General features: G+C 35.5%; 1 protein-coding gene across 2 annotated transcripts; it reads left to right on the top strand.

The window, feature by feature from the left end:
• The first annotated feature begins 84,199 nt into the window (after window positions 1–84,199).
• On the top strand, window positions 84,200–247,665 carry NLGN4X (neuroligin 4 X-linked). 2 transcript variants are annotated; one of them, XM_018909001.3, is made up of 8 exons: window positions 84,200–84,571; window positions 113,081–113,164; window positions 134,851–135,690; window positions 177,343–177,402; window positions 180,925–181,077; window positions 232,828–233,013; window positions 234,929–235,718; window positions 243,678–247,665. In XM_018909001.3, the coding sequence occupies exons 3-8, from the start codon at window positions 135,219–135,221 to the stop codon at window positions 244,525–244,527; spliced, it is 2,511 nt and encodes an 836-aa protein (XP_018764546.1). In that variant the 5' UTR covers window positions 84,200–84,571; window positions 113,081–113,164; window positions 134,851–135,218; the 3' UTR covers window positions 244,528–247,665. The 2 variants fall into 2 exon arrangements, with proteins under 2 accessions (XP_018764546.1, XP_009083729.1); XM_009085481.4 differs by lacking the exon at window positions 177,343–177,402.
• Window positions 247,666–288,358: the final 40,693 nt, after the last annotated feature.

Here is a 288,358-nt window from a genome sequence, read left to right as displayed (position 1 = left end):
ATTGAGGTATAAATCTGAAAGTGACAAAGCCTTTGAGAGGGGCATCTCTCTCTCCTGTGCCTATAGAAGGTGACTGTCTACTGCATTTTTAAAACTCTGTAATTACATCAGAGGAAGTCCCATCTCTCATATGACAATGTGCTATATGACCAGTGATATGTTCCATACGGTTAAGAAAATAACTTCAAATCTCTGCATCCAAAATAGCATGTGGTGTTCAACATAAAAATAAGGAACTTTTCCAAGAAACACTGCTTGTTATGAGGAAAACAACAATAAAAAGGTGTGTATGAGATTATGGTAAGTTAAAGGTGTGTATGAGATATGGTAAAGTTAAATGAGTTTATGAGTTCATGAGTTAGGTGTGCATTTTAACGATGCTTAACTCTACATTTGTCATTAGCTGTTGATTAATGCAACACAATAAGGCAAGGAGAAAACTGTAAAGTAACAAGGTTTGGGGACACCCACTATAGCACATAGCACTAGAAAGTTTAGAAAAGAAAAATTTTTCCAGATACAAGAAAAATTATTTTTTAGTATATAGCGATAACAAGGAGATAATATCAAAATGATTTGTCAAGAGTATATCAAATTATATCCTTTCATAACAAGACAAGAAATTTTTTTGGTAAAGAAGAAACAGTAGTCACACATTTTGAATTTTGGACCTATTCTGTGTTAAGCCTTGTAAGAGAGTGATTTAGAGAAGAATTGCTAATTTCTCTCTAGAAAAGATGTATTGACTGATGCTACTCCAGGTTCTGTGTTAGGTCTCATTTTGCTCACTTTATCTCTGAATTGCTTTCTGTTGTACTAAATTTCTATTTGAAGGCAGATTAGGAAAGACCAAAAACGCTGGAGGACAGGATCTCAATCAAGGAGATTTTGACAGATATAAGAAAAAGACAGGAAAATGAGATTAATAGATCATTCAGTCGAAATATATGCAAAATTCTTCCTTTTGTTCACTCTAAGTGCAGATGGACATCAGCTGTAGAATGTGTCAACAAATGAGGAACATTTGATGTAATTTGTATTAATTAGCTTAAAGAAGAAAACCTTGAAGTGAAATGAAGCTGGAGAAGGGTCTAGAAAATGGATCCCATGAGGAATGGCTGATGCAACTGTGGTTGTTTAGTCTGAAGGAGGCTCAGAGGTGATCTTATTACTCTCTACAACTATCTGAAAGAGGCTTGTATTGATCTGGTGGTTGGTCTCTTTTTCCATATCTCAAGTGAAGGGACAAGAGGTAATGGCCCTAAATTGTGCCAGGAGAAGTTCAAATTATATATTTGAAAAAAAAAAATCACTGGAAGAGTCATTAGGCATTGGAACAGGTTGCCCAGGGAAGTGATGAAGTCTCCTTCTCTGGAAGAGTTCAAGAGGCATCTCAATGTTGCATTTGGGGATATCTTTAGAACTGATTTTGAGGTTCCTTTGGAAAAGATGGTCTTGAAGGTCTCTTCCAACCTTGATTACTCTGTGAGTTTGTGAAACACGGGAAAACTTTTTGGATATTCGCAAAGAAGGGGGTGAGGATTGCATAGGTCTGTGGTTACCTGCTGCCAGTTATGGTTTCACTGGCTGCCATACTGGTCAGTCTAACACTGCAATGGGGGTCACATCAGTGGAACTTCAAAGGGTTCTTAGGCACAAAGTTTCAAGGGAGAAGTCTGATGATAAAAATTGTCACCTTAGTGATTTAGTGGAAAGTATCCCTGCCCATGGCACCTATTGGAACTAGGTGAACTTTAAGGTCCCTTCCAACCCAAACTATTCTGAGATTTTGTGATTCTGTGATTCTGATTATTGCGTATGTTTACTGATGATGTTACAAAACGTATAGATAAACTATAGAGAAACTCAGAGGAGAAGAAAGAGAAGGAGGAGGAGAAAAAGAAGAGCAACAACAAGAACACAAAGAAACAACTTTTCAATTCTAGAAAGAAATTACTTTCCAATTCTAAGGATAGTGATTCCTGAGAATTTCATGGGACCTAGCTGGTCAGAAAGGAGTGAACAAGATCTTTTATTATTTTTTTATTATATCTTTTTATATCTTATATCTTTTTTTATTTTTTTCCTGATCTTATGGGATAGCATGGTTCCTTACTTTGGAAGTCATGCTTTGTGAATTATACTTCTTACTTGTTGCTTATGATGAAAATGGAGTTGTGCATCTTGCCCAAATATAATTTGTAAAGAATAGTCTTCAAATTTGAAACTGTGCTAATGAGGGGATCTATCTGTTTGGTTAAAGCTGGATTGTTAAACCCAGGGAAGACGAACATTTTGTGGCACCTTATATTACTATTACTATGGAGCCATGTTTTCCTTCCACTATTTTGGAATATGTGATAATCTATAGCACTTCTTTTAAAATGTTATTTTGGAGGAAAGGAGTCTCCTTTCATATACACAGTTTAAAATGGAAAAGCCAGGAAATCTTCTTCCTTTTTTGGACTTAGCCCTACCCATATTTATGTTGGTAATGGGGACTTTGATGGAAGTACAATTTGATGGTAGTACCCACTGTTTGTTATTTCTGCAGATAATTTAATGGGGGTAATGTACAACTGAAAGCCACTGATGTTGTGGCAGTACCACTGAACAAAAGATGTAAAATCAAATCCATAGTCTCAAACCTGGCATAAGGTTGGCTTTTACAATCACATGCAGTACTTCTACAGGTTTAAAAGGAATCATACAAACAGACCTAAGATTACACTGTTGCAAACTAAGAAGAAATGTCTTCTTGTTTAGTAAAAAGTTTTGATTGCAATTTTTTTTCATGCATTCTCTGAAAATAAAGGGGATAATTCCAGATTTTTATAGCTATATTACATGTTTCAGAAAAAAGATTCATCATTTTTGCTATCCAGGGGTTTAAAATGTCTGCTGAAAAATTCTGCTCTCTCTTATAGATTTGAAAATGTTACTGCAGATTTTAGTTCTGATATATAGCTACATCAAGTGCTAACAAAACTTTCTTAAATATAGTGTTGCATTTAAGGGAATAAATATAATATAGAAAACTCATTGAATAATCTATTTTATACTCTTTCCAGTAGTTTTCCCTAATTTCACAGAATCTGCATCGCATTGACTAACTAAATGTGATCAACTAAACAGAATAAAATATCAGATTAAAATGTTGTTTTTGACCAAGCTTACTGAAGTGGCAAAGACATCTAATTGTTGTGTTACAATATGCAACCAGAAAGCACATTTGGCCACCTAATTTTCAACCAAGAAACTGTGTGCCTAAGATACAGGCAGCTACTAAAAGGAATCAAATTCTTTTGTGATTTTATTTACTCACTTTGCAAATCTTCATATTTAAGTAAATCTTATAATGATAAGAGACTTAAGACTTATCAAGAGTTTATTTTGCTATTGCATTTATGTTACTGTATGTTAATGATCATCAATAATCTCTAGAAGCTATTAATTTGCAGTTAAAATGAAAGCCATAAACCATAATACTGTTTCCTGCTGAATAAACAAATATTGAATATGTAGAATATTGCAAATTATGAATATGTAGATATTAACATGCTTTTCTACTAAAGGGAAGTAAACTTCTCCATGACTGCAAGCAGTAAAAATTCTTTTTGCTATATTATGTTACTGAGCATTTAAAGGCAAGCCCATTGTAATCTAATAGCTGTTTGAAAACAAAGCAGAATAAGTTAGTTTTATTTTTTCACTTCTTTGCCTTACATCAAAAGTTAAAATGTCTGGGTCAAAGACTGTCTCTGCAGGATGTACTTATGATATTGGGGCTTTTTTTTATATTTTGATCTCTTTTTGTATCACTAAGAAAAAAGATTTAAAAACTTTAAAAAAATATACAAGAAACATATGTAAATATAAAAGCAGATTATTTATAGGTGATGTAGCAGGGGAAAAGTTTTATGCACAGCAAATTTTGAGAAAAAGAAAACCTGAAAGAGAATCAAGTCTTAGGTATAAGAAGAGCTTAAAACCTACAGCAATTGAAATTGGAATGCAAAACATTATCCTGAAAGTTGATTTTGCGTGTTTAATTGTACATATTCTAAGTACTCCCAGTAAAGTCTGCTTGGATTTCTTGAAGCAAGAACATAAAACTTTACAATAGCAGAGTTCAAAAATCAATATGATATGTATCTAATCATTTTATATCAAGAATATACTGGCATAAAAATATAAAGTACTTATTTTGTGAAAATCTGAGGCATCTATTTTCTTGACTTTAAAAGACTATTTATAGTGTCATGTGTCTCCAGTAGAAGAAAGACATCTCCTTGGTCAGTACATAGCTGAGGGAGAACACATTTTAAAGCTTCTTTTATTGACTTCTATCAGGTTAGTTTTCACTCCTGTTTTAGAAAGTAGGAGGAAACAGCATGGCTGCTGTCTTTGTGAAAATAGTGACAGCTTCAATATTTTGCAGAAACAGAAGTCATAGAGCAGTGTTTTGCTTTGTCTATGACAAGCTCAGCAAACTGCTCCTTTTCTGAGGAAAACGAATATGAAGAAATGTCAGAAAAAGTAATGATAATCATCAAATATCTTCTTTCCATCTTTTAAATTAGAACTCTGAGTATCCTTTAGAAAGGTAAGTATTTGGTTTGGTTTTTTTAAAAAATTGTTTAAACCAGAAAGGAAGAAATTATATTTATATGTTAAAATAGTTTATGGTAATGGCTTAAATTTGCCACAGATTTTTGCAATTGTTTAAGCATATAGAACTCTGAATATGCTGAATGGCGAATGATCTTCAGAGGTGTTTGTGTAGACTGTGTATCTCTAGGGATTAAACACCTCTAATTATTGAGTTCTGAAATGTTGTGTATTTCTAAAAGAAAAATAAAGAAAAATATCAGCAGTGCTATAACTGAGCATGAAAACATTTCTCTGTACCAAGGTCATGTCTCTTTTTTATTCAGATATTAACATACTCATTCATACTCTCTTGAAATCCCTTGTCCCTCAGGGGTTTCAGGGTAGGCTAAGTGACCCTTAATTATGGTCATGGAAAAAAAAAGTCATTAATGAGATAATGCCCTTTGGCTCACATAGAGAGCAAACACAGAAGCAAAAAATCCCTAAAGCCACAACAAAATGACCAAAAAAAAAGAAACAACCCCCCCCCCCAAGAAATCCTCAACACAAACAAATAAACAAAAATGCCTCCAAACCTCTCCAAATGCAATTAATTTTAACTCAACATTTAAAATATTCTTTTGCATTGGAGAAAATAGTAAAAGGATAGAATTCTTTTATATGACATGGGCATTCACAACTTGCTGAAAGATATATTTTTTATATTGTACCTAAGCACTGGTATTCTTATCAATTCTGATAAGCATTGTCTTGAAGGACTGAAGACTCTCTGGGATCTAAAGTCTTTTAGAAATCTAGCCTGTCAAAAATAACTTGAATGTTTATCTGTCATTGAAGCAACATATACATTTGAATTAATATTTTGTTATTCTCTTACTCTAGTAATAAAAGTTTTTCTAAACTGTAATAGGAACTATGCTTATCTCACCAGCACTAGGGTTTGCTTCTGTACTTCATCTTTCTATCACTTCATAAATGCTCGTATAAATCAGCTCAGAGAGGAGTAAGAAAAATAGACATCTATAGAAAACGAACTATACAAGCTTCTTCTTCTACAACTGATATTTTCATGCTTATGTTCCAAGCTTTAACATTGATGAGGAATGAACCAAAATCTTCTTCCAAAGTAAAACTGAAAATGCATTTCATAAGAAAGTAGAGAAAAGTCTCAAGTATTTTGAATGATACAGAGCTGGCTCATGAGTCTTAAATATCAATAAATTGGATTCTACAAAGCAATCCTGACTGGTTTTCTAATTTTCAGAAGTTGAAAGAATAATGCTTCAGCAGTTTTTCTGTTCTTCCTAATTAAACAAGCAAAGAAAAGTACTCCTAGGATTAAAATGCATACAGAGCTCCAGAGAAATTTAATTTAAAATAACTTTACAGGAGGGACATAAAAATAGTTTACTGTCTTAGCTTAAATAAAATTGTATACAATGAAGAGTATTAACAAGAGTAGGAGAAAAGAAAATTGCATCTACAAGAAATGAGTGTGTGCCACTTTCTGTTCCTCTCAGGAACTAAGGGAGTAAATACAATTGGGGAATGTGAGAAGGATGACAACAAACTCCCTTATTTTGGCTATCCTCACAATTAGATCTTCACCCTTTCGATTCTCATGTGCAAACGTAAAATGATCTTTCCCTAAAAAACTGTCTCAGAGAAGTTTCTCACTTCCTAAAGTATATACTGGGTATGCATGACAAGGGGATGTGTCATGGCTGGTTTGGAATAAACACTAGCAGATCTGTCAGGTGAGCACCAGAAAAAGTCATTACATTGACAAAGAGGTAGATATACAATTAAGGGTTAAATAAATGAATGAGTTGGGCTACCAGGCAAATTTTTCTTCAGATGGTTCTATTTATTTACATAAAATAATGAGCATGCAATACCAAATGATATTTTCCTTTTTGTTGATTACCAATTAAAAAGTTACTACAGGAAAAATCTTCAAAAACCAGGCCACACTCTTTTGGTGGTATCATGTCTTTTTTATATAATAGAGTCTTTTAAAAAAGGCTGAGATAAAAACCAACATTTTGGTGTGGAATTTTTTTGTCTGTTTTCTTCTGGCAACACAGTGCATCACATCACAGAACTTTAACTATACAAAATATGCTCAAGTTCCAACAGAATTTCTCTCTCTCTGAAACATTTTGAGTTCAAAATGAAATTTTAAATAGAAAAAGGTAGGCAACAAGAATTAGCCTAATGTGTCACTAAGCCAGGGGTGTAAAAGTGACTCACCTGGAGCATTGGAGACCTTAGCTTGTCTTTCTGCTCTGTATGATTTCAATCAGTAATTTTGAACCTTCATCTTTTATATTCAAGGTGACTGCCATTATTGGTAAAATGGAAAGTTAGTCTCTTTCTCTGACCTAATGAATATTCATCTATGTAAACAAAGTAGAAAAGCTTCAGTAAGAATGAATGAAAGAGAGAGCAACTTTGGCTATTTGTATGTATTACACTCGTTACAGGGGCTAGACATTCAAAATGAAATCTGACATTCACTTGTTCTGCCTAAAAGAAATTATAAAAAGTATGCCATTTGCAAATACACAAACAAGAATGGTAAACAATTATAAAATTACATGTTTTAAAGACTGTGAATGTGTATAAGAATGGTTTATTTAAGTAGTATATTGAATAGATAGGATTTGTATTTTGTATTTCCCATCAAATGGATTCTTCTGTAGTCCTTATGCCCCCTCCCATGCCTTTTTGTTAATTTAAATGCTGCCTGTGCTGCTGCTGGCACCTCACTCCAGCTGCAGGATCAGCCTTTAAGAGAGCCAGGATACATTTCCACGATGTATGTTACAGCCAGCCATTAGTCTGATTTAGGTAAACCAGAAAAATTACAGTCTTTTTATGTCACACAAATAAAACTTCTTGTGCCTGTCAGGGCATAAATCCCTGATGTTTTACAAGCTGCTCTTGCATGTCTCTGTTTCTGTTTTGTATGTCTGAATCTAAATTACTTTTATTACTATTCAGATTGATTTAACCTTTCTTGAAGAGTTACCATATCCATTTTAAAGATGGAATACTGTGATCCATACACAGCAGAGTTATGATAAAAAAGTGCAAAAATGGAAAACTGGCATAAAAAAGTGGCATAAGCGACAGTTTCAATGTCTTATTGCTAAAGGGCAAAAAGATTAAAAAAATAGGTAGTTCATGTGGATTTGAGTTTCTTAGTGAAATATCTGCTAATTTTCAGAGACAATTTGAAGTTATGAAGAGGGGGAAACCACTTGATTGAAGAATTTTAATTTATATTTTCAAAGCATTCCTATATACTGATGTTGTAACATGGAAACAAAGAAATATTCTTCATGTTTAGCTACAGAAAATATATAAAAATGTATACATTTAGTGCTTGAAAGTCAGTACTTGATTATAAATCTCCTAAATTCTATTATGGCTCAAAAGAATTTTTGTTCCTGTTGTGTCTTAGTTTCAGCATTTAGAAGCATAGTTTTGCTACTACTTATTTTACAATAAAATCAGTCATTTTTCACTACAGTGTCATACTCATATTCACTTAGCAATACTTGTTGCCCCTAAAATTCTGATGGTTCTTATATGTTAAATTTGCATTTTATTCTTTATGTAACCATTAATGCAGCTCTTCTTGAAGAGTCAACAAGGAAAAAAATGCTCAGGGTAAAAGGAGAGGATACAGGACTATAAAGTATTGCATGTTATTTGTCAGTTTTAAGTCAGAAAACTTGAAAGAAGTGATTTGTAGTCCTTTCTATCATGGCAAATGAGTCTTAGGTAGGTCAGATGGGTTCTTGGTATTAGGGGGCCTGTGTAATGTGGTTTAACTGGGTGCAGAGGGGGCGTGATTCATCAAGTTCCACAGGGCTTCCAAACATAACTGGTTTTTTTTAATGTGAGAATCACTGCAAAAATAAGTTATTTAAAGAAGACTAAATAATAGTTGCATGTTATATTTTTCTGTATTGTCTTATATCAGTTTCTTTATATCAAAGAATAATAATTCTGTTGATTAATGATGTCTTTTTTATGGATTGAATTTTTAATCCATCATTATATATGCATAAAATGAAGTATCTTATTTAAGACCGTGTAAAATATAACAAAGTGAATTTTTTTTATCAATATCAATATCAAGTATTGAGAAAATATCTATTGAACATTTATAATATCTATATATTTAGAATTCATGACTATACAGATGTGCCTCTTTGTATGAAACAGTCATGAACAAGGAGCACGACATGTAGGAAAATCAGCAAATGTGTTTAAACTTGCCTGAAGAGCAACATATTTTTTAAGCTAGTTGGCAATTTGTGGTGCATTTCAAGAGCAGGAATGAACATTAGGAATATGCTGGTAAGAGACATGGATGCTTCAAAATAAAAAAAAAATGTTCAGAAGATATTTGATATTAAAATTATCCACAATATGAAAGCATACTACAATATATAATCTGAAATTTTTCTGTGTAGTTTTTCTTATTTCAGTCATACTAAATATTTAACTTGATAACACATTTTTTTAATATTTTTAAATGGGATTTTTGCAGAGGAGATGAGACAAATCTGCAGGGAATATAAATGACTCCCTGTCCAGCTGGAAAGGAGACATGGATATCATCTCTGTGGGTAATTTCACATGGAATTAGATAGCTGAAGAAAGAAAGCAATGTCTCTGGGGATAACAATCCATGGGGATTGACTGCATAATTACTATATTTGTATTTTAATCAATTTTTGCCTAATAACCAGTTGTGTCTCAAGTGGCTGTGGAGTTAATGTCCAAAATGTTAACTCAAGAAGGGAGACCCAAAGTTCCCCTGGCCTAAGGCTGTATGTACAAAAGTCAAGAACCATTGCCTAGGCAGAGGAGCATAGACCAAGCTCACTGTGATTCTCCTCTTATACATTTCTCCCACCAGCAGTCAATCAAATATCTATGCAATTCTGAAGCATCCAGACAGCTGCAGTCTTACAGGACTTGTACTCCTCAGTCCCTTAGCAATGTTTTATCACAAGTCACAGTGAACTTGTATTAGTTTCTTGAGCAGTTTTCATGAATAAAAATCTCCTTTGACCTCAATTCTTATCCTAATGTACCCTTCACCATGTAAAGTACTTTTTATGAAAGATATTTGGTGGTTTTATTACTTGTTAAAATACTGTAACCAGTTACAGTGATAAGGTTTTCAGAATGTTTACACATCTCAAAAACTGTGTTGCAGAATACAACTCATCAGTATGTAAAAACTCATTAGCCAACTGTATATTGGTTTTATTTGGCTGTGTTTTTACATTTTATATTATTTTATTTTATTTGGGGTTTGTGGATTTTTTATTTTTGCATTTTATTTGCAGTAGAGTGTATATTTGAATTCTAGTGTATGCTAGCTGAGAGCTAATTTACCTGCCAATTAATTTCCTATTCAATATTGTAATGATGCAATGAATATTTAATTGCAGGAATTCATGAAAAGATTTAATAAAATAAAAATTATTTCGAAAAGGTATTTATAGCTGAGAGAAGAGCTATTTTTTCTCAGTCTTAAAAAACAAAGTTGACTCTAAGTCAAATTGGAGAAATATCCTCAGTTTACTTACAGGCTTGCACCCAGCCTGTGATTTCCCATACTCTTACCTTAAAAGCTATTAAAGATTTTTCAAAATAAAGTAAGTGAGAAGTGGCAGAATTGATACACTAAGTTCTAAATAAAACTAGATAAGTATTTACTATATTTAGGTAGGTTACCTAAGAGACTGTTTTACAAGAATTATACTTAACAGCAAAATAAAAATGAGATTGGGATTTCCTGCAGAGTTAATAATAAGAATCACATTGATGAATACTCAAGGTGATAAAGCAACAATGACAGCATAATAACGATGATAAGGATGGTGATGTTGTTGATGATGTTGATAATACCAATATAATAATAAAGTATTTCTGAATACTTTATTATTAATAAATATCTCCATTCAGCTGTCAAGTGCCACAGAATTACAGTATTGTTTTCCCTCTGCTCTGGAGAGCAGAGAAAAGGTCTGGATTTAGGTATCTTCTCTAGAAAGGTGCCAAAAGGAAGAGATGTGCTTCATGAGAGTCATCAGTGTGAAACTGGAGGAGGTGGCTGGGGGGAGAGCAGGTGAGATGCTCATCTGAGTGTCTGAAGGGAGTCCTGTCTTAGAGCAGTACCCTCCCAAAATACCCAAAATACACTCATAATTAGTAATTTTCATTATACAGGAGCTTTCACTGGAGAGGAAAATCTCCAGTAATATTAAATCACTTGAAGGGTAGGAAATTAAATAGATCTATATCCTCCATCCACTCTTTCTAAGGCACTGCTGATTTCCTGTTCAAGGGTTAATGATAATGCTTACCAAGGTCAGGACTTTGGGGTTTTATTTGGTCTTAGGACTGTGAAGGTTTCACATCATCACCTACTGCAGAGCCTGTGTCTCAGGAAGAATGCAGCTGAAACCAAACTTCAGAGATGCTTTGTGATTACAGTTAACTTCCTGGAGAGCATATTTATCACAGAAAGACTTGTCCCTCTAACACAGTACATTCAAAACAAAACTCAGACTGAAGTCAATCTGTTAACTACAGCAAAATAAAAACATTACAGAAGGAAGAAATAATTCAGGTAAAGACTTCTCAAAGTGATCATTTCATAACCAATAGTGGTAATGGATCAAAAAGCAAAATTAATCCCTCCCTGGGTCATTTTAAGACAACATTTCATTTGTAAATAGATACCTGCACATTTTACAAAGGTGACTAACCTACCTTCAGATCCTTCTGAGTGTTATTTAGCATCAAATAGGCAAAAAAAAAAAAAGGAACAAAAGCTAGACTGTAATTAATTCTTTCAAAATGTTTTTAAAAAGAATAAGAACTGTTATCTTGGCTATCAGTCCTCAGATATTCCTTAAAAAAGCATTAGTTATGAAATCTGAACAACAGTTTGCAGTCATGGAGATGTCCATCTGAAGTCTGTGTAAGCCCACAGTGTTTTTATCATCTTTAAATTTCAATGAATTCAAAACATGAAAGGAAATATATTTTTTTGGCCATTTATGTGCTTCCATTCATTAGACAGCAGTTACTGCTTTTTTAGGCAGAATAACACTATGAAGAAATAGCTTTTACCCTATGTATGAACTCATCAACGATTCCTACTTGTAGGTTTTTCTATATTTTCAGCCTATAATTTATCTTTATTGTCCTCTCACATCATTTCCTGCAGTGCTTTAATGCTGGATGATTGTCAGAATCCCTTCTGGAAGGACATAACTCCAACTATGAGAAGACAGAGCAATTGTTCCTGCAGGCAATAAGAACCAGATGATGTCAGATTTCAGTCCTTCTACCTACCTCAGTCTTCAGGCTTTCTTCCAGCATTTCTTGTGTCCTAACATATGTTATGTACTGTGTGCTGGGAACACAGTGTCACAAAGGCCTGCAGTCATTTAACCAGCTAGAAACCCTTCCAAGTGCTTTGCAGTGGGGGCCCAGGAAATTTCACAAGCCATAGGTTTTTCCCAAAAGGAGACTGAACCTTAATACTCTTCACTGTTAGGAAAGAAACTTTAGCCATAAGGATTGTTGATATACTTGTATTTATTATGCAGAGATAGTATGTGACAATTTAGAAAGAATAATGATAATCAAATTATTCTCTTTTAACATATTATTGTCATTATCATCATTATTGACATTCTGATATGATCTGTCAACAAATAAAAAATGAACAAGGATACAGTGAAAGAGTAAAATCATTTCAACTGACAATGCAGGAAATAATGATGTAGATTTGGAAGCAGAGAATTTCTAAGGGGGAGGATAAATATCCTGCAGAGTTGTCATTCTCCTCTGTTGCCCATCTTCACCTACCACCTTTACGAAGATATCGTGAGCAGAAGGATAATACCTAAAGTCTTTCCACAATGACACTGTTTGATGTTTTAGCCAGAGGAACACATGTGAGGATAGGAGCAGGTCATGCACTGCTTTCAAGTTATGCTGTTTAATGCAAGATCAGGGGGCTAATTATTTTAGTATTATCTTCCATTATCCAGGCATGGCTAAGGCTCTGAACCCAGTATACAGATATTGCTGAGGGATAATACAAGGCAATTATGGCTGTAGCTTTCTGTCTCATAAACATAGCACAAAGTCATATTCAAGAGGGTGTTAATTATACAGAATTAAAGCCCATAATCACAGCAACAGGACTATCTAGATCATGCGCTTTCAGCCTCAAAGGACCTGGTATAACCTTACATAATTCAGAGGTAACTTGGAAGCACTTTAAGACAGGACTCTGTGAGTAATCCACTCTCCATGACTACCTCGGCCTTCAAAGTTCATGGAAAGAAAATTAGAGATGATACCTGTTGTTTTAACAACATGCTATGAACCCACCTATACACAGATATCTTTTCACCCATGATTTTAGCAGGAGCTGTGACTTTCACCTGTATTTGAAGGTATCTTCCTGTCCTGGGAAAGAAAAAAAAAAAAAAAAGAAGGAAGGGATTTACACTTGAATGTAAGATGGTTAAATACCCTTTTTGTACAAATCAGAGCTACTCTGAAAATTTTCTCAGCCAGTATTTTCCTCATGGCCTGCTGGTGCCAATATCTGTACAACCATTTTTCTATGCCAGTTCCAGGGGCTCTTCTCACTCAGCACTGAATCATGGTATTGTTGCTGATACTGTTCTGTGTTTTTAACACATGTTATAGAACCTGTGTCTCAGCATAGCCAGTGAACTGACTAAATGAGAGCTCAATGGCTTGTCCTTGTTTATGCAATCCAAAGCTCATGAAAATCACAGACCCCAAAAGTGCAGGCACTCCTGCTCAGTTAGAAGTTCTCAGTCACACAGCGGGATGCACAGCAACAGAAAATGTGTGTGTTGGTTACCACTATCATATGAACATGTAGAGATAAATCTCCATGTTTGCCAAGTGACCTTAAAAGCTTCATGGGTGCCACAGGGGTGCGAGAAGCTGAAGTTGTCCCAGGAGGCCAGAACTATTTTTGAGCCTGTGTTGCATTGCACTGCCCAATGCTTGAGAGTCCTGAAAAAAGTCTTTTTATTACACATATATTATTTTTAATGTTCACACATATATTATTTTTAATGCAATTTACCTACCAGAAATGATGGGCTTTATATCAACACTAAAATCCAAAACAAACTGAACCAAAGCAAACCAAAACAAACTTAAATCAAACTAAACTAAGCTAAACAAAACAACAAGAACAACAAAATCCAACCAGAAACAAAACAACCAAAACAACCAAAAACCACTAAAAAAACCAGAGAAATTCCTTGGACAGATTGCAGTGCAGATGCAATACTGTAACTCAAGTTTTTCCATTGACAGAACGAGAGAAACCACCTTGGAATTGCTTCACTCTTAACAAAATATATTACTTTATGTAGAGAGGGGTTTAATTGATTCTTGGTATTTTATGTCTTTGTTAGTTTTCCTTAAGTTCTAAGTTTCAGAATGATATTTATTCCATTCCATTTGAACAAAAGTAGAATGTCTCATCTTTCATTTTTACTTTCTCATACTTCCTTTCCCTCCAGGCCTTTTCATTAGATTCACATATAATTCAGGAAGTCATAATTTGGTTAATGCAATGCTTATACTACTTGATGAATAAACTTCAGACTGTAAATTTCATCTGTCTGTAGTCATAACCTAAGGAACAACAAAAGAGCGGTCATGTTCTGTTACAGGATGCAGGAGAGTGTGATACACAGACTCCAAAGATTCATAGAAAATAGATTATTTTTACCTGGATACAAAATCTCAAAATTCCTACTGTACTGGTCTACATAATATGTACTTTCTACAGAAACATGGTTGGATGTAGTACTATCCACAAGTACACTTTTATTCACTTTAAGGAAACTGCATCTGTGAGAATTTTTGATCTTTAAGATGTAATTATGTTTTTCATTCCCATTGCCTCCATTTTTTGATATTATCTATTGAATTCTTGTGGGTCAGTAAAAGACTGATTTGATGTCCTAAATCTCAAATAGTACAAAAGAGCAGTGCTAAAAGAATTTCTTCATCTGTATGATGCTGCATTGCAACTTGGAAATATTCATGAAAGAATAAGGTATAGAATAGATGTCAGCTCCAGGCAGTTGTTTTTTTCCTACACCTAGCCACTCTTTTTGCTGTGCTATTCTCATTAAAGAAAAAATCATAGAAAGAAGAAAAAAAAAGTTAATCATATCTTAATGGTAGATAAAATCTGGAAATCTGTAGATAAAACAAGAGAACTGGAAAGATGATGATTCTCTGGCATTACTGTGATCAGGCATGAAATGGCTTTTAGCCTGACTGCCCACCGAACATTTTGGTTTTTAAAATACAAGATTATAATTTCTTTTTCTCTAGTAAATTGTCTGAGTTGTGCACAAGCTATTTTGCTCATTCTATTTATACACTGAACCTTTTGAAATTTTTGATGATTCAGTTTTTTAATACTAGGTATAGATGCTAAGTAAAGTTCCCTAGGATAAATAAAACTAGGGAGTTCATATTATATCATCCTTGGAATATTTACAGGCAGTCATGGTTTTATTTAAAAAAATCACTTTTACTTGTAATTTTATTTTCAGGATATAAAAATCAATTAATATGCAAAGTTATTTGTTGTATATGATGGGAGAAAGCTTATAAAGAATATGTGCTTTTTTCTTTTAGACCCTAAAAAAGACATGAACAATAAATCCTAAGTCTTTTATTATCATATAATTTAAGTGTTTCTGACACAGATGTTTGTATTTATAATTGAAAATTTATTTTAGCTTCAGATGTCCCAAGAGAATGTACACAATATTCAGACACTTGGAAAAAGATAAGTTATGTTTTAAAATAATTATAAAAGAGAAGCATAAGAAATTAAAATATCCAAAACTTTTTTAAATTGTTTATGATTCTTTTAGACCTCTAATTGATTGCTGGCTCTCATTTAATGGTGCAACTTACTTACTAAGCAGAGGATTCCTTCTTTCATGTTGAATAAAGATTCTAAAATGATATAGCAAATATAATTTGACTACAATAGATTCAATTGCTCATATTGTACTTTTACTTTATTTAATTTAGCATCTTAATCCTGTTAGAGAGTTCTAATCAGTGCTGTTTCCTTTTGTATGACAAAAGTTTCTTTCACTTTATGTTGATGCCAGTAAAATCAACATTAAGCCTTCTGAATTGGAAGCTACCTTTTCTAACTCTCATTTATATTCTTTCCATAAATATCTGGTCTTTTGTTCTTAAATTGGACTGCAACACAGAAGCAGTGTGGCCAGCAGGTCAAGGATGGTGATTCTGCTTTCATGAGACCCTGGCTGGAGCACTGCTTCCAAGTCTGTGCTCCTCAGCACTATAAAGATGTGGATGTGAGTTCACAAGTGAACCTTGAAAATTATTGGAGAGCTGGAGAGTCTCTCCTATGAAAAAAGGCTGAGCTGGGGTTGCTCAGCCTGGAGAAGAGAAGGCTCTGCTGAGACTATGCTGCAGGCTTTCAATATTTACAGGGGGCTTAGAAAAAATAGAAGCAGATTTTTTTTTTACAGGGGCAAAGGTTTTAAACAGAAAGAGGGTAGGTATTTGTGAGATATGAGGAAGACATTATTTTAGGATGAGGATGATGATACACTGAACTAAGTTTTATAGAGAAATGGTGCCCACCCCATCCCTCAAAGTGTTCAAGGCCATGGGTCTTTGAGCAACATGGTGTAGTGAAAGATAATTATTTCTGCTCTTGGAAGGGGGGTTGGACTATATGATATTTTAAGTCCCTTTCCAACTCAAACCATTCTATGATTTGATGACCCAGTTCATTACTTCCGTGGGATTGTGCACAAAATGACACAGAAACTCTTTTTACCTTCACCTAATTAGTGAATTAAAAACTAATATAAAGTTGATGTCTTCCATCTTCCACTTCTCTCTTGGTGACTTGCATCAATCCTCAAATTGACATTTGTGTTGCAATTCTTATTAAATATCTGTCTTTGTCAATTTTTATTAAATATCTGTCTTCGTGGCATACAGCATTGTAAGCCAATACTAAACAGCTGCAAAATGCCAAAGGACAATTACATACTGAAGTATAAAATTCACAATAGCTGCAAGTTACAAAGTCAAACTCTCACGGAATATTCTGTCATAAATTTTCAGTTAAAGGCGGGTTAAGAGTTTATTTATGTTCATTATTTTTAACTATTTTTTCCAACTGCTAGACCAGGAATGTTATTATCTTTACCTCTATTTGACCTCCAAACAGACCATTAATGTACCTATATAATTCATATTTCTTTTCTAATCTTTTAATAATTGTTATGCCAACATCACAGAAAGGAAAATTAAAGGTGTTCTTTTGTTGATTTGTTGCCCTTGATTTTCATAATTCACAATAATTTACAATTTAAGAACTTATGAACTCCAGTTCTTCTTAGGGATTATTCACTCAACTTGTTTCTTTTTTTTTTTCCATTTCATGTAATTCTAAAGCAGTTGTTAATAAAACATGGACATAGCCCTGATGAAATGTAATCAGCAGTCACCACTTGGATTGAAAATCTACTTAACTTACTATACAGAAAAGTACGTTTTTCCATTATGGTCTGAAGATGCTCTGTTTCAGTCTTTTCTTTTGAAGGTAGGATTTCATAGCAAGACATTTTAAATATTTTCCTGCACTCAGATTCTCCTTAAATTTTGGTTTGAACCCCGTTAAAACATTGTCTCTTGGCAGTACGGCCCATGGGCTGAAGAGCTGAGAAATAGTCTCACGTGAATTTAGTGCTGAAGCTAGTCAAGGGTTTTGAATATTAAGATCAAGGTCATTAAGTATCATTACAATCAAGTAAGTCATCAGGAACTGAATAAACCATTATTTGAAATGTTTCCATAATCTGTTTCTGTTTAATCACAGGGTATTATGTGCAGTAAGGCATAGACATTGCATGGTTTATACAAATGATAAACTAAAGATGTGTATTTCAATACAGAGTCAAATAAGTAGTAATCATTTTGAAGGAGGAGACTGGAAAGTGGCTAACCAGGGGATCATTTGTAATGAAAACTGGTCAATTGTCTAGGATAATCCAAGAGAGCAAAGGAAACCTTTGTCATTTATTACTAGTCTCTTATAAAGACCATCACTATAATTGGGCCTTTTATCACACTGACAATCAGTGGAAGTAGATATTTGAAGAAAATGCTCTTTGATTACTGATACTCAGTCAATGTGTAGTTATGAAGGCTTTTATCTCAAAGATTCCTTCAATTCTTTCAAAGGTGCTTTCTTTCAAAGATTTTTCAGTTTGAGCTTTGAAAGATGAGTTTTGAAAGTTTACAGATCATACATTGAATGAAATAAATTGCAGAGTAGATATTCTATTTCAGTTCTTCCGAAACATTATAATGCACAAAATGAGAAAGAAACACCAACAACCATATAAATATAAATAAAATAAATATAAATATAAATAAATATAAATAAATAAATATAAATATAATTAAATATAATATAAATATAATATAATATAACTATATATATATATATATATATATATATATATGGAGAGACAGAGAGAGAGAGGGGGAGAAAGAGAGAGAGAAAAAATAGAGGTACTTTAGACCTAAGGAGGTTCTTGCAGGTCAAAACATAAGCCTGTTTTCCCAGGTACATCTTTCATCTGGTGGTCTATTAATTCCCCCCCCCCACCAAGTTTTGAATTGCTAGTTAATTTTTTAGTTACAGGCAATAAGAGTTAACTTTCTAGGTAAGCTTATTAAGACTGGATAAAATGAGGTCTTCCTGAGAAAACTCAGTGAATACATAAGAACATTCAGGAAAACTGTGAAGAATTGTAAAGAGTTTTAGCAGAGTAGAGTTGAGAAAAATAATATATTTTTCAGCATATACAAAATAACTCTGTCACACACTTGCCGGAGTCAAGCAAGTCTTAGACTTTTAAACCAGAAAATATCTTTAGTGCCCTCTCTTTCTATGATAAATTTAAGATACTGCATTTTCTCGTTCATAATACTGACAATCTTCCTCATTTTCCTGTAATGAACCCATGACTGCGTTGACATATCTGCCAGGGCAAGAAATCTTAAGGGAGACGAATATTTCAGTAAATTTTATTTAACAGACTTTAGCCTTTTTATGAGGGCGCTAATGAGTCAAACAACATTTTTTTAGTTGCCTGTGATTTCTGCACAGCAGGTTTCTGGGAGGAAAAAATTTCATATTTTGTTTGGTAGCACTTCAAATGTGGTTGGACCGGAAATGGAGAATAACTCCCACCTTTTGTTTGCCAAGGGCAGAATTTCAGCACTGTAAATGGCTGCTAACAGTCATGCAACTGATTTGGGAAAAAATGACAGTCTAATCACACACCTGACTACATACTGAACTTTTTTCTGACAGAACATTTGTCTCTGAACCAGGAACAAGGTGGCAAACGTACTACTGATGTCAGTCTCCTAAATACATTTTATATCTAATTTCTATCAAGGATACATTTCTGATTATATCTTTAGTCCATCAACTGCAGTTGTACAAATGGTGCTTGTCCACCTTAATTAAATTTGGATTCTTTTAAATTTGAAAAAATATCTTCCAATCTAGCAACATACAGTTCCAACTTGGGAGTAGTACTAGACACAGTTCTTGATTGTGTGCATGGCAATGCACAATTGTGCATTCCCTAAAATATCTGTGCATGTATACATGGTGTATTGATAATTAAACATTGTTTTCAGGAAGGGAAATTTTTTTAGTAGAAAATTTGTCTTTGCTAGAATCCAAAAAGACAATTTTAATGGCAATATTGAGCATAATAAAATATTAATAAATGTCAGCATCCACAATATTAGATGCTTTTGGAGCCATAAACTCTGGTAAAATTCATACCCTTTCTGAGAATCTCTCCCTAGTTTGAACCTTCAGAGTGTCTTATAACAACTGTCATGAGTTAGACATGCACTAAATGAAGCAGTGCCTTTTTTTCTTTAAAAAATTTAAAATCTGCCTCATAATTTATTTCTTCTACTTCATGTATTTTATAATTAGAAAATGAGCATTTCCTGTAAAGGTTTTACACACATTGTTTTAGAAATTTCAACAATTCCCCATTTCTGACAGGCCAACATCTACTCGTGTCTTTTGTCCCTTTGTAAGACTGTTGATTCCATCCCACATCCTCTGAATTTCTTTCCCAAGCAGTCAAAGCTGATTTACAGTCTCTCATGGTGCATAAATAGTCAGAGGTGTATTATTTTGTACTTAGTTAACACTGAATTTTACCTACTAATCATGTTTAGATATGGCTATCCTAAACCAGGATGTGACATTTGCTCTGTGGTTTCATTTTCATTCTTCTTTTCCATATAAAGTAGGGCTCATTATGTATTGTGAGCTAAGTTCCAGGTTGTCCTGGCTGGACACTGGCCAAACGCCAGGCACCCACGAAAGTCACTCACTCAGCCTCCCCTGCCACTGCTGGGCAGAGGAGAGACAAAAATTTAATGAAGGCTTCATGAGTTAAGGACTGGGAGAAAACACTTCAAGGGCAAAACAGGCTCGGTTTAGAGGCACAAAGGGAATTTATTATTAATAAAATCAGAAGAGGATAATGAGAAGTAAAATAAGCCCTTTAAAACACCTTCTTCCCCCACCCCCAGCCTCTCCCTGCTTCCCATTGAGTGCAGGAAGACAGGACATGGGGGTTTTGGTCAGTTCATCCCCAAAACTTTCTTCCCCTGTGAGACTGTGGGGTCCCTCCCACGGGAGACAGTTCTCTGTGAACTTCTCCAGGGTGGCACCACTCTCATGAGCAGGAGTCTTGCCACACCTGCTGCAATGTGAATTCCCCCCACAGGCTAACAGTCCTCCCAAAAGTGCTGCAGTGTGGGTCACTCTTCCACAGGGTGCAGTCCTACAAGGACAGGCTGCTCCAGCCTGGGACTGGGACCCCTCTCTCCCCTGGGCATCCCACTGGATCACAGCCTCCTCCAGGCATCCACCTGCTCTGGCATGGGCACCTCCCCCATGGGCTGTGGATGGATCTCTGCATCCCCTGCAGGGGCACAGCTGCTTCACTGCTCTCACCACAGCCTGCAGAGGAAACAGCCCACTCAGCTGTTCCTAAGACTGTCAAAGGGAAAAAAATTCTCTGTAAGTTACCAACCAAGAGGAGGCAACAAAAAAACCCAAATCCAGAATCCGTTCCAGACTGAAGGGGGTTTAACACTTAAAAAGATTTAGAACTTACCATGGGGGACAAGAGGGAAGAGCATTTTTGACAGAGTAAATCTTACAATGGAATGTTTAAGGGAAGGGGTGAAGGCAGGGAAAAGGAGAGAACAAGGAGGATAAGGGAGGAACAAGTGTGGAAAAAGAGAGGGAAAAGGGTCAACATATGTATAAACTGGTTCTTGGATAGTACACTTGAGTGAGAAACCTGCATCTGGTCAGTACACTCTGTCTCACTTTCTTATCAAATTCTAGACTTACCTTTCTTCTGTGTGGCTGCCTTGTCCATTCTGAGTGTATGTCAACACGTGAGAAGGTTCACATAGAAAGTAAGAAAGAATGTCTGAGTTTCAACTGCTGGAGTAGGACCCTGAAACACCGTTGCCTGGAAGATCCAGGTATCAGGAGCTGGAAGAGAGACATACTGGGGGCTAGATGCTAGACCAGCTCCAGGAGAAGTACATATGGATCTTGGAGTGGACTTCATTCCTGACCATCTGGAGAGGAAAAGCAAGACATCTATCCTGTTTCTGTTTATGCAGATGCCTGTAAAAGTTCTGTTCTCTGCCTCTGTCAGCTTTGTGGTCACCTGTGCTATTGCAGTGTGTGTGTGTGTGTGTGTTTGTGTGTGTGTGTGTGTGTGTGTGTGTGTCAGGCTGGGCTATCCACTGTTGCTCAGTGGACCTGGGCACATTGAACATTTGGCCAAGGACCAGTGAACCTCCCTTTGCCCTCAGCCCCACAGAAGTTTGCAACCTATAGGATTTTCAACAGTGTTGCATGAATAATTATTATGCACAAAATATAAAACTTCACTAAAAAAAGTAAATTAAAACATAAATTTCTGTTTGGCAAGGCTAAATGCTTTCACAATGTCATTTAATATTTCAATATTAATATGTTAAAATTGCTTCTATATTATATTAATATATTGTTTATATATTAATTTTTCTTCCTCTTAATATATTAAAAGGAAGAAATACTAAAAATCAGAAAATATTTTCAAATTACTGTACTGTTTCAGTATTATTTTGGTCAAGCAGCAAAAAAAAGAGGTAACAAGTTACACTAACAGCATGGTTACCTGTGGAGATTGGAAGAGGGTAGGAAGGAGATACTCAAGTGAGAGCTGGCCAGGGAAATTCAAAACAGTAAGAGAGAGATAACAGAAAGAGAGATGTAAAATGCAAGAGAGTCTACAAAATTAACTATGATAGTGAAAAACACTACAGCATACATATTTGAGAAGCTGCAGCAGAGTATAAGACATCAGCCAAAAAAGCCCATGGAACTTTGGGTTACAAATTAGGAGTAACACAACAGCTGAAGCACCAAAAAGAAAAGAGTGCTTCTCTCTGTATTGAGGAAAACATCCAACAGACAAGATTGGGCAGCTCCACATACAAAATATTCCCAAGAAATTAAAAGAAATTCAGAGGGTAGAAACAAGAAATCTACAAAAATTAACACATATGATCTTTCTTTAATCACTTATTCAGAACATTATTTCTTGCATAACTGTATTGTCAAATATCTATTTCCCATATACCTTGTTATTCCCAAGACAGTGCTCTCATCACACGTGAGGAAAGAAAAGGATTATTACAAAGTTAAATAGCTTTGACTGCAAAATGTGTGGTCTTGTTAATAGGTCACTATAGATGTAAAAAGGTAATTTTCCTGTCTCATCATATTTCTAAACTACTCTAGTAAAAATATACCATGTGTATTTTCTGTAATTATGATTCCTATATTCTTCTATATGGACAAGGATTTTACAGTACACATAAGGGATAAAAATGATAAGTGTCATAAGAAATTCCCTTAGGTAATGTGTAGAGAATGTGGATGACCCATCCCTGGGAGTGTTCAAGGCCAGCTTGGGTAAGGCTCAGGGTACTCTGGTCCCGGCCCATGGCAGGGGGTTTGAATTAGATGATCTTTAAACTCTCTTTAGATCCAAGACATTCTATGGTTCTATGACAAGAAAGAGGTAACAATAGCATGGGGATTTGTGATGTCTGAAGGGAGTGTCAGTGGGATTATGCAAAATTTAGGAGGCAGCATGTGGGGGAAGGAGATGGGAGTAACAAAGGACGGTGGGCTGTGTGTAGGAGGGTCTGGCTGTGTGCAGACTCTGGCCAGCCAGCAGGCTCGTCTGACCCAGCCCTGAGCCTCACCTCCCCAGGCTGCTCTCTCTCCTTCAGTCCTGCGGTACCTCTCTGTGCTCCTCCTCACCCAGTGTCCCTTGCAGCACTGTAGGGGTGAGAGGCCAGCTGCTGGGCAAGGTGTGAGTGGATTTGAAGTCAGAGACCAGCATCAGTTGAGGGTGCAGGTACCCCGGGCAAGTGGCATGAGGAGCCTGCAGTGAGCACGGGGAGTTGGGGTCACCACAGCACATCTGGAGCAGGGCAGCCCACACAGCCTGAGACGCTGCCTGGTGCTGCTCTGGTGTGGTGGGAGTGTCTGTATCATCTCAAAAACAGCTGGGGAGGGGGTATCCATATGTGTTAATTGCAGCAAAGTCCATGCTAGATCTGTTGATGAGCAGGGGTTGCCCGATCTGGGCATGAGCACCAGGCAGGCAGAGAATGAGCCACTTACAGAATCCCTCAAAAGAAAATGTTATGGTTGCTGTTTCCTTATTATAGGAAGCATCTATTTTCAGTACCTTTGAAAATTATCATTTGAAGGAGTAGGAGTAAAAAACTTAGTCTATGTAAAAGATTTATTCTAGCACTTTAGGGAATTCATTCGTCCCTTTGTTTTTCTTTATTACATAATTTATTAGGTTATATTCCAAATATTTTTAACACTAGTTGATTTCAAAACTCAAATACATTATTAATTTTAGTTTTTAATTTCCTCAGGTAATTTTAGATATTTCAAAGTTGGTAACTATCTTGATTTATTCCCAAAGTCCCATCAGCTAGAATGTTTTTCTAACATTATGTTACTCAAATATTAGCCTTTATGGAGGAATTAACTTAAATTACTAGCCAAAAACCAACCAAAAAAAATTCCCACAAAAAACAAAACTAAACAAAACAAGAAACCCAAAGCAGGAGCCCAAAGACCTTTTAAGTTTATTCTAGAACAGCTAGTATCAACAAACTAGTAAAAATTTGCTCCATTTGCCAAGTTTTGGCAGCAATTACATCTAATCTTGCATGGTTTGAATACATCCCTTGAATTCTCTGACTCAGCCTTTGCTCATATGAATCTATTATCAGATGAGGTACTGAGAATTATAGTTTAGTAGATTGTTAGAAACATCCCCATTTCAAATATCAATAAATAAAACTTTGATCTGATGAATTATTTCTTTGTGAAGTTTTCATATTTCAAAAAAGAAACATGTCCAAAGTCATATCTGTTTTCAGCCTGGCACAGATTCCAAAACCAGAACTCCACAGATGTAATTCCTTCTCAAATTTCCTATTCTGACATTTACTTCTACAAAGAACCACAAGAGGAAAGTAGAATATATATGTACTGCTGGATCAACTCTTTTGTGACTAGATCAAACAGAACTGGGTGCTTTTTGTCCAGCTCTTATTTCTCCTCAGCCTAAAGGTTCTCAGAGGTCGTGATTCCCACAAGGACACGTCAATAACTTTGAGTATATTAGTAAAAATAAAGGTCCTGTGATTACCTAAGATTTTCTCTGTCAATGTACTTGCTATTTTGGGGGAAAAATTGGATGGCTTAGAATGCAAGATTTTGATCCAGAGGTGCACGAGATTTGAGATACAGGTAATTTGAGATATATTTTGACTAAAAAAAAAAAGGTTTCTGTCTTGTAGCTTGAATAAAAATCAAATTATTTATCTGTGCTTTCTGAATTTATCTCACAAACGAATCAAGATGAATGCATAGATATCCTGAATCTGTAACAGGAAAGAGAAACAAATTTATTTTAACAGGCCTATGTCTGTGTCAATAAAATTGTTAAATGCATCTGAAATAGTTTTGTAGTGAAGAACTATGAGAACGGAGTTATTTAATTGCTGTGATTAGATTTCTAAAAAATTAGACATTCACTTTACACTTACTTAAAGATAACATCATGAACTAAAAATTATTGAAGGAAAAATCTCCAAGATTATTTGCACATTATAGTTTATGATGAGAAGAATAAGTTCCTGAACATAGTAACTTCTTTTTACTAAGTATTAAGGCAGCCTACAATGATTAACATAAATCCATCATGTTCAGCCTCCCAGGTTAGGATTTCATTTTCAAAGGAAATTATGGGCATTTTATCCTTTAGTATATTGTCCTAAACTATTCATTACAATTTCTATATTCTCTAGTGTTCACATTCTTTATTGACATGAACTCTATTTTTTAATGGTTTTCTTATTCAAAACTGCTAAATTAAGCAGCCAAATCACACAATTTTTATTGTATGAATAAACCACCTTAATATAAAATATATATAAAATGTTATATTTACCAGACTTTCCTTCAGTAGACTTCTTTAAGTAACATCTGTTCAGCCACCATCTCAAGGAATAAATTGCTTCTCTCCTTTTCATTCTCAAAAATAACTTCAATAAAATTACTTCATTTCTTATGAACCTAGAGGTACATAAAGCTCATAATATATTTACATTTCATTCCATTCATGTAATTAAAATGTTAATAAAATCTCACTCAAAACAATCTGTCAGGGAAAGAAACACTGATTTAGTTTTCATGGAGCACTCTGTAAGCTGCTAATCTTCCATTTTAACAATAAAATAAAGAATATGCATTAGAAGGCTGCAATGTTGGTAGATTTATCCACCCACAAAAAACTAAAGCACTCCTGATGTGCATTTTAATAAGCTTTCCTATATGGCCTTTTGTTTTCCTTCCTTTATTACATTATCACAATTTTTGAGGCACAACCAAATATGCAAATTAGTAACAATGCTGTTGATAGCAGAAATACATAAAGAAAATAAATATTGAGCTTGAGGTATTATGATTTTATGTGTTTTCTTTAACAAAAAAAATAGGGTGAAGAATTTACCAGACTGCTCTTGTTTTTCCTGGTTGGTTGGTTATTTTGGAGTGGGGGTTTTGGGGTTTTTTTAGGAGTTTTGGGGTTTTTTATTGGTTTTTCTTCTGGGCTTTTTTTTTTTCCTCCTGGATTCAAATTTGTTCAACTAAAGTTGTTGATGTCCAGATGTGGGATTTTCATCTCCCAGAGGATTTAAAGCTGGCTACTAGGCTAATTAAAAAAGGATAAGAAGTTAAAAAAGTAACAGTGTTTGCTTTTAATAAGTGTACCAGGCTAAACAGAGGACAATGATGTGGAAAAGAAGGAAATAAAGGAGACAAGGTCATCAGACACAGAGAGTGACTTTACAGTTCTCACAGCAGATTCCAGTCTTCAAGTGAGGAAAGTCTCAAGTTAACACTTCAACTTCATAAAAATAAACAATTCACTAAAGAAAAAAATGTAAAATTCTGGAACAAAGTAAGTATTTTTCTTTCTATGCAATTTTATACTTAATGGCTTTGGTCTTTATCTAGTTATATCAAGAGTAAAGAATATTTAGATTTGGGTCCTAGTCTCAGGATAGACATCTTCCAGTTTGTTCTTTGAATAAACTCTTACAACTGCAGGAGGAATATTGCAACCAGAAATACCGAAATGTGGGAAATTATCCTCATGTTTGGGCTGAAGATCTCAGGGTAGTTTGAGTCTAAAAGCAGCACCAAATAAACACTCTAGATGTAGTAGCTGGTTTCTGATCAGAGTCAATATTGAGACTTTGTTTTGCTTAGCTTTTTCAGTCAGAATTTAGGATCAAGATGTATAAACAAAGAAAAGTAACTCAAAATGCATCCTGCAAAAAGCTGTGACAAATAGAGAATTTTTTATTTATTTAAAAAAAAGAAAATTCAGGTTGCAATCCAGCTGCCTTATCTTCCAAGGAAAATTAATATCCTTATTTATGAGTGGTATATATAGTATTTTTCTTTTCTGAGTGAAAATTTGTGTGGAAGTACTATGGCTTCCTGGGTTCACAGATGGGAATATCATCAGTGTTACAATTATCTTTCAAGATTTTTAGGGACCATACTGAAAAAAATAAGATAATTCCTTACAAGCAAATAAAACCCAGCAAAAATGGAAGGATACTTAAGACAGAAATACCACTTTTAAAAAATGTATTTTTAACCTAATTTCTGAAAGCAAGTCAGATTTCTGTCTGCTAATACTGGTGCTTGAGTAGTTAATCTCTGCAGCAATAAATCATAATTTAGACTATTTGCAAGAAAATGGTCATTTGACCCTGTACTGTGCTTTTTAGTTGAACTTTATGATTCAGTGCCCACTCATTTTCCATTGTAAAATTTGGGTACAGAGAAGAAAACAAATACTGTCTTTGCACATATAATTCTTTCTATGTAAATGTTATGCAGTGCTCCTGCTATTCTTAGCTTATTTTTCAGGGAAAATATGCTAAGAACCAACAAAGCGTGGACTGCTCTGAGAATGTGGACATGAAGACCTTCACATTTCTGACTCTTTAGATATAACTGAGATAGCACTTCAGAAAAAAAAAAAGTTGATTTCTTTTGTTTATTTTTCTGCATTGACATTGTTTTCATGCTTACATTCTTGCATTCTACAATTTTTTCTGCTCCTTGAGAACAGCAAAATAAAAAAAAAAGAATTTTTCAACAATTATTATAATCAAAAATTTCCAAAAAAATTCTGAGAGAGAATTTTTTTCATAGCCATACCAACCAAATTTTTAACTTAGTCTTGTACAGGATTTGGGTTCTCTGTAAGTTTAGAAAGCAAAAGAAATTTGGTGTATTTTAGAGCTTCTTGCAATTTGCTTGCTGGGACAAACATCTCTACTTTTACTTTTTTTTAAACTCTTCAAGAGTTCTTGTCACACCCAAAACAAATTATTCCTAAAGGCATGACAAAGGGTTGATTATTTGCTTCTCTACTTTTCCCTTTAAAACTTTTTAAAGGGATTTTCTCTGATCTGCTGCCCCTCATTTAGTACCTCTCTGCACAATAAAGTATTTAGCCCCCATCCAGTGGAAAATGGAAATGGAAACCCCCATTTTCCCATGGAATAAAAGGGAGTCAGCAAATCCCTTCATACTCTATTTTCCTTACCAGTGACTGAAGACTGACATTCCTTGGCCAAGAGTGACTGAACTCCATTTCACAGAATCATGCAGGTTGGAAGTGACTGGTCACCAAGCACTGTCCTTGATTGCCACCCTTTAAAGATGACAGCTTTCCAGTGTCATTATCCAGGCCACTCAGCTCCCTGAGCAGCCCACTCCAGGTCCCATGAACTTTTACAGGCTTGTGTCTTGTGATGTATGACTCAGAATTGTTTCAGCACTCCTTATCTGGCAATAAATTAAGCCAATTTCCCTAGGTCAAATCTGTTTTTCTGGTGACAGTAACTGCTGAGTGATTTCCTCCCGTCCTTACCTCAACCCACCAGTCATTTGTTATATTTTCTCTGTTCAGCTGAGGACGGGAGTGATAGAGTGGCTTTGGTGGACACCTGGTGTCCAGCCAGGGTCAGCCCATCACAGATTACATGTTCTTCAGCTTTAGCTTCTCTATATTTGTCCTGAGGAAGTCTTCTGGATTTATGTGTTTCTTTTCTTCATCCTTTTACATCATCTAGCAGCTACCCTTAAATTTTGTTTATTTAAGAACAGAATGATAGGACAGGATTCCTCTGTAGAAAAGTGGTGAATTCTCTGCAGAACTAGGTACACAGCTATTTCTCTAGAAGTACATAGTGGAAAACATGGGAGGTTTTATTCTTGTGTTTGGGGGAGGAAGGGGAGAGTTGAGTGGGACTGTTTGTCTGATTGCTTCCTCTCAGAACCAAACGTGCACTGGTTTTTGGGGTTTTTAAAAACAATATTCATTCATCATGCCTTCAAAACTGGTATTATCTCAATTTTTTTTAAGATTTAAAAAAAATATATAGCCTAAAAAATGAACATCAAATGTGTTAATCTTAAACCATTTAAATTTCTTTTTAATCAATTTATGATACATTTTTCCTTTTATCCTTGATTATTACTCATAGATTTATTCAACTGGGCTTTGAAATTTTTTGCCTAGAAAAATGTCATTTTGGGTTTTTTTATGTGGTTTATCAGACACATGATTTATGCTTCACTTGCTCAGATGACAGACAGAAAGCCTTCACATAACAAAGTGATTGCACAGTATTGCATTATTTTACTTGGAAAAAGGGATGTCATGACTGTTTATCAGCACACTCCCAGGAAAAAGGCTAAATTTTATGCCTCTCTTAAGTTTGGCAATACTGTGGATCTGCAAGGATTATTAATAAATTTACAATTGGCTATAAATCTAAAAGTGTTTTTGTATCATAGCTAACCATCACTGTACCCATGGGAACAGGTTGAAGATCTGGAGAAAATGGCTACCCATCTTAAAATATATTAACTGATGAAAAAAAGGAAAGCCTTACAGTCAAAATTCACTAAGCTACAATGCTCTGAAACATATTTATTATGTCTACTTCACATTTCCAAAACCTGTTCCTATTTAAAATCTAAAAAGAATAAGCAAAACTTTGGACAATGGTTTTCAAATAGTATTAATGCGTTTTTCAGTCTTGCAGCTATCAAGCTACCAGTCTTGGCTAAGGTGGGCTGAAGCTGGGTGATCTATGATATAAGATGATTGCAGGCTGGGAAATCACTGTCTGGAAAGAACTTGAATTCAGACATTTTTATTTAGTAAAACACTGGGATTCATGCTTGAGAATTTATGCTGTGCTAAACTGAAACAGCCTAAGAATTTTCCTAGTGATTACCCTAATCTATGTTCCAGTAAATCCCACTCTCCAAGGGCTAATAAACTGCAGCCTCCTGGTATTACTTATTATAGTAATTCAAAGTGTCAAGGTGTCTTGGTGTGAAGGACTCTATATCTAGGAAAGATCGTTAGTCTGCTTACATTCAGATAAAAAAGTATTGGTGTGCAATTCTCTTGACTAATAACTCGATATGTCTTCTGTGAAAAAGGCTATATATTCTATGCAGAAAAGAAACAAGAAAAAAGAATAACAGGCCTCCCTCAAAAAAATTAAAATTGACAAATGTTACTGCCATCAACTTCTTGACACTTATAAGCAAATTTGGTGGGTAGTTTTCCTAAAATATGTATGTGAAACCAATAAAATATGTGAACTATAGCCTTCAATAATTGTATCCTGAAAGACCTATTGTGTGAATATCAATACACTGCTCTTCCTTTACGATTTCAAACCAGGACAGATTCAGGCTTGAAATACAGTGAAGATTTAAAAAAATGGCAGCTATTAGCCATGGCAGATACACATTGTCATTGGTGCATTATCAGACTGTGCTGGAACCCCTACCAATGGTGAACTTAATATCATGAAGAAATATTTTTTTCTGACGTATTCTTATTGAAAGAAGATTTAATTCAGAAAAGTCTTTTTGCCCTTTATACAGATCAGAAAATGACAGTAAACACAGGTAAATCACATATCAGCAGATAAGAAAATTACTGTATTTATATCTCAGAAAACAGTGCATATTCCATTGTTAGAGTCAATGAAAGGCTTGTTTCAAAGTTTATATAGTAGATACTTTTTAAAAAAATGTTTAGCTTGTAATTATCACACTTATTTTTGAGAGCCAAAAGATATGTGAATCAAAAAGAAAAAAATCTCATTATTTATAAAATGAATTCCCTATCTCCAAACTATTATAAAAAGATCTGTGTGCTATGTATGGTGGAGATGGCTTTAAAGAAAAGAAAAGCAATGATAAAAACGAGGTCAGTGCACCCCATCAAAGTGGTAATATTCACATAATGACTACAGCAACACATCATTATAATTTTAGGCATCGAGTGTTCAGAGTTCCCCACAGTCATTAGAAATTACAGTGTAATTGACTATTCCATATCTTTAGAAAGATATTAGTCTGACTCTTTAATAAAATCTGCATAAATGATATTGCAAGAATATCCTAAACCACAGGTTGTGATTTTTAAAATTTAATCATAATTTACATAATAAAACACATGACCATTAATTATTCTTGTAGGAAATTATCAGTACAGCAAAATGGTGTATTATTCAAACTAGAAAAGAAGTAATTCTGTCTCTGGAAAGAATTACTCTTTGTGTTATTCAGGTGCTTGCTTTTCTGTTTTAAACATAAGCAATCAATGGGATTTGCCCTTTTTCAGAACCCCTTAAAGAACTCATTTTATAAATGGCATCTGATAGAGGGTAACATAAAAACCTATTACTTGCTACAGTTCACTTACAGATATTCTTCTGCCAAGCCATAATTTAAGAGCACAAAAAGAAATTATACAGAAGGTTTGTGTAAGACACTAGTGATAGTAGCCAGCTGCACTTGTGCATTTGAAAAGCTTCTTTCTATCCATTTTCCACTTAGGTCATTGATGCATTTATATTTTTACTGTTTCTGATACTAAGAATAAAATTTCATGTAAGATGGACGTGTGCATTAATGTCCCTAATCCCACATCAGTGGCTGATATAAGGACATATTGCATTGTGTCTGGGGCTGATTCAGAGCAAGAGGGAGGTTTAAGTTCTGATTGCAGCTCAGAAACATCACAGAGCAGTTGTTTTTCTGGTTTTTTTACAAGATTGGTTCAACAGTTTTATGACTACTGCTTATGAATTTCGGGCCTGTATAATTATCTACAAGATCTGGCTTATGAGATAGTATAACTGAAAGGGAAATTGGACTTTGCAAATTATGAACATATATCATAAAACCTGGGTTTGTTCCAAAGCTTAATGTAACTGGTGGAAGATTTTCAGTTTATTGCAATCAGCTTTGGATGGGGCCTTCTCCTGCACTAAACTAAAGAAAGAAGTGGAATTCAGAAACTTCAAAATCTCTTCTAAATTAAAATACTCTTTGGAAATATGGTCTGACATCTGTTGTCACAGACTAATCTCATTCTTCTTCTTTTTTGTTGCCTAAGATTTCTACTTCCTTGTCATCTAAAAAATATCAGCTTTGTTCTCTAAGAATTTGGTTGTATTTCCTGCATCTTTGTTTTCTTGCCTTGCACAGTAAGTTGGTGCGCCTCTGTCCACTATATACAGTGCTAGTTAGGATTCAAAATAAATGAATGACCTCTGCCTTGGTGACACCATATGTGATGGACTGACCCTGAATGGATGTCAGGTGGTTGCCAAAGCCACTATGTCACTCCCCTCCTCAGCTGGACAAGGGAGAGAAAATATAATTAAAGGCTCATGGGTTTAGTGTCACTAAAATCAGAGTAGGGAAATGAAAAATAAAACCAAATCTTAAAGACATCTTCCCCCGACCCATCCATTCTCTTGGGCTTAACTTTACTGATGAATTCTCCAACTTCTTCCCACCAGCAGCACAGGGGGGCAGGAAATGGGGACTGCACTCAGTTCGTCAAAAGTTGTCTATGCTGTTCCTTCCTCTTCAGGGGAAATACTCCTTACACTCTTTCCCTGCTCTGTTGCAGGGTCCCTCCCATATGAGGGAATGGGAAGGATAATTATAATAATAATTATTATATAACTAAACTCCAATAATTTCTCCAATGTCAGTCCTTGCCAGGGACTGCATTTTTCCACAAACTACCCCAGCTTGCATCCCTTCCATAGGTTCACAAGTCCTTCCAGTAAACCAGCTCCAGCTCCTCTCTCCATAGACCCACCAGTCCTTCCAGGAGTCTGTTTCAGGGCACATGCAAATAAAATAAAATAAAATACTTCTATAGTGTGGCACAGCATGACATGGCATAGCATGGCATGGCATGGCATGGCATGGCATGGTGCTACTTGTACAAATCCTGACTGGCACTACTATGCTAAACTACTAAGAGGTTTTGATAGCTCAGCTATCCAAATAGTTGTGCACAAGTCCAAATAGTTGTCTACTGATCTAAAATCATTAATTCCTATTGTTGAAAGCTATCTGCCTGTTTCTTGGAGAAAACTTCTAATATCCTGTGTTAATCTTTCGGGAAAACCATTGCCAGATACCATTCCATGAAGAATAAGTTTAAAGCTTTCCAGACAAAAGGCCTTTAAAGTAACAAGAGCAACAGAAATCATATGATATTCAGAAACATGTTCCTTGTGGTTAGCAGAATAAATCTGTGACACATCTGGCTTTTGCAAAAGAAACTGTGAAGGTATATTTTAAATCAGCATGTAGAAAATTACAGTTATTTGAAAATAAGTTAACAAATTGTCTACAGTCTCTACAACTAGTGAGTATCCACTGTTTTTTCCAGGAAACAAATGATAGGAAGTTACTGTTAAGCTGTTTTTCTTCCTTCCCTCTTGTGCTATATGATTCCCAAGGAAAATTCTGTTTATGTCGGAGAAAGAAACTGGGGTCAGTGGATAATAACCTTATTTAAATGACCAACCTGAGGACATCAGTGTTTCTAAGTAGTCTGTGGTAGTCAGGACCATGAAAAATTTACTTCATAGAATTGGTAAGGGCAGAGTTTAATTCACGTACTGAATGAATAGCTCATCTGATTATTTCTTTTGCAATGACAGTAGGGATGAGTTGCTTCCCCTTCAAGGTAATTTCTTCTTATAGTGAAGACTCTTCAGCCTGTGCTGTACCACAGCCTCTTCACAGGCAGCCAAGAGGCAGTAGGTTGTTCTGTAGCCAGGGCATCAGTACCAGCTAGTAATCTTCACTGGAGGCTGAAATCCACAAGTGGAAGACAAATAGTGGAACATTTTATTCCAAAGAAGGAGACAGCAGTGATTGATTCTAGTGCCACGACAAACCTTGAAATCTGTTGGTAATGACTACACTACAGCACTTTTTGAGGAATACTGTTTATCAAAGAGAGCTTATGAAGTTCTTTGTTTTCAAACAGTACAGGATAAAAAAAAATTTCCTTTTTCCACTAGTGCTACTTGCTTTTTACTGTGTAAGGCCTGCATGTCTACTTCTTAGTAATTCCCATGCTGAACTATTGAAAGTATTTTTACTTTATTTATGGATACAAAGTTACTTAAAACTCTCTATTGATTGATGATCCTTATTTCCTCACAGACTTGCATTTTACAAAATTAAAAACAGAAACTGAAACATGTTAGTCAAAATAGTGTCAAGTCCCAGATGATGGTATAATTAGAACTTATTCTAAATTATATTTGCTTATTCTGTAGCAAAAGAAGCTCAAAAAAGAAATACAGAATGAAATAAAAAGAAAAAAAAAAAAGGAAAAATGGATTAAACTAAATTTTTGGAGAGTAGGAATAAATACAGTTCACTTGTTCAGCCATGTCCTTATGTTCCTTTTTATAAGATACTCAAATACAATAGTTATGTTCACTCAAATAGAACTCATGTAGACAGATCTGAACTTTTCTTGAAGGGGAAATGATTGATGATGTCTGCCACTACATGAAGGATGGGTAAGTCACTGTGAATGTTGTTTTATTGACAGTACTTGAACCTTGGCTGATCTCAGAGGAAAAACAATGGCTATATAATGTCACTTCATCACAAAAGGAGCTTTTAAGACACTTCATAACTGATTTGCAACAATGTTTTATCACACGAATTTTGGATATTACTTAACTATTACTTATTTATTGTATTCGAATACAGATAAATTTAATTAGGCATTAATAACCCTTTCATGTTGATTGCTTAGAAAACTAAACTCTTTTGAGAACCAACATGATATATGTTTTTTCACACTGAAATTTTGATGTGTGCTTTGCAACAGTGATCACTACCAGGATTCACTTGCTTATTGTGTTGAAGTCCTTTGATACAATTCTGACAATATGAAAAATGGATTAAAGTGAAAAAACCCTCATCTTATTTTTAGATGAATATATACTTCACCAGTGGTGCAAATGTTGTTGCAATCAAAAAAAAAAACCAAAAAACAATTGTTTTTTTAGGTAACCATGCTGATTTTTGCAGTATTCATTTAGCTTCTAGTCTGGACCAAAAAGAACTGATAAGACAGTTTCTTTTCAGCTAAGATCTTGGCTGTACAAAATTAATTAACATATTGTGGGATATCTGACAAAGTCATACCTTAAGTTCATGCCCTCCACCCAAGTTAAGTTTCATTTGAATCAAATTCTAAGCTGTTTCAATGTCTCTTATAACCTTTCCAAGGTCTGTTTGATTTTCTTTTATCCATGCAGTGGACTCAAGCTGTCAGGAGCTTATCTATGACCAAGCCAGCTGGGTGTGATCCAGAAGATGGTGTAGTTGACTGACTGGTAGAGGAAGCAACCTTCTCAATGTTCTTGAGCTATATCATCTCACTCACCACCCAGACTCTCAGCTGCGTGTACAAACACTGGATGTGCAAGGCTAGATAATGCTCCGTATGCTAAAACAATATCTTGCACTTCTGAACCAGTGAACTTAACACAGTCACTGCACTTAAAAGTTCATCCAAAGAGCAAAAGTTTATTTAGTCATATTATTTTTTTAAATTTTAATGGTTAGGATTTTTACTTTAGCCAGTCAGGATTATTTTGATGAGGAAATGCTTAGCATTTTGAAAAAAAAAAACAAAAAACCATCTATTTTTTTATTGCCATACTTTGTAGTTCTTTGCACCAATGGACACTGTTCCCCATTTATTTCAGGTATCTAATAGCCTTTTTTATTGAATAAGAATTTTGGCTTCAATTTTTAATGACCTGTTTTCAATATTTTAATCTTTCGACGCCACTAAAACATAATCTGCGGACAAAAAAGCTTCAACTCACTTTAATTTGCATTTGTTAAAGCTGTAGATCTAGATCCCCACATCACTCCTCCCATCTAATCTCTGGCATAGTTTTGGCTCATGACAATGAGTTCTGTCCCAGAGGGTACCTAGAAGAGGTATTATTATAGACCAAATGTTATTATTTAAACGGTAGCATGGATAACATGCTACCTATTTTTTTCCTCATTAGGAAGAATGGTGAGAGGGAGAATGAACAGTGGTTTATGAAAACAAGTGACAGGCTCATTTCTAGTAATGTAGATCTAACCTAGAGAATCAATTAGGACATTTAACATTGGTTAATTTAAATATACTGTCATTATACTCATTTTGACCATGACACAAGATAGTGACAGGTTTCACTGTGTGTGAGAATGATTTTGGGTTTTTCGGTTTGATTTATGCTTGTTTTTTCTTGTTTTTTTTCCTCCTTGTCAGACCAATAAATTCAAACTTAGATTAGAAAATTGGTCTATTTTGTCTCTTTTTTACCTAGACTCTCATCTGCAATAACGATTTTTGAACAACAATCAAATGTGATATCAACAAAAATAACACCTACATGAAATGGAGGGAAATCCAATGTTCTGTATAGCTGAATTGTACTTAAGTGTTAGTTGTTGTAAAAGCCTTCTTTAGACATAAAAGTAGTAATGATTTACCCATAGAATAACTGATATATTAAATAACAAGCTCCACATTGACAGCCACTTTCTGACTATAACCAGAGCTTTTGCAGTCCATTCCAACATTTCTCCTGACAAAAATTTCACCTAGCAGATTGAGTTTAATAAGGCAAGAACATTCATTTCATTTTATTCTGAAAATATTACTTGCAGTGCCACCTGCATTCATATTAAGGTGGTAACTGAATTCTACCTCTGATACCTTTTCACTGTATTCCATGGTACATAAAATATCTTAGAGGCAGCAAAGATTCTGTCAGATTCTCAGAAATCAGTGTAGATCAGCAAAAAGATCAACATGTTTATTAATATCCTTATGAAAAAGACACAGTTTTTACCTTTGTGCTTTCCTACCCCAGCCAAAGTCCCTGGACAGTGCTCCTACCTGAGACTGAAGCAGGTGAGCAGCTACTCTGGGTGACCCAGAAAGCATCATAAGCAAATTATCAGGTGGCTAACTAACTTACAGAACTTTTAGTTTATGATGCTTTTCCTGTTTATTATGTGACAGGAGATAACACCTGACACAGACCATTTTCCCTGATATAAATGATCCCAAAGTGACACAGTTTTGGCATCCTTAATATACTAACCCAGATTTACAGCAAAGAGAATGGAAGAAGTGCAGCACCATATATAATTCGAGGCAGGGTGCATAGTGCTTGTGACAGTTGGATTGTTCCACAGAAAATTCCTGTACCTGAGCAACAGCCAGAAGCACAGCTTCTCCACTGTGCCCTACATTCAGTGCAACCTATTTCTTCAGCTTGAATATGCACTGAGGGTTAGAAGAGTGCTGTTTAAAATTCATCATATACTGAGAAGTTTTCCATGCTCTCAGCTTTCTAAAACACTGCAGGTTGCAAAGAAAATAATTCCATCTTTTAAGTGGTTTTCTGCCTCATTTGATGCGTACAGAGTGTTAGAATGTTCACCTGAAAAACAGGTGCTTTTTAAAGTGGCTTGCTGAGAGTACTGATACATATCATTGGTGGGCTATGTTTTTGAAATGTCAACCCCAAATATGATAGAAGTTTATAATGCTGATCTTAACTGAACGTCATTCAGGTCATGATTTATAAATTTGTCCTTTTTTGTCCCACGTGCAAGAAAGATTTCAATGCAAATCCAAACTTTGCATTTAGGATTTATTAGCATGATTCAAAATTGTAGAGTCAAAAATGCATTTTACTGAATTATAGAGATGGATAGGGATTAAATAGGGATTAAATTGAAGAAAAAAAGTCTAAATCAAATTCCTCTGTGGATTTCAGCACAAGGTTTTTTTTAAAGCCTAGGGAAAAATATATTATTCACACTATTAGAACTGTCCATTTTGAGAACACAAACGAAAAAAAATCATCACGAAGATATTGCAAAAATCTATGATATCCATTTCCCCTTTATCTGGCTTCTTCCAGGAATATTCATCTTCATCTTTTCAAATATTTTACATGAGAACAACTTAGCACTGCAAACACTGGCAAGTTCTGAATCAGAGTGTTTAAGGGCAGTCTTTTAAAAATTATATTTTAAAGACATAACCAGTTTTGCTGCTCAGGAACCTAAGAAAGAAAAATAACCCAAAAAGTATTAAAAATTCAAATTCTTCTTCAATATGGCATGCCTTTCTATTCTAATTAAATAAACAACTTAAAGTAGTAAGAAGCTGCTATCTTAATTACAGCTTTCATTTTATCTTAATTCAGGAATACAAGGATGCTACACTTCTGTTATTCTATCTGATACCTTGACAAAGCTCTGATAAAACTATGTTTCTCTAAGCAGATTATACAGCAACTCAAATAGCACATTAGGAATTCATATTTTCTAAATGCATGTAGACAAACTCCCACATATACAGAAAAGCAGCATAAAGCCCTGTCCTACTTAAATCTCTTTTTATTTTAATGTATTTGCATAGGACGATACAATTATGCAGTTTTTAAATCTCAGTAATATCAAAATGAATTTATTTTCTCGTTGTAGTCAGTGACTTAACTATTACCAGATAAATCAGTAGTCCTTCTCTATCCTATCTGAATATCAGAATTTTAAGAGGTTTTTTTCTGACTGTATATCTGGTATACAGGAACACCTGGAACATTAAGAAAAATATGCCTTTAAATGCTGCAAGATGTATTTGTTCTTATGATTTCCAATCTATCTTGTCCTTTGATTTTGTCTCTCTAAAAAGTTTTCTGAATTGATATGAGTAGAATGTTAACATCTATGTATTTTAAATTTTAAGTCATAATGTCACAGAATCATAGACTGGTTTACATAGAAAGGGACTTTCAAAAATAATCTAGTCCAAACTCCATGCCACAGAGAGGAACAACTTTCAACAGATTACATTGCTTAAGGCCTTGTCCAACATGATTTTGGGCACTTCCCAGGATGAGGCATCCAAATCTTCTCTGGGTAACCTGTTTCAGTGTCTCCCAACAGTCACTGTAAAAAATTTAATCCTTCCATCCAATATATATTTTTTTTTCCATTTTAACCAATGACTCTTGTTCTGTAGCAGGCCCTGGTAAAAATGCTCTCTCTATATTACTCATAACTTATATTTAGATATTGAAAGGCTGCAGCGAGGTCTCCCTTCTCTTTTCCTGGATGAACAACCCCAGGTATCTGAGCCTGTCCACAGGAGAGATGTTTAAGCCCTCTGATGATTTTTTTGTCCTGCCTCTGGATTTGCTCTAACACATTAATGTCTTTCCTGTTCTGAGGATCCCAGAGCAGGACACAGTACTGGAGGCAGGGTCTCAGAAGAGCAGCATAGAGAAGGAGAATCACCTCTCTTGACCTGCTGGCTACACTTTTTTTGATACAGCCCAGCATATGTTTCCTAGGCTGCATGCACACATTTCTGGGTCACATCCAATTTTTTCATCCACAAGGATGGTGGACATCAAGTTCTTCTCCTCTTGGCTGGTTCCAATCCATTCCTCCTCCAGTCTGTACTGATGTTAGAGATTGACAGGACCCAGGTGCAGGACCTTGCATTGGTCTGGTTGATATTCATGAGGTCCATATAGTCCCACTCCTCCAGCCTATTAAGGTCCATCTGGATGGTGTCCCTTCTAATATGTCTACTGTACCATTCATCTTGGTGTTATCCTAAACTTGATGAGAGTGCACTCAATCCCCTTGGTCTGTGCCAATGAAGATGTAAAATAGCTTTGGTGTCCATATGGACCCTTGAGGGACATCACTGAGTACTGGTTACTACTAGAGCATTGAGTCATTTACTGTAACTCTTTGAATGTGACCATCCAGTCAGTTCCTTATCCATCCAGCAGTATATCCATCAAACTCATAATCTCTCCAATTTAGCATCAAGAATGTGATGGGAGACCCTGCCAAAGTCCTTAAAAACTGACCATGAAAATAACATGCTGATCTTCTCTATTGATGGAGTTATATCAGCATAAGAAGGCCACCAGATTAGCCTGGCAGCACAACTCCAGAATTGCCTTTGGTGAAGCTATGTTACTATCTCTACTCACTTCTCTGCCTTCCATATGCTTCAAAGTGACTTCCACGAGGATCTGAATCAGACGAGGAAGTTATTTGTGAGATTCTAGAATTAGAAAACTTTGGTATGGAAGGAGACAAAGTAACAGTAATTTGTTCTTAAGGTATATGGCGACTATAGGCCATTTAACTAGTGTGTTGGTTGAAAATCCAGCTGGAAAATTAAACCCACTTAAGCTGCTCCCTTTTCCTCTCCCCACCCCTTCCAGTGATGGAGGAACACTAGGAGACATTATAAGTTGAAATCACAATTTACTCAAAAATCCTCATAACCACAACAAGATTAATAAAAGAGTGTACAAAAGGGAGGTTTACCCACAAAAGGATATTCACTAGCAAACAAACAAAAACACTTCTAAAAGACACTATCCAGTGTGATTTCCTGACTGAGGCAAAATGGCCACTGGCCCTGTGCTATGGCCACACGCTATTCAGGAAAACTAAAACAATGCATCAGGGAGACTCTCCTGGCTTACCTTCCTCCTCCCCCAGCCTGAAAACAACAGAAAGCAGGGACAAAACATAACCAGGACAGCTAGTTCATCCAAATGAGGAGCGGTGCTGCTGAAATGGTGACTCTGTGTGGCCTGGGCCCCGCTGCGGGGGCTCTCTCTCTCCCCAGGGAAAGTGGCACTGTGGCAACAGCAATTGTGGTCCCAATCCCACACCCTCTCCAGAGCAAGACCAGCAAACCCCCTCCCCTCCAGAAAAAAAAAATAAAGAAAAGGCAAACTTGTGGTTTCTGCCTTTGGCTTTTTAACCTCAAATACACTGGTGTAGGCGGTGTTAAATATATAGTGCTAAAAGCTCCACCCCCTTGTATCTGTACCCAGGGCAACTAGCAAAGAATAATGAATTTAATTTACTCATGTAATAGTAGCCAGAGAGACAATTAAGACAGAATTCCCTTCCAATATGCACATATAGCATCCCTGAATATTGAGAGCAGACAATGTGTGGCCAGGTTTATGCCACAGAGAAAGGGTGGCTGCAATAGTAAGCCAAGAAAATTTCTTTAGATTTACTTTAGTTCCAACAGGAATACTGGAACCAATTGATTTGTATGAAAAGCAATACAATCAGTGAAAGCCGCCATGGATTTATTAGGAACTCTAACAAATCTTTTGAATAAAGGAAAAAAAGTAAATCTAGAATTTATCTGACAAAGCCCAGATGATTCTAGGCTGCTTACCCAGTCAATAAAGAGAACTAAGAACTTGGAGGGCAAAGTGTCCAGCTTTGTATGCCAGACTTCACAAAAGATAAAGATGGTGCTAATTCGTTGTTCTGCTTTACAGCAGAGAGAATGATCATAGGTTTATAATATATAAACCTATGAGAATGATCATAGGTTTATAATAAATGGATTATGAAAAGAAAACTAACTAATTATGTCTCTTTAGTTTACAGATGGACACAGAAGGAAAGAAAAAAATGGGATGACTATGTAAACATGTAAAAGCTACTGTCATAAGCAAAAATAAAGAGAACAAAGAACAAGAGGTTTAATTTAAAGTCAGGGAGATTTGTCTAATTTGAGAAAATCTTTGCAGTAAGAAGAGCAGTGGATTATTAAAGTGGATTCCCTAAGGAAAGGTTCTCATAGATTATGAAGAGGCTGCATGAACTTCTGTCATGTAACACGTAGATATGTAAGTCATGTCCAGTATTAGAAGACCAAAGTGGGTGATCTTCCGATGTGAGTCCTAGTACTCCATTTTCTGTTTCTCTATTACCTAATGATGAAGCCAAGTGTTCTGATAAAATGATGTATTAAATTAGATATATTCCAATCCATATTGAATTAGGCATATATATATCTATAGAATGCTTTCAGTAATGGCACAGAGAGCTATATATATTAAGCAAAATAAGCTACAGCCTGTGTCAAACTAAACTGAATCTCCACTATCCAGCACTAATCTGATTTAGAAGTCTACTGTCTGCATTTTTGTCTCCCCCATCTCTTTTCATTCTGTGAATTAAACCTTCAGTGTAAGAAAACATTCCTGATTAAGTTTCTGTGACAGAAATTTTGATTTAGACTGACCCCTACTTCCTTTCTTAAAAATATTACATAGGAAAGTTCCTAGCCATTTCTGTCTACAGGTTAGTAAAATCAGATTCTGATATTTGAGTTTTGCACTAACATTTTCGTTGTGAACTTTTCTGAAAGAAAAATTGCATATAGGAGGAAAGAAAATATCCTGCATATGCCAAAGATCTATAAAATAGTATTCATCTTTAAAGATCTCTGAATTATTTAATAAATATTGCTCTACTCCTGAAATTATTAATGCATTCCTTAAGCCCTGTACTTTGTGTTCGGTAAGGCTAATCACACCTGTAATGTTAAAACTTTGTAAAGTTTCATTGAACTGAGATCTACCTGAACAGTTTTATGCCTAGAGGTAAAACACTGAAAGTTGCTTAATATTCTTTACTTACATGCCACTATTTCAGTGGAGAGCTTGGATTTCCTACCACTGTGCCTCCCAGACATCTTTAAGTCTATTTGGACAACAAAAGGTAGACTCACTTGTAGACTACAGACATCTCACCTTCTTTTTTCTTTTCCCCCAGCATTTTTTTCCCTTTTATGAAATTTCTCACATAATTTATCAGATGGAGTGCCAATATTTAAGATCATATTATGATTATGACACTGTAAAGGTTTCAAAGGCAAATACTCATGTTTGAAAATGGTCAAAGGAAAAAATATAATTCAATAGTCTGCATGAGGTAAGACACTTCCATGATCAAGGGCAATAAGTGTTAGACTTCTGCCCAGAATCACCTGTAAAGAAGATTTTTCATATGGCTTTCATATCTTTTAGTTAAAAAGAAAAAGTGCATCAAGGTCTTTAAATTTGAAAAATCTGTTTTCGAATGTTTGACAAGTTTAACAACAATTTTTTCTATTTGTGAGAATAAGCTAAATTTAACAGTGTTTTTGATCAAAACTTGTTATAATTTTATAGGCAGATGCCTGAATTTGCAGTCCCCACGAGAATGTAAATTAAATGATTGCTGAAATATTCTCTTACATTAAAAACTGCTTACTTTTTCTGCTCTGACCCCTTCACATATATTCTACCACTTCCAAATTACGGATATTAGCTCCTCTTTTCCTGGGGATGTCTTTAGCATATTTTCAAAGTTTCCCTTTACAATACACATCTACTCAGAAGGTGATAAGAACCTATGATTTTTGTTCAACCAAATACTTCTACTTAAGTTGCACTATTAGGAGGAAAAAAACACACTTTACACCTGCCAGTGTAGAACCATAAGGGCTTATAAAATTTTAGTTTGCCTGGAGACTTTTATCTTTTCAGCAACAACGTACAAAAAGTTTTTTGATTTTGTTTCAAGACAAACGATAATATTAAACCTCCAGCAAGTAAATAATATTACTTCCACTTTCTCTGTATGAAAAAAAATTAGCCATTAATAGGATATTCCCAAAAAGAAAAGATCTTCAGAATGGAGAAGTCTTTAGATTTTCACTAATATGAGTTTCCTTTGAAGGAAAAGAAGTAAAAAAAAGGTAGCTTTTTTAAATTTTTAAAAATATTCTTGATCAATAGCAGTATCCAGGTAAGATAATTAAGATTTATATTTATTTAAAGTTTCTTATATTAATAATTTAAAATTTCATATATTTATATTAAAATATTTTCAAATTTATTATAATTGCAATTTTATTAAAATTGTAATAATTAAATACTTAAATTAATTTATCCCTTCAAGTAACAAAGTAGGACAATTCAGAAACTGGTATTGCATTTGCATATCATTATTTTGAAGATTATGTATTATTTTATGAAACTCATGTTACAATGAAAATCACAAATTATTCAAGATAGCCTAACAACATACATAGAACCAATTTAGTTTTCCTTTTTCAACTCTAGTATAAATTGACTCATACTTCAGAAAAACCCCAAACAGATATATATACTATTGATCATAATTTCTTAACAGGTATTCTGATTTTACCAGCAAAACAGGTAACACTAGTCAGAGTTTCACCTTATAATTTCAGAAACCTTTTCTACTGCCATTCAAACTGAATTTTGACCATCACAGGCTTCTCAGAGGGAGGTGGGGGAAGTGAGGAGAAAGTACTTAAATGACCTTATATTCAGCTGAGAACACAAATTCATCGAGCTTTTATTCCAAACATTGCTACAGTTATCAACCACATAAACACAGCAAGACCATGGTGGAAGCAAGCCAGTGAGTATCATATTCCCCACTCAAAGATAACACTGTGTTATTACCTTCAGAAACTTGTAAAGTAAAACCAGTCTCAAAATACCCACTGAAGAGAAATGTACCATTTAGCTAAAATGGATGTGGCCAGGCTTTTCACCAACAAAGCCTCTGATCATTTCTTAAACAGAGAAGTCTTTCTAATAATCCTACTTTGAACTTTAAAAGTCATGGGCAGAAAAAGTTCAATTTGTCCCAAATTATTTCAGGATTTTCTTTTTTATAATAGAAACAAATAAGAACCTGCCATGGAAGTTCACTTCCAATACTGCAAATCTAGTGTTTTATTTTTGTTCCTAAAAAGGACAGATATTCCTTCATTATTTCATTGTTAGATTCTATGAATGCCTCAACTTTTCCACTGAAGAATTTTTTTTTATTATATTTATACCCTTTTTCTGGAGTATTTCATTACCTTTTATTTTATTTTACATCTGGGAGGTACACCTTTAGATCTGCCATGACCCTAAGGCCATTTAGTTTTCAGAAGCCAGAGGTGGCACAGTCTCATCTCTCACTGGTGAATATTTCAACTGTTGCTGAATTTTGTTTCTTCTGTTCCAGAAGAAAAGTAGCATATCCTTACCAAGCATCCTTGAAATAATGTGAACACATTATTCAAAGCTTTGTTTTTCTACAGGTACTAAATGCATCATTTTAGAAATTACCTAGCTGCCTAATAAAAATGCTTAATTTTAATGGCTACCTATCTGTAGGTATCATAAAGTCTATAGTAAAACACACAGAGCCCATGACAGGTCTAAACTATCAGTAATTGCTACAAATGAACATGCTCTATTTTAGAGGTTAGGAATTTTATTAAGTAGGGCTTAGATAAGCCTCAGCAAATTATTTATTGGGCAATAATCCTTAAAACGAATTTACTTCTGCTGCTGGTTGACCAGTCATAGCTGTTTAACAAACCATTCATAATAAAATAAGCACAAGCATAAATGCTGCCTAAGCATCCACCAAGCCATTTTAAATTAACACAATCATCTGTTTCAAATACTTAGTTTGATTCAGTGATTATAGCAATCCTTTTTAAGAATAGGAAGCCAGCCAGTGTTTCTTTGGTTTTATTTTGTATAGGTACTTGTAGGTTTGTGGGAAAAATACTGAGATAATAATAAGGTCATGTGATGAACTTTCAAGTGAGAGATTTTAATGGGTGCATATTTTTACCCAAAATACGTATATGCTAAGCCTTATTGGCTACTCTTCTGAAAAATATCTTGAAAGGAGGACCTTTTCTTGGCTTCCAAGAGTTAGCTTTTCTCAACTTTCACATCATCACTGCAGACAGTGAATCCCCAGCAGCTTCATTTACCTGATACACGGCAGAGTAGTACTATATTAACTATTTTCAGTTCCAACCAATTAGAAGACTCACTGAATTCATGTTTCATGATGGAAAATGTCAGATGATGAAATAATGTTTCTTAACACTTTTTGAAATTCTGAATTGTAACCATTTGGATGTATATTTTACACAGATAAATTTGTTTCAAGTTTAAATTTTCTTTTGGAATGTTGTGCTAAAATTACTTTGTGGATCTGCTGCTGATGTTAAAAGCTTTCTTTATTTTGCCCTTGAATTTTGGAACAGGGATTTGGATTTTTCCAGTGGATTTTTCCCTTCAGAAATGCATGATGTTTTGTCTCTTAGTGTTTGTCACCATAAAATTCTCTCAGACATAGTGCTTGCTCACATAATCATCTTTTGTGCTAAGAACAATGAAGTAACTGACTTCCAGAAGAGAGTAAGGATGAACATATATAAGAAAGGTTGATCTTGATTTAAGCATGGAATGAAATTTAGGGTTTAACTTCCCAATTGTTTCACAGTTTCAGTTTTTTTCAGTCATCACAGTGAGAAGACTAATTGGGGAAAATAGGAAACTAGTATTCACCAATTTTTGCAAACAGGACAACTAAGAAATTGCAAGAGTGCATTTAAAAACAAGCAAGCAAACCACAAGAACCTGCAAAACAAAACCAACAAATACACAGACTGCTAATTCAAAAAATTCTAAATTAAGCTGAAGCTACTTGTTTTTGTCCTGAAAGATTAGCTTATGTTTTTCAAGAGATGAGGTTTAAAAAAAGTTTTAAAATAAAAACTTTTAAGAACCACACTGACTACACTAGACAGGGTCATTCAGTCTTCTCCAGTATATAGGAGATATTAATTTTGTAATCATAAGACACCAAAAATATGTAAGCATATTTGGTGCTTCAGTTTTCCTTTAGACTTTCCACTACATATTTAATAAAGTTATTGGTCTATAGAAACTGAATAGAATTTAATGCATAAAATTGTAATACAAAGAGGAGACAAAATGACAGTTTAAAGACATACTTTTCAAACTGAATAAAAACAAATAGTAATAAACTCTTCATACATTTAGGTAAAAAGAAGAATGAATATGGCAGTATGAAATGAGATAGATAATCAGGTACAATTCTGAAATAAAATTGAACAGTGTTGTTACAGGATACAAACACTGTGACTAATGTGAAGAGGGAAGAAAAAAAGACTGATGATTACAGGTGAAGTAGAAGGAAAAGAATGCCATGTGCTCAAAATGTATTAAATGGACAATATCCTGTCAGGATTTTGAAAGAGAGGGCACTTGATTACTCAGGTTTCTGAGCTTGATAATATGAATGATTTGGGAACATTTCCTTGCAGAAACAATTTTATATGTAAATGCACACAGGCATTTACAGGATTTTACCTATCCAAGTGTTTTAAGAATGGCAAGTTATACTGCTGTAACATGGCATAGTTCTTTAAACTGACTGCTTTTTCAAATAGAGGCAATAATCATGAATCTAGACTTGAGGAAAATTTATTTGGAAGTACACAAAATTAACTTTTTCATCTTGAAAAGAGTAACTTATTAACAAGTAGCAACTTTTTATTCATAGATCCATTGTTTAGAGAAGATTCCAACAGGTTTTGTGACTTCGTGCTAGTCCTCAAGATTACTTTAGAGTTGATCATGTTTAATTCTTTTGCCTAGCAAAATAGCTAGGAGCATGTTGGTGGAATTTGCAAATGGCACAAAATTGCAAGGGATCAACAAATAACATAATGTGGATAACTGCGAGGAAAGAAGAAATCTGCTTTGTGAGAGTAAACAAATTTGGCTTCTGCAGCTTAATAAATAGAGGCTGAGAAAGAAAACCTGATTTTCTGTGATGATAGTGAATCAGAAAACTTTGATGGAAGAAGACATGAGTTCAGATGGAGAGGGGTCAGAGCTTTCTCTGGTTATTTTTGGTTTATAAGATGTTGGAAATCTGAGACCAAAAATAGGAAAATATCAAAGATATTAACGGAGATTTTCCTTTCTGCTGAAATTGTGTTACAACTCCCTCTGAGGTGGCATAACTGAGATTCTTTTTAATAAATACCTTAAGGCTGATTACAGTGAAATGACTGGTGTTGAAATATATTGATACATGGATATCTAGACATATAGATGCATGTATGAATATAGCAGATTTATTTTAGAACAATTTGCTTGCAATGTAAAGGATGTATGCAGACATTTTAGTTATTATCTACAGTGATACAGCAATATAATAGTATAAAAATATACCTTAAGAAAGAGAAAGAAAGGGTAAGAGTAGATATTGGAAGGATATCACCATCCATGGTATCTCATCAGTGGTGAATCTCAATGGTTGCAATTTCAGTGTCCATTGATCCTTCAGGAGAAAGCCCTGAAACACAATGTTAATGTGTGGTTTAAATTCAAGTGGAAATGCCCAGACACCTCCCCTGGAGGGAAGTTTTACACTGCCTGATGCAATGTTGGGGATGATGCACAGTCTTCTGGGAGAAAACCCCAGAAACAAGTCTGGGGTTGTTTCAAGGGTCTTTGATGGTTTCTGACTCCTTCTTGACATGATGGCTATATGTTCTGCTTAGCTGAGCCAGTTAGGCCTTATTATAAGTCTGAGATCTTCACACTTATGTAGCACCCCTTTGGGGACATGCTAAAAACCATTATCCCTCCTCCCAGGATCTGCTTATTATCAGCCTTTTCTCTTCTCTGGCCCAAAAGACAGCTTGTTGCAGAAAAAGTTGGTTTTTGTGGCTATGCTCTGGTGGTGGGTTCACATCCCCTGTTTTATGCAGATCAGAGGTTTTGTCACCACACACCCAAAAACTCTCCTCCCCTTTGGTTGTGGGGTGCAAACCTCACCTCAGCAAAATACCTCCAGCATTTAAAACAGCAGATTCTGTGAGTTGTTAACTGTAACATTTCAGCCTCTCACACACAATCACCCCCAACACTCGTGTCCATTCCTGTTGTATTAAATAATGCAAATAGCAAATAAATAAATTAAATAGCCTTGCCATTATTCTTATGTTTTATGATATTGAAATTCAAAAGAGCTTCAAAGTACCTTTAGTTCTGTATCAAATCACAGTTCATGATAGAATCACTATTTTTTCAGGCTGGAAAAGACCTTTAAGATCATCAAGTCCAACCATTAGCACAGCACAGCCAAGTCCAGCACTAAACCACATCCCTAAGTACAACATCTATGGAGATTTTAAATTTTTCCAGGGATGGTGACTCAACCAGTTCTCTGGGAAGCCTTTTTCAATGTTTGACAACCCTTTCCATGATGAAAATTTCCTGCTGTCCAATCTAAACCTCAATGGGTGCAGCTTGAGGCCATTTCATCTCTCCTGTCACTTGAGGCATGTCAGAAGAGGCTGACCCTCACCTTGCTACAACAATTTCAGGCAGATGAACACAGCAATAAATTTTCCCCTGGGCCTCCTTTTCTTCAGACCAAACAATCCCATCTCACTCCTCGTAAGACTCGTGCTCCCCTCCTTTCTCCATTTTCCTTGCCCTGAGGAGCCCAAAACTGGACCCAGCACTCCAGATGTGGCCTCACCAGGGCTGGGCAGAGCGGGAGGATCCCCTCCCTGACCAGCCAGCCCTCATCTTTCCAATGAATCCCAGGATACTGCTTAACCTTCTGGCCAAAAGGGAACACTGCTGGCTCACAGCTAGCTTGTCATCCACCAAGACTCCCAGGTACTTCTCTGCAGAGCTGCTCTCTAGCAGGTCAGCCCCCAGCCTGTGCTGCTACTTGGGATTATTCCTCCCTGTTACCTCGTTCACAGGGATCCCAGGATGAGGGAAGAGACGAGAAAGTTGACTCCATGTATCAGAAGGCTTGATTTATTATTATATGATAGATAATATATAAAAACTATACTAAAAGAATAGAGAGGAGGATTTCACTACAAGGCTAAGCTAAGAATAGAAAAGGAATGTGAAAACAAAGGTCTTCTCAGACCGAGACCGGCTGGACAGGTGATCTGTGATTGGCTCTTAATTGGAAACAGCATGATGAGGCCAATCACAGATTCCCCCTGTTGCATTCCACAGCAGCAGATAAGAATTGTTTACAGGTTGTTCCTGAGGCCTCTCAGCTTCTCAGGAGGGGAAAAATCCTAAGAAAAGGATTTTTCATAAAACATGTCGGTGACACCTCCCCACCTGCTGTATGTCTTTCAGGGGTTTATTTGCATGCATTTATTTAAAAAAAAAAAAATCATCTTTACATAAGTATAGTCTGTGAATATACTACTAAGAAAATCCTCGCACAGCTGTAGAATTAGGTATCTAAATCTTATGGTTAATTAATAATTAATTTATTTACATGTATTAGCTGAGGTTTTAGTAAGTCTCTTAAGATTTTATTTTGGAACATGCAGTACTTTTCACAGTGAAAAAAACTACCAAAACAAGCAAGAGAGGACCCTACCTCTACAACTAGAAAAGGTTTTTATAGCAAGAAAATCTGTCTCCCAGTTATTTAATTCTACCATGAGTTTAGAATCATCCATAAAGAGCTCAACAGAGTTGTGCTAATGAAAGTTAGAGCACAAATGGAAAGCAGCTAGCTTTTCTAGCTGTTAGCACTGTGTCTAGAGTGCAGAGTACAGAACAGTGTTTAGTTTCAGTCACATAGATTGTCCATGAAATACTCAGAAATCCAGGAGCAGGGCATGATCTCTAGCAGAACCATCTCCAGCACAAAAAGTGAGAAAACTCCCACCCTTTATTTTTACCACATTTTCTTATTCTTAACAGGCTAGATTTCTTGGTAGAGCAAGTTGCCCCCTTCTGCCTTGCTTTTAGGCTCAAGGAAACAAAACTTTAGTTTATTATCCTTATAATAACATTTCAAATTAAACAGGGAACTGTTGCAGTAATGCAAAACTACAATATATTTTCCTAATTTATATAATAGTATGAAAAAAGATATCATTAATCTGTTTTAATGCTGACTTACTGTAATACCTATATGTATTTTATTTATGTTTACATTGATACTTATATATAACTTTTTTTTTATTTTCAAACCAAAGGTGATGGCATGAAAATATGTATCAAAATAAAAAAATAAAGTTTTAATTTTAAAATTAGTATTATAATAATTCATTTACTAATGGCTATACAAGGTTTTATTCAGTTATTTACATGAAAGCTTCAGAAATCTTTCATTTTATCTGGCCTGTTGATGCAAAGTTTCCAAAAATCTCATGCTCCTTCTTGGAACGCAAGATGGAAAGATGGTGCAGACATCTGAGCTGGCCACAGAATAGCCACATTCTTATCATGATTGACCTGATCCATTAAGGATCCTCGAGAGACTGTGAAGAAGCTTATAATAATTATTCAGAATTATGGGTGCATTGGATTAGGTCAGTAAAAGCTCATGGACATTCACAAGTATGATCCAAAGTGTTTCCAGATCCTTATGCTTATGTCTAAGTGCATATTCAGTCCTAAACAAAAAGCTAGAAGAAATTACTGTTTTTCATTGAATCAAGAAAAATCATGATTTAAAATTTTGCACAAAAATTACATTAAAAAACAACATTCAAAAACCATCAAATTTCAGAGAGTAAGGGAAATCCAGTAGGAAAACATTACAAGTTCTTGTGGTGTGGAACTGGATAAATCCAAATTATTTAGAAGAAAAATTGTCATTTCAATAGGTTAAAAAATATTGAAGAGATACTAAGATATTAAAAATGTGAATAATTTATAGCAGCTATGTTCTTTAAATGACTCAAACACTAATCAGAGATTGAGGGTGTATAAATATAGCAGAAGTCTTTTTTGACTGAGTTTTGGTTGCTATCACCCATAGAGAATATTTGATGAAACCCTAAAGAAGTCACATAATTTGAGTTTTGTGATGTTTTATTAAATATGTGTAATTCAGAGTTGTGTTAGCAAGCAACATTAAAAATGATAACTGGACCAAAGAGAAAAAAAAAATAGATTTTCCACATCTGTGTCTTTGCAGAAAACTACAGTGAACCATTACCATAATGCAGATTTCTTGAAAACTCTTCGCAGCAGGGAGTTAGTTTCTGAAAGAATAACAAAGTAGGTAATGGAATCAAGATTATGGAGGGAAAATTGCATTGTTTTACATTTACCCTTTTAGTTTTGGCTTTATTTTTTCCCTCCACACCTAACTAAATATTGACAGATTTAACTTGTGACAAACTTCCCTACAGTGGCTGTGTTGGTTGACAATACACCATTTTCTTTCCTGGGGAAAAGTTTCTCATCCATTTGAAGCAAAAACTTTAACAAGAAACTAATCTTGCTATAGAAGTTTTCTTTGTATATTTCTGTTTGCTAATACATAAATATCAGTGAAATCTATCCAAACTTTACCACAGTTAGTGTACCTCTCTTCTGTCCACCAAAAGCTTTCCCTTCTAGTGATCATTTTAGCTTGTGCTCATCTGCCTGATGGTGAACAGATGCATTCCAGAGTCCTGAGAGAATTAGCTGGTGTAGTTGCCAAGACACTCTCCAGGATATTTGAAGCCATGGCATTCAGGTGAAGTCACAGCTGACTTCAAAAAGGGAAACATTGTACCCCATTTTAAAAAGGATAGAAAAAGAATCCTGGGAATTACCAACCTATCAGCATCACCTCTGTGCCTGGGAAGATCATGGAGTACAGGGAGGGGCTTGGAGGCAGCCAGCATGGTTTCAGCAAGGACAAGTCCTGTCTAACAACTTAGTGGCCACACAATGAAGTGACATCACTGGACAAGGGCAGGGCTACAGATGTTATTTTCTGGGACTTTTGTAAAGCCTTTGACAGTCCCGCATAACACCCCCCTCTCTAAACTGGAAAAATATGGATTCAATGGATGGACTGAGAGATGAATGAGGAAGTTTGGATGTACTCTCTATATCCAGGAGTAGCAGTCAATGGCTCAGAGGCCTGATGGATGTGAGTGAAAAGTGGTGTCCCTCAGAGGTCTGTATTGGGACCAATGTTATTTAAAAACTTCATTTATGACATGGATTACTTGCAAGTTTTCAGATGAGACCAGCCTGAGCGATATGATTGGCACACCTGAAAAATCAGATGCCATCCAGAGAGAGTTGGACAAGCTTGGGAAGTGGACCCATGGGAATCTCATGAGGTTTGACAAAGTTTGGCAAGGTGCTGCACCTGGGTTAGGGCAACCCCTGGTATCAATGCAAGGTGAGGAGTGAACTGATTGAGAGAAGGACTTGGGGGTGCTGGTGGATGAGAGGCTGGAGATGAGCCAGCAATGTGCACTTGCAGCCCAGAAAGCAAATTGTACCCTGGTCTGCATCCAGAGCAGTGTGGGCAGCAGGGCAAGGGAGGGGATTATGCCCCTCTGCTCAACTCTGGTGAGAGCCCACCCACAGTGCTGCCTCCAAGTCTGCACAGGAAGGACATCAACCATTTGGAGCATGTGGTCTTGTCCACAAGGGTCACAGGATGAGGGAAGAGACGAGAAAGTTGACTCCATGTTTCAGAAGGCTTGATTTATTATTATATGATAGATAATATATTAAAACTATACTAAAAGAATAGAGGAAAGGATCTCACTACAATGCTAAGCTAAGAATAGAATAGGAATGAATAACAAAGGTCTTCTCTCAGACCGAGACCGGCCGGACAGGTGAACTGTGATTGGCTCTTAATTGGAAACAGCCTGACGAGGCCAATCACCCCTGTTGCATTCCACAGCAGCAGATAAGAATTGTTTACAGTTTGTTCCTGAGGCCTCTCAGTTTCTCAGGAGGGGAAAAATCCTAAGGAAAGGATTTTTCATAAAACATGTCGGTGACAGGAACAAGTTCAGAGGAGGCTACCAAGATGATTAGAGGGATGGAGCACCTCTCCTACGACAAAAAGGCTGAGAGATTTGGGGTTGTTCAGGCTGGAAAAGAGAAGGTTTTGTGGTGACCTAACTGTGGCCTTCCAGTACCTGAAAGGAGCCTACAAGAGAGAAGAAGAAGAAGACTATTTACAGGGGCATGTAGTGACAGGACAAGGGGGAGTGGCTTTAAACTGCGAGTAGGTTTAGTTTAGATGTTAGAAAAAAATTGTTTACTGGAAGGGACGTGAGGAACTGGAACAGGCTGCTCACATAAGTTGTGAATGTTTCATTTCTGGGAATGTTCAAGGCCAGGTTGGACAGGGCTTTGAGCAACCTGGATCAGCGGAAGAGGTCTCTGACCTTGGCAGGGGGTTGGAGCTAAGTGACCTTTAACTTTCCAACCTGACCCATTCTATGATTCTATGATATGACTCCCTTTCTTGGTTTCAAAGAGTAATTAACTGCCCAAATCCAAAGGAAAAATCCCACTAAATTGAAGTCTTCACTGTAAATTGTCCACATGCAGCCAAAAGAGTAGGAATACACAGTGGAAAGTCAGGGGGAATGAGTGGAGAAGTTGCAGGGGAGAGCCCTCCCATTTAGCTATGCTTTACAGTAAAATCTATTCTATATACCTTATCAGAGGAAGTTAGAAGAGCTTAGGAATATTTTTTGTTTTCTTTCCTGTACAAACCATCATTCTATGCTGACTAATGTACTGAAAAAAAGTATTAAAACCTGCTTGTCTCCTTTGCAGTGTTTTTCAAATTCTTTCAAAAAGTCCAGGATGGCATTGCAGTTTCTACGAGTGCTATCCACATGCTCCTTAAAATTAGCAGGGTTGTGGGTTTTTTCATTTTTTTTTTCTTTTTTTGTCTTGTTTTGTTGAAGAGCATGTTTTCAATGAGATTAACTATCAGGATGCTCTACAGGCAGTTTTTGAAAACTCTTGTTTTGAGGAAGGGGTTCTGTTCATTAGTGATCTATTACTGTGTCATTTCTAGCTTATATTTCTCAGCAAGGTGATTATAGGTTGTGAACAGGAGTTGTCTTCCCCATCTCCATATCATATAGCAATTTTGGCATGCAGAAAAAATTGTATGTATGTGCAGAAAAAAACCCAAATAAAGTGTCTATGCAGTGGTTTGTTTCTATATGCATACAACAAGAGTTAAGGTAGAGGGTTATGCACTTTAGGACTTTATAATTGCTTTTCTGGTTCTCTGCCATGGTTTAACAACTTCTTGGTTTAACAGCCTAAAGGTGAGTATTCCCCTGTGTCACTTGATACCAAATTCGTATTTCCATAATGTTTTAATTGAAGTTACTGCTGGAGTATATGAGCTCTCCATTTCATAATATAAAAAAATACCATAATGTGCCTGTTTTGAATACTTTGCATAAGAAAATATGTGTACTCTGAGTTAATTTCCACAAAGTATACAGAGCATGAAACATACTAATATGACCCTTTTGGTCAGTTTGAAAAATCTAATGTTTTCTTGAAAGTGCAATAACCTCAAGAATATCCCTAAACCTTTTTAAGGTCTCTTGAAGAATACAGGCATCAAGAAATTGAATTGATATTGCATGTTTAAAGTTGTGTCAAGCAGAGGCAATTTTAAATGGTTAAGTTGTTTTGCTTCTAGATTGTAAGAGTAATTTTAGCTCCTTTTATATATTGAAGCAACTGGAGATGATAACAAACAAAAATAGCAGTGGTTATCAGTCACAGATTTGCACTGCCTAGCAAGACCTGATAAGAAGAAAAAATTGTGATAAATGTGAGGTCTCCTCTTAGCAAAAAGTGGAGTTAGGAGCTTTTAGTAAACTAGGTGAAGAAGATATGCAGCAGAATTGCCTAGGTGCCTAATATTCTGTAGAGATAAACTCAACAGCACGAATGAAGGAAATGCCCACTTTTGATAACTGTTTATCTAGGGAAACAAGGTTCAAGAGTATGTTATTTTTGCATGAAGCAGTTTATCAGTTTCCCCTATTAGATCAACCCTGCTAGATGCCAAATATTGCTAATCATTGTGAACAAAGAAGCAATCATGTGCAGAGAGTAAGTTAAAATGGAAAATGACAGCGGATGTCTTCTGTGCACACTGTGCCACGCCAGCAGTGACATTAAACTGTTACAGTAGCAATTGCCAGGTTTGCACTTCAAACTGCCATTAGACAGAGATTGGTTTCCTTATCCTCTTATGTACACACCCTCAAGAGGAATAGCATCCTTAGGAGCCCTAGTACGCACCTCTGTGAAAAAGAAGAAAAAAAAATTGTCAGTCTCAAGCTCACCTGAATGTCTGTTCATGAGCCTGATCCAGAGCATTTGTGTTTCACAGAGACCACCAGCTTTTCCTGCGACCAAGAGATTAAGGAATCCAAGGTTTTTCTTCTGTTTTCACTCTTCCATACAGATAGCTATTTGATCTTCTCAAATATTGTCTTTCTCTGTTTCATGTACTATTTGAGAGAAAAAGGATAGTTTTTAGAATGTTATATTTTAGAATATGTTTGTTGGCAAGCAGCCAGATTTAAAGCCTCCTGGGTATGCTTGGGGGCATTGTTGGAATGTTATGACCATGTTTTCTTTTCTGGAGCCTTTAAACTAGGATTGTTGGCATAAGACATTCATTCAAAGAAAATCCTCCTTCTGTTTGGCTCCTCAAGAATAAAACGTATGGCATTAATAATAAAGTTCTGTAGAAACCCTGTTCTTGGGCATGTGAATCTGGTTACTGCCAGCAAAAATTAAGGCAAAATAAGTTTTGAATATTTTAAAGAACAGTTTTCTTCTGAAACTTAGATAAAACATCTGATTTTACTGGAGAAAGTCTAGTAGTTTATTGTAGGGGGATACAATATAAGAAATTAAAGGTAGTATAGAAAGTAATCTTACCCCTAAAGAGTTGCAGCTGAGCCAATTATTAGAGATTAGGATCAGGCCTGACTTTAACAGGCCTCAGCTGTAGCCAGTAAGAAGAAGAGTGTTATAAAAGAGTGGGTTGGTTGGTTGAGGGGGAATTGGAGTCAGTTGGCTACTGTGAGAAGAAGGAAGAGTCAGTGCTCTGAGGAGCTGCTTATGAGAAATCTCAAGGCAGTATGAAACTCAAGCAATATAGAACCTTTGTGATATGACAATAGAACCATTGTGATATAATAACAGCAGCTTTTTTACTCTTTCTTTGATAATTTTATATGATTTAGTATAACTTGCAGGATAAAAGCAAACATGCATGTCATATCACAGGGTGGCAAACTCCTCGAGCAAAGTTTGGTAACTAACCAAATCCTTTATAATAATTATCAACCTCATCCCAAAATAGTTACAGAGAGAGAATTTTTAACTGTCTGCTTATCTCACCTTTCAGTGAAAAAGAAGAAAAAATTGTGGGTCACTGCAGAAGGCTGAAAGCATGTGGCATTACTATCATGTACTCTACTAACTCCACATAAACAGAAACAAAAAGCTGCAGAATTTTCATCTTTTGGGGAGGCGGTGGGGAAGAAATTGAAGCTGAAGAACAAATACCTGTAAAAAGCATGAAGACTGGGAATGAGGTTTTAGAATAGGAATGAACTTTCAGAAGATGACTTGTATGCAGACTTTCCTTTGGTAGGATTTACAGATGAGCACATAATAGGAAGGCAAAATCAATCTGATTCCCAAAGAAAGCCCTACATCAAAATTCTATTTGTTCCAAAAAGAAAAGAAAGAGGTTGCAGGGGAAGGGTGAGAAGGTGCTACTCCTATCAATATCCCAAAAATAGGCTTTTATTCTTGATTGTACCTCCTGTTGGTGTGAATAAAGAAAGCAAAAATCATCAAGGCAAAGATTTCAAGAAACAATCTACATCATTCAGCCTTCCTGTGACTTGAAACATGGGCAGAATATTAAGAAGAAAAATGCTGTCATTAATAAGGTACAAGGAAGTACATGCATAGAGAGTACTTCTGCATTCACTGTTCAAACAGGTGGGTGGAAGGGCTTAAGTTGCAATCATAAGGACCAAAGGATCTGTCCCTAGATGTTGCTTAGGAAGCATGATAATGAACAGAGGAGGAAGGAGAAGGGCATGGGAGGAGTGGTGGGGGTGATACTGTTAATTTTTGAACCTGTTACAGTTGAATCAGTTATTTGAAAACATATCTGCTAATAACAGAGTGAAATTCCCTACTGGATCTGTGGTGTCCCTAAACTAATTGTTATGAAAAATCATGCATAAGATGAAATGGCATAAATCACACCACAGCAAGCCACCAAAATCATCTGCCCTGAGCGCATTTGGAGTTTATTAGCTTGAACACGAGCTTCATTTGGTTCCTGTGTCTGACTCTAGACACTAAGGAAACATAGTCTTAAGAAGTAAAAACCAAAAATGATAGTGGCACCCTGAAAAATGCTAAGATAAACTCTGAAATGTTAAGCCTTGTGATTTACCTGCGTAAGCAGTAGTAATTAAAATAATTATTGTATAATCATAAGAAGAACAGTGAGAAACTGTTCCTATTCTCAGGTGGCTATGCTTGGCTGAAATCTATGTATACTATAGAACAATGTAAGTTTAATAATTAACATGAAAGTTATATAACGATAGAATATAAAAGCGTATCCATCCCGAACCTATGTCGGAGTCAGATTTGGGTCTTTACCCCTGACACCCAGAGCTCTTCAATAAAAGCACCTGCATATAATCATTTCTCGTGATTATGTGTTCCTGAACGCTAACAAAAGTGCTTTTGGGCGTTAGTTGTTTGGAATGATTTTTCATAACAATTAGCTTGGTTGGACAGCCTTAGGACCCGGAGCTATTTTGCAGCCACATAAACACCTCAGCAAAGAGTACTGTAGCATGCCCAAAGAGGAGGAAGATGGAATTGCATTCTTTTTCTTCCTGATTATTCATATACCAAAGCAAATCATCACATTTGTAACAAAACAGTTATCTGGAGAAAAATTTTGAAGATGTTTTTGAGACGAGTTCCCAGAAATCTGTTCTTTTTTTCTTTCTGAAGAAATAAAACTATTGTTAAGAAACATAGGCACTTTAAATTTACAAAGAAAAAAGTATGCAACCTTAAATGTGTTCCCTATCTATATTACAGAAGGGATAGCCTTTTCCCCAGGGGAAGCTCTTTTCATTTGCATGCAATTACTCTTATACTTGTTTATGTTGCATGTTTTAAATGTTCACTCTAAAATCTGTATCAGCAAAGATATCATTCTGGATTCACTAAACAGACACTAGTAATCCCACACTGATTGGAATATTGCCATTTCTGGCCAAAAATGTTACAATTGACAAGATATACACAGCTTAAGACTTTTTAAAGAAAAAATTGCTATTGAATCTTCTAGCAGAGATGATAAGCCTATTGCAAGTAGAAAATCTAGTGTATTTCTTAGGTTTCTTCAATAGATACATTGATCTAGATTTAGGAGTTTGTAAGCACTATCATTTGCTTTGTTGTCATATGTCACAACTTTCTTTGCATTCTTTTTCTTCAGTTCTCATTAGAGAAAATTCTCCTAAGAAAACCTGCCTTGGTACGGCTCTCTGCTGATATTTGTTTTTTTAATAGCCTAAAATGTGCATTGCCTGCATTAGCACAGCTAGTGACAGCTCAGGATCTTGGCTTCCTTTTTGCTGCTTTCAACAGAAGTCCAAGATTTTTTGAAACTGTCTCTTCTCTTTTGTATTTCTTACAAGAATTTGATTTAATTAATTAGTTTATTTATATATTTAAATATCTACTAAAACATTAAAATATCTACTATCTACATTCAGGACACGTCTAGTACTTTTGTGTTTGTACTATTGAGTGCAGTGGGAGGCAAAAGAAGCATTTGATGTGACAAGAAAAAAGTTTGGCCATTGAAGATGATGCGTCTGTTTCACTCTTCTTTCGTGAGCCCTGGTCAAATGAAGAGAAATAGATCCAAAAAGCCATTAATAATCATTCTGTGGGCTTTACTGCATCCCAGCCAAGATGGAGAGGAAAGACATACAGTGTAAGTAACTCAGAGTTGTTTAGGTGTATTTGCTGAGCATTCCTATGTAATAGAAATGAAAAGAGATACTGTGGTAGGGACTTAATGTTATTTTTTGTAGTTGTTGGTGAATAAAACTTGCATGGGAAACATTTTCTCTTCCTAATAGAGAAATAAAAAATCAGATTTTGTGGCTGCTAAAAAGGAAGTTTAGATAGACATTTTGTACTGAAAGGAGGAAGAATGTTTTAGTCATCCACTATGTTTTGTATGGGTGTATTTTTAGCTTCAATTTTTCAGCTTAAAGAAGAATAGGAAAGAAAAAGAATGTGGTTAGTAATATTCATGTCATTCATTTAACATTTAGGGGATAACCTTTGCTTGAGACCAAGGAAGAAGTAGGGTATAGTAAAAATATATTGGTTTTTCCTTTGGCCCTACTATATTGAGATCTGATATGCCTGTTTAAATAACCTCTTATATGTGTACCTATTGTACCTATTACAGATGTTGTACAGAAATTCAATAACGAAACCTTTGTGATCATTGTTTTGCACACCTTATGATGAAATAAAATATACTTTAATGCACATTAATCTTATACTTCATATAATGATTTTCAAACAGATATTAATAAGGTAGGAAGCCTTGAATAAGATTTACCTTAGTTAAGAGTTTTCTGAATTTGCTTTATCATGGATTGGGCTGGTTCTACAAACAGTATAGAAAGTCCTGCCTATATACCACTGGGCTGTTTCGGGATTTTCTTTTCTACTAGCAGTCTGCAAATAAGAAACACAGCTCTATAGTAAAACAAAGTATTTTAAGAATGTCAGAGCACCCATTGCCACTACAAACTCTTAATTTTAGGGTCTACCAGTGGGTTGTAGGGAAACTTTGGACTTAAGCAGTATTTTAGTAATGAAACTATACTTCTGATTTTTTTTTTTTTGTCCTCTCAGGACTATGACATGAGCTAGCAGAGGCTTTTTAAAGTCTCACTTTGTATCTGTTCAGATGAGGAACCTTATGGTCTCAATTGGGAGATTGAGGTAGTTCATTTTACTAACTATAGGCTTTGTAGAAAGACAAAGTGCTGCAAACATAGAAGGAATTAGGAAAAAAAAAGAATGCATATCAGAGATAGTTTCTGCTGTTTAAAATTGGAAAATATATTTGTAAATATTACTGAAGTTTATACTATAATTTGTGTCTTGTCTGCTGATAAGAACAGCAAGTGATACTAAAAAAAAGGGAACATCAAATTTTTTTTTCCTTCATTTTTATTTCAAAGATTCATTATACAGTCCTTGGTAAGGTATAACAGAAAGCATAGTCTTCTTTCTTAATGCTGCCCATATCAAATAAAAACAGTTTGCGATATTTGTCATTATTCTTTTAGAATGAAAAGCAAATTAAACTGTTGGGCATATAAAAGTAACCGCTGAAAAAGAAATATAATTTTATCACAATTTGTTTCAAAGGAGGAAGAAAGAGTGGCAAATGGCTTCATCCAGACAGCCTGTCACTTAGACTAGAACAAAAAAGAAACCCCTGCTTCCCAAAACAACCAAACACAAATGGACACATCTTTTATTTTGCTATGCCTGAAATTGTTGTCCAAAAGGCAGTGCGGTGACTTCTGCTCTTAGCCGTGATCATGGCATCAAAAAGTGTCATTGTGAGAAATTGGAAAAGCACACAAATTCCATCAATGACTGAGTGGACACACATAATACAGAATGTGCTTGTTACAGAAAAAAAGTTTGACACATTATTTGTAAGATAAATGCGACCACAAGGCTTCCACCTGGTACCCTGCTTTTTAGTTTTATCTTTTTTTTTTCTTTTTTGTCATCTCTTCAGATGCTGTATAGCTTCTTGTCATCTAAATTTGGATAGCTCTAAACACTGAAAGGGTTATATATATGTATCTATAAATATATATATGTAAATATAGGCACACATAAGCTAACACACATGAAGAAGTGAGCTGTGAGTGTGCTGCTAAGACAACGGCTTGTGGGCTGCACTGGGGCTGTCTAACACTCTTGTTCATTTATTACTTTGAGAGCATGCTGTAACTACAACTTCATTTACAAAGAATAGCATTTCAGGGACAGACAGTGGTGGTCCTGATAGTTGTAAATGAAATATCTGTTGCCAGATATTTCATTTACAACATTAAGCCAAGCCACCGTATAAGTTGTTTATGAATTCCAAAAAAATAGGTTTAGAACCACCTAAGAAAACAAAAAGGTTTTGAAATGGCATTTTTAAAGTACACATTATGCTAATATTTTTCTCTTATTTGTGCTGTACAACCAGAACATTTTTAAGTGTTACCTGATACCTGTTCCTTTCATCATTCATGTATTGAACATTCACTCCAAAATGATAAATATGATTTCAGTACTGAACTTCTATGATCATTACCTAAGTCAGATGTTAATTTTTTTTAGACTGGATTGTAAAATACGCCTTTCTGAAGATTGAGAGTGTAACAGAATGCTTGAAGCAATCAAATCCCTATTAGAAATAGTTTTCACTGCATCTCTACATCTTTTGGTCTGACACTATTTTGTTCTGTAACCTTGACATGAGTATAAGTATTTTTTTTACTAGTAGTGCATCTGAGATGTATCAGTACATTAAAAACATGTATATCTCAGAAAAATGCTAGATGAAAGCACTTGTCACTCACTCACTGGTGAAAGTTTTTCTGTAGATTAAAGCAGTGCTTAAGTAGCATTGCTGGAACCCTCTAGTCACATACAATACAGCAGAAGGAAATACTGAGGTCTACCTTTTCTGCTGCTGTTGCTCTAGTTACTAGTAAAAACAAAGTGATTATAGCATGCTGAAAATGTTCAAATTTTTTTTCAGTTTTATAAAAATGCATGAAAATATGTTTTCCAATGTATGGGAAGTCCTTAAAGAAAGCATTAGTGTGTTAGCATGAATAATCTTTATCTGCCTTATTGTACAGAACTGTATTGCAGGGAAATTGCAGAGGAGAATAACAGCACATAAATGAGACAGACTGGGGCCTTCAGTCATATTTGCAGGACATCACAAGTATGACTTATATATGGTATGGAAAATTGATTAACACAACATTGTCACCATAGCCACTGTGCTCAGCTTCTAGATGGAAGGTGAATTGAACAGAGTTTGATATTATTTGTTATGTTTAGTGGAATGAGATTAATAGAAATACTTACCAAGAGAAGCATTATCCAGTGAGTGTATTGTACCATATCCTTTGCATTTTGATTCTGGATATCCTGCTTGTAATAAATTCAAATATCAGCTTCATGGCCCTATGCAATTTATTCCTGATTTCTATTGTTCTATGCACTTGGGAGGATCATAAAATTCCCTTGGTGGGCAAGATACAGTTTACCCTGCTAGATTTCTGATAGTGCAGAAAGATGCTCTCTTCTCCAAGGAATTTTCCTGTCTTGTTAACACTGATCTTGCAGAAATGTTATTCTATCTGAAGAGAAGGAACTGATTTGGCTAATATTTTATTTCCAAATTGATCCATTCAAGAGAATGTGATTACTAAAGATTCCTTTCAGAGTCAAATACTACTCATTGTAGATTACAGCATGGGAATTTGTCCTCTGTCCTTAATATTTCTCCCATATGATGGAAGGGAGGGAAAGACCATAAAAATGGCAAACCTGATCACACCAACAGTGATATTTCTTATGTGAAAGACTTTCCACAGATAGTAATATATAAACGGTGAAACTAAGAATTTCACTTTTTTCTACCCAAATGTTAGCATTTGACTAGAATCTGATGTTGTTTGTCATATTTTGATGTATAATGTGACTTACTATTCCTTAAATAGATACATGGTCTACCTTCAGGGCTATATTTCACTCACATCAGATGTTATGTCAGGTAATTTCAAAAGCAGTTAAACAAAATCTACCAGAAAAAAAGCAGAGGGAAAAAAAAAAAAGGAAGGGAAAAAAAAAAGCATCTGCTGCTCTGTTGTTTGGTGTTCTTTATTTTTTTTTTCTTAATAATTATGCACTATTTTTTTTCTGTACTCATATGTATGGGAGAGCTATTTCTTCCACAGAAAAGCAGTGGAAGCTGAAACACACTGTGAGAGAAGGGAGTGCTAGCCATCACTCTTATCACTCAGTTGCTCTGTGACCTGAGGAACCCCCGTTCTGTACCTTTAATCTGCTGAATGAAAACCCTTTAACAGCAGATGACAGCTGTTGTGCGCTTCATGCTTGCACTTCAACAGTGAGAAATGCCACACTTCCACTGCAGCTCTATGATCTGGTTATGGCCTTATTAAACAAAACACAACAGAGTGAAACAAAACAAAAAATGTTCAAAAAGCCTCTGAATGAACTGTCAGGAACTGATTACATTCTAAAACAGAAGTTTTCATGGAAGCTGTATTGGGAACTTCTATCAGAAGATTAAGTGATCCCTGAAAAGATAAAACCGGAATTAATCTGGGGTGAGCAGTAGCTTATTACAGTTGTCAAATGACAAGAGATCAACATGTTGTGGCGTCACCCTGGGAAACAGAGGAGAACATGCAGCTTTGGAAGTTTATTCCTAACAGTTTATTCCTAAATTTTTTGGTATTTGCCTTTACATAACTGGTTCTGAAATGGCATAAGAGTTTCAGGACAGATTTAAGTTTTCATTCCCCCCATGTTTCATGTACACAAATACAATCTCACATGTCAGCTTAAATGGAAGTTCATTTTCCAGTAATACTGACTTTTTCAAAAGTCTGGAGACACTTACATTGAAGCTCATTGAGACACAAGTTTCTGGAGACACTTACCTTGAAACTCTGCAAAATTTGGGATATTCCCATTAGTAAGCAAAGAGACTTGAGTATTGAATTTTCTGGATCTTTTTTCAGGCATTATCTTTTTTACAGGTGTGTGAAATATCTGTCTAACAGATCTTAGATCTAAACAGGAAAGCACAGGCACCTGAGATAGAATAGGTCACCATCTTCCTTTTGAGTGTGCAACTGCCATTCTCAACCTTTTAATCTATGATTAGTCATCTAATTGTGCGTCCAAATTTAGTTGGTGCACTTTGCATGCATAATTAATTGATTTCCTGAAGATCTCTCCTAATTTTTAATTACTGCTGAAGCTAGCGTTAAATATGGAATGAGCCAGTCTGCACACCAATTTCCTTAGAAACTGGATGCAGACAGCTTGTGACAGGCATGAGTATTTGTGGAGTACAGAAACTGGCTGCTGTCTAGGTTGGGATATGTGGACTTGACCACAGGTTCAGGTTAATTCACTTACTGCCTGACTGAAGCAAAGTCATTCAGTCTTAATTGGTAACACAGGCATAGCTGAAATATTGGCATAGAAGAAAACTTATTACATTTAAAGGAACTCTTCTGAAGCTCTTGTCATTTACACCTGTAATTATATGAAAATGTAAAAGCGTAATACCAAGTGATAGAAACCCTTTTCCAGCCTGATTTTGGTGCTGAAATCAGAAACTTTATGACAGTCTATCTGCCTTACTGTGGTGTGTATTTCCCTATCTCATTAATCAGATTAAAATCTCTGCATGCAACAATTATCAGAGTAGCAATATCACTGAGACAAACAGGAGCTTTGCCCAAGTAAAGTCTTAGGGATTTGGCCTACATCTTTTCTCTAATCCATGCTTCTTTGTGAATATGAAGAATTTTTCCTTTAGGTGTATCCTCTAAATCTCTGCAGTTCAGTTATTGTACACTGAAAACAGTACTAACACTAAAAAAATGCTCTTGGTGAAAGAAAATTTAATATTGCTAACAAAAAGGTCAAAAATTGTTGAATATGTTCCTATTAGCGGCACCATATTTCATACATCTTTCTTCAACATCTAATAACGAAAGGCTTTAATAATAGCTTTGCTGCTGTGTTCCAATTTTCATCTTAAGTCTCTGTTTTGCTTCTTTAGAGCAAATCTTTCCAAAAAAGAAGGTCCCAGATTTATTTTCCTTTTGTTCTTTCTTGCCTCGTTAAGTTAAACTCTTAGTGAGTAAATTACCTGGAATATGCTCCACTAGCCTTTTCCAAAGCAAAGGGGTCATGTTGGTCAAACAGGAAAAAACACATTTTACTTCTATTTACTTGTATATTTACTATTTCTGCAACATTCAAAAGCACTTCAAAACGTTACCTCCTGCATTGTAAAGGATGCATGATCAAATTTCAAGGAAGAAAAATATGGAAAATGAACAACCAGTCCCATCCTCTACAGGAAAGGAAAGGTGTAGGTAAGGTTTAATACATGTGATTACCAAGTGATTTATGTAAATTTGATATTTCCAAGGCTGTAAGAGGACTTTGCTGTTAGGCATTTTCTCACTATAAAAAAAAATCTATTTTATTTTATTTTATTGCCACTGTGTTGACAGATGTTTTCAGTAGCATCATAAAGGGGCTAGAAAGATTTGTGTGCAATAGATCAATAAACAGACATGGAAAGGAGCAGCTTGCAGTGACCTATCTAGGTTGTCAAATACAACAGATAGAAATTTTGGGTAGGTACAAAGCCAATGAAACACAGCAAGTGACCAAGGTCTTATGTTTAAATGGGGTTTCCTCTTGCTATTGTCAGACATAAATATTTGGCCACAGAGACTATCAGGATGATTCAGTAAGGCATTTCCTGATTTTATGTATAGCTTCTTCCTGTTAATGTGCCCAACATCAATTCTTCTGTCCTAAGTAAGAAAATCTGATCTAGGTATTAGATAAGGTATTAAAAGAATTTTCTTTTCTTCTGCTTTCATGAATGCACTACATATTTTTGTCATTTATCAAATATTCATACTTTGATTTTTTTTTTAAAGAAACTGTGAATATTTTTCAAACAAAAAGTTCAGTAAGGACTGCAGGTTTTATTTTGTTGTAGTTTTTGGTTTTTATACTACATCGGGTCTTTGAAAGAAAATCAACAGCTTTAAACTGAAAAAGTATTCTGTTTTTCAGATGAATGCACCATCTTGATACAGTTAATTTCTGTTCATAGAAATATAGCTAGTAAATGTTTCCTTCCACCCATCTCTTGTGCTGATGAACACTCCTTTCACTCAGCACCTCATTGTACACTCTTCTGTCTTTAAAAAAAGTTATATCTGTTCAAATTTAATTTTATTTTTGTAATAGAAGCCAATCTTTAAAAGAAATTGAAAGTTCCTTTGAGTCACTTTTGACTTCTTCAAACAATAAAATCTCCTTTGTCCTCTCATGGAGCTTCAAAACTGCACCAACAAATATTAATACACTCTTCAGTAATTCTACCCTTACTGAGGTGCACATTACTACACCTTCCTTTTTGATCTGTGTTTTGCTGATTATTTACTGTATTCAGCTACCATATTTATGCACTTGTTTATAATTTAGGAGAAAATATATGTAGGGTATTTTGTGTTCTTAAAACTATATTGATGAAATACATACCACATAAAAACAGCAGTATCTTGTACTGACAATCAGCAGTCTAACATTACAGCCAAGAATATTTATTGTGTTATTAAGACCTGCAGTGCAATTCTAACTGACATAAGAGTGAGACTGTTAACACATCTAGAGGATATAACAGTAACTTCATCTGCAGGGTGTGAAAGTTTTTCCACATGTATAATAGATACAGCTATACTAATTTCATCATTGGCTTTGGACATTTGACTTCAACTGTGTAAGAACAGGAACTTGTCCAGATGTTTTATGCAGCAGTGCGGTTTTGTGCTTCAGACAATAAAGTTTATCTTGCTGTCTTTTCTAACCTGCTCTCTTAAGTTCCAAATTGTAGTGTCATTTTTCACATGAAATATGTTCTACACCCAGTAGCGTGGGGAATTTAGGTTTATGGGTTTATTTAGGTTTCTACTTAGGGCAATTATGAGATTTGGGATGTCTCTATGATAACAAAAAAAAGAGATACTGCACTATATTTGTTCATAGCTATCATTGCTCCAATCTTCATGTACTTCACCCTTTTTCTGAGTTTACAGAGAATCCTTCTGGACTGAGACTGTGTCTGACTGATGTTTCACCATGCAATGTAAAAGTTTGGAAATGTGATCTCTTTTAACAGGCTTTTAGAGATTTAGCAATATTTTTAGTTAAAATTTTATTTGTAGTGTCTTCTAGTTTCTGTTTCTAGCATATAAATTCACTAATGTAACATCATGAAATAGTTACTGAAGGAAAGTTTCAGAAACTAATTGCAAGATTTTCTTAACAGCTGCTGCTGGTTACACAACTCTAATTCTGCTAAATTAGGACAAGATTATATGTCCTGCTAATAATGCATCTCCAAACAGCTCTTTCCACATAGATTGGACCACCATTCATACCCTCTGGTTATGACAGGGTAAGGCATGAGGAGTTGGGTACATTCCACGTTTTACAGGGTTCTACAATGTATTTCAAAGATTTCTGAAGTCATACTCAGAAATTCTTCTAAAAGTTTCTGAAACTAGTTTGCTTATCCCCCTTGCTTAAACATATCCATAAACAGAGGTTTCATTTCCTTAAGAAGAAATGTTGTATTGTACAACTAGGATGACAAGTTTTTGAATCCCTGGAATTTCATACTAGGTATAAATATAATTTCAGAATGAAGAATAATAGACAGCATGCAGCAAAATATAATTCAAATAAAAATAAAATTAAAAGCTGACAGAAAAATACTGCTCTTGACATAGAGCAATGATCAATGGCAAACATTATACCCACTGTTTGGGGTGAAATTATTATAACTCTTAGACTCTCAATCTTTTCAGACAATAAATTTTAATTGTCTGGTTGATTTTCTGCATTCATTTCTCACCCTTACTGAGCAATCAAATTAATTGACACAGACACAGCACTAAGATTCAGAATTGTTAGAAAATGTTGCATTCAAAAATTGAAACAAAATTGGTGCAATTCTGAGTTTGTTTAAATGCCCACACATACTCTTGCATATCTATGACTGTATATATTTTTTTTTAAATACATGACAATATCTCACAAAATCTTATCCAAAATATAATTTTCCTTTGAATTTCCCACCTTAATATAACTAAAATATTAGATCTTTTCCTCACATGAGAAAGAACAATAAGAACAGCAACTGTGAGTGTCCATCATATTACTGATACATAAAATATATAAACAAGTCTATGTGTGGATGTGTATATGCATGCATATTTGTCCATATTGCTGCTTGTCCAACCCAGCAATAGATAGAACACCTTTACAGGTAGAATCTGCTTTTTCTTAAGATAGCATCCTCAGGACTTAGCTTTTGAACTGGGAGTTCCTTATCATGATGTAATATAACTAGGTTCAGGTTTTTTCACAAATAGTGTTTGCCTTTACTTTTCACACTATTCTATTCATTATTTCAAGCCAGCCTGTCCTGAACCAATGTGACCAAGAGAGAATCATTTGCTCTAAAGAGCTATTTTCTAATGCAATGACTCACAAATAAGTATTTATTTCAGGGGCATGACCTTAAAGAAGTCATTTGATTTCAAAGAGATGTTTCTGTGTCCTTAAGCTCATGTCTCATGGTGGTGGATTCACACTGACTCAAGGCTGCTGGGAAATTTAGGTTGATATTTCTGAACCGGGAATCAGAAACACGCTATGAATTCTCTAGTCCTTTTGCCTAATTGAAAAGTCAGCATTATCTTCTGATACAGCTGTAAAACTGAGAGAATGGAAACTGTCTTGTGTTTGCTTTTAATTTCTGCACATTCTAAACATTAGCAATGTCCTGTACACTCTGTGTAATTGGGAAGTATTGCAGTAAATGAGATTCCTTCATCAGTTAAAAACATCTATATTTGTCAAACAACTTTTGAAATCTTCTAAGTGTTATGAACGGAAATGTAAATATTTCAGAGGATTTTATTCTCAATATAGTGTAAATATTTCTTCACACACACTCAGTCGTATATGCTGAATGATCCTGCAGAAAGAGTGCAACATTTTAACTTTGTAAAGAAATATAGTACATCACTCTGATAATGAGAAAGCAAAAAAATATGTTTTTTTTTTTTTTTCCACAGTGTTTTACTGACATGCACTATGCTTTCATCTGAAATTTTAGGGTCTTACAAAAATTGAAATTCTCAAAATCTACTCATCTAAAAAGGTTATTCGTATTTGCTTCAAGATTGAGATTTGCTGATGAAATATATTTATTGGTTAAATCTGGACTCCAGGGGCATTAGGAGAAGGACAAAATCACAAAATTTCCCATGGGTATATCTGGGCAATGAAAGCCTGCAGTATCACAAATATATGTTGACTATAGTAAGTAATGAACCTTTCTCTGTAATTCCCTTAATTTTAAGTATGATGGCCATTTAGCACACACAAAAATTAAAGAATGAGGGAAAAAAGAACCACCACAGTATGTTGCTACAGAAGAAGGCAGGGAAAAACAGAACTTTATAATTTTAGTTCTTCAGTTTGAGACAGTAGTTAGCCACAGCAGGATCTACTGAATGGATCTGACCAGTCTTTTTCTTTTCCTTTGTCAATCCTTCATCTCAGCTTTTGGGAACTTCTGAAAAAAGAATAGAATACAGCTGAAAATTAAAAGACTAGACTTTCTTTGCCTGAGAAATAATTATTCAATTACCTTGATCAGGTGAAGTGAAAGACCTATTGATCTGGGTACATATTTAGCTTCAGTATCATCAAATCCCTATCATAACTATCAGTTGATCATCATTGCTTTAAATTTTTATAAAATGAGTGATTTCCATATTGAAAGCTTTTTCAAAGGGTTTGAAATATGCTGGTGGAAAATAATTAATTATATCCAGAATGAATGATAATGTATCGCAGATACTAAATTGTATATTCTTGTCTTTTTTTTTTTTGAGTGCACAGATCCATAATATTTTTGACAGTCATAACAAAAGAACAAGTGACAATATTTGAAGTGTTATAATTATTCATGACTTAGGAGGAAGAAAGCCTTCTTTCTCAGTCCACACTTACAGGCCTGCCAAAGCATGCACTGTTAAATGATCAAACATTCCAGTCATATTTAGGGAACAATTTGATGTATGCTAATGTCAAAGGGAATCTTTCCACTACTCTTTGCATTAGCTTGTTGGATCATAGAGTTTTTAGGATAGGAATTGTCTTTTCATTTTTTAGGATAGGGATTGTCTTTTTATATAAATCACACAAAGCAAATATGACCTCAATCTTGACTACTTAGTACAGATACTTTTATCATAGAAAATAGCAGCAGGTTTTCAATTCAATGTGGCCTATGTGAGGAAAAAGAAAATAAATAACAGTCCCTTTGAAAATTTCCATTTTTTCTTCCTCTTTTCAGTGCCTGGTGAAATGCCAATCTGTTTTACATTAATTTGCCCTTGATACTGAGTTTAACAGTGCCAATATCCGTTTAAAAGATAATTCTACATGATTTTGTCTGACACTATAACATTCTTGCTACTTTGCTAATATGATTCCCATTGGTTATTTTTCTAACAAATGTTTGAATAAAACACAGTAAAAAGGCTGTTCAAATAAAAGTACTTTGCAATACTTCAGACTTGCAGTTAATCCATAGGATTCCTATAGATTGGAGTTTGTTTACTGGCTAGAACCAAATACTTACTGTAAGGTATATTTGTTTTGTTTTGTTTCTTTTTCTTTTTTTCCCAAACTCTGAGGAAGTATGACCTAACAAAAGAATATGCCTTTTGTATGGAAGTCTGAATATTTTTAGGTCAATTGATTCACATATATTGCTTACTGCATGTTATTAGGTTAGTCAGCTGCTGACAAATGTAGCACAGATTCTAAATAAGATTATTTTTATATCATTATTTACAGATCTGAGTTCTCATCTGGGATTAGAGCGATTAGAAAGCACAAAACATTAAAGAAATCATGAAGATGTGTCAGCTTGTGGCAAACCAGCAAATCTGTTATCATCTTCAGTTATTTTGTCTGTGTTTAGAACAGAAAAGTTGCCTATGGCTGAAATTACTCAGTAGAGGCAAACAGGATACACACATGGCACGTTCATACAATGCACAATGTTCAACGTGCAAATTAGATTTTGAGTGCTGGCTGGACCTGGCTGGCCTCTAGCAAAGCCTTCGGGTTTATGTCATCTGCACGGACAGAAAAAAATGCCCAAGGAGCTGCACTGCCAGAAAGGAATACTCAGTGCCCACTGCTCAAGCCCCTTCCATCTCCAACATATCCCTTCAATGGCTGGCGTTGGCAAAATGTCAATGATTGCTTGCATTCAGATTCTCCTGCCTGAAGACATCCTTCAATTCCCTTGCATTGCCAGAGCGAAGCAAGCTGTATTTGTGAGGGGGAAAGCCTGGAATAATTCAAAACATTTTTGTGATAAGAATGTAATGTTCCTGCAGCAAATTGAGTCAAGCCCAAGGGGATCTATAAATGGAAGTTTTTTTGCCTTATTCATTCACAGCCCGATGTATACAGGTAAACTGCTGTAAACTTTTGTTAACAAAAAAAGCTGCCACTTATAAAAAATAATGCTAGCCTTGGTTAACAGAAAAACAGTAAACTGAAAACTGAGAAGCAGATGTGCTACCCATTCTGTTGACCTTGCGATGATGTGGCAGCACCTCACAGAGTGGCAGGACCTGTAATAATCTCCTGAACAATCAGATCTTGTAAGAAAGAACTCTTAGAAATGACCTGAATATAGCGTAAGAGCTGCTAGAATTGCCCAAATGTATCAGCTCCCATCTGAAAACCTGATTCCTCCAAATCAAACTTGCAAGTAAACACACTTTTAAAAAAGAATTTTCTGTGACCTTATCAAGTCACATGTCACTTCATGTAACTTGAATCTTCAACTTGATTTTTTTTTTTTTTATTATTATTCCTAGATGCCTAGAACCCCAGCTATGCTGACTTCACCCTGCACATTAAGTAGGACTAATAAAGTAGTCCACTAAGAGCTAGGTCATCTCTCTCTTTCTGGATCCCTCAAATTATTTGACGATAATTCCAATTTCTATAAATACAGAATTATCAAATCATTGTGCTCTCCCAAACCGCAGAGATAAACCCATGTGTAAGCAACAGCAGTAACAGTGTCAATGCTAGCTGTTGTTTTATATTTCAAGGAATCTAAGTTTAAGAAATTATTTATGTAAGTTAACATCTCTATATATATCGCTATCCAAAAAAGCAGGAGAAAAACTTTTTAAAGTATGGAACCAACAACTGTTCAAAATGTGTAGGAAAATTCATGCACACTCTTGAGAGCATTTCCCACAGTGCAGCATTTCTTTCCTACCTTGCTAACTTGACTTAGTTGAAGTAAAGAGGAAAAACTTCAATTTTTTCCACCTTTGGTCCCAGTGAATGAACTTTTAAAGGTGCAGAATGTGAGTTATGAAAAAAAACGTGATAGAAATCCACCACCTTCTCTGAGGTCTCTTGATTCCACTGAGTGATCAAGAGCTGCTAAGAGACAGCTGCATTATCCCTCCAACAGATATTGGGCCGGTCAAGAACCAGAGCTTGTGAACATGAGGCTTTCCCAGCTGTCCAGAGAGGGCTGCACCTACTCAGTCCTCCAGGTCAGGCAGGCTGTAGCAGACTCCCCCTACATAGCCACCTGCCCCCACCCTTCCTTTAAACCTCGCCTATGAGGTCCCAGTCAGCCCCTCCTCCACCCCCAGACTCATTAGCCCCAAGATCTGCAGGAGGTCACTGACAGAGAGGGTGACACACCCTCCTTGTCTCTCCTTCCTGTCCTTTCTAGAGAGTATTCTTCCATGCCAACACTTCAGCCATAGGAGCTATCCAACAGCGTTTCCATAATGTCAAAATGATTGAAGGTGTGGACACATCTCTAACTCCCTTTTTTTTATTCTCCATGGCTGCTTATGTTTGCATAGAGGCATTTAAGGTGTGCTCCCAGTGAACCTGACCCACAGGCTGGAGTGGCTGGAATTCCTTTGTGAGGCGATGTAAGACAAAGAAACAGTCAACCTCCACTTTTCATTACTTAGCATGAACTTAGCACAGCTTTAAGTCAAAGCAAGCAACAGACCCATAAAACTAATGTAACACATGGTTAAATAATTATGCCTAGTTACATTTATTACATATAGGTAGATTAGTCTGAAATGTGTATTGTGATGGTGTCCATAGATGCCAGTAAAAGCTAAGACCTGAGTGGAGATCAGAAAAAAATTATCTCTACCAGAGAGTTTATATTCTAAATATCACTCAAGATGAAGGTTGAGAAGGATATGGCCTATAATTAAATGAACATGAAGATGACTGGCATAGTTTTATTTCTTAATTATGTTTGTTGTAGCTGCTTTTCTCTAGATAACTCATCCTGAGGAATTATCTTACATAATTGCTGAAAATAATTAGCAGGAAAAAAAAATCCAAAACAGATGTGGCTTTGAAAGTTTTTGACAGATTCTGTTCAGGTCAGTGGAATATTTTTCTATTGAGTACTGTGATAGCACTAATGGAAGTCCACCTGAGCTCCAACTGATGATAATATTACCAGCAGACACACTGATAAATTAAAATGGGTACACCAGCAGCAGCAACCACTCCAGAAAATCCTTAAAGTGAATTTCCTTTAATGGCTGTGTCGTGGTTTGAAAGGAAATGAAGTTTTTTGTGATGGTGTGGGCAATCCAATCAGTGTTCAGATTTAATATTGGCACCTGGTTTGTCCACTGAGGGTAGGATACGCCTCTGAGAACACAGGGGTTAAAAGCTGTGATCTCCCAAGGGAACTTCCTCTTGGAGTCCCGCTGGAGAGTGAGTAGACCCCCCCTGCCCAGCTCCTTTGGCTGGGCAGGGGGGGAGGGGAGCCATGTGGCCAGAGAGAGAGGTAGGACAGGCCTGGGCCCAAGGGTGGAGGAGAACATTGCAAGGGCTTCGGGCAGCCATCCTCCATTCCCCCACCCCCCCCCCCTGCGAGGGAGAGAGAGACAGAGCCGGTGCCTGTGGTGCCTGTGATAATGGCCCGGCGTGGGGGGGGGGGTGCCCAGCAGGGCAGACAGGCGTGGGAGTTGACGAAGTAAACCGGCAGGAGAGAGAGAGCTCGGGACTTTTAACCCCTTTGAGGAAGATGAGAACCTTGCAAAAGCTGAGTCCTCCTGAAGTTGATGAGATTAGAAGATGTTGAGATTGAGAAGATGTTGAGGAAAATTCTAGGTGGGAGGAGATGATGAAGTGGCTTTGGGCTGGACTTTTCTTGTGTAGCCACAGCAGAACCACGGGTGTTTCTGTGCCACAGAGACTGCGTTCTAGGGGGAGGCGATGGCTCAGAGCCAAGAGAGTGCAGTGATGTGGAGGAGTGAACAGAGACGACGGGTGAGGAGGGTGTGGTGGTGCCCTCCGTCTCGAAGAAGAGAAGAAGACGATCTCTGTTCAAGAGACCCCTCGGCCCCAGGGGGTGAAATTTGGGGGGGACAGGTGTCCCAAAAGAGAAGGACTGTGCTCCCTTTGGAACTGGTCAAAGTATCCTTAAAATGAAAAACCCCAGAAGCAGCTCTGATCCATGTGCAGTGGTGAGAGCACTGGACATGGAAGGCGTGTGGCGCAAGAGGGACTTCTCTCTCCTCAAGAGACTGAGAATCGATTGTCTGAAGGGTGGCAATGAAATTGGAAATTTGGTGGGGGGAGGAGGAAGAATTTTGGAAGGTTTTCATCTTATGTTCTATTGTGTTTTGTGTGTCTTCCTTTGTAGTTGTAGGTTAATAAATGCTTTTTTTTTTTCTTTTTAACCTTAAGTTGGAGCCTGCTTTGCTCTGTCTCTGATCATATCTCACAGTAGGTGCCAGGGAAGTAGGTGTTCTCATGGGGGCACTGGTATTGTGCCAGGCTTAAACCATGACAGGCTGGGAAAACAAATGGCTCACATTTTATCATTGGATTCTTCCTCTTTCAGAAAATTGCCAATAAACTTCCTGTACTTAGCTCAAGATTTGGCAGTGTCTTGGATATAACAAATTTAACCCATTTAGTAAGTTTGATACATTTGTTTATTCATGTCAGTTATTTGTCCAAATTTTTCTTCTTCAGTCAACCAGTCTTCTTTTTCATATCTGAATTTAAGATAATTTATTTTTTTAAATGGCTCACAAGCTGAAGCAGTGTTTCTGAGGAAGTCAGACTCCTTTAAAATTCTTATTCAGAAGAGTTTTTCTGTACTGTAAGTACCTAAATTCACCAGTTACTTCCCATTTAGAGGTAGGAGCTTCTCTCTGGTCCTTCCAGACTGACTCTGCATGTACAGCTTGTACCTGACTCCTCCTACACTCAGCAAGAACCCCAGAGAATTAGCTGTGGGCACACAAACAAATGTTACCAAATTTCTGTGGCTTGATGACCCACATCCCAGTGGCTAAGCTTGTGTGCTCTCTTAGCACTCCAATTTTCTTTTACTTAGCAAACAGTACCAAGAGACAGTTTGAGACATTATTTCCCCACACCAACTCTTTTTTCCTCTTTTTCTGCTGCAGAAGACTATCCTTTGCAGTCAGTGTGGCAGAATAAATATTCCCTTTCTCCTACAGGTGAGTTTAAACTCTCCACTGTTCATTTAGTCTAGTCTGTTTCCTTATGATAAGTGTTAATGAATATGCAAACTTTCCTTCTGCTAATTTAATTTCAGGGAATTATGACCTCTGTCAGAGGTATGGCACTAAACCTGGAGTTCGTTTCACTAGTGCTTGTCTGTAAATGCCTGTAGCTCTTAAAATTAGAAAGTAAACCACTGAAAACCTGTGTGGAAATCGCCCCACATTTGGGATGGGCTAACAATGTTAGCTGATGAATAGCTGGCTCAGCTGACAGGCAGAAATTGACAGCGTTCTCACAGCTTGGGGTCCTCACACTCAGATCTGGTAAGTAGCTTGCTACTTGAAGCATTTCAAAGAATATTTATGTGTAACCGTATCTTCTTATAAAAACACTGACAGAGACATTAATGCTTCCAGAATTGCCTGGTTACTATGTAGTAGCTCTTTTTGCTAAAGTATTCAGTGAAAGAATTCTTGAGACTTGGATTCAATGCCTTCATCAGTCTGCGGACTTTCAAATATATATTCTTAATAGACTGCAGTACAATAGATGCTAGTTTGGGTAGAAAGCACTCTCCACATTACAGCAGAAACTCTATCTTGGGTAGCAAAAAAACCCCAGCATAATTTTGCCTAGGAAAAGCATGAATGATACAACCCAGTGAAAAAAGCATTTGGAAATAGATATCACTACCTACTACTGAGATTGTGTTTTATGTAATTATCTTGCAAATAGGAAAATTGTTCCAACACTACTGATCTTCTAATTGTCTCTTGTTGTAGTCCAAAAATCTAAATTTTCTAACAGCTTCTAAGAATGATTTTTTCAGAAGACTTACTGAAAGCTACTTACAGCTTACTGTTGTTTGAAGCTTGCAGCTCTAGTGTTTTTTTTTGAAGTCCACAGGTCTATGAGCAATGTCTTTCAGACCACAAGTTGTCAAAGGAAGTACCTGCAGAGCTATTATGTCTGGTTTTGAACATCCAGATCCTTAATATTGTGGCTGTAGATTAAAAGTTGTTGAAGAGAGCTGACTTGTGAATGAATGTGGGCTGTGACATATGCCTTAGGTATTTAGACACTGCATTTCATTTCTCTCTGCTTTAATTTAATGATATTTCTGCTCTCCTTCCTGTGATATTCAAGTGCAGTTTAAGATCCACATGTATACTGGTAAACTGGTATCTTATATGGCATTAGGCCTATGATTTTCTGGAATCCTTAAATTATGCTATAAATAATTCTTTCTAATAATAATCTGTCTGCATTGCACTTTAAAACTGAAAAGGTTGCACTCAGCTTGTAAGAACTTACTCCAAAGTACTTTGTGCCCATTTGTATCTAAAGGACAACAGAAGAAGGGATGGATTACTAGCCTCTGCTTAGCACAATTTTTTGTATTAATGAATGCTACCGACCACATTTTTCAAGATCAAATCAAGATTTCCATGGGTATGTAGGGCAAACTTCACTTTTGTGTTTATATGTAAGTGGTACATGAAATTATCCTAAAAGTATTCTGTATCAAAATCTGAGAGTACAGACCCCTAAAAATGGTATGATTATATAGCACAGGGAATAATTAGACCTACTATTGAATGTTTTTGTCTGTATAGGCTTTCTTAATGCTATTAATCATTTTAACTACCATAGCGCTCAAGGAGCATTATTACACTCTACCTGTACCATGCCTAATTCAGAAGATACATGGGTTCACCCTGCAGAGGTACAGACCTAAATGGCAATAGGGATCTAGACTTTGGGTATGTAGAGGGATTTTCTTGACTCACTTTTCTTGACTATAGCTAAAAATATCACCTCAGGCCTTGTGCTGTGTTGATTAGATGCTCTGGTGTCTGCAAAAATTGCATGGGTACAGCAAGGATTCAACTGTTCAGAATATGCTGCAAAGAAATCCACTGAATATCATTTTTGCATATATCCAAACATGCAAAATGAAAATAACCATTAAATTCATCCCACAATTACTTATCTTTTTGTGAATGGTATTTTGAAGAATAAAGACACTACACTGCAGAAATACTGGTATTGTGTTGCTGTTAGATATCAATCAGAAGTTTGACTCCTCAGTTAGGTCTGGTTTCAAATGAAAGCAAGAACCTTATTTCGAGTGATCACCAATGGAAAGAGAGGGTTTGCAAAAACAGGAGTCAGTTTCCAGGTCAGAAAAGCACATTGTTAACTTAGGGACAACCTCCACAAAACAAGAATTAGCTTTATTATAATAAATTATTATTAATAAACAATTAATAATAATAATAAATTTTTCTTCTGGAAAAAAAAAACCAGCAATGATTAAGCGTGTAAGATCTTATTAAACATCTCAATGAAAAAGGTAAATAATTGCGGGAAAAGTTTGAAAATGTTATCTCTAGTGGAAAATATCAGTGACAACCAGTTTTCTACAGATGTTAGGGAACATTCTTGTGAATCAATCTCTTTACAGAATAACTGTGTCAAAACTGAGAACATAGATCATACTTTAAGATGAGAGTTGCTTTTTGTAACACAAGAAAAAAAAATTGAAATCATAATTAGTAACCAGGAGCATGAGTTCTCAGCTCACATGAAAGCCAAGTTCAAAGGTACTCCCTTTAAAAATAAAAGTGAGAGTTTGGAGTAAAATGCAAGGATGACTCACAGTCTAGAAAGCCTGCTTTGTAGTATGAGACTAACAGAACAGAACCTAATTATCTTAACAATAAGAAGGTTAGAAGGCTGGCTAATCATCATCTGTAAAGTATGTAAGCTGAAAGAAGAAGAAGGTATGGAGCCAAAGTGAAATTCAGTTTTTTAAGACTACAAGCCAGGAATGTGACTTTGAGAGTAAGATTAATTAAGTACTGATTAAATTTACTCACATATGTAGAATATGTACAATGAGAAATATTTACCTTTAAAAAAAACCCAAATCACCTCATTCACTTTAGTTTAACAGTAAGTAAAAGGCTTCATAGAAAACAAAGCAATAGCAAAAAAAATCCCCATAAAATCCCCCCCAAATCAAAAAGAAATCAAACCAAACTAAAAACTAAACTGATAAAGCACTTGGGCCAAATGACACAAAATATCTCAGTAGATAATTATAAGCTTTGTCTTTACACAAGGTGGACCAGAGCCCATCAACTGCGTCCTCTTTTCCAGAATTGAAATATTATGTCTGTTAAAGTCAATGTCTATACCTGCCCCACGTAGTTTGAGGTTGCATCTCAGAAGCTTTTTAGTAAAAACTCCCATGTTTTGTTCTCTAAAAAACATGGAATATAAGATTTTAATGTGCTATTTTCCATGTCTGTGATATTTTGGGTTTGGACCTTTGTCAGAAGGAGAAAGTGACACTAAAAGTTCTAGTGAAAAACTGCAAGGAAAATTCAATTAGAATGTAACTAAAAAGGCATGTATCACGACAAATACTGTATCTTTGGGAAACTCTAGTGAGTATTAGTTCTCATAGTACACTGCTCTGAAATTATCTCTGAAATTGGCCATGCAGGTAGGACTCCACAGTGTATTTTTGATTTACCTAGTATGTAGCCCAGCCAGTAGTGCAGTAAGCATTTAATTTTACTATAAATGAAAGACTTTGAATTTTAAAATATAGATGTGACTTTTCTGTGTTGTAATTTTGTTACTCTGCGTATTTTTATGTGAAAATAGTTATCAATCAAGTTTCTCCTTCATGAGCAAACCATAAGAGGATAAGCCACATAGGAAACAAATTTCTTTCTTGAAATTCAATAAGCACCATTTCGGGGCTGCCCAACTATTTTTCCCAAATCTTAATTTTCTGCATGTTCATTTCAAAATAATCTCTGGATATTTCTTGTTTACTTGGTGGACATGGTGAACTCGTTTCATTTGCTTTTAATTTGTTTTATGTCCTGCAGTTTGGCATTAATTTCTTTTGCAAGTTTTTATTTGCTTGGGGTCTTACAAAGGACTATATCTGCATGTTATCACCCTGGTACCCAGGAATCAAACTCACCCAGTGACCTGTGTATGGGGTTCATTCTGGTCCACTGAAGATGACCATTTTGCACCTTGAGGATAGTGAAACATAACATTACAACTGCATAAAGTGCATTAGGACCATTCTGGCTCATCCTTGTACAAAAAGAAATGTAAGTCCATTGAAACTATGCAAATTGGAGTAAGAAGACCAAGCAGGAAAAAGAGATCGGTAAGGAATCAATTTCTGTTCATGCAATTGTAGAAAGCCCCTCTTGCCCAGCATTAGGTTAGTATTTTCACACACAGAATCAGCAACTCTGAGAGAGACCTTCAGGATCATCTTCACAGAATCATGGAACATTCTGAGCCGCAAGGGACCCACAAGGATAATCAATCCCCACTGTTAGGTGAATGGCCTGTGCAGGGATTGAGACCCCAAACCTGGCATTATAATCACCCATCTCTAACCAGCTGAGCCAATCTCAGGGCTATCCAGGCCCACCATCATCCAGCACCACCACTATACTCCCTAAACCATACCCCCAAGTGCCACATCCCAACACCTCTTAAATACTTTTAGAGATGGTGACTCCACCATCTTCCTAGGCAACTTATCCAATGCCCAACTACTCTTTCAGTGATTTTTTTCCCCTGATATCTAATCTGAACCTCCCCTGGTACAACTTAAGACCATTCTTCTTGTCCTTTCACTTGAGATATGGCAGAAGAGACCAACCCTCACCTCACTACAATCTAGTTTCAGGTAGAGAGCAATGAAGGTCTCCCCTGACCTTCCTCTTCTCCAGACTTAAAACCCCTACTCCCTCAGTAACTCCTCATAGGACACATATTTTCTAGACCCTTTACCAGCTTCATTGCCCTTCTGTGGACACACTCCACCTCAATCACCTTTTTGAAGTGAGCAACCCAAAACAGCACAGGATTCAAGGTGTGGACTAATCAGTTCTCAGTAAAGGGGGATAATTAATTCCTTAGTACTGCTGGCTATACTCTGAGCAATTCTCAATGCACTCTTCCCCAAGGCAGTAGCTGTGCATGGAGCTGTTGTAACCCAAGGATAGGACCCAGCACTTTGCCTTATTGAACCACATACAGCTGGTCTTGGCCCATCTCTCCATCCTGCCCAGATGCCTCTGCAGAACCTTCTTACCCTCAAGCAGATCCACACTCCCATCTAACTTGGTGTCACCTGCAAACTTAGTGAGGATGCATATGATCCCAATTGTCCAAAGCATTGATAAAGATATTAAACAGGTCTGGCCAAAATTATGAGCCCTGGGGAGCGCCACTAGTGACCAGCTGCCAGTTGTGTTTAGTTCCATTTAGTTAATTTTGAATATGAATTATTTGGAATGAATAAAAAAACCCAAAGAAACAAAACTGAGATGCCCTCTACACCTCCCCTTCTGTGCCCTCCTCTCCCCTCTCCATTCGGCAGCTAAACCCCACACAGCCATTCCCTGATTCCCCACTCATGATGGAAGGAGAGAATCATAAAGATGAAAGGGAGAAAAACTCACAGCTTGAGGTAAAGACAGTTTCATAGGTAAAGGAAAAGCTGCACATGCAAGCAAAGCAAAACAAGGAATTGACTCACCACTTCCCATGGGCTAGCAGGTGTTCAGTCAGGAAAGCCAGGCTTCATCACGCATAGCGGTGACTTTGGAAGACAAACACTCTTAATGTCCTCCCCTTTCTTTTTTTTCCCCCCCAATTTATATGCTGAGCATGATGCCATACAGTGTGGGAAATCCCTTTTGGCGAGGTGGGATCAGCACATTGCTCTGTCCTCTCTCAACTCCTTGTGTACCCCCAGCCTGCTCCCTGGTGGGTTGGGATAAGGAGCAGAGAAGACCTTGATGCTGTGCAAGTGCTGTTCAGCAATAACTAAAATATCCCTGTGTTATCAACATTGTTTCCAGCACAAAACTAAATCATAGCCCCATAGTAGTTACTATGAACAAATTAACTCTATCCCCAGCAGAACCAGCAGAACAAGTAAAGCTGGGTTAATACTGGAATACAATGTGACCTTGTAAGAAGTGATGGTGTTGTATAGCAAGTGGAATTCTTCTCTCTGAATGATTGCTCCTGGACTCCTGCTCGGAGTTATAAATATGCAGTGGATTGCTGCAGATAAGCCACAGATTCCAATTGTACATTTAGCTTTTTGAAAGTTGTAAGAGGAGAAAAGTACATTCTGCTGTTCTGACCAAATGCCTTTTACTTACATACTTTGATCACAAATTTGTGTACAGTCTACGGAAAGTTTAGTTTTAATTCTGTGCTTTAGAATATTTAAGTCATAGTAGTAAATATTAATTGCAAACATTACAGATGATCCTGTGGTAACCTGTAACAAATTGCCTCCTCATAGTACAACACAGGTGGAAGATCATTATTCAGATTAACTAGCACACACTTTAATATCCTCCAAATTAATCTTATAAAATGCATGACATATTCATCAAAATAAAGACTGTCCTGCAAAATTTGGGACAGATGGCAGTGCAAGATGACATCTTTTCTAAATCTGTCAAAATATTCACTCATTCAAGGAACATGATTGGTTGCACATTGTGGGTGCATTATTAAAATAACAAAAGCAGTGAAATTCACTTGCATGAACACCTGCTGCTAGAGTGACTTAATATAAGTAAGTCAAAACATATAATTAAGTAATATAAATATAATTACTTCACTGACAAACCAGTTAACAGTGGCTATTGCAATTCTTAAAACATTTTAAGTCAGTGAATTACACCTGTATTTGGATTTACAACATTTAAAACCAAAACATACATTCCTAAGTGACACTTAAGGAAGTATGCTTCACACCATGTAGCAAAATATAAGAACAGACACACAACAGGCCTACTGGTTGTCTGCTAGATCAGATGGTATATATTCCTTTACCACTTGAAACAGCAGAGTATAGAACTGATTGATAAGCCAAATATCACACACAGTTTAGATTTGAGAATTCAAAGCACTATCTGTTCTCTACTGAGGAACTGACATGGGGGCAGAAACAAAAATTCTAGAAAAGAAGAGCTGAAGATTTTTTTTTTCTTCAAAATTGAAAATCTCAAAAACTCTGCTTATGAAATCTAATACAACTCTTGTGGAAGGAAATCTCATAAAGGTATGAATATGATTTTTATTTCAAATCATGGCAAGATCTTCAACACCCCCTTATTTTGTTCTCTGCTCTGTCCTCAGTGAAGTCAGGCAATGCTCACCTGTTCTTAATGCGGGGTCTTGCACTCTAGATGGTGTAAGTGCTGTATTAAACTGATTAAGTGAACATGCTGTGGGGTGAAACAAGGTGTACCTGTGGAGGCCTAAGCACATATTTGCTACACCACCCTCAGTCTGAAACTATACACAGGAATGAACCAAAGACCCTGTATTGTAGCATGTGGCAACAACCACAGGGCCCCCACTTGACCATTACTTAGCTTAGTGGCTAGCTAATTAAAATTTGAACATCAAATAACTGGTCTCCTTATGAAAAAAATTGGACATCTATTTCAAATGAATGGGCACAGGGCAAATGTCTGCTTTGCTGTTTTTTTTTTTTTTTTTTTTTTTTTTTTTTTTTTTTGGGGAGGACGGGGAATAGAAACAAAATGCTTCATTGCTTGGTGTACAATTATACTGTCAGCTCCACGAAAACGCAGATGAGTGAATATGGTAACAACAGGCTGGTACTGTAGAAACCGCTACTGCAAAGGGTTAACAAAGACTGCACTTGCTGAACATGACCACGGAGCAGAGAGATCGGCAGTGTGAATTGTGTGATCCTCCCGAACACGCACACGCACACATGGGGACACCTTCACTCTCCGTGGGCGCAGTGCCCACCTGTCCAGCCCCCCGGTGTCCGGCCCGGCTCCGCCGGCGCCGCTCCGCGCGGGGATGCGCCGCTCCTTCGCGGGGGGCTGTGGATGGAGATGCGGTTTCTGTAGCGCTGGGCTGGCTGCGGGGAGCCATTGGCTGGCGGCTTTGTGAATTTCATTCAGTTTGGTCCAATAGCGGGAGGAGAGCGCCTGGTACAGCCTGGACCTCTCCCCCCCTCCTCTCTCTCTCCCCCCCCCCCCCCCCATCTCCCTCTCTCTCCCAGCTCGCCTTGCCTTGCAGATCAGTCTCTCCGCGGCTCGGTCTTTCTGCATAGGCAATCACAGCTTCTACTTGCAGACTCAACTCTCCCTCTCGCACTGATTGCAATGAATTTTCTGCCTGAATGTAGGTCGCTTACAACCGAGAACACAAGTTTCCTTCAAATCCAGTGTTGTTGTCTTTCTTCTTGTTATTTTTAATTTTTCCCCCCTTTCGTGGTCGTTGCATTCCTTTGGAGAAGCCAATCGCTTTGGATTCCAAAAAGGGGAGCAGGAACCGTATGTGAATAATCCTGGCTGCATGATAGCCCGAGAGGATTTCCTGAAAGATTTTGGCTGTGTAAAAAAGACCCCTATGCTTCTTCAGCTATCCCAGTGTTAAGGTAGGAGTACCGGATTTGCAGTTTGAGTGTTCATTTTCATTTTTTTTCCCTGTTGTTTTTTTCTGTTCTTCCCCCCCCCCCCCTTTTTTTTTTTTTTTTCTCGGCGAGGGTGGGGGAAGAGAGGGAGAGGTGTTGCAGTTGGTACTCTGGCAAAGGGCGAGCAGTTTGCTGCAGTCGTCTGTGCTTTTACTTTTCCCATCATGATAAAGCGATACTTTCTTTTTGACATTTCCACCATCACACGCGATCTTCTTGTCACATATGCATATTTATGCAAATTCATTTCTTTTTTACCCACTTCGGTCTTGTCCCTTATATCTTCCTTGCACCATAATTTGTTTGGGGGCATTTTGCTGCAATCAGCTATTTGGAAAGGCTCTCAGGTTCTGTGTGAGATGTTTACAAAGTAGCTTTGCTTTACAGGGAAATAAACAGAAGAGTGTGGAGGAGAGGAGGGAAAAATATCTGCAGTACAGGCAGAGAAAGAAAGAGCGAAGCCACAGTTTCTTGCAAGCGCGAAGAGGGGCAGGAGCGGTACCTCATGCTCTGTGTGAGCCTGTGGTTTTCAGGGAAACACAAAACCAACACGTAGGGTTTTGGTTAACCACTTTCCTTGCCACCACCACAGCCACGAAAAAGCAAAAAGGGACAGGGACGGGGACGGGCGGGAGGGGGACAAGGGAGGCGGCTGCTCGGAGGAAATCTTGGATCTTCTGGGATTAAGCGGTTCACCCGCTTTCGCTTAAGCTATTCCGTGGTGGGTTTCCTTTCTTCCCCCCTTCCCCCCATTTTCCCCCCTTTCTTTACTCCTTCTCCTTTCTTCTTTTTCTTTCTTTATTTCCTTTCCGGGCACGGGTAAAATGCCTGCTTTTGTGATGGGCATGGGCTTCCGCACGTGATGGAGCGGGGACTGGCACTGGGGAGAGCCAGCGTGCGCGGACCGGTGGCGGGGAAGGGGGAAGGGGGGGCGGGGGGGAAAGAAAAGGAGAAAAAAAGAGGCAAGCACCACCAACACTCACCCCCACCCCCCCCCCACACACACTCCTCCCCAGCTCGGCAGTAAATCGGCTTCTCTGCAAAGCTGGGGCGGGGGCGGGCGAGGCGGGGGCTGGCGGCGTGAGGCGCCTCCGCGGCCGCCGTGCTTTGCCCCTTCCCCGCGGGAGAGGCCGCCGGCATCCCCGCAGCGCCCCGGGGAGCGGGGGCGGCCCCGCCGCAGCCGCCCTGACGGACGGGGCCCGAGAAGCCGCCGTTCCGCCCGCCCGCCCCCGCACACATCTCGCGGGCGCGCAGGGTCGGGGCGGGCAGGGCGCGTCCCGCGCAGCCGCTGCGGAAAGGTGCGGGACTCGGGCAGCGGGAGCGGACCGGGGCGGGTGTCCCGCCGTCGTGCCTGGAGCGGGGCTAAGAATAGATGGCGTCGCGGCCGGGAAACTTGGCCGGTTTGGGCGCGCGGCGTGGGGGGAGAGAAGTTTGCGGGGGACGCGGCGGCAGAGGCGGGGCGCGGCCGCCAGGTGGCGGTGCGGGCCCTTCCAGCCGCGCGCCCGCCGCCCCCCGCGCCGCAGAGCCGCGCGCCCCGCCGCGGGGCCGTCCCGCGCGCGCCCCGCGCCGCCCGGAGCTGTGGCGCTCGCGGGACCGGGGCCGGGGGCGGGCGGGGAGCGCGGGCGGCGGCACCGCCGGGACCGGGCGGGGAGCCGGGGGCACGGCAGAGCCTGAGCTGCCCTTCAGGGTGCCCCTGCCCGGCTGTCCGTCTGCAGCCTCCGGGGTGCTGCTGCTGCCTTTCGTAGGGATGGCTGAAACGCACGGCCGAGTTCGGATGTTTGGTATTTGGAGAGAAACCGACACCGCCACCAAAACCCAAATATAGCCCCCACACCACCCTTGAAAACACCCCTTCAGCCTGATGTTTGATCAGTTTTGAAAGCAAGCCGGTTTGGTTTTAAATTAATAACGTTAAGGACATACATGCATGTGTTTAGGAGATTAGAATGCAAAGCTTAATTGGAGGAATTTACAGTTACACCAAAATGGAAATCCCTGCTGTTCATCTCTTCCTAAACATAAATACATCTGCTAATGCAGATCTCATGTATTAAAGGGTAATATTATTTCCCATATCATGTGGGACAAAAATTTTTATTAGATATATAAAACCTCAGTTAGCACTAAAGAAATAAACTCTGTCACCTTAAGGAGCAATTATTTCCACTAGGTTTAATTCTTAGCTAAGAACACTGCTTTGCATTGTAAAAGTGAACTGATTGCATACGTCAAATGAACTCTGCATTTTATTTTCATTTTACTTACTTTATGTCCGATCTATTAATATCTGTGTAGGCTTCTGTATAGGTAGCCTTTATATAGATGTGCATTAAGGCAGGAAATTCCAAGTATTTTTTGCTTATATTGCTGAGTAGAGGGTTGCATGCATTGTGTTATGAATCATATTCCAATGAATCATTAAGGTTTGAGAACCATGAAAACATGTCATGCAGTTTCTGGTTACTCAAAACAGCAATGTCTATGGTGGCATGTAATTTTCTCAGAATAATAGAAAAAGAAATTTAATTTTGACATGATTTTTATAATCATGAAATTATTAGTCCTTTGTATATAAATACAGCTATTATTACCCTTTCTCTCTCTTCTCTATTCATATGCCAGTGTATTGTACAGATCCAATTTTTTTTTGGTGGCCGTGTGCAAGAGCAACCTATTAAGCTGTACCAAATACTAAAACTGAAATTCAGTTTGACATCCCAGAAATCTTGGTCTTATATTGAATAAAAAATTAAAAAAAAAAATCAAATTAGCTCTGAATTATCTTGTTTCTCAAGAGGACCGAGCTAACTTAATTTGAATACTTTTTTTATTTTTTTAAATTTTTCATTGAATATAATGGCCCTTAGTTTTGATCTCTACTGGAATACATTCATATAGATAAGAAAATACATTATCCTTTTGCATTTCTGGAGGGAGTGATTACTCACCCACTATTGTTTTAAAATGCAGCACTGTATCACAAAAACATAGACTGGAAATTCCAAAATTCCCTATGTTTTTTTCTTGATCAGCAAAACATAGTGATCAGTGTCATTTCTTTTAAAGTCATCACAATGCGAGCGAACAAAAGCAAGCCTCATAGCAGGAAGGAACAGGCCAACTGGATTAAATTAGGGCAAGTGATAAAACTGGGAGCTTTACTGGAGATGCTGTGCTAGCCTATATATTTTGTAGTCTTCCAAATACTTTATCTTCAGCTAATCCCATGTTCTTGGGCAGATCATTCACCTGAAAATGTTTACATTTGATAAAAATGTCAATCCTAATAGCATCCTTCAGCTGGAGACCTGTCATGCAGAGATGGAGGCAAGAGGCAGAAAGAAAACCTATTTAACTGGAGCTCTGTATTAAAAATATTATAGAGAAACAAGGATCTGTTTGGCCTTTTTTATTTTTTAACAAAAGATTGATTCAAGCAACACTTGCTGATTGCTACATAGAGGTTTGCACGTTTGTTTTTGACAGGTTCTCAATACAGCCTCCTCTTGGCCTTTCAAGCACTCACACTGCTATTTGATGGCTGAATCACATAGTGTAAAGAACAGCTCCACCTGGGTAGGACAGGAATAAGCATCGTGCTATAACCAGGATATAATTTAGTCATTCTGTAGCTTGAAGACTTGTCATCAGGATTCAAGATCTCTTCTGCATGAGTAAATTGGTTAGTTTTGTGCACAGCATTACAAGGCTGGGAGTCTTTACAGTAATAAAAATCTAATAAAATATAAACAAAAGCTGCACAAATCAATGTAAATATCTCATGTCCAGCTATAGCTATCCTCTGTCATAATTCAACTCAAGTACTCATAAGAAATGTTAGTAAAGCATTTATGCTGTGAGCCATTTTGATCCTCACATCTGACAAGGTTATGTACTCAACTATGTCACCTTTTAATAGTTCTCCACTTCTCATTGTGTTTGTTTTAGTAGTCCCCAGATTGGATTTGAAAGAAAAATAAAAAAGCACCAATAAAAAAACCCCAAACACCCATGAGAAAAAACACTTTGCTGTCTAGTGGAGAAAGAGCAAGTAACAAGTTTTATTGGCAATACTCTTGGAAAATTTTTTGCAATGAGATAAGACACAATGACAATAAAGTTTTCTCAACTTGGATATAAGGAAAGAGAATAGAAAACTGAAAGATACAATTTAATAGACAGTCAGCAATGGTTGAATTTAAAAAGTAGGAAGTTTTTCTGGAAACATTTCCAGCAAGCTCATCCCTCTTTAAGCTCTTCCCCCATGTAAACAAATGGAGATGAATTTTGACATTAAAAATAAGCTGTATATGAAACAGGGTTACTTTATGGCTTGCATGCATAGCTGACACAGGAGTGAATAGAAGCAGCCTCTGTAGAACACTGGCTTATCCTGTGAGATCTGCAGTGGGGCTTTACCAGTGTCATGGCTAATTCAAACCAAATGCATTACCACATGCTGGAACAATCCCTAGCTAGGAATGTTCAGATTTGTACTGTAATAATCTAAAAATAAATTGTAGTCACTGATGTCACAATGTATGATTCTTTCAGCTGTCTTCTGCGCTGAGCCCACACACCACTCCTTGTCATAGGACGTATTTCAGTAAGTGTGTACCACTGGAGAGCTTTAGTGGAGGGTTAGGATTTTCTATGCTTGTCTATCTTCTGTTATTTGTGTGCTAACTGAGATTTGAAAATTGATGGGAAGGCTGAGCCTTTTAAGAGAGGAAAGCTTTGAAAATGAGTGGTACTCTTACTGACTCTGCAGTTACTCTTACAATTTCGTATATAGTATGAATATAAATAGAAATTTGTATTTATTTGTGTATGAATTTATTTTGAAATGAATTTAAATGCTTTTGAAATTTAATTACACAGATCATTAGGACTAAGCCCCTTCAATGTTTAACCATAAAAGATGATACGTGAAATAATACTGGCATGATTTGGTGGTAGCAAACTTCCATCTAGCAATATTTTTCAGATTTGCATCTGTTGAATACAGCAGACAAAATGAGAAAGACCACAGCTTCTCTGTTCAGACAGTTCAGAGGGAAGACGTTTCCTTTGTCCTCCAGCTGGAGGTAGTCATTGCCAATTAGAAGAGGTCTAGGACAGCCAGAAATGAATGACGACAATCATGAATAGGATTTCTGACCCAAAGCGTTAATTGAAGTGGTCTAATGGCTTGATTATTTTGAAAATTGCTGTTACTGTAGTGTCTGTGTGGGCTGCAGTCCCAGTACAGACCCAGAAGGAAGATATTTTCAAGCTCTGTAGTAGGGTTGCTGTCAGGTGAATGGTCTTTCCAGGACTGACCACTGATCTTAGTCAGTGCCATCATGTGGTGATCTTGCGATACTGTTGTCAGATGTAGCTGGGTTAGTGAACAAGCTTCTTGAAGTCTTAACATCACTTTGGACCCTTAGGGAGAAGATATGCGGTTTAATGCCTCCAAGTCGTTCAAAAATCTGTTTAGAGAAATAGCATGGAGAGGGCTCAAATAAATTAGGTATATTTTATGTAATTGGGTTTATTTCACAGTTTTAAACGCTGGTAGAAAGTAAATGAACAGACTTCAAAAAAATCTCTTGCTTGGTATGTGGTTTTGCTCCAAAACAGATTTTGAAGTAATTATCTGCAAATATCTGTTTGTTCTATTCCAATAAACACATACTGCATTATACATCAAATTCTGACTTCTGATATATAAAGACCTTACTTTGTATCCATCCAAATGGAATAAAACCAGGACAAAGCTGATAGCCTCTTTTGAAATAAAAGAATTTTGAATCAAGTCAGATTTCTATTCTTTATTCATATATCTTTCTACTGATTTTTGTGGTACTGATTTTAGACTTAGGTTTTGCAGAAATCTTATGCTTGGAAGTAGACTTGCCAGACAGTTTTTCTCCTCTTAAATAAAGGTTTTTGCAGAGACTCCAAAGAACTCTGCAATTAAAAAGAACAGGGGTTTACTTAACAATTATCAGTAGTTTAATTATATAACTAAGAATTCTTTCTCTGAAAAAAAATAGGCTTTTCTTCCCCCCACCCTTTCTCTTTATTTCTTTACTTACTTTACTCCAACATATATATGATTTATCACTTATATACCACTTATGCATGAAATACCTCTTCTGAGTACTTGGTCATATACAGAACAAATTACCTTGAAATTGTATAACAAATATATTTATTCTTTGAGATATGATTCTACCTTTTCTGATCTATTGTGAATGTTTTCCAGACACATCTTTTCAAACAAACAAAATTAATATATTATTCATGTAGAACACCATATAAGATATACGCCATATGCTCTCTAATGTACAACGCATTTTTTTACTAATTGTTTTACTGGACATAGCATAAACCATTAACATTAAAAGACCTGTGCAACAGGACCAAGATAAATGGACCATTGACAGATTAGTGTCATGAAATGAGGTCTCTTGGATTCAGTGTAAAGATACCTGTTAAGTTCAAGAGGCTTTTGGTCAGGTTCTGGGAGAAAGTAGTATTTGGATAAAATGGTATGGAGTATTTCCATAGAGCTGTCAATATCATATATAATTTTTATAATTATAAAAAAAAAATTTAAAATTTTTCTCCAACTTCCCATTAATTTCTGCTAAAGAAATTATATTCAAACCTTTGTTTGAAAACAAAAAAAGAAGGCATAGACTCTGAAAAATAATGCATCTCCATCCCTTCCTCGAAGAGCTTGTTGTAAGCATGGATGATTATGCACACTAAAAGAGTATGCTAGATGATACAGGACCATGTTTTCTCAACTCATGTTTTATTGGTGACTGTGTTTATAAAGACAAATGGTTATACAGACTTGCTTCCATCTGTGATTTCTTTCTGAAGTTTCTTGGATTTATTTGTCAAAGGAACTGGGCGTGTTTTAGATGGAGTATTCACAACCAGTCTGCTCACCTTTTGATTCAGTTATCTCATTACTTGTGGTGGTGCTCAATTTCTTGCCAACTCTTCAAACTTGCATTTTAACACTGGTAAATAATTCTCCTGGATGCTCAGTTGCAATGTTTTTGGATCATAGATTTTAGTATTCTTCTATAGGTGATTTATGACAAAAAAGGGGACAAAAATCCTCTCCTGGATTCCAAAGAATTATTCAAGAAGAGGTGAAGCTCAATGTAAATCTTTGGTACATCTGCCATTGCCAAAACTCTCTGACATTTTTTTATTGATAGGAATGCATCTGAATTTCACTGGATGTCTTAGGCAAATAATGGAAAGTGATTATGATTAACAACTAGAGGAAGCAACTAGTGAGTTGGTGCTGTATGAAATGTACCCTTCACCCAAATTTCAATGCAGAAGGTCCAATGCAGCACTTCAGGGAAGCATTCATCAATCATAGTGTTTCTTCTCAGTCAGATATGTAGTCACTGATTGGTTTGCTATAGTTTCCCAATCCAAATATAACTCTACCAATAATGTAATTATTATTATGTCTGCCTACTGCATTTTATATGATCTACATGAAAGCAAAGATAAGTTCTCTGTACACAATGGCATGAGGGGAAGTAGAACTTCCTGCAAATTATACACAGCTGGACAGATGAGCTGTGGTGCCTGAGGCTGTGAATTTGTATTAACACAGCCAGCAGTAGGTCTGCTTCTTGAATTAGAAATGTTCAGTATGTGTAGTTTTCAAATGTGCAGGTGGTGAATTTGGGGATGGATGATGTAGATCCAGTGGTTTTTACAGATTAAATAATAGCAGTTGGCATAACTGGAAATTAGTCATGGAGCTGGATAAGAAAGCTAGCGTGTTAATTTCATGCTCATTGTGATATTATTTGATTTACTTCAGATATACAAGTTAGAGTGCAGGTGGACTTACTGCTTAAATCTAAAGAGTCTAATTAAGAAAATACATTTCTTTGTTTAATCCTACATTTATTATGTCTTTCTTTTTGTCAAGATCTTGTAGTTAAGTGTGAGTTACAGTTTTTGAAGACAACTGCTTCTTGTTTCTATTAGTTTGATGTCATCTTTATATAGAGATTTTTCAAATACAGTGTGTTAGGAATATAGAATGCAGGTAACTTGGCACTTATGTTAAAAAAAAAAAAAAAAAAAAAAAAAAACAAAACAAAACAAAACCTAGAAGCGCCAGTAAACTTTTTATACTGTTGTACTATAAAAGGCATGAGGTTTATCTACCCTGATCTGGTACAGAGGTTTGATGTTACTGAAATGCAGGGAATTAATGGTATAATTAGCATGTTCCTATACTCTTACACCAAGCTATTATGGTCATAGAGAGGCATGGAAGCAGAAGCAAAAGTTCCTCCCTAGAAGAGTTGGCTGACCCTCTCTTGTGCTGTAGAGTAGCAAATGTACATTTATCCTTGCAATTTTCAATCTGCATTTTATTTTTCCTGTTGGCTTTGGAAATAAGATGTTCTAGTGAATTTTCCTCTAGTCCAAATCTGTCTTGTCTATAAAAGTTTTAGTTTGAGAAAACCAACATTACAGCATGTAGTTAGAATATTTTATTTTCTCTTTATTTATTTCTGCAAGTTTTTGTTCCTGTTGTTTGTTTTTCTTTTTCTGTAACTTTTTTATTTGTCTTAGCATCCCAGAGCCTGTGAGATGTTTTCCACTCAGGACAAAAATAAAGGTGTAATACTGGTCAATATGATGACCAATGAAGTGGAAACTCCATTAATCCTTGGGTGTTTTGCATTAGCAGTTCTCTTATGCTGAGTTTGAGTTTCTTTTTGAGAAGGATTTATTGTTCTGGCAATGAAAATTACATTAGCTATGTAGAAGTTACACTAGCAATGCTGTAGAAAGGACAGGCAATGGGAGCTGTTGTAATAGTGCCAGTGTGCTGAATTCTCTTAGCTATTAAATACATAAGACTGTAAAGCTAAATAAGCCTTGCATTTTGTATATAAGTAAATGATCACTGGATAATAACACTTCACAGAAGGATCCTTCTGTGGTGGGTATAATTTTCTGTTTGCCCCTGGAGAATGGTCATTTGGTGAAGCTTGATACTTCACTGTTTCCCGAAACCAGTTAGAGCTGGTTTATTCAAGAGGAAACAAAATGTGTAAATAGGAGAATATACTGTCTGGAGCCTGAGACATCAATAAAGATGATGGAGAATTGGCAGTTCCATTTTGGGAGACAATTAATGGGTTTCTTAACAGCAGTGATAGCACTTGTAACACCACTTCTAGCTCTCAAAGCCTGAAAGCTAAACACTAAGCATATTCATTTCTGAGGTTGCATATTCCAGTTCTTACCTTCTCTGTGAAAGATGATGATGCTTCCTAAATGACCTAACCCCTCCCCCTCTTACTCATCACCCCCAGCATGTTGGGGTGTTTTCCTTCTCTTACTTATTACTGCCTCAAGAGGCCCATCCTAGTCAGTCTGTAAACAGGCACTGAGTTGCAGACAGATGACCAGTTTCAAAGGAAGGTTAACATGATTGACTTCTGCAGAAAAAGAACTTGATGGCACACAGGGATAGTAGACACACAAGAGCATAGAGAGTATAGTAGGTAGGAGGAGTGGCAGTTCGCATACTGTGCTCTGGAGAACTTCAACCAGCAGGACATAGATCGATTTGGATTTACAACAGGAGTTGATGCTTTTGAACATGAAGGTTTCATTTAGTTTGAGGAGGTACAATGTATCTTGACCTTACTGGTAAAGGTAAAAGTACAGTTTTTGATATCATCATCCCTCTGTAGAAATCTAGATTGTATGCTTTGAAATGGAGTCTTTCTTCGCAAAATATTTTAAATTTTTTTGTCCTAGTAAAATATTTCTATGAAATAGTTATTGGTATCATCACTGAATATATTTTTAGTTAGGAATGTTTGCTTGTTTGGGTTTTTTTTTTGAAGCTGTTTGTCCCAAGAATCATGAAAAGTCATCTTTTTTGCTTCATTTTAAATACTTGGGTTTTTGGAGTATTGGATTGTTTTGTTTTGTTGAGGTTTTTGCAGGAGGTTGGGGTGGTTTTGTTTGTTTGGAGTGTTTTTGGTAGTTTTTTTTGTTTTTTTTTTTCAGAAAAGTGCATGAAGAATGTGAAGAAATTTACCTGGGATTATATAAAGGCAGGCTTAACAAACTGTGGGTTTTAATGGTTCTGTCACTGGTACATGGGGGTGAGGGAAAGAAAATTGGAGTAAAATGTGCCTTCATCCTACTCATGTATATCACTTAGATATTAATGTAATAGTTGATAAAGACCATGCAGGTGCTGCTTAACCATTATTTTTCATCTAAGTTATATTCCATAGTTAGAGAACTTTTTTCTGTTCACATTTTAAAACAGAATTTATATACTCTGTTTAGCTCAAAATTTGCTAAGAAATAAAGCAGACAGAAGAAAGCAATTTTTCCTCAGAGGTTGAAGAGTGCTAGCCTTTCATGTTCTTAACAAGCACGCTTCCCCTGTTTATATAAATGGACATATTGCATACAACAGCAATTTTGAGAGCAATTTTTCTTTGCTTGCTGTGAACTGTATCGTTAAAAGATTAAAAGCATGACTAAGATCTCATTAATGCTGTTTTTGCATTGGTTTATACCACTGCCTTCAATGACACTGTGCCCAATATCTGAGTGTCTAGAAGTATCTGGTGCTTAAAAAAGGAGAGTCAGGTTCCAGGATTTCCCCCTTCTTTGGCAGCTAATATCCCATCATTTAATGTATTGATTTGGCAGAGGTCTTTTTTCAGCTAAGAAGAACTTGTTCTTTGTGGAGTAAATTGTTTACCAGCCAGCTATATGTGTTTGCCTTAGCGAATCTGAGTGAAATGGTCCATCACAAATTCATGTAACTGCATTAACCTTCTTGACATTGTGACTCTGAAAAGTTGAGGATAGAGGTGAATGACAGGAGGTGGTGGAAACGAACATGATTGATGCATATTTTACTAAATAGGCTTAGAACTTAAGTGAATTTTAGAGATAAATTTATCTTATAAATTTATTTGTCCCCTCTAGATGATTCTTGTTAAGGAAGAGTATGTTTTATCAGAATTTTAGTTCTTAATCCATGGTAATTTCTAGTATGTACTCAGATTTTTGTTTAGACAGGCAGAAGTTGCAGGTACAGGTGGAAGAGAATAGATGAAAAAAGTTAATCACAACATTTTTTATTAGTTTACACCAATTTCTTTTTCTGCTCTGATGTGTATTAGGATTGATTATTTCTAGTACATACATTTTCTATGAATAAATAAGCACTGAATTTTCTATAAGAAGATATCTCAGACTAGAAGTAGTTTTCTAGAGAAGACTAATAGAAATATGCCTGAGGAATTCAACTTTTTAGAACAATATATTGCCTTTATTTGCAAAACCAGAGAAAATATTCCACCAAAAAAAATGGATGAAGAATCTAGACTTTGCTAGATTGTTATATGCTGTCTAGAGTCTTTCATATATCTTGAGAATAGTTTGGGGGAGGGAAAAAAGAAACAAAGGAATGAATTTATTATTTTTGTTTCTTTTTTCTTTCTTTGTTTAGATTTTATTTGGCTAATGGCAAAACGGATTTCAAATATCTAGACTGATAACCTGCAACACCGCTCTGTCTTACTTTAGAAATGCACAAAATGGCCACTTTAGGGAAGGAAAGGAGAAGGTGAAGATTTGCATCTAGCTCAAATACAGAATCAGAATATAGCTCCAGCACTCAGACTGGGAAATACTTCTGGGTTCTCTGACCTGGATGGAACTGAAATCATGCTAGGAATCACTCTTGCTTATCCACTGTGATTTTGAAAGTACTAAGTTCATGGAATGCCATGACATAGCATGTACAGAACAACCAGGGGATCAGGCACAACCAGCATGGGTTGAGGAAATATAGGTCCTGCTTGGCCAATGTGATCTCCTTAGATGGCCAGGTTACCTTCCTAGTGGATGAGGGAAATGCTGTCTGCCTGGATTTCAGTAAAGCCTTTGGCACCATCTACGCCAGCATTCTCCCAGGGAAACTGGCAGCCCATGTCTTGGCCAGGTGCACTCTTGGCTGGGTTGACAAATGGCTGAATGGCTGGGTCCAGACTGGTGGTGGGTGGAGTTACACTGAGCTGTCACCTGGCCACAAATGGTGCTCCCAAGGGCTCGGTGTTGGGGCCAGTCCTATTTCATATCTTTATTGATGATCAAATGCAGTCTCAGAAGTTTGCAGAGAACAGCAGGTTGTGTGGGAGTTTTGATCTGCTGGAGGGTAGGAAGGCTCCAGGAATTGATGGGGCAAAGCCAACTGTATGAGGCACAGTAAGATGAAGTTCTGCATTCTGCATTTCAGTCACAACAACCCCATATAGGGTTTCAGCTCAGAAACCTAGGTAAGAATTTTAATTCTAGATTTTCATATGTATTGTTACACAAAGAGTGTTCATTTTAAGTATGGTAATTTTTAGGTTCAAGTGTTGCATGTCTATGGGGCTTCTGTACTGTAAGTTAAAAGTCTACAAAACAAATGGTAAGGAAAGCTGAAGCTGGAAGGTGAACAAAAGAGGGACCATTCTGACTGTAGTGATGGTTTTTCCCACAAATATCTACCATACAACACTATTGGGATTTGCAGTTGCAGGGCTGTCATAATAACAACACAAGACCTAAAGCATGAGAACATCAAGGGAAAAAGAAAAATGATGTTATGGAGGGCTCGGGAAAACACTGCTTCAGCGGCTTAGATGATAGCTTACAGGGCTGTGAATTGCAGACCCTTGACATTACTGAGGTTGAGATACTTATTTACTCAAGGCAAAACATAATTTAACAGCATTCATGAATGAGAAATTTGTATTGGATCACTTAAACTTAACATCAGAGATATAAAAATTGGGATCATGTAGGCATAACTTAGGCTTTTGCCTGGATACTTTCTTTTTCTCAAAAAGGAAGAGTATAGAGAATTCTAAGGGTATTTTTGTTTGTCTTTACCTTGCTTTAGATAAAGACAAAGTGTATCAGTAAACACCTTCATTTTTAAACTATATAGTGATCTTTTAAAACAAACCCCCATAATTTACTTTATGTTTTACTATATTCATCAAAATGGAGCAAGTGCTTTTTTGTACGCTGTTTGTAAGTACTAGGTGACTTTGTATCCCTTTATAACTTTTATTATTTCATAATGGATCCTTTGGAAGGAAGGATGTCCTCTCTTCCTAAGACTACATCATTTATCAAACAGTAATTGCCATGGTACATTTAGATGTACTATGACTTTGTAAATCATCAGAAGAATTGCCTAATAACCACATTACCCAATGCCTCAAGGTATTCCAAAATACAAAATCTAGCCACAGGCATTAACAACACACACAGTGATTGCTGTCATATTTTGGTGCTGTTCCCAGAAATGCCACATTCAGAAGGTTGTACTTTGAGGAATGATGCTGCATAATCAGATGGCTAAATTCATTAGAAACTGAGGTACCACAACAGGGAGTACAGTGTTATCTTTGATCATTTTGGCTTTTGTGGTGGCAAACAACAATATCCACAGAATTTCTTGATCTGGTTACCAACTGATTCAATCTTTCAAACTATTCCAAACACTGGCAGTTTGTGTTTTTTTTTTTTTTTTTCATCACATCTTTTAACTTAGCTTCATTTTTTTTTTCTTGAAAAGCACTGAAAAAATGCAGAAATTCCTCAGTAGTCCAGGTAATTACTCTGGACAATGAGATCAGTTGTTCAGTGGCTGGATGTCAGGCTAATTTTTTTAAGGGTTCAGCTGATACAAACTGAAGATGCTGAGAAATTCTTACTGTTAATTCTGGACTGTTCTGCTGTAAGAAAGAGGGAAAAACCTACAACAACCACCTCCCTCCTCCCTTCCCCCCCAAAGAAAGGATCAACAAAATCCCTTCTTTTACCACATGCCTAACTCATTAGGCGTTGATGAAAAATCCTTACAGGGTTGCTACTCTCTTTCCTAGTGTGAACTGTACATGTTCAGTAAGGCCATGTATAAACTGCCTTTTTTTGTCAAATGTCTACTAAATATATTGCACAAACTAGGAGAGCTGGAGGGGAATGCATTTTATTTTTAGTCCACATATTCTAGATAATCAATTCATACATGTGCTGAGCTTTGTGACAAAAATTTCACGCTTTTTTTTTCTGCAGCTGGTTCAATGAAGACATCTTTGGTGAGACACCAACAACCTCTGGATTTCAGTGATTTTCCTACTAGTAGATGAGCATCTTTCTCTCAAAGATGTCTTTATCAGATCAGTGAGGAGTCTATCTTTACTTCTTGCTAGTATATACTACTAGTTTAGCTCTGATGCCATAGTTTTTAATCTCTTGGAAATGGTGGGTTTTGGTTTTCACACTGAAAAAATATAGCTTAAGTGATTTGTTACTTATCCTTCCATCTAGATACTTTCAGATGCTGACCAGATTATTGTCTAGTAGGATTGTCATAAGTATATGCAGAAGATTTTTCTGAAGTTTTTAAGGAAAGACCTTGCTTGAGTCGCTGTGGGTTGGTTCATCCTGCATACCAGAAATTTGTTTTCAAATGAAGACAGTCATGTGCAAATTAGTTATTTTAGCTTCTCAGTGCAATTTACAGGAATAGTTAAGAATTTTGGGATGCAATTGACCTTTTTTAAGTTTTTCTTCAGAATGAGATGAAGCACTTGTGATTAATGAATCAATGAATTTGATTGGGTAAAACTGGATCCAGGTCAGTTTACATTGTTCAGAGACTGTAAGCTGTTGCCTTTCCTGTTCTAAAGCCTGTCTGAGACACCCATATTATTGGTGAAGCAAAGGTCCCTTACAATTTATTCCTTTCTTTGTGTTTATGTTTATGTAAAGTTACAGGTCTTGGTTTGAGATAAAGGGCTCCTCTTTTCATGGCTTATAGTTCTTGACATTTGAATACCTGCATCATTCTCAAACACATTTTCCTTACAAAGCTGTGGGATTGCTGGATGTCTGACATGCTTGAGTGCCACCAATAGTCTAGGATCTAGCCTTAATTTTAGGTTATTATTGTACCTATCAGAGGCCTGAATCATTAGACTGCATTCCTGTCTGAACTTTTGCATGCTAGCACATTTGTCAGGCTTTCGTGGGTTATTGGTGTAAAAAAATTTTGTTCTTCTATCCAATATTGTCATTCAGTGGTTTTAGTTGTACATAAAAAATATCAACTACTCAGTTTTGATGTATGCAAATTGGTATGTATGAAAGAAATACAGTATTTTATATGCTGATTACCTCCAAGTACATTCTGTGTGAGACATCCTTTTGAAGAAATGTGTGGAGGAGTTTTACAGGATTTTCAATTATTCTGAATGTAAAAGGGGTGAAAAAAATACAAGGGGTATAGCATCTATTTGAAATAATTATAATAGATATATTTTACTGTGGCTGAGTTTAAGGACTCAGACTGTCATCTCTTATTCCTTTGGATGTTTTGATAAGCAGAAAACAGTGGAGATGTGGCTGATTTTTTTTTCGGAGTGGTGAAATACAATGTAGAATACTTACATTTAGAGGGCAAAGTTCACAATAGAATCACTGGAAACTTCATATATATTTCAAAAGGAAAATCTCCACGTGTTGCCTGCTTAAATGTATTTAACACAAGACATAAAATTCAAACTTCCAAAAGCAGCAACAAAACCAGCAGCTTTCATTTCTAGCTAACACTGAATATTTAAAATCCACTACTCTTTTTGGAATGATGCATTGCAGTATGAAAATTTGGAAGCAGAAGACTAGCTTCATTATATATAATAATAAGTGAGCACATTATGTAATTCTAATGGAAAATAATTCTGTTTCAATATTTTACTAAAGTATACCGATGAAGGGAATAGCTAATACAGTGGTTGTTGCAGCACAGGTATCTCCATTCAGCAGCAACTTTTAATATTTCTCACATGAAAAAGTCTAAAGAATTAGACATGTATGGATTTTTTTTTTTTTAATTCAAACTCATGGTAAAAAAAACATTTTTCAAATGAAAAATTTTCAGGTTCTAGTAAAAATAGCACTTGTACATGTATATATTATTGTATTCTTCAATTCATTTCAGTGTTTAGTGCTTTTTATTGTCTAAAAAAAAACGCTGCATGTGTCTACTTGATAATCTTGATGGCCTTAATGTTGAGCTTTTTAAAATGAGTGATTAAAAAAAAATGAAACAAATGCAAACTCAAATTCTTTTCAAAATTAAAAAAAAAATCATCTGTAATGGTTCTTTTACTGTGAAAAATTCTCACTTGAATACCCTCTAAGGGAGGATTTTTTTGAGGGCATCCATTGCAGGTGGATTCTTGAGTGAATACTAGCATTTTTTCATGCACCAGTAATCAGATAGTGATAATCTCTGCTCACAGTTGGAAGTGCTTATATGCAAGAATCTAATTTCAAAACCTTATGAGCTGTGTTTTCTACAAAGATTTTATTTTCTTGATATCTTAAGTTCATTTTCAACTCATGAGAATATTATTTAAAGAAAAAAATAAATAATGCAAAGTTAAAAGCTCTGCTTACAAACTCCTGTAAGTATTAAGAGCTGTATTTAAAAACAACAAGCATTTGCTGTGATATCCTGTTGTTTACTGAGGAACTATAAAAATTGAATTATTAACTAAAATCAGATGATGACTACAACACAATAGGTAGTTATCACTTAGCTATCTATGAGTCTCCGTTGCATTTTAGACATGTGAATCGGAAAAAGAATGAGAAAGAACTGCAAACTGCAGTGTTTGCACTTCTAATTATATATTGCTGGAATATTTAGTTTATTTTTAGAAATTTTCAATTGTTACTTGCATTCAGAATACCTTTGTTAGCATATTTACCTGTGGTCAGAAAATCTTTTATAGATTAGGGAATAGCTTGTTGAAAAATAACATACACAACATTTAGAGTTTGCAGTATTGGAAAAAAAAACAAGGAGTTATTGCTGCATGGGCTTGTCACCAAAGGGGTCTTTTGAGCTATTTTTCAAAACTTTTGAAGATCAGACCACTTAAGTGCCTGGTCTGAGCTTACACTTTGTCATTATCCTTCCACCTTCTAACTTCCGCACATGTGTGTTTCAGGAGCCTATGTGCATTCGGAGGGGTATTTCTACAAATATTTTAAAGCACTGTGCAGCAACTCCAAGTTACTGGATCAGTACACATCCTCACAGTGACATAACTGTGCTGTTTAGCCCTCCAGAGGTTGGTGCTTTTCTCAGGCAGAAAGTCCTCTGGGACCTGAGCCGTGGTCTTTGCAGACCACTACAGTGTGACGGACCAGTTTGGTCAGAGTCAGTTTTGTTTCACTGTGAGACTCAGGGTATATCAGCACTTCCAGACCTTTTTGAGCTAAAATTTATCTTGTGGTTTGCAAAGTGCCAGCAGTTTTGTGCTTGTGGAAGAGACTTTTAAAATATATTTCTCTTTAATGCTCTTCTTGAGAACTTGTGATAGTTATTGCTGTCAAAACCATGCTCTTACATGTGTTTTATAATTTTCCAGTAGCATCTAACAGCTATTGTCAGAATTTCCTCCCAAAATTATGTGTCCAATAGACTGAAGTCAAGTATGAGACAGCAAGTATGAGACTTGGATATGTTGACTGACTTCTGGAGTTTACTGATCTCATGAGAACTTTTATTGACTTCAAAGGGCTCTGGATCAATCTCTTAGTTTTTGCTCAAATCAACTGTAGTCTTTCTTCAATTTTTAACACTGAAATAGTAAAAGGCCAACATATTCATAACTCATTCACTCATGAATATCTTTATTCTTCCAAGTAACAGCAGGGTAGAGAAAAGCAATTGACTTCTCAACCAGACAAATGGAAAGAGTAGAGATATTGTACTCATGACAATCATAAATTTGGGGTTGTTATGACCTGTAATCAACAGCATATGATACAACCTATTGCTATTGCAGGCAGGAGAGCTAAAGATGACTGACAGCCTAGAGCAAGTAAGATCTAGCTGAAAACAGAATGTTCTAAATACAGAACAATGACTCTATATATAGCCCTACAGTGAGAGAAATCTTTTCATTTCTCCTTCTGATGGGAGACAAGAGAGGATTTACTTGACTTTTGGGAAGCTTTAGAATCTTCAGCAAATATTCCAAGACACTGGAAACATTTTAGGCAACTTACTCAGTTCATGTAATGGAGTTTAAATAAATTTACCAGCATACTGATTTCCTGCTTTGGGGAAATTTGAGGGTTCTTAGTATTATTGTGTTTGCTATTTGCTTGTTCAAGTAATTATTCTGCACTGTCCACTGCCAATTTTAGATTATTCTAAATACAATAGATTCAGTTAGAACATGGAGTGGTTGATTAGCTGAGGATTGAGATAATCCATCGTCACGCGTTAATGCTTCCCTTGTGGGTATTCCAGTGACCTCTCATAACTCTTAACCTTTATCTAACATTTGGTACATGGTTCATTCAGCACAATAAAACTATAATGAATGATTAAGTTGTAATTAATGAATTTAACTTCTTGCATTTGACTGAACTCTTAGTAGAAGCATTAAACAAACTGCATTTGTTTCACAAATGCCTTTTGAATGCCTTAATCAAAAGTATTTAGGGTCACATTTTTCTGCGGTCTTCACAGACTATTTGAATTTACAGGAAAAGAAAAAAAAACAACAAAACTCTTACAATACCGAATATGTTTACCACTCCTTCTGTAAAACACCTTAAGTTAAAATTTCAAGACTCAATATGGCCTATTGCTGCTTGAGGACTTCACACCATTCAGCTGACAGTAAAGTAATCTGGTAGTGAAGAGGAGGTTGTACTGCAGGTGCCACGCCCCAGTTGTAGAGGAAACTTAGTTTAGTTTTCTGTCCAGAAAAATCCATTTCAACCTGTGTCACTGCCTCTTTTTCTTGTAGAGATAAGGAATTGAGTTGATCATGAGGTTCCTCTGAAGACAGGATCCTTCTCTTGTAGGCTTCTCGTGCACTCCCAACATAATAGTAATGCTGGTAGTGACTGCCACCATTGCTGTTCTGTCACACTTTATCCCTAAAAAAGGAAACACATTTTTAAACATTTACTTTTTATATGTGTTTTGATTTTGGTAAACTGCCAAAACTTGCCTGAGAAGGGAAAACTGATAGTTTTAAGTGCAGTCCGGATAAACCAGAATGGAATTTAATTAGAGGAAGAAAGGTTTCCAGTGAAAGACTTCTCCTCATTGGATTTGAGCGAAGAGGAATTGGAACCTTAGATGTAAGTTCTCTGTAAATTTTTCTTGTTGCTCTTTGTTACCAAAGTAAATTCTGTCTGTATTTAGACTGTGAACCTGGGGCAGGATTTGAAACAATTGGGGCAGACTCAACTCAAGACCCAGATTAAGCCATGATCTGTAACTGCTTGGTGGTTACTTTCACATCTCTCTGTTTACTCCTACTTGGAGTTATTTTATCTGTTGAAAGGCAACCCCACATACACAAAAAAGAAAGGTAATTGTATTTTTATTAGGAGGCTTTGTGATTTAGACAACTGTGGGAATGAAGGTGATAGAAATAGAGCAATTAAGCTGTTATCCCAGAGGGTCTCTCATAAAGAGCATGTGCAATTCTTGTGGGTCTCAGATGTGTTTATGTTTGCTCACAAGGTTGTGGTTGCCAAATAGAAACTTAAGTATTTTTTCTCTTCTTGTCAGGGAGACTAAAAGAGGTGTAAGGGTGCCCACATCCCATTTCATATCACTATGTTTTTTGTGGTGCTGAAAGAAGATGGAGTTGTTTCTTTTCTGTTGTTCTGACTCTGCAGCTTTCCATTGGTAATCAGGCGATTCTGTATGATGATTTAAATCAGTTAGGAAATACTTAAAATTTCTTCCCTGTCTATTCAAGATAGGGCGACACTTGGGGATATAGAGCTGCAGCAATCCTTGTTCTTCTTGACTTGAATCAGGCTTTTGCTCATTTTTCACAAAAGATATTCACTTGAGATGTCAGAGATTATAGTTCAAGCTGTTCTTTAGTTGCTAATATTAAATGACGCTGCTCCGTAAGGAGCAATTATGATCTGAGTAATTGATGAAGTGAATCACTGGCATGAATTAGACATAACCAAACACTGAACATCTGCTATAACCTTTGCAACTGGAGCCTAGCTTGAGTCAGTCATGTTGGTGGCATATTCTGTCTTTCTTGAAAAATGTATATGTATTTATGGAAGAACAGAAAAACTGACTGAGTTTTGAAGGGACCTTTGGAGATCATTTTCTCAAATCCTATGCTCAAGCAGCGACACCTACAGCTGATTGTCCAGGACTGTGTCCAGACAATGTTTGAATATCTCCAAGGAGGGGGGTTCTACAACCCCCCAGTGCCAGTGTTTGATCACCCTTATAACTGAAAAGCATTTCCTGCTATTCAGAGGAAAATTCCTGTGTTTGTTTGTTCCCACTGCTTCTGGTCCTGTTACTGAGCACCATTCAACACCTGAAATTTTGAACTGAGAAAAGATGAGGTTTACAGAGAAATCTGTTTAATCAATATTTGAATGCTTCTAATCACACTGATTGTTTCACACTTATCAGACTGCTGTCGTACTTTTGGTTTGTTTCTCTCTTCTCCCCAGCTTCAACACAAGTTGCTTCTTGTGAAAATACTGTTCATTCTTTTTCTAAATATAATAGATCAATCATTCATCACCAATCATTTTGAGACTAGTAAGGAGGTTGTAAAAACACATTTATTGCAGCTTAAATTGGGTCCATAGGACAGTGTAGAATGTGGTTGTGTCTGCCCCCAGCTTCTGATCATAATCTCTATGAAAGTAAATATTGCTTAGAATAAAAAAATTATTGAGTAACTTCTGGAAGGAGAAGGGACAGTGACAAGGAAGGAGATATAATATCAAGGTAAACAAAAGGGTAAATGTCTAAATGATCTAAGACTGTAGTCCAGTGATGACACTTCCATACAATCATTGTGGTTTGGACATAAATTTTTACCTGATGATTTAATTCAAATTGCAGAATGATTAAACCTCATTGTTCTTTCTTTATATAATGCTTTCTACAAGGAAGATAGCCATCCTTACTTTATTTCATTTGTGATTGCTAAATGTTAGGACATGTTCTTATGTTAAAAATTCAGTTAGGTAATCCCAAAGTTTAGCAAGGTTTGTAAAGAGTGGTACCATCACTCATTTTAATAAAAAAATATACTCAGATAAAATGTTGAACTTCTGGATGCAGAAGACCATATCCTAAGGGGGTTGAAACAAAAATAGTGAACTTTACACTGACAGCTTGCTAGCAACAAATGTTCTGAGCATTACCTCCTAATGAAATAGACCCCCTTTCTATCTCTAACAACAGATTTATCTACCTGTTAAACAATCTGAGAGGCAGTACCTCTGTGGCAGGCATAAGTGCTGAGAAGGTGACTCAATCATGTAAAAAAAAAAAAAAAAAAGTGAAGATAGGTTATAATAAAAAATGAAAGCTTCTCTAGAGAAGAGGAATATAGACAAGAGTAAGACTCAGGTGTCTGTGGAGTCTGTAATTTTGAGTACTTGGAGTTAAGGAATTTAATCCTGAGATTTATTTCAGAGGTGGGGTGGTAGTCTGGGCAGAGAAACAGGAACTAGAGAAATGTTCTAAAAATCAGTGGTAACTAGTTTCCTTTCTTAAGAGATTGTGTGAGTTTATTCTATTTCAGTGTTTGGTGTGGGTTTATCTTCACGTGTTTTTTTCAATTCACATAGTTGTCATGATTGTGACTGGGGAAAGATAAATTATGGGCTTAGAAGATGCAGATTTTGGTGATTATGTTATGGATGGAATGATGTCTGCTGGAAGAAGGATATGCTCCTCATTTGTCAGTCATCGTGGGTCCCATCACTGTTGGATTTTTTTGCCATTCACATTGGTATCATTGTGTCATGGCATCACAGGGTACAGAAATGTTAGAGGCTCTGCATGGAGAGCAGGAGTGCAGGGCCTGTCAGCCAGGACCTTCCTCCCGGTCAGGAGTAGGACAGCCAAGGGCACTGGGGCAGCTTCAGCCCCGGGCATCGGGAACCTTTCTGGCAGGTTGAGGCCAGGTTGGGCCATCGGCCAACTTAGTGAGCCCGGCTTAGTGAGGCTGCGTCTGGGCAGGGCTGTGGGGAGCTGTGCCCGGCTCAGCGGGGCCATGGCAGGAAGGGCTGTGGGGAGCTGTGCCCGGCTCAGCGGGGCCATGGCCGGGCAGGGCTGTGGGGAGCTGTGCCCGGCTCAGCGGGGCCATGGCCGGGCAGGGCTGTGGGGAGCTGTGCCCGGCTCAGCGGGGCCATGGCCGGGCAGGGCCGTGGGGAGCTGTGCCCGGCTCAGCGGGGCCATGGCCGGGCAGGGCTGTGGGGAGCTGGGGACCGGCCCTGCTGTGGCACCTCCAGGCTGGAGCTGACGGGGTCCTGGTTCTTGGACAGGTCAGGACTGGTGATGTCCTCAGGGACATTCTACATTGAAAGGCTTTCTGCAAATGTTTATTCTGGAGAGGCAGTATAGATGGGTCACACTCTATGAAATATCTTACTGACATTTTAGGTTCATTCAGGAGAACTAGTAAGCACCATAGAGGTGAAAATGAGTAAGAGCTTGGTTTTCAAGAGAAGAAAGTCTCAGAACCTCGGTTTTCAAGAGAAGAAAGTCTGGTGCTGTCAGTCGGGCCCTCGTGTTTTGTATCCTTGGCATCTTCCAGTTACATCAACACTGAACTGGAATAGCCTCCCTGTGCGTGTTTTGTCCACTTGAAAGGTGTTTCAATAGTGTAGGAATGGAAATTTATGCAGCTAGATAGGTAATTCCCTAAGTGCAGACAGATTGTGATGCACTGATTTCACCTCGATACCTGGGATTGCAATTTCTGTTACCTTACACTGCATTTTTATGGAGTGTGTGAAAACCAGCTCAGTGGCTTAACCAGCAGTGATAGTATCTGACACATCATTTATAGAAAGATAAAAACATTTCCACTTCTGAGAGAGTTTTCTCATACAAGTTTTTTATTTAATGAATTTTTAGTTATTCCTGTCTTTCTGGCTGTGAGAATTTTAGAATTTTTTTCCTGAATCACTAGGGTCTTAAAATCATAAGGGTGAAAGGTGTATTGACCAGTTTGCTTGTACATAGAGAGGCATATATCATTTCATCAAAGGTAATTGCTTTACTAGTAATAACTTTGAAGTGACAGAGATAATTAACGTTACCTGCAGCAGAGCAAGAGCCTTGCTGTAATAGCTGTTTAAGTGTCTTTTCATACATTTCTTGCTTTTAGTTTCAGAAACAGAAATAATATTAAAAGGTCCAAGGAGACTTTATTTACTTGAAGTGAGGACCAAAAGATGATCTGAACTCCATGCCACTGGGTGGATTATTCTGTCTCCTGTTCATCTTATTCCCTATCTGCAATCTCTGAATGCTTTACCTTGACAAGTTTGAGGGCTATTATGCGGAACTCTTGCTGTTCCATCTGATCTTTAATTTCAGTATGTCTCAGCATAGTCTTGAAGGTCTCTTTGGATTTTGTTTCTTTGACTTCAGTTTTGTCCTTAGTCTTTTTTTTTTTTTTTTTTTTTTAAATTCAGATTGATCTTTTCCCCTCTGTTTTCTGCTGTATTTCTCTTTTAGCTGTATCATGTCCTCCTTTTCCTCCTCCTCCTTAATCTCAGGCTTGCCCTTTCTCTTATCCATGGCTTGAGATTCAACCTTTTCTTTTGACACAGGGCTGGCACTCTCCCCTTCTCTTTGACCTTAGACTTAAGATTTCTTATGTCCTCTGGTTTTTCTGTGCCTTGTTCTACATGCTTTTTTCAACATTGTTACTTTCTTAGAGTTTCCCTAAGGGGATTTATCATTCCATTTACCATTCAGAATTTCTTAACACGGCAAATTACTCTCTTCTGCATTTTCAGCATTTCGCTGGTCTGGTTGGTGTTTTGGGCCTAGGCTTCATGAGTCTAATTCTTCCTGACTTCTCATAGCAGTTTGCAAATTCTTCAGAAGATTTGTTTTGTTTTGATTCAAAGTGAGTCTAACATCTTTGTTTCCAGCCTGCTTGTTGTATTTTGGGTTTGTTTTGGATTTAGTTTTTTTTAGTTGTTTTTAACCTTGGTTTGTTGTTTTTTTTTTTTTTCTCCTCAGCATGATTTTTTTTTTCCTTCAACTTTTCAGGTTCTGACCAATAGTATCAATTATTAGGCTTGTTTGGAACCTCATTGCACCAATATTGTCATCCTTTTGTCCTTTTTTTTTAATGAAATCTGTATTGTATTTTATTCAAATATTTATCCTAATTTATTCTCTTCATGAAGGAGGAATTTTTAATCTTTTTTATCTGCTATATCACACATGATATCTTGTTTTTTCAGAGGTGGTTCAGGATGTTTCTGATGTAGCCGACATGAAAAATTATTCTCTTTTGCCAGTTGTATAAACAAAAATTCATATCCAAAGAATTCTGAAGGCAAGATGATTTCTCAAGAAATGTTAGTTCTTTATGGGAAACATAAGCATCACTGCAAGTTCACATCACTTGTTCTGAGCTGCCATCATGCCTTACACACACCTTCATTTCTCCTCTCCATCTGCATCCTGTGGAGATGGCCTCCACCTTTCCATTTCTGTGTTACTGCTCCTTTGCTGCTGTCGTTGTATCTTTGGTAGCAGCCCATTTTCTCTGAAGAGCAGTCTCTGTTTATTGTTTGCTCTGCCTGCTTCCTCTGGTCATCTTTGGTCTCTGCTAGACTTTTTCCTGCCCTTATACCTTGCCAAGATTCCTATAATCCTAATCTTTCTTTTTCTTGTAGTTTCTTTCTGAAGCCACCCACCTGTTTTGTGGGATATTTTAGTTATTTGTGGCTGAAGATGCAGTCCCTCACCTCTGGCTTCAGAGGAGTGTCAATCTTTTCTCTCTGCTTTTCTCTGACTATTGCTACCACAAGGGTATCCTCATGGGACAGGCAGAAGTCAAGACTAAAGGTACAGAAAAGTTCAGAGGTTCAATTATTTAAAACAGAAATAGATGAACAGAGAATCATGAGGTATGTATGTCAGAGGTAGAAAGAAGAAACAAATTTCACATCTCTTTCTGATCTGCTTGAAGACAAGGACTGTAACTCAGAATATGTACATTGAGAGAGACTGTGTGGATGAGAGGCTTCCTGTCTTCTGGTGTGGTGCTTTTGATTAAAGTTGCAAAATGGGTCTTCAAAATGGGAGGCTTTTTCTGGATGAATTTCCTCCCTTTAGGCAAAGAGAGAGTTACTGTCTATTCAACAAAGGAAAGTTACATTTCACTGCCATTGCATTGTTTGATACTTAATTATATTTAGGTCAAGTAAAGAAATTAAGATATCACCACTCATTTCTTGGATAAATCAAAATCAACATTAGCTCAGCTGGTATAGTTGAAGAGTGGGTTGTTAGTTTTCTAACTTGAAGCCCACACTCTTTGACTCATGAAGATTATAAGTCTACAATTCAGGATGCCTTTTTTTCTCCCAACTAAAGTACAAAGGAAGTCTATGGTCAGATGTAGTTATTTTGCTTTCATATACTTTAATGAGAGGAAAAAATTATTTCATTTGCATATCTCTGAGATTCCTCTAGCTGGTCTGTGTCTGTTTCCTGCTGTGAGATCTACCTCTAGCTAGCTTTCCTTTTCTGAACAGCGCCATCCTCCCAAACTGTCCAGGCAATAAAGAGTTGAAATAGCAACATCTGCCTACTGGATATTCTGACTTCTGGACTGTTGATTCTGAGAGAATATCACAGAGTTGCCTGCATGCATTTACCCTTGCTCTCAGGCACAGGGTGTGATTCTTGGGGTGTCCTGCGTGGGACCAGGAGTTGGACTTGATGATCCTGATGGGTCCCTTCCAACTCAGCATATTCTATCAGCCATTTTTTAAACACTGATTTTCTTTTTATAGATAAAAACACTCAAAAATTTAATTGCTGTGAAATTTGTCACTAGATACTATTTTTTCCATTTAACAGTGAGGAGACCTTATTGTTAAAATTTTCAAAAGTTATGAAACTGAATTGAAAGTGAAAAGGGTATAAACACTGTTACAGGTTACAGGTTTAAAGATGCTAAAAATGAATTCAAAAGGCTACATTTTCTTAAAGGGATTTCATGAATCTATGTACTCAAACAGAAGTTAATTTAAATAGTATAGTAATTGTGTTGAATAAATTACTCAAATAAGTAAGCTTAAACTGGGTAACATTAAAACTGGGGCCATTATAGCACCATTAGGTTCAAGTTAGAAATGTGTCTGTGGAATGGTAAGCAAATCTGGTATAGATTTCAGAAAAAAATGCTTAGAGGGACTGCCAGGTTCCCAGAATATTTCTATTAACATTTTGTAATTATGAGGAAATCAATTTTCACAGATATGAAGACAAAATAGCTCTTTAAAAAAGAAAAAAAAAACATATAGACAATGCCTCTACTTTGTCTAATTGCTAGTCTTAGTGCTAGACTTTTAATGTGTGCCTATGCTTCCTGATAGAAAGGAAGTGCAGTATTTGCTTTCAAAAAAGCAATTGACTATTGCAGAGATAAAGTCTTAACATGATCTTTAAAGGGACATTGTGATTTACTAAAATACACAAAATTTAAGTTATAACCCTAGTCACCTACAATCAAATTCTGTCTGCCAAGGACAACTAGAAGACAGTGTAAGACAATGTGAAGGTGAAAAGGATAGACACATAGGTACAGAGGTAAACTTGGAAAACCTAGTTCACAAATAGTACCTTCTTAATTCATGCTTTAAATCTAGAGACTATTTTGGTACCATGGAGAGACAGTAAATGCAATCCCTGTGTTTACCAGTAAAACTGAGTTCTCTCCTCCTCTCTTCTCTCTTTTCCTCTCTTTTCTCCTCTCTTCCTGTAGCAGTAATTAAGCTATAAAGGATGCTGAAATAAAGAAATTCAGGTTTTAAATAACTGAGAAGGGAAGTTGTGTTAGCCTTAGTGGATTTTCTCTGTCATTGACGGCCATTCCTTAAATCCTGCCTTATTTCTTATATCCTAAGTTTAATCACATACTACTGTTGGAGAATTGGAATGGCTGTCAGTCTACGTAAGCAATAAAATCTCCAGTTAAAGTGCCACTGTCATATGGATAGATTTAAGGCACTACCATAGCTTGGAATAAAGATTGTCCTAAACTTCAACATCTGATTCCTCAATGGGTGTGTTTGAAAAGCCGCAGTGTTGCCAGCCTTCCCCTGCAGCAAGTGTCCAGATGGACACTTTGACAGTTTAGCTAGGGTGTTTCACACATTCCTTATTCATATTTCAGTTCAGACTTCCTTCTTTTCAGATGTGTGTTCACATAGCCATCCACTGGTACTTATTTCCAACTTATAAAGATAATCACTGTGTTTGCAGAGAATTGAGGCCTGCTTTTGCTGTTGTTGCAATAAATTGCACTTACAGGGAGTGGTTTAGTTGTGGAGAGTCAAACCATTCATGGAGAAGTATTCATTGTGATTAAAATTGCAGAATCTACAATCTGTGTGCTGATCAACTTAATGAAAAGAAGAATAAATGATAAGAAGTGCCTTTAAGAGCAATACAGAGAAAAACAGAGTGCATGTTTCCCCTGCTAAATGTGTGCTGGGGATAAGTAAATCCCATAAAGTCTGCTGGCTTTGGAGGGAAGAGAAGTATTTAAGGTATTAAAGTGTTGAAAGTATTAAAATCACCTGAAATACCTTTCTTAACACTATTAAGATTTGGGTTACATTCATAGTGTCTCAGTATACTCTTGACAAAACAGACTGTTGGTAAATACTGAAGTTTAATATATCTAAATAGTAAATTTAACATTGATAGATTATGCAGAAATATTCTATCCATTGAAATGTCATTTGAAGTATAAACTACAGTTTTCAATTACACATAGGAAAGAATAAAAATAGTAAAATGGCTTTAAAAATGTGATTATTATATTTAAAATAAACTCAATATATTTTTGTATTTTTGGCTATTTAAATTTTATATTTGGCTATGCATAATATATGTTTAGAGAGATATTTCAAACCAAAGTTTTTTGTCATGATTTCTTCTGTTTCTTGGATTTCAAAGTATTTACTTGCCTTAGCAGGTTTTCAAAAATGTATGCTTTTGTGGTATACAGGTTTAAAGACAATTTTTTTTTTGTAGCAGTGATCAGTCTGAAAAGAACAAAAAAATGGCTGATAATTTTTACGACAGAAATGTGTGCTTAATCAATTTATTTTGTGTGCTTAATCCATTTATTTTGTTGTTATTAATATTGTGATTTCTCTTTTTGTAATCTTGAAAAATAGCTTTGCAGGTGATTTACTAAGCAATCGCTATTTTACCATTTTTTGACTCATACATTTGCATTTCTTTTCTTCATTTACTGAAGAGCACTATGTATTTTTTCCTAACAGGAAAAATTTCTGCTGTAACTAAAATGACATCATGCTGCCTCCTGTGGGGGAATGCTGAAGTCTTCTCAAAAATACAGCACAGTGGTAAGTACTGAAAGTATGTCCATAACAATTCATTTTTTTTTGTAAAAATATGTAAAAGAAAGTTAGCAATTCTCTGTTGCTGGAGTTCTTAAATGTGTTAGAAGCATCTTTGCAATATAGCCATTTAAAATGTTTGTTTACCCTGTGTTAATCCAATGAAACATGGAATGTTTCATAAACAGTACATTTTAAGCATTAGCACTGTTTATGTGTTTACTTATGTTAGGCATGAATTGTTATTATTTTTCAGCTCTATAAGTATTGAATGATACCAGTTTGTAGTTAAGAGACAGGAGATTAAACCTGGCTATTGTGATGCTGCCACTCAGTAAATTTTGAGAGTTCCAGGCCACACTGTACCAGACAGAGCTGACTGTCTTCAGTTTGCAAGACAAGGTTGGGTTCCAGAATTCTTATGGGGTTGTACTAAAAAAGAGGCTTGGTTGCTGCTACCAGAAAGATCTACTGCTAGTTGCTGCTACCAGAAAGATCTACTTTTTCCTCTCAGTTGTTAGTGAAATATGAGAGAACATATTTGAATGTGTAGTGTGTACACAGATAGCACATATATGTATGTATCTATCTATGCACACAGATATATAAACATTCTTATTATATCAATTTGAAATAAGTGACAAGGATTTAATTTAGAAATCCATTAATTGAATATATTCTATTTATAAAGCACCTTAATCTAATTACCATTCTTTCATACTGTGCCTGACACATTGATTAATGAGAAAGGAATGAGATGTACAAATGGCCAGAAAAGTTTCTCTGGTGAAAATTCTTCCTTTTCACTTTATATTATCCATGAACTTTGAAGTAGATGTGACTTTTTCTGTAATCATTGCACCAGCTGTAGTACAATGACATTTCCATTTCATGTTGACACTGGGACCTAAATTCAAGGAGAAAGAATAATAATATATCTGATGTGATAATAAAGTTGTGAATGAGCAATAATTCAAAGTGTGACAGGTTAGTTATGAAAATTGAGGATACCATCATGTGAAGTGTAAAATTCAGACAAAGAAAATAACGGCTTTGGAAATTTCTGTGATTTTTGCATCACTGAACCATGTTTATTCCAATTTGTAACAATTTACATGTAATTGAATAAAAAATACCTTATGAACAGGGACCTGTTTAATGGTTTAGAATCCACACTGATTGTGATAATAGCTGAACTCTTAGTAGTTACATAGTGACTAGTACAATATGCATGAGTGTCATACATAGAATTAAATTACTGACTCTGCTTCAGAGAATTCATGATGTTTTTTTCAGGAACAAGGCAAGCAACTGATATAAAGATTACAAGGCTGATATAAAACTGAAGTCAAAGTTGAAACAATAACTTAATTTCTTTGGAACTAACAATTTGTGGTACATTTGCCTTGTCTGGCATAACAATAAGCCACAATCATGTTCCAAGAAGGGAAATTCTCATCTCTAGATCTATCACTGTACACTGAGATAGACCACAAAAGCTGGGGAGAGGATTTTGAAGTGGAGGATGAGGGATGGAGGGAGTTTTTGTTTTTTCTGTTTTCTCAGCATTTTGTTTGCTCTTCATAATGCACAGCAGGAAAGTCTAACAGGAGGAGAAGAAAAGGAAGCAAACAACCTTAAAGCAGAAAAGTGAGACGGAACCTATTGATGTCTGGCTTTTAACTCACACTGCAAGTGAGTGAACATCAGAAGCCAGCTGTGCCTTTTGAAAATTTTCTTGTTCATGTAAGGTGATAATTGGACTACACATTAAAAAAAAAAAAAAACAAAAAAAAAAAAAAAAAAAAAAAAACAAAGAAAAAGAGATTAGAAAATGAAGTTATAAATCAGCATAAAATTTATTTCTGCTTCTTTTCTTGCTAATTTTCTGGAGTAGGCACAAATATTTGTGTTCAAATGCTAACCCTGAGGTACTTCAAAATACATACAACAAAATACACACAACAGAAATACATAAATATTTGTTAATTTCTTATTTTGTCTAGAAGAGGTTTGTATTAAGAATTTTTTCCGGAGAAAAATGGAAATGGGACTGAAGACCTTCAAGATAATTCATAATCCAAGCCAAACTAACCTTGAAGTTTTATTTTCAGCAGACAATATGGATCCATTTGGATAAACAGAAGAAGGAAAAAATTCCAAAAGATAACTAGGAATGATAGCTTGGACAGATTCTAACTATAACTTTGGCTATATTGGACTCTTATATTTAAAAGAACTACAGAAAGAAATCCTTCCATCTTGAATACTTTAACTGCTTACTTCCTATCTTTCTCAGCCATAATTCCAGATAAAATTCTTCAGCATGATAAACCCATGATCTTTCTCAAGAACAGAAACCATCAATTTATGTTTGGAGCATGCAATGTGTGTTTCCTGGAAATTCACAATATAGTATTAAAAACTGAAGCAAATGAATGGCCCATGCTTTGTCCTCAGATTTTGATTGTGCATCAGAAGTGTGAGTTTAAATGGTGGGATTTCGTTCTAGAATCCCAACCTGACAGCTGAATGTGCAGATGGAGCCCTGTGGTAGTCTGTGAAGTACTGTGTCATTCCTTTGATGTAGCCACATACTGTCAGATTCTTGATCATGTTCTCAGACTCTAATCAAACCTTCTGTCTTGTATCATTTATGATAACAAATGTGAAGGAAAAAGAAAGCCTTCATATTAGAAGGCAGGAATAAACCGTTCCAGTTTAAGTCTTGGGAGTTTTAGGAAACAGATCAGTTCTTTATTCTCTGAGGAAAATCAGGGCACAATACAATTCTCATTCTTAGAGCCGTCAGCTCTCCTCAGCTTACTTTTCAGCTCTTAGGATTCAGATAAGAATTTTTGCCTTCCTCTTGTCAGGGTTTATGGCTGTACATGAAAGTACTCTTAGCTGAGCAGTCCAACCTCTGGTTAAGCAGCGTCTTCAACTCCTCCAGTTTTCTTTTTAGGCTCTCACTGATTTTATACTCTTAGGTGGAAGAAAAATGCTCCCCCACATTTCTTCTGTCTTGGTGAAATATCTGCACAATTTTAGCATGGAAATCCATCAGTTATGTAGGCTCCTAAGACTGTTATGATACTTAGGCTCTGCTGACATTATAGTGTGCATTCTTTCTACCAATTCTCTCTTAATTTTGAAACACAAGGAAAGAAGGGAGGAAAGAACTCAGTTTAAAATTCTTCCTTTTTATAAAGGTAGGAGGTGTGTTTTCCATACTGAAACACAAGTGATAAGCAGGAGGAACTAATGAACCCAGTTGAACCCAGACTGATGGTCTGGTTATGTTAGTTAATTGAGGCTGATGCTCAACATTTCAGTAAGTTTCCAAATTGGAAACTGTATCTTCTTAAAAAAATTCCAGTTGTGTAAATTTAATTTAACACCTACTGTCTGGAAATTTAACCAGACTTTAATGAGAGTTTGTCTAGAATTTGTTGTAGGATGTTCCACAATTCTCTGCATCTATTCCAGGGAGAGTATTCTGAAATCCTAAATCCAGTGTATTTAACTGTTTCTCAGTTGATCTAGGAAAAAAAAAATTGAGTTGCTCTTCTAGTTTGCTGTGAGATGTTACTGGTAAATCTAATTTTAACAAATCCCTTGCATTACTGATATTACTGGTACTGTTTTCCATTAAAGGTAGAGACCTACTGTGAATAGTGGAATCAAAATCAAATCAGAAATAGTAGATTCTCTAATGAATATAAATAAACCTTGCTTCTGTTTGAATTCAAAATGATGTATCCATTATTTTTTTATTCCAATATTTAGTTATGTATTTCAGTACGACTGACCTAAAGTATCTAAAAGTAGGTAAATTTAATGATCTCCACCAATATGTGAATTTCTTAAGAACCCAAGTGAAAAATGGAAATAGGAAGCATTTTTCAAATATTACTCAAATATGAAATAGCAAACACCAAAACTTTCCAAGTCATTAAATTTACTTTCAGGTGGCATTGTAATCGAAGAATTTTAAAGCTTCTACATAAGTTCTTTAGCTTTTTTAAAAGCTTTGGGAGGATAGGTAAACAATTTTATAAAAATATAAGTCATGATTATCTTAAATCTTTAGGACCCATGCACTGTTCTTATCTAAGTAATGCTTCCAGAAATATAATTGATTTTGTAGAAAATTAATTTGAACATAACATTCTGCAAAGTATTGTAGAACAGTAACAGAGAATGGTTAAAGTAGTGTATTTTCAACATTATACAGACTTCATGGATAATGGGAGTTCACTGAATCATATCATGAGCAATAAGTAAACGTGAAATAAAAAATAATCACACTGTTTTTCACAGACAACTCATTTAAAGTTTAGTCATATTCAATTCAAAGAACTGGAGTGCAAATTTTACTATCCCAGTGTTTAGAATTGAAATTTTTTTATCACTGTGACTAATATAATTTAAATCTACTGTACTGAACAACAGATAATGATGTTATATCTATTATATCTGTTTCTACAGGGAACTCTAAACTCTTAAAAGAAGTTCATAATAACTCAGTGTTGTAGGTTATTTGTTTTTTGGTTTGTTTTTTTTTTTTTCCCCTAAGAACAGTAAAGCTTTTGAGAGCATGATTCCAGTGCAAATGAATTACAGGCAAGCAGTTGTCCTCTTCCTTCAAACACACACAAACCACACTGTATCTTCATTTTTAACCACAAGACCACAGTTTGTTTTGTTTGGACATCTCAGCAGTTGATGGGAAAGGAAGACCATCTGTATCTGTTAATAAATATCCCATTACCTGTTCTTCAGCAGTTATCTCCCTCAGTTTTCATATAAAAGGAATGGCTCTGTGTAACAGCAAAATCCTGTGTCCTCCTGATATCTCCATGACTTAATTTGAGCTCTGCACCCTTAAGTTTCTTTTAGAAACGACTGGCAGAAGAGGTTTTCTGGGATCATCAACAACACCTTCTATAACATGGAACAACAATATCATGCAATGCTTTTTATACATTACATAGGTTGTAATCTAGGTTTGAAACCAAGGGCTACATTGATTACTGGTGGAAACCAGTAAGAAGTGATGTCTCTCTAAGGTCCATACTGGGACAATGCTATTAAATATCTTCATCAGTAACACAGACAACAGGATTAAATGCACCCTTGACAAGTCTGTGGATGCGTGGTGCAACTCATTCCCTTGAGGGAAGAAATGCTATCCAGGGGTACCTCAGCTGGCTGGAGGAGTGGGTCCATGAAAACCTAATGAAGTTCAGCAGGACCAGTATAAGGTCCTGCACCTGTGTCATGGCAATATCCATTACCATTAGGGGCTGGATGGTGAATGGATCAAAAATAGCCTTGCAAAGAAGGATTTGGAGGTACTGGTGGATGGGAGGTTGTTAATATGTTAGCAATATGTGCTTGCAGCCCAAAGATCCAACTCTATCCTTGGCTGAATCAAAGTAGGTGGCCATGTTTGATGGAAGTGATTCTACCCCTTTGTTCTGCTCTGGTGAAGCTCCACCTTGAAATGCTGCATCCACATCTGAAGCCCTCAACATGAGAAAGACATAGACATGTTAGGGTGGGTCCAAAGGAGGGCCACAAAGGTAATCAGAGGACTGGACCTTACCTGTTGAGGCAGACTGAGACAACTGGAGTTGTTCAGCCTGGAGAAGGCTCTTACGAGACCTTACTGCAGCCTTTCAATATGTAGAAAAGGAGAGATAAGAGATGTGAAGACTTTTTATCAGGCCCTGGGAGTTAGTGACTGGGAGCAAAGGCAAATGGCTTTAAACTAAAAGAGCATAGATTTAGAGGGGCTTTAAAGAGGAAGTTCATTATTGTCAAGGGTGGGGAGACACAGGAACAGGTTGCCCAGAGAAGTTGTGGATGCCCCATCCTCAACTCAAAGCCAGGTGCTCAAGGCCAGGTTGGGTCATTTTGAACAACTTGATCTAGTGTGTGGCATCCCTGCTCATAGCAGGGAGGTTGGAACTAGATAGTCTTATAAGTCCCTTGCAACCAAAACCATTTTATAATTTTATGATATTTCTGTATAATATCACACTGATTGTCTATGCATGTTTACAAAACATGCAAGAGTGTTAAGGTAAATGGCTGAGTGTATAGCACACATCAATTTTAACACTCATGTACCACTAAAAGTAGCACTGTAGGCTCCTCAGCATTGGAACTGGAATTTGGAGATAAAGTAGAAAACCAGTAATGATGGAATCACATTCTGTGAGGTGGTTTTTGGGTTTCTTTTTTGTTTGGTTGGTTTTTGTTTTGGTTTTTGTTTGTTTGTTTGTATGGTTGGTTGGTGTTTTTTTGTTTGTTTGATTGATTTTGGCTTTTTTTGGGGGGGGGTGGGGTTCTGATTTTTAGAGAAATTATATCACAATGAAACCCTTCTGAATAATGCCTTTAGCACAGCTATTTGCAGCTGATTTCATGGTTGCCATAGTTTTAGATTGTTTATCAAGCAGCACAGAAGAATTAAGGTTTTTAGTTCTTTCAGACAGATTTGTGTTTTTAAAAATAGGCTTTTAGTACAGTTTTAGGAAAAAAAAACCCAAACTTCCAGCACCACTCCAGAGGGCCTGATATCCCATACATTCTATGTCATACTGCTAAAATACTGAATTATTTCCATTCTGTGCTAAATGCGAGTAATCCACCACAATTATGCTAATCACTGCCCTGAAAACAAATTGATACAGCTGTTGAGTGACTAGGGAAGATGATGGGATATTTCTTTCTTTTTTGAAAGAAAAAAATAAAATGTTTTTGCCAGCAGGAAGCCAAACTGCTTGTAGAAATTACTTAGAATTGAAAATCACTATTTGATTCTGAAGGTAAATATGTTTGTATATATGAATACAAAATACATTTAGCTTTAATTGCATGCCAATTTAGACCCAGATAGCTGGTATTGTACAGGATTTTTAAAGTGTTATTTTGCTTTTATTTTCTATTGATGTTGTGCAATACACACACACACACACACACACACAAATAGTGTTTTCTATTGGATCTTAAGTATGGAAGCTGAAAGTATCTAAATCACTCTTTTTACCAGGTTTATTATCAACACCCTCCACACATTTCCTTTCATATGTATTGCTTTGCATTCAATTTTTCTTTTCCAAGAAAAAAAGCCAGAAAAAGGGAACACAACACAAATGCAGTAATATTGCTATCTACAACTTAAAAAAACTTCAGAATATCTGAGTGTAGGTGAAACTACTCAGGTTAAGTAAAATCAGATTCTGTCACCTTTCATTATGGGTTCTATTTCTTATGAAGATGTATGAAGTAGTACTCTTTTTCACCTGGATGCAGCTGTATTAATAGCCTTTGTGCACTCACAGCATGAACATGGATTTAAAGCTTACACAACTATTCACAGAATGTTAGAAAAAACAGCCTGAATTTTTATGTTTCAATAGGACTTCAGGAAATCACTAACAAAATTTGGTGCCTAATTATAATCTTAAAAAGCTGCATTTTTTCTTTGTGTAAGAAATCAAATACCTGCAACCAAATATATGTTAAAATTGTAGTTTGTCTCTCTGGGGTGAAAACAAACCTCTTTTATCTGGAACTAAATTACACATTTAATTCTAATGTAGTTTGCAGTCAGTGGAATTAATTTTACTGAAAAATTGTGTTGCTTCTATCATTGGAAGTTTTTTGCTTGGCTTTAAAGGTACGTAGGTGATATTTCATATGCTGTATCATACCATTGTGACTGCTGTTACTGGTAGACGTGTGTCATGAATTTGATTCACAAAGATGAGATGCAAATGCTTGAAAACTGTGCATAATGAGGTACAGTCTATTCTTACTTAAACAATGTCACCAAAACAAGCTGCAGGTATCCCTCCTCAAGCAGAAGGGCTGGACCAGATGAACTCCAGAGGTCCCTTCCAACTTCAACCAGTCTACGAACCTGTGATCTTCATTTAAGAGCAATTAAATTTTTCTTTCCATAGATTTAAAATAATAGTATGGAAGTCTTTCATTATATGGAAGTATCAAAAAAGATGGAAAAAGCCCCAAACAGTTATGCTACAAGTTTAAATAATGATGCTGAGTCACTTGGAAAGTTAGGTGATGAATAATTAGAGACTTAGCATTTCTGTTAAAACATTTTTGTTTAAAAGAAGAAAGTTAAAAGAAATATGCTATATTTGACCAAATGAAACAGAAGTAATTACTTTAAAGACTACTGAAATAGTTTTTATTTCTTATTTAATATAAAGTATTAGTAAAATAAAACTCATTGAGTATTTTGTAGCCATGGTGTGAGGCTACAAAGTTCAAACAAGGGCAGAACTAGAATCTGGTTTTGTTAGGAGCCATCAAAACTAAAATGTATAAGCAGTGTGGTTATAAGCTACAGAAGGGCACAAGAAATTCACATCTGATGTATCCAGCATCAATTGTATATCATTTTAAGATCAGGATTCATTAAAGCATATTTATCTGAAAACCAAAGCTTTCAGGATAGTGCAGTCATAAAGCAATCTGTGTTTATTAATTAATAAAGCAGGAGTTTCAATAGATGAGCTTGACAAAGAAAATGAATGTATTAGAATTTCACCAATGAAAATTGAAGCTGGGACAGAGCAGTCACAGCAATTAAACTAACAGGTCACTCTATTGGCAGCTTAATTGTCTTTTGGAATATGGATTTTCAGTGCTTATAAATATTAGTTTAATATTAGTGCAACTTTCTCTGTTTTTTTAAAATTTAAATATTACCACAGTATGCCATGAGGATAACTTTAAAAAAATGAGTTAAAGAGTTATCAAAACTTATGTTTACCTTCATTAAAAAAAATAAAATTGGAACTCATTTGGCACAGAGTTCTTTTTCTGTAAAAAATATGTCATGGGGAACTTAATTTCTTAACTGAAGAATTTTTCCCTATAGCTGTTTCTGGTTTATTATTTGAAATCTATATGCTAGAAATCATCAAAATTGGGAAAAAAAAAAAAGAAAAGCTCAGTTTCTTTTTTGTTTGAAACACGAAATATGTCATCAATATTTCCAGAATATGGCAACAACAATTACCAGTTTGTATTATTGGCAGCGTAACTCCCATGTCTAGAAATACAACCATCTTGGTGCAAGACTTTAGGAAAGATAATTATTGCAAATATGATGAAATTCATGGCCAGAGAAATAATGAATCACAACTCCTGAATGGTTATACCTATAGAAGACAGTTAAAATTAAAAAAAAAGTGCTCAACACCTTGCCAAGGTGATCGCTGTATCATCCTTTGAGGAGAAGCAGCTATCTGAACAGAGGCAAAAAGAAGATTTCAGTTTCTTGTTCTGAGAATCAATAAGAATACTGCTGGAAAAACATATGTGCACTTTCCCACCATTTAAAAATAATTTTATACAGCTGCAAGCAAGACCTTTTAGATGATGGATCTTTTTCTCTCATGCCAAAGAAGGCATTATGGAAGGAATTATTTTGAAGAATAATGTGTAAGTCAGATCACACAGGAATTACTGACATATCTCCAATATGAGGTAGAATAATCTTCTGTCAAAGGGATTTAATTGTTTGCCCTGACCTCCATCTGTTCTAATAATTGACTGCATTAGTTTGTGATAGATATTTTTGGTTGGTATTATGTTTTATTAGTGAGATTTCTTGAGATGATATAATAGAAGCACACAGGAAGCTGTGACTCCTGCCATGTGACAAGGTATATTTTTTCTCAATCCTGACCTAAATCAGTTGACTGAGGGCAGAAAAAAATAGATCAGTCCTTCTTAGTCAACCTGGCAGCTGCGAATTGTCTTCTGTTTGTTTTGTTTTTTGGGTTTTTTTGTTTTTTTTTGTTTTTTGGTTGCTTTTGCAATTTCATCCCATATGGACATGATACAAGGAAGAAAAGAAAAAGAAAACCCTAACAAAGTCAAGTAAGTAAAAAAAAAAACCAAACACAGAAACCGTTTACAAATAAATTAAATAAATTCCTTCTACACATAAAATTACATTTTATATTGATTTGATGGGCATATTACTTTTCGTTTAAACAAAAAGAAGCTAAAAAAAAATGACCAGGAAGAAGAAAGGAGTCACAGGAAAGAATTATGATTTGGAGAAAAGAGAAAGATTTGAGAATTAGAAGAGAACTGAGAGGGCTATGTGCAAAAGAGGAAAAGTATAGAAGGTACCTTTATAAGAGGACATTTTCAAGCAGGGAAGATCAAAAGATGGGTCTTGAAAAGGTACCATGGCATAATGTTTTGTCATGGAATCATATTGTTAAAAAATATTTCTCCTCATATTTTAAAATGCCGATGTAGTTTTGCAGTTTTGTGAAAGAAGGTGGTGTGTGCTAAGTAATATGATTGTAATAATAAAAATAATAATATTGTAAATAATATTGTATGGGTCTTGTTAGAAAGTCACTCATAAATGGTACTTATTGCAAACAAAACAATAATGAGAAACATGTTTTTTAAAAATAAATAATCCAAGTATTTCTAACATAATGCTTGTTTTCCACAAGCCTATCACTTCTATGTTGGTAAAGGCTAGTATAGGTGAAGATGGCAAAACTGGATAAACTTGTTCTCTGAGACAGGATTTTACACCAAGGAAGATTCATCACAACAGTTTTTAAAATAACCTGAAGTTGGCTATGGGAATAACAATATTAATGACAAAAAAAAAAAAAAAAAAGAGCCCCAGAAAATAAAATTAATTGAATGGTAGGTGAGAAAATATCTTCATTTTAGTCTTAAATTTGTATACGGAATTTCCCATCAATGGATGCTACATCATTTTTGATAAGCTATCAGTGCAATTAATGATGGAACAAGACAAAAACTGTTAAGAAACTCATTCCAGAATAAGCTCTTCCTAATCTTAGTCATGAGAATTTTGTTCAAGTAAGAAGCAAACAGGAAAGTTACAAGGCTCTTAACTCTGTGGTTATAAAGATAATTCTGTGTATATTGGTAAGAAGTGAAAGAAAGAATCATCTTGCTACAGCTCAGTTAGGACAGTAAGTTGTCTAATCTAGGCTAATCACTTGGGCTTTTTCAGCATAATCTTCAGGATGTTTACATAGTGGTTGACTTCAAGTAATATTTAATGTCAAATGCCTGTGTAGGTAGGATACATTAAAATAATACCTTACAGTATTAATTAAAATTACCTTACAGTAGGAAGAACTGAAGTGTGTGCTTCTGGTATAGACAGACTATTTCACTTTTTCACATGCAGTTTGGGAAACGAACATGAGGTTTAGTATTTGATTCCAAGGTAGAGAAGGTACCTATTAATGGTGCTAAGCAAAGATGGAAACATTCCAATAATTGGAGTGAAAGGATGAACAGGAGGAGAAATGGTAACTTCTGTGTTTTTTGTTGGCTTCCATTTCCTACCCAACTACAGCTCTACACATTACGAAGCAAATATGATATATTACCTTAGATTTCTGAAAACCCTTTGATGCAAGAAAATATAATTAACGACATGTGAGATGGCTTTGAAATTTCCCATGTAACAGAGTGATAAAGATTGTCATGCAGATAATTTTGGGATTTTTTTTTCCTAAGAGAAAACACATTTTTCTGAGATTTCTCTTGGAATTGTTAAAAGACCATGAAAGATGGTTTGATTTTTTAGCATTTGGGAGTGTGGGATTTGAAAGGAGGACCTTTTTCACTGAACAGAAAATTACCAGAATAAGATTTGATATCTTTTCCAAGCTTAGCTTTCCTGGTTTTTTGGCAGGTTAATCAGTGGTGAGGAAAGATATCTCTGGTTGTGTCCATGAGGTTATATCTTAGTCAATAAAATGGTCCAGGTGCTGTTCTCTGCCCCTGAGGCCACATAACATAGCAGAGCTTGCATTTCTATAGTGAAAATATTTCTTACTAAAGAAAAAAAAATGCTGTCTGAATAACTCTGGCCTATCCTACTCTCTGTTTATGCTTGTGCATTGGATGGTAGGTATGAATACTGGGGCAGGACAGTGTTGGAGTCCATGCTGTAGCCCTGTCTGTTTTCCTGCTTAGACCCTGAATTCCAGTGCTTACTGCATTGGCCTGAAAGCAGCTCAAGATACGGATCCATAGTGGGACTTTTGTATGATAATGTTATGCTTAGCTTTTAGGAGTCCATAGTATGTGATATAATTCACAGCTCCCAGTACTTCTGTCAGCTAGAAAGTTAAGAATTTCATCCTTCCATATTGAATTCAGTGTAGACAGGAGATTAAGCAGAGCACAGCCTCTCTTCTAGGCAAGTTTTTAAACTGCATTTGCAGGGAAGAGGGGAAGGCAGCAGGCAGCACAGGAATGGTTTCATTAATGTTGTTTAAAATCATAGAATAATATAATATTTTTAGTTGGAAAAGACTTCTAAGATTCAGCACTGCCACACTGACCACTAAACCATGTCCCTAAGTGCTACATCCACATGCCTTTCAAATGTCTGATAGGATGGTGATGCCATCAATTCTGTGGGCAGCCTGTTCCAGTGCTTAGCAATCCTCTTCATGAAAAAACATTCCTAATATAAATCTAAATTTCTCCTGCTCCAACGTGAGGCCATTTCCACTTGTTTTATTCCCTGTTATTTGGAAGAAGAGACTGCTCTCCACCTTGCTAGAGCATCCTTTCATGCACTTGTAGAGAGCAGCAAGGACCACCCCTAAGCTTCCTTTTCTCCAGGCAAAATGACCCCAGGTCCCTCAACCATTCTTCCTATGACTGGTGCTCCAGCCCCTTCACCAGCTTCATTGATCTAGCAACATTGATCTAGTGAGGGATTATTGTGATCCCATTTTTCACAATATTTTGTGTAGACTTATTTTGCTGAGACATGTTCTCTCACCTCCTAAATTTAAGGGGTTCAAGACAACATTTTGCAGGTGAAAGCCCACTAAGTTAGGAGGAGAGACATACAGGAAGGGAAGCTGGAGAACAGTTGTCCTTGTGCTGGTGAAATTGTCCACTTTCTTATAAATAAAGAAAACCTAAGGGGAAGATTTACTTGATAAATCAATTTGATGATGTAAAAGCATAGTAAAGATAATCTCCAGTCACAATTTTTATTTTAGGAAATAATGGTCTTACAAACTACGTAAGGCTTGCTTGAAATTGAGAATACCTGTCCAAGAAAATTTGTACTTTATGGGAATCCAATCTTACAGTTTTCTCATAGTCAAAGGATAAAAAACTCAGAGTGAAGTCTTTTGGTTCAGGGAGAATGCTTCACCGAGTCCTCATAGCTATCCCCAGCCTTATTTGAAAGCTAATGTTTGTAACATGGAAGAGGGAGCAATGGGTTTAGATTTCTTCAGGTTAATGAGGGTAGCCACTCAACTTCCCCATTTCCAGAATGAATGTATAATTGTGACATTATCATATGAATGAAGGCTGGTAACCACCTGGTAACTGAATCAGGTAATGCAATGAAAATGTCCTGCCTGTGTCTCCTATGTAATTAGGTCCTAAGAATTTGTATAATAAGGCAGCAATTTTTTTTGGCCATATAATATATTAATGGTGTGTCTGTGTGTCTGTGTGTGTGTGCATGTATTTGCATGTGTTCACATGCCCAGCTGGTTTAAATTACTTTCCCACCCTGTTTCTGGTTATTGTAACATTTTTATTGTATCCTCTTCTGAGACTAGAATGCCTAGAGGGAGATATCAAATTCTAATCATTAAATAGCCTCAAGAGATCAAATTGCATATCAATCAGTCCCTTAGACAATTTCTCAGTTGGTTCAGACAAGAGTTGTAGTTTCTTTCACCCTTGACAAAGGCATGCACTTCAGTTCAATGGAGAAGACAAGAAAGGACTGAGACCTGTGAGTTTCTTTGTATAATATTTAGACAAAACCTGTTAGATTTCATTTAGAATTTTTCTTTTTAGTCATTTGATCTTTCTCACAGAAGAGGAGTTAAGACTCATTCCATGTTACAAATGCTTTTTTTTTATTTTTTGAGATCTTGAAGTGGTAGTGAGCAAAGAACTTTGATGTTTTTGAGGGTTTATTCCATTTATTAAGGCATACTCTGTAAGGCTAATGTATCAAATACTGATTTTTGTGTGCATGTGTTATATTTTTTTCATATCCATAAATCAGTGGTTTGCTCCAGGCATAAGAGATTTTACAGGAACTTTTGCCTTAAAGAAACTCAGGGCTGAACATTATGTTTCTGATCATAATCTTTTTATTTTTGTAGTAAGACATCTGATTTTAAGCAAAGAGAGGTGCATAAAAGAAACAGAGACCCAGAGTGTGTTACATTTCTTGTACAAGGTTATATCAGAAGTAAAGGCTGGAAAGAATGCCATCGGTTGTGCTACACTGATGCTACTTTTGTACATTTCTCTAGAATATGCACTAGAAATGTAGCATTTTCTTAAGGTTTCACAGCTGCAATTACATCACAGTTGAATAGCTAATGTCATGGGAAACTTAAATTCAGATCACAATTTGAGCTGAATGGAACACACCTGTAATTTTGGGATTATTACTTATTTCAGGCTTGTGTATGTAAGGAGTTTGTGTTTTTCCCTTCTAATATTGAAACCTTATGTTTATTTGCAATCATCATCAATTTATCCTAAGAAGCAGCAAGTATCATAAAAATTGTCTAACCACTGAAATTCTTCTATACTTACATGTAATAGTAGTTGAAATTCAACTACTATTCAAAAGGTCGGTGAGATAAATGCAACCGTCTTAACTGAGCATTCCTAGTTAGTCTTGGGTCCTTCTGGCCATACAGTTTTTTTATACTTTTAAATACTGAAGAAAAAATAGGAAACCATATCTGTGATTTTTCAACAACCACCTCGTATAATTAGATCGACACAGCTGATTTTTTTGAGACTGCTGAGGGTATTTTTTTTTCCTTGAAAAGGAGTGATGATCACATGTTTTCTTTTCCTCTGCTTGCTTTTCAAATTGTTTTTATTATTGAAAAAATTGCTGTTTTCAAAAACAGTGTAGGGACCACACAGCTTTTTCCTATAATTCCATTGTTCTTTTTGATAGTGTATGAGATTTAGATATTCTGAATAAGAGTGGTAGCTCCAGGCAAGAAACAATGATATGAAAGAAACGTGTGCCCATTTTCTGAAAAGTAAATGGTGATTGTAGTTTCTAACCTGAGGGATCTACTGACACTGTCCAAGCCTGAGACTATTTCTCTCACTTGGAGAAATTCATAGAAGGGTAAATGCAACACGTTTTTTTTTTTTTAAACACCAAACCTGTTTAATTCAATGCTTGTATGTAATTTGTATTGCTCTTTGGTCTTTATTTCCATATTAAATTTTTTTTGAAATCTACCTTTGTCTTCCATGACTTCTAATCATGCAAGTAAGACCAACGTCAAGGTCAATCATGATGTTTGTATATCTGGCATTTATTTTCACTTTAATCAAGGGTACATCATAATCCTTAAATTTGTATCACTTTCTTTTCAGTTTAAACTTTAAATTTTAAAGAAATTTTTTTGACTGTGAATTAATGAGTTGTAATTTCCAACTAAATAATTCTGTGATTCTGTGAGACAGTATTCAGATACCCATCCCAAGATTATAATGCTAAATTAGTGTCATGATCCACAGTACAGGGCATCATGTTTGTTGTCAGTTCTCCTCGGGCTGAACAAAGACTCCAGACCATGTGTTAGGGAACTCTTCTGCTTTATTGAACACTTGTGTTCTTGACTGTGGCAACCAGTTAAAGGAAAGAGGAAGAAAGAGAGCAGAAAGTGAGAGGGGGTGCAGTCTGTATGCCTCTAATGTAAATTAGGCTTTTTGCATGTCTTTTCACCCCTGCACAGCCAGCCCTTCCCCAGGAACTGAGTTGGGGTGAAGGGGAATGAGTTCAAGTCTTAAGGCAGAGCAACGAGCTGGCTCAGGACAGCACTGCCCCACCCCTCCTCTGGTCACCTTTCCTGTAGCAATGCTCATAATGTTTGAGATAAAACACACTTAGATTGGATCCTCTACAATTAGGGTTATTAGAAGTCTAAATTCTGGGGGTTTTACTTTGTTTTGAGGGTGTTTTGTGTGTTTGCGTGTATTTTTAATAATCATTTAATAATAATTATATTATTTGAGTTGGGAAAATGCTTACAAAAATACAACAAAATAAATATATGCATGCCATAGGAAAAAGAATTCCTTGTAAAAATTAGCTGCATGTTAATTTGAAGCCAGACATCACTGTAGTTACACTTCTGAGATTCAAAAATATCTTATGATTGGTCAGTTTTTGTAACTAAACTTTCTACCAGTTTTATAAGTAATCCAGTCTAGAAGGTGGCCATTATTTGATGATTGGTGTTCCTCTGTGTTGTTTGCTATTATTTTGTCTTGATATTTCTGAATGACTTTATGTAGGATGAGGAAAAATGAAGCTTAGCTCATTTCAGCATATCAAGAAAGTTCTAGAAGCTCAGAAATAAATTCCTAAAGAATTTTTAGCTGTTTTGGGTTGTTTGTTTAATTTGAAAAATTGTAGATAAACCCAGTGTGCATTTACTGATATTTGGAAAAACTGCTCTTTTGTTTTTGAATGAACATTTAAAGACAATGACTATTCAGAGGCTGTAGTGCTGATTATGAGGTAGAGGTATATTTAAACCTGCTTTGGGAAGAGCTTTTACAGAAGACAACAGTTTGATTAGTTTTCTGCAAATATTTCAAATTATATGGACATATTTGCTAAAAGTTAATACTGTAAGCATGTTCAAAATTTCTATGCCTTGGATAGTTCTTATTTACAGTATCATATAACAACATTGTTTTATTATAGAGATTTCTATATGTTACAATATGATAATATTCTAATTGCTTTTCTTTAAAAACAATCAACCAAACACACGCAGACATAAGACAGAGCAACAAAGAAAACCCAAAAAGCAAGCCATACATATCCACTTAATAAAATTACTGATTTCAAGGGGACAAAGGGAATGGAAAGAAGAAGAAACAGTTCATGTTCTTGGTAAAGAAAATATTTGATGAATCTCCATATTCTTGAAAATACATTAAATACTTAGCAAAATGTTAGTATGAGGAGAATCTGAAATTTTATGGTTTACATCATTTGTCAGTTTTTTACTACTGACTAACTGGTTTCTCTTACATTTCAGCTAATCAAGCTCACTGTATGCTTTCAGAATGTCTGTCTAATGAAAGGGATGTGAATCTTTAACCCTTACTCTCTGTTGAGGTCAGACCTGTGTGCATGAGCAAAAACCCCCTTGGGAACATGAGCAGAAGGGAGGGCCAGGGAATAAAAGTGGTCAGTGACTGAAAGCCGAGATGCACTGTTCTACACTAGTTGTATTAGATAAAGCTTAGGAAATCCTAGGATATCTGTGGAGTCTTCATTTTCCTGTATAAATTGATATAATTTATATTTCTGCTTAGTTTCTTGTAACTGGTCTTGACCTGAACAAGACAATCATAAAAAAACTTGAAGTCACTTTAGTTTTCTGTTCTACACTGGAGCAAAGATGACTTATAAGCCATGTCTTCTGTATCCCTAGCAGCTACAGAGTAAGTGTAGAGCTACTGACAATCTTCTCAGGTTGAAAAAGTGGTAACTGCAGCTCTTGGAAGCCATCAGTTTAGCCCTGAAGGCTTGATTTATAGACTATTTAAGCATCTCTAAGAGTGTCTTGGGGCACAGATTTATAAACAAGAACAAGTGGTATTTCCAGACATGCATCCATGTTAACTTCAATCTGCATTTTCTTCAAAGGCCATAACTGTCTCATTAGCCGCAAATTACATTCCTCTGCCAATAACAAAATCATTCTATGTGATTGTATCTGATTTCAGATCTTCCTTGACTTCTCTGTGTGGTAAGCTGCCAGAAGTTGTCATTTTGATCTGAATATTCTCTTTTGGATTGATTATTTTCGATTGTTTGAGTGAGTGATACTTCCAACTAAGAATTTTTTGCAAGCAGCTTGTATGCATTTTTCTAACACTTGAAGCAGTAAATAAAAATATGGAAAAAGTACAACACTATTAGTGATAATAAATAAAGGCACAACAAGTACATGTCTTCCTGTAGACTCAGTTTGTAAAGGCATATTAAATAGCTGACTGTATATATATAATTGAAAATCAAACCAGTTTTGATATATCTAAAAACCTTTCTAGAATGTTTGCAGTTTTTTAAGATTAATCCCTGATTGAAATCTGTGACTCTCTATTTACATTTTCAATTATGTATCTAACATCATATCATAGGCATCACAGTTCACAAATTAAGAGGCAGCATGCCTTCTTCCTTACCTCTCAATATTATTACTGAAAATTATTTTCTGTCTCTTTGTGTATGAGCATGCATACATTTCACATGTGAATATAACCTTAGGAAAATGGTCATTCCTCTGGTAATGCCAGTAAACTGAAGTGTGTGATATTTTCTGCCTAATTTTCTTGCTTAAACAAGATATTTTTGCTTTCCTTGCCTCAGTCTGGGTTCTTTGCTTCAGTATAATAGCAAAACCAGTTGTCCTCAGGATGCACAGCTCCCAGAACTGGAAGCTGGGAAAGTATGGAGAGCTGAGTGAAGCCCCCTTAATCCAGGAGGAAATGGTTAGTAACCTGCTACTCATAGCAAACAAGACACACACAGGTTTATGGGCTCAGATGGGATACATGTGAGGAAGCTGGTGAAAGAACTTATCCAACCGCTTTAAACCACTTACCAGCAGTCCTGCTTAACTGGAGAAGGTCAGGTTGATGGAAAATTAGCAAATGTGATTCCCATCCACAAGAAGGATGACCCAGGGAAATACAGGCCTGTCAGCCTGTCTTTGATACTGGGGAAGGTCATGGAACAGATCATCCTGAGTGCCATCACATGCTGTGTGCATCCAGAGAATCAGGCCCAGATGATACTCACAAATGGGTTTACGAAAGGAATATCCTGTTTGACTAACTTGATCTCTTCCTGTCATAAAGTAACTTGGCTGGTGGATAAGGGAAAGGCTGGATTTTGTTTATTCAGACTTCAGTAAAACACTGGATACTGTCTCCCACAGCATTCTCCTGGGGAAACTATCTGTTCATGGCTTGGATGGGTGCAGTCTTCACTGGGTGAAAAACTGGCAGGGAAGTCTGGCCTAGAGAGTGGTGCTGAATGGAGTGAAATCCAGTTGGCAGCTGGTCAGGAGCGGTGTTCCCTAGGGCTCAGTATTAGAGTGAGTTTGATGTCTCTGTTGATGATCTGGATGAGGGGATTGCATGCATGCTCAGTAAATTCACTAAAGATGATACTAAATTGGATGGGACTATTGATCTGCTGGAGCGTAGGAAGGCTCTGCAAAAGGAAATCGACAGGTTGGATTGACTGAGACCAGTTCTCTGAGGATCGATGAGGCCAGGGGTCAGGTGCTGCACTTGGGTTGCAAAAACCCCGTGCAATGCTCCAGGCTTGAGGAACAGTGTCTTGAGAGCTGCTCAGCTGAAGGGGTCTTTGGGGTGCTGTTTGAAAGCTGGCTGGATATGAGCCAACATGTATCCAGCTGGCCAAGGAAGCCATACTATTTAGTAAGTCACATTTTTTACAATTGCATATTCTCTCTGCTGTATCAGCTGAGTACTTCCTTCATGCTGTCATTTTTGCTTCTCTTCCTGCTGGTAATGTGTTCACTCTTGTTTATTTGTCATTCCCATTTTCTTTTGTTGTTTTGTTTCCTCTTTTTTTGCTTGCTGTTTGCCCAGAAAATTTTTTTCACTATCCATCTTTCATCCTCTAGATCACTATGTTTCCTTCCACCTTGTCAATTTCTTAGTGCTGCATTCCACATTTCTTAGAATGTCATTACAAACTTCTGCAGTGTGGGTGTCAAGGGAATAAGATCTGTTGCTCCTCCCTAAGCACAGAGTAAATCCTCCGTTGGATATAACTGGAAAATCTGATTTGTGCTGCATGATCAGTAAAGTGTGCCAAAGTCAGGATGGGACAGAGCAAGAGAAATGCTACTCAAAATCAACCACCTGCTGCCGATTTCCATTGTTAAAGATGGTAGCAAAAATCAGAAGGGAAAGTGACACCTGAGAAGGAATTTTGAGAGACCCATTGCTGGCTGACCCCTCTGAGTCTCAGGGAGCAGCTGAAGGGGGGCTGTCCGTGGAAGAGGATGACCTAGGAGCTGTGGGCACTACACAGCTGGCAGGGCAGGACTCTGAACTTCTAAGGCTCCCCATTGAGGGTGGGCTGAGAACAGGGGCAAGACTACCACAACCCAATAATTGTAAGGCCAGGCAGGGTGAGGAGTCAGGTCCAAGGTCTACCTGGGGACCCAGTGAGTCCAAGATCCAGGGTGGGGTGGGCATAGGGCTTCCTGCATCATAACTCAGGGACTGATGGCCCTGGTGGGACATGAAAATTAGAGCTGTTAATGATTTGTCCTTCAGAAATGGTGCTCAGATTGCAAGTCCTAGAGAAAATGTCAGCAGAAATTTCGGTCCATCACACGTAATATATATATCTGGTATTTTTCTGGCCTCTGATGTTCTGGTGTTTCAACAGTTTTGTGGTAAGAGTGCTAAATGAAATAATTGAAGAGTTCCATGAGTTTTGAGAGAATAAAATGTCATTCAAATTATTTTCCATGTCTGACTCCTGACTGAAAACAGGACCTGCTTGTCCACTTATATATAATTTTGATATTTGCATGTGAGTTCATCCTACTAAATATAAGGTATCAGTGTCAGTTTCCTATAACAAGGAATTTTTTACCTGTGAAATTTTTTTACCTGTGGAATTGTTGTCTTTGAGCTGAGTAATGGCTAAAAAGGAAATCCTTAATTTCTTTAGGCAGATAGAGTGTTGATGTGTGTTTATTTGTACTCTTGTAATGGTTAGCATTTACATGCAGGTAACTTGCTTTTCATTTAAAATTCTCAGAATTAGTGTAAAAATTGCTTTCTATTTAAAAATAAAAAGTAAGAGAATGCAAGCAGGTAATGTTACATTATTGTAACAATATGTAGGCCAAAATCTGACTTCAGAGGTTGTAGCATGCTTTTTTTTTTCTTTTAGCTTTCCATTGTTCTGTCAGACATAGAAAAAAAAATGAAAATCAATAATTTTGTATCTCATTTTGACTGTTTCCACACTTGATTTGAACTAATTATTTATTGCATTCATTAGAATTTCTGAATTAGATGAAGGTAAATTAGGTTTTTATACAGAAAAGAAGTCATGTCTGTGAAAAATATTCTGTAGCAAAAGGAGATTATCCAATACAGGAAACAAAAGTAGTGAATGGTTCCTGTGGGAGTGCAAATAGGTTTAAAAGAAGATTCTGTTTATTTAGGGCAGAGAATATCCTCAAGCTACCACTTGAATTTGATACTCTTCCTGAAATCAGAAGTTTTTGGGCTGTGGTTTGGTTTGGAAGCATATAGAGAAGCAGAAAAGTTTGTTTTGTGGAATGATCTTATGGCTTCAAGTTTAGCTCTCTTAACTTACATATCTTTGGAAACACATAGTTAACCATGATGTCTAAAGTTCATAAAAGAGTTGTGGGCCTTGGCATGTAAGTAGTGTGTAAATATAATTTTTGGTGCTCTTTTAATTTTTTTTTTTAAATTTTGTTTAAGGTTTATTCCAGCATAAATTTGTCTGTTGATTTGAATTGTTTGTTTTCTCTTGGCCGCAGGCTGACTGAGTGGGCTGGACTTCACTGAAAGGAGCCATTTCACTGGGGCAGTGGAATAACTGCGGATCTCTCACCACTCTACTTGTTGGGAAGTGCTCTGCGTTGCCAGGATTAATTCAACACTGAAGTCTGGGATGGGCCTTAGGGGCAAACACTCCCTTGTTTCTTCTGACATTGGGATTTGTCTACAGCCAGTCAGCTGAGGCACCTACCACACATCAGCTTTTGTTTTTTTGTTGCCTGAACAAAGATACATTTTCCCTCACTTCGTCTACTTTTGACTACTTTTTTATTAGTTTTCATTTTCCTTGACTGAATAATTTCTCCTGGCTGTGGAAAAAAGAGCCCTGCTGATGTTGATTTAAATAATGTCGAAACCAATGGGACTCCTATGGCTGCCTTTGATCTTCACACCAGTGTGTGTCATGTTGAATTCTAACTTCCTCCTGTGGATAACTGCACTGGCTATAAGATTTACTCTCATTGATGGCCAAGCACAATACCCAGTTGTTACTACGAATTATGGCAAAATACGTGGTTTAAGAACACCTTTGCCTAATGAGATCCTTGGTCCAGTAGAGCAGTACTTGGGTGTTCCTTATGCTTCTCCTCCGACTGGAGAAAGGCGATTTCAGCCCCCGGAGCCGCCGTCGTCTTGGACGGGTGTCCGCAACGCCACGCAGTTTGCCGCTGTCTGCCCGCAGTACCTGGATGAGAGGTCACTGCTCAACGATATGCTGCCAGTCTGGTTTACAGCCAATCTGGATACTGTGGTGACATATGTTCAAGATCAAAATGAAGACTGTCTGTATTTGAATATCTATGTGCCCACAGAGGATGGTAAGTACTCTGACACCCACACTGCGGTGTGCTCGCCGGTTCAACATATGAGGAGTGTCCAGGTCTTCAAAGCATCTTACTGAGTTTCATTCATGTTTTATCTGTGGAAATGGATAATGTCTCTGAATATGCATTATTAGTAATACTTTGTAGATTGAATATGCTTGCGTAGATTCTCTCTTACTTTTTAGTGCAACATCAACCTGCAGTTTGATTGCAAACAGTGGCGGGGGTATGTCAGCCAGCCTTAAGCTTACATCTAAAAGACAGCTGAGAATCATTCACAAGAGAGGAAAGGGGAAATAAGCATTAACCTGAAGTAATATAGTATTTTTTCCATGCATGAATGGTACAAATATACTGTCACATGCTAATTTTTAAAGGATAATTTACCTAATTTTTTTCTTTAATTTTTTAGAAGATTTCCAAGCCTACTGTTAACTTTGCTTGATTTTAATAGATAATAGAAAATTGTTACAGTAATTCCATCATCAGGAACTTTTTTAGGATTTTTGTCTATGAGACTTTTCAGTCCAGCTTATTTTTCTTCATTCACTAAATTTAAAATGAAGTCAAGGTGATATATTATGCAGATTTGAAGATGTGGCTTTAAAATTTCATGTTGTGTGCAATACTTTCTCAAGAGAGCTACTTTAACCCACTTTCTATAGACAGAAAGGATCAACACAATTGGTAATAAAGAACTCTTTGAACATTTACATGATCTCAGTCTTAAAAATTGTAGCTGTATGGCATGATGAATGTATCTTTGGTCGTTTTGAATAGTATTGCTTCCTACAGGCAAGAAAACCTGTTTTCATCAGCCCCAAACAAGCTAAGTCTATTATTTCACAAGGAAAGAAAAATAGTACTAGCACTTATATTTAATATTCCACTAAAAGCTAGTGTTTTCTGCTAATTAGAATGCAGTTAAGGATGCATAACATGACAGATTTCTCCCAGATATGCAAATCACTTCACTTTTGCTGAGGGTTTGATTTACACAACCAAAGCATTGTTATTTCTCAGTAACCATACTCTAAATATGCAAATTTTCTACTTTGATTGTTATAATCCTTCTGCCTTGATTGGCTTCTTTACTCAGAATTTCCAAGCTGTCTGCCAGCAATAAACATGCCACCTTCTTTTCCTGTTCTCATCAGCTGAAGCAAAAACTTGAAAAAATAAAGGGGTAAGGTTTGGGAATACTGGGAGCTTTGCAAACGTAAATATTACCAAGGTGCTTAAAGGAAAAGTGCTGTGAAAGGAAAGCTGTGTTTATGGGGGCTCTGTGTGCACGAGTGTGTGTGCATGTGTGTGTCTGTGTGTGCCCTTGTGTGCAGACAAAGGAGCAGGTCTTTACAACTCAGTTCTTTCCCTCTTCCAGTCTCATTGGACTCCTTACTCCTTGGATAATGACATAGCTAATTTTTTCCCAAATTTTTTTATGTTCTGGATTTTAGCCTTCATCTTTTAATTAGTCACTGGAGTAAGCTTGCCCTGAGAAAGCATTCTGGGTTAAGATTTTATTTGTTCTCACTGAAGGAACATCAGTTCTGCTAACTCAGTCTTATTTTAGAATCCAGTTTTAATAAATAATACATTCATCCAATCTAATAATAGGAAGATTCATTTATTAATTAGGGGATACAGGAAATTAAACATGGGAAAATATATGTGAACGTCTAGGAAAAGAATATTTATTATTAAATTAAAATAGTAAAATATTGTGAGCTGAATGACTAGCAACCTATAACACTCATCTTGCTATACTAGCTAATGATATTTGCTATTAGATTTAAAGCAGAAAGGACTGAGAAACTTAGTTTAACATTCTGTAGACCTTTCTTGTCCACTTACTTTTGCAAAAAGCATGGTTTGCTCTTCCTGGTTTTAGATTTTCTTTAAATAGCAAGTAAATGGTATGAAGTTGCTTTTATATCTCCTGTTGAAAATACAAACACTTGCATAAAAATATGTAGCCAAATAATGAGATTACAAGGTTTGTGTTAGTGATGAGCAGAAGGTTGCTCCTCTACAATATGAAAAGCATTTTTAAAATATTCCATTGGCAAACCAGAAGTTTCAAAATTAATAAATTAAGTACACAATGTTGTAATTGTATGCTGTATATCTCATCACTAATTAATAAATCTCAGAAGCTTTTTCGGTGAGAAATACATGTGATCTTCTGATCATAAAGGTTCTTGATGGGAACTGACCTTCAAATCAGGTGCTCTAAGTTAGTGTGTCTCCACATCACTCTAAACAATCTCAGATAGCAGTGCATGCCGTCTGATTAAAGATGTTATGCTTCATTATATGAGTACTAGTTGGCAAAAATAACCTACGTTGTTATGGAAACAGACCATGAAATTAGTTTTTGAAGCAAGATTTCAAAGTGAGTGACTTTTTTCAGTATAGATTGATTTAAAAAAGCTTTAAAACTATTTCTAGAAGAAAAGGTGGCTGGAATCATCCAAACCTAATAAATGCTGTGATTATGAAACTTACTCTGAATAATTTTTTTCTCTTTTCTTTTTTTTATTTTTTGACTTTGGAGGAAAGAATAGAGCAAGAGCTAATGAATTAACTGCAGTCATTTGCAGTGCTTACTTCAAAGCAGTTCTAGTGAATAACTAATCAAAATGAAGCTCAGTTTTGGGGATTTTTTTCATTGTTTTGTTTTGTTGCAGTTCTTTTTTAGTATATACATTATCTGTTTCTTATTATTTTTGTGGTTGGATGAGAGAGAACAAAATTTTGACCATGTATTTTCAAAAAAGGGTTGACTAATAAATGCACATATCCCTCCATCTGCTTTCAGGATTGCTTCACTGGGATCCTTCCCTGATAAACTTATAGGAATAAGAGTAGAATACAGTCACTTTAACTAGATAGATAAATTTAGTTAGGTATAATAAAAGAGCTTGAAATGTTACTGCTTTTGTCTGAAGTACCAGGAAATTAAATAACATATAAATCTATAGTTTCTTAAAACAGTTTGAGCTTCTAGGTTAAGAAATTAAAATAATGTATTACATAGTCTGTGTCTGTAATAATCCTAGCCTTTCTTTAGACTCAGAAGATGCTGGATTTCAAATGCCAGATAGTAGAAGAATCCCATCAGAATTTCCTATGTTAACATGTCCTTACAAAGCAAAAACTCTCTTTCATTTTTATGGGCTGTCTTTTTTTCATTTTAGGAGAAAATATTATTTATCATAGAAATCAATATGCATACTTAGAAGAAACATACTGCAATTCTGTCCTGTAGATTTTTATTTTTTTGCTGTTTTTCACTACACAAGTGTTTTTTTGTTTCCCTTTTCTTACAGTAATACTTCTATTTCAAAGTATCCTATGTAGCTTGAGATTTTCACTGTTAGTTTTCTTTTGCCTTTGGAAGGGAAAAAAAAATTGCAACCACAGTGATCCACTGAGATTTTTCATTTTTTGGTCATAAGTATAAATACTATTGCAGTTATTTTTAAGACACACAATACAAGCAATAAAAATAAAATCTAAGAAGATTATTTTATTTTATATGTCAAACCTATACTAATAATAAATTACTCAGAACTGAAGTAAATAAAATATTTATAGTGAAACTATAATTTTATCCAGCTGCTTTCTAAACATTTGGCTTGATCTGCAGTATTATTTTTGTGGGTGCATATTGTCTAGGCTGCCTTTTCAGTTACCATGATCTGTAATTTTCCACAAGAATACTTGAATGTCAGTTTTGAGGAGGTCATCTAGGGAGATGATATTGAGGACAGTGTGTTTATTATAACTTCAGTCTGAATATGGGTTTATCTACAGTGGAAATGCTAGATTGAAGAGGACACAGACTGTTAATCGGCTGTGCTTAATCCCTGCCCTTTATCATTTGAATCTGTGGATTCTGAAGGAGATTGCTAACTCCTATCATAACCAGGGGGAAAAAAGTATAACAAGAAGAAAAAAAAAAACCCAGAAAATACACTTAATTTGTACTTCTTTCATGGTAAATGTCAAGATTTTATTAATAGGAAAGCAAGATTTAAAAAAAAAAAAATCAATACAGCAAAACAAAAAAGAACAAAACCCAACAAGAACAAATAATTTTATGTCTGTATAAAACCTGCTCTGTTCAGATCAAAAGAGAAATAATAAAGATTACTCTTTGTTGTCTTTGCTTGATCAATAGTAAGCATATGTACTTTTTACTTATTTCACTTATTTTACTTATTTTGGCATATGCATAGAATGTACATTTTACGCAGGGGTGGAGCTCCTTAACCACTGTGTATCTGTTACAGATTAACTAATGAAGTATTTAGCATCTTCTTGTTTCTTGCTTGTGAGCTCTTGTTGCATTTACTTCAGAATAAATACAGCTGAAGTGACAACAAAAGGTGGGAGACCTTGACAATATTGAGACTGAATGGGTAGGTGATAATTTTTCATTAGATTATGGGAACTGAAGTTTGCCCAGGATTAGTGGCAGATTTAACTGTGGACTACCAGGAAGAAAAAAGTCTTGTGCAAAAGCAGAGATCAACTGTATTTCTTCTCTGGGTAGTGATTGACTAAATATACATGCAGCTCTTGACTCTGTGTCTATTTGACTAAGAAATAACAAAATTAAAAGTTTGAGCAAAGCTGATTGAGCTCAGACTGCCCCTTTTGCATATTATGAAATAAATAATAGCTGCTTAGTATATAATTGTTTACAACTTTCTTCTTGCCATTGCAGTTGAGTGCAATGATTTTAACTTGGAAAAAGTGTTCTTATCAAAATTATCCTAATAAAATGTAACTGATAAAAATTGGGTGTTTTTTTTTCCTTTTTCTTTGAGGCAAAAAAAATGTAGTGTAAAGATTAGTCTCTTCATTTTGATGGCATAGAATAAAAAAGTAAGCTAATCCATGGCCTCTTTGTTACTATGAGAAATAAGGGGTCCTACAGAAAAATGGGGTCATGCATAAAAATAGTGTCTCAGTGAGCAAGACAGTTGCAATATGTACAACATCATTTTTGTTGAATTATTAGAAGGTGATACTAATAATAATAATAATAATAGTAACTTGTAATTTCCAAATAAACTCAATTTTCTATACAATAGATTCTCCTGTATGTAGTTTTAGATTTCAGTGTATGTATATCAGACGCTTTTCAGGTAATCCTAGAATTGTATTCATCCTATTATCTCTTCACAACTTTTGTAAATATAAGTAGCTACTTAAGAAATCAAAGCAAGGATTTATGTATATAGCTTTAAGGAATTTAGAATCCAGTATCTCTTGTATGTATGTTTACAGTTTATATTGTTTCTCAAAATCTTTACTACATATTTTTAAATTAAATTATAATTACTGTAATTGGCATAGGAACATAGAGTTTTACTTATGTTTTCTGAAGTATTTTTAAAAGCAAATTAAATAATTTTATTTACTTCTAAAAATACTTTAAACTGCTTTAAATCATACTTTGGACTTCTACAGATAATAATGTTTAAGCAGTTTCATATTGCAAATAATGTTCTTCTGAAAAAAAAATATAATAAAATATTAAGTATAAAGGAGTATAATAAAACTTTGTTTTCAGTTTCAGTATTGTCATAGGTTTTGTCGATGACTTTTTATTTTTAACCTCCACCCATTCAGTTAATGTTTGTCCACTCTAGAAAACTAAAAACTAATTATTAAAATTGTATTATGTTCATGCATTCCAGTTTATAAAACACATATAAAAATGCACAAAATGAGACGTCCTTTTGTAAAACGATTGTATTTCTTTCCAGGATGAGAGAGATTGATAATAGAAAATAATTAAAATACAAAATGACAATGTTGGAATTATTGCATATAGTACCAGTTGAACATAAACATATACTTTTTAGGATCAGAGAGAAAATTGCTCTCCATTGTGAAAGATAAACTCCCTGTTGTGTCAGACTGCCTCAAGTCAATTCTTTCACTGTTAGGGTCCAATCCCCTCCTCCTAATCCAGAAATATTGTGGCATCTGTGAGAAAGGAGGAGGCATATGTCTGGCTGTTCTCTGCCTACCAGGATAAAGCTGTGGGTAATCCAGGCCCTCATTTTACATTCTTGCTTTTAACAGTCACAAATACCTTCTGACACCAAAGAACAGGACTCTAATCTAGATGAAATAAAGTTCTTAAATCCTTAGAGATAAATTCAGCTTTAGTTGCTAATTTCAAAATGCTGTCCTTTCCCCCAGGAGCTGCCCATTCCACAGGCTTTTTACAGGATTGCACCCAAATGGCCTTCTCAGGAAGTGATATGCAGTGAAGCCTAGCAAGAAGACTCAGCATTGAATATGACTTTAGTTAATCCCAACAGGATTTTTGGCACCATTTCCTAGAGTCTCGTCATTACCTCATATTGAAAAACCTGATAGAATGGGGGGATGTTCTTTAAAATATGATGAATCAGCTTTTCTTGTGCGAAAGCAAATTCATGTTATGCTTTTAGTTAAAGAACAGCGCCTTTGGAATCGTAGAGGCTGTGCCATTTGCCTCAGTGACAGAGCAGAAAAGGTCTCTAGTCATGTGAGTCATGAGACAGATCAGAATTTACTTCATTTTGTCCACTGACTCCCCCTTGTCTATTCGGGGTGCTTTTTGTTTTGGTTTGGATTTTTTCCTGAGTGTTTGCTTGGGGTTTCTTTTCTGTTTTGTTTGGGGTTTTTGTTCCTTTGTTTTTGTTTTTAAATGCAGCTTTCCTCTTCACTCCTGAAAAACGTGTCTTTGTAAGCTGCTGCTGTTCTCTGTGTGTCTCCTTGCTTGCTGTCAAAACACAAATCAGTGTGATACCTGCTAACACTGAGGCAGTGCCTCTGTCCTAGAGCAGAGCAGTGGGCCCTTGGCAGGCTTCTGGGTGGTGAACAGTGCAGAATATGTGCAGTCGTATCTGATCAGTGTCTTGGCCACATCATTTGTATTAGCTTTGATTTCCTGTTAAGGCTTTGTGGCCTCACTGGTCTTCCTTCAGGTATTTTTTGCATTGGTCTGAAAGATTTGAAAGCTATTTGTATCTTTTCATTTAAATTTGGTTCAGTTTCCTTTAATTTGCACATTAATTGCAGGTTCAAACAAAACTGACACATGCTGAATAGCTCTGTTAAATCACAGGGCTCATAAATCAGTCACATCTGTGAAAATATTTCAAGGAACTGTACCCACATCAGTGTGATAGTCATAGGTAGTTTGTCAACTGGGAAAATGTACATTTCTCTTCTGCAAATATTTAGGTATCTGCAAAATAAATTAACACAAGTTTGAAATAAAGCAAATGTTCATTATATCCTCCTCAGGATTTCTGAAAAAATTTGGGATAAATGAAACAAAGACAAAAATTTCTCCTGAACATGACAACTTTATGCACAGTACTTTGGTTTGCCATCATTTTTAGAGGGAAAGAATATTTCTAACCTTTATTCAATGCTTCTTGCTTAACATTCCAGATAAAATTCTCAGAATGGCATATAATCAATTATGTGTGCTTACATTTTAGGATAATATTAGTTGAATGTATTTAGTTTTAATCCAAATAGAACAAAGGAAAAAAAAGGGGAAAAAAAAGGAAAGTTAATGATAGCAAATTTCATTTTTGTTTGTGATATTATCATCTGAAGGAATATGGATGAATTTATGTTCTTGGGGTTTAAGGCTTTTTTTAGTCTGGACCTTGCTCTTGGTACCCAAAGAGACAAACAATAAGAAATAATTATTATGAAACCGTGAAAATGAGCTAATGCTTATAGCTATCTGGTACTGATGTGTTAAAAATCCATTATAATAGAAGGGAATTTTTCTTTTACAGTTCTTGCTGTAGGCAAAATTTTAGTGAAGAATAAATTTAGTTGTGATGCTAAGCCAAATTCCTACACTATATATATATATATATATATATATATATATATATATATATACTATATATATATATATATATATAGGGAATTTTAATTACAAATAGATTTCAGGTGCCTCATTCCAAAATGCTTATAATTGCTGGGTTGATGTTAAATAGATTTTTCATTGAAAGGGTGTGACATGCTTAATCTAATGGAGGGAAATTGCTTTGTGCAGATTCAAATGACTATTCAATTAGTCACTGGTAATGTTTACAAGCCATCATAGCTGGAAATCATGGATACATTGTCTGTTTTATTAAATATGCAGTAGGGCAAATGAAAACCCAATCCAAATATATACACTTCATCCTCTTTCAAATAAATTGGTATCCAATTATCTTTTATGTAGTATTTTTAGGGTGGCCAGGAAATTCAAAAAAATCATTCTGCATTTGTAATACTGCCCCCATGGTAGTGCTTTTGCTGGCTTTTCATGCTTCATTCAGACACCAGAGGGAGCACAAGTTTCCAGCAAACTCATTTTTTTCTGTCCCTGGGAATCACTGAAACACAAATCATGCTGGTGAATGCAGTAGTAAAACATGCAAACAGGTGCTAGTTTTTACTGTTTAAACAGATAGGAAGGGATCTGATACCACCTTTCCCAAGCTGAAAGGTAATCAAGTTGACAGTGTTGATTCTGGTGTGGACTGATGAATTTATACAAGGGATAAGACTTTTCCAAGCAAAACATGCACTCACACTGACAAATTTACACAAAACTGTTTTTTTTAAAATTGTAAAATAATTAATTTTTGGGTAATAAGCATACTGGAATTGCACCAGTTTTTTAATTGAATAATACTTGCGAGGCATTCAATGGCAGGGCAGATTGCAAAGTAGACAATTTGATCCGTTTGGTTGTGATGAGTTAGTACAAACATTCCTGCTTAAAAAAGTATTGCTTTAGTCCTTCCATTTTAAAACCAAAATATAAAGAAAGAAGATTTTTTTTTTAAATGAATGCCATTTTCTTTCCATCTTCGATTTTATAGTTAGAGAGCTAACTCATGTAAAGTGCCAAATGTGTTTTGCTTCCTCTTTCATTGAGACAAAAGTCTTAAACATGTTGAAGTTTTATTCTAACTTAAATCATCTTTCAAGTTTTTGCTATCACTTTGTTGGAATTAACAATATAAGCTGTATTATGCCATTCAAGGTGCCAAATTACACAAATGCTGGAGGGCTTCCCCTCCAAAATACCTTGCTTTCAGATTCATAATGTATCTGATTCAAACAGGCTGTTATTTTTATGGTGTTAAGGATTTGAGGTGCTTTTCTCATCTACCTAAACCATAGACCTTGTTCTACCTTCAGGGATTAGATGCAATAGGCTGAGTTGCTATTGATGTCTAGGGTGGGTCCTTGGGAGTTGGATCAAATCAGATTTTTACTGTGATGATGCATAAAACCATCCCTATGGGTTAACTGCTATGCCTTGTCACTAAGAATTGGCTGAAAGTATAGCTAAGTCAAAGAGAGCAACACAGACATTGCACAAAAGGAGCAGTTCTGTATGATAATCTCTCAGTGGGAATATTTCAGTGAAAACAAATTGAAGAAATAATTGAATACAAATGTGAACTTAAAGAGTGGGATAAGTTTCTTAAAGTTATATTGTACAATATATTCTTATTTTCATTCTCTCAGGGTTATCCATAATGTCTTCAGTGTTATGCCCAGAAATATACTGTAGTAGATCTATTAAAGAGGTAATTTTATTCTTCTTCTTAACTGCGTCCATTTTCACAATAAACTGCTGAGAGGTGTTCAAGCTTTATTTCTTCTCTATCCAATTTCACGATTCCTTGTAACCACTTCTTCTTACCTGCTTTGGCCACTATCATTTTATAAATTAATCCCTTTGCTCACTGTACAAAGTAATACTATAAAGTAAGTTTAAACTCCATTTCCATTTCCAAAAATAGTGTTATTTGGATATTCTTCCTTATCTATTTTTAAATCAAAGTCACACACAAGAAGCAGAAGTAGGTGAGAAAACAGCAGCTGTGATTCTTAAATAAATTTAGGAAGGGTAGATATGTATATATTAGATATCCAGTGGATGTAAAAGGATCAGGCAAAGAGAGAAAACCTGATTCTCTTTCATGTGTTAGTTCTTCTGTACCTGACTCCTTCAGTGGGCTGCTCAGCTATGCTTGCCAAGCTGCATTTGGCCTGTAGGATAGTACATGGGGATCCTAATGCACCTTGCTGTAGTCAGTTGGGGTTTGCTTTAATTTTTTTTGTTGTTGTTTGCTGTTGTTTTCATTTTTAGCTGAACATTTCTTCCTCAAATTTTAGTTGTCATCATTAAGTGTTCACCTCACACCCCATGTATAAATATGCCCAGAAAGTGTTTTGGATATTGCAAGAATCAAGGGGAAGGATGATGAAAAAGTCAGAGACTGACTTCTGGGGGTTTTTAAAGTGTCTATTATTTAAGTGCAATGTACAGTTTTGTATAAAAGTGCCTGAGCATCTAGGAAGGCCATGAAAGATTTCCATCATGTAACACTTATCCTGCTTTAGTTCAAACAGTAATTTTCAGTTTTTAGCCCCTTTGAAAGTGTGGCCTGTAATATTTAAGTTAATTTTCTATTTTTCTTAAATAAATGAAGAATTTATAGCTAATTTACAAGTAATTGTAAGTTTAGAAAGTATCTGCATGTATCACATTTTTTTAAATATTATGAAATTAATAGCTTATTCAATTTTTGAGTGCTCCTTCTGGATTTGTTTCTTCATAATACTGTATCCAACTTCTAAATGCAGGCCATTTTACCATGCTTGTTTTGCATATTTAATACAGTAAATCAAAATGGCTTAGCATTGGGATAATTAACTTGATTCTTTCAACTTCCAATATATAGCTTTTGGATTTGATTGTCTATACTAATGTTCTTCTTGTGGTATTTTTTCTTATTTTGTCTCAACACAAATGTTACGATAGACACTGTTAGTTCCTAAAACCAGTTATTTAACAGTTAGTTATAAAGAGTTATTTTTGCATTAAAAGTGGACCTAGTTTAAGCATTTTTTCCTTCATGGTATACTAAGGAAAAGTGTTACTTTAGCACAAGTAACTTAATTTTTTTTGGGTGACTTTTCTGTTTTGTGTTTCGTTTATAAGCCTAAATTGGAACTACAAACACCTACCACTTTACCTACCAATTTCTCCATTTCTTGTACAGATTTATTATAAGGCTTTTGTTTAATACAGAAGAGATGTGAAGTAAAATTGCCTTTTAAAATATCTTTTTAATAAATTACCAAAATTACTGTATTGCTTTGATACACTGGCACTGAGGCATTCTGAGGTCTGATGACGAGAGGCATGAGATCAATCATCTGTTGCCTTGGTACCTTGGTTTTCCATTTAGAAAATGACTATCACAGGTTTTTTTCTCTGATTAGGATTAGAAACAACTGCAAGAAGGAAATTCCTCTGGGTGACAAAAGGCTCAAGTTAGTTCCCATGTACTTATAACCTAAAAAACTGTATTTCTTTTTCTGTGTGTGCATAGCCTTTTTTAGGATCTGTCTTACTCTCCTTGGTGATCCATTTCCTGGCAGAACTTTGCATGTCATTGCATTGTATTGTAACCTCCAAACAAAACTCTGGAAGGTCTAAAGGGCAATAGATTAGGGAGCCATTGTACCATGATGAATTTAAGTAATTGGGTGAAGAGATTTCAAACTAAGGCATCTAGAAATTGATTTGGGTCATGTACTGATGGAAGATTGAAGCCTTGGTATCAAAGTTTGCATTTAATTCTTTATTCTCAATATTCACAGAGTAGTCAGAAATCAGACAGGAGATAGAATTTTTCCAAGAGTTAAAAAGAAAAGGGAAATAAGGAAGCAATTCTTATGACAGAAGAAGATCCCAAAGCATTGAAATACTGAAAGGTGGAGAAAACTTTGTGGCTGGATAAGGCAAATAAGCTCCCAGTGTAATCTGTTTAAACTCAGAAGAGACCAGCTAAATTTCTGAGGAATGAAAAAATGTTGTTACTAACACATGATGCAGAGTTTATAGGTTTCTCATAAAGTTTACTGAAAGCAAGAAGTCAGGAGTGGATTTTGGAAGAAAGTATGCTCTTTGCAGATGCAAAAAATGGCTTGGAATGTTTCTGTGAGTCCTTTAATTTTCTTCATTATCTCTCAACTAATAAAGAAATTACTCTTGAGTACAATATTAAGTGTTTGCTCTAACAAATCTGCCAGATGGCTATCATCTAGCTGGCATAACCTTTATAGACCATTCTGAAATGAAAATGTTGCATGACCTTTGAGCCCCCTCCTGAGATGAGACCTAATGGGATATGTACTTTTACACTGGGTCCAGAACACTGGGAGCACCAGATGCATTCTTTATGCACAGAACTTGTTTAGGGCCATTTTCAATCAGCCAAGACCCTAACCCATATTGAATTGTTTTTAACTTTCTTGTGGCTACTAAAACATCTTTGAGGGAGCAACCAACTACCTTTGTTTTCAGAGTTTAATTCTTCAAAGACATTGTATTTTGTATGCAGCACATTTACTTTGTGGTGAGCAAGAATACTTTGGGTTTGTACATAACCCAGGAGGTGTTTATTAAAAATACCCCACCTTTCTCCAATTCCCATTACCTTAATAATGCATTTGGTTGTGTTTTCCCTAGCTTTATTCCTCTGATCAGTTAGCTATAACCTTAGCTGTAACCTTTACAAGATTCCACAGTTTAAATGGTTCTATGGAGTACATGTCCCCTTGCTACTGGCAAGTGCATTTCTCCATCTTCCAACTTAGAAGGACTGAAAAAAATTTCAAACAGAATTAGGGTGTTGCAGTGTAAGAGGTAGCTCCATGAATTGACTATGCACTTTCTTAGTCTATTATAAAAGCCCTGGCTTTTAACCTAGGTGTAAAAAAAACATTAATGGGGATGCTTAAGCTAATGGATTTTAACCAAGTTAGTAGTGAATCTAAGGCACACACACTGTGAACAGCCAGTTTATCTAATGTGTTGAAATGGTAATGATTCACACCCTGAGAATTTAAGCATGTGTCAGCTTTAGTAATCAAGATGACATATGAATATGTAATTGATAATTTTATGCTAGCCATATCCATTGACAATGTGAACTACAGATGAAACAGAATAAAACAGTGGGGGCTAGTACCCCTGTATGCTCGTGACTATAAAACAACATATTGGTCATGTTGAGCACCATCCCCATGTGACATATTGATAGGAAAATGAAAAGATTTTCTGGGACTATTTTTAATCAATAATATGATTCTAGTAATTTGGAAATTACTACCAATTTACCAAATCACCAATAGGTGATTTGCTATGTTCGTGGAAATTTTAGAACAGCATTTATTAACACTTCTTTTTTAGCAGCACTAAGCATGACATACTCCTTCCTGCAGGCTTAATGCCACTCAAATATAGCCTTTGATAATTCCTGAAGTTTATGAACAAATAGTTTTAAAAGCCTTACATATTGTTTTTCCAAAAATATATTGGCTTGCCTGTAGCCCAGAAATTATATACACCCTTGGGAATTTTTCAGGAACAGTTAAAATGCACTAACCTCTTTACTTGATAATTGCTTTGAAAATTATATTCATATTTGATTGACATTTCCTGCAAAACTGCCTGTATACACTGATAATTTTCATTACACTTCAGTACTCCCTACTGCACAATAGGGTAGCATAGATAAGCTCTCAGGTAAGAGAGATAAGGACAAACTCTGCACTTTTGCTGAGCAGTTACATTTCTTAGATAAAGTCACTGACTGAAAAAATGAGAAGAGAAAAATAAAATGCTCCTTTATTCTCTAACAAGGGCTGTCAGTGGAGGAAAGTATTTTAAGGAAGCTGGTAGACTTCCCAAGTCTCCACCTAGAGGAAAGCTTTTGTTGAGCACAGCAACCCTCATGGGAGGAGTCATAAGCTCTGTTAGATATATTAGCACTGTATTTGTTTTCTCAAGGCCAGCAGACAGTAAGTGGAGTCTTGCACAGTCTGCTGTCAGAACATCCAATACAGGAATATCTGATGGCAGCCAAGTCATGCAGTGTGCCCAATACTCAGGCTTAATGATGGAGAAAGCTGCTTTGGGGAGCAATCCAAAGCTCTAGCAATGTGGGGAAATGCTAACAGTTAGTAAATAGTCACGACAATATATTTCTCTAGTTTGGACCTCACTGAGCAGGACTGATTTGCTAGACAAGGTTGCTGAAGGAGGAAGCAGCAGTGAGCAAAAAAAGCAATTTTCATCATCACAGGGAAGCCTGGCCTGAATTCCTACCAGAACAAAGAGTACACAGAGAGCATCATTAATCCTCTCTGCTGAGACTGGACCGTAGCAAAGTAGATCTAAGCTGCTAAAGAAAGCCTACATTTTCCAAGAAATAACAGTACAGATACTACAGGACAAGTGGATAAAAACAGTTGTTATAGGATACAGACATTTCATTATGACCTTTCCCACGTTTTTTTTCCTAAGTAGCACAGCATCTTCACTATTTCTTAGCTATGCTCCCTTTACTATACCTATCTACTTTTTTTCTCTGCAAATAAGGTTATTTTCTGAATCAATCCTCAGCTTTTATTTTCCCTTTTTTAGACTTACATTCACAGGTCTGAGTAGGCATATTTGGTAGTTTTTATTTCATCTTTTAGTGTAGGCCAAAAGAAGTCCTTTGTTCAGTCATAAGTATATTCATTTTATTAAGAAAAGTCCTAATCTATGCTATGATGAGATTGAGATATTTTCTTATGGTTCTATGTGCACTGTAGTGCACATAGAAAAAATCTCAATTTCCTCATAGAACTAACTAACCCTAAGTTAGTTTTGAATCGAGCTGCATGGTAAGACAACCTTGCCTTGTAAAGAATTTTGTCATACTTAGAAGGTCTAAATAGACTGCAATCAGTAAAAATATGTTTTTGTCTTAGGCCAAATTTATTTGTTTCATGAACAGTTGAAATGGACTTTTGCATAAGGAAACACTCAATATCAACTATATCCTGAGTGTAAAAGCACACTCCCATGCGTACACACACACATTATATATACACATACACACATATATACAAACAAATAAATAATACCTCTTTGTCAAATTTCTTCGTCTCTAGTGCATTCCTTAGTTATCTGAGATTAAAATTTTTAAAGGAAGTTGCAATCTGATCCATTATTAGAGCAGAAATTCCATCTGAGAGAAGATGATAATGCCTTTGATTCATGAAATCTAAGTTCACAGAATCAGAGAATGTTTGAGATTGGAAAGGACCTCTGAAAATCTTTTAGTCTAATGCTGCTTCTAAAGGAGGCTCTCCTAGAGGAGGTTGCACAGGACTGTGTCCAAGTGGGTTTTGAATATCTCCAGAGAAGGAGACACCACAGCCTCTGGGAGTCCCGTTCCAGTGCTCTGTCACCCTCACAGTAACGAACAGATTCAAGGTAGTCTATTTCCATTTGCATTCAAATGTATGAGTTTTGCAGTGATTAATGGCCATTTATTGCCATAGTAGTTAGAAACTTCTCGTTTTCTGAAGTTTTAAGCATCTTGCATATTCTCTCATCAATTTTTAATTCTCATTCCTTTCTTGTTGTGAAATTATGTAGGATATACCACAGTAGTTTGCCTTCATTGATATCTCATATGAACTTCATTATAGAAACATTAGTAGCTCCTGGAGTTTTGAGAAGCTTTGTATTAGATATTTGCTGTTGGACATTATTTTCCTCAATTAATTGGTCTCTTTTTCAGAATTTTTGATTGAACCATTTGAAAATAATACTGCTGGATTTTCTTGAACACAGTGGATGCCTGTCTATCTGTGGCATATCAGTAGCCATCTATTCATCCTTTTCTTTACTAAAAATCCAGAATGAATGTTCGTGTTTGAAAAAAGAAAAGATTTATTGGGGTTTTTTCCTTATCCCTTTTGATTGCCTAATTACCTGTTGAACAATTACAGCATTGCATTTACTGGGTGTTTCAGTACCAGCCTGTGCCCTTGAGATTCCACTGGACTGCTAAAGAACACTTATGCATTTGTAAAATAGGCATCTTAGTAAACATGAATTAACTTAGTAATTATTTGTTAATTTCTTTATTTTACCTCCATTTCTTCAAACACAGGCATGTAAGTAACTGGAAATAACTATTGAGAAATAAATGAAAGTATGTTTTCACTGCTGTGAATTTCTTCACTATAAGAAAGAAACTCCACTCCTTGATCTGACTTAGAAAAATCAAGCTTATGTTCTTTTTCTGTACATAAATACGCATCCTGTAGATAAATAGATTATTTCTGTCTTTAGAGATGTCAGCTCAGCATATTAATGAACAATAAATAGGTTTAAACCTTTTTAATTTTCAGACTAATATACTCAAAGCCTGCAGCTCAGCATTCAAGTTGGATGACAGTTTTAGCCATTTTTTATGAAGGCCTTTCCATAATTATATTTTATTCTTGTCTTTTGTTTAAAGAACTCTAATATATATGTATATATATATATATATATATATATGTGTGTGTGTGTGTGTGTGTGTGTGTGTGTGTATACTCCTCCCCCCAATTATTTTCTGTTTAAACTACACAGCATGTAATGTTGGTAATGATCTTTTTTGTTGACAACAGTATGCCTAAATTTAACTTCAGAATTAACAGGATAAACTTCAGTAGAAAGTCCTTGTATTAAGAATGTACTTTGCCAATATTTAGTGTACTGCAATAACTAGTATATTAGTAGCCATGTGACTTGGTGGATTTATGCTCCAGTTTTATATACTTGGAATCTATTGCATTTTTTGGCATTTTTTTTTTTTTCTATTGAACAAGAGCAGTGCATCCAAAAAAGAGGAAGTCTGGTTGTGTGGACAGTATAATTTCTTTACTGCCAACACCTGTTATGTGGACCACAAAGACTAAATTCTGTGAGCAAAACATTATTGCCATTGTGTATAAAAAGAAAATTGTAGAAGAAAATAATGAAAAGGTTTCCATAATACAAGTTAAAACTTGCTTTTAACTTAGTTTTTTGGAATCACCTAATTTGTATATATTAACAAATATCCTAATTTGTATATATTAACAGATGAAACTAATGAGAACAGATGAATGAGACTTCTCTGTGCCCCTGCACTGGCCCTTTCAGATATTTAATACTGTGAGAGCTTTTGCATAAATAATAATAATTTGAGTACCAAAAAACCAAAACACCTTGGTTCTTAGACACTTATATATTTGGTCTCCTGCTCAATCTCTCTGACTCCTCACCTTTCACAATGCTTCAAGATCTTTCCATGTCCTGCATGACAATTCAAGGCAGTAGGAGATGGTTTAATTTTGGATAGGCCTGCCTTAAGCACCAGCTGGGCTAGACTGGTTTATATGGTCACGCTGGTAGGGCTGCCAGTTGTTGCAGTGCAGAATGTTGAGCTCCTTAGTCAACACCTGCTTTCCTCAGAGGAAACATTAGTTGGTTGATGAAAGAGTTGTTATTTATAAAGAATAACATATGTAATCTAGTATAAAAGAGCACCAGGAAATTGTCAATTATGCATGTAACACAAGATAGTATTGATTACCACTAATAACAGAGCAGCAGAACTCTCATGGACTAAATTTACTCTTTGTCTGTATTTTACGAACAAAGCAATCACATGAATAACAACATTAGATACAGAATAAAGCTGAAAGGACTTTTATTTTCTCATTTATGACTTTAATTAAGCAGCAAGGTAAATGCTTTTTCATAGAAAAGAATCTTAATGATGAAATTAGAGTAAGAAAATACTTCTTGACTTCCTTTATGAGACATTTACTGTGATCTAAGGATAAATTCTTGTTAAACATTGAACTTTGCTTACTATTACCTGTTTCGGTAAAAGATATGGTTTGACCAGTGTTTTTTTATTATGTTGGTTTCGACCAAACTGAACACAACAGTAATTCTAATGATGCAGTTATCTGTCAGGATGTTTTTTGCAAAGAGAGATTTTTTTTTTTGGGAGTATTCAGTATGAAAACAAACTAGGAAACAAACAAACTATTGTGAGGATACCTGCTTCCTTCAAGGCTTAGTATGCTAACTTTGTATAAATATTCAACTCTCATATTGCAGGTATTTCCACAGAATTGAGTGTTAGCCAAAGCTGGATGAAGCAGGACACTGTGGATTTATAAGAGCCTATATTGAATGTGTGTCCGTCATGCATGTGTGGCAGCGTTCCCTGCTGTTTAATTGTATCTAACTGTGGATATTCGCAGTTCAGTCAAGGAAAGAACAGAGACAATTTCTCCCAGGCTGAGCCTGAGAATCTTAGATGAAATGATTCAAACAATTATTATCTCTCTTTCTGTTACCATTGTTTATAAATATGATTCTCCAGAGTGTGCTATTCATAGTCACCAATAATGTGAGATGTTTCTACTTTGAGACCAATCAAGTATCATCTTAAAGAGTCACATTATAAAAGGACCTACTACTTTCATAAAACCCTTTTGCCTTCCGATTCACCTGAAAACTGGAGTCTTTCTTTCATCCCTAACTCAACAGTGTCATCTAACCAGCAATACAAATTGGCTTTTTAGTTGTTACCCAAGAATTTATATCTGAGAGTCTCAACATTAGAAGCGACAGCCCACACAAAGCTGGCACATGACATCCATCCTAGATACAGAGCTGGCTGTGGTGGAAAGCCTCAGGGCAGCAGAGGTGGGTGTAGCTCAGAGCAGGAGCCAGGGATGTGTAGCCCCCCATGAGCCTTTCCCCACAGAGCTCCCTGCAGGAACATTGCCCAGGAACTGCTCTGTACCAGTGGTGTGAGAGGGTGCATTTACAGCGAGAGATTGCGAGGCCACTGTGGCTGTCACTGAGGAATAACAAAAGAGCATGGCATTTGGGACTTTACTGACCTGAACCTGCCTGAAAGTATTACAGACAGATAAATAGCAAATAATGGAGATTATTAAATAATGAGCATATAAGAATGAAACCGAGCAATGAGTGGAACAGGAGAGATGAGAAGGATTCAAGTAGTGTGGCTTATACTTTGATGGTGCATTTTCAGTGATTTTCATCTACATTAGCTGATTTTTCTAAAACAAACTATTTAGGCATATTTTTGTGTGTATTTTACATTTTTGCATATATTTAATATTCCTCTATATTTGTGTATGTGTATATATATACTTTGAAGAGATTTCAAGTAAGAGGCTAACTAAAACAGATTTTATCAATTTTTATTTGGAATTCTAAGTAATAGTGCCAGTTTAGGCTTCTGAATTACACTTCTGTAGGAATCAATTTTTTATCAATGCAGCTTGCTTTTACAAGCCAAAGGGAACAATAGCCTTCTTTAACTTTTTTCTTGTCCATATTGATTAGAAAAAATAATAATAAAATAATATTTCCTTCAATTATGAAATAAGTCAAATAATAGCTTAATTTTTTGGGCATAAAAATAACTAACCATATTGGAGATTCATTAGAAACAGATCATTTGGTGTACAGATATTCATTTAAACTAATGTTACCTTTAACCTCAGTTGTACCTGACAAAGAAAGCATGCATTGATTCAAAAAACTTGAAAAAAACTATTAAATTTCTAATAAAAATGCAATAATAATAATAATAATAGCAATAATGTAATACTACTAATATTTCTACTACTAATTATATAATAGTAAAAGAATTTTTCTGCTCCAGGGATTTTTTTTTACCCTGAGTAACCTATTTGACAGTACCAAATTACTAATAAATCCTCAAAACAGACACCATTAAAACAAAAAGGATCTGTTTGTTAAATAGAGAATTTAACTTCCTTCAATTTTTTTAAAGAGGCTCTGTCTAGACTACATGTTGTCACTTATCAGACATAATTAGATTAAGAAGGAAGAATGTGATAGAATTTTTCTGCTTCTTGTCGTCAGAAAGTTTTTTTAGTTCTAGCCTAGGGATATCTGTATGCTGCCTCTTCACACATGGCAGACACCCTCTTAGGGACTCATGGAAGCTGTTTCTTTTTTCCCCATATTTGAAACTTCTGTGTTCTTCTGAAAGCTAATTTGAATTTTAGTATTATGGGTTTTTTTTTTTTTTTTCTATTTTCTGTCTAGTCATTGCTTTATCACTTGTTAATGTAATCTATAGGGTTGGTTGTTTTTCTTTTAAGTAATAAACTGGACAGCAGAAACAGCAGAAACTCTATTTACAAGGGAGTTGTAGATACACATATTAGAACTTAACTAACTAAACTACTTAGTGAGGGCTCATAAGTCCTTCCTGGCACTTATGCACTTATGGCATAAATTACTTTGTGAGAGGCATAAATTACTTCTTCTCTCTAGTGCCCATTGTGACTTTTTTTTTCTTTAAGGTTTAGAAAGTCAGGATTTTTATGTATATTACTCAGGCTAAGTTCTCAGCTCCCTAATTGTCTGTTATATTTCTAGCACTGCACAATAAATATTTACTTTTGTGAGTAATTACATTAATTCCAGGCTATTCCTAGTAATTTAACATGTAGTGTATGGGAAAAGAGCAGAAATCTCACTTTGAGTTCAATAAGAGTTTAAAACATCTTCACAAGCAATGAGACATTGATGTGTACAAAGAATCCCTATGAAATGCTTAAGGATTGTAAAACCTGATTCCTGGAGCTGGAGCTACCTCTAGTAGTCACTTTTCATAAAATAATTTTTTACAGGTTTCTAGTTCATTTGAATGCACTCATGCATGGCTTTATGCACTCATGCATGATTTTCTGACTTGTTCTTCTGACTCTTCCTGATGCTTTTGAACATAGGAACATGAACATTCCATATTAACTGTGGAAATATTCCACAGTTATTAGTTATGAACACTTATTTGAAGCTTGCTCAAATGATTACCTTTCTTTTGCCTCTAGTGTTTTCATCATGTTATTGGTTTCCTGTCCAATTCCTGCCCTCCAGGCAATACAACTACTTTATATGACATCAGATGTAGCCAGGCTTTTCACTTATGTGAGCTATGTATGGAATTTGATTAAGCTGCCCAGGATTTTCAAAAGCAAACTTGAGAGCAACCTTTGGTCCTATAGCCATCACACTCTTTTCAGAATGAATTCCCAAAGGAACTGGATAGAAACTGGGGAATTTTAGTGGGGTCCAAGGCAACAAGGGAAAAAAGGGATGTAGTAAAAAAGAACATGCATCTTCTTCTTTGTACACCCCTAATACCTAGATCTTACTGGAGGTTTCATGGAAACATGGGGTTTTTTGTGGGGTTTTGTTTTGTTTGCTTTTGGTTTTGTTTTTTTTTTTTTAATTGCCTGAACTGTTATTTAGGCTCCTCTTAATCTAACATGCTGTCTGCTTTCTGCAGACAGTGATGTAAGACAACTTTGGAAAGGGATTTTAATGCTGGAACATTTAAAGACTTACTGTTATTTATTTATAATTATTTATTTAAATACTTGTCATTGATTTTTGGACCAAGTTTTGCTGTTAAAGAAGCTTCTTCAGAATTCAGTCCCTAGCATATAACTTCTGTATATTTATAGGCATCCCACTGATTTGAATGGACTATCAGAAGCAATGAGTCACCCCAAGTTAGTTTCTTCATGTAAAAATTCAATATTTTTCTTTCAAATTGCAGGTGGACTTGAGATAATAGTTCTCCATTAAACTCATGCTTTCCTTCATGTCATTTCCAGGTTTACATTTGCAGCATGTGTATTAGCAATGGAACAAGCAGCACCTCTATATATGCTTATGGTCTGTCATTCTAGCAACATTTTTAGAATACATATGACAGTCACCCTAAAAGGTCTTACAGCAAAGCTCACATTATATTTCTTTGTATGGAGAGTAAAGCAAGGATTAAATAACCTGTTTCCCTCTCTGCTACCTGTTGGCCCTTTTAGGATCCAGAAGCACACATTTATGTGTACATAAAATTGAATCCATTTCAGAAAAGATCAGATACTATATATACAGAGGGTTGAGAAGGCAAGTTGTTAATGTGCTAATTTTTTTCCTTTTCTGGTTCATTTTTCCTAAGCTGCCAGAGGCCTACATTTTCCCCAATACTGCCTTGTTTCAGCAAATGGATCTACAAGACAGCCATCATCTCACTCCATCTACACAAAATAATAACTGGATTTTGTGTAGAAACAAGACATACTGTTTCACAAAGCTGTTGAATGTAATCTCTGCCTATGTTAAAGCCAGTGGCTGCTTTCGCTGCCTATATGAAGATGCATTTCTACAAGTACAATAAACAGTAAGATTGTCATCTTTTATATAGGGGTTTTGGTCTTCAGTATAACAGCAGTGAAAATAATGACAATGTAATGATTTAAGATAAATCATGGTGAAAAGTGTATATCTATAGCATTCAAGATAGCAAATCAAATCAAAATATGTAGTGGGTTCAAAACTACATGAGACTGGAATTTTAAAGGCATTATTAGATTTCACATGGACCTGCTCAATGATTTAGGTACATCAGTTTCAATTAAATTTGTCCATAAGGTTCGTTTGAAAATACATGAATGTGACTATAAACAAATATCTGTAAAACTGATCAGTAAAAAAAGCCAAAAAAGAAAACATACTTATCTCCTTGCAAATTATTTTTTTTATGCTAGGGTGCAACATTTTGCCAAAGACTTCTCTTGTGTGTGACAAAACTGCTGAAGTTTTCATTCTGCTGAAACACTCCACCTATTCCTTAATAGCAGAAGCCTGATTATTTTAACTTATCTTGTCATGTTGTGAATCCTTGCTCCTTGGGTGCAGGAAGAATATAGTGCTTGTCACTAAGGTGGTAGAAAATTACAGAATAAATTGTCTTACTGATTATAAGGAAATGTACTTGGCTTATTTAGCATAAGCCTTAGAGCAAGTTCATCCATAAATCTAAACTTTTCCCTTAAAGGCTTTACATAATCTACAAAGGAAGCTGTTTCAGTTTACTTAATGTTTATGGGATTCTGACCTGATTTAGAGTTGCTTAGGAACATTTCTTGCTTTAGAAAAAATGAGCCTTTGCTGGATGCAATGATATGAATAATAATTTATAGCTAGATTTTGCCTTAGGCAAAACCTGGAGTGAAAGCTGATTCATAATTAGCATTGTCCCAGAAGGAGCCCTGGAAGTTATAGTGCCTTAGGAACAACCTTCAAGCTCAGTCGCCTTCTTCTTCAATTCCTGCTTCAGGGGTTCAGTTGTTTTAACACAGCAGCATTAAAAATTGAATGCTGCTCAAACACAGCATTGAAAGATTATATTCTCCATGTAAACCTACCTGTATTAATACAATCACTCTGCCTACACCACTGCATTTACATTGGTTTTGTTTTTGTTTTCCTTTAGAATGGGTCATTTAAGATTGTAATGCTTTACTGTTATTCCACTTGCAGTAAAGCTGCCTTTAGTTTGACCTGATTTCAGAGGCCATATGTCTGATACATATATGGTCTTTTCTGAAGTATTGGGATCAAGATTCCATTCCAGAAATGTCTTTCTCTTTATTCTGTCAGTTATAGTTAATCACTTGACTGTGTTGTGATCTGATTCCAAGCACTTAATTAGTATTATTTTACTATAAGGGAATTTGATTTGTCTTGTCATTAAAGGTGAAAGACTAGGTAGAATATGAAAATAAGTAAGATTAAATGTTTCTTATGCAATTTTGAGTCATGTATTTTTTTGAGAAACAGTTGTATTGAGTGCCTTCAGTGGCATCTGCTGCTTTATCAATTGTGGTTCCTGTTTCCTGATGGCATAATAGCACTCTGCTTTCTAACTTCACTCTTAGAGATTGAATTAGTGTTTATCTCTCTCCAGTAAATTCTTAATCCTTCCTTCTCTGCCAGTCACTTCTCACCTGCTTAAGTATTTCAGAGGAGCAGATGAATCCTCTTCATGCTTTTGCCTCTGCTTGTGAAGCTAGTCAAATGATTGTCTCCTAACCTATTTCAGTCAGATGGTTTTAGCTTTATCAGTTTAAAGAGTCGTTCTTTGTTAACTTGACACATTTTTGTCTGAGATGAGCTCTGAAGAAATCACATGTGCAGTTGAATTAGCTTCTAGCAAGAAGACAGTTATAAGAAGATGACAGAAAGGGTGGGGTTTAGTCAAGAAATGGCAAATGCTTTCATGACTATAACTGCCAATGGAAAGGAATGCATCTTCACATCTAAATTGAAGACCAGCATTAAAAAATTGTTCCATTTACATTCGGTCCTTTGACAGAAATTGATATGATCAGGTTTTGTGTACATGTTTGTTTGAGCAAGCTGTGTTTGAAAGATGGAGAGCAGAGTGGAAAATCACCAGGACTCTGCATCCTCTGTATATCCCTATTGTAAAGACAGACAGAATGAAAGAAAGGTTAATAGAATATAAAGACAACAGTGACTATACAGTTTCCAGTGGAAATAATTTGACCTAATTTATGCTCAAATGTTACAGGAGAAAAAGCAACAGTTTAACATATGACATCATACTCCCCTTGCCACTTTTTTTTGCATCCTACGCTCATGGCTATTTCTTCATCTAAACATAAACATTAAGTATAGGATTAATCAAAAAAAATAGTGGTTTTCTGAGTATGTTGTGAATATGTTTATTCTTCCTATGTATAAGCATTTAGAAAAAAAGAATGCTTTCTGGGAGATAGTTTAAAAAAACAAGTAGGAAATAACATACTTACTGTGTCCTATGACAAAAAAAATCTTCAAGCATGCATTTACATATCTGTCATATTTTCAAAATTACAATGCTACTAAAAATGTCCCATACCTATGATGCTTCTGATGTTTCTGCTCAAGCTTTAGGGACTAGCATTAAGGCTAGACTAAGAAAAGAAAGGAAGGAATAAGGTGAGACCAAGGTTAGACTTGTTTGACTTTAGTGTTAAGTAATTAGGCAAATGATTACAGTTGCTATGCAATATTTGGCTGTAATCACAGTTGCTTCTGCTGTTCCAGATATTTGAATACTCTGCTGGGCACCAACTCCACCATCAACCACAGTTTAGCTGCTGCATGTGCATTGGAGTCGCTGGCAATGACACTGTTCTGACACCTTCAGCAGCCTGGTTCTTCATAGAAATTGCTGCTAAAACCTAAGCTGAAGCCTGGCGTGGGGGAGCGCAAGAGCACAGTATTCATACAATGTAGGAAAAGCTTACACTTAAGTCTTGCCTTAAAGTTCTACTTACCACATTCCATTAAAAAGAAAAAGGCAAAAAAAGGCGCCCTTTCCCCTCCTCAAAAGCACAACTTCCTGACTGAACACATGGATGTATTTTATATTTTAAGAGGAAATATGCTTGTAGAGAGAGTGATCCATCTGGTATTTCTTCCCTGATTTACTTGCTCCTAAGTTTACTATATAATATATTCATGTGGGTGGCTTTGCACATCATCATCCGACCAAGCCTTCCTGCATGTTTTACACGTTTCTTTTATATTTAGGGTGCTTTTTAGCTCTGTTTTCCTTCCTGCATTTTCTAAAGCTGAGAAACTTTCTATTCATGACCAACCACAGATACCACAGAAATACAATAATTTTGATTAACTCAAGCAAACCTCTGTTGGCCACGGTGATCATGAGGACAGGCTGAAAAAGTGCTGACTGAATGCGATGTGTGCATTGCATTGCGACGGGTTACATCACTGGTCGTGACATGATGTAACCCCACGCAGCATGATGTAAGCGTCGTGATACATTGGAGATTTAAAGAAACATCAGCATTCTCTTCTCTCCCTCTGCTCATTTCCAGGAATGTGCTGTCATTCATGGGCTAGTAGTCAATAACCAACCCCTCTTGTGAGTGTGGATCCTCATGTCTTGTTCTCATTCTTATCTTCTTCTTCTTCTTCTTCTTCTTCTTTCTTCTTCTTCTTCTTCTTCTTCTTCTTCTTCTTCTTCTTCTTCTTTTCTTATTCTTATTCTTATTCTTATTCTTATTCTTATTCTTATTCTTATTCTTATTCTTATTCTTATTCTTATTCTTATTCTTATTCTTATTCTTATTCTTCTAATTCTGAATCTTACCCTTAGTTTTAATAATATTTTCCCTTCTAATTACTAGCCAAACCATAAGTTGAAACACCTTTGATTTTTAATGCCAGTTGCATGTGGGAAGCTGTGCCAGGCTCATGCCTTTTTAAAAAAAAAAAATTTCTTAAACTTGGTGCATTTTTGCAGCATCACTGCAGCTCTGAATCAGTTCAGCCTGTCTTCTGTGTGGATGTTAGGGTGATTTGTCTTGCATCAATGGCTTCCCATTGCCATTGCTGCTTTCAGGACAGACTTTTGTATGTTCCTTTTATTAGTGTCCACTCTGAAACTAAGTTAGCAGGCACATATACTGCAAATTTTAATTAACTTTAGAAACTGAAATGCAATTCTTTTATGTACTTGTGGACAAGTAATTGTGTGATTTGCATTGATGCTTTGAGAAAGTCTTTTTTAAGAAAAATATGAAGCATGTGTAATTTTTTAAGGGTGAAGAGAGGCCCACATTTTATCCCCTAATAAAATTATATTCCTTTTATGATCATAAAGATGAAACAGAGTATGATCAAATAATATAGCAAACTTTAAAGGTTGAATAAAACCAACAAGAACAAAACCAACCCTTTTGGAATTCTAGGATTATAGGATTCTCTGACCCCTGTGTAAGAACTAGGAACAGTTACTAGTCCTTCTTTGATCCTATCATCAATTTAGCATGTGCTTTTGATCCTAATATCAATTTAGCATTTCACTGCTACCACATCTTAAATAATTATGTTGTTATAAAAGTCAGTTTTCTCCACAACACCATTAAAAACTGAGGCTGAAAGTGTTTTAGGACCACACAAAATATTTTTATTGTGTCCCTTTCTTTCAAGCTGTCAGTCCTCTCATGCATCAGAGTAAGGAATCCTGATGGTGCAAGGGACTTCTGTGTGAACTGAACTTCACTGTGATTGCTTGCCAGAGAGTGTGGTGATTGATATATGCCATGAAACACACAATTCACCATCTCTGCCCCATAACTTTTATTGTGAACACAAATCAGTCTCACTTATCTCAGTTAAATTACACATAACTGTGTGTTTTGCCTTTTTTTGAGTTGTTGGTGCCAGCGATATGGTGCAACATCCTTTAATGCTAATGATAGTACCAAATGCTAATAAATATTTGGTATTTTATTGCATTATGTCTTTGCCACTTTTTAAAAGTATTTATTGGTTTTGAGTTGTTAAAGATTAATAGCTTGTAAACATATTAAATTCATTAAAAGAATTTAACATTGTGTTTCCACAGAAAATTTGGCTTACTTCATACATGAGCTCTGTAAAGGAACAATTCAGAAATCTTATAATTCTTGTTATTTTTTATGATCTCTGGATGTAATAATTGAGGGTCCTAACTGAATCTCTTCACATACAAAATAATTTTTGTCTTCCAGAAAAATAGAGTACTGATGGAAGACTTTCTGCTAGATGCTGTGTAAAAAAGAATCTGGGTGTAAATGTATCATTCCTGATAAAACCTGCTATGCCTAGTTATTATATGTTGATGGACATTATTTCTGTATTTTCAGAATAATTTCATGCTGTGCTTTGATATTCTGGGTGCTGCATTTGGCATTTCTTCAAGCTTTTTTCTCTGGAAGTTATGGATAATTTGGAATCTAACAATCAAATATCTGTCTCCAGTTATTGCTTCCACTGTAATTACTATTACTATTAGTTTTTAAACATACTACTTAAGAAGTATGTCCAGCTCTGTGCTGTTGACTTTTTATTCAGAAAGAAAAACAGAGATAGAAATACACCTTATTTGAAATTGTCTCAAACTGGACCAAGCATTGCTTATCTCCATGGACTGCAGAGTGAATAGCTCATCTTTCACAAGCATGTAGATGTTTGTGTGACTTAAGTTAAAAAACATGGCTCCTTAAGTTTAAAAAACATAGTTCCCTCATTTCCCTAGGTTTATAAATTATCTTTGAAGATAATAATATTCTTTCTAGCCTTGGCTTGTGTAGTTTCTGTTCCTGGAAAATTGTACAATATCATAATTCATCCTCTTTTCTAGATCATTAACAGAATATTAAACAACCTCAGATTAATATACAGAATATTTCACTAAAGCATTAATCTTTTGCTAGTTTGAAAATTGACCTCTGGTTACAATATAAGATACCCTGTGTATCTTGTTTTTAATCCATGAACTTACCTCTTTCTCTGTAAATAATTATGTTCCCAATATTTCATGGAAAAAGTTTTATGTAAGGTCTTTTTCAAAAACCCAAATACATTTTATCAACTTTTATTTTTAATCAAGATTTCTTGCAGATAAAAGAATGATGCTTGTTCTTTAAAGGGAGCTATGGATTATTTTCTGTGTACGTATATAAATTCACTAGATGTTTCTAATAACTGTTTTCCTTAAGCTACAGTACAGTTTCTTGATTTTATAATGTTTATTATATATTCTTACTAATCTCTTATAGTAATTTATTTTAATTAGATACTGAATCATTTCACTGGCAAATCAATAATTTTATTCTCAACCCCTTTTTGGGAATAACATACTGGTTTATAATTAATGCATCTAGGGATGTAGGTGGTAGTAATTATTCTTCTGACAGTTCAGTTTATCAAAAAATATGGCTTGTTTAACTCTCTTTTAGACATCTTTAATTCCTGACTGAGAGAAATGCATATTGTCTTGCTGCTACTTGTAAAACTAGACACCTAGAGAAAAATACAGAATAGAACAAGGTGATATTAACAAGAATTAAGTCAGAGAAACTGCAACAGCATTCAATTATTACTGAATGCTGAAAGAGGGAGAATAACTGAAGAGAGTGTGAGATTGAATTAATTTTGACATGCTCGGGTGTTGTCATGATAAACCCCAGTCAGCTCACTCACATGCTCACTCATTCCTCCTGCAGTGGGATGAAGGATTGTATCAAAAGGGTAAAAGTGAGAAAATTCATGGGTTGAGATAAAGAGTTTAATAGATAAAACAAAAGCTGTGAACACAGGCAAAGTGAAACAAGGGATTCATTCACTACTTCCTGTGTGCAGGCAGTTGTTCATCCATCCCTTGGAAAGCCAGGATCTATCACGTGTAACAGTGACTTTGGAAGACAAATGTCACCACTGAACATCCCCCTGCCTTCCTCCTTTATGCCCTGCTTTATATGCTGAGCATGAAGCCACATGGTGGGGGATGTCCCTTGGGTCAGTTGGGGTCTTCTGTCCCTCGCTGTGTCCCCTCCCAGCTCCTTGTGCATCCCTGGCCCTCATGCTGGTGGAGTAGGGTGGGGTGAGAGGCAGAAAAGATCTTGACTGTGCAAGCTCATCTCAGCCATAGCTCAAACATCCCTGTGTTACCAGCACTGTTTCCAGCACAAATCCAAAACATAACCCACGCAACTACTGGAAAGAAAATTATCTCTACCCCAACCAAAACAAGCAGAGGTAGTAAAGTACATATTTTTGGAAGTTCAGCAGTATCCTGGAAAAGATAAGAACATCACTTTAAAAGGCTGAACCACTGTAATGAAAAAGAATGGTTTCAGAGGATGCAAAAACGAAAGAAGGAAGAGTTGGAAGAAAATAGCTTGTCAGAGGATGTTGGCTTCTTGGTGTGAAAATCTGAGAGCTACTCTTGAGAGAGGGAACATTATCAATTACTGTAATGATCTTGTTTGTATCCTACTGCTGATATTAATGAATTTGAAATCTATTTTCAAAGGCAAGAGTCTGAATCACAAATTAAGGGTTGTTACTGGAATTGCTGCTTTTTACAAAAATCTGTAATAAGCTTCCAAGGGAAATTTATGTAGAGACCTGTGAAATGAGATACTAAAATGAAATGTGGTTAAGTCAATATGGGACAGAGAAGGGCAGTGCACTTTGATCATGAGGAAAATTATATCACCAGAGTTAAAATATGGATGACAGCAGGGGTTTATTTTGATATGCTAAAATGTAGAACATTGTTTGCACTGAACTCTATATGCAATTTTGCAGAATGTCCAATAATCAATTTGTTGCAAGAATTATTAAACTTGTTCCAAACTGAATGTGTCATATATTTTAGATAATATGCAAAATAAAACCACAGCCCTCAGTAATGGTGAACTTGCTTGGAAGCAGCCAAGATTCTGATTGGCTTTCTGGACTGCAAGCCCACACTGACATCTCATGTCCAATTCTTTCACCCCCCAGTATTCCAAATCTTTCTCTGCAGGGCTGCTTCTCAATCCATTCTTCTCCAGTCTCTACTGATGCTGGAATGTCCAGACCCATATGCAGAACCTTGCCCTTGGCCTAGTTGAATTTCATGAGGATCACACTGGCTGACTGTTCAAGCCTGCCAAAGTCCCTCTGACTGGCAGCTCTTCTCTTCCATGTGTCAGCTGTGCCACACAGCTTGGTGCTGTCCACAAACTTGTTGATGGTGCACTCAATCCTACTGTGTCATTGATGGAGCTATTCCATACTATTGGTACCAATACAGACCCTTGAGGGACACTATTGGTTTCTGGTTTCCACTTGGACTATTAGCTCTTGACATTTTTTAGCAGCCACAGAGTCAATTCCTAATCCATCTCAAAAGCCCTTCCATCAAATGTTTATCTCCCCAGTTTATCAGCAAGATTGTTTTAGGGAACCATACAAAAGAGCTTTCAGAAGCAGAGATAGATGACATCCGTAGATTTTCCCTTATCCCATAATAATCATGGAAAGACACTGGATTAGTCAGGCATAATGTACTGATGATTTTCTTTTCCTTTCTCCACTTTCTATGGCCAATTTTATCAGGGTTTACTGGTAAGAATTAGGAGATTACCCACAGTGGTGCCTGGAAAGCAAAACACAGTGCAAAGGACATTCTCAGATTTTTCTCTGTTGCTAAAGGATCAAGGCATGAAAGTCTAAAAAGAGTGTGAGAACTTGGCAAATGTCACACACACATACAACCACATACACATACAGCAGAACTAATGGAATTTGCCTTTTGGCAGCTGTCCACCTGAGGAACAGCTACTACAAAAATCACCTTTCACCTGGTGTTTTTGTTCGTTTCAAATTATGCCTCAGGAGAAAAACAGTTGGCAGAGACTGAGTGTTCTTTAGAGGGGAGGGGAGAGTTTAAATACAGAAGTAAGTTCATCTGCTACATCACGTGGTATTTGTCAGGAGGCTTTGACCTTGGACAGGAGGTTTGGTTGGTGCCAGGGGGAAACCCTGACAGATTTAATCACAGCAATCTGTTTTTGCTGTGTTTTTACATCTGATACCTTCTTCTTGTTGCCATAAGTGGTAGGAAAGTTGGCTGTGGTGCCAGTTCTGGTTTGTTCGTGTATTTCAGTCCTGGTATGACTGACAGACTAACAACAGCATACAGGCAGGTATAATTTGGACTGATGTTGTGCCAATTTTACCTTCAGAAAACCTTGCTAAATCCCTTTGTCAGTGACCTTCAACAGACTCAAGCTCTGTGGCTCATTTTCCTGAGCAAAACTGCCAATTATAGTTAATTTCCTCAAAGAGATGGAAGGTGTTTTAAATTGTAAATTGCACTGATTGAGAAAAGGAAACATTCAGCTCTCTTCTACAGCTGAATACAAATACAGAACAATTTTTTTCTGTATGACTTGAAGGTGCATATGACAACAAACTACGGTAATATTGCTTAAATAAATCAAAAGAACAAAAACTTGACCTGTTCCTTTTCACAAGGACCACTTATATTTAGTCAAAGATAACTGGAATTCAATTTCTCAGAAGTAGTTGAATACATAAGCTGTATTATTTCACATCTAACTCCATGTAGTTCATATATAATTCTTATAAAATGGAAAATTTAGCTTGCCTTTTTTCAGATGGAATATTAAATCATATTATACAATATTGATATTATATCATTCCATTATATTGTACTGTATCAAATGGTACATGCCATATAGCATTTACATCAAAAAGGGGTTTTTATTACTTGCTTCCAATTTGCTACATCTGTCAGATAATTATAATTGACAAGCCACTGTTATTCCTTTCTAAATTTTGAATAAAGCATGAGCCCCAATACTGAAAGTACAAAATGTGAATTATGCCTGGAACATTGCAAAATGGAAAGCCAAAATGGGATACTGGAGTTCTCATCCAGTTTGTTCAATAGAAAAAAGATTTTTCCACCAGCACAGATATATAATCTATAAATTATTCAAAACCAACTGATGTTTTCAAATAATGGATTTTAGATAGATCAGATACTAGTGAGCTCAGTGCTGTGTTGCTGAATTTTGAGTTTAAATCATGATTCTGACCATCAGTTTTGAGGTTAGGTTAATATAATTAATAATTTTAAGCATACATGAATCAAAATGGTCTGTGTTCTTCTTTAATATTACAGATAAAATATTATGGCTTCAAAATACACCCAAAACTATGCTTGAAAGCAGTTAAACTGTAAATAATACAGAATGCTGCAGGTTTTGTCTGTGCTTTCCCCTTCTTCATCCCTCTCCCCTAAAATCTTTCTGTGAAAACAAAAAAAATCTTACCAAGTTGATGGCAAAAAGGTATTTCCAGTTGTTTGGGATAAGGACACAAATTTCTGTTTTGAAAAGTTGTATCCATTTTCAGTACTGAGTAATAATGAATAAAATATGTATATGAACTTAATATTTGAGGTTCTATCTTTTTCATCACATCTGTTATTCAGTTCCAGGGAAAATCTTTTATGTGCCCACTGTATTTTGGGAAGTATTAGATTAATCTATTATTCATATTTCACATTGTAAAGCTTTTCATCTTATGCAACTTAGATGTGATTTTCCCAGAAATAGCTGTAGTATATTTTATTCTATCTTTTAAAATTATGCTCTTTTTATTAGCAGCTTAATTATTTGGAAGTATGATTGTTTAGTTGATTTAGTATTATTAATTCCAAAAAGATTTAATGCATTGTTGTGTGTAGATGAAGATCTTGTTAAAATGTAGTAGAGAAAAAAACCTGAGCACATGGTTATATGCTAAAACCAAACCAAACCAACCAACCAAAAAAACTCCAAAAACTCAAAAAAATGTTTTCTCTCCACTGGATGTCTCATATGGACCTTCTATTTACCTGTAACTGACACTCCCAAGATTTCCAAATAAAAACTAAGGGGTCAAAGATCCAGTAAACATCAAAAATGGTGCCAAACTATTATCTATCACAATGGAATAAAATTACAGTTTTACAGGATCCACTGGCATAACAAACAGAATTACTCTCTGAATTCTCCAAAGGCAACCACAAATTGAACTGTCTTCAAAATGAAGAATTAAATAGCTGCATCAAATAATTAGATGTTTTCTTAATAGTTGATTATTCAGTTCACAGCTTCCAGTGGTGCCCACAAATGCCCAAAGGGAGAATTTGCACAAACAACTTCACCAAACAGAGCGTGTGCTTGCAGTGTTCAGTTGTCTGCGGAGAGGGCACATTCACAGTCATTGTAAATGGCATCTAGGTACTCATTTCTCTTAAGCTTGTTTGAAAGGAATCACCCTTTAGTTATAGGTAGTATTAAGTCAACACCTGTGAATTCTTTCTGCAAATTCTATCTACCTTAAAAAGATGTATGTAGATGCAATGTAGATGCAATTAAAAGATGCAATGTAGTTGCATCTAGGCTTGGGAATTTTGACTTACAATAAATGTTGAATTATCTTCTAATTTAGAAGTCCTACATATTATTGGCAACTTAATTGTTGAGTACTCATCATACCAAAAACCATTTTCTAGTCTGCAGCTAATTGCACTCAGCTCTTGTCTTACTCTCACTGACTTGACAGTGCAGGATTAGGATACTCTGAACAAACCTTGCAGTGAGATTTATAAATCCCACCAGTATGAGGCCATGCTCCTTTGGCTTCTTGTGCACCAGCAGAGCATGGGAAACTGAGCAGTCCTTAACTAAAGCCAAGCATTAGTCAGTAACAACTAAAACACCAGTGTGTTACCAACATAATTCTCATACTAAATTCAAAATGTATACACTGTACACTGTACAAGTTACTATGAAGAAAATTAATTCTATCCCGGCTGAATCTAGGACACAGCTTTACTACATTCACACTTTCCCAAGTGCATCACTTCAGCAGAGAAATGTCAGCTATTTGAGGTCACTGCTATGCTTTCATACTGACAGTGTTTCAGCTGATTCTTGCACAGAAAAAGATGTGCTTCTTTTGGAATTAATTTAACTATATGATAGTTTTATGGTTTTAATTAGTCTTTGATTATTGAATCAGTAAGCATTGCAGTCTTAGTCCAGTTTTCCATCAAATAAAGCAGATTCAGTTACACTGGGAGTGAAAGAAGCACTCCTCTTATCTGTTGGAGGTCACTGAAAGGATAGGCTTCACAATGCCCTCTTTCTTTTGAGCCATTATGGATTGTTTTGTCAAAGCAATGCAGTATATTTAGAAGATGGTAAGTTCTAGTTATGGTGTAACTTGCTTGACAAAAACCCTTATAAAAACTGTTGGTGAATTGATCTGGCTACCTTGTTTTTATTTTAGTTATGAATCCTGTAAAATAATCGGAATTTTACTAATACTAATCTGAATGAAAACAATATGTTAAATGGTCATTCAATAGATTTAAAAATTATTATTCTTGGTAATTTTTACTCAGAACAATTTTAGGAGGTTTGAAATGTGCCAAAATGAATTAACAGGGGTTAAAAAATAAAAATTAATCCTTTAATAAATTCTTTTCCATAAAGAGCAGATACAATCTAAGAAAATGCAAATAATTTTGGAAAAAGAAATAACATTTAGCTGTGTTTCTTTCAAGAACTGTCCCATGCATGCACTAGAAGTTTCAGTGTTTATCTTTGTCATAGAACTATTTTTAACAGTCTTTTTGAAATACATTGCTCACTTTCCAAAAATGAAGTATTAGGAAAACTTTGAAGTGTAATGACAAAACCTGTTTATGGGACTGTAGCCTGTAGGCAACATAGAGTACAGAACTGAGGTAACATAATAATCCCATTTTTTTTAATGCAACCTCTTTTTAAACCTCAGAATTTTTCTTTTTCAACAGATTTCTTTATTGGTCCTCTGAAACTATTTGCAAAACCTTGTGAAACAGCATTTTCTTTTTGATTTAATCCTCCCTAATGCATGGAACACAAAACTGTAGGGGTTTTAGCTGATCTTCCTTACAGTCCATCCAATTATGGATGTCAAACAAAATTGTTCTTTAATTCCCATTTCTTGAAAAGGAACACTTCCTGGATATACAACAACATCTATGTGTTTTCTCTGGAACCCAAATAATTTTTTTGTGTGTTGCAGCTGTAGTGATAAAGAGCATGAATTCAATTATGTTGCATGTTCCTTAGTTAAATGTTGCTGTTTACAGAGCTAGCCCTTGCAACCCAAATTCTTTTTTTTGTTATTATTATTAATGGCATTAGAATAATGGCTACTTTAATAGCGTGTCTTCTGCTATTCAGTGATAATATAGGAATTAAAACAAAACTAAACACATTTCATTCAGGCAAATTTAAGCAAATTTCTGAGCTTTCATTGAATTTCACATTGAAAACTACGTAGAACAGTAAGTCTAAGTCTTCATATTATTAAGGAAAGAGATGGCATCTAATTTATGGCTAAGGACTGCACTGAAATCATCAAATATGGGTGTTTGCTGGAGTTATGCACATTGTTGATGTATTATAACTTAATTTAAACATGATTATGGGAAGGTAGTGTCAAAAGATAAAAGTAGTTTATTTCTGGCAGCTGATCAGCTGTATAGAGATTTTTCATGTGCATTTATGTGTACATATTTGCTCACATGCGTACACCCACACACAGTCACACACAAATATTACAATTATTCAGTAAAGAGTTCAGAATAATAGTTATTTAAATCTAGGCAATATGAATATATTTTTTCTTTCTTTGATTAAATGAACAGACTTCCAAACAACAGGTATATAGATATATTGCCTGCCTTTATGGCCTTTCCTTATATAGGGATCCACATTTCTACATCATTCAGCAAGCTGAAATTCTAGACAATCATTTTCCTCATCTCTGTTTGAAGTGTCAAATGCCTCATTTGAGCTTTCTTCAGCTGCCAAATTAGTACTTTTTCTTTCAAGTATAAAGGTAGCTGGAGAGCCTTGGCCATAGGGATGAGCCAGGTGCAGTGTTATGGCAGCCAAACTGCACCAGTGATGGAACCCTTTTTTGGGACATGAAATGACTCAAGTCATGCACACTAGGTGGGACTCAAAGCAAGGTTTTCCAAACAGTCTTAGGAGAAATGCTGAAATGGAATTTTGCTTTACTAATGCTCTCTTGAGAGTGTAATGAACTGTTTACTTGACCTGATTGTAAAATTATAGTCATTTCCATGGGAGAGGAAAACAAGAGCTTTAAAGTTCTATTAAAATGGCTGCATAAATAAGACATATCACTGAAATAATGTCTATTAAATCCTGCATTAATCTGGTTTGAGCTGGAAATTTCCAGAAGGTTAAGCATGTGCTATGTGAAACTGAGAGGTCATACAATTGATAATGTGCTGTATGATTTCTGAAAACTGAGCCTTTTTCCAAATTTAAATGGGGTCAAAAGGTATGTGACAGATGGAGCAATTGCAAATAAAATGCAAAGAAATGGCATCAGCTTAAGCAGCTGTGGATGAATTTTTGCTGCCATTAGAGGCTTCAGAGTGAATACCTAATATGAGAGCGTGGTAAACTGCATGTATGGGACCTGCCTATATTACATATATGTGATTCATATTATCTGAATGGAGGAAGATGCAGCATAAATTATCATTACAACTGGGAAAAATTAAAAAACCAGAAAATTTGCTTCTGAATGAGATTTTTTTGTTCATTATGCAAAGGAAATGTGAGCCAGAGGACATGCTTACAGCAGGGTGACTTCTTCATTTGTGATAGATTTGTGCATGGCATTGAGAACAAATCTGGCAATACAAGGTGACTGTGCATCCATAGATAAATGAAATCAACTACTTTTTAATAGTTTATTAACACATTGATCGGCGTTTCAAAATAAAAACATTTTAGAGACGTTTGCTGATTTAGTGTTTACAACTACATTGCTTGCAGTGCTTCTTAAAGGGGAAAAAAAGGAGCCCCCATGAAACCCTTCTTTGTTATGACCATATTGGCTGGACTTGTTTTCAAAACAGTTTATATATGTATAGATATATGAAAAAGAAGCAGTTTCTGGCAGAAAAAAATCCTTTGGAAAAGAGGTTTGACAAAGTTCAGTAATACATTGCACCATGCTCTTTTCACTCAGCAGTGAAGGGAATTGTAGGACAAATGCAAAGAGGTCACCTGGCCTTTAAAATATGCATTACAAAGTCACATCTTTTTCTAGCACCTGTCCCCACCTATAAGATATTTTTTTTAAATACAATAAACCTTTATACAAAGATATTCTTCAGTAGACCTATGCTATCCACAGCATATTTAACATATGTAATTAAGTAATTCCTATTTTTTTCCCATTTGGGAAAAAATTCACATCCTATTTATGTTTTGAATTTTTTTTTTTGTCACTTTTCAGTATCATGAAAAGTGAAACACAAACTTTACAAACCAGGAGCTCTGATCAAACACCAGGTTAGTCAATGGAGGTACTCAGGGAATTCAATCATTAATGCACTAGATCATTCCTACTACTGCTGGATCCTGGGTTGCTGTTGAAATTTACTATCCATCTCTCATGTGGGATGAATGAGTAAACAGTTCTTAGACTACAAAAGGGCCAAATCCTATAACACAGTGGTTATGTTTACTTGGTGTATGGGAACTGAAGGTTGAAATTGCTGCTCCTGTGATTTGGGATAAGGAGAATATGAGATATGGGGAAAAAATTAGCCCAACCCTTAACACTCGCAAAAGGATCCCCAAACCAGAGGGAGTGTTGATCTGTGGGAAAATCAGCTGTTGCAGGGAATTTTTTCTGAGCAGTGGAAATTTCTGAGTTATGATTACATTCATTCTCCAAGATTAATACAACCTTAAACTAACCTTAGAGTGACTTTTTTATCTTATGACAGGGATAACCATCTTTTTTTAGAAGTTTAAGGACAAATGAATTGACATTTTTAATAAGAAAACCACAACATGGTTGGAAAATTCAAATTTTTGCTCTCTGTGTGAGATAGTCTGAAGAGATGTCATTGTTGGAATTATTTCAGTAGCTCCAAAACCACCGAAAATTATTAGGAATATTGCTTAGAAAAATTAAATGAATCTCAAAAATATAAGCTTCCAGAAACATACTATTTCACACTAACAGTATCACCCACATGGCTTGAATCAGAAATAGTGTGGCCAGCAGGACCAGGGCACTGATGGTCCCCCTGTACTTGGCACTGGTGAGGCTGCACCTCAAATCCTGTGCTCATTTCTGGGTCCCTCACTGCAAGGAGAACATTGAGGCACTGGAGTTCTCTGTGATTGGAGGACAGCAGGAGTGGTGAAGCATCTGGCCACAAGTCTGAGGAGCAACTGAGGGAGCTGGAGGTGTTTAATTTAAAAAATATGAAGCTCAGGGGATATTTTATCACTCTCTACAACTACCTGAAAAGAGTTTGTAGCCAACTCGGGGTTAGTCTCTTTTTCCAAGTAAAAAGGCATAGGGTGAGAGGAAATGGCTTCAAGTTTCACCAGCAGGGGTTTAAATTGGATCTTGGGAAAAACTTCTTCATGGAAAGGATGGTCAGGCATTAGAACAGTCTGTCCAGGGAAGTTGCTGAGTTACCATCCCTGGAGGTATTTAAAAGGTGGTACTTAGGGCCACAGTTGGACTTGATCTTTTTCAGCCTTAAGGATTACATAATGGTTTTATGGCTGGTATGCGTAGTATGAAAAAAGTCCAATGGGATAGGAGCACAGAAACCTGGTTTGAGAACTGACTGATGTAATCCATCTTACCAGATCTCAAAATGAATTACAAAAGTGTGTTCCAGTTGCCAATAGGAAAATGATTGTTTAACAACATGCAGGAGAAACAGCATTCCCACTCCCACTGTAAATAAATACATACTAAGTTTTAGTAATTTCTTCTGGAAATGGATTGCGATATAACATTTTACATCTTTGAAGAATATAAAATGGAATAAGGAGTGTTTCAAATATTACAGATAACCTTATGTCACATACCTTGTTAGGTGATACATTTAATAGCATATATCACATTTAGCCCATTTATCATGTTAGCACATTTTCCAAATTCTCATTAAAATTGTGTTGTTTTTTTCAGAAGTACATTGAGCCAGTGTCACACTGGGAAGCACATTAAAGAGAAAATCCTTGCAATATGTTATTGATATGTGTATTGAAGATTTTGGGGTGAGATAGTACCCAAACTAAAATGTTCTGGGACACAACTACTTCTTTCACTCAAAAATACTTGAAATAGGGATTACAGTCCTAATAACTGTACACACAGTTTTTGTCTACAGGTACTGCCTATATTGGGTCACACTGATTTTGATATTTTTTAATTCATAGGACTAAAAAAATATGTGGTAGTTGATTTTATATTTTCCATATGATGATCATTTTTTTAATCAAACAATTAAAAGACTACCTCCCTGGAGAAAATAGCATTTAAATTTGTTACGTACACTCAAACTTGTGTCTATATGTATTCATTGCCTATAAATAACTATTTCTCATAAATATTTTACATGAATCAAAAATAGTTTAAGGGCAAGGTTGAGTACTTAGCTTATTTAAATACAAAATTAACCTGAGAAGTTACTGCACCTGCATTTGGCTATAAGGATTTTGGAAGAATATTGAAGAAAAGAACAAAACATGGATGGTGGCTGAGATTATGAGCCTGTATCCCTTACTTCTGAAAGAAAATGAGGATTGGCAAATGTCTATATTTTTTTGACAGAGATATTTTACCTAGTTAATTATGTACTGGATATATATAATGAATCAACTCTTGTACTGCATAAATAATATCTTTTGTGCACGGGCATTGAAATGGAGACTTTATGAGGAGATAGGTATCAGTCACTGCTTTTCACATTTTTGCTCATTAATCATCATCACTGCATACATAGTGCCAGTGTTTCCAGAAAATGCCTGCAGAAATGTATATCTGGAAAACAAATAAACTAGTCTTGACAAATAAACTAGTTTTTGATCCAAAAACTGTATCTATAAAAAAATCTTAAATACTTAAGTAATAATAAAAACATTCTGTCTTACAATCATGGACTAAGATTTAATTGAAGCCTTAGATTTTGAGTGATATAAATATAGTTAATAATAGAATTTAAATAGGAAAATAAAATGAGTAAATAATATTTATTTAAATATAATGTATCTGTTACAAATTTAGACGTCATATATAAACAAGTTAAAGTATACTGTTCTTTTCCAGCATGTATTAAAGACACTTAAAAATAAAGAAAATTCAGTAAAATAATGATTAACATGTTAGACCATTTTATTTCTTTAGTAGCTATGGTAATTTCTAAGCTAAATTATAAAGTGAGTTTCCTATTTGTGTTTCACTCCTTATTAAGTAACTGTTTACATTGCAGAGGGCTACTTGCTATGGGAGTAAGCTCAGGATAATGGACTGCTGGGTGCAAGGATAGCTTGGTGTATTTTTAATTTTTTAGTGAGAAAAGAGAAGTATTGCTCAAGGATGAGGATTTTGAAAACTCTGCTTATTTCCTCTTACTCTCATAAGCACAGGCTGTGATACGTATGAGCAGAAATGTTAATCTGTGTGTGTGTGCTTGTGTGTGTGTGTGCCTGTGTACACCTCAAAAGTATTTTAAGAAAGCATATTTAATGCAAATTAAAACATATTCTTCACTAAATCTTCTAATAAAAAAATGCCAGTTCTTTATCATGGTAAGTAAATGTTTTCAATCAATTTCTAGGTTTTTCTAAGGAGCATGAGATGAGGTGTATTGTCAGCCAAGCCTGGTTTTGCACCAATTTCATGAATAAAGATTGACTCAACTGTTTCACTTTTGTTTACAGTCTTGTTTTAAATAATAAATTTAAATCTTCTTTTTGCTCATATGGGAAACAAGATTAAATTTAAAGGAGGTCTTTATGGTTTGTCTTGGTCAAATCAAGTTGTGTAAAACTCAAATAATCATTTTATTTGCATTATTTCCATCCAAAATTCAGGTTGTGGCTATTTCTTAATAGATTTTAATGAAGATTAATAAAATGTTAAGTTATTGAAAAAAGTAACTCAAGGCATTATTTCCTCAAGGTTACAGAACAGAATAAAAAAATGCATTTCTTATGTAAAAACATAATTTTGTAATTTTTAACATACTTTTTTGGTTTATCTTATTCTTTTTTAATAGCACATTAATTTGTTTTTTTTTTGAAGAAATCACTTTTAACTAAAGTACTGCATTGTCACAGAATATGATACATTTTTTCCAATATTTTCAATTTGTTCTTCTTGACATTTTATGTTTATGTGCAGTTTGCATCTTTTTTGTTTTTCAATTTCAAATGTAACAGATTTTGACATTTTTGTTACATTTTTTGTACTAGTGGTTTTTTTATTTTTGAGAGCCTGCTGGTTTTGAATTCTCTTTTTTCCCTTTATTCTCCTCCTCAATATGAACCCAGGAGCCAACACAAAGAAAAGCGCAGATGATATAACCAGTAATGATCGTGGTGAAGATGAAGGTATTTTTTGTTTTTTCAAAGCCTGACCCTGATGCATGAACATAATCTTTTCAATTTTTGTTATAATAAGAATGAATATTGTTATTATTATTGCTGTTATTTCAACATGATTTTTAGTCCCTTATTTGCAGAAGCTCACATCAGTGTGCTTCTTTATTTTCTTCTTTAGAATTTGCTTTGATTGTTTTTCTTTTTAAAATCTAAATTAGCATATAGATGACTGCAGTTCCTCCGTGACATAGGTGTAAAATTTATTCCTAAATATGTGTTAAGTGAGTAACATAAATGTTATTTGAAACCACATATTTTTCCCCTCTATTCTTACTTAGGCTGAGAAAATGGAATTTAAAAACATGCATGTGCTCTTTTCCCTCCTACACATTTTGTATATTCACTTGTTTGAAATTAATGAAAAAATCTCACATATATCCTTCCTTTCACTTCCACTGTTTCCCCAGTGCACATGCTGTACATTGATACAGTTGAATTGTGCTTTGTCTTTGCTATTTTTATTTACTTATTTATATTTTTTTCTCACAGGATGTGGTTTATTTCAGGACACAAAAATAAAGGAAGCTGTTGATGTTGCTTTATTGTGTTTTTCCTGTAATCAGCTAGCCTCTGAGACGCATTCATTCCGACTCTGACCACATTCCCACTGAAATCAGTTACAATCATTTTCATTGACTTCTTTCAAAGCTGGACTGGGTTTCCTGAAAGGAAATGCTAAAAGTTCACAGTGAAGTAGCCCAAAAAACTTTAAGATGGAAACAGTTTTTTTCTTGCCTTGACGCAACAAATCTATTTAGGATGCACCAAAATAGAATGAAGTCATGAAATCTTCCTCTATTCTCACCCTTCTTTTTTATTAAAGTTACATTGTCAGTTTACATGTATTTACCAAATTATCAAAAAACATTTTCACATTAAATGAGAAGAAAAAAATCCTGGATAGTTTATTGGTCTGGCTTCAAAGCAACATCTTTATTAATCCTCTCAGGCTTGGCCAATCCAAAGTGCTATTCCATGTCTTTTTTCCTGTTTTTTTCCCATGTGACAAAATTTCAAATGACTTTGAAACATATGTCCTCTCTATTTCCCTTAGAATCATACACACTGCAGTGAGGATACTACCACCTCTTTTCCTGGGAGTTCAGGTCTATTGTAGCTAGTATGTCTGTATATAAAATACCATAATAAAAACCTCAGGTCTTTGGTTCACACTGATTGCCCTCTACTCCACCACCTTCACTGCTGAATTATACTTCTTTTTACAACACAGAAATACTGTGCAGAGTACCCCAAAATTACTCTGTTTCTTTCTGATTATAACCTTCCTATTTCTGTGCAACATAGGCTTTTTTTCTAACAATGGTATTATCATCTTTATATCAAATTCTTAAGTTAATTTTAAAGTAAAGGAAAAATAACAAACAAAATCAAAGTTGCTTTAAAAATAAAGACAAATACTAGATTATGAACACATTATTATTCAACCTTTTAAAAAATTTATAAAATGTTGGATTGCATGATTAACAAAGATAGCCACTTTAGATCTAAGCATATAAAGCATTGAGCTAACTTCCTTTATGCTGAAAATAATAATGTTCCCATTGAAGAGGAAGGGGAAACCTTCTATTGACTTCATCAGTGAAAGATTCAACCCTGAGGTAGAATGAGGTAATAAGAAAAGATTAAATGCAAACAAATCATGCCATGAGATTTCGGGGAGAGAAGGGAAAGGTAGTTCAGCAACACGAATAATTATGTTAAATAATTGCTGCTTTCAGGTTCTTTGAGATCTTAGCTGTGCCTTCAAATAAGAAGCACTTTTGTATACTTTGCTGAAAATGCTGACAATAAAAAAAAAAAAGATTGACTAGAATGCACCTCATTGCTTTAAATGATCTGTTTAATTGCTGTACTACTCTTATAGTCACAACAATTAAAAAGATCATATCACAGAAATTTTATTCTGCTGCTCAAGTTCAATATTTAAAATACAACATGTAAGGATATATCTTTTAGTGGAAAGGAGGCAGAATCAATGACAAGTCTTAAACTCTGACAAATAGGTGTACATTGCACCCTGGACATTCCTAAACTCAGCTGGAAATTAGTGATATTTAAGTTATACACAAGAGTAAAGCAAAAGTGGGACACAGGAATATGATAGTCAAAATTTTCTTTTAAATATTCTCTAATTAGTTCCACATACGTAAAACACTGACTATCTGGTACCTCATTGGTGATCACATTTTTTATCTCAGCATTTCCTAACCAGCCTGAGGGGAGGGAGGATGTTTGGAAGCTTTTCAAATGTAGATCCCTCACCTGTAGGTATTTATCTCAGCTTTTTCTTTGTCCACCTCCTTTATCCACACTTCAATATATGCCTATCCAAAAGATTTTTTTCCAAAACCCGGTTAATTATCAGAGGCTCTGCTTTTCCTTGTATGTTGTGCTGTATACTTGAAAGGAGTGCTCTGATTCCATGCAGATAGACTGAATTATTTATAGATTTGTATATCTAATGGTAGCTTGCTGAATTGACTTCTACTTTATAAAGGAGCTTAACCTCTCTTCACATTGTTTTTGTAGAGAACATAAATCCCATTTTTAGGTATTCTGAATCATCACTGGCATCAAGAGCCGAACTTTTAGATTAACCTTCTCCCAAATATACCACAATCACTGATTAGCACATCTTTATAACTCATTATTACTTATGTAATATCAATTTCATTTAACTTTCTTTTACAATATTTAAATTTTTTTTCAATTTCATTGAAATTTCTTTTATGGACCCAGCTGTTTATTTTTTTTAAAAGTAGCCAAGAATTTTCCACCTATACAAAAGATCAGCAATACCATTAACTCAAGGTTGTTCTTTGAGGCTTAGCTTCTACTAGACCAGGAAAAGTGCAACACAAAAGACATAATTTGATTTAAATGCAAAATAATGTATACCATAAATTCACATAAATCCTCTCTGTTAATTCGTAGGCTGTTTAAAAGAAAGAACAGTCTACTATGTTTTCTTCTACCAGAACAGTTAGAGTTTTTGTAATTATCTCTTACTGAACTATTGGGAATATAATTTCAAAAATTATGTCCCGCAAGAAATGGGAAAGTATGGATCATTTCTATAGTTTTATTATTAGATGCACAGGTATTTCTAAATTGATATATATTTGAAGTTGAGTATTCTAAAGAAACCAAGATGATTTCATAATTTTTTTTTTTAGGCTTTGAGACATTTCTATTAAAACTAAATTTTCTGTAATACTGAATGCATTTGAAGTGAGACCATTTTAGTGGAAATAGTATTTTAAATTTTAAATTATAAATATGAGGCTTGTAGAATGATCCTGAACTGTGCAAACTACTGGGTATAGGGGTGGTGACATTGAAAACATAGGAAGTAATTAAGACTATTGTAAGCACTAATAAAAATTGCTAATGGCATTTTCCTTATGTTTTTATTGCTTTACTGTGTTTTCCTTACTTGAATTTTTTCAGACATTCATGATCAGAACAGCAAGAAACCCGTTATGGTCTACATCCATGGTGGATCTTACATGGAGGGTACTGGAAATATGATTGATGGCAGCATTCTGGCAAGTTATGGAAATGTCATTGTTATCACTATCAATTACAGGCTGGGGGTTTTAGGTAAGTGACTCTTTTCTTCATAGAAATATTTGCACAGAAATATTTGATTGCTGAATTTTTCCACTGATCAATCATAGATATTTGACTCAGTTTTGATTTTAAAACAGAACAATGTCAATGATGGATTTTGAATTCTCTCCTTTTTGTAAAGGAAACTGGGCTAAATGACATTATTTTTGACAACTGCCTTCACCTTAAAAAGAAATGGACTGGAAATGAATAATGTTTTGATGACTGGTATCTTTTTCCTAAATAATTTCTATTCTATGTTTGAAAAACAAAAAAGAAGAAAGTAAATTAAGAATGAGTCCTCAGAGTTTTAAAACAGTTGGCAATGGCAAAAAGAAGGAAAGTGTTACTATTTATCTGTATTACTTATTGTGTGTAAATCGGTTTTTAGAGATACATACAAAAAATAAAGGCCTTACACACTGATGGAAGATGTGTTGCGGGTAATCAGGGGGTTTTAAGGAGTACAGTGACATTATCTTCAAAAAGATAAGAAACTCCATAATCAAGGCGTATAGCATGTACCAAACTTTTGTTCAAAACAAGGTTTATTTATTTTTTGATGTTCTACTTTTCCATAGAAAAAATAAAATCTAAAAAATTGCAGAAAATGGCAGACATTAGAAATATTTATTATCTTAGTGAAAAAGCTTATAGTTGTATAGAACAGAATACAAAATGCTCAAATGCTCATATTTCTGGCATTTTACCAACACAGGCTAAGGTACAGTAATTTTGTTTGTGTGTCTTTTTACAAGGACTTTTGATTTTATTTTTCCTAATAGCAAAGCTGATCTATTTTCATGGTAGGTACTGTTTTGGAACAAAGAGGTCTTCTGTTGATGAGTTATCTGTTCATGCTGTTCATGTTTTTCAACAACTTAACAGTTCATCAAAGTACTGAGAATTTTTTTTCTTATCCCCAATTTTGACTATTCATTAAATACAAAAGAGTATTTTTTTCTAGGAGGGAAAAAGATTTAAATTTAAAGCCAGAAATCTAAAAAGATATCTTGGTATATTTATGCATGCAGTCTTGATATTCAGAAACACCCAAACAAACAAATTAAAAAAGAAAATCTGAAAAAATGAACCGAACCAAAAACCCCTCAAAACAACAACAAAAACCAACAAAAAACCAACCATCCAAACAAAAGGACAAAAAAAGAAGAACTGAAGACACAAGAAAAAAAATTGCTGTTTTGGTTGTTGTCAATCAACATGTATACTCAGAATCTTGATAGTTATTTATGTATATAAAAGATTATGTAATGCATCTCTTTAAAGAGTTTTCTCTTGGTTTCTTAAAACTAACAATTTTGAAGGATACAGATGTGTGTAAACCACTTAAGGTCATTTAAAATGTTTCATTGTCCATCTGTATTTTATGAATCTAAAGGAAAAAGTGCAATATTTGTAATGGTGAACTCTTATTTTATGTATTTATGTAGAAAACAAACAAAATAGAAGAAAGAGAATGCTTTTTTTTTAATTGTGTGACTTGGGCTGAAAGGCACAAAACATTTATATGAGATACAGAAAAGTAATAGTAGTCAGAATTTTAAATGGATTAGGGAAAATACGTATGTGAATTGACATTAAATATTGCTCCTCAACAGTGGCAAATGTAACTTTCAAGATGCTATGGAATTTATTCTTTATTACAAAAGTCTATGTTTGAATTAGAAAAACAGAAGATATTCAGAAAATGTGTACCCACTTAAAAATCAGAGGAAATCTGTTTTATGAACATATTTACATTTTTTCCTCCTGGGTGAAATGTAAATGTGATTGTTGAGAGCTCCTTAGGCTCTCCCTGGACATTGGAAGATATTAGGTAAACCCCATGTTTTTTTGACTTGCTTAATGAGTTAAAAAAAATGAAAAAGAAAACACAAATGTCTTCAGAAAAACCATCAAGTCTAAAACAAACATGACTATTCATAAGAGTTAAAAAAGTAGAGTCATTTTATGACATACAGTTTGAATAATAACAATATTTGTATCCCTTTCTTCTAGTCTGGGTTACTGGAGGTCATATTTCTGTAAATCTGGTGTGTTTCAATGGTGTTTGATTTGTAAGTGCATACACAAAGTCACATACAAATCTATTTTTAATGACAGAGATGTGTAATTCCATCGCTACTGTTCCACCCAGTAAAGAAGGAATATACATCTAATTGATCACAGTGCTGAACTGCTGGACATCCTAAATTCCTCTGGAAAATTCACTTGAATTGACATGAATACTTGATCTTATACTCTCCATAAATGTTAGAACTGTTCTTGAGTCACATTATATTATTTTTCTTTCAGTCTATAGTGTGTTATTAATAGCAGTAGATGGAAAAAGTATTAAGAACACACAGATAACCACTGGATGATCTTAGACAGACAAATCATAGAACCAAGAAATAGATTGGGTTCAAAAGGACCTTCCAAGACCATCCAGTCCAATCCTGATGCCATGGGAAGGGACATTGGTTACATCAGGTTGCTCAAAGCTTGGTCCAACCTGACCTTGAACACTTCTAGAGATGAAGCATCCACAATTCTCTAAGCAACCTGTTCCAGTGTCTACCCACCCTCTAATAAAAAATTTTTTTTGCCCTCTGTCCTGCCACTGTAGGCCTGGTTAAAAGTTTCTCCATCTTTCTTGTATTCAGCCTTTGGATATTGCAAGGCTCCAATAAGGTATCTTAGAAGCATTTTCTTCTCCAGGTTGAAAAGCCCCAGTTCAGTTTTCTGGCCATTTTTTGTGGCCCTCCTCTGGACCTTCCTTAACATGTCTGTGGCTTTTATGTTCTGGGGTCCCCAGAGCTGGATGCTGCACTCCAGATGGAGTCCTACAAGACCAGAGTAGAGGGACAGGATCACCTCCATCATCCTGCTGCCCACACTGCTTTTGATGCAGCCCAGGATGTGGTTAGTTTTCTGGGCTGCAGGTGCATATTGCTGTTTCTTGTCCAGTATTTTCATCCACCATTTTCCCCAAGCCATCTCATTCATTCTCAGTCTGTAAAATACTGGATTTTCTTCCAGTGGTGGTACAGGACCTTGCACTTGGCTTTGTTGATCTTCTTGAGGTTCCCACTGGTCCATTTTTCAAGCCTTTCAAAGTCCTTCTGGATGGTATCCCTTCCCTCTAGTACATCAAGTGCTGTACTCATCTTTGTGATGTCCACACACTTCCTGATGGTGCACATAATCCCACAGTCTATGTCCTTAATGAAGGTATTAAGTAGTATTGGTCCCAGTATGGACCTTTAAGGGACACCACTGGTTACTGATTTCCACTTGCATATTTAGCTGTTGGCTGCAATTTTTGAGTACATGGCCATTCAGTCAGTTCATTAACCATCCAACAGTCCATCCATAAAATTCATATTTCTTCAATTTATTGTCAAGAATGTTATAGGGGATCTTATCAAGTTTCTTAAAAACATCAAGGCAGATAACATCCAGTCAATAACATCCATTGCTCTTTGCTTGCTACCGATGGAGTCACATTATTGTATGTGGTCTCTTATTCTTGTTGCTAAGCCAGACATGATTTGCCCTTGGTGAAGCCACGATGCTGTCTCTGGTCATATTTCTGTCTTGCATAGGCTTCAGTATAATTTCCATGAGGATCTGTTCTGTAATCTTATTGGGCATGGAGGGGAAGCTGACTGGTCAGTACTTCCCAGGATCCTCCTGATGTGTTTTTTTAAAACAGATGTGGTATCCCCTCAGTCACTGGGGCCTTCCTCTGATTCCCTGGTTTTTAAAACATGGCAGAAATTGGCTTAGTGTCTGAATCTTTTATGTCCCTCAAGATTTTTATTGGGTCCCATGGACTTCTGTATGCTCAGGTTCCTCAGGTGATCTGAAAACTGATCTACTACAATAGTGGAGACTTTATTCCCCCTATCTCTGCCTGAAAATTTGGGGATTTGACAGATGTAGGAAAAGAGATTACCAGTGAAAACTGACGAACAGAAAAAATGTTTTAGTACCTCAAACTTCTCCATGGGATTTTTCAATAGTTCTCTTGTCTTATTTATTGTGGGAAGTACATCTTCCTTTTCTGAGCAACATATTTGTAAAAGTCCTTCTAGCCAGTCTTCATATTCCTTGCCAATTCAGCTCCAGCTACACCTTAGTTTTTCTAATCCCATCCCAGCATATCTGGACAACAACTTTATCTTCTTCCTAGGATATATGTCCCTGGTTCCACTTCCCCAAAGTGTGGGTACAACCGAGAAATTAAAAATTCTGCTCTAAAGTAAATGAAAAGATAGATGTCTGAGTCAGAAAAGACACAGATAAGTAAACAATATTTATCTGGAACTCCAAAAATACCCCCTCTTAGAGGACTGCAGAGATGGTCTGGGAATAATTTCCTCATCTCTCTCTCTTTCTTAGGTAGCACCATGACAAAATAACAGCAGATGGGCCCAAGACTTTCCAACTTATTAAGTATGTCTCTCTTTCCTTTGAGTTCTAGAATTTTCTCTAATTTCTAGATCCCCAAGAATATGTCCACCAATAATGTGAGTTGTTGTTATTTAGAAGGCCATATTTTCCCTTTAAGTATGAACATGCATTTATCAAAATGCATTCCATGGATAGGATACTTTTGCAACAATAAAATAAAAATACTTACATTTTCCTTCTACTTATTGTAGTGGGCATTGTTTAATTACTTGTGCACTTCAAAGCTTGTGAGGATGCTGCCTCTGCCCAGCTAGGCAGTTTCTGTTTTTACTCATACCTTGCCACAGTAATGACTGAAAATGCTTCTGCGGCTAGAGGAAGCTGCTAAGCTGTCCCAGTGTGAGGCAGTGCTCCTGTATACTGAAAAATTCAATACTGCAAAACACAGAAGTACTAAATCCCATGGTGGTCCCCAACCCTCACTACATGCTTTGAGCTTTGTGTAACTTTTTATAATACATATAGGTTTTTCTAAAATGGAGTTGAATTTTCAAAATTCCAAAGTAATTTGGAGAGTTAACTTACAAAAATAATAGAAATTTATGAGAGTGGGAGGGAAAATAGATACCCTAATAAAAGTATGTTAGAGTGTTACAAAAAATGGAATGGTTTGAACAACCTGGCTCACTCAATCTAGATACTTCTCAATTCCTCTTTATTATCTACATTCTTAGTCATTGTGGCTATGCTTTTAGGAGTAGCAACATCTTTCCAACACAGCTACAAGCACTCTTTTAGTGCCTTTTTCAGGATTATGTTGGCAGGAAAAATACAAAAGAGGGATTTATGTTTAGTGTTGTTTTACAGAGACATGACCTGAATCATCTGTCTCATGGTGAGATTTCAATCTGTGAAATCCCAGCATGAGAGTAAACCTGACAACTCACCCTCCCTAAAAAAAAAAAACAAAAATCCAAAACCAAAACAAAACCTCAAAGCAATAAAATCAAAGTCCTATAGTATTTCTTTATGCAGTTAAATTCAATCACAGTGGTACATATTTTCAAGAAAAAAATCTTAAGCAATTGTCTAAAAAGTTATCATATTCAAAGAGGAATGTTCTTGCGTGACAAAACCAGAGATGATTTCTAGAAATATGAATCTGGCATTTGGAAGCCAGAATCTTACTACAGAAAAACAAGAAATGCAAAAGCTGAGATAATTCTAGAAACCTGAATGAGATATTTTGTAAGGCAGAGCTAACTGAAACATCTACTGCAGTAAAATGGGACACACACTAAGAGTTCAGAATTGTAAAATTGAATTAGCATTTCTGAGACCCCTTGCAATTTTCTTCCTCTTACAATTCTAAATCATGCAGATAAGAATAGACTATCTCTCATCTATCTTCCTTTTTGGCAATAAGCATCCATTTTAAATACTCTGTCTGAAAAGCCTGGACTTCCTTTTAGCTGAAATTATATCCACATGCAATTATAATCTCTATAAGTAATCATATTAGACAGTGAAATATAAATCAAGTTTGCAAGGAAGCTCCATGCATCTTCAAGTTAGTGAGAACCTTACCTTGCTCTAGTTCACTGGGTACCTGTTGTGCAAGTTACAGCACTGACAAAGTGCATGTTGTAAATGAACTGCTTAGGATTTGACTGACTGTTACAGGTCCATTCCAGCTGAGCTGCATTGTGTTCTATTCTATTCTATTCTATTCTATTCTATTCTATTCTATTCTATTCTATTCTATTCTATTCTATTCTATTCTAATCCTGTTCAGCAGTAATCAAGTAGAGCAAAGTATGTGACCCCATGGGCCAGATTCTTTTGTGCACTGCTCTACAAGATGTTGAACTTTATCTTCAGTAATGTAATTGCTGCACAGATTAACTCTGTATTTTAAACTTTGATACGCAGATCTCTATTCCCTTTGTGCTTCTGGACAGCCCTTCTCTACCTTCAGTGTGTGTGATTCCACTAGTACAGGAAACTTAAGGTGGTCTCCTGGTAGAAAAGGCCAGAGGTAATAAAACATGGGAATGACCCAGGAGCTGGAGTGTGCTAAGTAAATCGATTTCATGCTTACACAGAGAGGAGGTTTACTCAGACTCATTAAGGTTACTGTGACTGTTTCTCTTGTTGAAGCCAATACAAACTTGTCTACATTGCCTCACTCTCATCTCTAAGCTTCATGCAGATTTCCTGGTGAGTTTGGTCTCTCATGTTTCTTCCCAGCTGGCTAACAATTTGTTAGTAAATGTCAGTTTCCATAGCTGATTTTTTAGTTCAGTGTAATTCCTAAATTCCCAGAATAATAGCTATTAATCCCACTGCTATTAACATATTTTTGTAAACATTGCAAATATGATTTATAATTCTTTTGCTTTTGGTAAAAATTACATTTTTCTTATATTTTAATTATATTATTACAGTCACAGAAATTGTGTTTGTGGAAATGCAGCTCATAAGCTCTATCCATATACCATTTGATTTAGACTCTTCCATTTCAAATATCAGAAGCCAAAAATGCTTAAGTAACAGTGTCATGAGAAGCTATGTGTAGACTCATAGGGCTTCTAAAACCAATTATATTGTTTGGTAAAATGTAATTGTCAAAAATGGAATTTAGCAAGAAACTGTTGACATAGAGTTCCTTTTACCTAAATGTAACAAAATCCAGTTTCTCCAGGCTTGATGGATCCACTCAGTTTTCTATGACAGTAGAGCATAGTCTTATAAAATAATTTATATCATAGCCTATATAGCAAAACAGATCAAAAAGCTACAAGACAGTGTAAAAGGACCCTATGGGCCTGATCTGTGAGCCAGTTACTAACCCAATGCATGATGTGTTTACCCAGCAGTGTGCTGGACATGTTATCCAGAAAGATACTGTGAGAGACATGGTTTTAATACTATTATGAAGATTCTGGCTGACTGAAAGAAATACATGTTAAATCTATAGTTTTGTAGGAGACGATACTTATACAGAAATTAGAAGGAAAAAAAGAAAAAAAAAGTGTAATTTAATCTAAACACCCCTTGGAAATGATCTTGTTAACAAAATCAGAATGTCAAAAGTGTGTGAGGTAAATGTCATTACATTGTTCACAAGGAGAGAGGGGAGAATCTTGCAGTGGTTAAAAGAGTTAAAAGATGCATGATTTCACCAGCTCTTGGAAGGATAGCACAAAACAAATGCATTTTTTCCTGAATTATTTTATACCTTCCACATAATTTCTTGCAATTAGAGCCTGGCAGACACTGAAGGATCAAAATACCTTTACTGCTTTACAATACCTATTTACACAGTGTATGAATATGCAGTATAGAGAGCAAAAAACCTGCTTCCAGTGTGGCTTTGGAGTTTCCATTTTAGAACAGATGGATTTTTTTTTTTTTTTGTTTTGCTTTAATATCTTCAAAGGCCTCTGTAAAAATATTGAATAAATAAAGCTTTCTGGTGGTGGGTGTTAAGTACATTCTTCAATAGATATCTGTAGGTAAAGGTTAGCAGCTGAGAAAGGCTATCCATTTTCATCTTTTCAGTTCTGCTTTCTAACTGGAAATTATGGTTTCCATTTAAGAAATCAAAATAATGTGTCCTTTTGGCTTTCATTGGTGTCAAGTCTCCTGTGATAGCACTTGTTCATTTAAAGTTCACATTGATTAGGAGAAAGCATAACAGTACTGGATGTAATAAAATTACTGTTGAAAAAGTGAGAAGGACAAAATTCTTTAAGAATTTCCCAATTTTCTGCTCCCCATTTTCACACCATCTGGGGATTGTATTATGTTGTTTCCTAAAACTAAGTACCCCCAACTTTGGGATCTGGGAAAAGGTAAAATAAATAAATACTTAAACTTCAGAAGAATTTTAGAGACAAGAATAAAACTAGAAGGTACCTAAGTTTCATCACTCATGCAATCATAATTTGCATAAAGTCAGATCTTAGCCATGTAGAGAAACAAAACCAATATCTGTAAATATAATGAATAAGTTTGAGTTTTGATTTCTGCTAGAAATGTTAAACCAATGTTTAACATTTACTCAGGTGTGTGACTCCTTTGAAACAATTTAAGTATGATTTTTCACATTTCACTGTTGTTCCATGTAAAAAAAGTTGTCTGATTGTAAATATTTGTGCTCCTTGAAAATATTTCCACTTTTGTTAGCAAGTAGGTACCTAACTGCATTATGTCTCTGTTATAATCTCATCTCTAATGACTAATTGTGTTTCTATTAGAAGATATTTTTGTCAAATAAGAAGGTAACAAATAATACACCGATTTTTAGAGATTGTCTAGCCCTCAACCAAGTATCACATTGAGACTAATTAATCATGAGAAAAACTTCATGCCTTTATACTTTCAGTGAGATTGCATTAGTCCCCAGCAAGACATAATCAAAAAAATTTTCTTCCACTGAGAATCTTTCAGGGAGAAATACTGCCATTAAAGCTTTATGTTTTTGATACAGATGACTTAGCTACTGTAAACCTCTAAGAGATTTGACTGTAAAGCTCCTTAACTTCTGTCTAGTTTTCCTTTTACCAGAAAATATTGAGAGAATTCCTGTTTCGTGGACAGAGTGGAAACAAACCAAACCAACAACCAAAAAAGTCCCACACTTTCTGCATGTTATTTTTAAGTTACTGTGGGAAGTAGGAGGAATCAAACACACATTCTGCCCTAGATTGCTAATTGTTTTAATCAAGGACTTGGATTAGTCCTTGATAAAAATACAAGGAATTCAATTCTGAATAAAGGGTAGCTTACAGATGCTGTACTCCCAAAATAGAAGAGAGAAAAAGCTATGACTCATAAGGCCCTAATTTCATCTTTACTTTTCCCTTGCTCCTGGGAGAAATTACATTGCTTCAATTGATGACTTCTCAAAGAAGCAAAAGATTTCTCTTTTCTGCTAATGTGCATTACTAAGTGATAAAAAAAAAAAAAATCTGTTTTTTCATAGCAATAGAATGACAGGAGAATAATTGCTTTTTTCTATACAACCACAACCAGGAGCTCATAGCACTTTGTATCTGCTTATATTTATGCACATGGTGTTTACAATGCTAGACTCAAGATTGTTTCTTTCTTGAAATGGTCTTATCTTCATTTCCAAATGCTGTAAATCTCTTTTTAAAGAAGAAATATTTCAATCATTTATCTTGGTGAGTGGAAGTTTCTGCTGTTTTTCAGAATATCAAAATTTAAATTATTTGGTTATTTTGTGGGGAAAGAAAAAGGAGGCCTTGGTGAAAAACCTTATCTTTTATGGATTTGAGCCCTAACACCAACTTTGGTGCCATCCTCTGGATGGATTCAAGGATTTTCACATTCTTCTTAAATCCCAGGGCCCAGAACTGTACTCAAGGTGAGGCTGAATGAGGGGGGATAACTGTCTGGTTTGGGCAGCTGGTGATGCCCTCCAGGATGGGGTTTGTCCTCTTGGCTGCCCAGGCACCCTGCTGACTTCTGCTTAGACTGCTGCTGACCAGCATCCCCAGATCCATTTCTGAAGGGCTGCTCTCCAGCTGCTCCTCTCCCAGTATATATATATGTGATTTTTTCCTGTGGTTTTAGTCAAGGCTCAATTGAAATACAAGTAAATTTTACTGAGACCTTTATAGTGCCTGCTGAAGCCATTTAGTCATGCCTGTGGCTGATAAGAGAGTTAGACTTCTAATTTTCAATAAGTATTAGTAGGTTTTCAGAAAGTTTTATATCTTAGGCACTTTAAAAATCCTAAAAAAAAAAAAAGTTATTTAATAATTTGTCTTCACAAGCAATGATTTTTATTAAAAAATGCTTTGTCCCCTTTATGACCTTCATAGCATATATGTACATGGACAACTCTTGCAAGAAAATATTCCGAGGTTTACTTCAAATATAATAAGTCAAATATAAGTCTTCTGAAAGAGAAACTTTATTGGGAAGATAAAAATCCATTGTGCATACCTGCTAAAATAACACACTTTGAACTGCTATTTCTTCTTCATAACTGCATGCAATATATTCAATAACTTGTGGGACCAATTTTTCTGACATTCATGATTAAATCCTTCTGCTGTTTAAATCAGCAGGACTTTTGTTTTTCAATTTAAGGTATCCAGTTTTCACCTTCCGATTGTCTTCTTTAAAATGCAATATCTTCTCTTATTACAGAGAAGGTCTTCCTTTCATTTTAATAACTTGAATCTGAAATAATTTGAAAAGATCATACGAGGAAGCAAATCCCTCCAACAAAGAAGTATCTCAGTCTGGTAATCAGTTAGCTATATAGCTGAATCATCGAGGACAAATTGCTTGCATCTTGGTATCTGCCAAAAGATGGTACCTAAAAGAAGACTATATTAAAATTCTCCTATCTGGAAACACTTTCTATGTCATCTCAATGAAGAGAAATTTCATTTAAAAACATAAAAAGACAAGTAATTGGTAACATTTTACCCCTTCCACATTTTAATTTTTTCTCCAAAGGCAGTACTCAGAATGTATGACTTTGATATGCCCTGCCTAAGAGAAATGAAACTGATGTCTTAGAGAAATAATATATAGAGAGGTACTACTTTAGAAATTCTAATGAATCACCTATGCATTTTTCTATTTATAAGAAGAAGTAAATAGAAGACAAGGTCAGAAAAATCCTATAATAGATTCATACAATAGCCTGGGTTGTAAGGCACCTTAAAGGTCATTTAATTCCAACCCCCATGCTGCAGCCAGAGATAACTTCCACTAGACCAGGTTCCTCAGAGCCAGATCCAACCCTTGAGTACTGCCAGGGAAGGAGCATTAATGACTTTTTCAGGCAACATCTTCCAGTCCCTCACCACCCCCAGTAAATATTTTTTTTCTGATATCTAATCTAAACCTACTCTTAGTTTGAAACCACCTATCCTGTCACTTCATGCTCTTGTAATCATCCCTCTGTATCTTTCTTGTGGGACACAATTAGGTCACTCCAAAGCCTTGCCTTTCCCAGGATGAATAATCTCAATTCTCCTGATAGGAGAGGTGCTCATTACCTCTAATCAACTTAGCAGCCCTCCTCTGGATTCACTCCAAAGGGTCAATGTCCTTCCTGTGCTGGGGATTCCAGGGGCAGTCTCACCAGAGACTGGTGGAACAAAACCACCTCCCTCAGCTTGATGGCCATACTTCTTTTGATGCATCCCAGGATATTATTGGCTCTCTGAAAGGCAAGCAAACATTTTAGGGTCATGTCCAGTCTCTCACCCACCAGCACCCCCAAGTCTTCTTGGCAAGGCTGAGAAAATAAGAGCTAGTGGTGTTGTCAAAGGTAGTTTGACATATTTACAATTTAATATGTTTTACTTAGGAAAGGACTGATAAAATGAAAACATGCTTTTCTGATAAAATGAAACATGCTTACTGTTGCTTATAGGAAAAGCAAAACTGTGTAAAAAAAGTCTGAGCAAGGACTTTGGTTAGTCTCACTGATCACTACCACATAGCATTGCTTAAAGTGTACTGAAGAGTACAATAACAAAAGTTAGAGTCAGCATGTGTTTGAGAAAATGGTGATTTTCTAACTTTCCTTGTTTTTAATTTGTAAGGATAGCTGCAGGATGATCGTGAACTGTACCAGTATTTAAAAAAAAAAAAAAAAAAATCTACATTCAATTCAGTGTGCTGGAAGTTTATATTCTAAATAATTGTTTTCCATTTTTCCTGGTGTATTTTTCTTGATAGTTCCCTGAAATAGAATAATCAGTCAAAATCATTCAAAATCACTTATGGCATCCTACATGTGGCAAGTCTGACTGGCAGATGTTAAACAAATTTGGTTACATTGCCTGTAAACGACTGCCTATACTGTAGCAAATGAGACATTTTATAGAATTTACAAAACATTCCAAAACTTTGGTTTTAGGACCATAGGCAGTTGTCCAGCTTGAATCCTGAATACATAGACTCTTTCAAAGTGTGGGAAGTTGCACATTTCTCTCATGCCTAGGCATGCAAGACAATAGACAAATGTTTATTAAAAATATGGGAGATGTACTGGACGTGCTGTCAGAACTTCAGTTTTTAAAAAACATCAAGGAAGCAGTGCTTATAAATAAAAACTACTTTTTTAGTCTTGAATACATTGTGAGCTACAGTTTAGGGGGAAATACAGAATTCTGAACATTAGACACCCCAAAAGTTATCACATATTTTCATCTATTGTTTTATAGTGGTTGTGAGATGGAATATTAATAAATATCTTTAAGTAAAATTTTCTCTACAAGACAAAGAAGTGTTTAAAGGGGTTTATTTAAGCAGAACTGTGAACTTTGTGTATCACTAAGAGGATTAGGAATCAGACTACATCATCTTAGATAAAGCTCTTCATTTACTGAGTTTCCTCACAGAGAAATGTGTATACTTATGTTGAAAATGAGCAGTAGTGAAGTAGCAAGAGGTGATGACTTCCTAGATATTCAGAATATCAATGGTGACTTCAAGAATACATTCCATAATAAGTAATGATTATTTGAGAACAGCTGCTGCAGAAACCTTCTACATGATCAACACAAAAGGTATGGACAGAGTCAATTCCCTATAAAAAAAGGGTTTCAGTGTGTTGTCATGGTTTTATCAAGCCCCACTCCGCTGCTCACTCATTCCTGTACCTGTAAGATCAGGAAGAAACAGGAAGGATAAAAGCCAGAAAAGCCATGGGTTGAGATGAAGACATTTTAGTAGCGAAAGCAAAAGCCACAGACACGAACAAAGCAAACCAAAGAATAAATTCGGTGTTTCGCATGGGCAGGCAGATGTTCAGCCATCTCCAGGAGATCAGGGAGCCAATCACATGTTACAGTTATTTGGGAAGACAAACACCATCATTCCAAATGTCTTCTCTGTCCTCCTTCTTCCATCCACTTTTTATGTTGAGCATGATGTCATAGGGTCTAGGCTGTTCCCCATACCAGCCATTATGAAGAAAGTTAACTCAATCTCAGTCAAAATTAACACATAATTTTTTTCTAATTAGAGTGTCCATAGGTGATCTTTTATACCATATGGCATTATTTAATTCAGCAGGAAATTAGTTTAAAAAGTTTCCAATTTTGGCCAAGTGAAGAAAACATACTTTCAATACAAGTGGACATATTTTATTCTTTCTCTAACTTTCCCCCATCTTGTTCAGTTGCTAAATAGAATGCTATGTATTTGCTTGAACCTACACAGTATATTTTTCAAATTGTAATGTATAAAATGGGTGCTTATCTGAAACTGAAATTTCTTTTTACAGAACTAGTAAGAAATAGATAAATGTTGCCCCTTTTAAATAATAAGCCTTTATTATTTTAAACAATCATTCATTTTTTGAATTAAGAAATGCAAGTTTAGGAGATATTTCAGTTGTGAGTTATGCTACCTCTCAGTTAACATCCTCTGATATATATAAAAAGCAAATCACTTTAAGAAAATACGGATGAGTTAAAAAAACAAACCCAACTCTTTTGTATCTCTTGTGATCCTAAATTGTAACATCTTTTAATTTTTTATCTTTCAGAATAAGATAATGTTGCTCAGCAGAATGTACAGTTTGTAGATACAGTGATTATTAAAATACTGGCCTTTAAAATTATGTGATCCTAATAGCCAAGATAACAGAGAAGATGGGAAGAACTCTTGAGTAGAATGTTAATTTCTTCCTGTGCTGCATTTACACTTTTTTTTTTTTTTTTGAATTTTACACAGTTCCCTAATTTTTTCTACAGTGGAAATAAGGTCAAACATTTCTAAGAGCAGCTGTTACAAGAAATTTCTTCTTGCATGGACGTTTCCCTTGGGCAGTGACTCTTTTCTGTCCTGTAAAATAAGAGGTTTCCTCATTAAAGTAGCTCTTTAAATATTGAAGCCTCTAAGACTAGTGAAAAGATAACAATTTTTTTATCCTGTAAGACCAGGAAATTGGTCTTACAGGATAAAAAATGCCAACTAGAGTTCCCTATATGGAATCATCCAAACTTATGACTACCTAAGGAACATATTTAACACTATTCACTGTTTAGCTCAGGGGGAAAAAAAACCCCACAATCTGGTTGCTCCATCCTGAAGTGGAAGAGTGAGGTTTTATGTAAAGCCATATCTCCTGATTCTCAATTCTGCCTAGAACAATTTCAAATAGTAATTGCTCTGGTTTTCCATATTCTTTTTTATTGTTATATTCCAGCTCGGTCGTGACTATATGTGGAAATTTCAGATCATATGAAGTGTTTCCTGACTTTGAAACCCCTACAAAATCTTTGACCCCTGAATTTTTTCTTCTCCCATTGCCCTTTTAATGATAGATTAGGGCACAGGATAGGGAACTCTGCAACGAGTGAATCAGAGGTAAAGTTCTTTCTTTTAACCCATTCTAGCAAACATGCAACTCTGGACTGAGAAAAAGCCCTTTACATATCTGACTGAAAGCAGATGCTGCAGAGCATAATTGTAGACTCCAGCAAGCTCATCCATTTTACCCATGGCTGCATTAGAACTGGCAAATGCAAGAGAACAGGAATGGTGTTTTGAAATAACATGAAAGGAATAGATCAGAGTCCCACTCTTGTATGCTTCCAATATAATAAATACAAATTTCTAAAAAAAAACATGATAGCCATGTTCTGTGGTCAAGAGATTCTTTGATCATCTGCTTCTCATATCACTTTTTCTGAAAGATACTGCTGTAACTTTGTCATATTTCTCATAATGTCTTGTGGTGCCAGGTAGGTTGTGCATATCCCTGAAAAGATGCTTAGTCAAATGCAATCAAAATGATCATGAATGTAAAGGTTGTAAAAAATGAAAAGACATCCTTGAAACAGTTTGATTTTTTTTTATTCCTGTGGACTTATGCCTTAATTTATTTCACTTCAAATATTTATTCTGTGTAGTGTTTTCAAAGTAATACTCAGACCTTGTTAACTGGATATACCAGTTGCAGTGCAAAACAGAAAAGAAAATTTAAAAAGTCCAATGTTTTCATCCATGAGCTCCTCTTAGTGTATTCTATCTCCTATGCCACCTAAAGCAGTAATCTCTGACCCATTGATGTAGGGCTATGAAATGTCATATTTCCTGAAGCTGATTGCTTTCATGTATCTCTGCTATTTATACCATGTATCTTTGTTCTTCCTGGTAACCCAGGAACCCCATTCAAATCCTCTTAGTCAGAGGGGACTGTTTGGTATGTATGAGCATCGGGTGTGCCTCGCATCCTGTGAGGGATGAAAGGGCTGAAGGGTGCCTCTGACATGGCTTCAAGGTCTGATTGCACATTGTGCCAGAATTATTCTCTGAGGCTCGCTGTGTATTCTGCACATGGACTGGCTGGACAGTTATGTTCAAAGGGATGATTGGCTTCTAAAAATAGGAGAATTACAAATAAAATAGGAAAGAGCAAAATTGAATGCTAGGAGCAGATAAAAAGCTCAGATGCCAGGTAAAGAAAACGCAGACACATACTAGTCTGAGCTAGATAATCACCATGTGGAATTGAGGCAGAATTAGGTGATAAGGGTTAAGATGAAAGGACCTCCAATCGTTCACGTATTTATTAAGTATTTTTTATTTTTAAGGTTTTTTTTTATATCATGCCCATTAAGTTACCATGCAAATTGTCTCCTATTGTTGTGGGTTTTTTTACTTTTTTTTGAATTGATTAGTTATTTAAAGCTTCAGTGCTTTTATATGACAGGGGCTGAGCAACAAGAATATCTGAATGAAAGCTGTAAGTCTACACTGAAGGGAAGGCTTGCATACTGTGACAGAGTTATTGTGCATGTGGCTATCACTAAATTGACATCCAGCTTGCCCAGTAAAAGTGTTTCATGTGTTTACAAAATAGTCTGATCTGGAAGACGTGGTCTGTGCCATGAACAAGGAACCCATTAAAAAATAAATAGTATTTACTTTCAAAACAGCTTTCTGAAAGGAAAGAATAAATAAATAGCAACACGTTAAGCATGGACACATTTTCTTCTTTATTAACTTATCTAAAATCATGCTTGTATTAGTGGTTAGTTATGTTTGAGAGATTTCCTTATTTTTCATAGTCTAATCACATTGTTAGAAATGGTACATATCTTTTCCTTTAAATCATCTCTTTTGAAAGCCCCTATACAGTTTTCAGATAAGAATATTCAAACTTAATTCATGATAATGTAAATATAGGTTTTGTGTACAAAACAAGTTCTAAACTTTGCATCAATGTGGAAAATGGAATTTTTATGTATAATTCTCAGCAGTAATATTTTTCTTAAGTGATTTTAATCCTTATCTACCGAATTTTTTGGGCTCAAATTTTACATCTTTATTTTTTTGGCCTACCTTCTGTGCACAGATAGGTATGTAAATTTTAACAAATACCATGATCATTATTATGAAATAGTCTGAAATAAAATACATTTATTTCCTCATAGAAAAGAAAATCTTGGCAAAGACCTTGAAAAACAATAGAAGAAAAACAATTGCATGTTTCTAAAGAGCAGTGTCTGGTGCAGGGAGAATCACTACCTTCCTCACTGGTAATAAGAGTAACCTTATTGATGAAAACCAGTTTTATATACTGCATGGTGTATAAAAGATCAGTACATTAACATATTTCAATAATTTAAAAACACATTTTAAGCACATTCTGAATAATTCTGCTTTTTTTTGCCATAAACTACCTTTTCTTTTGAATTTTGGTGTTTTCTGTTTTTTTTTTTTTCCCATGTAAATGTTAACACAAAGTTGAAGGGTCAAACTCTGCACATTAAGTTTTTGTTGAAGAAGTAGGGATTTCAGTGGTTCCTTTAGAAGACAGAAACTTTTTCATGGTCATGGAATAGACAAACAAAAACTATTGCAGCTGTGTTTATACCAAGCCCTGACTATTCAAAGTAGTGGTTTGTTAAACTTGAATAGGAACTTGATACATGCTTGTTTGTTCATTAATGTCTTTGTGATCAAATTGAAGAGAATTGCATTTAAATACATTGAAGAAATGCCCTTTTCAAAATCTATATATATTTAATTTACATGTTGAATTGATACATTAGATTGTTGTCTAATGTTTATTGATCCTTACTTACTGAGTGCAGGTTATATCCTAAAATCTAATCTGAGCCTTCAAACACAACAGAAAAAACTACACTAAATAGTTACCAGTGAGAACACTGCTATATAAACAAAAGAGAAAAGTTAGTTATTTGGGTCTTAGTGCTGTGAATACTGACTGTGTGTGTTAGAATATTATAACTTAAAGAAGTAATGTGACATGTTTCTTGTCATTTTCCTTCATGTGGAAGAAAATATAATGTATCCCTTTTCCTTGCCCTGAAGAATGTAGCCTGTTGGATATCCAAGATGCTTTATTCACATTGGTAACCCCATGAGCTAACCCTTGCTAGCCAAGAAGAGTGAAGGATTGGACATAACCCACTGAGTGGAACCAACTGCAGAAGTGTAGTCCCACAGAATCCAAGGAGAAGAGCACGTTAAAGATACTTAATGGCACCTTGTTGTTTAAAATAAAGGGGATAGTGGGTGGGAATGAGCTATGGCTGAGGTCTTGGGTCTCCCAGTTGAAATTAGGAACAAGACTACATGGAAGAGGTTGCTAACAGGACAGAGAACATGTGAGTTATAGAGGGTTCCCGTGCCCTTAAATGGCTGCTGAGTAAATAGAAAAAATCTGAAACACATTTTTTTTTTATTTTATTTTTACTTTCTCTGTGGATATATCTAAGGTTCCACTAGGAAGTCTTTCTATTCTTTATGTCTCCCAAAGGGATGAAACATGAACAATAGTAATCCCATAAAATTAGAGCAGTTGGTCTTTCCATGAACACCAGTCGTTATTCATTTTGAAATCCCCTTTATGGCTTTCAGCAACTTTGTAGCCAGGGGCTGACAAGAAAACAGGAAGGGTGGGAAGTAAGCAGAAATCTTTTCTCTGTAGGCTCTCTAAGCATCAAGCATTTAGCAAGGGAAAGAGATTCCTTCAGGGAGTGCTCCACAGCAGGAGACTAGTTCAGGTGAAGTTCCCTCTAGGAAAGCCTTCAAATCCCACTGACTGTACTAGGAGAACAAGAAAAGCTATGTCCCTTACAGAAATACTTAATTTGAGTTAATTCACTTAAAAAATAAATTGAGCACCTTTCTTTTAAAAAAATTCTTTAAAAGAAAACTAAATATCTTATTTCTTCGGGGCTCTTTTGGTTCTTTTGATTGGGTTTTTTAGTGGGTTTGTTTTGTTTTGTTTTTGTTTGTTTGTTTGATTTTTTGGTAAGAGCTAAAAATTGTTAAAGCAAAGGAGAAGGATTATAGGATATAAAACTGCAGTGAAATATAATGAAAACATTTATACAGGCTTGTATATTTCTCTTGCAGCTATGCTGGGCACAAACTGCACAATAACGGAGACAACAGAGAATATAGTGAAATAATTGCAAAAAAATTATTAAAATAATAAATAATATTTAAAATTAGTATCTGGAAGAAAAAGTCCTGTCCAAACAATAATAACTTGGTCTAAAATACACTGAACTTTTGAGATGGTATTATATTTTATTTCTTTTAAATAATAAAAAATGTCAACAACTCTATAACAAATTAAAAGGAAAAGAACAATGCAACACAGAACTGACTGTTGGGCTTGGTGGGGCCCAAGAAATGGTTGGTATTGTGGACACAAAAATATATATATGAAAAATTGTTCCCTTTTTCTCTCCAAGGGTGTTTCCAAGTCATCTGTGTCAGAGAAAGTGACTGGATAATCTACATATAAAGATATGAACTTTTTTTCCAAAATGATTGTCTCTATAACCAAATAAATTAATTTGGCACTTGATTCTGTAAGGTGCTGAGCAGTTGGCGCTGATCCAGCAAAGTGTCTTCTGTCTACTTCAGTCTCATTAAGACCTCTGTCCATTAAAAATGTGCTGGGAATTCATTGTCAGAAAAATAGGGAAAAAAACCCCCAAACCTAAAAAACCTCTAAGCCCGCAGATGCAATTATAGAATATTAATTTTTCCAGAGAATCATTTTAGTGTTTTATAAAGATTTACTTTTAAACCTGCAAGGGGTTGCTACAAATGTTAATACACTTTGGGTTTTTTTTAATGTAGGTAGGAAGATATTTTTTGTCCTTGCAGAACCCCTTTTTTTTAGCTGTTATCAGAAATGGGCCTGCTCCTACCTAATATTTTTGAAAGATCACTCTATTAAAAAGTTATACAGCACCTATGTATTATAATTATTTTATTGAAACATGTGAACATGAAATGCCAAAACTTTATTCATGTATTCTTTGATTCTCTGATTTAGAATATTTTTCTGGTTCCTGTCTATCTAGACTAATGATAGGAAAGGGTCAAAAAGGAAGGGCTAAGTCTCTAAAGGTCAAGTAGCACTAAATAAAATAATATTTTTATATTTTCAGTGCCTGGGGAGATGAGAGACTATAGGAAAAACGGAAGCTGAAAAATATACTGAGTAAACAAAACATTGAATAATAACTAACCACGCCACCCTGAGCAAGCTTAAACTCACAGCAGGTGCTTTTCTTACTGCAAACAAGACAGGTTGTGAGAAAGAACAAAAGGAAAGAATCACCACAAAACCCAAGACTAATTGGGGCTGAGGGGATGGGTGGAATGGCACCTCCTTACCTACCTGCTGCTCTGAGATACAATATAGGTTTTGGATAGAGATCTGAGAACCTAAATCTCTTGGGAGACCCAGAAGCCAGACAATGTCAGACCTATAACTAGCTTCTTTTGACCTGGTCCTTGTGGTGGATAATAGTGTAATGGTTACAGTACTTCAGAAGAGTGAAACTGGGGTCATCCCCTGTGCTGAACATTGTGGAAAAGGCAAGCAGCAATTCTCTGCTGAGGTGTGTTTCTTATCTTCTCTATCCTAGATTTCAGCCAGCTCTTCCTTTACTCATATTCTCAGCCACATGCTTTCTCAGCTTGATGAAATGAAACAGTGGAGAGTCCTGTGCAAGATTTTATTCTGTCTTGGTGAATAGGACACTTCTGGAAACATGGTGTCACCTTTGCATTGTCTGAAACCACAGCTTTTTTTACTTCATTTACTTCTACCTTGGACTGAAGCAAATAACATTCATTGGTATTTCCTATACTTGTTAAGGCTTGTATCTGACATGGGTACACTGGCTCACCTTTCAGAGTCTAGGAAAATGGCCTAAGATATTAAATTAAAGAAAGAAGATTACACTTCCAATCCTTGGAAGTAATTTCCAACCAGAATGAATAGAAATTGACTGTTGAATAAATTTTTAAAATATTTGTTAAATAATAGAGGTAACATACTACCTGCCCAAAGTTTAAATAGGAAAGCATGAAGAATAAAATGGAAAAAAAATTCTCACAGTCACTTAAGTCTGACAGAACATCTGGTAATTTATACTACATGTGATTCTCAAAATGAATAATTTTCAAACTTATTTTTAAATGTTCCTCTTTTAAAATATTTTTACTCAAATCTATAATGATGCTTACTGTATCTAAAAGCTTGAATTGTTGACACTGGAATACTTTTTACATGAGCCAAACATGTCACCTCTAGAGGACTTGGGAGGTGAAGTCTGGTTGGGAACTCATCTCATTAAGTAGATTGGGAACTGACACAACTTGGATATCTAGCTATATGTGGTGTCTCCTCTCCTCAGAGCAGAGGTGGGTAAAATTAATCTTATTATTTTAATCAATGAATTAGGAAGTGGGCAAAGTCTTAGATCTGCCTTCTTCTCTGAGCTTACTGCAAATAAAGTCTTGGCAGCTCAGAGGGAGATAGAAACCTGGGGAGAGCAGTAGATGTCATCTCCCTTGACTTCTGAAGGGCTTTTGACATAGGTAAGGTCAAGAAGTGTGAGTTAGATGAGTGGACAGTGAGGTGGACTGAGGACTGCTCCAGGTGAACCTGCTTCAGCAAAGGGCTTTGGCCTTGGTGATCTCCAGAGATACCTTCGTATCTTCACCTTTCTGTGATTCTGTGATGTAAAGGATATGGTTTTGGCAAATCCTCCCTTGTATTCACAAATAATATTCCATTTAAATATTGGGACATTCTTTAAAATCACATTATTTCTTTACTGTTTTTGCCATGAAAAATGGTTTGAAGTTATTGTAATATCATGGAAAGTCAAGTTCACAAAACGTTCACCTGAGTCTAATCTAGTGTGTCTTTACAACATTTGTGGTGTTTTGGAGTTCCTTTCAGGGATTTTTGTGCATGATTTTTAATAATTTAAACTTTAGTAGTAATAGTGTTCTACAAGTTTGTTCATTCTTTTTCAGTTCTGTCATTTCAATGTGAATTAATGTTAGCAATGTAATTATTTTGCTTTAGTACAGTCAAATACACTCTATAAAACTGTTGTTTCATTCTTGGTTTTATTTTAATGAGACTTTTAATAATATTTGAAATCAGCAGTAGAAGGTGATATGCATAGCATCATTAAGTTTCTAGTGAAAGATATATACTATTACTGTCAATTGTGAAAAGATTTAACATGTTTAAGAACCAATGACTTTTCTAAAACAATGTCTTCTATACTTCTGCTACTAGTACAAATGTCTTTTTAGCATAGTTCTACCATCTTCAGGAAGCAAGAGGAAAACAAAGGAAAAAATAAGCAAACAAAAACTACAAAACCAGTCTTCAAAGCCTATAGGAGCTGGTAGTCTAAAAAGGGATCTTTCACAGTCATATAGCTTAAAAAAACATGTTTGAAGCTTGTCTGTCATGAATTCAAAACATAACCTCAGTTTTAGTGAATTTTAGATTCCTGAAGGGTTTTAAAAAATTAATAAAGTGAAAATAGAGGCACTTTAAAAATAAATTAAAATTAATTAAAAACCATACCATGACCTTTTTAATTAGAAGGAATTGAAAACAGTTTAAATTATATCAACTGACTTTTAAGAATTCTTACAGAAACTTATTAAGAAATTCATAACGATAGTAGATAAAACTGATTATATTAAAACAGTAATCAGAATGTTTATTAAAAAAGAGAGTATTTTTTATCATGCTGAATGGAATTAAAAACAAGCTTGTTAAAACCAGTATAAAAAAAGAATAAAAAAAAATCCCTTTTTCTAGCACTGTGTATTTCAAGTAATGGCATCCAACAACTTGACTCAACATTCAAGTATTGGTAGAACTATTTGAACTAGGAAAACCTTACTCCAGACAATTCCAAAAGACCTGAAATGTTTAGGGTATTTCAATTTGTGTGTACTGGAATTTGAAGCACAGTCTTGTCCCTGGACATGACAGATCTTTGCAGCTTCTTTGTAGGGGTAATGGCCAAGACCAGGGTAAGTAAGGACTGCAGATGACTCAGGTGAGTTTCTTGGCATACAGGAAGGAGTTATTACTTGCTTCTGTTAAAATAGTATTTCAGACTGGTTGTCTCTAATTTCAGGGGTTTAGACATATTTTTTTTTTGGTTCTGGTGTTTTTTTCACCATGTAACAGTCATGTTTTGATGGATTAACAAAATGGAAAACTTTGAGAAAACTTCTAATGTGCTTCATGGAATATTTGCTTTGTTTGTGATTTGAGCTGAGCCATGTCACTACTTGGCACTGTAGTATAGGTACAGATACAATTTTTATATATTTTTTTTTCTTAAGAGGTGATCTTAAAACTCAGATAATAGCTTTGTCATTCTTTATTCTGTGTGTTTATTTTCAAAGTTAAACTGTTGACTTGCTTGAATAAAAATAAGCTAGAAATACAGACTCTTACGTTTGGAGCTCTGACAAGAAGGATATGGGTTGAAAAATGTAGTATCAAAACACATTTACTTCTGATGTAGTCTCTGGAATTAGTTGTTTTTTATTATCAAAGAAAGTAGTTTCTGTTTCTGGGAAATAATTTATAATTTTCAATCAGAAAACAAAGCAAATAAGCAAAATATGCAAACATATTAAAAAAACCTTTGTAAGTTATATTAAAGTTGTCCTTTAATACTTGCTAATCCTGTAAGCATTAGTTAAATGGTGTTCCCAAGAACATGAAATCTTGTTTTACAAGTCATCCAGTATGCTTAATGGGCCTGCTCAACTTTGTATTCTTCCCTGACTTAATTGAATGAATAGTTTTAACAAGAAGTTTAGATATATTGGACATTAAAATGACATTATCTCATGAAACACCAAATAGAAGTGTCATAGAGACACACACTCAGTGATTCCACTTACAATGCAAGACATGCTGAATAAAAGGGATCACAATTCCCAGAGGGGGCAATGTACACAATATTTAATGGGAACACTGCACACCAATTCTGAGACATGGAGAAGACCTGACAGCACTAACATCTTTGACAGCAGATGAGGCCCCAGTGTATGACATCTGACCTTAAAAAAAAAAAAAAGGTCTATCTCCCTAGTTATTAAATGCAAAGAATGAAAAGGTCTTGTCAGAATGGGGTGACTGAGTTACTGTTTCCTTCAGCATGACCAAATCTGGGGCAGAATATGACACAAATATGTATATTTACTAGGGTTTAATTTTTTGTCCTTCCAAAGGTAGCAATTTATATTATTACAATTACATGTCAAATAAACATTATACCAGAGAAACAGTATCTTAAAAATATGGTAAAATTTCATATACTTTGAAAACACAAAATTAAAATGAGGGTATTTTTTGCATGACCACACTAGCAGCTATGTCTTATTCACCTAATGGTCTTGTAGGAAGCTGGATTTATAGCAATAAAACCAATAAATAAGAGAACTTTTTATATCGCAGAGGAGAGTATCTTCATTTTCATTGAAAGTTCCTGAAAAGATATCTAAAGGCAATAAGATAAAATAATAAATGTAGGTATCTAAGGCATAATTTTCCTATTTTTTCATGAATGTGTAGCAATTTTCAGTTTGTCATTGAGATGGTATATGCATGACTTATAGATTACATTAGGTATTTTAGTTTAAGTCACCTAAAAATACTTTTGTGTAAAAAGTAGCTTAATTATTGCATTCAGTTGATGCATAAGACATTGGAGTAGCTCATCAGAAGAGAAGGGAAGGAAGAATCCAAATAAAAAATGAAAAGTGGACTAAAATAGGGTTGAGAACATATTTCTTTACCTTGTGGCTAGTTTAACAACTTGAATTCTATATAGAGTAGGTTGTACTTGCTTTTCAATCCTACCATAAATATCTTCCCTAGACAAACAAAATCTTTTATCTTGTCACTTACTTTGAAAACTAGTTTGACTCCCTCAGTCCAGTTTTTAATGGACCTCACTTACATCCTTTTTTCCACATCAGAAACCAGCAGAACATCATACTGTCCTTCGTGAAGGTTGGGGATAAAGAGAACTGAATTTAGAATTTTTTTATAATATATAATAAAGTGCATGTAAATCTTCTGAGATATTACTAGAGTGAACAAATTCAAGTGGTTATTTTCAATATCCAGGGATAGAATACAAATAATTCCTAAGATAATATCAACTTAAAAAAACAAATTGAGTAAATAAAAGGAAATATGATCACTTTGTAATAAAGAAATTCAGTTCTGAGCCTTTTTCTTATTTCTGGCTAAATAATTGTTTTCCCACAAAAATACAAAGATGCAATTTAGACAGCAAATGTATTCATATATATTAAAGATTCAGATTCTAATTAATATTTTATTTTTAAATTGTATGGTAATAAATATCAAAAGTTCTCATAATTGGCCTCTACTGATAGTATTTGTGGTGATGGTTTTGTTTTCTTTTTGATTTTACATAGGATTATTTTTAAGGAATAATTTTGAGACTTGTGTTGATTGGCCTACTTAGCCTTCAAATTTTATTTATGGGAGAATGCATCAGCCACAGTGATGTGCACAAATCTGTCTGTTTCACAGCTAAAAATGTGCATCAGTGGATTTTAAGTACTTTAATTCCTAGATAGAAACATAATCCAATGGATTAGACATCTGAGCTGTTTAGAACATTTTCTGTTTATTCCATTCTCTTGCTCTGGTGAGTCTCCTTTATTGCTTCCTGCCTCTTGCATTCCTGTTTGTTCAGCTTAGTGTCAGTAGGAAAACAAATTCTGTAAGAAGGATTTTTTCTAGAATGCTCTTTGGCCTAATGTTTGGGACACTCTTCAGTAGTGTAGGAAATGGCATTTCAGTTCCTATTTAGTTGAGCAGAACTAAGAATCAGAGAAAGAGAGCTTATCTTTTATTTTCTGACACCCATCTCAGCTTCCATTGATGACTATAGAAGTTCATGCAATGGATAACAGACAATGGAAATAGAAGGATGGAATTTAATCTATTCAGCAGAGGTACTGGGTCCATTCTGTATGCCATGGCTTGATCCAGAAAGACAATTTAATGAAATGGCTGGCATTTTCTTGGAAATATCAGGAAAATACAGAAATATGATATTTATAATACATTCAATTGATATGCTAGAGATGTCCCTCTCTATCTGCCTGGGTTTTGTTTGGTGTTTTGTGGGTTTTTTTGTAAGATTATTTTGAACTCTACTTTATGTGAATATAGAGGTCCCATTATGTTGTTTCACAATCCACATATTATTTATGTTGCTTTGAAAAGATCCCTGATTCAATTATTTCCACCAACTCTACCCCAGCTGACCCCTTTTTTTTTGCATTATTACTCCATTACTTTGGCAATTGTATACAGGCCTTGTCTTTGGATTTTGTCTTATGATATTGCAAAAGGAGCAACATTCTCTGCCAAAGTAAAATAAAACAGCTAGGATGATGTGGGTGAAATACTGCCTATTTGTATCAGCAGAAAATTTAAACAAATTTTCAGCCATTTATGTTACAAACTTTATTAAGGAATGCAAGGTTATTGACTGCCTCACTTTATCAGATGATGAACTAAAGCCCCAATATGGTTAATAATTATGGTAGCCACTAATTTACCCACACAGGGTGTTGGTCTGAGGCTTTGAATCTGTGAGGAATACCTGCTGGCAATGTTCAGCAAAATGGTTCTTCCTAGTAGAGGAATTTCCCACCAGAGCAGTTTGTCAGTGCAGCTGTTCATCATCATGTACAGTCAGCGACTCTGCAGCCTCCATCTTTTACATAAAATGAAATCTTTCATGATTCTCCCCCTCAGAAACATTGCTAAACAGCCACAAAGTCTTTGTGCCATGAATATGTGAGGACAAATCATGAGGAATTTTTATTTTATTTTTTAAAAAATCACGGAACTTTTCTATACAAAAACAAATGAAATATAGCCATTGAAATAAGTCAGCATTTAAACTTTAAATTTCCCCTAAGTTTAAAATTAAATGTGTATTCATTTCCAAGAAATTGTTGCTTCACTTTCATTAAAAATATAATATTAAGCACTCTGAAGAAGAAATCTTCAGTTTACATATTCATTTTCACACCTATTTTCCATTTTTATTGCACAGAGCTGTTGAAGTTTTAAGCATGGCTTTCAAATATGACTTATGAGTATTTATTATTTATCTCAGCTTTTTGACAATAGACCTACTCAAAACAGTTTTGAGTAATTTACTGTTGTGAGAATTGAGAAAAAAATGACACAAAATAGCAAAATGATCAAATAAACTACTTGGAAACTGAAAATGGTTCTTTGGGCTGTGACATGAAAAAAATTGCAAGATTAGAGTAACATCTAAAATGGATATAGAGATATTACTTCCCCTCCCACCCCATAAAATATTTTACATAGGAGATCTTCCACTGATTGTTCTAATACATAAAGGGCCTTCATAACCATATCAAAATATCCAAAGTCAAATAAATGGCATGATTTTGTATAAACATTGTGGGTAAAATCCTGACCTGACAGAAAACAGCAACAAATTGTTTGTGTCTACTAAATAAAACCTACTTAAAATATACTGAAGTTGGATTTACTTAGTATCTACTGAAGTAGTGCTTTTCCTACTGTTGCTAAAGATAATAAAGTATTATTTGAATTATAGTATTTTGGTGCTGGATAAACAGGTTTCCATTATCACAGAATATTGAATTTGCTCTCTTAAAGATGCAAGATTCATGCACAACACATTCTAGCTATTGGCAGGAAAACATTGTTATTTCTCCCAAACACTAAACATCATTAAATTCTACTGATCTTCAGAGATGTAAGTTCTGTAAATGGTACAATTTTTATATTTTTGTGAGATTTGAAAGTAAAAATCTTTTTTTTTTGTATAAAATTTGCTGTATGAGTTCCTCTAATAATTCAGTCAGAGGTTCATCTTTTAGACGATCTATTTTCCAAGACCAATATTCTAATTTCTTTTTGTGCTTTGTATCCTTCTATGTAAGAATTTTAGTCACAATATTCTTGGAAAGACAGACAACCTCATTTCTCATAGTCACTACAGAACTGATTGAGAATCTGTTGAAAAAGTGGAGAGACTTTTCTTCCTTCGTTTCTCTAAGCAGGAATATTTTTGGTTGGTTTTGGCTTTGGTTTTGGAGGGTTGGTATGTTTCTTTGTGGTTTTTTTTTTCTTTTATTTTTTTTTTTGTGTCTGTGTGTGTGTGAGTTTCAGGTTTTTATTTTTTTTATCTGTTTTGCTTAATTGGTTTGGAGTTTTTTCCGGGTTTTGTTTGTATGTTTTTTTTTTTCCTTTGGAATTTGGGTGGGGATTTTGGGGGGTGGGGAGGTGGTGTTGCTTTTTGCGGGGGTGGTGTTATTTTTTTTCTGTAATCCTAGTATGTATGTAGACTGAATATATGCTAAGGAATGTGGCTAGCCTTTGGTGGTGTCAGATATTTGTGGTCCCTTTAGGTAGCACTTGCCTTTAGGATTAATAACATTTTATTCCTGTGGGATTTACAGAAATGATACCTGACCCCGTCAGAAAATGCACAGCCACACAGCGTTAGGCTTTCTGTCTCCTAAAATCTTATTTTAGACAGGCAGTCACAGGCTAATGAAAGGAGGATAGCAGAGGCACATGGTGAAAGGAGTAATGGATGATAATTTATTAGAAGAGAAGTCATTCTTAGGAGGGTATTCTGGTGGAAAGTAAATAGACAAAGGATGATAGCTGAAGGGAATGTGCTAAAGAAAGGACAGGCAAGAAAAATGAAAATGGGGCAGAAAATTTACAAAAATACAGACAAATCTCATTCAAAAACTGCTTTTAATTTACATCCCCAAATTTGATTTCTACATACCTGCTTCTACTAGTCAGACTTCTTTATTATCTTTGCTTTCCTGGAACAAGCATAGGACCAAGGACAGGGTCTTTCAATGTCTTTATATCTGGGGAGAACTTTGGTGGCTTGCCACAAGAGAATGTCAATGGGGTGTCTGGGCAGGGCAGCCTTTGGTTTGGTTGCTTGTGCTCTGACCAGTTTTAGCTCATCCTTATCTTCAGTCTCTTCTCTGTGTGCAGTGTCTTGTTTGTAGGCCTACCAATCATTATTATGCCTAAATAGCATAGGAATGTAATGGAATAACATGGAGAGGTGAGCTAGCTACTGCATGTTGCCAAACCAAACAAAAAAACAAAGTGTATTTCTGTTTGGACACAAATGGCTTATCAATTTTTTTTTCATTGTTATAGTAAATCTTTGCTTTTTAGAAATCTCTAAAACACGACTTCCACTAAAACTCAGTGCTGCTTGCATGTAGCAACCCTTGACAAAGGAAGAAAGAACAAGATACTATTTTGTAAACACATTACCAAAAAAAAAATAAAATAGGTGAAGAAAGATAAATCACAGAGAATCACACAAAATTTGCCAAGTTGTAAGGGACCCACAAAGATCATGGAATTCAACTCCTGGCCCTGCACAGGGCCACCCTAAAAAGCAGACCATGTGCCCAAGAGTGTCTCCAAATGCCTCTTGAACTCTCTGGCTTGGTGCTGTGGCCACTTCCCTGAAGAGCCTGTTCCAGCGCCTAACCACCCTCTGGGTGAAGAACTTTATTCTAATATTCAACCTAAACCTTCCTTGGCACAAAATCAAGCCATTCCCTTGGGTCTTGTCACTGATCATCACAGAGAAGAGATCAGAGCCTGCCCCTCTGCTAGCCCTCACAAGGAACCTGTAGCTGTGATGAGTTCTCCCCTCAGTCTCCTCTTTTCCAGGCTAAACAGACCAAGTGATCTCAGCTTCTCATCATATGCCTTCCTTTCAAGGCTTTTCACCAGCCTTTTTGCCCTCCTTTGGATACTCTCCTAACAGTATAATGTCTTCCTTTTATTGCAGCACCCAAAACTTCCCCCAGCACTCGAGCTGGGGCTGCCCCAGTGCAGAGCAGAGCAGGACAATGCCCTCCCTTGCCAGCTGGCCATGCTGTGCCTGATGCCCCCCTGGACAGGGCTGGCCCCTCTGGCTGCCAGGGCACTGCTAATTCATATTTAGCTCTCTGTTGATCAGGACCCCCAGGTGCCTTTCTGCAGCACTGCTCTCTAGCATCTCTTTTCCCAGTCTGTACATCCCGGGTTGCCCCATCCCAAGTGCACAGTCTGGCACTTCCCTTGTTGCACTTTTTATGGTTGGTGATTGCCCAGCTCTCTAATTTGTTAAGGACTCTCTGCAGGGCCTCCCTCCCTGCCTTTGAGGGAGTCAGCATCTCCTCCCATTATTGTACTGCCTGTGAATTTAGTACCCTTTCAAGTCTGGCATCCACGTCATGAAGATCAAGACGAGCAGAGAGGTGAAGATGGAGCCCTGTGGAACTCCACTAGTGACAGGTCACCAGTCTGTCACCATATTCACTTTAACACTTTGACCTCTGGGCCAGTTGCTCATCCATCTCAAGATGTGTTTATTGAGAAAGGGAAACAGTAAGATATGTACTTTTTTTTTTCACTTATGAATGATTTAATAAAGTTTAGTCTTTCTCATGTAATTTTTCTTCTCTTTTTAAAAGAAAAGTGTTCCTCTAAGAGTTACAAGTAATTCATTTTCATAAAATATCAAGTACACAGTTAAAGAAGCTGAAGGACTTTGCTATTTCTCTTGTTTGCATACATTTATTCAGAAAAATATATAATTGTCAATAATTTAAAGGAGGCTTCTAAGAGTCTCCTGTGGAAAAACAGTTTTAGAAAGATAATGTGAGAACGCAACAATATCTCTCTCACCATAAGTTTTTTAAAAGTCCTGCCAATGTTACACTCATCTAACCTTTGATATAATCTAGGTTTGTGTAACAATTTCTCTCTGAGAGCACAATACTACAGTGAATCAGAAGGCACTGTTAATGCTTTGTTTTCTGTGGAAGTCAGTTAAATATAGAAATAATCTGACCGTGCGTATTTGCGAGGGATTAGGTAGCAAATAAAGTGGGAATTGAAATAAGCATTTTTACCAGAGAAAATAAGTGAAGCAAGAACAAAATTACTTTTAAGCTTAAAGACCTCTAGTATTGGATATGGAATAGACATCCAAATGTCCTTGTTGTTAAGTGTTTATATTACTATTCTCTAGTGTCCGTTAAGACTCGAACGAGAAATGTTGCTGATGATGACCTGGGTACACATTATAAATCATTTTGTAGCATTGACCACAGCACATTTACCAACAATCTCAGAAAATCATCTATTTCTCACAGTAAAATTTATTTCCCAGTCAGAAATACATGAACAAATTGTTTGGACAAATTTGTATTACTGTCTTCAAGAGTGAGACAACTTGTATTGATATAAAGTAAATCTAAAGAGAAGGCAAAAGGCCCAACAACTATAAAGGAATAGCCCCACTCCCATTCCAGCTTTTCAGCTTTATAAATACATATATATATATATATATATATATAAAAACTTCCAGTCCTTCTCTTATATTGTCCAGTACAGAAGTTTGTGAAAGCTCTGATGATCCTGTATAAAACTCTTTGTACAAATTCTACATTTATATCTGCAGATGATCATACAGCACTCATGTATTTTCACTCTACCAAGCAGCTTCAGAACTTTTAAGAATCTAGTAGCAATCCCTTGCTGTTAACTGCAGCACAGAAGAACTAAAACAAAGGCTAATAATTCATCACATCTAAAAAAAATGGGCAGAGCTGTCACTAGGCAGTCTCCATTGACTGACTACAAGAAAAAGCTAGATGATAAGATACAGCAAGGTTCTTAACCTCAGTAAAGTTAGATGAAGAGGAATCCTATTCTTAAAATCTTCCCTGAAGTTTCTAAGTTTGGTTAAGCTTTTATAATACCTTAATACCTTTGAGCTTAGGTAGACACATAATTTTCATCACTGAGCATTTTGAGGCTCACTGTAGAGAAGAGAATTCAGCTCTGTGTCCTCCTTGCTTGCTGCTCTGTGTGTGTTCAGACTGTATGCATAAGAAAAGTCATAAGCAGAAAAGGATGGTAAAAATCTGAAAAAAAGAGACAATTGAAGACATAAAGTTTCCAGTCTTTTTGTCACATTCTCTGTTAAAAATGCTGGAAATAAAACAAAAATTACTTCTAAAATGATTGGGAACACATTTAAACTATATTCAAAATTTTAACTGACTCACATTTTTCAATATTCAGGGCAAGAAATTACTTTTCCAGTCTTTATGAGGCTTTGAACTTATATTGACATTTTGATGCATGATGTTTAGCTTTTTTGACTCTTGTGTCTTCTTTTGAGAGCTGAAGAGACATTTGAAATATTTGCTGCTCTACATAATGCTAAAGAACAATCTGCTAAAACTCTAATTTCATCTTTTAATGGACTACTCCTAGGGTAATAATATGATAATTCTTTATCAATGGATAATTCTATGTAGTCTGCTTGCATAGTTCATATTACCAATACCTATGGTCCTTAATTTTTTTTTTTATTCACAGTTTTAAATGAAACTCTCATTTGTTTTAAGGAAATTTATCCTGAATGAAAACTACTGCATCTGTTATCTTGTTTATTTTATTCAAGTCTTCTTGAGTCAATGGGCATCTTTGTAGGGACTTGCATGGATGTGGGATTTATGCCATTGAAGAGCACCCTTTCAGTGAAGCTTGAGAGAATGGGGCTCACTTCCAAAGGTTTGCAGACTTAGGCTTGATCTCAGATTTATTCACAAAAGGATAAAAGGATCCAAAGTTCAGTTTTGTCATGTTGAGCAGTTATGTCTCATTGCTTTTTCTGTAATAGAGGGATGATTACAGTTTCTCTCACAAATTGCTCAACTTATCTGTCTGAAGTCTAGGGACAAAATTTAAAGTAGGTAAGTATTTATATTAATGGCTAACTGCTATTTTTTGAAATCCCTGTTCAGGTACAGCCTAATCCTTTAAGAAGCAAGATCTCTTTCAGTTCTCAATATAAAGCTACTCACAGAGAGAGTTTCCTGGATCATTTTAGTAATACTCAGAAACTGGCTTTCATGGGAATAACTAGGAGGGAGAGAGAGAGAGAGAGATGTGAAAAAAATACATGAAAAGCCTCTGAAAGCTGTCCAATGACAGTGCCTATTGCCTCAAAGTCCAGTTTATAGTACCCCATCTCTTCTTGAATTCTGCAACCTTTTGAGAGCAAAAGAAAATGAAACTATGATGGTTAAAGTTATACATTCTGTAATTTAAGTGATGTTTTAATACTGCTGTGGATGACAGGAAGTTCTTCCATGTTCTCCCCTTTGCTCATAATCAGATCTGGAATATAAATAATTTATTGTTGTTTACCACTCATGAGGAGTACTTTTGCAAGAATTTTTCCCTGGAATTTTGAGGGATATAGTCCTCATCTATAATGGGATCTCACAAAACCCTCACTGTGTTGTTAATGATACTTTTGTTTGATGTACCTATGCTTATTTCTCTTGTCAGAGTTTGCTTCCAAACTGTTGATTTTACACTGGCCTTCCCATTGACTGCCCTCTGTTTAGGGCTGATCATGGCAACTTAGTAATATCACAAATGTCTTTATGTCAAGTATGAAATGCATCTTATATTCTTATGTAAGAGATAAAACATACATACATACACACACACACACACATATATATATATATATATATATATAACATATATTACTGTAGACTGCACTGGTATATTATGATTGCAGTATTTCTTTAGAATTTTCATTTCTTACTAACATTACTTTTTATGAACTTTCAAGTTTGGGTTATTTCCTCAGGAATAATTTTTATTCTTTTATACCTGTGATCTCATTTACCTGCCGTGTGTAACTTTTTAGACTAGCAAAGTTTACTCTGAGAGGAGTGTTGTGCTGTGCTGCTTCTTCTGAGGTCTGATAGATTTGGTTACTGCCAGACACAGATTTGGTTACTGAAGACACTGAAAATGCTGGTTAAAAATGAATTATTTTTTCTCTTTTCTTCATTCCATAATATGTCTCTACATCTCTTGAAAGAGTTCTTTGAAAGAATTTTTCAAAAGAGTTGAAATCTAGTTTAACATAGAGATTTGAACCATATTTTTTTTTTCAATGATTAACATTTGTGGTCTATATGTCTTCATAATTGTGCCTTGCCTAAATCAAATTATTACTTTTATGTTTTAAGTTCTATTTCTCAAAAAATTTACTAGCAAAGGGTAAATTTCTGTGTGAAATATTTTTGTTTGCCTCAGTGGCAGGAGGAACATATAAATATGAACAAGAATAACATATCAATAATATATTTATTAATTCTGGTATAATTATGGCTCAGTAGCAACGTAGAATGTGTCACAGTGTTTCTATTAATAAAAATTACTGATTTGAAAGGAATATGAACTCCTATTCCCCTCCAATCACCCTGAAATGTGTTAAAAACCTAGTCTATTAATTTTTCTCTTTTTTTCTCAAAATATGTTTAATGTCTTATAAAAATTGAGTCATCATTAGAAGAAAGTAATCCTCAACTACGCTTGTGGTAACCCAGCATCCCTGTAGAGGACACCAGGAAAGCAGGGTTAGCTGTAGTGTGCATTCAGAGGAAAACATAACCAAAGCTAATATCCACTTTGTTATGAAACCTAAAATTTTCCTTCTAGATGGAATTACTGTTTTGGTTTTTTTTGTTGGTGTAATGAAAAGGCAACAACTTTGAGAGATTTTGAGAGAAGCACAACTTCTTATAGCACTGTTGATTTAATGCCCTAAGGTAGGGCAACTCCACTGCCATCCTGAACAAGGACAAGATGAATGAATAAACTATTATGTTTTATTGTATAGGTGATTAGAAGTTGCCATATGAAAATCACTATTTTATTGTAGACCAACAGCAGTGCCCATTCACAACATTGTGATCATCTGCCTCTGTTTCTGGAAGTGAAACTGAATACATTCCAGTGGCTGGCCTCTGGTATAATCAAGAGTAGGAGGGAAGGGAAGGGGAATTTGGTCAGGAAAAAACGAAATGGTTGCATGCAACAGAAAAATTGAAGGAAAAGAAGCATTGTTTCTTGTAAGAAAAGAAGCTTCCATCTATGTGAGGAAATATATGAAATTTCATATGAAATTGAAATGTTAAATGAAGGAGTCAAATCTGATGAGGGATTTCTCATGCTATAACTTTGCTTAGTGCTGCAATCTAATTCTCTCTCTGAGGATATTCCCCAGTAACTGATGCTGGTGAGTTCATAGTTAGCTATACCATTCAGGCATTGTACTCAGGGGTTTATATGTGCTTTTTAATGGGTCTGTAGTAATTTAAAGTTAATGATCTCTTGGTCCCAGACTAGAATATAAACTTCACTTCCCTTCTTTATTGGTGGATTGAAAGATAATCTGTGTGTGTTGAAAATGTGATAGTATAGTCATGCCATCTTCAAAGTTGCATTTCAGTAGGCAATAGTGTTTTCTAAGAAATAATTCCTCACATAGATTTTGTGCTACTAGATCTATTCTTAGAAGGATTCTATCAACATCATGTGCTCACCTTTAGATTAAAGTATCAACAGTACTTGCTCTTTTGAAAAAACTTTCCATAATATCTCACTTGAATTTGTCTAAGTTTTGCTTACTGCCTTTTTGTGATTGTTATTGAGACTTTTCCTTGCCAAATAAGTGAGCTTTTGTGATCATAAATGTATTTTTTACATTGAAATTAAGTTCTATCTCAATCTTTTTGCAAAACCTCAACCTTTTGAATTCCAAAATCTAAAGAATGCAATTTCATTATGTGTGTATGCCTTAAATGTAGTAGATACCTGTTACCCTTAAGATTGAAGAGACACCTGAAGATCAGACTCAGCTCTCTGCACTGACAACATTTGAAACTAAGTGAAATTAACCCTATTTTTTTTCTTTTCTCCTAAAATCCTGCATTTTTTGGCTCATTCTTCATCCACGCTGTTAATCTCTTAAAATGAAAACTTCAGAATGGATTAAAGTGTTCTTCATAGGGATGAGTTATCTCTCTTTTCTTACAAGCTGCTTCCTCCTTAAATATCCAAAGATAGCATTGGTTTATCACACTGGAATCGTCTCTTCAGTTGCTTTAAAAAAACCCAGCCCCTTGGGGCTTTTCTAGTCATTGACTTGTAGGTTACTGCCCATTGCTCCTTCACATTCACATACTTTCCAAAGCTATGGCTTCCATTCCATGCTCCTGTGTAAATCTGTGCTTTGCTCTGGATAAAGAATTTTTTTTATGAAGTAAAAAGAGCAGAATACTGAGTGGATTTGCAGCTTGCTTCCTGGGTGTTTCAGCCCCTTTAGATCAGTCATCTGTAAGATTTATCATCTGTGATTTTCTATTTACTTTCATTGATGAAAACATTTGCTTTGCAACATGCTGAATTAAAACTGGAAGCCATATTATTTTTTATTCCATTATTAATTCTAAAAGTCATTTTTTGTGTCTTGGGTTTTCAGTTTCTCTACTCAAGTTTCTTCATTTGCAAAACAAGGGAATTGTGTTTTCTTACTTTCAGGGGCAGGGCACCAATAAATTACCATGACACGAAGCAAAACCAAAATGAAACAAAACAAAAAAGAAAAATAAACCAACAAAACACAAACAAAAACAAACAAAGCCCAAAACATTGGGAAGAGATAAGAGGGGAGGAGAAGGCAGGACAGAGTGAGATAACCCTATCACAGAAATTGTTCTGTAGACCTACAGTTAGCAGAGGCTAGTTTGACTAGAGAGTATTTATACACAGCTGTACATCTCTGCCACACCTTTTTCATCAGTTCCTTTTCCAGAACAGCAAAGCAGTAGGGATTCATGCTCTTGTACTTACTGCAACCTTAATTATCTGTGCAATAACAGAAGGAACACTGACAGACTTCTGATAATTTGCGACAAAATCCCTTGATATTAATCTGTAAAAAAAACCCCAAAAACTGTCAGGGTTTTTAACCCAATTTCACACAATCTATTTCACTTGATATGAAATTAGTCTTAGCTTCTAAAATTTGGTGTAAGCAAGGTTATTTTTTACATCCAAATTATGAAATTAGAAAGTTGTGAGCCTAGAAGTACAAGGCAACTTGACACTCAGATTTCTATCCCTCTGTGTAACTCAAAAATTCTGTTAAATGGGGTGTATATGACCTAAAGTTTAAGACCCTAGAAGCAATAATAATGGTGGACTAACAAGGAAGTAAAAAGTCTCAGATCATCCTTTGAAAATGAAGAGCCTTATATCCATCTATTTTCTCATTGAAATGAAGATTGTGTATATTGAGATTAATGCTTTTCAGGGGGTATTTTGAATACGTGTTTGGGTTTGTGTGTTTGTGAATCTGTATGTTAAATATTTTAGAACAAGAAAACATTAATAATATGCTGAACTTCTGTCCAGGAGGTTGGGTATTTTCCTGATTTCTAATCTCCATTCTCAGGTGCTATGTTTGCTGTCAAACTAAACACACAAATTATATCTGCAGTGATGTTATGTCCCTAAAGCTCTTTCTCAGGAGGATATTGATGCAATTGAAAATCTTGGATAGAAATAGAGGAAAAAAAATTAAAAACTGTGAATGGGCTGAATGACCCACTTAGAAAGATATTTGGTGACCTGCCATGAAATAGTTAGAGAATGAAAAAGGCACCGTAAAAAATTCTGCATCCTGTTGGGAGCCCTGATATCTTCAGTAGGAATAAGGCTACAAAGACTTGTTGTCACAAACAGACAAATAGTGCTTGTGAGTCATTGCTTTGGTTCCAAAGTAGCACACAAGCAAAATTGTCTCTGTTCATAGTGACACAAATTCAGCAAGTGGTAACAAACAACTCACCAGCTTGCATAAAAGAACATGCTAGCCAGGGTAAGTTAAAAGTTTCATCAATTGTTAGGTAAAATACCAATTGCCACTCCCTGTTTTACTTCTATTCATGCATTCTGCATATATTTGCATTGCAAAAGCAAAGCCCTCTGTGTATTACAAATTGTGTGGATCAAAAATGAGCTTTCAAAAAATAGTCTGAAAATTATTTTTAAAGAACATATTCTTTAGTAAGCAGTTCAAGAAATCCTTTCTGGAAAGTTTAATTTAGATGTTAATGTGATGTTGGGATGTTTATTTGGTAGCACTGCTTATTGGTCACTTGTGTTTGATTAGATATTGGACCCAAACACTATCTCTATGGTCCTTGTGGATGCCTGGTTTCATATTTAGTGTCTATTCTACAAGAATAGTGTTTGTTAGTAAGGCAGTCAGTGGAGAAAGATAGGCAGCTCTGCAGACCATAGGAAAGGCTGATTTTTCCTTAGTCAAGTTTTTTCCTAATTAAGACAAAGCAACCATCCTATAGGAAGCAGACATTGCTGGGAGCCTTCCCCTTAGGAGCAGGTAAGGCTTGCATTTAGGAGCAGGCAGTGTGAAAAACAGCTGTTTCTCATCTTACCTTGATATTATTCATACAAGATGTGGAAACCTATTTCATAAACTTACTCCTCCCCAAAAGAGATATTCCAATTGAGGGTAGAATTTATCTTTCTGGTGAACTAGGGGGACTTCAGACAAGCTAGAAAAATCATGGGGTCATAAGACAAAGAGGCAAAAGGAAACTGTGTGCATGAATAATTGAAAACTTTTAGAGAAGGGAAAATATTTAATACTGAGCAAATAATTTTATTTTATTTATGTTTTATTTGCATTATTATTTAAATTCCCATGGGAAAAAAGACAACAAAACAAAACTGCGAGACAGCCCAGAAAATAGATTCTGCAACTTTCTCCCATTCAGCAATTTGGTTTTGTTACATTTCCTTTTCTAGCAACAAATATCACTTAGTGGGTTGAAATGTTTGACAAAAGACAAATTTGTATTTTTCAGTTTGTACTCAATAAACACTAAATATACACACACTTGTGTGTGCTTGTCTGCTTATATGTGTATAAAAATTCCACTGGAGACCAGTATCTATATAAATATAAGGAAAAAATAAAATTAAAATTAAATTAATCATATTAAAAACAAGAGAGGGATTTACAATTTCTGTGTAATACCCATAAGTTATGAAGTGGTGCAAACATATGTGAAATAATGTGTTAATCTATTAATTTTCACTTTATGATGACCATTTTAAATAAGAACAGATTTGGAGAAACAGTATTTCTTTTAAATTATAAATTTTAAATTGCAAAACACAACTTTAGGTAATTGTGTAAGTTGCATGGATGCAAGATGCTTTGCATCATATTTATGTCCAAGTAAAACCAGACCAGTAAGTAAAGCTAGAAATGTTGATTGCCATAGTTCATTGCCTTCTTTGTACCAAAAGTCTAGTGAATGGACACAATAATCCATTTAAGATAGAGCTGGTGAAGTGCTTTGAATGTAAAAAACAGACCATAACATCCTGCTGGAATTGTAGGTATTTTCAGTAAGAATGTTTTTATTGTCACAAGCAATGGTAACAAAAAAGAGCAAAGAAGGTTAAGGAAAATACTAGAATAAAGAATTATTTTCATCTGTGATTGCTGTGTTTGTTCATGTGTAGTAGTTATATAAAGTAGCCTTCTGATCTGTGTCTAGGCAACACAAAATTGCTCCATTTTTATACTAAGGTATGAATGTAAATAATCATTTCAATAGGGACATACTGCAGAAGAAATAAATTACTGGTTTAACCTTCTGTAAAAGGTAAAGAGAAGCAAAAATTGTATTTTTTGAAGAAAGGGTCAACAATTACTAGATTTACAAAAAACTTTCAACAAAGTACGAGCTTAAATATGAATAAGTGCTTTAATTTTGTCTCTAATGATGTAACTTGAAGAAATTTTTGTACACAGTCACCCTCACTTTTGCTTTTCTTCACTGGGGGAAATAATTTCATTCCTACCAATGCTTTACCTAGACAGATGAGAAACAGTGATTTCTGGGAATCCAAATATGAAAATGAATTCCCAGTGCTTTTTCCCCCCCATCAGTTTATTTAACACTTCACAGCATGGTATTGTATTTCTTCTCTGTATTCTTTAGAAGCAGGATAGAATTAAATGGAACAAAAAATGTTTGTCTGGTCATTCCTAAAGATTCTTTTTTCTGCTGAACATTAATCTAGGGACAGGCAACATGCAGCAGAAGTGCTTTTAATGTGCTTAATGGTTTTTTTCATTACCTCTCAGAGGACTGAGAGTCTTAATTTTAGGATTATGTTCTTGAATACATGATAATAGAGAAAAATATGAAGTATGAAGATGTAGAAACCAGCCTAAAGAGCTTAGCTAAAACTGCAGAATGTGAATTCCTAGCCCTCAGAACTGTTTTCTAAAGAAGCAATTATTTTTATTACATTCACTTGTTGAAATAATAAATAGAAAATAATTAGGTTTATAATACTATTTTGAAACATTCAAAACATGAATATTTAGCAGTGTCGAACTTTTTTTTCACCACAATAACATCTGTTTCATAATGAGAAGAATTCAGGAGGAAGACAACAAAGTCCATATATTCAGCATTTACATTTCATAAAATAAGATTCATGTGTGCAAATTCAGAAGCAATTTGGGCTTTTCTGTATATTTAATACATCTTTTAGAACTCTCTCTCTTAATCTTGTGCTATGTTAAACAATTTGAAAGCATACAAATTGTTCTAGGAAATAAATATGTTTGGCTTTATAAACAAATTAAAGCTTTTCAGTTATCTCAGATACATCTGAGATAACTGAAAAGAAGATCTGTCTTTTTCTCACTAGAGTAACCAAAGTAAAGTCTGGATTCAGTCATACAACCAGAAAATATTACCATATTTCTTTTGCTCCACATTGATTTTTTCTTCAACACATTCCTTCTACTGCTGGTTGGTAATTCTCATATTCTTACAACTACTTTGCTAGAATTTGTTTAGCAAAGTAAGAAACTCTTAGCTTTTCTAATTTCTCAGTTGCCTTCAAACATATTGAGGATCATTCTGAGTAGAAATTAGCTGAGACTCAATTTTTAGTAGTGATGTATTGAGTGCAGGTGAATCAAGAGTATTTGCTGCTCTAATGCATGTCAGCTAATGCCAGGAGAGCTGGACTGATTCCACTGGAATAAGATCAATCTTGGAGATTTTGATAGCATGTTTCATTTTCTTAAAAGAAGGGGTAGTACAAATTACCAAAGCATGGGAACTGCTGTCACAGCCTCGCTCAGCCCTGACAGACAGCAGCAGTTTGTACAGCCATCCCTCTGACCTGCGCTGCTTCCCAAGTGGGTTCTCTGTAATCTCCATCTTTCTTGTACTTTCTTTAGAGTAGTAACTGATCACCTTCTTCCCTGCACTTTCAACACCACCTTGCTGCATTGGAAGATGAGTCCAGTCTGACACCCTTCTGTGGGTGCTCCCTTGCCTCCCTGGTGGCACATATCAGGAGGAGCTGAGGTCATGCTTGTCATGCCCTTTAATTCCTATTAAACTTTCCTTGTCTCGTGAAGAGTGATTACTTAGTGGCTGATCAGAGGAAGACTGTGACTCTATGTTTTAATTTGGTTTCTAGAAAAGGTGGTGGTTTGTTTTTTTTCCTTTCTGTCCTGACACTGTCTATAATAGAAGATTTTCTGGAGACTAATCTTTACAAAAGTTCACCCCTGTGAGTAGGGTCCTTCTACAATTCCTACCTCTTTCTGAGAGGCCAAATTATTGATAATGTGAATATTGTATAGCAACTGATTAAGGACTGAATTACTTTGCTTTTAAAATGTGTTGTGTTGAATATGACATGAGCATTGGGGAGACAATATGGACGATATCCCCAAAAATAATATCTAACATTGGGAATTGTCACTTCATCATTTCCAGTGGTCTGTCAGAAATCACCAAAACTGAATCCATCCTTGGGGAAAAAATTAAGATCTAGAGCAGAATTTGGAGATACTTAGAAATCCCAAAAATTTTTCAAAAGACAGTTCTAGCTTAGTCTCTCTATTTAAGTTTTCTTTATTCAAGTTTTCTCACATGGTCTGCAAATCAATATATGCATATGTAACAAAAATAGTGTAATAACTGAAACCATCACTATTAGCTGACCACAGTAAGTGTATCCTCAGGTTCATAAAAAAACCCCAAACAAATATAAAGGATAATAGTAATTCATTACTGTTAACCTTTATATTGATTTAGTGCTAGAAAACATATATTATTAATCAGAGAAGCACAGAAGAAAGCACCAAAACCCAAACCCAAGAATAAATATATTAGTGAGGAAAATCCCACATTAGCTGAAACATTAAATTAAACAAATCTAATCAACATTTCCTTTTCTAAATTATGAATGTAATAATTTAAAATCTAATTCCTCCCTGTGGACCATAAGTAATTCTATTAGGAAGCTGTTAAATACCACTTAAGAAAGTTTGTGTGATGCCTATGAAATGGTAGCTACAGTAACACAAACTCAGCTATCAACAAGTGACTTATTAAAATGTCTAAAATTCTAATGTTGGTTCTTTCATCCTATTTAAAAAATAAGTTTTAAGTCCCTTGTTATTACAGCTTTTTAAATCAAATTACATGCCAAATGGCATGAAAAATAACATACAAAGAGAAAAATACTGGCAGATAATAAAAAGTAAACAATGAGTGGAACAGTCTCTCATCAGGAACACATTTCATAGAACAGTGGTTGTTTCCACCTGCTAAATTATTTTAATGGTTATATTGTTATTTATATGTTATATTTTTAGCTTTGTGATTTATGCATTTATATAGTATTATTGAGAATAAGCCTAACTGAATGCCTTGAAAAATCTCCAACTGATTAAGAATTGCAAAGTCAAATCTTTTAAATAATCAGATTTTGGGCAAAACTGGTACAAAAAAAGAAATAATATTTCACCTGTTATGATAATGTGTTAGGACAAGACTAATCATGACCTTCCAAATTTATTCAGAACTTTATATAAAACATATGATATAATGTGTTAAAAATAATCAAGCAACTGCATGTTTTCATTGATTGGAGAAGAACATATTATTGTCTTCAATATTTTTTTTTCCAAGTTGAAGGAATGTCCCAGATTACAAGAAAAACCTGTCCAGTTTATGACTCCACTTTATCAAAGTCTTCTGGCAAACATCATAGTTATAGACATTTTACTTGGTGGTTTTCTAGAGTTGCTTTTACTTTGAATAGTCAAAGCATACTTTAAAATATCCTGATCTCTGTTTAAATGATTGGATTACTGAGGCTATGAAAGCAATAAAAAGGGGGGTGTTATATATATAACTGAGAAGAAGCAACACAACCCAGTGAGGTAACTCATTATGTCTTAACAGAAAATGGTGTCTAAGAGGGTGAGGGCTGTCCAAGGAACAGAAGCAAGTGAGACCCCTGCTAATGATCACTTGTTAGGCCTCTCCCCTTTTCCCTGTGGTCAGTCCTTGCAGAAGTCTGCTATCTGAAATCCCATTTCATTTTCTAACTGGTTCATGATGTCTGGCAGCCTAGTAGCCATGTAGTTTTTGCTAAATGCTGCATTTTTGCCTTTTTCCTACTTTTTTCACCCCACCTGGAATACTCTGAGTAGCTCTGGGGCTGCCAGCCTAAGGAGAACATGGATCTATCTGAAAAAGTCCAGAGAAGAACCATGAAGATGATTGGAGAGCTGGAATACCTCTCCCATAAAGGCAGACTGAGAGAATTAAAGCTACTCAGCCTGGATAGGTGAAGACTCTGAGACGACCCTGTAGCAGCCTTTCAGTGCCTAAAGGGGCTGCAAGAAACCTGGATGGGAGCTTGCATGAGGTGTTGTGATAGAGTAGGGGGTAACGGCTCTAAACTGGAAGAGGAGAAATCAGGAAGAAATTCCTTGCTGTGAGTGTGCTGAAGTACTGGAGCAAAGGAAGCCCAGTGTTTGCCCAGAGAAGCTGTGGCTGCCCCACCTCTGAAATTGATCAAGGTCACATTGGATGTAGCCAGGTTGAGCAGCCTGGTCTAATGGGTGCTGGCAGTAGGGGGTTTGAAATTTTATTTCTCTTAAAAGTAAAATTGCATAAAAGCAACAAATATGTTGAGACACTTCTTTTCTTAAATACAGAGAAAAAAATTACTTCCTGGAGTTCTTGACATTAACATTTTGAACCCTTTCTTTCTCATTTCATTTTCACAGTGGCTTGTAAGCACTTGGGTTTTGACACCAGTATTTTAATGCAATAATATTGTCAGCTTGGTCAATTGGTGTTTTTCCTACAAAGAAAAAATTACACTTAATTTCCAATAACGCTTTTCTTTGAAAGATTCTAACCTTTTGAAGCTGATAATTGAAGATAGAAATCCCCTTGCTGTTTTTAAAGCTGGTGCTTGCCATTTATGTCATGTGGGTTAACTTTCCTGTCATTTTTAAGGGTACACCTGATGTCTTTCTATGTCTTTAAAATATTAAAATATCTGAGTCGTATTTCTCTTTTAGGGATATACAGCCACAGATGTTGTCTCATCATCATAATATCGATTGTTTCATTGAAAAAAAAAAGTATGTTAATTTAGTCCTAATTTCATGTAAGTTTCATCTATATTTTATAATGAAAATAAAAAAATAGTTTCTAGCTTTCATAGACCTACAGCACACCTCTTCTGGATGAGACAGGCACTTCTACAAAGTTACCAGATGCTTTTGTTGCCTTTTTAGAAATGAAACTCGAGATAATTTTAGTAAGGAGGTAATATAAAGGGGGTCTTTATTTGAAGGTGCTCAGGAGCAGTTATGGAAACATGTCCATGAAAGCCAACCCCTACAGGGATGAGTGCACATGTAAAGGTTTTAGGAAATTAGCATAACTGATAAAGAGCACCAATTAGAAGGACAAGTGGTGATGTAATTCCCCCCCAGGTTGAGTTCCTTCTCTGGAGCCCCCCCTTCAGCCCTGGCTGTGCTCTGTCCATGAGAGTGTATCCCTAAGAGTTGTTCTTGGCTCCCAGGTAGAGCCAAGAGAGCACTGGGACCTTATACCTCCCAGGCTTGGAGCTCTGGAATTTGTTTTGTCTTTCTGCTGAGGGAAAGGCCATGGAAAAGTACTGGTAAAACCAGCTACTAATACAATAGGTGACAGAGTTACAAATATATGTGGAATAATACAAAGAACATATAAAAGAAAAAAGGCAGGACCCAAACGGCATCACTTTAGAAGTGGAGATTGTGCCATAGCTGTGAAATACTGTATTGGGACAGGTGGGAATTAAGGTTCTTATGGTGGGAATGAAGGACTGAATTAAGGTTCTTCAGAGCAGCCCACATGATGCTGTGGTTTGTGTCTATAGCTAATGTAGCATTGATAACAGACTGATATTGTGGTTGTTGCTGAACTGTGCTTACACAGGTCCAAGGTTTTTTGTTTTTCCCATGCTACTCAGAGAGAGTAAGATGGAGGTTGACAGGAGTTTGGGAGGGTGAGCAAGAAGCAGGAGAGTGGACCCACATTGACCGAGCAGACATACCATGCTGTATCATCATACAGAGGACACAATGCCAGAGGAAGAAGTGGGGTGGGTCTGACTGCCAAGTAGCTGTTGTTCAGAGAATGGCAAGGCTTCACTCTGCTTTTGGGAGGTGGAAATATTGTCCTTTTCTTTAGTTACTTTTTTTCTGTTTATTTCACTTATTGTGTTTTATCTCAATCTGTAATTTTTCTTGTGCTTGTTTTTTGAATTTCCTCCTCTGAGAAGAAAGAGTATGTAACTGAATTAGTGCTTCATAGGTAGTCATGGTATATTTTTCTTATAAAATGCCTTTGGATCTGACTGTCTAGATCAGTGATTATGAAATATTTTAAAATCGTAGGCTGATGACACCAGTTATTTATTGGTCTCTCCTGTAACACACACACACTTGTTTTTTCCATGGCAATAACATTCCCAGAGCAATTAATTGATTTTAGCTTGGTATAACTTGCTGTTGATCAAGCTGTTAAGAATGTATGCAACTGTAATCTTTTTTACTGAACCTGCTGTTTTATTGATTGTATATTATGTAATGGCAGGTTTAACTTGTGAATATTTGGTTAAATGGTAGTTAAGAAGACAGTAGATCAGTGAATGTGTTCTGAAATGTTTGATGCTGTCATTGTTATTTACCATAGTTTAAAAAATATCTACATTCTTAATGACTGGCAAAAGCTTCTTCAGTGACACTTCCTATAGAGTTATGTGCTATTCATCATGAATAATAACAATAGAATTGAATGGTGTGAATATCTCAAATCTCTAATATTTTAAGGAACATTCCTTGGCCTAACCTCATTGCACAATAGCTTCAGAGCATTTTGCAATGAACAAGGCAAATTTAAGAGCAGTTTAAGTTTAATGTACTAATTTAAATTAGATTCCTTAAAAACATTTCATTGTAGAATATCATAATGGCTTGACTGAAAGAAACTGTTTCTCTCCCTGGTGTTCTGATAAATTTATGTTAAGAAGCTTTTCACTGTTTAGAAATATGCATAAAAGTAGGTTTTAAATCTTGTTAAAATGTATCCTGTTGTCTTTTCTCATTCTTTTCCTACTAAGTGTTCTTATGCACATTTATTATCCAGAACATTTTCAAAAGACTTTTATATATTTCAGATTAGATGCTTCCCTGAATTTTAAAAAAAATAGATTTTAAGTTTCAGTACTGAATCAATATAAAAACAAATAATAGTCTCACCTCACCATCTCTGACCTACTCTTTTGTACTGCATGTAGTAATGAGATGATCTTTCTAAACAAACAGATTTATGTTTTGCCTTCCCAATAGAAGTGATTGAGAAGAATCCATCAAGGCAGAATCAGAAGAGACTGCGTTTTTTTAAGTCCAAGCTAGAAAATTGAATTAAAAGCAACAATGACCTTTATATTTTAACAAAATCTATACACTCATATAAAAACTGTAAACTGGATTATCTTCACTACTTGTTTCTCTTCACTTACCATAAACTGAGTTAAGATTTAAATGAATGTTATTTGTGGCTGGATATAGTAAAGAGCCATGGCATGCAGAAATTCCCTTTTGTGACCACTGCTTCAGAATCACACTCTATCCTAAGTTTCTGAATACTAAAACATGCGTTTTGTCACAGCACCTGCAAATTTCAAACCAATTTGCAGCTGGAGGAAAGGAATTGTTGTTTTGTTTTCAGGATGAAGTCTCTGTGTAACATTATTTCTGCACAGACCCATGCATAGCCCTGTGAGAGTCCTCTCATTTGTTTTAGTCTCTAGGTAGAAATTTCAGGTGCAGCCGTGATGCTTTCTCAGCTTTGCATAGGCCAGTCATGCTGCAGGAGTTTGGGGTTTTTTCTGCTAAACCTGTGCCAGGGACACCATCACTCTATCTTGCATCCCTCCAGCTTTTCAGTAATGCTTACATTGTACTGTTAATAGACACAGAGTCAAAAAAACCAAAAATATATAGTTATATTGATTCTAACCAAGATATCATCCAGCCAAGCATCCTGCCTCCTAACACTATTGGGGATGTTTGGGAATGGTTAGGGAACGGAAGCATAGCCAAACTTATATGATAATTCCCTCTAATGCTTCTCTACTCTCCAACTATTTCTATTTCAGGGTCTTCCTGAACCAACAGCAGTCTCTGTGTTCTCAATAATCCCCAGTGAATTTTACTTGGCATTTGAACTTGTCCACTTTTACAGTAGTAAATATGATAGGTACAGACAAAATCTATTAGAAAATATGAAGGCTCTGCTGTATGCTTGCCATTTGCTTTGAAAAGGCCCTACTCTGGTATTTCACAAATGTAAACAAAAAAGACATGACTGTACAGCAAAGCACAGTCCAAAGCACAGTCTCCAGTATCTTATTTATATTGCTTATGTCATAGTTCTGATCAGTTTCTGTACAAATCAATCTTTGTATGTCTCCCAACAAACAAACTGCAGCAGGCTATTGGACAGCAGTCATGAAAAGGCATAAATACAAAAGAAATGTGAACTAAGAAAATGCAGCAGAGGCTTAAAAAAGAGGACTTAAATAGATCAAAATGCACTATTATGTTGATTTTCTACGTATTTTCTGGTGATTAATTTCTCGATGTGACATCTTGGCTGTTTAATGTTTCTTACTAAGTTTGGCATTATTTTTTGTCTGAGGGCTGTGTCTCAGAAATTAAACATTTTGTTTTTAGGAAAACCTGTGAAAGGCAGAAGTAGAAGAAAAAATACTTCATTTACAAACAAAATATGTTTCATTTCAAGATATGCTTTTGGAATTGATTGTAGTACCTAGTAAAATTCATGATAGAATCAAGTTTAATTTTCAGTATTTATATTTTCTCTTCTTAAATAGAAAAAAATCAAATACAATAGTTTGAATTTCTGATTTTATTTAAATCTGCGAGTCAGTGCAGTTTACCAGTACCAAAATGTATTTGTAAGTTTTGATACTATTTTGAGTCCAGCTTTCACCAAGGCAACTTCATCTTTTTTCCACAGGGAAACAGTCCCTCCAGCTTGGGAGTTGGAAGGGAGAGAGAGAGAGGGGTAAAGGCACAAACCAGCAGAGAAATATTAATATTTAGGCTTTCAGACAGCTATGAAATTGATTTGAAATGTATTAGGCCCATGGGGACAAAATAGGAAGATAAAGAATGGACTTTTTCTGCAGTGATGCAATATTAGGTATTACCATGTGCAAAGTGTCAAAGGGAAGTTTTGTAATTTATTTTTTTAAATAATTTAAAAAGAATGAGAAAGTAGGTCATATAAATTTTAAAATGAAAATTATTGAAAGATTGCAGTTATCTTGGTGATTTTATTTCTCTGTCTCTAAGGGTGAAATCAGAGCTCTCAGAACATAATTTAAGATCTTTAACAAAATGATGTTTAGGGGGTTTTCTCCATTGCCTTTATTTCTTCCTAAAGCTCTGCATGTTAAATTGAAGTCCTGTGGTTGGGAAAATATGGGTTTTATCCTGACCATTTTAATTCAGATCAAGAGTGTTTTTCCACAGAAAACCTCAGTACTGTCACCTCTCCTTGCACATTGTTTCACCTTGCAGAGAGTTTGTTACAGCTTGGGCCCTTCCAGGTGAGTTTCAGCTGGAAGATGTCCTGCCCCTTATGCACTATGTCCATGAGAAGTCATTCATTCAGCCCATGGACCAGGCAATAACTTGGTCATGGTAAAATAAAGGACATGAAAATGTGTACAGTGGACAGGTGTCCATCCATTCTCTTTAGACTGACTCTGGAAGGTCTGCCAGCTGTACTAGGGATGTGTAGGCATGGCCTCCAACCACTAGACAAGGCTGGAGCTGAACAAAATTAAACTATTTGGGTGGATTTTATGGATAATTTTTTTTCTACTTGTCCCAGTGGGTGTCTGCATAACATCTTAGTAGTAATGGGGAAATATCACCACTGCTATGTTGGGGCTTAGTATCTCAGTAAGATTTCTGTAGCATATGGGAAAACCAACCATAAAGATGGAGCTAGGGATTTCTTTTTGTCTAAGTGGGGTCTAAAGGAGCCTTGTGTGTAGCTTTGTGTGTTGACTGTGTTATCAAAACTGTTCAAGTGACAGCATGTAGCTTTTGAGTACATGCATTTTTAAAGGCTGTAGAAAAGGAAAATTCCCAGCAATTTCCATTTGCAATCTTTTTCTCCTTGATGATTTCTATCTAGCAGTTTAAAATGAAAAATTTTTCTTTATTGCTTTCCTTCATAGAGTCAGAGAAAAATAACAGTTATTTCAGGAACTTCAGTTTAAAGAAACATTTTTTTTCTCTTCACTGAAGTAATATAGAAAAAAGCCAAAAACCCCTTCGTGTTGTGTATTTCTGGACAAATAGTTACTATTTGCCTGAATTTCTTCAAATAGCTTTGAAAACATATTTTGATCTGGTACTCAGAGCATAAAAGAAAATATATCCTTGGCAAGAAAAGACAGATTTATGAATTCAGTTTGTGTAATGTAGGGCTGACTCTTTGCCATGGTGATTAGTTTTTAAATTAAGAAAATTTGTTCTTGCAATTAATGAGAATCAGCAGACAACTGTGGAAACAGCAACAACAAAAAAGTCTTCATCTTTTGAACATTAGATATTCATTGACTGCAGTTTTACCAAGTTCACCTTTTAGAACATTTGGTAAGAATTCAAAATTAAGAAGTTCAAACAGCTTTAGTTCGATGCTGCTAGTAGAACTAAAACAGGTTTAGGCTCTGAATATTAATTACCATCCTTCTTTAAAGGTTACAACAGTCTCTTTATCCAATGGATGTCATAGTTCTGATTGAATAAAGCCTTAATTATAGAGTATTATAGAATATTGCAGTGAGCTACAACAACAAAGCCAGCAAGTGGGTTATTCTTTCTTTGACAGGCTTATAAAGATAATAAAGGCATATGAAAAAAGAGAAAAACACATCTGTTAAAAAAAAAATTGAGACAATTATGGATTGAGTGTTTATTTTTTTCTCCATTTGCATAGAAGAGAAAAAAAAAGTTACTGCCATTCTTATGTCTGTGCTTTCCACAGTAGAGACTTTTTAAATGAAAAAGCTTTATCATGGCATTTAGCAATATGGATATGATTTGTATTCTGCTTCCTCCATTACGTGAATATCTTCCTTCATGTGTATTTTCATTTTTCCTGTAAACAAAAAAATTATTACAGCCAGTGCAAAGAGATCTGTTCCCCTTTACCAAAGCCTGGGAAATGTACTGCTAAGTCTTTTTTCCCATAGGGACCTAAGACTCACCTACCAGGCAGGAGCATGGAGGTCTTGTTACAGCAGGCTCACATGGTTTATGATAACAGACTCTTTCTTTTCCAACTGCACCAGACCATAGACCTCCTGTGTCCTGGGTCCGCCTTCTAGCAAATATTTCTCAACTGATAATTAGCTGGAAAAAACCTGCCAAGCAATGTCCTTGTTTTGTCTTTGACAGCTGCCACTGGTGCCTAAATCAGTAATGTCCATCTGAAAACTTCCATATGCTGTAAGGTATTTCTAACAGACTTCTGACTTTGCAGATGTCTAACAGGAAAAGGTCTATGGGAGTTAAAGAGAGGACTATGAGTACATGGCTCAGTGTGGTAATTTGGACATAGCACAAGGTCTTAACTCTGAATGATAGGCAGCAGGGATAACTGCAGTGTTTCACCTTAGCTGGTTTCAAAACAACAAAATTAATCTCAGTCCTAATCTTATGGTCATTTTGTTCTCAGTTGCAAGACAAGCAGCAAACATGCCATGCTTTTTTTTCTAGAATCTGATAACCACAGTACAGGAACAAAAAACAGTAGCACAGGTTTTCCTGCAATTTCCAAAGAGAAAGACAAGACCTGATTTGTTCAGATAAAATCTTGCCACCGAAGGCTATATTGCCATGGATTTACCTGCTATCTTCCTAATAAATATCCTATGTGAAATTGAAGTGTAATTTTTTTTTCCTAAGCTTTTTCATGGTTTTTTTTTTTTTTCTATTTACTTTAGCCTTCTTTTTTCTGTTTTGGAATACATTTATCCATATCACAAGTACAGAAATTTAAAGAGCTATGTAATTCAGGACAATTTTAGTAAGAAATATTTAAATTAATGTGTGTTAAAGTAATGAGTGTTGTTCTCAGTCATAGACTAGCTATCTTGCATCTTTGCCCAAAAATGATTTCCTAATATTTTGTACCCTATTCACATCCAGTTGTAAAATGTTTAAAATTGTCTTTATGTATTGTTGCATTGTTACAGAAATATTGCAAAAAAACAATAGTGATTCTCATAAATGGGATCTCTGAAGTAGGGAAAAACAAACTCAAGCAAAACAGCACACAAAATGGGTTTCTCTGCTTGCTCAGGAGACATTTAACTAGGACTGTGACCTTTAAAAAGAAGAAAAAAAACCACAGAAGATGAAAAGATGGGAAGATGTGTTGTGAATATGTAGATACCCTGTAGCTAACTCTGTATCCGGTGAACTAAAATTATGGGGTTTTGCCTTACAGGTTTTTTAAGTACTGGGGACCAAGCTGCAAAAGGCAATTACGGATTGCTTGACCAAATCCAAGCTTTACGTTGGATTGAAGAAAATATTGGATCTTTTGGAGGAGACCCGAAGAGAGTTACTATTTTTGGATCTGGGGCAGGAGCTTCCTGTGTCAGTCTCCTGACACTCTCCCACTATTCAGAAGGTAACAATCCTCCAGGCAAAGTGCTCTGTTTAATTTTTTTTTTTTAATGTTAAAATATAGTGCAAGTGCCAAATGAGATAGGCTGAATTAGAATTACATGAGGTCTGCAGTTTTTGTAAAATACCTACTAGATAGAATTCTGGATTTGTATTAGTCAACATAAATATGTTTATAAGGAAAACTGAATGCTATTACAGCATAAATCTCATGCAACAAATGCCATGGGCAATATACTTTTTTCTAGCTTTATCAACAGATTCCGCTGGCTCTTCTATCAAAGAATTTGCCCTAATTAAAATTGAAAAGAGCAATGACCTTTCTGATTTTTTGTACACTCTTGGCTGCACTTCCAACATATATGTAGATGCTTTCCTTACTTAGTAAAAATATAACTAAGCCTTATTAAAAACTGTGTTTAACTCCTCACAAGTACTGTGTGATCCCACACATTATTCTTCAGATTTTGGTAAATGAGCTGTGGGATTTCTACCTTTAGCACCTCACCCTCCAAAACAACCCAAACCCAAACTCTAAGAATGTACAGCACCAGAACTGAACTATAAATATACCTGGTGATAAGATCAAATCTACAAAGACTTGGTAAAAGACAGCACCAAAATATCTATTGTATTTATTATGCCATGCCATTTCTATCACAATAAAACAGACAGAAACTTGTAACAAATAAGCTGTAGCCAGAAGTTGTAGCAGGGAGGCTGGAAAACACACCTAATTTTGAAATACATTTTTATGCTCGACAATTATTCTATTCATACAAATAAAATTTCAGTGAATAACTGTTGATCAAGCCATGCCAAAATCAATCAGATGGAACCATGGAAAACTTAACTGATTAATTAATTGAAATTTTTTAGTGTGTGCATTCAGTCATAATCCTCAAAGGTATATTGACAAAACCTCACATGCTTTTCTAGCTTTTACTGTCTTTTGCATTTTGAGAACATGGTGGTAGAAACCATGTGTGGAAGACACCCAAGTATTGCAGTTTTAGTATAAAATAGGCCATTTTAGTGATCTTAAAAAAAAAACCAAAAGAACTACAGATGGGGCAGATTCACCAGTAAGCTCCCCTTGCCTTTCAATGCTTTAAGCAGAGATGCTCTTCAGATTGGGTTTTAATTTTTTTTTATATTAGTGTACATAAAACAACCAGAAAGAACCATTAATTATCATCTTACTCTCTTGCAAAACAATTTAAATGTATGTTAATTCAACATATAAGCAGGGTTACACACACACACACACACACACACATACATATAAAATTCAACATATAGGCAGTGCTAACATATTCACACAATAACAATTAAAAAATTAAATGGCAAATAAAAAAATCAGCATAAAAGATTCAAACATATGAAATTGCTTTTAATACAGCAGATTTTTTCAAGTTAGTATGATGCATGGCTTTTGTGAATGTGTAATTTTCATTTGACCTTTACACTACTGAAAGGCGCATTTATGAGTGTCATTTACATGGCAAAGTGTGTATGATTGCCTTTAGCTGCCAGTCCTTCAGAGAAATTTTCACAGGACTGCCAATGGTAAAGCCAGAGGACTTGCATCAAAGACACAAGAAAACTGCAGTACAGGAATGAGCTTAGTTTTTCAAACGGTAACCTGAAACCTTCATGCTTTTTGTGTGTGAGGATCAAGAACATGGCAGATTTTAATTAGTAGCCTATTCTACATAGCATAAAAAGGGAGCAGTGAGTAGGATCTATGGAAATTTATTCAAAATTTCATTGTATGCATCCTTTAGGGATTCTATAATCAAAGCTTTGTTTCTTTAGTAAGAAATACTTTTCATTTTTTAAATATATATATATATATATATTTTTTTTTTTTTTTAAATATCTAATTGGATGTGTATTTAAACGATTTGCACCTGCAGGTTTGTTCCAAAAGGCAATCATACAGAGTGGAACAGCCCTGTCCAGCTGGGCAGTGAACTATCAGCCTGCCAAGTACACTCGGATATTGGCAGATAAAGTGGGCTGCGACATGCTGGATACCACTGATTTGGTTGAATGTCTTCGGAATAAGAATTACAAAGAACTCATTCAACAGACTATCACTCCAGCCACGTATCACATTGCCTTTGGACCTGTGATAGATGGAGACGTGATTCCAGATGACCCTCAGATTCTAATGGAGCAAGGGGAATTCCTTAACTATGATATAATGCTGGGCGTGAATCAGGGGGAAGGTTTGAAATTTGTGGATGGCATTGTAGACAATGAAGACGGTGTTTCTCCCAATGATTTTGATTTTTCTGTCTCCAATTTTGTGGACAATCTATATGGTTATCCAGAAGGGAAGGACACACTGCGAGAGACCATTAAATTCATGTACACTGACTGGGCGGACAAAGAAAATCCCGAAACCAGACGGAAGACCCTGGTTGCTCTTTTTACAGACCACCAGTGGGTTGCTCCAGCTGTAGCCACGGCTGACCTGCATGCCCAGTATGGATCTCCAACATATTTCTATGCATTTTATCACCATTGCCAAAGTGAAATGAAACCCAGCTGGGCTGATTCAGCTCATGGCGATGAAGTCCCTTATGTGTTTGGGATTCCTATGATTGGTCCCACAGAACTGTTCAACTGCAACTTTTCCAAGAATGATGTCATGCTTAGTGCAGTGGTTATGACATACTGGACTAACTTTGCCAAAACCGGGTAAGTGTGACCCCTAGCATTCATTTTGTTGATAGCATACTTCTGAAATAGCCAGTATCCCATTCCAGTGGCCTCAAAATCTGATTTTGAAGTAGTAGTATAGGAATATTTGTGTTAAGATAGGAGGTAAATGAGGCTTATTCATATTTAATAGATTTTTAATTAATGTGTTCCCTCAAACTATTTTCTTTCAGTAGCTCAGTGAGAATAATAACACACTGTATTTTTGGTTCAAAAAAGAGGACAATTACTAAGACAAAAAAACATGTCTCAGAGAAAAGGTGGTTCACTAAGATACTGAAAAATCAGAGGTAACATGTCTGCTACTTGAAGAAGGAACTGTCAGGCAGATAGCACTTATCTGCTACAAAAGAAAGGAAGTTCTTGTTTTTCAGCGACCTTCACAGGGATGAGGACTCAGGGAGGAATTAGAACAGAAAGGCAGACACTGGAATTTTTTTTTCCCTCTGAGGGCTATAATGGCAATAATAAATACTTGACTGGAATGAAGAAGAGACTCAGATATAAATTTTGCTTCGAGAAAGTTAAAAAATTAAATTAATTCTGCTTACAAAAAAAAAAAGGACATCAAAATTTTGATGAAATAGAGTTGTAAACACCAAGGAAAAAACCTTCAAAGCAGCTTAATCTGTGAGCAACATTAATAAATTCTGCTCTCTTCCTATAACATTCCTTTTAACAGTATTGCAGTGTTTTATTTCAGTGGCAAGGGCTTTTTTTGTTAACCTTGAGTCTTCAGTACCGAATTAAAACAAAGATACTTGTGTCACAAAGGGGCTGTAAATCTTCCCACTGAATGTTTAATGGCAGGATTGGGCTCTGAAAACTGCAGCTTTACTGCACTGCAGTGAACACTGTGCAGCTATATAAGAAAAACTCAGATGCCTATTGTGAAACACTCAGAGGCTTCAGCTGCCCTTGTAGCCTTCCATGGTGGTGGTTGAGAGAGAGATTTTGCAGTCTTAACAAGAACCTCAAGCATAAATTGAGTAAAAACCAATCAAAAGCTTCAGGTCAGTGCACAAGGAAAAAAAATTCTTTTGTTTTATTGCATATCAGACAAACAGGTACAAAAGCATGCAGAAACCCTGGAGTTCAGCAACAAAAATGAATGGACTGTGTAATATTTAGATGTATTTGGTAACAAGAAGTTATCAGTACTAGGATGGGGAAACTTTGTGATGAAATCTTGGTTTGTGGACAGACAATGCTGTCCGAAGGCTGTACCACATGCTCAGAGATGATGATACCATCAGTTTGTCTTTATTTTGGTAGATGAAATGCTATGTATACATAGAGGACTACAGATCCTTACAAATATACTCATTGGAATTATTATGGAGATGAATGATCTCCATGGTCTCACTATTGTTTACAATTACTTTATTACTATTCCCTGTTTATTAAGAAGTTGAATTTAAGCAGTTTTTGAGGCTGACAGGAGCTTCTCACAGTCCCAGCTGCCACCATTATTCACAGTTTAAAGCACTTTCCAGCTGTTGCTACTTGAAAACTAATTTCAGCAGGCTATACCCAGTTCTCTGGTTATAAAGCCATCGTCATACTGTACCTAAAGGCAAAAACAGGTACTTTGGGAGGGCCATTAGTAATTTCTGAAACTTCCCCATGGCTGATGAGATAGGAATGGGGTATATATCCTATTACAGACTCACTCCCTGACAGGCAGTCTGAAAGATGTATCATTAGAAATGGCTTCTAGCTGTAAAATTTCAGTTTTCAAAGGAAAGGAAAAGAGCAACACAATGCAGATTGCCTTGATGGGGTCTTTTCTTTGTTTGGGTGAACAATGATTAATTGTTCTGCACTGTACACGAGAATACTTGGAGGCAAATAATATTTTAAGATTACATTTGTTCTGCACCTCTGGTTCCTCAAACAGAAAGGCAAAGGTTGTAACACCTCAAGCCTAGAGCAGTGGGATCTCTGGGGTAACTGTTCTCCATTCTGCTCACTCACCTGCAATTTGGAATCTCTGTACCCATTCAGGTCCTTCAGCTCTCAAGTTCAAAACTGCATTGCTGGGGGCTCTGTTTTTTTTTTTCCCCCCACCCTATTTTTAATTGATTCCCATCCTTATTATGATAGTACTTGTCTTTCTTTGTATTTGTACCCATGGCAACACATAATCTGAAAGATTTTATTGTTTTGCATATACCTGTAGGTAAGCTTTGAACATTAGAACTGCAGATATATTTATTTATTTTTAATGTGTTTGAGACTGTTCCAATCTCTATGACTCTCCCACAGAGGCTGCATTCAGGTACTTATTGTAAAATTATGGCTCAGGTGGTGCATCATTCAGATGGACTTTGCTGGGCTTTTAATGACAGGCCATCCATTGCTAAAAAGCACACACTGTTTAATGGGCCTGCTGCCAAGGCTGGGTTTGCAGGGCAGGTCAATCTTGTAAAATCAGTAGGTGAAAGACACAACACAGGGCACAGTGCTTTTATTGTGTTTAACTTGGAAGTTGGTTATTGAAGCTAGGAAATAGGAGGCGACAATTAAAGTGTTTAATGGCAAATAGTTTGTGCTTAAAATGAATGCTTGGAAGCTGCATTTTGCTAATCCTCTACCTATGACTTTTTTAAATGATGGTGATTATTATTATTAGGAGTTTTTCATTTGGCCTTTTCAAAACTGTGTTTCCAACATGCCTTAGAAGTAGGAAAACAATTTATTACAGAGTAAGTTTGAGATACTACATATGGGATACAAAAATAACATTAAAATACAGTTTTGAATTCCTCAATGCACAGAATTATATATGAGAGCTTCTTTAAGAGGTGCACTTGGAGCTTCAGTCTGCTGCCAGTGGTGCCACCCTAACTGTAATGGTAATTTTATAGGCCAAGTTCTGTTTGTCAGGACCATGTTTCCTCCCTTGCAGACACATCAGTGGGGAAGAGTGAACAACATGAAGTCAGTGTGCCAGTCCTTCGCAGATACTCTGCCAGCTGTGCTCTTGTGAAGGGTTTGAAGATTCACACAGTAGATACAAAGCCATACTCTCATTAGAAACATCTATTAGGTTTCTAAAAATTGCCCTGGTTTTGAGGAATTACAGTACTCTACTTTTTTCTCCCGTTCATCCAGCTCTACCTGTGTTGGTATTGGGAAAGAAAGGTCTAGAGGATAGATCCTTGTTTTCTTTGTATTTCAGGTAAATACTCCAGAATTATTTAGGTACAATTGATTCTGATGCACAAATCTGAGTTATTAAAAATGTCTGTGTTTTGTATGCAGTTTGGTTCTCTAATAGAAGACCTGATTAAACTTGCAGTTATTAAAGTGTAGTTTCAAATCAATTCTCAAGCAACTCTGTTTTGAGGCTGTTGCATTTCTTTTTGATGTTTTCATCTGAAGAAATAGCTGTCTCCAATGACAAATCTGTGTTAGTCTAACAAAACAGTGTAGTTATGGTTTGTGTTCCTTAGCTCTTATGAGTCCTTAGCTGTTAGTTCTTTGCTGATAGGGAGCATGGCAACAGTGGGACCTGACCTCTCCTTGAGGAGAGGAGGTAAGGGAAAACATGCCTGTGAACCAGTCTTTTAAGCAGGAACAGCAGTATTAGTATAATGACAGCATGAAAAGAATAAGCAGAACAATTAAGAAAAGCCAGTTTTTCCTCTCTTCCATTTATTTTTTTTTATCATACAGAGAAAAGAGTACTACTGAAAGAAAATAAAGTATCTAGGGGCCTTTTAGTGAGTTGGAGACAAAGATTATGTAGATGTGAAGACATTTTGCTCTCCAGTGAAGACAGAGAAGAACACAAAATTTAAAACATTTCACATACATTAATGTAACAGTTCCTGAGTGATAGTCTAACTACTTCTCTGGCAGAAGTAGTTAGAACACAAATGGTGTTTCCCCATCTTATAAGGAATTTGGGATATGAGAAAACTTCTTAATTCACTATTCTTTCCATGAAAATATAACCAAGTATGAAATAACCAGTTCCTTCATTTACCCTCCAGGTCAGCTACTAATCTACCTTGTGAGCAGGAGTGTGTTTTGCTCTTCAGACAGCATCCATTGCAGGCATATTTACTTCATATCACCTGAGAAAAAACTTATGTTTTGACTTTACATCTCTAGCTCATGAGGTGTGAATTGAATGACAATATACAAAAACATCTAAAGTTGTGCAAAATTAGTGCAGACTGAAAGTGGGAGGGAGAAGGCAACAGGTGAAATGGGATTATTCTGCACATTAACAAAAATATACCTCAGAGAAGATATGGTCTTCTGTCATATGGAAAAAAATTCAGGCATTTCATGATGGGGACGTTTTTTGATGAATAACGTGTTTGAATTCTAAAGGTGGTAAAAATAAGTGATGAGATAGCAAAATAAATAACAATAATCATCAATCTTGTTGTAGTAGTCAGATGAAGAAAAGAAAAAGCCTTCCTACCCACTGACAAATGGGGAAACAAGAAATCTCCTTCCTGTGATAGCCAATACTGTAAGAAGTTCAAAACTAGAAATATATTGTTCAGATTATACTGTTATCATCATGATTGCAGTGGATTTTTAAAGGAAGGTTTCCTGGCAGTCTTTGTTATGAAATTACACACTTGAGCCTCAAGAATATCTAGAAGCACAAAGGAATTGTGAGAGTCTGAAAAGGCAAGGGAAAATTTCAAATTAAAGTAACAGATCAAGAATTTTGTTGAACAGATGATTTGATAGGAGAAATGATTGTCTGTACATCTATGTTTTATGCCTACCAATAAAACAGGAAAATGGTTTATAGTAGGATAAGCTGCCCAACTACCCCAGGAAAAAACAAGCTGTAAGTTGTAACATCATGAATTTTCTGCAGGGCTGATATCAGGATGGCCAAGGGAAGTAAAAACTTCTCTTGTTTATATCTACTGAACATTTTTGGCAAATGATCATTAGTCTATAAAAACAAGATCCAAGGCCATTATTAAGATCTAGGACTGAACTAAGTTATTCCTGTTTCTTCTAAAAAAACTCAAAATAATTTAGATATCTATCTTCCAAATCCAGAGAGACTATTCAGACAATTTTATTTCTTTTTGAAGTGAACAGCCCGAGAGTTGATGTCAATGGCAGAGCTCTGATATCCTCAGCAAAGAAATTACTTGTTTATAGGGATAGTTGTTTTTTTTTTGTTTCGTGTTTCAATGGACAACTTCATGCCCACACAGAGCCATGTAAACAAATATTCAAATACAAGCTCAGACTCATGTAATGTTATTTTCTCTCTTGTGTTTGGAGGAGGCGGCAGCATAATTGGCTGCTCCCAATAAATACAGTTAAAAATGACAGATGGAAGTAGAGGATGGCAGAGAGGAAAAAGAAGGCTGATATTTACTTGTTTTTGTAGGGAAAGGGAGTCACAGGATACAAAATGGGTAAGGTTGGAAGGGACCATAGTGAGAATGCTAATTTTAAAAAATGTTATTTACTAAAATAATCATCAGCTATGAGGATAATAATAATTTATAGGACCATTAAAAATTTTAAAAGTGCATGTCCAACCTGGCTGCTTTTTAAAGTGAGTTCTCAGTTTCTTCATCTGCTATACTGTGTATCAATTGCAACTTGTTTACAAGAGCTAACTTAAGGAATCCGTTCCCTCTAGGACCACTCCCAGAGTCTTTTGAGATGTGAATCAGAACAGCAGGGGGAAGACACTAGACTGTGTGCCAGAACTCTTGCAGTATTTTGATTTTCAGAAAAGAAAAATGTTTTGCATTTAGATAATCTTGTTGATTTTTTATTTGCTTTAGAATTTATATTTTGAACACCAAAGTTTTTTCAAAGTAGCTATATTGAAATGGGCCAATATTTTTGTGTTTAGATTTTCCAGATCTTTCAGTCTGTTCTTTAATGACAAAAAAAATAGTTTTATTTCCTTCAGTGCATGTTAGAATCCCTCAAAGCAGCAGCATTCATCTGTTTCTGTACAGCTTGGAAGGGAGTATTACTTCTTTAATTTGAAATGGGAAGAACAATTACCAATGAATTATTTATTAATTATTTGTTAACAAGTCTTTTTTTTCCTGAACGAACAAAATTTGGCAAACTGTTGAAAGAGAGAAGCAGGGCAGGAGGGAAAGGAAGGAAGGAAGGAAGGAAAGGAAGGAAGGAAGGAAGGAAGAGGAAGGAAGGAGGAAGGAAGGAAGGAAGGAAGGAAGGAAGGAAGGAAGGAAGGAAGGAAGGGACGGAAGGAAGGAAGGAAGGAAAGGAAGGAAGAGAGAGGAAGGAAGGAAGGAAGGGTAACATTTCATAACCCCTAGTTTGTATTCTTTAAATATTATGGAAACGGGAGGGATGAGATCTATTTCAATATTAAAAAAAAAAATCAGAACACTAAACCACTCAAAAAACCCCCAAACACTAAAACTACAAGCATAAATAAGCCAAAATACCAAAACTATATAGAAAAATAATTCTTCTTTTCTCTCAAAAAAGAAGTAAGATACCTTCTTCCAAGTAAAAAAAAATGCAGGAATCATAAGATTAGTAAAGTCAAATTACTTGTCTCATTTAAGAATTAAGAAATAGCTCTTTATGTACAGCAAAGGAATGTTAAAGTAGGCTATTAGATTCATAGGCTTTTGAAAATGGAAAAAGAAAAAAATGCTTTAAAATCTGTAAGGATATAGTTTGGTATTCCCAGAATATACATAACTCTATATTGCAAGAAAAGGAAAACATTAGAATTGTTTTCACAGGAAACAAGGCAATGCATATAAATGAATAACAAGGAGAATGGAAAGTTCTGAGTAATACACAGGAAATAAAGAATGTACTCTCAGTATAATACATCACAAAGCCACAGAAAGCAATCATTGCTAGAAAAGATGATCCATATTAATGTACAACATACTATTAAACTTCATATTGTAAAAGTAATTTTAACTTTCTGTATTTTTTCATGCTATTTATTTAAATTTAAAATCATAAGGATATGCATACATTGACCACATATAAATTCTCTTTGTGGCATTGGTTTGTCTTTATTCTGAACATGTAAGAAAAAAAAATGGTTTACCAATTTTGAAATTATTTCTGACTTGTGTACTACTCTTTTCTTACTACTACTGAAGTACTTTAAAACTGGTTGATCTCAGCTAATATTTCTCATCTTAGTTAAAGCCCATTGTCTTTTGGCCACCGAACACAGTCCTTTGTAGCAATGATCAAATGGAATGTTCAAATAGTCATTTGCTAGTGGAAATGATGGAAAGATTTGTGGCACAAAGGTAGTTCAAAGGTGTTTCTTTCCCCCAAGTAGATATTTAAATGCAGGAGTACTAAAAGCTGAATAAAAGAAAACAGCCAAAAATGGTTCCCAGGTTCATGTATTAGCCCTGCTACTTCAGGTTTTGAAAAGGCTTTTCTCCCTTGTAATATATCCAGCGAGTATAATTCTGTGTGTTCAGAAGGACTTCCACTATTGCTATGGGGCTTAGATGCCCATATTTACTACTTACAGCAGTGGAAGTAGTGGTACCTAAAATGAAAAAGTTGGTGTCGAACCTGGAGAAACTTGAACCTTCTCACTTACTATGGAAAGAGGTAGTTGGTCCTTCTCTAAGGTGGTATGTCTCTAAGACGCACTCCTTGGAGAATGGTATTCAATCACAGAACTTCAGATGACCTTTTGGTAACTGGAACACTGACTTCTGCATTTTCATGTCAAAAAATATTGTAGTATCTGAGATGCCTTCAACAGTAAGTAATTTTCTTTTGATTAATTATTAACAGCTGTTCTTCAGTTAGGGAAGGTTCTTATAGTCTGCTTTTAGGTTACTGTCAATATCGGATAAACTATTAACTGTAAGATTGAGAGAGTTTTGTGTTTGTTTGCTTTTGTTTGGTTGTAGGTAGGCTAATGACTGTTTTATTGTCTGTTTTCATTTTTTTTTTTAGAGATCCAAACCAGCCTGTTCCACAGGACACAAAGTTCATCCACACAAAACCCAACCGCTTTGAAGAAGTGGCCTGGTCCAAATACAATCCTAAAGACCAACTTTATTTACATATTGGCCTGAAACCCCGAGTTCGTGATCACTATCGAGCAACCAAAGTCGCTTTCTGGTTGGAGCTCGTCCCACACCTTCACAACCTGAATGAAATATTTCAATATGTGTCCACAACAACTAAAGTGCCCCCTCCTGACATGACCTCATTTCCGTACGTGACCCGACGTTCTCCTGGGAAATTATGGCCAGCCACCAAACGCCCGGCAATGACGCCTGCCAACAATCCCAAACATTCGAAAGACACCCATAAAACAGCTCCAGAGGACACCACAGTTCTGATAGAAAACAAGAGGGATTACTCCACAGAGCTGAGCGTCACCATTGCTGTGGGGGCCTCCTTGCTGTTCCTCAATATTTTAGCCTTTGCTGCATTATATTACAAGAAGGACAAGCGGCGTCATGAGACGCACAGGCGCCCCAGCCCCCAGAGGAACACCACCAACGACATAGCACACATACAGAATGAGGAGATCATGTCCTTGCAGATGAAGCAGCTAGAGCATGACCACGAGTGTGAATCGCTGCAGGCCCACGACACCCTGAGACTCACCTGCCCTCCTGACTACACACTCACTTTGAGAAGGTCCCCAGATGACATCCCGCTAATGACACCCAACACCATAACCATGATTCCAAATACATTAACAGGAATGCAGCCTTTGCATACTTTCAACACTTTCAGTGGAGGACAAAACAGTACAAATTTGCCCCATGGACATTCGACCACTAGGGTATAGCTCAGCCCTTCCCCATCTACCCTCACAAGCCACTTGGAAGAAAGAAAAAAGAAAAAAAAAAAAGAAAAAAAAAGAAGAGGAAAAAGTTATATACCATCCATTGAACACCTTGTCAAAATCTAAAGTAAAAAAAAGTAAAAGAGAAGGACAGTCATTATTTTCTTACTGATCCTTCCCACAGAAACTCACTGATGTTAAAGATCAACTACAAACCCTGTGAAATGTGAAAAGTGTACATTGCTGTTACAATACTGCTTTAAGATCTCAGCCACTTTGATTGAAAGTTGAGGCCAGAAGAAGTAATTTAAAATGGTGTTGTAAGTGTAACAAGCAAAGCAGAGTCTTCTGGAACACAGAGCCAGTGACTGTACAGGTGTTTTGTTTTGGTTTTTTTTAAATAAATAAAATTATAAAAAAGATTCTTTATGTGCCATACCATGGCCGTTGATAAAACAAAGACATCACCATGGGCTTTTACCCAGCATATGAAGCTGTAATTCAGATGGGGAAAATAGAATTTTATTATTAAAAACAAAAATGAAAAAAAAAAAAGAGGAGGACTGACTATGCAGTAAAATACGTATAGTTCTGTGCAAAGAGATGACTTGCCAGCCTGAACTATATTTAAAGAAACTTTGTAAAAATGTACATAGCTGTGAGTTTAAAAACAGACAAAAAAAGAAGCAGCTTTTATTGATGTTTTCAGTTTGAAAAGAGCTTTTAGAAAGATTGTGCATTCGATTGTGACCTATGTGTATATACATTAGTCATATGACCTCTGTTTCCTCCAAGACCAAAGGAGGAATTTCTTCTTAATTACTAGTGGTTAACAAAAACCATGAGTTTTTTCTAACATGTTTCATTTATATGAGGCCATGGTGTCATGCAGAGGATACAGTTGTCTGTGTGACCTGCGTATTTTCTCTTACAGGTTACACTAGTGCATGTTAAAGTATTCATAGGAGATTGTTGTTCTTTTCTGAAACATTTTTTCTATAATTTAATTTTGTCTTAGCCTTTGTTAAATTCAAACACAGCAATGGATTGGAAAACAAAGAGAAAAAAACACTAAAGAAAAGAATTACTATTTTAAGCTTGTTGAACTGAACCAAGAAGCATCCAATAATATATATTTGGAGTCCAGTTTGTAGTTCTTGGTTTTTGTGATACATTAGGAAGAGTGTTGTGCCCTGACAAAAGCAATGAAAGCCTGTGTTTTGGTCAGCCTTCTTCAAGGAAAACTAGCTCTATACTCACCAGCAGTTGCAGTAGAATCTCAGCTGAGAAAGCACCTCCTCAGCATTGCTAAACAAAATAAAACTACAATTTGAAAGTTGGGAAATGCAGGGTTGGTTGGCTGGCTAATTTCCAAACTGTTCAGAGTGAGGAGTGTGTAAAGAACTTATCAGCCCAGTATCTTGTTTTGCGCTTGAGAGTGTACCTGTCAGAAAATTCTTATTTGCTGATTCATTGCACTCAGTCCCACAGTCAGTGAGCATTTGGAGAGAGAAGCAGAGAAATCCTCAGCTGTTCTGCATTTGAATAAAACTGAAAATCCCAGAGAGCTTCACTCTCAGAAAAGACAAAATTATTAGCTGGTTGTTCCCTTCTGCCTTTCCTTCACTAGAAAAAACAGGGGCCAAGCAGAGCAATCAAAGTAACTTTGCAGTTTGATTCAAACAACTGATTTGAATGTGAAAACCCAGAAAATAGTTTTTGCAGATGAAGATTGTTTTATATTTTGTCTTTGAAAGTTACTCCATCATTGAGAGATAGTAACCAAAGATCTTTGAAGAAATTGGTCTGCACTTGAACGTGACTATCCCAGATGTATTTTCTATTATTAATTCACAAATAAACTGCATTGATATCATATGTCCCATAATGATTAACACAAGATGCCTTGTACCTCTTCTTGTTTTCTACACTTTTTTTTTCTAATAAAATACCTTAAAATAGTCACCCCTACAACTAAAATCAAAGACAAGATGATTCACTGAGGTCTATTCATCTGCACAACTCTTTGTTGTAGCAGGCAGTAAAGCAAATTCTGAAGGAAAGAAATAAAAAGTTAATGACATGATAAAAATGCAACATGTGGCTGATATAATCCTTTATCTGCAGTAAATGTACTATAAATCTGACCTGGGAGCTCAGGTTGGAATGTGATGAAGCAGCAGCCCCAAACTACTACTAGTACGAAATGGAAAATTGTTTTGTTTTTATCACTGATCCATCACATTATATATTAATGCTGACTCTATACCAGGCCATTCCCACCAGCTATGTAATGCCTCAGCTGAGATGCAGCAGTTTATAACTCCTAAAAAAAGGTTTTAAAAAAAAGTAAAAAAAAAAAAAAAAAGTAAAAAAAAAAAGGTAATGATGCTTGGCATCATAATCAGTTGGGTATGTTTGTAATGTGAATTACAGTATTTGTTTAGTACTTCCAATTGTCTTCTGCTAGCAATATGTACAGTACTGTGTCAGGCTTGTGACATTTGGGTAAAAGAAGTTCCTGTAAGTGAATGATTTTAGCTTTTAAAGGTAATTACAATCAAGTTGATTTAATAATTTGATACATCTGGACTGATGTATGATTTATAGAGGGAACAGATTTATAGGGTCTTCATAGAATTCTATAATAATGATATCAAAATATACTTTGAAACTGTAAAGGAAAAACAAAAGTACTTTCCCAGGCTTATATTCTTGTCCTTAAGAGGCACACAGGGTTCAATGGTTTCTTCTGTTATTGTTTTGCAATTTTTTGGTTTTTTTTGCCTTAAGTAATGATAGAAGATATATATGGCTGGACACATATGTATAAACTTTTCAGCAGCATTTTTAATAATAAAATATCACGGTATTTTCTAATGCTTTGTGCAAATAACTACGTGTTCATCCTTTTGTGTAGAAAGTCTTTCAGAGGTGTGTTTTCTGCCCCATCTCCATTTCATTATCAACTGTAAACAATGCCTTGATACTCAGTATAAAAATATTAAAGTAACAGAGGTTGCACTTTTAAGTTAGCATTGAGTTTTCATGGCTTTTGTAGTTCTGTAAGCCTGCCAGTTAAAGGAAAGCAACTCAGACAATGAAGATTTAAAAAAATAAGCTCCATATATTTATTACCTTCATACACTGCAATTCCCATTGAAGCAATGGTTTAATTGTTTTGTTAGTATTTTCTGAGGCACTGAAAAAAAAACCTTGGGTAAGCAGTGTCCCATATTAGTGTATAGCTTAGCAGCTGAAAAATGCAAAAAATCTTCCAAGTTAGGGATCAAAATAATGCAAATAAATTTAATATGTCAAGCTCTACAAGTCAAATTACTTCATTTTTGTATTTAAATTTAGGTACACAATGAGTTTTGCTAGAAGAAAATATGTAAAAGTAGCAACATTTGTTACACATATGCATTTAAGGTATTTACATATATTGCAAAGATGTAAATATCATTCTTCCTTCATAGGGTGAAAAAGTAAATAATTTGTTCTTTTATGATGTTAGATTCTGTTTATCAAACAGATTTCCTTTCACTGGAGAGGTATGTAAACACTTTAGTAATTTGAACTGGGTGTTGTTTTTTTTCTGTAACTATTCTGCTGAATAGAGGTACTAACAATAATATTTGATGAATTTTTAGCATATAAGTGAGAAGTGTTTGCAAAGATCAGTCTTAATTATTCATATCACAGTTTTGATTTGAAAAATCAAGCTTCTGAGATAGAAACATGCACCTACTGACCTAATCAAGCAGCTTGAATTTTGAATATTGAATTGTATATAAGGCTTTTGCAAATAAACTGCAGATTTAGAGTTTTCCAGCAAATATGTTTCATTACAGGTACACTTCAAAATTCCACATCTTGCTCTGAGATAATTCATACACACAAAGAGGGGTTACAACTGTGTCATTTCTGTGAATTGTTCCCCTTAAATTTCTGGGTGAACTCAATGAATTTGCTTCTTTTCAGCTAATCAGTTTCACATTTTAAAAAGAGAACATCTTCAGAACTTTGTTCATGCTAACTCAATACTGTGTTATTTTACTCCTTTATTGCCTGAAATATAAATATGCGGATTAGTATGTTCCTATTTTGGCTTTGCTAAGAGTATTACAACTTAATGATATTTAATATCACATAAAAATCATATGAAATAACACCATGACAATTATGTGCTTGTCTCAGATTTGTGATTTTACATTTGTATTATTTAATTATTGTCAACTGTTTCTCATATTTTCATCTACAGCTGTTTGGAATCACAAACCTCATCAGCCTGAATGTCTCCAGAGGCCATTAAAAGCTGGTGAAAGCTGATTTTTATCCCACTAGAAGTTATGATATTAGAAATTTAATATCATAATATTTTAAAGCTTCTCAACCCATCAAATTAGCCTGAAAAGTAAGATAATAAATTAAATTAAATAAAAAATAAAGAAGGGGCTTGGAAATGTCTAAGCATCTTTTTTGAGCTTTAGCATAATAAATATTTTACTTTTGAATGAAGATTTGATTCAAACCATTTTGTTTGGTGTATCACAGTGGGCACTAAGCTCCTCACTGTGTCTTCTAAAAGTTATTTTTTAAGGAAATTATGCTCTCTTAGTCTTTTGTAGCCTACCCAAATGATTTATTCTAATTTTTACTGATGTAAAGAAATTCAGATCACTCAGGGATGATTTAATCACAATCCAATCCCAGAGCCCAAACCAGAGAAGGAGTTTTGTCATAAACCAAGTAAACTGCAGCTCCCCTAAGACACACTAGTAATGAAAGACAATATGCAGTAAAATCCCAACAATTCAAATGTAAAATAAACATCTAATAAATAAGGTACGTTCCATTGTTGTCAGGGGAAAGTTTGCAATTTTTTTTTTGCAATATCTACATTTTCCTAACTTAATTTTCCACCCCTTCTCTAAATAACAAAACCTTTTCAGACAGTACCGTCTGGAATATTCACATACATAAATGTGGAATGAAATAGATGACCTCTCTGTTTTCTCTCCTACATAAAAATCCCCAAGTGCTGAAAGCATAAAATGTTCTTCCTCTAGTGCCTTTCATCAGGGCTTCTAGGTTATCTGGGTGATTCAAAGTAGTCCCATTTCAAGGGCTTCCAAGTTTAAATAAAAGGGAAAACCTAGAAAAAGGACTGACATATATTGGCTTTGACTTAGACTACACAGCACAGTTGTATTTCTCTCCAAGAGCCAAAGATGTGGCACAAAACCAGAAGAGAGATTGATCTATGTTTTATTTTTAAAATACTACATTTATAGAGACCGCTTTTTTCAAGATTTTTGTGTCTGATATCTTGCTTTTTGCTGTACCTAACTCAAAGCCCTCACTCATTTCATGTCCTCTCATATCTTTTATCTCTTTTTACATCAGATACTTTCCTAGAGATGCAGATATGTTTTCATGTGTGGCTTTTTTCTATCACAACATTTGTTTTCAGACTTGTTCCATTCTGTGCTCTATGACTGTGAGAGAGCATTTTCATCTGAGATCTTCTTGTCTGATTTTAGTGTTTAAAAAATTTTATTGAAGTGATGTTTACATGACAGTGTTCCTCATCCTTGAAATGCATCCATCTCTGTGACTGCATTTTGCACCAGCCTAACAGCTTTGCTTTGACGCAGTGTATGTCTTAGTGGGAAGTGCCAGCTTGCAGCCACCTCTCCTCTTACCCTGCAGCTTTTATTATTGTTATTATTCACTGCTGGCATTTGTTTCCTTTCTACCTTGATCTTTAATCAAAGGTAAATTAAGTTAGTATGTCATTCTATTCCACAGCAAGATTTTCTCAAACCCTATGCTGTTCGTAATTCTTGTTTAGATACACATAATTACATTGTTCCACCAAAACATAAAATCCTTTCTAAGCTATTATGTTTCCTGATTATACCATCAGTGCAAACTAACAGGGGGCTGGCACAGTCTGCCTTGTATGACAAGAATTCATGATATACTGCCCTCCCCTTGGTGGTGATTTGTTTCACATACAAAGGGAAATAAATACAATTAACATTTTCATGCATCAAAATTTCATTACACCATCTCAAAGGTGAGCAAGACCCCAAGTATAATTCAGAGAAAATGCACTAGTATCCTGCACTGGTGGTTATTTTGTATAGGCAACAATTTGCAGGTTGAGCTGCATGAGTGCTTTGTACACTTCAGCCAACGGATATCTCACTTCAGAAACTAGACTGGAATTTGAAGATTTCAGGAAATAAAGGTGATATTGCAAAAGTATTTTTAATTGGGTTCCTGCTTTCAAAATGCCTACCAGCAACAGGAAAGAAACTGCAGGAAGAGTGTTTTGAAATAAATAAGTCAAATGCAAATTGTTTCTAAATGAATTTGACAGGAAGAAATATGATACTATATGATATGAAATGACCTTAAAGTAATGTGATGGATTTCTTCTGTGTGAAGGGACAACAGAAAAAAATTAAAATTATCTCAATGGATACATTTTTACAGGGACTAGTCAAATTAAATCATTGCAGAAAATTAGACTATAATGGAATTTTGAACAGAGATTTTGTGTCATAATGGAATACCATATGGATTTAGATATGCAGAACATAATCTACAGTGCTTATCTGGGTATTGAGAAATATAAAATTAGATCCCAAGATGCCCTACTTTAACCAGAAGAGAGTGCTGCCATTGTAGATAACACAGCAAAGCGAAATGTGCACATTTCTCAGGGAATGATGTAAGATAAAGTGCCAGACTCAAAAGACAGGGAAGAATGACTGTACAAGGCAGGTACAGGTCCTGACTGGATAACCATCCTGCATGTAGGCCCATCAGAGGGGTTATGTTTCAAATCTGCTTTTTTCTTCATTTTCCCAGGTGGGGGTCCATGGAGAAAATGTTCCTGGAATATACTCTTTTCCACTAACCACTGGCTCTTGAGCCCTCAAAAATCTCCAACAACTGATATGTTGGAGAAGCTGGAACTGGGACTTAGAAAGAAGAAATATGAACAGTTTACTTATTATTAGCCATTTTTTTTCTCTTCTTGGTGAAGGACTATCAGAAAGAATAAAGACATGAAGAGTGATGTGCAGCTATAATCTACCCCAGTACTCAGGGAAGGGCCAGCCAAGCACCTTACTCAGTTTTCAGTTGACTGGGGAAAAAGCAATGCAGGTACTCAAGAAGCAGTGGTCTGTGAGGGAGTTGCTGGAGATGGGCAACAATCAACTACTGAGCTGATTCATGAGGCTTGAAAGTCTTTTTCACCCATTTTAATGGATTCATTAAAAAATATCTATGCTGCACCCCAGACTGTAATTTCTGCACCATTAATATAGCAGAAAATCGGTAAGGATGTGATTAAAAATTAATCAAATAAAAAACTAATTATCAAAACTAAGGCTCCAGTATGTGTGAGAGAAGCAATACCCAGCATTGTGTTAATCCTCTCATCTGACTACAGAAGTTTCACTATGTCTCCAAATCAGACACAACAGAGATTTCTGGTGGAGGCATGAGAATAAATCATCATGTGTACATGCACAAAGGTAGAAAGTAGAATTCAATTTGCAACAGCTCCATAAATTGCTGTGTCAATAAACAGTGAGTTTAAAGTTACTTACTTTTTGTTTCTGACTTTTTAGAATGTGAGGCAAGGTACACCAAGGACAAATGCAACAACTGCTAGGAGCTCTCAGACCCGCAGCACACAGTGAAAGAAAAATGAAGACATAAGTTGTTGGAGTTTTTGATGGCTGAGATCAGGTTTCTGTTAAGAACCTGGTCCTCTTCAGCTCCTGCTGCCTACCCTCCCTCCAGATCTTTCATGTAATGAAGGGTTTTCTTGTGAATAACTGTTTCTTCTTCTAGGAGGCTGCTGAGTAACTAGGGACTAACATAGATTGAAAACAAATATTACCCCTCAGGGTGGTGGTAGCATGCCAGTGACTGCACTGACCTCTGTAGAGCAGGTTTACAGACTTCCTTGGCACACAGCACTTTATTAATAGGTGACTGGTCAGAAACAGAGAAGTCTATTCAATATGTACCATATGAGAAATAACACCAACCACAAAACAGAAATGAAAATAATTCCTGTTAGTAAGATCACTGAGATATAGAAGCACTTCAGCAATTTCCAAAAAATCTTGTGAATCTGGCAGATAACAAATAATTTGGAGAGCACAGGTAAGGCTGGAGGAATAGGTAAACAATTTTTACTGTTTCAAGGATGTGTGCATTTGTACAAAACTGAATATAATTCTTAATTTCGAATTCAAGATCTAATCTCAGCTTTGTTTGTCACCTGAAATGATTGGTTTTATGATTTTTTTGGATTGTGATAGTTGTGGAGTTTATGCTCTCTAAACTTATAGAATCCTACTGTCATCTTGCTTTCCTCAAAAAAAAGAGAAATTTATGATGCGAAAATTAATACTTTTCAGTTATCTCAATGATCGCCTGAAAGAGACTGTGTGTTTGAGCATATAGCTTTTCACAATTGTCCAAATCTGCAGTTCTGACTCTAAGTGACTGGAAATTTAGCAGTTGTTTTCAAAGCAGTTTCTGCATTGCAAGCCTTGAAATGTTAAGAAAATATAATAGCAATATAATTTTGTAGGATACATAATTTGGGGATGGGTTTTGGGTAGATATACTATCTCAGTTGTTTTGATAAGCAATATGATGATTGATGTAATAATATGTAACCTTTATAAGAACTTCTTCTAACATTTGAGTCCAGAAGTCTGCATATTTAGATATTTGGGATGTATTTCTACATCCATCTATATATGAAGGTCTATTTATTACGTACATATATATGCTTATTATTATGCTTCCTGACTGCCAGTTTTTAGTGTCAGATTATAAAAGTTATTTGCAATTCATAGAATACAAAAAAAAGGAAAAATAATGTTTTACAAGTATTTTTTATCTGGTCCTCTTAAAATCTTTTTTTTTAATAGATTTACATAAGCTTTTGCTTTGAAGATCCACACACAAATACAACTGAGGGTAGATGAGAAGATGTTCATTTAAACTCACTTGGTGAAAGTAACTTCCCACCTGCAAAAATTCTGTTGCAGAATGTAGACCTCAGTTGTTCCTCAGAAAAAAGAAAAAATCCCATTCATCTGTAAAAAATGGTTACAGAAATGAGAGTAAAGGCAAGTTATGCAGAATGGACAAAGACGAGTCAAGAAGATGGCAGGAGCTGCAGAAGAATTGTGGCTGTTAATCAAGGACACATGAGGAGGAGCCAGGAAATACTCTGAGGCTGGATCAACTGAACTTGGAAAAAAGTATGAACCAGAAACCAGGAAAATAACCAGAAAATCCATAATACTGAGAATAAAAGCTCAGAAAATAGTGCACATGACAAAGACACAACGCTAGACTGCCAAGCTGTGTTTACATTACTATTTTTGTTTGGTTCAGGAATGTACTGGTAAAGGAAATATGCCAGTGCCCATTTATTAAACTTTCCTCACAAGCTGAACTTTGTTGTGCATTGCAAGTAATCTTGGAGCAGGTGAGATGGATTCTTTTAGCAGGCATATACTGAAAGAGGTGATCTAGAGATGCAGCCCATGCCTCCAAGCAAACCACTGGCACTTGTGGATGCAAACCATCCTGTGACACTTCCCCACAGCCCTGGCACCAGCCCTTGTCCCTGTCCTATTTAACAGACTAGCAATTTAGCAATGTGGCCTCTGGCATGCAAATGACACTCTTTTCCCACTGCAGCAAGGCTAATTGATCCTGTTGTTTAAGTTCAGTTTATAGTACAACGCTTCTGATTTCAATCCCAAAATGCATACTAAACTGCCAAGTTTTAAAACCATTTGCAAAACCCTTGTTCATTTTTAAAATTCTGCTCACAACTATGAAAAAGGGAAAGGGCAGGTCCCACTCTTGACTTTGTAGATTATATTGATAAAAGGATATTTCTTTTTAAAATAAAGCAAGCATGCACTTGATACTAAAACCAAAAAATCTGCTACTGGTGGTTTAAGACTTCAGCAATGCAATAAAATTTACTTTTGTCCATCTAAAAACCTGAAATAATTTCAAAAGTGTTTTGGTGGGAGAATATGTACTCCTCGTATTATGGCATATGGTTCTAACACTGACCTAAAATGCCAAACACTTGAAGATGTTCAGAGTGAACATATCCAAAAATATTAAAAAACAACCCCAAAACAAACAAAAGAACTTCACAATTTTAAAGGGGTTTTATCTTTTGAATACCCCATTTGATTTTAATCCTTTTGCACTTTAAAATCTAGGCACTGAAACACATAATTTATTTGTTAATGTTATTAGAATCACTTTGGCAATTCATTACAAAATATGGGGGAATGAATCAGGAATTTTAGTGTGATTTCATTGTCCTACCCTTCTTTTACCTTCTAAATAAATATTACAGCCATAGGCAGTAGACTTGTCATGCCGCTGTGCAAAGACAGCGGCATGACAAGTCAGAAGACAGACAGGTATGCTTCTGATTTCTTTTTTGTACCAGACAAAGTAAGGATTAGGTGTCAAAGCTAGGCTTTTTATTATTTAATCTTGGCTATTGTTGAAAGACCCTGTGTTAACTAGGAACAACATCCTTTTCATACTTCCATGATAGTTCTGTTGTCGCATCAATTGAGAGAACTCATTTCTCATCTTGTACTGCAATGCCTAAATTTTTAAGTTTTCTCAATTTAAAGGCATGTAAGAACATATCTCTTTCATTCCACAAGTTAAATAGCAAAAGATTCTTTGAACAAAAAACCAAAACAAACAGAAAACCCCAAACCAAAATGTTTTCACATTTATGGGAGACAATTCTGTAGAAGGCACGCTAATCTCAGAGAAAATTTAATTTTCACCTGAAAGTGAGTCTGATCCACATCACAGTAGTATAACACAGTAGTATATATAAAGCCAGCAGTATAAAGATAGGTTTTCTATGGACTTCAGGAGTACAAATTGACAGAGTCATTTTTAAATTAGATTCTTCTTGCTGATTAAGAGAGAGATTAATATTGATTAAAATAAAAGTTTGAATATGCTATTTTTAAGGTACTGAAAAATAATTTTTAAGCTAATGAATAATCTATTGAATAATTAAACTTTTAAAGGATCTGAGAACTTCCTGTACTTTTGAAGCTTCAGAAGAAAACATTTCTAGAAAATCACTCATCAGTCTAAAGAATCAAACTAAAACTGGATACATATAGTTACCATGTCTTATACTCTTGGGAAAACTAAATTACACTGATACTTGGTAAAAAAAAATAATAACCTGTAGTAATATAGCTGCATTGAGTTTTAATTCAGTTGTCAATTAAGAAGGCGAAGCATCAAATTATCTTGATTAAGAGAAATGTCTTATATTTCATTTTAGCAAATCTTTCATAAAATGCAAGATTTTATGAATAAAAGGAGTAAAAATGTTATTTACATAAAGTAAATTTAAATCAAGCAACAAAATTAAACAGATGGACCCTACTAACACCAAGCATAAATTAAAAAGTAATGGGAAAGAGAAAGGAGAGTGTCAGGGCAGTTCTGCCCCTCTGGAGTTATTCAGCTGTTTAGCAGAAAAAGAAAAAAACAAATATATGAAAGGATAGTAATTCTTAGGGAGAAGAGACACCTAGGAGGTGAGAGGGATGGCACTGCACTCAGAGAATGAGATCTAGAAAAGGTGAAGAACTGTGGTCTAAAGTGGTAAATTCAGAGATAGAGCTAATGTAGAAACTCAGAGGGCAAGATTGACTTGATGTTTAAGTAAAGAATTGTTTTTCAGTAATGGAAATCAAGTGACTAATGAACATGTCCAATATATTTTTTTCAGATAACTGTAAACAATTGAAATTATGCACTTGCAGAAGGTGAAAAAAATCACATTCATGGCCAGCTCTGATAGGAACATAAAACTGAATCTTTAAAGGCTAGACGCTCTAAGATATATAACTGCATACATAGTGGGACAAGAACTGCACTGTCTGGCTATTTTTAAGTAAATTTATATCCCCAGCAGTTTTCCCTGGCACCAAGCAGAAAGTGTGATCAGTAATGCACAGACTTCATCTAGAAGACCACTCTGAGTGTGCATGGTCTTCAGCAGAACAAGGTAGGCCTGGAGCCTTTCTTGATAATTTGCATACTCAGTGAATCCATTTTCTAGTAGTCCATTACAGCAAGAGTAATTGAAATGGTTATGAGAATTTTTGGGAGAGAAATCGAAAATAGAAGTTAAGGTCATGGACTGCTGGTATCAAGTATTTCAGAAGCAGCATTCTGTGAGCTCAGTATTTGTACTGAGATTTCACAATGGAAAAAGAAACTCTGGTTGAGACAGGGGTTAAAGATAGAAAAGAACTGTGACATGAACTATCAGAATAGGTGAAAGCAGGGTTTACATTTATAGGGGTACAATAATAGTCATGCACCACAAAGCAGAATAGTGAAATGGCATATGAGATAGCCTGATGGAGATAACTATTAGAAAATAGTAGATCCAAAAAGAAGAGAAAACTAGAAATAAATAAAACAGCAGCAAATAAACCGTGGAGCTGAAAAAATTTCCTTCATTCTTCCCCTTACGCTTAGGTACAAATGTTCTACCAATGTTACATAGAGGTGTGTAACCTCTGTACAATAAAACTACATGAGATGTATGTATTAACTGTAATATTAATGGTTAGCAGAGGCTGGTGAAGAGCAAATATTGTGAGAAGGTTCAAATGTAATAATATTGTGCAATATGTATGCACATACACACTGCTTTGATTCTTTCTTCTTATTTCTTCTGGTAACACATGGGCTTTAGTGGCATATGGGAGAGGTTGGTGAGTCCACAAGTGCACAGTTTTCTACTGAAAATGTGAGTGACTGTAGCCAGAAGATGTAAAAGAAAATTTTATTTTCTCTAGAAAATAAGGTACTGTGTTCTGCTCAGTTATTCTTCTTAACATACAGAATGTCTTGATGAGTTGTCATCACAGTCTCATTCTTTTTCTAAGTTTTAGGGTATTAAAATACCTTCTATATTAAGTGCTACTGAAAGCCAGCTATTCTAGAACACACTTTGTGAATAATAAAATCAGCATTTCTTTATTTTTTTTTCACTCATTATGCTAAACTTTGTATCTATGATTTATTTGCTCTCCCTTTCTTCCTTTTGCTCTGTGAATACACCTACAGGTATGCATTTTAATCTAGCCTTGGGTTAGCCAGAGGGAACATGGATGTAAGCCCAAGGACACATCCAGGGGTAGTCTGGACATAATATACATGACTTGGAGTGTCCTGGCTTGTTCATTTTCTTGCCACCACTACTGTAAGATGCCTATTAAATGGGTTCTGAGGTACTGCTTGGCCCAGTGCCACATGTCACATGCCTTCATTGGTCTGTCAAAGGTTGTCTTGGCCACAGTGTGTAGTTGAGAAAATTCTTCCATTTGCCCTCTGAGAGGATAAAAGCCATAATTCTTTAAACTGATCTACTTTTAAGATACCCAACCTTCGTTACCACCCCTTTCTTTTTATATTACATTTAAATGTGTGCTTCATAATTAGATAAAATTTACTTGGAAATACTGCAAGAATTCACATCAAAATTAAGTCTTGAAGGAAATTAAGTGTTGTGTGAAGCATTTTCCTTTGTTTACTCATTCACTACAACATTCCCTCATACAGGCTCAAATGAGCAAAGAACTTTTAGACATAAAGCCTGGAAGAGCTATGCTCTAATTTGTAACTTTGAAAAGAACATTGTGTTCATCTGCAAAGCTCTAGTTTCCCCAATTCTTTAATCACAGATGTGCATATTGGTGCAAGTATCTTTCCTCTAAAACCAATAACAATATTTCCACTAAATTCCACAATGTGAACCAAAAACTATACTCATGCTTTATTAAAAAAAGATAAATATGTAGCAGTTGCTTTTTCATTTGTTAATGGATTGGGTTTTTTGTGTTTTTTCTTCTCTGTTAGAAGGAAAAAATAAAATTGCTGGTGTCGTAATACATTTCAACTTTAGCTTACTCCTAACAAGAAATTTAGTTAAAAAGTCTTTATCATTAATTTGGAGGATTCAGTTGCATCTGTCCAAAACACACTTGTCAGTCAAGTTTTTAATAAAACTAGTAAGAATATTTGTTAAGAATAATAAGAATTCACTAGAAGTGGTACTCATATATGAAGCCTCTAAATTAAGTCATGTAATAGCTGGAATCATAATTGTTCACTGAAATTGGGAACAATTTTGATTATTATAAAATAACACCCAGTTTGGAGAGCACTTCATTAGATAAAGTTCTATGGAAATACCACATAGAGAAAATGAAATTAAGCATCAGGAAAAATCTTATCTTTCAGAGTTCTTTAGACTTCTTTAGACTTCTTCCCTGACACAAAAGAATAATGTATTCAAGTGTTAACAAAACTTCTGTTTGAGTTTTTTGTTTGATTTTGGTTTTTCTTTTTTTTTTTTTTTTTGTAATTTTTCAAAGATTTCTTATTTCTGTAAGAAAGATTTCCTATTTATACAAGAAATATCTTTGATGGGTACATTTTCTTAATCCTCACTTTTTCTAATTTAATAATATAGCAAAATAAGGTGAATAAAATGTCAGGGAAGTTATAAAAGCACAAGATAAGACAAAATGTAAATTGAATGTATTTTTAAATTTTAATAAATCTCTGCTTCTGTCAGTGTGTATATTTTGCCACTAAGTTTCTTTTCACATATAAATAACATACAGTTGTTTGAAAGAATTTCCTGTGATAGAGGGGGAATGATAAAATGATTGAACTTTTATTACACTAGAAATTTTCCATTGAATTGTATTCATATGGAAATTTTCAGTATATTTTCTTTCCAGAAATAAACCAATAAAACTTAGTTATCTTTGAAAGATATAACATCAACATGAACTTGATGTTTTATACTTTTTAAAATCAGTGCTCCATTTTTTTTAAACAACATGAGACAACATAAAGACATAATGTAAAGAAGATTAAAATAAGTAAAGTAGAAATTTGCTCAATTTACCCAGTGGATCATATGTAAATCATGCTCATTTGGCCCAAAGAATTAATCAACATTAATAAAATATTAAAATTATGTACCAAAGAAACAAAATCACACTCATAACATGATATTAACAAATCCATGTTATACCATGACTTATAGACAAGTGCACTCTTAATAGCTTCAATACAACTCAAAAAAAGAATAAAAAAATACATAGACTAGTTGGTGTATGTCATAAAATTGTAGTTAAAAAATTAATTTAAAAATAGACAAAAGAAGAAAAAACACATACAACGTGGTGCTAATCTGAGGGTTAAATGTTTGTTGTCTTCAAAGTGAGTAAGACAATTTTTAAAAAATTATTTAAAACTGCAATAAATCACAGTCAATGAAACAAGAAGTTGTCTTCTACATACTAGTGACATATCTAAAAAAATAATAGTTGCCTTCATTAACTAAAGAATATTTTTATTTTTGCCTATTAGATGACAGAAGAGTAGAAAGGTGGGTTTGATTTGATATCAACATTTATACCACAATAGCAGTTAATACAGAAGTAAAACAGAAGGAGAACCCAGTCTGTGCAAGGGCACTGAGACTTTTCTGGTTGTGATATTGAAAAAGAAAAAATCACTCCACTGAATTAAGTGGAGCTTTGTCTCTTTATTGCAGATGAAGAATTGTCACAGTGATTTTTCCTTTCATGCATGTAATAGATATAACTTTTCTTTTTTAAAATCTACTTACTGTTAATGAAGAATGGAATTGCTTATATTTTGTGCTTTGAAAGAATAGCAGCAAATAATTGAAACTTCCCAGCTTCCCATAGTACTGCAATTCTCAGAGCCATTTTTCCTTCTATTTCATTGAGAGACAATTTTAGGCAGGAATGTGTGGCTCGTTGATGTGTATTAGTCTACAAAACAACATGAAGCTCAATTGACAACGTGCAGGAGCTTTTTTTTCTTCCACTTCTTTCATGGTACAAAGTCAGTCTAATCAGACATATAAGAACTTTGCCACATATTACTTCTCTTCAATTATTAGCTTTAGGTTTGGGGTATTTCTTCATTGTTACGTGGCTATTCTGCTGTATTGTAACTGGCACCATGCATGATATTGTAATGGTGGCTTTTTATCTGGTAAGGTTATTTTTCTTCTTGCTCTATGTTTTCTTTCTTAAGATAGCTGTTTCACAAGTTGTTATTTTAGTGCTATTTCAGCAAATTTTCAGTGAATTTTCACTCTTTAGAATAATTTTGTTTCAGGAGTAAAGCACATCATCTCTTCTCCAACCCTTCAATTGCCTCTAGTATTTGGCTTCAAATTAGGTTTCCAGCAAAATATAAAACCACAGGAGGAAACAAAAAAAGATCATGGCTTTTATCATATCAAACAATAGATATCTGCTAAATAACCATCCATTCTCCAAGCAACCTGCTTTCAGGGTAGAAGAAGATAAATATTTCTATCTGAATAGAAGTAATTTTTCTGTTTGCTCTCCAGTCCTCTCCATCTAAGTCCTGCCTCAAAGCAGAGTCTTTTCTAATAAAATGCTCATACTCTACTTTTCAGGGACATATATATTCTACTTGACTCTTTGCTACAGACTGTTATTGCAGATTTCAGAGAACCACAGGGTCAAGAAAGGTTAAAGTTAATTTGGCTTGGTTAACCTGGCATATCTATTCTTTAAAGAATAGAACAAAGTTTCACGTTAATTAATATTTCCCCTCTTCTATCCTACTGAGAAGGTTTTTCTTTGGAAACAAATCAGAATTAATTCTAGCTTGGGACCCACAAGATTTGAAAACATCAGGTCTCCTGGATTTTTTAAACTTTTGAAAGAAGAAAGAAGAAAGACTGCCTGGCTTGCTGTCGGGGACATACAGTTGGTAGTAGAATACAGAGAAGCATAGGCATGAAAAGCAGGTAGAAAATATTGTTTGTTTCTGTAAAAATGTCTTTCAGTTTTCTTCACACAGACTTTTACTTCAGTTTCCCCAGAAAGAAGGATATCAAGCTATTTTACTTGTAGGTGCTAAGTGATGACATTTCTACACTGTACTTTGAGACAAACACCACCTGTTAGCTGAGTGAAAAAAAAAAATATAACACCAAAAAAGTGATAGGAGTGAAAAAAACATGAATTTCAGTGCATTTCTCTTTATTTGTATCCATCACCTTTTTCAGTCGTGTACTACAGATATTTCAGTATTCACTCCATTATCTATAAAGGATCTCTCTCTCTTTCCTCTCCAAAGCTTGCTTTAGAGTCTCTGAAGGAAACAGGTGACCATTTTTCTCTCAAAGAGTTTTTCAATTACCTGAAGAAATAAATTCTACACTATGTTACCCTGCTGCTATTTTTAACTAAGGCTAGGTTCATTGACAGGTAGAATTTGAGGAAGCAGTGCCTTGACCTATAGTTCTCAAATTTTGTCCTGGGCTTTTTCCATAGGAATTTACAGTGACTACTTTGTATGTTACTATTAGAGTCTCCTACAAGTCAGAGATCTATTAGCTGCAATTTCTAGCCTGGAATTGAGTTTTCTTGGACCATTAAAATTTGTATTTTAAGATAAGGCAAATGAAGCAAAGCCATGCAATCGAACCTTGTTATTAAACTGTATAATTTTTTAATCCCCAAAGAGCCCACTGTCCTTATTATTAGAATTACAGTTATGATAATTGTGAAAGAAACAAAAAAAAAAGGATTTCTGTATCTACTTCATGGTATTTATTTTCTTCCCCTCAAATAATTCAAATTAGCCACACCAACTACAAATTTTGGTCTCACATGCTGTGTTAGGTTTTGAAATTTGCTAAATTGTTGCAATGACCTGACAATAAGAGCTGGGCAGATCAGTTGTGATGGTAAAATAAGAGCAGCAGCAAGAGCTTCATTCCTTCAACTGATGAATGCTACTCATCCTGTGACCCATCATTCCCCATTTTTGAGCAAGTCAAAAAAGTCTTCACAACTTAATGCCATCATTTACCCATGAGAAGCATGGTAATGGCAAGAGGGGCAGTCATTTTAGATAACGTGAATCTTGTTTTCTTTTTCATCTCCATGCCTTTCAACTCCTTAACTCCCTCTAAAAGTGATCTTCAGCCACCCTTTTTATATCAGACTTACATATCTGCAAGTGATGTTGATTTACTTTGCTGAAAATAATGCCTGAATAGTATTAAGCAGATCTCTAAACTTCAACTTGTCAGTGTTGCTCAAAACTTAAAGTATGTCTAAAGCAAGTAGCACTTTTGGAGTATACTGATTTTACAGGTCTAGCACTGAAACATTTGATGAATTTTAGAAACAATATAGACTCATCTATGCATTTATCTCAGAAATTCTTTCTTTTCATGATGTTGTTGTCTGATATATTGTCCAACGTTAAAAGAAATAGATTCCATGATTTGAAAATGCTGTCTGTATCTTTGTTTTACAGAAATACAAGACATTCCATACAATTTGAATTAAATGTTTGTCTGGACATGGACCTTGCTTCTGTGGAACTATGGAGCAATAGCCCCAGAATTTGAATATACATTCAGAGATTATCCTTCAGCTATCCAGCCATACAAGATACTATTAAAAATCATGAATAAATTAAAAAATTAGAAGGGTTTTCATCTCTTACTTTCTATTGTATTCTTCTAATCAAATGAAACGAAGAAAGGAATTGCAATGTTTCAGCTATTGAAGAAAGTAAAAATATTCTTGTTGTTTCTCCCTGGGTATTTATACTAAAAAAAATGTTGTTTGCCAAAGGAAACACAAAAATAAGGAACATTCTCAGTGATACAGTCAAACTTGTAATTTCTGTTCCTGTCTTTTGCATGAGGAAGAATAATTTTAAAAATAAAGGAAACTTCATAGATTGTAGGAGAAAAGTCATATTTTTCTGTTAAAGAAAAAATTTTTAATGTCTGTTCCATTTGTGAAACATTGAAGTATAAAATCAAAAATAATCTTATTAAATCTCCTGGGGAATCCATCCTGCAATATTTCTCATACTGTATTTACTAACATATTGTCAAATTGAATATCATGTGGCTTGATCAATGAAACTTTAGTCTCATTCCCTTGGGAATTCAAAGATTTATAACAGATCCTATCAGTAGGATGTCTTGCTTTGTCATTTCCCTTGCACGTAATTACATTTACCATTTACTCGTCACTGCAGTTTCTCATAATTTGGTCTTACACAGTGATGAATACCTCTCTGGAGATGTCTGTGTTAAAATATTAATGTGCTCCTGCAAAAGCAATCCAGACTTGGGTTGGGTTTCTGCTGTGGAATTGTGCTAGTTTACATTGCAGGCTACTAACATCATGTAATATAAAATCCACTACTGCTGCTCAGGGTAAATAAAACAGGAAATGGGTCACTGAAACAAATAAAGTGCCTTCTGCTGAATTAGGATACAAATCACTCAAATGATTGGTTTCTATAAAAAGATGTCTTTGGATCAGCAAAAAATTGAAATTTTTAAAAGAGTTCTGAATTAAATGGATAAACACCTGAATCCTCATGGTATCCCTCATCTCATTCCAGACTGAATGATTTTTTACCAAGTGTTGTAATGGAAAGATAAGAGGTTAAAAAAATCAGTTTCAAAGTACAGGATTTCATAGGGTTTTTTTTGGTTTGCTATTTTGGAATCAACATGCAGCAGTTGTGAAAATAAAGTATTTCTGATTTAAAAAAATATAATAAATATAAAAAATATGATCTCTTGTAGTTTACACTATTTCCCCTCTAGAAAGAGCATTCAATAGGGCTTTACTATCACCTCTAGGAAAATATATATTTATATATTTCTTTATATATTATATATTTATATATTTCTTCAGCAGAAGAACTAAAAACCATTAAATGTTCATTCAGCATTGTTTTAGTGATATGTAGCATACTTACATCGCCCCAATACTGTATGTTTTAGCTGCTTTTCCCCCCTGTTAAATATATATTTTCATAGCAAATTTCCTAACACAGCAACTTGTTTTTAATTTAATAATAAACCATGTAATGAGTCATTCTTGTTTCTAATCTTTGTGTAAAAACATATTGCTGGGAAATAAGCAGTTGAAAACATGGAACTTCTTCTAATGTATTAATACTTTTAAATCTAATTAGCAGACATTAATTTTACATACTGCCATTTATTTTTGTGATCAGTCTGTTGTGTATCTCCAAAATATGTTCAAAATCAGGCTTACTTTGTCCTGATTCATACATGCACTTTTTTTTTCACAATGATCAAGCATTTAATGAGCTTTTTATGGAAAGGACTGCCAATCTTTCCAACCTGTTTCCCTTCCAGCAAGCCCTTCCCACTCCATTTGGCTAGTCATACTTGCAGGAACATTAATTTCTGTGTAATATTGCATATCCCCCAGCAGACAGGTGGTAGAATGAGTTCATCATCTGAGAGTCAATGTTCCACGTTTTCAATAAAACTTCCAACCAACAAGCATAGATGTGCTGTGTGGCTGAGATGAGCATTCAGATATACTGTAGCAAGGATGATAACAAACTGTTTTAAAGCACTTATTTTTCTAAATTTGAGGAATGAAGCCTTGGAATGGAGGGAGCTGTGACTTTTTAAATGTATTTTTGCCAAAATGAAGCTATTTGAAAACATAATTTTCTGGCAAAATCTTTTTGTTCTTTTCTTACACTGATTTCTTCTCTTTCATGTCCCCATTTCCACAAATGTGTTCCTCTTAATTTATATTTTTTTCACACAGAAGCCAGACTAAGCTTCTAGATTTCTTTGTGACTATTGAGGATCACAAACCTGTTGTTGTAATAAGGACAAGGTAAAAAAAAAAAAAAAAAAAAAGCTTTATGAGGGAAGGAAAGTGAATTTTAGAGGAGAAAATAGAAACAGCATCAACTGGGCTGGTTAAACATAACAGGAATGTCTTGAAGTAAAACATGGTGAAAATCATCACCAGAGCAGAATGTGCTTCCTCCATATCCCAATACAGAGCCCTTGAAAGCTGAGTTCTGTGCATCTCTGGAGCAGGCAAACAGCTGTACCTCCTTTTCACTTACTAAAAGAGTTCAGGAAAAAGACAGTGTATTTTCCAACCACGCGGCATGTTCATTCTGGAAGTGTGAGGGTTTCCAATATATCTTGTTCTACATACTCCAGACACCTGGGCACAGAGTTATACTAAATATCAAGAAGCATTTAGCAGAAATATTCAGGAAATAGAATCCAATCATGTATTTCTATGAACTGCTATGCAAGGCTCATTTTTACAGTATTGCATGTTCTACAAACATCCAAACAAGAAACAAAAGGGAGGGAAAATCTCTTTGGGATTCAGAAACTTAAATGTGGATGCTTGGAATATCAGGCTGCACAATACACTGTAGAATGAATGTCCTGGGCTATTGTTGAGGACGTAGTCAGCTGAATTTACAGAACTGGTGTATCCATCCTAAATAAGCCCACTGGTCACCTGAGGGGCTTTTGGAGCCTTCATTGATAGTATTGCATATGCCTTTGAATATAACATTTACAGAACCATTTTACCTATAAATTTATGCTCCAAAAGCCTGGCTCTGAGTTTCATCCCTGATGTCTACAGTGTTTTGGAGCCACCATATGAGAACACCCCCAGTATCTCCAACCTCTTATTATAAATTGCAAGTCATAGTGCTATCTCAGCAATCTACCTTAAAATAAGTGAGATCTTATATTTTAAAGTAACTTGGAGACAATAAATATTCGTGTTGTTAGTTCATTATTATTTGATTTCTTATTTATCGTCTATTATTTTTAATTCCCAACTGAAATATTTATTTATTCTTGTTTAATATCTGTGTTCTGTTGCTTCTCCTTTAATTCTGTTTCTTCATCTAATTAACATTTCACATTTATTAATTTCTTTCCTGGGCTTGAGCAATTTAATTTTATAAGCACTTCAAAATCAGAGTGAGAACTTTGAGCAGATTGCCTAATTATGTGAGTAGGTAATTTGTCATTATGTAGAAATTCATACATAGTAAGTGGTCTTTAACTTTTAAAAATTTCATATGAAGATTACAGTATGAAAGATTTTTTTTTCTTTTTGGTAATTATTCTTACACTGTTCTGAAATTAATTACAAGAAGGAGTTAAATAAGGTGTTTTATGCTTGTTTTTAATAAAGATTTTCTAAAACTAGTAGTATGCCACAGGTCCCATTACACTTTATCTCTTCATCTGATACACTCTGAAATCAGAGCTATTTATCAGAGTCTTAGCTTGAAAAGAGAAAATCTCTATAAGGATGTTCCAAGTCAGTTCATAAACTTGGCAGTATCTTTTTTATATCCCTTGGGAAAAGCCTTGTCAGATGTCTAACCTAAATCTGGATAACAAATGGCATTTTTTGTCTTCTTTTAGTTTTTACTTTGTAGTTGACTGATTTTAATTTTACAGGGAGATTGTGGTAAGGTCCTAGGCATCCAGATACCCTCTGCTCTTATGTCTTTCAAAGGGGTAATGTATGAGTGCAGTTACCAAGCAAAAAGTGGCAGAGGTGACTTTAAGTCATAAAAAGTCTCTACTCCTGTAAATTAACCCATTCAGTGAACAGTTACAAGCCCTGATGTTTTCCTAGACAAGAGCAGAAAGACTGAGAGAGTTCTAAGCTAGAAAAGAATACTTATTTCAACTAGAGTCCAATGTTAAAGGTATTTCAATTACAAAGCTATGCAGACCTCTGAGGTCTGAAGACCAGGCTGTGAATGTCTGTAAGTACATCTCACTGTAATCCATGGGAATATTTAAATATAAATCTTTGAAATGTCTGTTCAATGGCTCTGACTCACAAAAAATGTGCTGTTGAAAATCCAGCTGGAGTACAAGTCACTGTGCCTCCAATTATCTGTCCTCTCTTCTCCTGGGTTCTTCCACCTTGTTTGTTGCATTGACTGGATTGATCCATTTTATATGAAAAGACCCTGAATGAGCACAGTTAACAGCCTGAGGTTTTAGTTAAGAAAAAAGTCCATGCATGCTAAAAAACATCTGTGGAAGTCAGTAGTGATAAGAATAGGTATCTCTAAGGGAAGAGACTGCAGTGAAAGAAGGACAAACATTCATCTGAAATAAAATTATCTCCACTAAGGAAACAAATCTGTGTATTCCAATTTGATAATGTAATTTAGTATGAAGAGTTTGCAACACATTCTTCTGTAAACTATTTATCTTAAAAATAAAAAATCTGGAGAGACTGAAACAATTCATCCACATATTCAGTAAAAAAAATAATTGAGGGTTTCATGTTCAGATGTTCAAAGTTAGATGTTTATCTTTTTTAACATATTTTTCTATTTGAAACTTTTTAAATTACTAAAAAATAATGGTTTTCTTTCTCCTTATACAATGAGAGCTGTATTCAGGGGATATGCAATGCTTTGCTTAATCTTTAATATTTCTGTGAAAATTAGCACAGATATGTTTCTGATTATCCCATTTTTTCCTCTTTTATTCCTAATTAAAAAATTCAGTGTCACAACCAAAGAATCAGTTTCTTGTACAGTCCTACTTAGGATTCTAAGTCCCATTGAGTTTCAATGGGTCTTTGTGTTTGATACTGTCCCACTGAAGTCAATGGGTGCAGGATGAATCCCTTTATCCCTCATACACTTTGCAAATGCATGAGTCACACTCCATGCAGCCAGGGAAATGAGGCCATCAGCCAGAATCCTCAGGACTGAAGCCAACACTGCTTTGTTGATCTGCTCCTAGGAAGAGTCATTGAAGAATGCAAATTAGTCATTGCCCTTTGCCTAAATGAAAAGCACTACTGAATATTTCTAGATGCCTCCGTTCCAGACAAACCACCAAAAATGCTGCTACATTCTAATTTCCCAGACTATGTTTTATAATAACTGCAAAACTGCTTCAGTAGAAATACTGCTTTGTTTGTAGTAACATTTTTGGCAGCTTAAAAAAAAAAATCTAATTTTTATTGATGGCGGCTTTGATTTATATGAATTTATATAAAGCTTTCATTAGTATCCCATTAGTTTAGACATCATATCTAATAATTCATGATAAATAAAACACATATACAAAAAACACCCAACCACCCAAACAAATCAACTAAAATAAAACCAAAAAATCTATGAATGTACTAGGCTTAAAATTTATGATAGGACTTGACTAAACCTAGTTATACTGACAGGTGTTATTACTGTGCTTATGAAAGTATCACTGAAAACAAGTGGAATCATATTACTGCTCATCTCTTTCTTCCTCTCCATGTACAGTCAAAATATCTAGAGGACATTTGAAAACCAAAAACCTTGCCTTAAAAAATAATATTGCTTCAGATAGTACAACTATAGATGTATTTACCAATTAAAAAACCCCAGCAGTAGAAATTATGAAATCAAATTTGTGTAATGAAAATTAATAATTATAGAAGTACATGGCCTTACTGTACAAGGTTTGATTTCCCAACCTACAAGACAGGAACATTTCCCCATAATGAGCATCTCCATTGCCATGGAGCATTTTCCTTGACTCTGTTGGCTCAGAAATGAGCCTTTTATTTACAGAGGAGCATTGTATTCAGTGTTTAGAATTATTCCATCTCTGAACTGGATTAACTGGTCCACAGATTCTTTGGGCAGACCACCAGAGTGCAGATGACAATGTGTATAATGGAACTTTCTGAAATTATTTCCAGTCCAGATATATTCTCTTGTCCCTTCATACTTATGAACAACAAAAGGGAGGGCTACAAGCCTGCTGGCAAGTTAGCAAGTTCCTTGCAATAGTCATGAGTGCCAAATAATGATGAGGTTACATTGACATCTTGCTCTTGCATTTAGAATTGCCTGGTCCTCAAAGCTAATTATTTATTTTTTTCCAGCTTTGTAAAGCTGCTGAATCACAAACGCCTGTAATCAAATACTTCATCAATCCCTTTTAGCCAATTAAAGATACAAAATCAAATGACAAGTAAATAAAGAGATTGAGGATGTAATTTTTTTCCTGAATTTTCAATTCAATTTGATAATTTGTATAGCTGCACATACTAGAAGACATGCTCAGCATTTTACATGAAGACAAGGGGGTGATGCTGTGAGGACTTTACCTGCTAAGTTCCAGTCTTCTGCTCTTTCTTCATAGAATAAAGAGAGTAGAATTCAATTAATTCTGACTTGCAAATTGGCAAAGACAGTCCTTCTTTCTTTACCATATCTCATCTCTTAGACCACTGACTCCCCAGGGGACTGAGAGAAGGATCACCGTGCCTGACACTAGGGAGACAGCCAAAGACACTGCATGACAAAAATCTCTTGGGGTAGGTACATTATTATTATCAGTGCTCCTTTAAATTCATTTCCCCTTGTTATTAAAAAACCTTTTTTGGAATAAGAGACATGAAGAAAAGCAGTTTTCAAGATGCTTTGGACAGCATGGTTACCACTTAAGAGATTGTGAGTGAAACGAGCTGTGTGCAGGCTCTGAAATAGTCAGCCCCTTTCATCATGAACCCCTGTGGCAGGATGGGTGATACTTTATGGGATGGGGATATTCTGACATGTGGAATTGCCAAAATTACAGATTCTGTATGTTAGTGTAAAAGCCAGCAGGGAAAAATATAGAGCAACATTTATCATTAAATAAAAGACCACATCAGTGTTAAACAGTAGTTTTTATATAGAGCTCTGTCTTGCTAGTGATTTGGCTCCAGTGAAAGATAGGAGTAAAGGAAAAATTTTCAATTTCTCTTATTCACCCTTTTAGGATTCCTGCAAATGTGATTAAGATATTTAATGCATAAAGAAGGTTAGAAAATGAATCAACTGAGGAAGAGCAACATTTACTAAATTGTAACACAATTTTCTGGTTGGCAAATTGCTATTGGAGAAGATACTATTAAATCTAATAGAAGATGTCTTATAGAAAGAAGTAATAATGGAAGGCATCCCAAGCCAGTGTGATTTCTTTAGCCCTTCTTGGCACCATAGTAATAAATTACTTGGTTCAGATAGAGGGGAGGTTGGTACATTGTCTTGTCTGCACTACAAATTCCTAGGCAAAGATTTTTTTCTACTGCTCCTTCATTAGGATTTTCTGACAACAGGGAAAAAAAATCTTGGACCAGAAGCTGAGTTATGTTCACACTTAAATTGTTTGCTTGCCACAACATACATTGTGAAGTGTGCAGTATTTTTTCTAAACACTTAAATTCCTTGTTCACTTTAGTTCTGTGTAATTTTAGAACCGTAAGTAAAACCACATCAGTCAGGTTTATTCAAGCAGATATTAAAACGAACTCATCTGAGAAAAGAAACCCCAACCAAAAAAAAAATGAAAAAAAGAAAGGAACTGGAAATTAAATTATTTGCATTCATTTTTTGATTTACAGCTGTAAAAGAGACTGCAAAAATTACACTATTAAATGCTGAACTCTGTGTCGGAAGTAAAATTATTTGTACAAAATATAAACATTAACTGATAGACCAATGCAGTAGAAAAGTATTTTCTAAATCTTCCATTGAAGTGTGGATTTGGAGTTTTGTTGTTTGGGGATAGTTTTGTTTTGGTAATTTGTTTGGTTTGATGACTTCTGTTTTATGTCCAGAGAAGAAGTACAAAGATACAATATACTTATATAAAAAAACAGATCTATCTGTTTTTCTAATGAAATATTTATTTTAAAACTGAAATAAAGATACTGCAACCCAACTACAACTTATGAATAAAAAGTGGCACACAGGATGAAGGAGAACAAGCAGAGAATTCTAGTGTCTTCACTATCAAAATTCTAAGATAAAAGTTGAGCTTGCAAATTCCATATATGTCTAATCATTAAATACCACGCAGGAGAAAGTTTTTTCATAGTAACAACTTGGTGAATCTTCCTTCTTTATAGAGGTAGAGCAATGGAGGATGGTCTCAATTTCTTTATAGTATGCATAAATTGATCTGATTTGAAAACATGTTGTATGTTATAAGAGTCTTTGTTGCACTGATTCCCTAGATTGGGATCCTGGTCAGTACCTTTGTAGTCTTCCTAGCTGCATTACAGAAATTCCATGCAAACCCAGAAAGCAGATAATAAAGCATACACAGAGACTAGGAGTCTGAAAGTGGTGGTGGAATTCACCTGGACTTGAAGACCTTGAGCACAGTATTTCTGTAAAGCTTTGAAAGAAACTCAACAACATTGTGTATCCCAAGTGGTCCTATTCAAAAAGGAAATACTGAAGACACTAGAAAGGAAAGAAAGAAAAGAATAATAATTTAAAATAACACAAGAAGTTTTGAGAATTTTAATAAAACTTGACACATTTTAAAAATAAGTTTTTGAGAAAATTCGATTAACTTTAGGCTATTATACAACATATTTTGCAAGAACCACTAAAAAAAAGATAAATATTAACTGCTTAACAGGCTTGCAACATGTCTAGATATAAACAGAAGAAATAGAAAAGAAAAAACAAAATAACAACAACAAATTACATTTGGAAAGAAATCTTAATAGATTAAAAACATTTGTATGTAATTTATCAAACTTATATCATAAAAAGGCAAAACATTATTTACCTAAAATCAGTCAAAAGTGGGGATAAATACATTAGAGAAAAATGAAACTCTAAGACAAACATTGTAGCAAGAGTGTGGTTCTCTCTCTGAGCTGAAAAGAAAGAATATATCTTTACTTATCTGTTCTCAATCTATGTTAGGAAACATGGAAAAAATCTGTGAAAAACCTTCATACAAAGCTGATTTTTCAGGCAGCCCACAGGTGTGTATAATGTCTCCCATTTGAAGTATTTGCAGGGGAACAATAAAGGCTGATAGGTAGCCAATTGGCATAAAGAAACACCACTCTCAGTTTATTGAAAGCTGTTAGGCAAGCAAAGTTCCATGTACTGTTTTACACATCTAAAGGGAATACTTGAGTCTCTATTAATTGTAAATAGTTTCAATTCCTTTTTCTACCTGTAGTATCACAGGTTAAACACATCTACAAAAACCTTTTCCTTCCTTCCTTCCTTCCTTCCTTCCTTCCTTCCTTCCTTCCTCCTCCTTCCTTCCTCCTCCTTCCTTCTTCCTTCCTTCCTTCCTCCTTCCTTCCTTCCTTCCTTCCTTCCTTCCTTCCTTCCTTCCTTCCTTCCTTCCTTCCTCCTTCCTTCCTCCCTTCCTTTTCCACTGTAACATAAGTATATCTACAAACCCTAATATTCATATTCATTTTCCTAATTAAAAGGTGTAAAAGATGCCCATCTCTGACACCAGGTGCACAAACAAACTCATGCTGACACTGTACTGAGCTTTTGCTTCCATACCAGACTGGTTTTAGAGAAACTAAATTTCATAGCAAAGCTGAAGAGTCCCCCCCACACCTGAACACCTTGTGGTCAGCTTGACACTCAAGATTAGTGTTTGGCTCTCTGAGATTTTGCATCACACATGTTCCTACTGTGCTGGTAGTTAAAGGGCTGGACATCCCTTCAGGGGCAACTGAGCACAGCTTTGAGGATGTAAGTAAAGCACAATCCTTCATAAAGGTGAATGAATTGGTCCCTGTTGATAAAATTATAACATTATCAAGAAAGTGATTCACATTAGTCCAAAGGGCAAAAGAGTCCTTTATGAGTAAAAAGCACTCTTTTAAGTATAAAGCTGTTATTTAACACAAACAACTGTCATAGGGGTCTTTAATTGTGAGACCAAAATGTTGCTTGAGGTTGCTTTGTACAGCTTTGGACCAAAAAATGAACAATAGCAAGACAAAACACTGTATCTGATTATTATCCACATGCCTGCAAGTAAACCACAGTATCTCCCAATGAACCCATTATTTATATTTTAGTGATAGAGAAAAAAAAAGCCTTAAATATTTAAGAAATTCTCTGAGACTCTAATCAATCCATGTTATTTTAAACAAATTCAAAGGACATACTCTTTTCTAGAAGTACCCGAGCAATTTGTGGTGACCTGTAATTGTGCTCCTTCTCAGTGTTGCATCTCTGATGAACTGAATGGGTGAATTAGTGCTCCAAGGGGAAAGGCACATAATAAACCCCTTTGAAACTACCTGAGAAGAACTGAATATATTGTAGTTTTAGTTATGTTAATGAGACTTTGAGGGGACAGCGCAGATAGAATTCCAGAGATCCTACAGCAATGCAGGTTTGAAGACTCTATTTGAAAAAGTCCTTCACAACTCTCAAAGGCACAGCATCATGTTCTTATCATCAACAGACTGTCAAGACCTATCATTTTCTTCAGAGTAACATTTGCTTCCTGACAACAAGGCTCATGACTTTATCAGAAAAAGCTAAAACAAAAATACCAAAGAAATAATCAAATAACAACATAGTTGTCTTGAACATGAAAGTTTTAATCCATTCATGTGGTAAAGTAAGATATTCTGCCATGGAAGCCTATTGTCCATTAGCCTGCCTGTGTAAGTGAATTTCACAAGATGTGATTTCTCCTATGAAAGCTACTTGGTTTGCCATTTGTTTCAGTTAACTCTTTGTTTTTATTCAATTCTGAGATTGTTTAATATGTCTACTTGGACTTGGGTACAGAAGTTTGTTAACAAATGAAGTTCTGAAGTTTAAATGGGACAGTAAAAGTCACATTTAAACCTCCCACTCACCATTACAAGACATGTCCTGAGTTTCATAATATTTTCTCATGTCGCCTGTGGCACTGCACAATCTGTAGTTCTGTCTCCCTTTCCATCTTGCCTTGAGTTTTGAGAGAACTTCCACTGCAATACCTCCCACCATCACCCAAATGAAATCACCAGTTTAAGCAAAAAAAGCAAGAACACTAACATCAGCAAAAGATGTAGAGGCTAAATTCATGTATAAGAATTTTAACTTCGTTGAGGTTTTTTAATAACAATTATATATCAACTAATGATTCTTGAATTTGACTAGTTCAATTATAGTAACAGTAAATTTGTGGCTTTGTATAAATGCAAATATTGTTTCTTTGCTCAAATCCAAGATTTTGAGTTTAGCCTACACAAATTTTGGGATACAACCTGTGAATTGTGCTGCAGTAAAATGTACAAATGCAAGATTTTTGGATGGATCTAGCTTGGTAGATCCTGCCTAGTGCTCCAAAGCATGTTATAGGAATTTCTTAACTGTCCTAAATTATAATGGCTAGGGTCTTCTGTGCTAAGAAAAAAAAAAAAAAGCTAGCCCACACTAGCCTTGTCCCCCCAAGGTAACTCAGCCACTCTTCCCTCATATTCCTCATTCCTTGCAGAAAAACTCTTGTGTCTAGAAAGCTGATGACTGTCTGATCCCTCATGTCTAGAAACCTGACTGAGTTAATTCCTTGTTAATTTATGCCAAGTGACTTCCTGAATGACATCTAAAAGGAAGCAGAGTTCTACAAACTGGTTCTGTAGTATACAATAAATATGTCCTTTCCTCATTTTAGAGTACGCTATCATCTCAAATGTATTAGATATTTATTTATGCTGAAAATCTCAAGTCCCTTTTAATATTTATCATTACAAGCTTAATTGTTTTGTAATTTGCTTTGGTCCTTGGTCAGAATCATAGAGTCATTTTAATCACAAGATTTTCACTTCCTATCAAAGAAGTCCACATAATACTACTTTGTGTTCTCTTACAGATTGACTTGTATGAACAAAAAATTTGACTGTATAAACCTTTTTCTAAGTATGAGATATTTTAATGTTACTTAGCTCTAATTAAAATTCCACTTCTCTGACAAAATGTATTCTTAAACAGTAGATTGTACATAGTAAAGCAATTTATTGATATCATAATGATATATCATTCATCATGTATCAGAAATGTATATTTTAACAAAATAGCATAATTTGCTAGTCACTGCAGAAGTAGCAACAATTTTTATTCCCACTGCTCCCATAGTTTAGTAGGTTTTCAACAGGAAGAGGTAATACTGGCCCAACTGGGACAGTTTTATTTATTTTATTGGTGTTTGCTTTTATTTTTTTCTTCACCGTCATTATGATGATAACTGAAATGGTATTATTTATATGTCTCCCTAGTATTACATAATTCCCCAATAAGTAATCAGATTTTACTTTTCAAAAATGTCAGCTCATTCTTCCTGCAGTTTAACTGTTCCATTCTTCAAATGTCTTTAAAAGACATTCCAGGTGCTAAAAATTTAAAACCAATTTCAATAAGCATGCATTTCTCAGTATCCAAGGAATTTTTGATATGGATGTACACTCTAAGTGGCAAAAGGATATAAAAGTATTGAGAGAAAAGCTAATGATAATTACTACTACTGAAAAAAAAAACAACCACATACATTTTTCAAAATGTTAGTACCCTTTAGAAATCTAAAGGAAGACCAAAACACCCTCACACAAACAGCTGCCTAAAATCCCCAGAGGGCAACAGTTTCATAAATACTTTCTGTTCCATGTAAAACATGCAAACATTTGTATTCTACGTATCTGACTGCATTCATTAACAGAAAAATCTTTCTGGGATCAATGCTTTCAGAAACAGAATATTTAAAGCCAACCAGGCACTCTAGTAAAGAGGAAAACAGAGTTTCTCGGGGCAGAATGAATAAATGTAGCCTGGAAATAGTACAAATGCAGGAATTTTATATGGTAACTGATCCCTAGAGTTCTTATTTTTCTTTTCTCTTTAGGTGACAGTTGTGCCATATATAACCTTGAACTACAAACCAGAAAATTCAAGTAACTTTGAAGGAAGATGTTGAGTTTATTAGGTAATTTCTGGCGTCTCAGCAATCTTTAAAACAGGTAGGTGAGACATTTCAAAAGTGAAAGTTCAAAGCTATGTTTAAGGCTTTACAGGTGAGTTGAATATTAGCTGCTAGCTCAGCTTGATGAAAGGTACTACTTACACCCGTGAAACAGGTCTTGAAATAAAACTTCAGAATAGCTATGGAAAAAAGCTTAATTATAGCAAGTTATACAGCTTATCTTAAAATTGACTTGAAAGAAGATTAGCTCAATTTAAGATGAATTTGGGGGACAATTTATTCAGGAAATTATTTAGGATTCAAGATCACAAACAAGAGCAAATTAATAAATTATGAAAAGCAGCATAAATTTAGCAAAAGAAAAATGTCAAGAAGTACAAAAATGTAAAATCAAAAAGTTGATAATCTTTGTTCAGACAATGGAAAAAAATTTGGATGACATGTACCAAGAATGCAATGATATTCTAAAAAAGAAAAAGATGAATCCTAAAAAACACTTGTCTTGAACTTGGATGAGGAAAAGTTCCCCAGAACTGATACAGAAACTATCCAAACTGAAAGCTACCTCTCAGATTTCACATTATCTTCATGACTTCACCTTCCCTTTCTTTCCTGTGGCTTTTCTGTCCTATTCCCTTTGCCAAATCTGGCCCCTATGTCTAACTCTGTTTTCTAACTAGATACATTAGTGACCCTTCTTTCTCTCACTCCTAGTCTTAATTTCTGTATTATTGTCCTGGCTCCTGCAGAGACCTTATTTCAAAGATTGATACAAAAAGAGTTCCTGTAATCCTAGAATAGACTGCGTTCAGTGAGACAGAGCCCCAGGGTGGTTTTGGTTGCAGTTCAGTGAGTCTCTGCTGATACATTTTGGAAGCATATAATCTAGCCAGATATTTCTGCTTTCATTTGCAACAGTCTTTCCATGCCTTCTTGCTCAGTTTCAAGTGACTACATTGAGAAAATGAAAAAAACTTTATAATGCAATGCCCCTTTTCTGTGATGCTACCAGTCCTGGAAATCAAGATCTGGAGTCTGATAGTACCATGCATCCTGAATATCATAGACTGAAGAGAAATTATAGTCATTTCTTGATTTCTTTTGTGAGAAGTAAAACCTTGCCTCAGCATGCTAACTGTAACCTTCTGGTGGGTTATTTTCTAGAAGGCATTTTTGCTGTGTCAAAATGTTCATGCATGGTTGAGTTAAAGGACTTTATAGGAATGCAACAGGTTTAGCTAAGTTCTTCTGGAACTATGGAAGAGAAAATGCTGCTATAAGAAATTATATTGACTTTCTTTGAAATCAAGGGATCCTAATTCCTCCTCAAGATAAGCACGGACAACAGAGCAAATAAGAAGTCTCAGACCAGGCATAAAACAGATATTTTTAAGATTAAACAAAACAAGGAATAGAGGGAGGAGGCATGGAGGTCTGCTACAAGCAAGAAAAGAGTAGAGCCTGTTCCTCCAAATACTTTAAAGATACCAGTCTCAGGTCTTCACTCCTGTTTAGATATAGGGCCATATCACATAACACACTACCTGTTTCACCCCTTGGATATGTTCCCTTGGATTTTAGGACAAGAATGTGCATTCATTTTAATATGTCTTGTTAGTACATCATGCTCCATGCTCAAGAGCTGTCCTTGAACTAATGTGCATATAAACCTTTAAAGGATTTGGCTGTAAAAAATCCACAGTCCTCTTCCTTGAGATGAAAATCAGATACATTCAATATGGCATCAGTGTGGATGATGTCTTCTAGGATAACAGAGGAATAACATGAGAAAAACAGATGATCACTCTTCCCATTTGTGTTGGCTATTTATAACTGCATGTCAAGATGTGCAGAAGATATTTAGAAATTGCTCAGGACATAATCACAAGACATAATCAACAGGCTTCATTAACCTGCTAGTGATGATTCCACAAATGACTGAGCACACTGAGAGGTTAAAGCACGAAGTGAAATAGCCTTCATTACAACCCTGAATGAGGACTGGAATCTGGAAAGAGCAGATGGAGGTACTTGAAGACCAAGCACAGATAAGGAAGATGAGTTGACTTTAGACCCAAATGAGACACATTTAGACCCAAAACCCCCTCACATGTCATGCATTGTGGTGGGGTAGTGTCAAGGAATTGTATCTCCAAGTTCAGAAAGCTGCCCTTGATATAATTCTGCTGGTTTTGCTCTGTTGCAGTTAGGTGGTACTGGATGGTAGCGTTCTCATATTGAGTGAAATGCACAGGTTAGTATGTGATTTTCTTAGGAACAGTTTTGTATCCTTGAATTTTCATGAACTTGTCTCTTCCTCATTAGCCCTTTTATCCTCTAACTACTATTTTGGAATTTTAGTGACTTATTTTCATGGTACAGCCCTGTTATTTTTTGAGTGGGTGCTTAGAAAATAGATGTTCCATGTGACTTCTTCCATCTGTACATGTTTTTTCTAAAAAAACAACAGATTGCTTTGATGGTGATATTCAGGGAAAAAAAATCATCTGCTAATAACATTATTTTTTGTTGCATGTTCTCCAATATGGTTTTCTTCTAGCTGTTCAAAGATAGACAAGCAACTTCTGACAATCAACTCTTTCATCCCTAGTCCATCATATTTTTGTACTTTAAAAACTATATAGAATCTCATTTGGTTTTAAAAAAATAATCTTTATGGTAACCTTTTTGAGTTTTTCTCTTCAAATAATGCCATATGCCCATTTTTAGGTGAAAGCTATTTACAACTTTTTAGTGAGCAAAGCATTAGGAAAAAAAAAGAGGTAAAGTATTCTAAAATAATCTGAATAATCAACATCATTGGTTTTCAATGATCCATGAAATAGATTAATTATTCAGTCTTCACATCAAATCTAACCACTTCAGATTCAGATAAGATAAATGCTCTCCAAAAGTACAGAATCTAATTTTGAATAAGTACATTCTATTTCAAAAGCATGGGGATTATGGAATTATTCTTGAATTTCCATTGCATGGTAAGATGTGTCAAGAATGTAAATGTAGAAAAATACTGAAAAACCCCCAATTTTTTTCCCTTCTTATTCCAGATCCAGAAGCTGATAACTAAATTTTTTATTATTTTGAGGATTTTGAATATCAACTGTGTAAAATTGGGAAGAGTACTTTCAGTCTTATTATCTAAAACAAAGCTCAATTTCACAGAAGCTTAGAGAAGAAAGTGAAAAATATTTTCATTTTACTGTTTAGCTATTTAGTGTGAAGGGGCTTGTGATTAAAGAGACAATGTTAGGCCACATTTATACCACTGCATTTTGATACTACATTATGGAGTTCTAAACTCCAATTCCAGCAAGGCAACAATCTTAGAGGCTTCCTACCTAGAAAACAGACCAGTTCTCTGGAAAGAGATACAGATAGCTCAAAAATTAAACCTCTGTTTTTTGTAGAGAAAATGTCTATTTTACAGGATTGGTTTTGAGTTTTGTGAGGTTTGTACAGTTTTTACACATTAGTTGAAACCACGTCACTAAATAACAGATATAACCTTATATAGGAGGTTAGGAGACTAATGACAGCAGAAATGTCTGATGAAACTCTTGTGGAGTTTCTGAAAGTTCATGCTTAGCTGAGAAAGAGAAGCACACCTGTGGATAAAAATCTCTTGACTATAGAATTCATGAAAGAAATACCTGCATTGCCCAGAATTCTCAGTAAGTGTGACTTTCAGAAAAATCTTCCTACTCTTCAGTCTCTAACCAGTAGACAGAATGCAGGATGTGAGTCTTCTCCACTTGTACCTTTGAAACTAAAACAACTGAGTTGGTACGTTTCAGCCTTGTGATGGCACGGAAAATTCCAGTCCAATCTGTTCTCTCACCCTTGTGTGAACCAGTCTAAATTCAGTGACCCTCAAAGCAAAGCCCCAGGAATTGTACGTGTAAAAAAAGTAATGGAAACGTTTATTGATTATTATAAACTGACTTATATCTATCTTCACATATAAATGTCTCACAAAAACTTTGATATTCATTGTTGGAAGGTTTTACCTCCCACTTTATTGCAGACAACTACAGTGAAACTGTATCTCTGAAGAAAGACTTTTTAAAAGCAGTTTCTCCTATCTTAGATTTTCACATTACAGTAGATGAATCTTTGGGTTTTTCTCCAAAAGTGGCTCTACTACGTCTAAAAAGCCATCTCAAGCAAAACAGTAACACCAGGTATGCTTATGTTTGGTTCTACCATTGCAAAGTATTGCCCCTTCTGGTAAATGGTCAGAATTGTACAGTGTTGTTTTAAGACAGTGAAATATTGATGGGACTGGTTGATAAAAACATGAACTGGGCCCCTTGCTTATCTTGCACTTGGCTCTAGCAAGGCCTGACAATGGAATGATGACTGAAGAGAAGCAGAGGTCTCACAGGCTGATGTTCCAGTGAGGCACAGAAAAACCCTGTGCCTCTGTACTAACCACTCCCTTCACCCTGAAAAACAAGCCCTATTATAAATCTGCTTCATTAAGGAGGTGAGGATGTGTACAAAGCCCCACTTTGGGCCTTTGATGAAGGCCAGAGAGCCTTTACTGCCTTCTCAGAACTAGGAGAAGGACCAAAGTGTTTATTTTGACAGAGACTTTCATTAAGCCCCAGTAACATACTAAATTACATGCCCATTTGGACAAAAGTGAAGGAAAACTTGGGACTGGTAATGCATGTATGACCAAAGTTACTAAGCCCCACCAACATGTGATTGTTCCCTCTGATTGGACCAATATTTATAGCAAAAAACAAGGGGTTCAGAAAAAGTTGAAGGAGAACACATCTGCCCTCTGTGAGCAGTCAGTGGACTGTGTCTCTTCTCTTTCCCTTGAAGGGTTGCCTTTAGGTGACCTTTGCACCTCCAGCTGTGTTAGAACATGTCAGAACCTGAAATGCACAAAATTCTCAGAACTTTGGGCTTGTAAATCAAAACTTAGAATTAAACACAGGATTTAATCTGAGACCTTGGAAAAGGCTGCTAAACTTGAGTGCTAGAAACAAATAAGCGGATTTCTAGTTTAAAGCAGAGGCACATTAAGCTAAGTAGAAGAAAGTTTAGAGTTTTGAAGTGTAGTACTGTAGGCTTGTGTCTCTTAACATGATTAGCCAAGAAAGCTTACACTGTAGCATAAGTCCATAAGACAAAATATTAAGGGTTGGGTTAAAAGCATAAATATCCTTGTTGGCAGTGTTTTATTAGTTAGAAAATCCTTAAAAGGTCTTGTAACTACAGATCTTGTGACCTTCTGAGCCATGCTGTAAAGATGTGAGTCAAACTCACCCGTCCTGCTTATGTAGATGATAAGAAAAATAAATCGAATCATCTAAAGCAACCCAGAAGTCCCATCTCTAATTTATTCAAAATTCCTTCAAAATCCCCACAAAAACATACTTGGGAATATTAATTTATTTATATACACATTTATCTATCTATCTGTTACTAGATTGCTCTAATTAAGCTTTCTCTTCCAGCACATACCAATACATACTAATACTCTGCAGTTAGTGCATTTATCATGGGCAATCCTCAGCATGGCTTTCTGTTGTTTCAATGAAGTGTGTGAATCATGTAAGTCCTCATTGAATACAAGCATGCCCACAGTACTGGGCTGGTTTGAACTCAACCAGCCTTAATTGGCTATATTCAAAAATTAACCTCAGCCACACCCAGCCTCTCTTATCTTAGAATATCAGCTGGAATCCAAGGGGGGGTATTTTTTGCTAAATACCTACACACTTAACACAACACTGCTGAAATTAGTGCTTTGTTTTCTTCAGGTTTTTTTTTTTTTAATGCATTTTTGAAAGCCGTATATTTATCAGTATATTGAAAAATACTCATATCCAATCCTAAAATTAAAAAATGAAATCAATCTGTTAGCACTTTTATCTTGTCTCTCCACCAAATGCCAAATTGTTTCCTACCTGACATGAGACCATCCACAGCCTGTGTTCCTTTAAATATCTTAAATAATTAGTTATCTTTTTGCTACCTTCAGAGACAAATTCAATACCTGGTGTATTTGTTCTGTCCTTTTTGCCATCTCCCATATGGGTTTTTGCTCATCCATAGTGCCATTGAACAGTATTGCTATTGAAATATGGACATTTTCCAATATTGTATTCACACAAGGTCATTTTGGGGGAAAATGACTTAATTTAATGGTAAGACAATGTCAGTCCTAGCTGCATTAAAGAAATAGCAGTCCTGTTCCAGACTGGCAGTAATAGTAAATAAGTGATAAAATAGCCCTGAAATCTGGATACTTCTGCTACTTTGCCACAGTCCAGTCTCTGACCAAGAATCTCACAGAGACAGCAAATATTAATGAAAATTCTGTGTGATTGTTATTTCTGCAAACAAGATACTTCAATCTTGAAAGAAATTTAAATGTGTAAGCAGAGTCTTCACTAGCCTTCCAGGCTCTGGTACTCCACAAATTGATTATTTCTAAGGTCTTATACTGTTCTTTATACACTACCTCTCCTCTCCTCTGAGACTGACAGGCTAAAAGCACAAACCAGACTGGAAAGTCTCAGCACAGATGGTGCTGAAGACTGAAGGCTGTACTGGAGCCATAACCAGCTACACATATAACTGTATAAAAACTATATAAAAACTGGGACAATTTGTCTTGAAAGTTGCAGCAAAAGAAGTGTTCTCTCGTGTTAATTTTGTAGGAATTGCCAGTATCATTTACAGATGGCCAGACATGATTAATCAGATGGAACAAGTTTGAATTTGTCTGTTTGTATTTAGGGTCCCTATAAGACCTGTATAGACAATGGCCAGAAACTGATCAAATCCAGGAAGCATAGGCTATGAATATACATTTTTTTTTTTAGCATAAAACAAAGAAAAAAAAAGAAAAAATAATTAAAAAGGATTCTGAGACGTCTGGGTTGGGCAGAAAAAGATATCATTGCTTTGAAACTTGGATATCCAATTTTGCTCATATAAAGAGAAAAATTAAAATATATAATATGTATTTAGGGTTTTGTTTCTGAGTTTCAAAAGAATAGTAAATTTTGAGGCTGGTTTAGTACAATTTTTTCCAGCAAGAGAATGGGAGGAGAACTTGTAAGGCATTTTTTTTCTCAGCATTCTACATTCCAATGCAGTTAGGAACAGGTAGAGATTTAAGGTTACAAGAGATGGTAACTTTCCCTGCAAGATAAAGATTGTGACATGAGGGAAAGGCAGTGGATGGTGTCTGTACAGACATCAGTCTGACAACTGTCTGCCATAGCATTATTATGGAGTAACTGTCTGCTCAGGCTTTGATGTGTGAACCCTTTGCTGCATGAAATGTGCCTGTCTGGCCGAGCCCAGAGAGTGGTGGTGAATGGAACTGAATCCAATAAGCAGCCAGTGGAACACTGGTAGTGTGGAACACTGGTAGTGTTCCACAGGGCTCACTACTGGGACTGGTCCTGTTTTAACACCTTTATTGATGATTTCAATGAGTAAGCTCAAACCATTGAAAAAAAGTCTAACAGCAAGATCCCAATAAGTTTGCAGGTGACACCAGCTTTGGTGGGAGTGCTGATCTGCAAGGCTCTTCAAAGGGATCTGAACAGGATCAATGGGCTGAGATCAACACCATGAGCTTCAAGGCAAAGTGCTGGGTCCTTCATATAGGTCACACCAACCCCAGGCAGCACTAAAGGCTTGGGGAAGAGTGGCTTGAGAGCTGCTCAGCTGAAAGGGACTTGGGGGTGCTTATTGACTCCTGTCTGAACCACTCCCAGGTGGCCAAGAAGGCCATTGGCATCTTGGACTGTATCAAGAATAATGCGGCCAGCAGGATTTGGGAAGTGATTATCCCCCTGAACTTAGCACCAGTGAGGTCTCACTGAATGGCATGTTCAGTTTTGGGCCCTCACTACAAGGACATTAAGGTGCTGGAGCGTGTCCTGAGAAGGGCAGCAGAGCTGGTGAGGGGTCCAGAAAGCATGTGTCTTATGAGGTGGGATTGAGGGAGCTGGGATTGTCTAGTGTGGAAAAGAAGAGGCTCAGAGGAGGCTTCATGCTCTCTACAACTACCTGAACGGAGGTAGTTATAGAGAGTTGGTCTCTTCTGCCATGCCTTAAGTGAAAGAATGAGAGTAAATGGTCAAAGGTGCACCAGGGAAAGTTTAGATTAGATATTAGAAAAAATATATCACTAAAGTAATGGTCAGGTATTGCAATAAACTGCCCTGGGAGGTTGTGGAGTTCCTGGAAGTGATTGAGAGATGTCTGGATGTGACGTGTGGGGATATTGTTTGGGGTGATTACGGTGGTGCTGAGTTGGTGGTTTCACTGGTTGATCTTGAATGTCTCTTGCAAATTTGATAATTTTATGTTTCTGTGTCCTAATCAAAATTTAAATTGAGAATCTTTTTAAAATACCAATATTCTTTAATAAAATGCAATAAATTATTTAAAAAGTGTTGATACATATAAACAGGCTCTTTCTTTCTCACGTAAACCTAAAGCATGAATCAAAATGAATCTATTTAAATTCTTTGTTTAGTATATAGAAGAATCTTTGTCTAAATAGGATTCTCTATTCTTATAGTTATTTAAACAAGCTTTTGGCAGCTTTATGTTTCAAATACAGCTTAACTGGTGTGGAATTTACTAATTTAATCAAAGAAATCATTAATTTAACTTTAGGTATAGCTTTTTGCAATATTGCAAACATGTAACTGAATAGATTAATGTTTTTCATAGTGAAAAACAACCTTTCATGCAGGTTATTTTGGTATCGCAAGTGCTTATTATATTCTCTGCTCTGAATTCAAAAAACAAAGTTATTTATCACCCACTTTTAAAAAAAATCTTTAGAAGCTACTATTTTACTCTTTTCTTGATTGTAGCTGAATTGAACACACCTTAATGCACTTAAGTAGGACTTACACAAAAATATAGAAAGTAGTAGGTCAATCTTAAAATTATTACAATTTTGGTCACCTGTTTTCTCAAGTTAATGCATCAGAAAAATTTCAATTTCAATGCCCTGACATAAATCAAAAATGTTTTGAATGATTCTTTAATGTTTTTTAAATATAGATGAGACTTTTGTAAGCTAGAAAGAACATAAAATATTTTACATTTCATCAGTAGTAAACGAGGACAGTCAAAAAAGACATACATATTTCCTGTTACTGTCTTAATCAATGGATTGTCACGCTTTAATTGGTATGTAGAGAATTTAATTGGTTACCAAATAGAAAGTAGAATTATGCATATCTAATATGCATAAATATTCATGACAGAATTAAAAATTGTGTGTTTTTATATGCACTTTTATTTCTTCAGCAGTTGCTTGGCTCAATTTTGTTGTTTGGCCTGGTGAGAAAACTAAATTAGTGCAGAATTACAATTGCCTCTCTACGACTAAAATTTTATATTAAAAAATCTGAGTATCAACTAATATGAATAGTTTTGTTGTTTTTTTTTTTTTTAATTCCAAATTGAGATATTAGAACATCTAAGCATCAATATTGTAAATTTTTTTTGGTGCCTAGAGCCACCATTCAACAAACTTGGCGAAATTGAATAAAATATGCTTTACAAATAAATTAATTGCTCTGCACTGAAAGAGGTCACTTACAATAACAGGATCCAGCAGTCTTTGCACATTAGCACTAACAAGTTAAATCATTGAGACACAATGATGGGATTGTATCCTTCAGAGAGAAAATGGAGGCAACACAATAGGCCATTGAAAAACCCTATTGAGCAAACAACATTGATTGAAAGCATGAACAGGATATTGACTCTGTTAAAAAAAAGACAAATGTCATACTGTAATATAGAAAATGGTACAGTTTCATTATTATTTCAGTAATTCATCCACACATTAAGTACCGCAAGTAACATTTTAAAGTGGTATTGCAGAACAAGGCAAAATTTTCATTGGTGAGGAGGATGGAGTAAAGGATTTTATTCAGTGAAATGTTGGAAGGGTTTAGATTATTTGATTTGGAGAAGGAAGGATGGAGATTAAATGTGATAGTATAACATTAGAGTAAGGCTTATAGAACTGCAGGATCAATTTTGTCAAATCTCTTTATCTGATGCTAACTTAATAATACTTTGTTAGTTTTCAATAGTGGTTCATAGAACATTTACAGCACTGAATGGTGAAAAATAAGATCAGTGTTTGACATTCTGTAAGTAAAGAATGTATGAATGTACATGAAAAAGAATGAGAATTAACATTTATCTTGACTGGATTCTTGTCAGCATAGACAGTTACACAGAAAGATGTAATGATCGACTTAATTTCTATTTCTGTTATTTTGTAAGAAATGCATACTAGTAAATTGATACAACCAAGAAGTCTCATGACAAATTTCTCTTCTCATGTCAGCTAATGTAAAATCAGGTAAAGATTTGAAAAAATCCTCTCCTTCTTAGAAATCAGTCACACTGCTAACTGACCTTGGTTCTTCCCTTTCTTACTTATGAAACTTTTCCATAAGAGCGCTTGAAAGTGTTGCATCACAAGAAACAAAAACAATTTATTGAATATTTTTCTTCTCCCAATATTTACTATAAAGGAAGCCTCATGAAATTTGCTTCATTGATGAAGGCAAGAGTGAACTCCATATTATCCAATTTGAAGTACCTCAAGGTTTGGGCTGGTGAGCACAGGTATTCCATTTTGATATATTCCACGTGTAATTCTCTTGTGTTTTGAAATAGCAGTATTTTTTGTTTAATATAATTCCATCTATGAAAAATGTAATGAAATTGGCTTCATTTCTTCAACCAGAAGAGTAATGTAATATGGTATAAATTTACAGTAGCCTGCCTCTTCTCCACTGGGTCTCTGAGTGAATCGATAAGCTACACAGTGTCTACTATAGAGGAAAGCACATGCATTCAGGTATTTAGTTGTAATTTCATACTGGTGGATTTTGTACACTGTTGCCAATGTATGCCATAAGGGTCTATGTGAGGACACTGGCTGTTCCTTTGAGAATGTCCACTCAAAGACTTTCTTAATAGGCAAGGGCATTTTCAGGAAAAGGAATGGAGAAAACAATAGGCAAGAAGCACAACCGTATAGAAGCACAAAACTGGCCAAGAGATGGAAAGAGAGTTAGGGATGAGAAGAAATCTGCTTAGATGCATTAATTGGTAAGGATACATAGAGTGTGGAAATGTTTATATTTTCAGTATTGTCTTACTAACAACCTTTTCAGTTTAGGAGAATGTGGTAAACAAGGGGAGCAAACACAGAGAAACATAAAACTTGACGATGATGCTCGAGACCATAAAACTTGACCATGTGACTTGTGATGAATGTTTGTGCCTGTAAGCAGAGAGTGCACACATGTGCACACATGCCTGCACTTGTGAGCTGCTGTCTCTAACAGAGGAGATGGGAGGTGGCTGGCTGCACTTGTGTCTGATGTGAGCCCACAGGGGAGGCTGAAGGTCTTGTCTGTCAGTCTGTATGACTAACCATGTCAATGTCCTTGGTAAATCTGGGTCTGGGTCTCTGTGTGTCTGTAATTGAGTCCCTGTTGCTGGGATATGGGACTGGGATATCTGATACTGGTTGAAACTGCAGAGGAAGTGCTAGTCCTGTCTCCAGCCTGGGCAGAGATATTGGGTCCCTGGGCACCAGTCTGGGCTCCAGCAGCTGGCAAATCTTGGGCTGCTGAAGAAGGATATGTGAATTTATAGTTTACCTATAGAAGATCATGAGCTGAGCCCTTCCATCATACCTCAGCAGGTGCTATAGAGGAAAAGATTCAGAAAATTAGTATTTCTTAACTTTTATCAAAGTAAATATGTTTTCTTTGTGCTATTATATTTTAGATTTCTACTGTACTGCTATGTGATAAATACTTCCATAATCATGAAAACGCTGTCATCTTCATTTGATATGGTTTCAACTGTGGGGGATTTAGTACCTGCAGAAGAGATGGTTGGTGCCTTGTTTCCTGGTTGAATGCTTTTCCTATCCACTTCACTAGATTGTAGTTGTTACCTCTTTTCACCAGCTGATAT

The sequence above is a fragment of the Serinus canaria genome, chromosome 1 (assembly GCF_022539315.1).
Source record: "Serinus canaria isolate serCan28SL12 chromosome 1, serCan2020, whole genome shotgun sequence".
Lineage (NCBI taxonomy): Eukaryota > Metazoa > Chordata > Aves > Passeriformes > Fringillidae > Serinus > Serinus canaria.
Note: the sequence above shows the minus strand (reverse complement) of the source record. Positions and strands in the feature narration are given on the sequence as shown.

What these genes read in the sequence shown, in the direction of transcription:
- NLGN4X (XM_018909001.3), top strand. Translation starts at nt 135,219, where the DNA reads ATGTCGAAACCAATGGGACTCCTATGGCTGCCTTTGATCTTCACACCA. An exon ending in ACTCTCCCACTATTCAGAAG is followed by an intron (nt 233,014 to 234,928) that starts GTAACAATCCTC and finishes TTGCACCTGCAG; the next exon opens with GTTTGTTCCAAAAGGCAATC. An exon ending in ACTAACTTTGCCAAAACCGG is followed by an intron (nt 235,719 to 243,677) that starts GTAAGTGTGACC and finishes TTTTTTTTTTAG; the next exon opens with AGATCCAAACCAGCCTGTTC.